The 244,624-nt window shown below is 36.7% G+C and overlaps 2 protein-coding genes and 1 long non-coding RNA gene across 17 annotated transcripts in view; 2 read left to right on the top strand and 1 right to left on the bottom strand.

Annotated features, from left to right (window-relative positions):
* Nucleotides 1–2,092: 2,092 nt before the first annotated feature.
* On the bottom strand, nt 2,093–124,429 carry SDCCAG8 (SHH signaling and ciliogenesis regulator SDCCAG8). 7 transcript variants are annotated; one of them, XR_015796692.1, is made up of 19 exons: nt 123,617–124,411; nt 118,734–118,892; nt 118,568–118,653; nt 111,469–111,582; nt 109,549–109,671; nt 107,385–107,516; nt 105,878–105,942; nt 103,752–103,940; nt 102,340–102,478; nt 97,652–97,804; nt 93,182–93,316; nt 90,996–91,112; nt 81,260–81,402; nt 57,133–57,260; nt 44,647–44,755; nt 38,613–38,744; nt 18,678–18,811; nt 4,485–4,611; nt 3,680–3,690 (listed from the first exon to the last, which is right to left on the bottom strand). XR_015796692.1 is itself a non-coding variant. In XM_088144069.1 (18 exons), the coding sequence occupies exons 1-18, from the start codon at nt 123,777–123,779 to the stop codon at nt 3,667–3,669; spliced, it is 2,238 nt and encodes a 745-aa protein (XP_088000195.1). In that variant the 5' UTR covers nt 123,780–124,410; the 3' UTR covers nt 2,093–3,666. The 7 variants fall into 7 exon arrangements, 6 of the variants coding, with proteins under 6 accessions (XP_088000195.1, XP_088000229.1, XP_088000215.1 ...); XM_088144069.1 differs by lacking the exon at nt 18,678–18,811 and having other exon boundaries at nt 2,093–3,690; nt 123,617–124,410; XM_088144103.1 differs by lacking the exons at nt 18,678–18,811; nt 123,617–124,411 and adding an exon at nt 123,247–123,604 and having other exon boundaries at nt 2,093–3,690.
* A 152-nt stretch (nt 124,430–124,581) lies between these two features.
* On the top strand, nt 124,582–217,255 carry CEP170 (centrosomal protein 170). 8 transcript variants are annotated; one of them, XM_088144045.1, is made up of 19 exons: nt 124,582–124,661; nt 148,107–148,251; nt 150,853–150,942; nt 152,592–152,673; nt 155,049–155,104; nt 155,491–155,653; nt 158,478–158,612; nt 168,400–168,870; nt 170,535–171,160; nt 181,098–181,247; nt 188,711–188,837; nt 189,157–190,989; nt 200,386–200,620; nt 204,023–204,200; nt 206,552–206,719; nt 207,680–207,768; nt 212,907–213,000; nt 213,639–213,690; nt 214,908–217,254. In XM_088144045.1, the coding sequence occupies exons 2-19, from the start codon at nt 148,147–148,149 to the stop codon at nt 215,195–215,197; spliced, it is 4,944 nt and encodes a 1,647-aa protein (XP_088000171.1). In that variant the 5' UTR covers nt 124,582–124,661; nt 148,107–148,146; the 3' UTR covers nt 215,198–217,254. The 8 variants fall into 8 exon arrangements, with proteins under 8 accessions (XP_088000171.1, XP_088000186.1, XP_088000185.1 ...); XM_088144060.1 differs by having other exon boundaries at nt 124,604–124,823; nt 200,494–200,620; nt 214,908–217,255; XM_088144059.1 differs by having other exon boundaries at nt 124,604–124,823; nt 204,023–204,119; nt 214,908–217,255.
* Nucleotides 217,256–231,268: 14,013 nt separating this feature from the next.
* The window catches only part of LOC148217127 (uncharacterized), a 20,612-nt gene continuing 7,256 nt past the window's right edge, over nt 231,269–244,624 (top strand). Inside the window, exon 1 of one of the 2 annotated variants that reach the window (XR_015797998.1) lies at nt 231,269–231,556. This is a non-coding gene — a long non-coding RNA (uncharacterized LOC148217127). The remainder of the gene's footprint in view (nt 231,557–244,624) is intronic. The other variant, XR_015797997.1, reaches the window with a different exon arrangement.

Raw genomic sequence — 244,624 nt, 5'->3', positions numbered from 1 at the left:
TGGGTGCCCCAAGAATGGCACATATAACACCTTATGGGAACTGCATTGGGTCCCAGTTTGCTTCTGGGTCCAATTCAAGGTGTTGCTTATTACCTTTAAAGTCCTACATGGCATGCATCCAGATTACCTGAGGGACTGTCTCACCCTCATCACATCAACCCACCCCACCCAGTCAAGCAGAGAGGGCATGTTATGGACGGGACAGTGTGAGAATGTTGGCTGGCAGAACCCAGGAGGAGAGCCTTCTCTGCCATTGCCCTGCCCTTTGGAATATTCTCCCCGCAGAAGTGCAGTGGGCTCCTACCCTCCCAGCTTTCCAGAAAGGATTAAAGATTAAAGCTTGCATGGGGCAACAAGAATCTTACCCAATCCTGGGGGTGGCTGGCCTCCTGATGACGTTCCCTGAGCTACTTGCCGGTTAACATCTATTATTGGATTATATTTATTTGCTATTTATTCAGGACCATTTTACATTGTACTTTTAATTGATTTTAACATCTCTGTAAACCGCCCAGAGTCATTTTTTAATGAGATGGGTGGTGATAAATTAGATAGCTAGATAGAGTGGGGCAAAAAAGTATTTAGTCAGCCACCAATTGTGCAAGTTCTCCCACTTAAAAAGATGAGAGAGGCCTGTAATTTTCATCATAGGTATACCTCAACTATGAGAGACAAAATGGGGGAAAAAATCCAGAAAATCACATTGTCTGATTTTTAAAGAATTCATTTGCAAATCATGGTGGAAAATAAGTATTTGGTCAATATCAAAAGTTCATCTCAATACTTTGTTATATATCCTTTGTTGGCAATGACAGAGGTCAAACGTTTTCTGTAAGTCTTCACAAGGTTTTCACACACTTGCTGGTATTTTGGCCCATTCCTCCATGCAGATCTCCTCTAGAGCAGTGATGTTTTGGGGCTGTCGCTGGGCAACACGGACTTTCAACTCCCTCCAAAGGTTTTCCATGGGGTTGAGATCTGGAGACTGGCTAGGCCACTCCAGGACCTTGAAATGCTTCTTACGAAGCCACTTCTTCATTGCCCGGGCAGTGTGTTTGGGATCATTGTCATGCTGAAAGACCCAGCCACGTTTCATCTTCAATGCCCTTGCTGATGGAAGGAGGTGTTCACTCAAAATCTCACGATACATGGCCCCATTCATTCTTTCCTTTACACGGATCAGTCGTCCTGGTCCCTTTGCAGAAAAACAGCCCCAAAGCATGATGTTTCCACCCCCATGCTTCACAGTAGGTATGGTGTTCTTTGGATGCAACTCAGCATTCTCTCTCCTCCAAACACAACGAGTTTAGACCAAAACGTTCTACTTTGGTTTCATCTGACCATATGACATTCTCCCAATCCTCTTCTGGATCATCCAAATGCTCTCTAGCAAACTTCAGACGGGCCCGGACATGTACTGGCTTAAGCAGGGGGACACGTCTGGCACTGCAGGATTTGAGTCCCTGGCGGCGTAGTGTGTTACTGATGGTAGCCTTTGTTACTTTGGTCCCAGCTCTCTGCAGGTCATTCACTAGGTCCCCCCCTGTGGTTCTGGGATTTTTGCTCACCGTTCTTGTGATCATTTTGACCCCATGGGGTGAGATCTTGCATGGAGCCCCAGATCGAGGGAGATTATCAGTGGTCTTGTATGTCTTCCATTTTCTAATTATTGCTCCCACAGTTGATGTCTTCACACCAAGCTGCTTGCCTATTGCAGATTCAGTCTTCCCAGCCTGGTGCAGGTCTACCATTTTGTTTCTGGTGTCCTTCAACAGCTCTTTGGTCTTGGCCATAGTGGAGTTTGGAGTGTGACTGTTTGAGGTTGTGGACAGGGGTCTTTTATACTGATAACAAGGTCAAACAGGTGCCATTACTACAGGTAACGAGTGGAGGACAGAGGAGCCTCTTGAAGAAGTAGTTACAGGTCTGTGAGAGCCAGACATCTTGCTTGTTTGTAGGTGACCAAATACTTATTTTCCACCATGATTTGCAAATACATTCTTTAAAAATCAGACAATGTGATTTTCTGGATTTTCCCCCCCATTTTGTCTCTCATAGTTGAGGTATACCTATGATGAAAATTACAGGCCTCTCTCATCTTTTTAAGTGGGAGAACCTGCACAATTGGTGGCTGACTAAATACTTTTTTGCCCCACTGTAGCTAGATAGATAAATGCAGCAGTAGAGCCCCAGAGAAGCACAGCTCTTTCAGACCCTACTAGCTGCTGAAGAATACTTACAGCAAATATACTTGCTTTGTAATGCTAGGACAAGTTCATACTTTAAGACCATATTTATAAAGGTAAGTCATAGTTAGAGCCATAGGCAGGGATTGAAGAATCAGCCACTTCCACCGCCATACCCTTTTTGTTCTTTGAATTCAGCCCAACATTAATGTTATATGATGTTTGGCTAGACTGACATTTATTAAACATAAAGGTCTGCTACCATCATATCAAGCTCTAAGGAGAATATGATATATGTAGGAAAAGCAACTTCAAATAGAAGACAGTTTTGTCTGGGGATTATATATTATATTATTATATCCTACTATATGAGGATAAAAAAAAATCAATGATCATCAAACTACTTATAAAACCATTCAGAATGACATATTTATCTGACCTGCTGCCATTGTTTCAAACTAATATCTAAAATGGCTTATTGAAGTCCTCAAGCACTAAGTAGTGCAAACAACTCTACAGTCCAATCAGCATCTTAGAGAAAAGAGCACAACCTCATGTGCTTTAAAAGTTTTCTATCTCTGAACCACAATGAAACTGAGAATTGGAAATAATGTTGGGGTTGTTTTTTATTGTTAAATACTTATATTACATTTTTGCATTTAGATTCAGAAAGAACATCTGTCATACAGATTAAATAATGGATTTAAAAGTGCTATCCAACCATATGATTAATAAAATAATTATGGTAATTTTGAATCTCGTAGCATTCTGATAAAATAGACACAAGAGATTCTAAATTAACTTGTCATCTGGGGAAATGTGTTATGTGTTATTAGTGCCTTCAGACTAATAACATTCCCATCATACATAACCTACCATTCCAAGCCTCAAGGTACCATCTAATAGAAAATAGCAATACCAATACCACTGATAAATATTGTAGAATGTAAAACAATACTGAGCTCCAGAGCTGTAGGAAGGGAAGTTTTCCATCTTCTTGCAAAGGCTATAACAACAGCAGATTTCAGCCTTACTGGGGGAATCGTTCTGTACTCATGGGGGAGTAATACTACATCTTAATTCAGAGGTGTTGTGTGCACAGCCTCTCCCATTAGAGGGAAATATCTGGTTTAAAAAATGTGGTTAAAAATGAAGAACGCAGGGGGAAATAATACTGCATTTAAAACCGGTTTTGGTCCAGTATAGCTTCTAGAAAACTGCACAACCGCCAGTCATCTAAAAATATAAGCAATTCCTCAGAAATTCAACCAGAACTGTCTTCTGGAGAGAAGATGAACAAGTTATTGAGTATCTAAAGATATTAGACCTAAACGTTTGACAATCCAAATCGGATGGGATGACATCTCCAACATGGGAAGACACATTGGGAAATGTTTAATTACTTAAGCACATCAGGTCTTTGAGCTGAAAGAAGGAATTGGCATTTTACTTCACTGAGGTCTTTCCAAAGTGTTTTCAACTATGGCTGTGGGGCACAGGATAACTGAAAGATAAAAACAAAAGACAGACCTTCACCACTTGTAGGGGTCCGCATCCTTATTCTGCTTTTCTCTGTGCTTAAGTTCTTTTTTAAAAAATGGTTGACAATGAACTAATATCCTGTAAACAGGTTTCAAAGTGTTTTGCTTGTATTGGTTGCATTATTGACAGGTCAGAAATATATTTCACAGTAATACGTTGTGAAAAACAAGGCTTCCATGATTTCTTAACATAGCTCGTGTTTAACAGCAAATAACAGAGGTCTTGTATCAGGACACATCTACAGTTGTCTTTTTTTCCTTCAAAAGAGGTGATAGATTTATGCCAGAATATAATTTGCTGAATTTTTGTCAAGGAATGGGTAGTTGCATCAAATCAGGAAGTTTAAAGCACTTTTGGGAAAAGGTTCTCTTCATCTTTATAAACTACTGCTGTGAATGGTAATGTATATTCCTCAACCTGTGTTTTACCACTTTAGCACAGCCAATAAAAGCAGAATGATATATTGATGACTCTGCCTAATCAATTGCTGCAAACGAAACAGATGCTGAATGCTAACAGAAATACTCAAAATGGGACCAAGAAACAAGAGAGAGGAAATCAGCAGCTCTGCAGTAGTACCACAAGGACAAAAAAGAAAAGAAAAAGTGTGGAGGGGGGGCTTTAAAAATCCTGGTTCAATGAGAAATGAGAACGCCCATCTACCATGGAATATCAATAAACTGAAAAGAAAAAAGGAGGGAAAATTGGTCTGCATGAACTAAAGTCGTGAATCTCCCTCCTGGTTTTCAGTGGTACCTGAGTCCGCAGAAAATCCACCTCTTCTGTAAGCATCTGCCGCTCCTTGTACAGCTCATTCTGTTTGTTGAGTAACTCCACAAGCTGCTGGGCAGAAGTCTGGCAATGCTTGTCAAGCTGGTGTAATCTGGATCAAATATATACAAAAGATTGCTTTGTTGCAAGAACAGAATTGCAGATTATAGATTCTATAGGTAGTAACCACGTAACGGGTGAATAAATGCGCAGGAGCTATTCTTTAGATGTCTTTCCCCCCCTCCCTCCGTTATGGAAACACTGCCAGACTACACTTACTATCTTGCTGAATTGAAGAAATGTTATCCAGTACCACACAATGCACTATGTATCACATTCCTACTCAGAGCTAGGAAATATTACAGTTTTACAATTAGCATTGTAAATTGTACATATATAGGTCCGGACTTAGATCTATGGAGATTCTGGTGTGTTTAATTAAGAGGTTCTCACTTCCAAACTCAACAGGTGTGTGTGTGTGTGTGTGTGTGTGTGTGTCTATCTATCTATCTATCTATCTATCTATCTATCTATCTATCTATCTATCTATCTAAGTCCAAGATAAACATAAATATGAACCATTCAGTCAACACCTGTCTCCTGCTTATAGAATGGCTGTGGTAGACCCCATTTCAAACCACCAATCAAGAAAAGTGAAACTAGATACAAATGCATTGTTGCAAAGCAATGTTATTAAAACAGTGTTTTTTGCAAACAAGTCCCAATATCAGTCATAGGACAACCTGAACTCTCTACATAGCTTGTCAGAAATGAAATTCCTATTGTTTCACAGTTTAAATCAATACCTACAGAACAGATATATGAGACAGTTAAGGGAGATACAAAACCAAAACCTGGAGCCATTCAACTTACTCCTTTAGTCTCTGATATACACATATATTTGATGAGATGTTATCATTAATAAATGCAAACTGCATGAAAAAAAGTCTTGGAATATATCTTACTGGGCTGATCCAAGGGCATTTTCATGTTTGTGTATTAAGAAGAAAACTCTTTGATTTCATATTTTTGAAGGGCAGAGTTCATTCATTTACATGGTTTCCCAGCAAACTGTTTGGACATCCATCTGTCAGTGATGTTTTCAATTGGATTCTTGCCTGAGCTATGGGTTAAATTTCATGGGTTATGTGCTCTATAATTCTAATCCCTAGGGAGGTAAGGAAAACTCTTTTTTCGAACCAGGAGTGCAGAGGCCAGCCACATCAACAATGCACTGGAATTTTTTTCCAATGTCTGTTCTAATTCTTATTCTAGTTTTTATAGTTGTGGGGCTTTGGTGTTTGTTTTTTAATTTATTTAGTCTGAATTTCTCTCATTTAACAAGTTTTGCATGTCTATAAACTCTTTTACATTGCTGTTCAAACATACCTGCATCCTTTGGAACCCTCTTCTCATCTGTATTCCACAATCACTTTTGTAAATGGATCCTAATCTATTCAACTACTTCACTCAATCTTGAATCACGAATGTGTTTTGACTGATTTATCCTTTCCATTCATCTTCTGTAGCAAATGTTTGACCTGGTTTTTTTGTCTGATTGATGGTTTGTTTATTTTGATTTTGGTGCTGCCTGACTCCAGAACGACTCTGGGCAGCTTGTTTGCTTTTTGGCCATAACAGCCATTTACTGCCACAAGTAGCCAGTTCAAACATGCCACTTTTGGAAGCAGAAGCCCTCTCGGCCACTTAGTGACAGGCGACTTGCTTCCTCCCACTACCTCCTGGCCCCTACAAGGGCCTTCTGAGTACTGGGGGCATTCTGGGGCCTGTCTGTCAGTTCTCACCTTCTATCGGGGACCCGTTTGGTCCCAGGTCAGATGAGCAGAGCAGTCAGTCCAGCAAGCAGCATAAAAGTGCTGCTGCTCTGGATCTGCTATTTCTCTGTGCTTCTGCTTATACTCTGAAGCTGACAGTACAAGTAGCTGCTTCCAGAGCCAAAGTGCGGAGCTGGAGAGGCAGATGGCAGTCACAGCAGCCTCGCTTTCTTTGACCAACTGCAGCAGTACAGCTGTCCTTTGACTGTCTTCTGCCCGAGACGTGCTTTCTGCCCTCCATCCCCACTTGTGAAGGCAACAATAAGAACTGTGGTAGCCAATAAAAATTACTTGCCTTCCAGTTGACACCTGTGAAATTAAGAAACATTTGGACATTCCTGAGCTTGGAGATTTGGACAGAAACCTGACCCCCAGGGATGTCTGCAGAGTACAGTGAAAAAGTCAAGATGGTGGCCACAAAGGTGTGATCAAAATCTGCCCTATTTTTTAATCTTGTACGATCACAGCTGCCATCTTGACTTTTTTACCATACCCTGTGGACTCCCTTGCTATCCACTCATTATACATGCCTCTAGACATCGCTCCTGCTCATTTCTTCAGCTCTGAAGTTTGGCCCAGTGGCCATTAGAACAGACTGATTCCCTCTTAGCCCCAAAATGGGAGGAGGGCAGTTTATACAACCTCCCTGATGACTACTCAAAAAAATTAGAATAATAGAGAAGTAACAAGTTCTGATCTGGGATTCCACTGTTCACACAAAGGGGGTAAGAAGAAAGCGAAAAGGCTGGTAGGTTCATGTCCTGACTCAGATGGAAGGGAGAGGAATGAAACACTGGGACTGTCTGTCTGCCTGGAGAGGTACAGACAGCCTGCGCAGAAAACAACACAGTTCACTAGCTTGCCTGGCTGTTGTTTCAGCAGTTAAGAAAGCAGCAGCAGACAACAAATAATATAAACAAGTGGCCTTATGTTCAAACAGCTGTGACATCAATGTAATTAATCCAATGACAAATTCCAGGTTGGTACCCACAGAAAAACAGGCAGGATTAAATGAAGGATACTTTCATGAAACATTTGACCATCATGTCCAAAAAAATGTGAAATACCTGCAGCCCGAGGATGTATTGCCAAAATAACTGCAAGGACACAACCAAACACTTCAGCATTAGCAGAAACAGTATACAGTGTGTACGGCAACTAGGGAAACTGGTGAATCATGGAAGTGCTCTGCCTCCATGGGTTTGAGAAGAATTGGACAGGACTTCTCAATAGATGGTTTCCTCTATGTCAAGAGAATACTGTCTATTACTGCAGAGAGGCCAGTTGCAACCCAATCCTCCAAGCTATAAATCTGAGTTCTAGATGGTACAGATATCCTTGCGGAGGATCAGTAAGTCTGAATGTTTTAAGAGGTGAGCATAATCCCATTGGAGAGGGGCAAATCTTGGATGTAAAACCATCAGGTCTCATTAGCAGAGTTCATCTATCACTCTGAATTTGGTTAAGAATGGGAAGATGTAGAGAATTGGTCTGCCCAACAGAATAGACATGCATCTCCCAGGGGCTAAGTCCCACCCTGCCCCTATTGCACAATCAAATACTGATTATTGCTCCTGGACAAAAAGATCATGGTTGGGGTTGCTTCAGTGTTGACAAATGGAGCACATCACCAAGCTACATAATTCCCCCTATGGAATGACACACTTGCATGATTGAATTTGTCCACTAAGACATGCCTTCCATGGCCATGTGAAATGCCACAAGGCAAAATATGCAGGAGGTACCCCAGTTCCACAGTGGAATGTAAGTGCAGCAATGATATTGATTTTGCTGTCCACTGTTGGATTGTCTGATACACTTTCAATGGTGCAATTGTGGAATTAACTTGCAAAAGTGTGTAGTATTACAAATGCTGCCAGAAACTCTAACCCAGTTATATGAATAATGACCTTGGTTGCCATTCAAAGATGCTGAATGTGAAGGGAAGGCAATGTGTCATCACATCTGCTTCATCAAATATCCCTAGTAATTATTTCAGATGGAGAAAGAGGGGTGTGTGTGTGTGTGTACATGAACAACATATTTCATAAAAGTGCATGTACATTAAGACAAGTTAAAAATAGGAGGATTGTTGAGAACAAAAATGGTCTGTAGAAGTTTGTCCAAATATTCTGCAATCCAAGTGGTCAATTTGTAATTTATCTATGTATATAATCAGTGAGGGTTTCAACACATGACCCAAGTACCCCAAGAATTCCTTCTTCTTCAGTCCTCATTGTGAAGATGATGATGAGGTTCAGAAATGGGATAAATGACCTTCCAAGGAGTTCTGACAGCTCTAGGAGTTCTGGTTGTAAGACTAGAGCTTAGCCAAGAGAGGGTTATTGGTATCACTAGGAGCTGATGGCAATTTATGCACATGAAACCCCCTAAACTGTTCTACCCATCCTGATCTAAGATATTAGCACTCTGCAGAAGCTCAGAGACCCACAATATCCACTCCTTTAGATACAGTTGGTAAAGAGGAGATGCTAAACCCTATATTTTAGCTATGAAAATGCAGACAGAAATTATAAGGTTTTTATTTTATGGCCAATAGAATGTTCAGAAAATAAATGGCAGAATATTAAAAACTAAACCTAATCTTATACAATATAGAATGATGAACATATGCTAGAACTATATAATATGACAGCCCTAAAGTTAACTGTATGGTTTAAAATTATGTCGTTGCTATGTGCGAAAGATTACATCCATAAGTTATGAATTTCTTTACAGAATGGGCTTGGTATATCTTCTTTGCGAGTCAGTTCCATCATGCAGAATGTATTTATTATCTGCAACAAAAAAAGGGCAGATACTTATTTTTAAATTCTGATGTCTTCAATTCCCTCCTTGGACTCTCCTGATACCTAGCCAATATTTTGACTGCTAGGCAAATACCTGTTTATTTTCTTAGGCTTTCAAAGTTTTGCCTTTTATCTAGAATATTCTACTCTTAATGCTACTCATAGGTGCAACTTCATGTTTGTTGATACGAGATTTCATACTGATTGTATTGGGCTCTTATTTTGATGTAAAACACTGTAGTAACTGTGAGACTGAAATCTGAACAAACAAAAACTAAATAATATCTTGTTCCTAGTAATCATTCATCTACCATAGAGTATCACACTGTGCAGAGTCACAGGGAAGAGACAGTAGATTTTGGAGAAGTTGCTTCTTAAGTTGTTGCAGATACAGACTATAAACTGCAGAAATCAATTGTATCCTCTTGAAACAGGCTTGGTAAAATCACTGCAGAGATTTTCCTAAGATAATATTTGGTGATTGGAAGAAAAGAAATAGATTCTATTCTATTCTATTCTATTCTATTCTATTCTATTCTATTCTATTCTATTCTATTCTATTCTATTCTATTCTATTCTATTCTATTCTATTCTATTCTATTCCTTCTTTCATCACACCAGATGGCAGCACCTAGCCAACTTTGGCTGATCTCTGAAAAAACTAAGTAGGGTCAATATCTATTTAATCAGCCATTCATTCATTCACTCAGCTTATCTGCCAAACCATTTCTGAAGAGTCCAAACAGCTTACGTAGAGCAACATAAAATTAAAGCATAAAAAGTCAGTAACATATTATACTGATGATACCTCACCCATGCTTGCAAATATCCTCTCTCAACAGTTTCTTGTAGATATTAAACAGCAGGGGAAGACGACTGAGAACCGTGGCACCCCATCACAGAGTTCCACAGGACTTGACCGCTCCCCTCCCGCTATCACTGATTGGAACTGACTGTGCATGAAGGAGAAGAATGGCTCCCAACCCTCATGGATGGCTCAGAAGGATAACATGATTGATAATATCAAAAGCCACCAGGAGATCAAGCAGGGCCAGAAAATGGCTGGTGTGGGTCTTCTGGGCTGTGTGGCCGTGTTCTGGAAGTTTTGTTTCCTAACGTTTCTCCAGCACCTGTGACCGGCATCTTCAGAGTGCAGGAGCACAGACAGGAGCAGTTCTCTCTGTGCCCAGGGTGATGTGACCCTTTTGTGGGTATTTATAGAGATCTGGGGGGGGGGAAGGGGGAGATTGGGTGTGTGTGTGGGGGGGGTTGGGTTACTGAGTGGCTGCTTGTTTTGGTGTCAGCATCTGTGTGTATCTTCCTGGGGATTAGGCAGGGTTTTTTCTTCTATTGAATTGTTAACGAGGGGCTGCTGGGGGTGATTAGCAAGTTCATTGTGTGAACTGTTCACATGTCCTGGTGGTTGAGCTGAGTTTGTTGACCTTTTGCAGGCTGTATTTTTCAGGATTGGTAGCCAGGTTTTGTTGATTTTTAAACTCTCCTCTTTTTATTGAAACTGTGCTGGTGTTTGTGAATCTCAATGGCTTCCCGGTATAGCCTGGTATAGTGGCTGTTGGTGTTGTCCAGTACCCTGGTGTTGTCCACCCTGGGCACAGAGAGAACTGCTCCTGTCTGTGCTCCTGCACTCTGAAGATGCCGGTCACAGGTGCTGGCGAAACGTTAGGAAACAAAACTTCCAGAACACGGCCACACAGCCCGGAAGACCCACACCAGCCATCGTATGCCGGCCGTGAAAGCCTTCGACAATACACAGGGCCAGAAAAGTTGCACTTCCCTTATCCAGTCCCACCAGAAGCCATTAAGAGTAACCAAATTCAATCCCAACCCCAGGACTAAATCCTGACTATAAAGGACCCAGTCATCTTAAAAAGGGAAGGTTCAAAATTGGTTAATAGTTTTGTAGAACAGCTGAGTTGAACAATGACTTCTTGAGGAGGGCCACACCAATGCCTCTTTCAAAGCACTCACTTAAGGATGTATTTACCACTGCTTGCACCCAGCCTCGCATTACCTCCCTGGCAGCTTTTACTAGCCAGATCTAGAGGTTCAAACCTACTGCAGCTAACCACACAAGATGGTGCCATCTCATCTGGATTTGTTTAGCTGGCAAAAATGTGAGCAATTTTATCCTACTGATGCTGCACAAATTCATTGCGATGACCCAGCAGATAATCTTCTGGCTCGGTTTTCTCTAATAGGAACTGAGTCATTCTAAATAATACTGCTGGATGTATCTACATCTGTCTATCCACAAGTGTAGAAAGAGTGTAGAAACAAGCATTGTTTTGAGTTCTCAGAGCTGATCAGATAAAATGCAGCATGCTTGTTCTTTCCTGTGAATCTTTCTATTTTTTTTAGCACAATGAGGACGGAAAGACTTCAGTTTAATCAAATAAATGGAATTTGTAATGCATACAAACAGACTTACTGTTCTTCCCCGCATCTGTCTTCAAAATAAGTTACAGTGTAGTAAATTACTTTATGACCTACCAGTTCTATAATTCAGAGATTATGCTGGTAATAGCATTGCTTCTGCTAAAACAAGTGTGCCTATCCTAAAATGCATTTGCTACTAAATTACCCGAAGAGTTAATCAAGGGCATCAGTTAAAACTTAAGTGGAAAACTTTGTGCTTAGCAATACTTGGGTCTGGTTTTCTGGTTGTTTTTATTTTCTCTTCTCCCTTTGGGTATCTGTGCATGGTAGACAGAACTGAATTCTCTTCTCCCACTAAATATCTGCACATAGGCAGCCAGATCCCATGCTGTGCCATCCTGTTTGCATAGTAATTCCCATGGCAGTGGTCATGAATCCACCTGGAACTTTCACTCCTTCAGCAGACCGAGACCGTCTAGTTCCATCTTTGCTTGCTGGCTATATTTTTATTTTCTGTCTCTCCTTTTCTCCAATTTAAACTCAACTCCTACTTGTCAGCTTTCAATCCCCACCCCCCACCCCCAAGAGACTTTCTTTGTAAAACTCCTTATCTGTTCTTCTCTCAGCTATTTCCCACTCTCAGTTATTCAGCCACAAGTAGAGTTTGTATGTCTGGGTGGTCATACATCAAGATGGCAGACAACATTTATCATCTCCATCCTTTCACAAGTATGCTTTACTATTCAGAGCATACCCTTGAACCTGAACTCATACCTGTGTTTGGTCACATTCACTTTTTGTTTTATGCCAGCATCACTCTTGGTATCTCTTAAGCTATTTCATCTTCTGGAGCCCCTTGGTATGCCAAGGACCTCCCCTGGATTGAAAGCCAAGCAAATCTTGTACAGGAACAACAGTGTCAAGCATTGCATTTGATTCCATATTAGAGGTCAGGCAGCCACATTAGGGAAACTCTCCAAGTGCTCTTTCAAAACCAATAGGATCTATTAGGTACCTGGGGCAGACCAACTGAAAAGTTCCTCCTTGTAGATGTCTGTGGTGCTAGTAAATTCCATAGTAACCAGAAAGTGATGTGACCATGACAAGGGACCAATGGAAATGTTCACCATTCTCTAGCCCTATCTCAGCACTTGGATGGAAGACACTAAAAGCTCAGGGCTGTAGGTTACACTGGGAAACATCCCAGAAGAAGGCAATCTGTATTACTGCCAAATTACTAAGGGCCTATTTTGAGTAGGAAGAATATATACTTTAACATTACTTATTTAGTCCTGCAACTTTTAGCATAATGATAAGTTTCCTGGGACTGCAAGTTTCACAAAAGTGACATTATCTACTAAGGACTTCACTGTTTATTAAATATCAATTTCCAAATGTATTTCCAGATTATACAACGATGAGGGTGCATACAAGCCAGCAGAACAGGTGCCAGTTATGTATCATTTATTAATTTTAGTTTGCACTCTGTAAATTAATATATAATGCATTTACTATAATTATGTCATAAAATGTAAAAATACACACATATCTAAATCTACTCGTTAAGTCATACAGAGAAAACAGTGGTTGGACTTCATGTGTTCTATCTGCTAATAGAATGGAATTTGCTAGCAACCTAACTTCTTCTACCTCTCTGTCTATTACATCTGCTCCAGTGGCCTTGAGAACATCTTCCCAACACCCAAGCAGATTCAAGGGAGAAGAAGAGTGATGGAATGTTGCCCAGGAGAAGTAAATTTCAAATGTAAAGTTTTTATAAGTGCAGCCTGAAAACCATAATTCAGTTCCAGGGAAGTAAGAAATGAACCTTTGGGAGTAGCAGCTGTATAGCAAAAATCCAACTCACCTAAGTGCTTCTGCTATTCCCAATCTTAAAAAGATAGCTGGAAGAGTGCATGAAACCAAAGGTAGCCCTCTAGTTTTACCTGCACACCTGGGGCAGGATGGTACCTAGGATGTAAGCCAGGATCTACAAAATGTTAGTATTATGAATTCTTTTTATTACACAATCATTTCTATTTTTTGTGGAGTTCCATAAATACCTGCACTGTAACACAAATCAATACATGACATACCACAAAATTAATCCCCAGAGGTCACAGTATATGATAAAGCAACCCACCCCCAGCAGATACCAATCTATTACATTAAGATCTTTCCACCATCCTACCATTTGGATCATGATGTAATGGATTTCTACTATACTCTGCAGAGTTGAATGTGCACAGCAGAGAGATTGAATTACAACAACTGGCAGCAGCTAAACCACCAAATCCAATCCAATCCAATCGCTATGCTGCACTTACTGGCACACATCTTAATTAGGTTTTAATATAAGTAATCTGATAACTACTCCTGGCTGGCCAGACCTGAACTGTCAGCGCCGAGAGTTTGTTATTTAGCTGCTCTTACTGTATATGGTGGGAGCCTCCTTACTGACCCTTGTCGGAGAACCCCATCTGCTGGTTACCACGGTAACTGAAAGAGGCCAGAGAGCTGAATCAAGACACTCCGATAAAAGACTGCAGGCAAAGGAATTTTGAAAAACAAAAACCACTCGCTCAAGAAAACGAACCTACACACCATTATTCTGCCTTTCAGGGTGGGTGCAATAAAGAAGCATTACGTTACAGGCTACAGACCTCATAAAGTTTAAGCAATAAATGGCTGAGAAATGTAATAGTATATGTTTGTTTTTTCCAGAGAGTTGAAGATGTTTTGAAAATAAGAACGCAGAGCTGTTATTGAGCAGTAGCGTCATGTTCAACTATGGTCGCCAGGTAGTTTTGGTTTTCGTATTATCTGAAAACCATGACATCCCTAAAAAGTGAAGATTTTGTGCTTTAAAAAAAAATCCCACTTTTGACACTATTTTTATCCACCTATAAGCGCAAAACTGGGGATAGTGAAACAGATTCTTTTAGAGGGCCTACTGAAGTTCAATAAGGGGAGATGTTTTCAAGAGCACCGTGTTAATTTTTATATGATTGTGATGCCACTAGTGCAAATCCTTGAGGATTCTTTTAAAATGATGGTTTTTATCCCTGGGCCCCAAGTAATTTGTATCTTGAATATTCAAGCTATGCACTAAAGAATAGTCCAGCTGTAACTTACAAAGGGCTTTAAATATTTGTATTTAAGTATTTACATCATTTATTTCTTACAGCAACCCTAACTTTCCTAGATCCACATTTTTAGAAGTGAGGCATCAGGCCACTGTTTTTGGTGGATTGGTTGCTGTTATTGTTTTGGTGTGTGTTTTTTTTTTAATTCTAACAGTCCCAAGTAAAAATTAGCTCCTGACCTGAATGTTTGCAATATTTATATGCTTTGCTTTTTAAGATTGGGACTTGATGCAGATTCTATGGCTTCAACACTAACCAACACCTTCCAATCCCTTTTATTTTACTATCTAGCCTGATTTAAGTTTTGAAAAACTCAGAACACTACCCATTATTTGGGGACTTTGTCCTGTGACCAACAATGCTACCTTTGCTTATAAAGTGTAAAATTAATATAAGTTCAGTGGAATCTTAGATTTATCTTGCTTATGTAAGGTAGAAGAGGCTGTCAGATTAGTCCACACATGAATTTACAGATCTTGCTGTTATCCGTGTTTGAGAGAACTAGGAGTTCATGCACATTTCTTCACTTGATAGAGGTAGATTATATTCCCTCACACACAATTATATCCAGTTCATATGTTCAGTTGTCAGAGATCAAGTAAGGCATGCAGATGTCTGAAACAACTATCTTTGCACACTAAGCAACCCAATGCGATATTTAAATGGAAATAAATCAATATAATCCTATTTCTAAAATGGAATAAAGGCTGCATCCATTCTGGGATAAGCCACTGAACATGGTGGGAGCTACTTCTAAGGAAGCATATTCTGTACTGTACAAGTATTTCAGATTTCATTAGTTTGTGGCTGAAGCTCAGTATTATGAATATTTAGTTTGCCAACTTTTCTAAGTATCATAGATACGAAAATGGAAAGTTAGCTGGTATAAATTTTTCTACTCTCTTGATTGCTTTCAGAATAATTTGCACTTATTAGAAGCCATAGAATATCAAATGATGTTTGCTACAACAAAACAAGCAATACCCAGTTCTAAACTGAAAAGTATATGTATTCACTTATTGGGTTTCTTGAGTCTCATCACAGGTACAACTATTGTACTGCTCTTTTCCTGTGCTAATCTCAACTCTTTGCACAGAGGTTTTGCACCAAACTAAAATTTAACTCTCATCACTCAAGTTCCTAGGTTTTCCTTACCTCAAGAAATAAAGCCAGCAGCCAGGCTATGCCATGAAGAATTGGGAATGGACAAACAAGAGCTAGCTCAGTTCTCAATTATTCCCACTGAATTCAATAGAACAAGTAAACAGGAAGCAACCTCAACAGATGCTCAGTTAAGAGAGGCAAAATCTTGCTCTAGACAACGATGCCAAAGAGATATTAACTGATTCAATTCCCATTTCAGTGTCTTGGAGAATAAACAGAACAGACTTTGTAGGAGAAAAGATATGGAGGGCTGAGGGAAGAAAGATGTGAAAAGTAATCTGGAAATAATAAAAAGGAGCCATTACTGAAGTGTTATAATTGTATTTAATGTTTGTTTCTTTTTTCCTATTCCATCCCAGAACTGGCATAATCAATCAGAGGGAAATGCCCCAGGAAAAATGTTAGATGCTCTCAGCATCTAACATAACAATCCAATGTATTTTTAATAGCAAGCAGAACATACTGGTCCACCCTTCCATTTCTACTTCTATACTTTGTTATTTTATAGTTACTATTTAATTGTTGGCTTCGTATGGGTTCCTCAAGGAAACAGAAAAATGTAAACTGAACTTTCAGAGGTGTTCAGTATTATTTTGTATTTCCTCTTTGGAAATGTCAGAGAAGAAAGGAAACAATGATTTTATTAACATGCTAGTTTTATTTTAATTACCTGCATATTCATACTAGAAAAAAATTAAATAAGTGCTTCATTGCTCACTTTCCTCATTATTTATTACTCCCACAACTTGGGTTCTAAAAGTTCTCAGTTCCTAACTTCAAACCAACTTTTTCTTAACAACTTCATGATAACCTCACCTCCCTCCTTAACGCTGTTTTTTAAATTTAATTTTAATAAGAAGCTATGAAATAATCCTGAGCCATCAAGACTTGGCTGCCCACTCTGAACTTTCTTGTTCAGACCACAATGCCTTTAAAAAGAACCTCCCGGCATGAGCTTCTTAAGAAGTGATATCCAGCAGACAGCGCATGTGGGGTTTAAGCAGGCTGCGCAGGCTGAAAAGAGAATGACTTTCTTGGGTTTTGATGGCATGTGCAGAGCGTATGGGAGGCCCTTAAACTCATCAGGCATTTTAAGGAATTTAGAAAACAATGTAGATCAATGTATCAGTTTTCATTAAGTTTGTTAAAAAAAGAAACATTAGCAACTCTGCATTTGTAATGGAATGTTTCCCTTTTTCAAAGTGATAGAATTCCTTTGAATCACTCCTGGAGCTTCAAGATGCCAAATAAAGATCAGAAATGAAGATCAGAAAGACCGCTGTGATGGGTAAAACACCCCATTACTTCATTATTTGGGCAAAGTGACCTCTGATACATACGCATCATAATAAGCCTAATTTTTGAACAATTAATTTTAGAAGAGCTGAGATGGAAAAAATCAGATTCCTGTAAGTGATATACAGTACTTGTGAGGAGAAACAGATTTTTAGAAATGAATGCAAAAGTGCTGCGTGAATCTTCCTTCTATTTCTGACAAATTATTGTGTTCTTCACAGTAAGCTAAAGGAATTTAGCCATTATCCAAACTGCAGAAGGTTGAAGCAGAAGTCTGCTTTCTGTTTCTTTTCTTAAATGAACACTAAGTCCTTTGTATTAATTGGAATATTATTAATGAAAATAATATAAAACACTAGTTCTTATTCTTTACTTCAGTCTGCAACATTTTGTCTCTCATGCACATACATAGACTCAGATTCTCTGAAAACGTGAGAATCCTTGAGGTAACTAGTAAATGAGAAAGTAAAAATTATAAAAACAATCATAATATTTATAATAAATCTAAACAATACAGCATTTCTTAATAAAAATCCCAAAATGTCTATTCTACCATTCATGCAGCCAATTAGCATTTACTGGGGGAAACCAAGAAGAGACCACAAATGCTATTACTTGTAATAATAATGCAGCATAACACAGTTTAACATTCCAATCAATAGCGAGTCATAGTTTAAAAGAACTAAAACTGCCAGCTTTGAAGAAGTGCTCAGTAAGATGTTCTCCAAGAGAATCATGGAACATCCTGGCTGTTCCCTGCTACATGGTTCTGCTTTTTCCTGTTATTTCTTTCATACGTAGCATTCACCATAACCTAACAGTTCTATTCTTCCTCTGCTGGGCTTAGTAGCACTAACATGGAGAAATTCTTGTTTCTGTAAAAAGTCAGATGCATGTGTGCAAAAGTGGTGTGTGTGTGTGTGTGTGTGTGTGTGTAGATTGGGAGTACTGTTTGCATAATGTTTGCATTTCATTCCAAAATTTTTGTTAACTTTTTGGTAAGATATGTGATTTCAAAACAGTCTCAATAACACGACCCCACACAGTTAAGCTGTACTGCTTAGCATCATCTTCTGGAACTGCCTTCTTTAAACTAGAGGAACATCATGATTTGAAGACTCGTTTCTTCAAGGCTAGTCTTTTTCAACACGGTGTACCCAGAGGAACATCCCTTCACACTCTTAGACCCGGCAGGTACAAAAAGCAAAAAAGGGAACAGTCAGGTATATATAATTCAGACCATGAATTACACAGGCAAATGTTACAAATGAGCTCGTCCAATATGCAAGAGACCCAACAATCTCAGCCAGTAAACTAACAATTGTATTTTAGATTAGCTGCTCCAGTACTATATTCATCAAAAGCTGCTCCAGTACTATATTCAGTGGAGTGTTCTTGAAGTTACCTGAGCATGGATAAGCAGGACCAAGATATCTTTTCTCTGGGAAAGGTGGCAAACAGCCTTAGCTGGTAAAAGGCACTACATGCTACTTTCACTTTTATTCATGAGAGAATCAAATAATCCCATACCTTGGCTCACAGCTTGCATGAATGACAGGTACAATTCCAGATTACTTTAGATGCTCTAATTAGGGATCATTGAGACAGATTGTCGCAATAATGCAGCTTACATTTTGAAAATAAAGAAGTCTGGTGAAAGAGACCTGAAAAAAATGAAGTAATTAATATGAAGGGATAGTTGATATATAAAAGTTGTTCTTTAAATTCTATTGCACGTATTATAGCCTGTAAAAATATATTTAGAATCTAAGAGAGGCTTTATCCATTAAAAAATAAAACTTTAATAGCCCAATCCTACTATTATTTACTTGGGCATAAGCTTCATTATGTACCCATTTTTCAGGAAAGTACATACACAATTGTATTCTTTAAGCTCTCTCAGATGTTACTGATCGCAAAATATTGCATACTTTCTGAACAACGCATTTGCATAACTGCGTATCTTGCCCAGACAATACAAGCAAACAGGCTGAACCTAATGGAAAAACAGCTGTTCAATCATGCAGGCAGCTGCACACCATTCCTAAGTGATACACGCATTTTGTACTGAAAAGTAATGTCTGAAAAGACCATCCATTAAAATCTCAGGATAAAGGGATATTTAGCACTAGTAATTATAGTGTTGCAACTGTTTCACAGAGGCTTTTGTTTCATGGCCTTCTTATCAGCAGGTTCCACAAAATCTTTTAGAACCTTCTTTTAAAAACAGCAATCTTAGTATTACAATTAAAACTCTAATTGCTATATTACATTTGAGCAATTTACAGGCCCTGGACCTTTAGCTCCTATGTTTTAATCATCCTTTCAAACAGCTGAACAGAGAAATTGAGTGTTTTCATAAACTCAACCTCCATTCTCTTAGTGAGCACAGAGATAATTACAAGTATTTCATTCACAACGGCTCTAAATCTACTTAAAAATAAGGTACCACATTTGGTTACCTATTTTTCATTAGAGATTGATGGCTTTCTAATTCCAAAATAATAGATTAGTTCTCCATTAATTGTTAAATATTGATAGTAATAGGAATATTTAGGCTTAAACATCTTTCACATAAAATTCTATCATTTCCCAGTCAAAGGAAATAAAGATGTTTCCTATAAAGACACCAGAAATTCAGATAAAATGGTCCTGATTTTGTATCCCTCCCATTAAATAAGCAAGACACTGATGATAATAATTTTAAAAAACCTATCAAATTGAGAGTCCTCTCTTGCGAATAAAAGAAGTCTAAACAACCGGAAAGGCTCAGCAGCTCTTTGTACCAGAAAAAAAAAAGTAGAGTCAAATCATGCCATTTTTCAATATATTAATAAATAAATGGGGGAATGGGAGGGGGAAGAAAAAGATGGAGCAGTAGGTGCCTGGGGGCCAATTGCCTCTCCAGCAGCGGTAAGGCTGTTACTAGGCTTGCAGTACCATTTGTTCCATTACACAATCTCCTGAAGCCTTTTACAGAGAGCTAAAACAACTGCCTGTACCAACACGACACATGGCTTTCCATCCCAACTCTTTGCTAATCCAGACGCTCCAACCATCTTTCTTTAAGATGCCATATGGTTGGCAGAAGCCTGTAGATCTAGCAGCACATCTGCTTGTACGTTACTTTTTTCCTTTCAAGACTCCCCCTCCTCCAAAAAAGGGGGAAAAAAAGTAATTTTAATATTGTTAGTTATAAGAGATGCATATATCTAGATACAGATATACAGCTCTATGGACACACTCACCAGGTTGTTACAACAGCTTCATTCTCCAAGGAACAATTAGAAACAGAGCAATAAATAAAGGAATGAAAATCTTTTTCATTCTTCTTGCCATTTCAAACACCAAAGCATCAGAAATGTTATTCACAAACAGCTAATTCACTGAATAGGGCAGCATTTCATCTGTCAAGCATAAATCAATCAGGAATCAAGTGGGAAGCCAGAATAAAAGAAGTCTTGCTTTGTTAACTGGCAGAGTGAAGATCTGTATGCAAGTAAATCTGCATGAATACATTGCAATAGTTTTTTCAGGGGAAGTGGAGTGTTGGAGATGCTTGATAAGCAAGACTACTGACAGTGTTAAAATCCTGATGGGGCGGACAAATATACATAAAGCCAGTAAGAAAAAAGCTTGGAAAAATAAATTTCACACAGTATTTTTTGGTTGTTTAGAATTCTGAAGTTTTAGATGACCAATTTTTATACAAAAGAAAATGAGAAGAGTTGAAATTATAAACAAGGTAGACTATACAAATATATTTCCTGATCACGGAAAACATCACGGTGATTTAAGAATAGATTAGGACATTTAACTTTCCAAATAAAATATGTAATTAAAAGTGATTCAGGCAGAAATAGTCCCAAATACTGAGAACCCATACTGTTAGATAAAGCTAGAATAGTATTTGTATATTCCTTTTTATTTAAATATTTGAACCACGCAAAAGTATATCCACGTACAGAAGGGAGAAGGATGGTCAATATGGACATGTTTAGGTAAGGCTGACAGAAATCAAAAGCTTCTGGGTGATATGCCAGCTCTATCACGGTATATCTACATGAGTCACAAACAAGTGCACATTCCTGTACATAGTAGTGTGGAGCACACTGGTAATGGTGCACCTATTCAAACCACTTCTATAGAATCAAGCTATACATCTAAAGAAAAAGTAGTCAGGAAACAATGAAAAATATAAAGTATAAACAAAAATATGTTTCTTTCTCCCCAAATTCCAGCCATTGTAAATATTATGTTTAACAGATTTCCATGTTTAGCATGACTGCCATATGCAGGTGCAGAAGCAAAGTATCAAAAATCCACTTGGAATGCTTAGCAAAATAATTGCATACATGTATTACAGAAAATAATTCTTTCTTCAAAAGTCATGCTGGAAGACCCCCTCCCCTTTTTGACAGAATGGCATTTGCTCCCTTAGATCAACAGCTAACTCTTCAAATGAATATTGATTGATAGAGAATAGTGCCAGCTGCAATTTTCAGTGTAACACTTCCTTTTTTCAGCATTCAGAACTTTTTGAAATGTTCATCATTAAGTGTGAAATTGTCCATGCTTGTTCTCTGTCTGAAAATGAGTATTTCTGGCAAGGCAGAGAAAATTCCCAATAGCTGTTTCAATGAGGAGGAGAAAAAATATTTGTACATTTATTTTTAATGAAATTTACATATTAAAGATTCAAAAAGAAAGAGTACTCAAACATGATGATGAGAAGGAAGGAAGGAAGGAAGGAAGGAAGGAAGGAAGGCAGGCAGGCAGGCAGGCAGGCAGGCAGGCAGGCAGGCAGGCAGGCAGGCAGGCAGGCAGGCAGGCAGGCCGCCCCAGATTTATGACCAGCTGGAAGACAGAAGACAGGACACGCAAGCAGGCTCCCAGCACTACGGCAGAGGGTAAACCTCCAACATTAATGCAGGTACGCTAACAATCTTCTCAGAGGCACTCTGAAAGGGACGATTCACTTTATTGATCCTGAAGTTTTGCTTCAGTATTGGCACCTGTCCCTGAAATAACAACATACCTTGTTACTGCTGCATCTATTCAAACAGCCCGGCATGCATGAATGCAAGGGCTGGGGTTGAAGCGGGGGAAAAGAGAGAGAGGAGGTAAGTATTTCATGTGTCCTACTTTATACCTTCATTTTTAGATGTACTGAAAACACTATTTTGTGCTAATTAATTAGTTCAACGTGCGATATGTATGAGCTGGCAAAATACATTTTAAGAAAATCTGAATACTCCTTTAGCTCTCGTGCAGATCTTTCTTTTGACAAACTAGTCAAACACCTGGGAAGATCTAGTTTTAAGGCGCTCCTTCTAGGAACACATAAAATCCATTTTTACTTAGTACCTGTCTATTCATTTTTCATGTCTTGCAAGTTTTCACTAGCCATATGTTTAAGAGCATCACCATTAATCATTTTTGATACCCTAATTTTCATGGCTCACAATTTCTTTTACAGCAAGATCCCAGAAACTCATACCTAGAATTTTCCCTTCTTTTAATGCAAACAGAGCAGAAAGAAAATGTACCTGTTGAGGTTTTAAACATTTAAAGTTATTTATATATCATGGAAACACAGCTTCTAAAATCAGAAACAGATAGCAAGTAACTAATCTATTTCTATAGGACTATAGAAGGGAAATACTCTCACCCCAAATACATACAATTAAAAACATTCTGAAAATGTTTATACCATTTTTCATATTTGCTGATTAACATTGTTTCAGATGAAGAGAGATGACATGTTGCTAATTCTGTTTTAAAAGTTCACTTCTAATTTAAGTCAAATAAATATCAAAATAACATTTAAAGATGAATACTTAACAAGAGTGACAATTTTAATTAAAGCATAACAAGAAGAAAAGTTATCCTGTCATATAGTTGCCTAATGCCTTTTTATTTCAGCAGCAAAATCTGTTAAAACCATCACACACATATTCACATTCGTCTAAAAGAGATTTTTAGTTTATTAGGCTGTGAAAGTCTTTTAACTTTTATGCGACCATCAACTCATGTTGAAACGAAGAATTTTAAAAACAAATTTTACAATTTAAATCCTGCAACAACTAAGGAAGAGATTATAGGTTCAATACTTGTTCTTGCAACTTTGCATGTAAAGCCTCAACATGACCTACCTACATTCTGTTTAAAATAATCCTACAATCAGCATTTGGCCAGTTGAGGAATTGTAGGAAGGAGAGTGTGTGCTGTTCTGACAGCAGAGAGACATACCTGTTGATTGGGACAGTTCTGCTGCTTCCTAACATCTCAGGAGGTATCCACAATATGCCCTCTCGGCCAGAAAATACTAGATGGCTGATTCTATGCAGAGCAAACTGTTGCAAATGTAACTCAAGACAAAGTGCTTTATAAGTAATGATCAGCAGCATGATTTGGGCTTGGAATAAACTGGCAACCAATGCAGCTTCTACAGTACAGACTTTATCTGCTGCAATGGCTCTTGCCCACCAGCACGCAAGCAACTGTATTTTGTACCAGCTGTAAGCTTCCAAGTCATCTTTAAGGGCAGCTTCATGTAAAGTGAGTTAAGTAGTCCAAGGGTAAGACAATAAGTCACTGCGGCTCCAGAAAAGGCCATAACTGGCATACCAAGCAAGTCTAGGGAAAGGTTCTTTTGGTCATGGCCTCCACCTACTTAAAAAAATAGAAATAGGTGTCTCTTCTTTTTGAATTTCACCTCATTTTTGAGGGGACATTTCAGGCAAATTCAGATGGGGGAAAGAGATATCATACTAATAGACATTTACAAGAACAGAAAGAGTGTCTTACCTTTCTTTTCTCTAAATAAATACATAAATAAACATACAAACAAACTCTGTTGGCTGTGCTGTGGCAACTGTAAGCCAGTCTAACTTCCCATAGAAGAGAATATGTGTAGCTCAGGGTTGAACTGTGGAGTCCTTGGGGCTCTCTGAGCTTGGTTGTTTGCTTGCAGACATTTCATTACCTGACTAGGTAACATCATCAGTGCTAATGAGTGTGGTGATGTTACCTAGTCAGGTAATGAAATGTCTGCAAGCAAACAACCAAGCTCAGAGAGCCCCAAGGACTCCCCAGTCTAACTTCCACCATTCCTTCTTTCTATCCTGGGAAGGATATTAATTAGTTAGTTGATTTATAACCTGTACTTCCATTGTAGTGAACAGTACCCAAATGACATTAATACAGATACCCTAACAATCTTCTCAGAGGCACTCTGAAAAGAATGACTCACTCTATTGATCCTGAAGTTAAAAAACATAATCCCACTATCAGTCCATCTTTTAAAATTGGTTTCATTCCAAAATACAATCCCTAAAATGGTATCAGAAATCTCTCCTTCCCTTTGATTTGTCACACTGGAATTCAGTGATAAATTAGGTCTACCCTGAATATAAACAAACCACTTTTATTTTATAGTGATGGTTGATAATCAGATGTAATCTTATGCAAAAAAAATCACAGTTATTATTATTCTGGCCTAATTGTCCAATCCAGTGTAGCCATGGACTCCAAACTGGCAAGGTTAAATAAAACTAAACATCAGAGCATTTTTTCTAAGAGTACAAAACTTGTAAATATTTTGATTATAATTATAAGATCAAAATGTCCTCCTAGTTCACTATCCTATTTCTTGTAATGATTGGCAGGATGTCTCTAGAAAACCAACAAATTTGAACTTTATTACAAGTCATAGACCCACCAAACATATCAGAATAAAAACAATAAGATAAAATACAGTAAAATAAGATAAGAAAAAGAACAGGAGGGCAAAAGTAAGCTATGGTAAAACTAAGTATGAGCAATACAGCACTAATGGAAAAACACAAACAAGACAAAGGCAAAAACCCAGTTCTGCAACTGCATTGTTGTAACACCTAACATGGTTTGAGTGCTGTGTTTATATCTATCCTTTCCTGCCTATGATCATGTACCTTCTTTCATTCCTGATTTAGTGGTAAGCTAAGATTTGTCTATAAATCAATATAACCTAATTCAAGTTGTAGTTTATAGTTCTGGCTTTTAGAAAAGATATGATTCATGTATATTTCACAGTTCACATAAGGAAGAAAATGGGTAAGACCAAAACTTAACCCAATAATGGATCAAGCTATTATTTGACTATACATCTAGTGAAGCATAGATCAGACTGCATGTGATCTACGCCAGTATCATTAATCTCCCTCAAAGTTTTACTTAATTATGTAATTTACAAACAACAGCAAGAAAACCTACATTTGTTTTTGCATCAGACAATTTACCCAAGATTTATGCATTTTTGCACACGGCTTACCCAAAATGTTTCAGGACAGATTCTAGCAGATTCCATGAATTACAGCCATTAGTGCTGAGATAGATCCTATTTTGGCAGATCAATTGATTATGTTTGAAAAGGATTTATCACAGATTTATTTATTTATTTATAATGTCAATTTCTAGGGCTGCCCACTCATCATCACTTCTAAGCACTTTACAAGGATTAAAAGCAAGATAGACAGAGACACAGACAGACAGACCAAAAAAAAAAACAGGGAAGGGGAGGGGGAAAAAAGCCCTCTTGGCCATTTATACAGGATATAGATATTCCACAATGGAAAAACATACCATCCTAGCCCAGGACATAGGGAAAGAGACAAGTTTTCAGGGTTCTTGTGAGGATGGCAAGATCAGGGTTGTCCAGACCTCAGGGTAAAAGCTGTTCCAAAAGGCAGCCACCATGACAGAGAACCAACATGCCTACTTATGTACATATTGACCATATTGTTTCTGAACATATTGGCTCAGTTTAGAAAGCATAGCTAATAATGGCTGATTTACATATTGTTCATAGCTATCTTTGAGCCTTTTAAAGGCATATAAGCCATATGCTATCACCATATCTTGCAGAAGTGCATTCTGTATATGAAAGAGTAAATGTATTTTTTACTAATAAATGATCTACATTTTTAGTGTTACAAATATATATTTGAAGTTAGAAATGTTCTGTCCCAAGTTAAAATATACATACACTATTAATTTGTTTGTTTATTTATTTATGGGTGGCTCGAAGGAATGGTTTCTTATTTAGCTACATGTAATTTATTAATGCAATCATCCCAGCTTTTCCAGGTATCACAAATAACTGCTACTGTGAATATTCATTTTGCATATCTTAAATTGTACCCAGAATTGTTGCAGAAAGTAATTTTTGCATTTCAGTGCCAATTGGTCCTATTTTTAAAAATTCTATTAACCTGAATATGCTTTACACATACAATCCTACCAAACAGTCAACTTTTCATAACTTTGATGAAACTGATTCTAGACCACTAAAGTTTACACCATGATAAAACAGTTAATTTAGAATGCAACAAGACTTTGGTATTTTAAGATCAACAACATTTCTGCAATTGTTTGCAATCTGCAACAATGTAGTATGGATTTTGTTTTGTTTAGCACTCCCAACAACAGAGTAGCTACATTTCATTCTCAACTGATACAAGAGTATCTAGTGTGTTTCATGGTTGAGTAAGAACTTATTCTTATTCTTATGGGTTGCCCAAGTAAAGCTCAATATATATTTAGATGTGTAGTATTTGTCATTATTAAGCAAGCATTCCAGCTGATTAAAAGTGCACAGAACAGAAAACTGTATTAGGCTACAATCCATTAAGTTAGAACGTACTTCTTTGTATATTTGTATAAAACCGCATAGTAAATAAGGGAAAGCTACCAATGTCAGAACTGATATCCTATAATTTGTTGTACATACCAATTCATCTGTTGGTAGTCACTCTGAATAAAGTACTTTGGAAAAAGAGGATAGAGACTTCATAACTTCTGTTATGGACATATTTTTCCAAATACTTTTAAAATGTTAAACAAACCTAATAGATCACTGCAAGTTTAGAGACGTTAGTAGACAGAATTTGTAGCTGTTAATAGCCATAATATTAGAGCCACAGGACAAAATTGGAAAATACTACAGGAATCTCTATATTTCAAAAACAAGTACATATGAAACTCTACTTCCAGAATTGTAAATCTTTATCATAATGATTACTGAAAGACTTTTTAAATTGAAAAAAATAAATAAATGTAGATTATAGTCAATGTATACTGTATCTTCTTCCTTTGAGGTATCATATATCTACTTATATTCATGAGAAAATAAAATATTGTAACCATTGCAATCAATGACAATGGCTGTATAAATACTAGTTGTAATATTTTTCATTTCCTGAATGAAATGGAATCAATGGAAATATGGATCATATTGTCTTGATTTGGATTGATGTGATTACCCAATCACTTACAGGATTGAGGGAAAGTAATAAATACATAATAAAATATGTACCATACATAATAAAATACTGTACATTTTTAAATGTTGGGTATAAGACACCCAAAATTAATAACTGATTGAGGTACTTTTTGTATGCAATGCATATTTAAAATTCACTGCTATTAAGAGGTCATCCATTGCACATATACAAGCTATATATTTCTTCTTTAATCTTCCTTTGAATTCATTTCAGTGAATTATCCTTGTAGTTTTTATTTTGACAGCTCTCTTTACAGCAGTAAAACAAAATGTGTGCATTGCAAATGGCAAGGATTCAAATTTCAGCTATGTTTATCCAAAATAGCACTGAACTGCTTCTGTACTTATGCTATACTGCCTACAGCCTTACGGAAGGGGAGACAGATGGGATGAATTTAGCAGGGAAACAGCTGGGGCTTGAAGTAGAGACAAGCAAAAGTTTTGCTATCAGGCTTCATTATGTATCAAGGTACCAGTAAAATGTGTATCCGTAAGGCAGCCAAAAAAGTGTGTCATTTGACTAGTGATAATTACCTTTTCTCAACAGCTGACAATGTTCTAAGTAGCATTAAATAGGTATAATAATTAAGCAATAAGACAAGGCAGGCAGTGCTTTGCTTGGGATTATAGCTGGCCTCGGGTATGTTGCTAGGCATAAGGCTGAAGGGTGAGTGTTTTTAGCCACCTGAGAAATGTAATAATCCCTAAGAAATACACTACCTGGAATGTCTCCCTGCTTTTAAATAGAAGTCCAGATATATTAGATACTTCAGAATTCTGGATTTTGTTGACATGAAAATAAAATGTTGAAAGCCCACTGTCTTTTAATTCTATCTTTAAAAGACCAGTGCCTCGTTTCTGGTTACTCAGTTAAAAGACTCAACATGAGTGAATGTTCAATATGTATCCATTACACTGGAACATCATAATCCTATTAATCCATAGCTAGCTATATTGTTTGGATTACTAATGAAATAGTTAAAGCTTTTTGTGCCAAGGCCTTACATTCTCTGGTTTTTGAGTTCTGCAATATTTCTATTCTGTTGGCCATATTTCATCTCATATCCAACCTTCAATTTTTATCTGCATATTGATGCCCAAGCTAGGAAAACAACCACAAAACAGCTAATACTAGTATTACACTACTTCAGAAAAACAGTAAGAACTGTTCAACTAAAGTCAAGGCCCTAGAAAATTTAGTCTATGCCAGGCTGGTAAGAGCAGTCTGTTTGAATCATGAGTAGCAAAACAGAAGGAGTTTACTCAATTCAGCATACAACAACTAGGTTAGAGAAACAGACAAAAATGTATGAGCTGCCCTTAGTGGCCTAAAATTGATTTTTCTGACAGTCAAAAGAGACATGATTATGATTTTAAAAGGCTCCAAGAGCTATTGTACATGTATCAGATCACTACACAGAAGTCTCTGAAAACAATGGAGGGGAATACATGTTGCAGTAGACAAGAAAAGGAAAGAAAATTATAGACAAACTGTTTGCTTGTAGAATTAAAAAGTTACTAAGAACAGTTCTCCTATATTCTTACAACCTAGTGCTTCATGTAACCAGAACTTCCATAGACGCATTCAGTATAATTCTCAACCCAAATTACTTCCACAACAACATTTCATGTAATACTTAATTGTACTTTTTAAAAGTTCTTTGTAAAGAAAAGATTTCAAAGTACCTTTGGTCACAGAGCAACTAAAACAAAACCAGAAACAATCAGGGTGCCATTTAAAGAACTCTGCCAAATAGGTTGGTAATTAGATTTTACTGTTATTTGGAGTTCATGTAAGGCCTATGGAAGGTTCCCAATTTTTGTTAAATACCCAAAGTGGATATTTGCTGTGTGAGATTTGCCACTTACTAGTATTTACAAAACATCATACTGTGCATCTTGAAATATCAGAGGGATACCACACAGAACTGAACTTAAACACACAGATGTATCCACAATACAGAAATGAAGACAATGAGAAAACAGTAATTAGGCACGAATTTAAATACCTTCTTGAAAACCAACCTCTATTTAAAGACAAGTGACTCCATTGGAAACATGCTATTAGAATCAGCAAAGAGGGTCCCATTCAGAATTATGACATAGCATATACCTAAAAATAAAAGCAGAGTATTTCTGCAACACTTTTAATCAGGGTCAAATTCTTAAGTAGCTTGTGAATTAGATGCCTATTATGGGATATAGCATGCTGTTTTTGTTTAGCATTACTTACACTGGTTTCTTTCCATAAATCTGCTAAGATTGTATTGGCTCAATTCTTGGATCTTAGATTGGCAGACTAATGCTTTCCTTAAGTTATGAAAAGTACAGGTCATATAAATACATTCGGATCCTTAATTCTTCATTCAACTCAACCTGTCAAAATACTTCAAAATGAAATTAACGTGTGGTTTGACCAAAATTTAATGTAGACAACCTACATACTTATAACTTAATGATACAAGTGTTCTGTTACTATATCCACATGTAATTTATTAGTTCTAAAAGTTATTTAGAAAATGAAATAATAACACTAATGACATTTGCCTTTTCTGCCTATAGTAGAAGTTTTTTGGTAGATCTTACAGAATACTTTAATAGATGAGCTGCTTTCCCCCTTCCTTCTGCCTATATGTGTCCACAGATTCCACAACTCAAGTTATCAATATAAGAAGAGGGTGGGAAGTTGAGAAATGGGAGATATACACAGGTTTTCCTTCTTATAATGTCTATGCTGCCTGTTATATGTAGGTAGGTAAGTCAGGGGGAAAAAAACTTGATTAGACTTTTGATCTTTTGCAATCCTATATGCGAGATCTGTATCCCATGGTAGAATGGATCATAAAAGCATGGCCATGTCTAAAGAACCAGTCAATACAAGTTTATTACTTCTAATTCATTTTTCAAGTTGAGTTAACCACATATTTTGTACAATTGTACAAAGAATAGTTAATTGCAATAACTGACTGCAAATAATATTACTCAACAGAATCAGATGGCTTCCTTTAAGAGCTACAGCTCATGGGTGAGGAGGAGATGAGAATGAGCAAAGAAGGGAGATATCAGTAAATTCACTTGGATGAAATGCACACTATAAAAATATGACATCAAATATGACATGTACTACTGTGAAATAGATTCCAGAAATGCTATGCTTGCCTTCAGTGTCTGAAAAGGCCACCACTCCAGGTATTTGGCTGCCAATACAGCCCAGCAGCATGGCACATATTTGACACATCAAGTCTTTATAATCTAACATCTATGAAATTAGACAAGATTTCTTTTTATTTATAGTAACAGGCAAGTGCAGAGCTCTGCCATCTTGTTACACAGATGGCTGTACTTTTTTTTTAATTGTTAACTTACAGCCACTGATGCCTGAGGAATAGACACACATCTGCCCCAAACTGCCAATCCTCTAAGCTTTTCCTTTGAACTATGGTACTCAAAAGAGATCAAGTAGGTGTTAGAAGCCAATTTTAAAAGCAAAATATTAGTCATGCTTGTAGATGTACAGCAGATGAAGCTACATAGTCTGTAAAAACCTCTTTTGGAGTTGCACACACCAGGTCAACTAATCAAGGAATAGCCACTGAAAGTAAGATATTATTTAAAAGGATGTTTTAATTGTTACTGTATCATGGAAATGGCTGGTGTTAATTACATGTGAGACTGCTTCATGTAGAAATAAAAATAAATGAATTGTTTTTAAAATGCTATCTCTTGTCTTTGTTAGCAGCTCTCTTTTCCCTAAGGTACTGATACATTCATTCTGCTACACATGAGTACAAGCAAATTTATATTATTTTGATCCAAGAAAGAGAAAAGATATAACATTTTGACTAATTGCAATGTACTTGCATAATCACAGCAATCTGACCATGAAAATGTAAGCATTTCAAAATTGGTGGCTCTAGCATGAAGAAGTAATTTGAAGTATTTTTAACCAGGAACAAAGACTTAGTGTTCTAGGGCATATAGCATCTCATTGCATTAAGCAATCCTGCCAATATCACTAATCTATATGCTTTTTTTTAAAAAAAAATCAAAACTGGATTTATGGGACTTCCAGCCATCAGATAAAATTCCCAACTATAACTACAGTATCTTTTTCTGTGCATCTTAAGTATCTCCCTAAATTGATATCCTGGTTCTATGTCATTACACATAATTACAAGAGACAACTTTTCCAGATAATCAGCTTTAAAATATTTGTTAAAACAGTAATTTACATGAACCATTGTTTTACATAAAAATTGAACATGTTAATTGTAGTTAGACCTCACATGTGAAAAATTAACATGTGACAGAAAAAATATTCTAAAAATTAAAATAGACTAAGATACAGTTGCTGTCCTGAAAGAGGAACTAGAAAATATGCTCATAGAATTCCTTTTTCTAAAATGTTTGCCACCTGGTTTCCTAGTATCTTCCTGGTGTCTTCTACCTGCAATAAGAAGGTAAAACTGGTGGAAGACACCAGCCTAGCTTCTTAGAACATCAATCCTGGGTTGTTAGCAATATCTGGCTAGAAGGGTGAAATAAAGCCCTATCACAGCTGAGAGATCACAACAAAAGATACATGGTTACACTTTGGGGTTGAGATAAGGAAGAAATGTTAGAGCTTTTGTGTGAGAGAGGCTTCTAGTGGGTGAGAATTAGGAGGGGCAATGACTACAAAACTGAAAATTCAGGTAAGTGGCAAAAACTGGGCTAGGCTCTACATATTGCAGTGTTTGCTCATTTAACATTTAATGTTTGACTGTGTTATTGGATTTGACTGGTAACAACATTTAAGGAATGAAAGCTTTCCACGGCTGTTCTGTTGTCTTACTTAGGCTCAATTATGTTTCAAGAGTAGGGAGAGATGAGTGCTGCCATTTTGGTGATTATGTGCAAATTATACATGGTGGTAAAAATGACACAGGTCAGTGAATTATTATTTTCTGCTTTATTGTTCTATCAACACAATCCTGATTACCCTGGTAGAAATTGTCTGGATCACAAAGTGCTGTTGCTTAATACCAGCTCAGTAAGTGGACAGAGCTCATTCAACAAATGCTTAACCAAACAAGCTGATGTGCAGGTAGCATGTGTGACTGAAACTGGTTGAGTGAAGATGAAAGATTCAAACAGATTCAACTGTATTCATTGGGTTTTTTGAGTGACAGTCTACAGCAGCCGGCAAGGTTCTTTGGGTCCATGTAGTAAAGCCCCCGATAGAGGTGGCCTTGAAAGTAGTGCTGATTTTTCCTTCAACTCTTTGGAGGAAACCAAGTGACATTTCTCATCAGAAACAGTTTAGTACTTTATGCCTTTCATTGTGATTAATCACGGTCCATAAATATGACAAGCCACTTTTTTTTTTTTTTACTGGCCAGAATGTAAGTGACCTAAAATTAGTTTAAAATATCTATTGTCATAACTATTATGATTTAGGCTTGGGAGCTACAACATCTACAATCTGCCTGTTTTCAGAGGGTGGTGAAACTAGGTGATTTCTCAAGGCTTTGGAAGATTTTCCAACTGCTTGATGGATTTGGGGGATGACACGACAAGTTCACAGAATTGTCAAGTGCTCTTCTACTAAACTCAGATACTTTGGTTTTATGAAGAATTTAAGATATTGAGTCGCTTAATGTATTTCCAGCTTGTAGAGCAATAAACTACACAAAAGTTCCCCATTTGGCCCACCAAGCTTTTTTCTCAATTCCTGCAGTTTCTGACAATGCCCACCTTTTTTCTTGCTTCCAGCTATCACACTCAGTGCTGGAAAAGAAGCTTATCTCCAATTTGCAGTAGAATAATTTTTTCTTCCTACTTACAGAAAAGTCCTATTCTGCATGTGCAGAAAAATGAGGTTGGATCTCCTCTCTATAACTGATGACATCCTGAAACACTGCGAGGTACTGAATGTACACAAACAAATCAAGACTCGGTCCAGATAAGACAGAAGTTTGGTTGGCCAGCAGATATGACAAACTGAGACTATAGCTACACCCTTTTCAGCATCAGGCATATAGCTACACTCTCTGAAGCAGATTTGAAGCCTGGAGGTACTTTTAGATCCAGCACTGTATACCAGTTGTGCATGTTTCTGCAGGAGGCATAGAAGGCCATAATGATGGATGCCTTAATTATCTCGTGTTTAAACTAATGTAGCTATTTTTTCCAGGGGCCTGCCCTTGAAGAATGTTTGGAAACACTCAAATCAAAAATAAAGTGGTCACATTGCCTTCTTTATCACAGTATGCTATTCCCATACCAACTACTCAAGTTTTCAGTCTCTTTTGATTAGAGCTAAGATGCAGGTCCCAGAAAGCTCTAAATAATTTAGGGCCAGTATATCTGAAAACTATAACTTTTCATATCCTGTCCATTATTTAAAAATTGATTCCAGAGATTCAAGAGATGGCACACTGGTGAGAAAATGGAACAAAATTTTTTTCTGTGGCAGAATTCCATTTGTAAGCTTCCATATCTAGGGTGGTTAAGGTTGGCTCCACTTTTATTTAGTGTTTGGTAAGCACATATTCTTTTGGTGGTCTTTCACAGCCATGTATTATGACTGAGAAGACCATGTCCATGACAATACATACTTCAGCTGGCATTGCAATATCTTTATACCTCAACCTTTTATGTAAAATATAAAATAATTATATTTTTTAAATATTAAAAAAATAAAAGAAATGGACTACTAAAGAAAAGCCATATTCCAGCTCTTTTCTGCAGCATATTATCTTAATCATGAGGCAATAGCAGCTTGAGAATACTAGTTCCATATATATATTTAAAAATGCAAATACATTTCTAAAAATAAATTATAAATTATAAGAAACTATTTTTACCACTACCAGTGAATTTGTACCATATTGCTCAGCTGATTTTTTTCTAAGTAGTTCTGGGCTTCCATAGAACAGCTTGGTGGAAAGACATTACTCACATCCATCATAGTTGATGAAGATTAGTCAATGGAGATACCCAGAGCTTCAGCTGATTTCATTTTGTTGGCAGACTTTCATTTATTAAGGCCTGATATGAATAGGATAAGCACTCCATTAGGCTGTACCTGCTGCTATGAAAAAAAAAGGCTGAGGATCTCATCTGTCCTGCACAAAGTCCATAGTCATTTTTATATATATATATAAAATTTTTAGTGAGAGTTTTAACAACAATAATAATAACTAACACAAACTAAAGGAGAACGAGAAAGGAGAAAGAGAAAGGGAGAGATTAAAAAAGCTAAAAGTGCAAAAAAGAAAAAGAGGAAGGTAAAGAAAAAAAGAAAGAAAAATAGAAAAAAGATATAAATTTTTTTAAAAAAGATATAAAGAAGTGGCTTCCAATCTTCTTCACAGCAGTTATAAGTACAATTATATTTTAACCTCTCTCTCTAAGATTACATCATGACTCTCTTTTTTCTATAGTCTATCCTGTGTAATCATGGAGCCATAAATCACAGGTTCATTTTTTATTTTTTGTACAAAAAGAAAAAAAGTGTTTTTTAAGAGGGTAACCCATTGCCTGCAGATTTAGACTACCAAAAGGGTTGCTGGGGGGGGGGGGGGTTTAAAAAAAAAGCTCCTGCTTTTATCCTGGAAAAATCCGACAGGCAAATGAGGGTTGGGAAGAGGGGTGAGGAGGTGCAGGGAGGAGTAGGTCCGGCAAAATCAGACCCCAGTTTGGCTCAGTTCCACTGGATCCTTTCCTTGCAATTCCCGGGCAATTCTGATCTGCAGGTGCAACCAAGATGGCTTTTTGATGCACCACAGCTTAAGGGCTGCTTTTTACTTTTTTTTTTTTTTCACAACACGAAGCCAGCCCCAACCCGACTCAGGAGCATGGTACAAAGGGGCTTTTTTCATGTGCCATAGCAATGGGGCTTTTTATTTTTTTTCACAGTGCAAAGCCAGCCCCAGCCTGGCCCAGCAGCCAGGCCAGGTATACCTCATCAGCCGTGGAAGCAAGAAGATGGTTAAGGTCAGCTGGGGTGGCAGAGCACAAAGCAGCAGGGGTCTCAAAGTGCAGGGTGGTGAAGGCAACTGCGGCTGGGACTGGGCTGGGGTGGCTGCAGCTTCCCAGAGTGTGTAAGCAACCCCAGAGCCATGCAATTCTGGGGTTGCTTGCCACTCTGCAACACAGGGTGCAGGGCAGCCAAAAGGGCAGAGATGGGGGAGATAGGTGGGTAGGAGGAGTTGGAGGCGGTTCCTTACCTTATTGAGGCTCAGTGCTGACTTGAACCAAGCTCAGAATGGCTTGGATTGGGGTGGGTACTCGCCTAACAACTCACAATTCTCAGTTAACAACAGCAACTGGGATTGCCAGGATTGCTGTCACTAAGTGATGCAGTCACATGTTTCGCTTTATGACCATATTGTTTAGTGATGGAAATTCCAGTCCCTATTGTGGTCATAAGTCAAGCACTACCTGCACTTACATCAGAAACATGAAACATGCCATGGACCAAAGATAATTGTAGCCAAACATTTGTATAGACCAAGCCCTAAGTAAAATGTTAGTCAAAGAGACTTAGATTGCTACTCCTACACCAAGAGTGTACAACTTCTGTTGGCTTCATAGATGTACCAGGCTTTGCATGGCATGTTGAAAGGCTACCTCAAACAATGGACAAGCCAAGTTCAGGAATTTTAAGAGATAAAGAGGATGATATACCCACCTACAAATCTTAACGCACTCATTTTAATTCTGATAGTTTCCCAAATTCTCCAAAAATACAACCTCCCCAAAGGTTTGGCCCCATGTTCAGGGGGAGGGGCTCTGAGAGCCACAAAAAGAATGCTAGCAGGTCATATCCTGGACTGCACCTTTGTACCTCTGTCCTGTAACTTGAATATGCCACTTGTGTCATCAAGGAGGATCTGAAGAATATTGTTTGGTACTAAAGTAATTTCTATTATACACAAATCTTAGAAAATGTTATTTGTACAGAGAGAATATACAAATAGATCTCTGAAATGTCTGTGGAATCCATGAAGACTCCTTGGATTATTGCCACCAAATTTCCTCCTGTTAGGAAAACTTCTATATTAGGCATTAACTTTTCAAGCTAAAAATGATCCAGATGTTCCCATTCTTCCTTAGAACATACCACAGAACCTTCCTTGAATCTGCTTCATATGTTTTTAAAGATTGTTATGAAATTCATTTAGTTTGAGACTCTAAAATTAAAAGTTAACCTCTAAGTTACCTGATATAAATCTTGTCCTAATTACAGCTTTTATATTTACTTTAGATCATTTCCTAACTTTCCTTCAGTTTCTTCTTTTAAATTATAGTCACCTTCCAAGTGGACAAATCTGTTTATATTTTGTTTCATACCCTCAGTATCACTTAGGATTAAAGAATTGCTTCGTATTTCTTCTCCATATAAATTACTTGGAATATAATAATATTTTTAAAAAGCAATTACATTTCATTTTTAAATGCTGTGACTGATTTCTGTATGTTGGGTGTACGCAGGTATTTTTAGTAATATATTATTTTACAATTCTATCCATTTAAAACACTTATTTTGTATTGTCCAATTCTTTGAACTCTGTAAGTTCTTTGACATATAGAATGAATTAACTTAAAATACTTTCTATATTAAGTTTATACCACTGTTTTCAATGCTCCAGTCAGATTCTTATAATGCCAGCATATCATGATTGGGCCAAGTACAAATGGGCACAGGAAGACAAAGCCTATTAAACTGATTAAGCACATCAAATATTCAGATATTTATGGGAGTTGCTGTTTATCCTGGTAAGAAAAAAAGGATTACGTACATATCCCTGCCGAATTTTCTATCTTTCCCTTCAGATTATCTTCTGGGTTAAACTGGGCTGCAACTGAGATTCTTCTGTACTGGGAGATCAAAAGAGACCACTACAATACCATGCAATATTAAAGTCTCTAATTCAAAGCCAAGTATCTACAGAGCCAGGAGCTATAGAATAAAAATAAAAGCCACTTGCTAAAGATAGATAGAACATAGAGTCTGATACTATTTCCCAACCATTGTGAGGATATAAATGCAGGGTAGAAAACAAATCTGAAGAGGAAAAAAGGTCAAATCTCCCTTTCCTTTATTAAAGCTAAAACAAAACAACACCATCCAAAAGCTTTATGCCACATTTGAAAATGGAGGGGTAGGGCATTTTGGTGAGCTGATATCAACTGCCTCTATTTGGGGTCTGGGGGGAGGGAGTAGAGTAGATGCATGTTGTCACAAGCAGTAATGTCTAAAATACTAGTAGGTAAGAGATTTATAAGGAGATTTCCAAACCTTAGACTAAATCACTAATCTAGTAAACACAAATATGTTGCCATTTTGCAACTTAATAGGTTCTGATATGAATATTACCAAGAGGACTGGAAATTAGGCCAAAGGATTATAAATGACAAGATATATAAACAGCAAGAAAGACATTTAGAAATTCAGTGAGAGGAAAAAACTGAAGAAGTGGCATTTCTTAAGCAGATGTAGGGGTGACTGCAGATGGCATGTTAGAGAAGGTCAGCTGCCTCAGAGGCAATAAACAAGGAATTTGATTTGTGACTGAACACAAAGAAGAATAACCCAAAAAGGGAGAGTATAGCCTGCATGCTAAAAAACATATTTTAAAACTATTCGAAGTTTTCAGCAATTATTCTTCTGTGTTACTAATACCATATCATATATATTACCAGCTAACTCTCACGGCAGGTGAAGTTGAAGAGACATACCTAGACCTACCTGCCTAGTTGAAAGGAGGTTGTGTATCATAGCCACAGAGTGAGATGGAGGCTGGCCTCAACTGGATGCGGAGTTTTTTGATAGATATATGTTTTACACACACACACACACACACACACACACAGAGCTATACTTTAAAAAAAAAGTTCTACTGAAATATAGTTGCTGACAAAGACATGGGAATGATTGCTTACTGGAGACTAGCATATTTGAATATAATTTGGGCAACAGTACAGAAACAGCCAGAAGTACATGTATTTGAAGAATTTCTTACCAATTAAATTTTTTTAAAAATATTTAAACAATTTCCTAAAATATTGATCATGTTTTTGAAATTAAAGGTATAGGAACATCAGGTTTGTTATAGTAAACCACACAGGGATAAATTAATAAATCTCCCTACCTTAGCTTCATTTTCTCATGCATCCTTCCATGCTGGATACACTGATCCTCCAATTCATCATGCCTTTTCTGCATCTTCTCAAGTCTGTCATGGATATATTTATTTTCCTGACTAAGCTGGCTGATTTCAGACCTAGAGAATTAATAACACTGATGATGGATGTTGCCAGATTTTATCATGCAGTGTATCATCACCTTAACAAATCTATACTGCACATCTGCATCTTTCTTCAGAACAAGGAATATCAAAAAGTATTGTTGCAGTTCTGTTACATAGCGGGGGGCTTAATTCTATGTATTGTCGAAGGCTTTCACGGCCGGAATACGATGGCTGGTATGGGTCTTCCGGGCTGTGTGGCCATGTTCTGGAAGTTTTGTTTCCTAACGTTTCGCCAGCATCCATGACCGGCATCTTCAGAGACAGCCTGCAAAAGGTCAATGAACTCAGTTCAACCACCAGGACGTGTGAGTAGCTCACACAATGAACTTACTAATCACCCCCAGCAGCCACTCTTTAACAACTCAATAGAAGAAAAAACCTTGCCTAATCCCCAGGAAGATACACACGTATTCTGACACCAAAACAAGCAGCCACTCGTTAACCCAAACCCCACACCCCTCCACACACACCCTAAACCCCCCACCACACAGCCCCAATCCCCCCCCCCCAGATCTCTATAAATACCCACAAAAGGGTCACCTCATCCTGGGCACAGAGAGAACTGCTCCTGTCTGTGCTCCTACTCTCTGAAGATGCCGGTCACAGATGCTGGCGAAACATTAGGAAACAAAACTTCCAGAACACGGCCACACAGCCCGGAAGACCCACACCAGCCATCGGCTTTAATTTTATTGGAATTTGCAACTTAAAGCCTTCTAGACCAGTACTGGCTTAGGCAATAGGTGTCACAGTCTAATGTAGAGGACACTAGGATGTAGAAGGCTGAATTACAGAATATTTGGGGCAAGTCCACTACAATAAGAGTAGTAATAACTAACTGCCTTACTTTGCAGGAATTTGATATAATTTTTCTTTTCTATCCCACAAAACTGCAACCCTAAGCATACTTCATGGGAAAGAAGTTCCATCAAACTCTGTGAACCCCAGATTAAAAATATGATATGACACAAGATTTTGAAGACTGGAGTCACAAAAAGCATATTTTAAATCATAAAAGAGTTACCATGGCTAATAATTCACCCATCACCCATTGGGGGGAGATGGGCAGCATACAAATTTAATAATAAACAAACAAACAAATAAATAAATAATAATTAAGTCCATAATTTTGTTATTTCACTTGCAGATTTTCTTTATAGTATAGGCACTGCAATGTTACTGAAGTATCACCAATGCAAAATGTAGCATCATTAAGCCTTTGATCCATCAAGAAGCTAGAGTATGTTGTCAATCACTCCATGCACAGCTTGTTCCTTTAATTTTGATAGACAATACAGAAATTTCAACCTAGATATTTTGTTCACTGTAACTGTTTTTCTATTTATCAGAAACTCACCATTTTAGTGCAGTATAATTAAATGTCAGGTAGCTTCTATTCCTTTTGATTGAGATTAGGACAAGAACAGGATATCATAGTTGTGGATTATGTTTTCACACAAGTTCAGTTTTACGTTCTGATTCTCTAGCTTTGCAAGGCACTCCTGGTGTTTAAGTGTAATGACTGCAGTCATCCAATACAGCTTCAATTGAACATGCAGAAAAACAGTTCAACCGGGTGCATGTTCTTTACTTCAATTAAACTCACACAGTTGGATGCCTACTGTTGCCAAAATGGTAATATAATTTATCCATTATAGTGAAACAGTAAAACTACACTAAAAGTCATTTAACAATATTTATAACACCATAAAAAACAGTGTTAAAATATATGGACTGCAATATGCACCGAAATTATAAAATTTGTTTCTCATCATCGGTGATTAAAAACAGGATCATTTCTCTAGCTTCAATACACTCAACCCTGGTGACAGATTAGAATTCAAATCTTAATGATCAATTTACAATTAACAAGATAGAAGTGAAACAAATTAAACCAACCATTATATATAATGAGACCCAATGGACTTCCATTGTTGCACTTAATTACAAAGCGCAAATCACAAATACACAATAGATAGTGTCAAGCATCAATCCACAAGCCTCAGGCACTGCAATAATCCAAAAAAGGGCAAAAGAATTATATAGAAAACATTAAAGAATTGTATTTTTACATTTCCACATGTTACACAGAGCTAGATGTGCAGCTGGAGGGGAGTAAGTTCAGTACGTCCAAGATCCGCCCATGTTTGTGGGAAAATTTTTGTTCAAGCTGATTTTTGTTATTATAAATTCCTCTTACCAATTTATATCTGACCAGCAATATTATACATTACTTACTTAAGGTAACAGCTAAATCCAATAAAGCAAGTTTTCAATCTACTTGCATAATGTAACTGTATCTTTATGCACCCTGGATATAATCAGTCCCAAGATTAAATTTATATCTATCTATCTATCTATCTATCTATCTATCTATCTATCTATCTATCTATCTATCTATCTCAGTATGTTACACTTCTTGGCAATCTTACCAAAAAAACTGGAATCCTTAATGCATACTGATTTGTAAATCTTAAGCAGTAATATACTAAAACCTGAAAGAATATTTGGTTCAAATAGCAGAAAAATTCTCTTTTTTAATCTGCTAATAAACAAAACTACTGTGCCAACAAATAAGCATATTTAATATGCAAAGTAATCCTTTTGCTTTTTGATATTAAAAAAAAATAACAGACATTTAAGCAGCTTTGCTTGGGCCTCCTTGGATGTGTGAAATAGTTCAGAGTGGTCTGTTAATGTCAATATTGTTCTATAGAGCCAAAATAGGTATAATACTAGCCAAAGGAGGCCAAAACCTAGAAATGAAGGAAGTAATCTACATAACTGCAATTTAATTTGTACAATTAATCTAGAGAATGAAGTTCACACAAGCTTTGCACTGTAAAGTAAAATATTTTCTGATACCTGTAAGAATGCTTCTGATATGTCTTAAGAGACATTATCTGAGGAGAGATGGCTTTTGATTATATTCTGAATGATGTTATTTATAAATGTTAATGTCACAGGCAGATAACTGTCTCAACTTGCAGGGATTTCTTAGTATTTCAGAATATGTATTCAGACTTCCAGGGAAGAAATGGCGAACTGAAGACAATCATGGCGGAATGAAGAGCTGGCAAGTAGACCAGCTCTTCGTAATTCCTCTCAGGACAAGGAGAGGACTTGAGATTGCCCACAAGTGCTCCAGATGTCTGCAAGACAGTGGTCTCCGGTGGGTTTAGAGCTCTGGGAGACGAGGGAATAACCATCTTTCTGAAACCATGGTCAGTGCCTTCAAACAGGACACTGGATTCACATATTTCCTTTCCTAACCACTTTCAGAAATTGCTTGTTAATTGCTTTTCAGCTATTAGAAACCTTTGGATCAACAAGTTTTACCGCACTGGGTGAGTTTCCTTTAATCCTTAATGAAAGAAATTTTAAATACAAGTTTAAGGACTTTAAAAAATTATTTTAGAATTAACAGCAAAAGGGTGATTAGAACTTTGATTTTGGAAAGTTACAAACAGACTTAAGGGTCCAGACGGATTTCAAATAAGATTTTGGAATTAATTCTAGGAATCCTTCCTGTGGGAAAATGCTTTTGTTTTGAATTCTCTTTTAAGAAAACATGATACGATGAGACTTTGAAGGTTGGATACTAGAGGGAACCAGAAGGTTACAATTACAAGAGAAGAACACTGATATTTGACTTATTAATACATAAAAGAGCAAAATATTTTAACACTGGACATATTGAAGGATATTTTTGAACAATGGACATAGAAGCTAATTTTAAGAGTGTCTGCCTCTATAGATAGACTGTGTTTAAAAGACATTATGGAAGAGGAACAAGTTTTACCAGACAAGACTGAGACTGATCTGAAACTGGATTTAAAAATGACAGGCTACAAGAATGATAGGAAAAAGATGCTACACTGGACATACAAATGAAACTGGCTAACTTCTTAATAATTAAAAGGGATATACAAATAACGAATGAAAAGAGTGACCTGGATAACTTTATTGGATTTACAAAAAAGACTTGTTAAATCTTGGAAGAATTTTTTGAGAAGGGACAAGGAAAAAATGAAAAGAAATCAAGTTCTAGGACATTATTTGAAGGGCCTAAAGATCAAGATTGTTAAAAGTAAAAAGAAGAAATAACAGTTGGTTTATTTGATCTAAGTTAAAATAGATATGTTGTTATCTCTGGTAACCCTAAATGGACTTTTGCTGATCAGGACTGAACGATGAAGCTTTAAGGATTTGTTTATAGATAAGAGATGGGATATGGGAAGAAGAGATCATTTGTTGTATTTTAAGAGAAGGTGATAAGTTACTAAAATTGTTTATACTTGTGATGAAGGGGGAAGTCATTTCTTTATATATTTCTTTTCTTTTTCTTTACTGTATTCTTATTTTTTCTTTCTTTTCTATTTTTCTATTTTTTCTTTTCTGCACTTTCTATTTTTTATTTTTAGTTTTTTATTTTTATTTTTTATCTTTTTAATTGTAATTTTAATAAAATTGTTATAAAAATGTATTCATGACATCGATAATAAGAAACATACATTATTTATTACAATTATCTTCCTAATGCTATAACCATTTCATACACAATAATTATTAATTTTGCTAAAAAATTATTTATCGCACAACATAAACTTTAATAAAGACTCAGTTTCAGAACGGATTAACCATGAATACAGACATCAGATTAATTAATCACTCTAAATTTAATTCTTAGTTGCAGAATGGACTTGATACTCCAATCTCCATCAACAAAGTTTCCAATCATTATTTCAAGAACAGTGCCATGGAGATTATTCTGTAATTTCAAGGAGATAAAGGCACAAGTAAGAGTTGCCAACTATAAGCAATGACATGGAATTGATGGTAGGTATTTCTAGCTTCTGCTACAGCCAGGTTCCTTCCATATATAGACTACAACTCCCATCTCTCTCAACAAGGATGGGCATCAGTACCCAATGTGAACTGGACACAGTGGAGGAGAGGAAAATGGAAAGAGATGTCATGGAAGATGGCATGGTTACATAGAAGAGCACTACATACTACAATATTTAACTAAAGATCCCACTTGTCTATTCAGATTAACATGGTTAGGTACAGTAAAAGGGATGCCAACTGTAGCAATAACATTTCAATGTCCGATTGTATAAGTAATTATCCCTTGAATGTTTGAGGCTTAATCTGAAGCAGGCACTTGCTTTTTGCAAGGGTGATATATAGAGTACGCATTCATAAATAAATAGGCAATGTGCAAAAAGGGTAATAAATTCCTTATTTATTGTATTTATTTATCCCTTACAAAGAATATGCACCTCAAAAATAACTTTATTTAAGACCTGATTTATATTTGCCTTGAGAAAAGCACATTGTGTATAAACAATCTAGGGAGTCTGTAAGACTACAATTTGCAATCCACGAGTACATTAACAGTATTCCGTTAATTTAGTTAATAAAAGAATGGGAATTAAAAAAACCTAACAATGCACACACACCATGATATGCATACTGATTTATTTTGGCTTCTTTCTCATTCTTTTCAACCAGGAATCACTGATTCTTTTTGTAGTATGGGCCAGAAGGAAGCCTACACACACACACACACACACACATATATAGAGATGATATGCTCATTATATACTGATACTAATCATATATAGATTTTCACTAGTATGAGCATATAATATTGGCTGTAATCATCTGTTTTTTTCCACATATTAAATATGTTCATTGAGAATCAGAGAAGGAAGGAAAGAGATTAGAGATCAGAAACATCTAAGGTGGTACAGTGATTAACATGCTGTCTTACAGTGGGAAGCAGCTTTCTACTGAGCACTTATGAATAATAAGGAAACCTTAATACTTCCTAAAAGCTTCACATGCAAAGGTTACAAACTTTCTTTACCTATTTCTTTCAGTGACATGTTCAAGCTTCTTTGCCAATTGACAACATTCTTCTTTTAATTTTGATAGAAGAGCATTCTGGGAACTCAGCAATGATTCCAGTTCATTTACTAGAAACAACAGTTATACATATACAAATATAGGTAAGTTCTCTGAATAGATATTACACAAGACATTTTAGAAGCACTTTAAAATTTTACTCTGACTACAGAGTGCAAATTACTTTTTGAAGAAATTGCCTATAGCAAAGGGAAAATCTCTTCAAAGTATTAGGACAAACACATAGTCACGTCTCTTTCTATGAATTGTAAGGTTTTCCTTTTTTATTCAGATACTAATTCAGTTTTACAGAAACTTCCTAACAGAGAATAGAACCCCCTGATGGTCATCACTACAGGTAGTCCTCAACTTACAACCACAACAGGGACTGGAAAACTTGTTAAACAATGAGGTTGTTAAGTGAGGGATCATGTGAGTGCACCCAATTTTACGACCTTTTTTGCAGTGGTTGTTAAGCGAATCACTGTGGTTGTTAAGTGAATTGCATGGTTCCCCATTGATTTTGTTTGTCAGAAGCCAACTGGGAAGGTTGCAAATGGCAATCATGTGACCGCAGGATGCTATCATAAATGTACAACAGTTGCCAAGTGCCTGAATCACAATCACATGACTGCGGGAGTGCTGCGACAGTTGTAAGTGCAAGGACTGGTCATAAGTCCTTTTTTTCAGCACCATTCAGTAACTTTGAATGGTTGTTAAACGAATGGTCATAAATCGAGGACTACCAGTAATGACAAGAGCTGTCAGTTTCTCTGTACAAGAAAATGCACACATTTCCTTATAGAATACTCTTTGCTGTCTAACTTTTGTCCTCTCATCTCCATTTTTAAACTAAAAGTTTCTTCAAACTTAGTATTTAACAAATCACCCTGAAATTGTTGGCTCAGTCCCAAACAATAAGATATTGGAAGCTAAAATGAATTACAAAAATGCTTTAGATACTGATGCCAAAACTGCTATTTAAAAGGAAGGGAAAATACAAGGAAAGCACTGGCTCAGTACATGTTGCTTTTTTCCCAAAATATATTAGAAGTCCAAAACTGTATTATGAAAAACTAACAGTTAACAGTTTCATAATCGACCACTTGTGAATGGGTTGGCATTACATTTTGGCTAATCAAAAATGAAAACATTTATTCATGGAAAGTACTTTCACATAGAAACCACCATAGATGATCATGCCTAAGTTCTTTGTAACTGTGCTAAATATAATGGTCTTTACATATAATACTCTAAAAATTATCTGGTAATGCCATAGCAGATAAATATTTACATGTTTTGGCCATGGCTTATTATGCTTTATTCAGTTACAATAGGATATTGTTTCTTTGATCCTTCTGGATACCACACATATTTCCCTGCTAAATGCTTATACAGTAATATGGTCCTTTGCCAATATATCCTGCCTTGTTCTTAGCTGTTTTAGTCTGGGTGTCAAGAGTCAGGCCTTAGGAAAATATCATTTTCATTTCTGCTATGCCATATAATCAAAATAATTTTTGCATGAAGGAGGCTGGAGTTATTTCATGAGTTAATCTGCAAACTGAATATATCCCAGAAAATACAGAATCAACTAATAAGACAAATGCACAAGAGAAAGTGCCCTTAAAGGCTTAGAGCTAAAACAGCAGCTGGACTGCTGCTGGATCAGAGGTAGTCGATACCAGGATACTCCTCAGCCTAAATTGTCTGCCAGTTAAAGGAACAAAAGATCCAATAAGGCAGCCCTTCTATAGTAGAGGAAGCATGCTCTTCTGCAGCTGTCATAGCTTTGGAGGGCTGTTTGAATAGACCTATGACTAGTGCCAAGTTGCTGCTGATAAGTCTGAACTGAAGGTCATATTCCATTTGGATTGTTTCTTTTGCTGGCCAGAAGTTAAGGCTGGCCTCTTCTCTTATTTTGTGATACTAGAGATAATGGTGTTTTTCTCTCTCAGTTTTCATGGGCCTGAAAGAGGATGATGTGGAATTAGAATAGTGTGGACACTGGGACATGCTTTTCCCTCTGTTCTCCATGTCATGATTCTGTAACAGGGAAGTTAGACTAGGTTATGGAAATCTGAAAGATAGGTATGGAAGAATCCTTGGGAGGTAGCCACAGTAAGGACCAAGAAGTAGTGGACGCAGGTGGACTGGCCATTACAGAAGCAGGGTGAATGAATGTTGTTCTTGCCTTCAAAAGTATCTATCCAGCAAGATCCTGCAGATTTTCATGGCATTCCTCCTCCCACTACCCAATTAAACTTTGTATTTATGAATGGTGAGTGAATATGAAACATGATTCTAAAGAGTTGATTCTGAAGCAAAAAAACCTGATCTGAACAAAGGTTGTGAGATAACAGCCTGTGTTGTATAGTGGTTAAGATGTTGGGCTAGGAACAGGGAAACCCAGGTTCTAGTCTACTCTCAGCCACAGAAGTTTCCTAGGTGATTTTGGGCCAGTCACTTTCACGCTGTATAACCTAATCCTCAGGATGATTGTTCCGGAGAAAACAAGAGCAGGGAGCACTATGCACACTGTTTTGAACACCTGAATATAAGGCAGAATATCAATCTCATTCAAAAATAAATATATATGTTTCCTGTCTGTCCACTCAGATGCATTATATAGCATCATCCAAAATGTGAAGTGCACAGTAGGGAATCAGAGTTCCATTACAACTACCAGATATTGTCCAAGAGTCATCCAACTGTGTGGGTATCTGTTCTTCAGATGTGGATCACTGTGTAACCATCGCCTTCTTTAACAAGCTGGAGTAGTATTCAGTAAAGTGCCTCTGGAGTCCCACAGATTAGGGCTTGTTTTGGGCTTTTTTTTTTCTTTTTTTTGGTACCTTCAAGTCAATGTTGACTGCTGGTGACTTCCTGGATTAGTTCCTACAGTTTTCCTGGCAGCATTTTTGGAAATGGTTTGCTATTGCCTTTTTCCTAGGGCTGAGAGAAAGTGACTAGCCCAAAGTCACCTAGCTAGCTTTGTGTCTAAGGCAGGACTAGGACTCATGCTCCCAGTTTCTGGCCTGATACTTTAACCACTGCACCAAACTGGCTCTTTCTCATATAAGTAGTTCAGAAAGGTATGATCTTGATGGCGAATGAAGGATTATTATCCCAAATTATTTCAGCAGGGCATTATTTTGATTATGTTGTGTTCAGGGCAGTAAGACAACTATTTAGTCAGGAGAATATAGTTTCTTATTTATGAACATTAATTCTGAATGAGATTTATGCTTTTAGAAAGTCCTAACTTCTGAAGAAATGGGGGAGGCTACTGCCTCTGAACATTTTCTCTGTGCTGATAAGCCAAGGCAGACCTACTTGTTTTCCAGAAAGTTCAGAGGAATGAAAATAGGGATGCCAACCACAGCAATGGTGGAGGAGACTCAGAATAAATCAACAGAAGCTAGAGCACATTTTAAGGAGTATACTGCAGCTTCAATGGCAAAGAGGAAATTGTAATTTGCCACTGCCACTATATCTACACTGAATTTTCTAGTGCAGCTATTCCAAATTATTGTATGAAAGATCTATCACATCAAGAACAGAAGATGATATGACAAAATTTTCTATGTACAAATCTCTCACATTCATCCTAACTAAGATTAGCAGATTCTAATGATGTACTTTTTAATGCCTACTTGTTCATGGATACCCTTCAGTTAAAGTACCCTGAGGATATGACAAGATTCCTCATAGTAAGAAGCCAACCCTTGGCAGAGGTGCTTGAGAGAGTGATAGATGGATTCTGGAATTGTAATTCAACCTGTTTTAAATGGAGCAGCACTTCCCTAAAGAATCAGGTTTGCAGTCTGTGAGTGCATCTGGATTCACCAAGAAACAGATGCCCAAGAAAATGTAAATAGGAGTATCTTTGCCCAGCTTAAGCTAGTGTGCCAGCTGCACCCGTTCTTGACAAGGTCAGTGCATCCATGATGATATATACCAAGACAGGACTATTGATTGGCTAGCTATCCTGCAATATATACATTATTTACCAATAAGCAATGTCCAAACTGTATGGTACATAAATGATGAAAAGAAAAAAGAAAATCTATTTAGGGAAGATATGTCAAGAGAAAGCATGTTGAATAAGCATGTTGAATACAGTGGGAATAGATACTTAATGTGTAGTAAAATAAGAAGACTTAGATAGGATCATGAATGTATGAGTGCTTAATGAATTCGGACTGAGTACAAAAGTAAATGATTGGTATGAAGAAATACACTGAGGTGGCTTGGTCATTTAGAGAGAATAAATTAGGACTGAATTGCAAATGGGTTGAGAGGAAGGGAAAGAAAGTCATATTTTGCTAGAGTTGATGAAGTCCTGAAAAAGAGAAAAGTGAAAAGTTTAAAAAATAAAAGGCATTATATGAGGTAGTGTATGGGCATGGTGGAAGCAATGGCAGTTTGTAATATTAGAAAGGATAGGGGTGGTATAAACTAATTTTACCTATGTTTCCTTTTTTCTTATCACATGCCTTTAATTTCTTTGACTTACTTAACATTGCTACCCCAAAAATGAATAGCATGGTGGTATACACACATACACACACATTGATTTCATCTGCCCACAATAGTTTTTTTGAAATATAAAAATATATAGCAAAATTATGAAGTATGAACAGCATGTAGAAAGAACATCAGATACCTGAATCTGTCACTTGACCTTCCTCTCACAGTTAATATCTGTCAATTGAATGCACTGAAACAGTGCAGCAAGTTGTGGGATATTAATATATTAACAAGTAGAAAATACCATAAATAGAGCTAATGTATACCATCCATACAGGGTTTACCCACATTTCTAGTGAATATCCCAGTGTCCCCTAATTTTTCAGATGGTTTCAAACGATGCAAATAATCCTGCATTTTTCCATCTAACTGATAGAAACTTTCAACTAATTCAAGAGTTGAGATCCCTAGGAAGGATAGGGAATGCTGCAAAATTGTGATTTGGAATCTATCTGGAAAAGTAACATTTTAATTAATAGCAAAATAACAGATAAAACTCCATCCATGCAATTTAACATAATTACTATTGAGATTCGTTCTTTTTCTATGCCTTTACTTTTTCATTCTTGTAGCTGTATTGAAAAAAAAATCACTGGACATGAAGTACCATTCTCAAATGTAAGCAGATTAAGGGAGATCTTACAGATCTGAGTGAAAAGACTAAATGACAACTGGTTCTGCATATCTGTGCCAAGTCACAGCTGCTTATACACAGAAGTGTTGTATAGAATGTAGAAAGATGCCACAAATAGTCCCTTTCCCCCTAATACACTTATGTAGAATGAAATCATAAAGCAAATACTTATGTTCATTTATAGAAAAAATTGGCCTGCTAGGATTTGTGCCACTACTGCAGAATTCAAACAGAATACAATTTCAAATTAAGATGGCTGTCAATTCAATCCTACCCTAACTACTAAAGAAGAAAGACCAGCAAAAGATGGTAAATGGGGAAGCTAACTTTTGTTTTTTGCTTTGTCAAAATGCCCAAGTTGCATTTTGCAAGATGGGCAGCCACACAAATCATTTAAATAAATATCTAAAATCAGCAGGGACATGATAATCACATATAAAACTCTGAACTCTGGTGTAATTCAGTTAACTCATTGCGTTGCACCACTGAATCTGTAACAGGCTAGCTTGACCAAGAGCAAGCAGGTTATAAATGTGATTAATAATCAGAAAAACCATGTTTGCCAGACCAGGATACTTCCTTAAGCTGTATAAAAGAATGTGTATGCATTTATTTCAAAATTAATCCCATTCTTTAAAAAAAAAATGATTTACAAGAAGTAGATTAAATAGATAAGAAAATAGTAGAATAAAGATAGCAGCATAAAACAAACAAGCATGAAAAGTATGTTTCCTTAAAAAAGGGAGAGGAATAATCCCAATGTACCAGTGAGCAATAATAAACAAATAAAACTAAAGCAGCGCTCATCCCACCTCAAAGATTTCAAACCAGACACGTCTAAACTGGTGTCTAAATACATACATTTTCTAAATATAAAGGAGAATTGGAGAAGTTGGAAATGGAGGTCTCAAGTGGAACTTCACAACAGCTACTACAGATGCAACAGGAATTGAAAAAAGATGATACTGAACTAGGTGCTACAGATTCAGATTTTTCTAAATTTTTGAACTGATTATGGATTACAAATGTTTAACATGGAATATAAATGGAGTAAATGCTCCACAAAAGAGTTTTTTTTTAATTATTTGAAAAAATTAAAGCAAGACATTATTTGCCTACAAGAGACTCATATCAGAAAAAGAGATATAAAATATCTGACCTATAAATCCTTGGAAGAAGAATTTATTTCGGCAGATACCAAAAAGAGAATTGGAGTTGTTTTGTATATACGAAATCCAGAACTTGTATTAACTGATGAATATAGCAGTTTTATTGGGGCAGAAGTTAATTTACACGGGGTTAAAACTATGGTGTTGAGAATTTATGCCCCCAAATAGATAAAGTGACTTCCTATAAACAATCTATGGAGAAATTAACAGATTTTTTGTATGAAAGTTGGTATTTGTTGGGGGATTTGAATGGTGTGGTTGCCCCCCAATTGGATAGGACTTCTGAGAAAATATTAAAATTACTCAAACTACCAAGTCTTCTTTGATTTGATGGACAATTTAGGATTGGCTGATATATGGAGACAGAAGAATGGTAATTCAAGGGAGTATACCTATTTTTCAGAAATACATAAATCCTTTTCAAGAATAGATTTGAAGATTTGGACTTCGAGAGACCTGGCTACTAAAATTTCTAAAGTAGAGATTTTATCAAAGACCTTCTCAGATCATAACCCTGTGAGTCTGGTTTATAAAAGAAAATCTAGCTCTTTCAGATGAAATGAAGCATTACTACAGAAAGAAGTTGTTGAGGACTGCAAAAAGAAATTAAAATATTTTTTTGAAAATAATTTAAATAAAGGTACTGATTTGAGAATGGTCTGGGATGCAAGTAAAGCTTTTATTAGAGGCTACCTGATACAACATAATTCTGAAATTAAGAGGAAGAGGCAATAAAAAATTAAAAAAAAATATTTTGGATGAAATAAAAAGAAAAGAATTAAAGAATTCTCCAGGGAATACAAGTATCTCCCAATAAATTAAGATTTTACAGCAACAGTTATCTATGTTAACAATAAGAGAAATGGAAATAAAATTGAAGTATGCAAAGTAAAGAAATTTTGGATTTGTGAATAAACCAGGGAAATGGCTAGCTTATAAATTGTGAAGACAAAGAGAAAATAAAATGGAATTGAAATTACAAGAGGGAGATACTCTACTAGTGGACAATGTGTCTATACAAAATTTTTTTTATCAATATTAATCTAATGTGTATAAAGGACATGATATCCTCTTGGAGAAAGTAGATGAATATCTTAGAAAACAAAATTTACCGAAAACTACAGACAAAGACAAATTATGAACGGACTTATAACGATAAAGGAAACCCGAGAAGCAATTAAAAAGGGTAAATCAGGATAGATGCCTGGATCAGATGGACTATTGTTTGTATTATGTTTTGAGGATGAACTTTTACATCCTCTATTCTCCAGGGAGGAAGGATACCAGAGACTTGGAAAGAAGCCAATATAACATAGATACCTAAAGAGGGACAAGATTTGACTTCAGTAAGAAATTACAGACCAATATCATTACTGAATAATTACCATAAGTTGTTTACAATGATTTTAGCTGAAAGATTGAAAATAATTTTGCAAGAATTTATTCATGAGGATCTGTGTGGGTTTTTACCTAAAAGACAGTTGAAAGATGTTAGAACTGTGTTGGATATTTCGGAATATTTGGAAAACATAAGAAAAATCAAGCTGCATTAAACTTTTTAGATGCAGATAAGATGCAACTTTTAGATTTGACAATCTGAACTGGATTTTTTTGTTTAAGGTTTTGGAAGATATGAATTTTGGAGAGAATTTTATAAAATGCGTGAAATCAATTTATACTCCACAGACAGCACAAATAATCATTAATGGAGAATCAACTAAATAATGTGTGATACAAAAAGGAACAAGATAAGGTTGCCCATTGTCTCCTCCTTTATTTTAGTTCTTGAATTTTTAAATAAAGATATAAGGCAAGATGAGAGAATCACAGGTGTAAAGATTAAAAAAGAGCCATACAAATTAAGATCTTAGATTAAAAGAGAGCCATACAAGTTAAGAGCTTTCATGGATGACTTGGTTTTGATTTTGGCAGACCCTTTAAAGGGAATTGAACTTTTAATGAGTAAATTAAAAGAATGTTGGCCATTAGCAGGCTTTAAGATTAATAAACAGAAGACAAAGATGTTAACAAACCATATGAAGTTACAAGACCAAACAGAACTGATGAATAAAACGGGTTTCAAGATTGAGAAAATATTTGGGTATAGTTATGACAAATATGAACTGTATGTTATTTCAAAGTATGTTAAGACATGGAATGAAGTTAAAAAGATAACGTCAGAATGAGACAAAGTACAATTGTCACTGTTGGGGAGAATTTCTCTGATTAAGATGAATGTTTTACCTAGAATGTTATTTTTGTTTCAGACAATACCTGTTTTGACAACTGATGTACCATTGAAACAATGGCAGAAGGATATATCTAAATTTGTATGGCAAGGGAAAAAAACCAAGTTAAATATAAGGTATTACAAAATGCGAAGGAAAGAGGAGGATTGGGCTGACCAGATTTGAAACTATATTTTGCTGCTTGCTGTTTAGTTTGGATGAAAGAGTGGGTACTGTTAAGAAATAGAAGGTTATTGAATTTAGAAGGTGATGATCTGAGATTTGGGTGGCATGGATATCTATGGTATGATAAAGCTAAGGTGAATGTAGACTTTAAAAATCATTATGTTAGACAGGCTATTCTTAGAGTATGGAATAAGTATAAACTCAGGTTTTTACCAAAAACACCTTTATGGCTTTCAGCACAAGAAGCATTTTATAGACAAGAAATGATAAGTAAACATAAATGGTTATCCTACCAAGGTATACTAGAATTTTCTCAAGGGGATTGTAAAATGAAATCAAGAGGAGATTTGATAACAGAAGGATATTCTTGTCAATGGTTTTTTTATGTACAGTTAACAGAAACGTTTAAAGTGGATAAAAGATTTAATAGTACAAAGTAAGACTGAGTTTGAAATAGAATTATGTATTAATGATGAACACGTTATGGCTAAAATGTATAAACTTTTGCTGAAATATGAGACAGAAGGACAAGTGAAAGAATGTATGATAACATGGGCTAAAAAAATTGGCCATAATATACAAATGGACCAATGGAAAAATATGTGGTTGGAAGGATTGAAATTTACATTATGTTCTAGCCTTAAGAGAATTTTTTAAAAATGATGTATCATTGGTATCTGTCACCAAAGAAATTGTCTAGAATGTATAAAGGTACTACGAATCTTTGCTGGAAATGTGAACTACACGAAGGGACATTTTATCATGTTTGGTGGGCATGTAAAAAAGCCAAAAAAATTTGGATAGAAATACATGCATTAATTCAGAAGATTTTAAAGGTTAAAGTACAACTGAAAGTAGAGGTTTTTCTTTTGGGACTAATGGACAAACAATTAGAAAAAAGTCATGGAACTTTGTTTTTATATATGACAACTGCACTGAGATTATTATATGCTCAAAAATGGAAAGGTTTGACACTACCTGCATTGGAGGATTGGCTGGTGAAGATGGTGGAACTTGCAGAGATAGCTAAATGAACTTCTTTGATCAAAGAAAAAACAATATCTGCATTTATGGTTGACTGGAAACCTCTTATAGACTTTTTGCATGAAACAGAAAAAAATGCATTTATGATGTGTGGTTTTGATGATTAAAAAATATGAATAATAGAAAAATGAGTTTTTTTGTAATTATAATTATAATTTTGCAATTGTACTTATATTTGCTGAAAAGGAAATTGGATGTTTCTTCCTTCTATTTTTTCTTTACTGTTTTATTCTGCAGTTTTACTTTTTCTCTCTTATTTCTTTTCTTCTTTATTGTTTCTACTCTATATTAGTTTGTGTTAGTTTTTACGTGCTTTGTAAAACTTTTAATAAAAAAAATTACTTAAAAAATACGTTCTGTCTTGGGGGCAGATGAGTCAACCAAAAGACATTAATGACCTTAATACCAAAAATGAAATTGCCCTGCTTCTCATATCAGAATTTTGCGAGATAATCTGAAGTAGAGTTCAGGTGCCAAGCACAGGTAGGAAGAAAAGAACAGTAGCAATCTACCATCACAGAAACAGGTCATCAGCTATGCACTGGTATATGCCACAAACTAGACATTGTAGGAGTGTTAGTCTATGGTGGCCAAAAATCAGAAGGAGTCTGGTACCACCTTTTCAGACTAACACATTTTACTAAAAGGCATAAGCTTTTGTGTTCAGCTCCAGATTTCTCCTAATTTGGGGCCACAAACTAGGAAATGCTTCCAACTGAAAACATAACTAATAAGTGCATAGACCCAGAGACCATCACTGGTCATTCTGATCTGTTTTCAGACTGGAGGCTCAGATCAGCATACTTCATTCAACATACAAAATCACTGTACTTCTATTACTACAGAACCATGAGAAATCAAAAACAGAATTAATGCATTGAGGGGGAGATAGTGAAAGATACACTATTAAAACAAAAGGCATCCCTGGCATTCTTTCAAAGACAAAAGTGTCTTTGAAAAAGCAAAGGCTTGTAGAAAAGAAATAAAGCCTTACAAATTTACCTAACTCCAATAAGAAACAATAAACTTCCAACAAGCATTTTAGCATCCTCAATTCTACACATCATGGGCATGTTCAAATTACTGCAATTTTACATGTTGTAATTAATTTCCTTGAAGTCCTAAAAGCAATTCATTTACCTGTTATGGGCTTGCTTCACTGCAAAAGCATACAGATTATATTCAAGTACAGAAGCAAGGCCCAGACCATATAACGTCTAACATTAACTGTGGCCTTTCGAATTCAGTATATTCATTGATAATACTTCTAACTTGTTGGAAAAGTGATATAGGCTTTTTCGGAAAAAGAAATCTCTATGTGGGTTAACCTCATTTCACAGGAACCTCTATGCATATAGATATTCACTTGTGAAGGTAGTACATTACATTATAAACACAATGGGAAACCCATAAAATCTGACTTGAATCCACATTTTGTTGCATTCCTAACTTACATATCTAGGTCACAGATAGCTCCCCAGCATTACAGTCAATTTTGGGGAAATTTATAAAATATTTAGAAAAAGTAAAATTATGTTTGATTTTTGTTTTCCTTTCCCTTTCACAAATGTCAATTTGTAACTATTTAGTTAGACTGCATACAGAGATTTAGGAAGGATGGGGATATATGATTCATGGCTTACTACCATGATAGACATTTTCATAATTGTACATTTAAATTCATTACAATTTTGGTTTCAGAGGCTAGGTTCTGAAAACGCACACCTTGGGGGTATTTTCTGCAATTTTCTTTATGGAAATTTGCTGTGATTCTTAAATACATGTTCATTCTGACGTGAATCTAAAAAAGCAATATTAAAAGACTACACAGATATTGATTGTCAGAAATTCTATGAATCTGTTTCACACTATAAAGGTAAAGAATTATAGGTCAGCTGAGCTAAAATATTGAAAGACATCAGGTTTCAGTCATATTACCAACTGTTGCCAAAATCCCATGCTTATCAATTTAAACTCCTTACTTCAAATTCTTGTAGCTACAAAAGATTAAAGTTGTATCTAAATCTGAGTAGGACAGAATACACAAATTCCAAAAATGTGTGTAGCTACGAAGATTAAATAAAGGAACATATTAATTTGGAGCCAGTGAATTACATCCAGCTGCGACAGTGAATTAAGTACCGATTAATGGCTAAAGCTTTTCTCCAGTTTGGATTCTGAAGCAAACTCATTAAGCTTTTAGAGTAGCTATAATGTGTGTACTGTGGGAACTGTTCAGTGCTATTCAGGAGACTTTAACTGTAAGCTCAGAGCATTTCCTGCAGAGCTTCTGATGCTATTTTCTTTATATAACATGTGTGCCTGAAAATCCAGCCAAAAATAAACCCTTTGTTTTTCTACTTTGTTGTGGTCCCTCTCAGCTTTACGTTTCTTGAACACAGGTAAATAAACTCATAATCCAGATGGTGCAACAGATGTGAGAGCAGCACTCTGAAATCAACAGACAGTGGGCAATACTTTCCATTTTCTCTTTTAAACGCTAACTAATATGTAATTCGGAATCTCCGGTGTAGTTAGCATCTGCTCCCTTCGGCCAGCCAAAGGTTACAGGTGTTCCTGATGTCATTTCACAGTAAGGCGTGGGCTGGGCTTGTGAGTGAGTGCCCAGGCTCTAATCTTTCCCGACCACCTACCAGTTTTATCATGCTGGGCCTCCATTTGCCGCATCTTCTGTGTCAGCTCCTGCTCTCTCTGTTGAGCCTGAAGGACTCGGGTCTTTGCCTCATTGCTAAAGCTATGCTGAATGTTCTCTTTTTCTAATCTAGGGGAAAAAAAGATGAGAGGCTGGTAAGTTCAGAAGTATATAGTTTTTAAAAAAGAAAATATATAATTCAGAAGATACATAGGGCAGGAACAATACAAAATGCAGATCTCTGGGATCAGGATACTAAGTAATTATGTTCATTTCTTTATAAGTAGTTTTCTACCCAAAATTGTGAATAATACAACTACAAATTAAAATAATCAAAATCATTTTTAAAACAGCATTAGAAAAAAGCCAACAGTACACAATACTTTGATCATACTACATAATTAAAAGCAAAACAAATGATTGGCTATATTATTAATAGCTTGTTCTAGAGCAGGGATGGTGAACCTATGACATGCGTGTCGAAGATGACACGCCACAACATTTTGGGTGACATGCCAGTGTTCACCAACACCCAACAACAATTCTCCCTGTTTGAGTTACCAAAGAAATTGAATTTGTTTTACTTGTATTGCATTTTTGTAATACTTTGACATTACTTTATATAACACATAGCACCACACATGATTGGACTGTATTTATATGAATATGTAAAGAATTGTTTCTCTTTTGTTTGTGTGTGTGTGGGGGGGGTGACACGCTTGCAGAATCAAGTTAGGCGTTTTCCGAATTTTTGACACGCCAAGCCGAAAAGGTTCGCCATCGCTGTTTTAGAGAAACAAGACAACAATAAACCAAACATAGTTAAGGAAGGTACCTATTATCCTGAAAACATTCTGCTCAGATCCCATACTACTGTATGTAGCTACAGTACTTCTATGTTCTTTCCTGGCACCATTTATAATAAAAATCATACGCCTTTTTTATGTCTTGACATTCTCAGAAATGTATGAAAGTATTCATTCTAGATGTATGCATTACAGCAACACATTTAACAACTTCTGGATAAATTCTAAATTAAGTTGAACAAATGCATTATCACTACTTATGAGGCAGAATTTAATGTAATCAAAAGTCTGTGTTAATTTATGACATTTCAAGTGCTTTTCATTTGTTGGACCCAGTTCTTCTAAAATCTGCAGTCTCAAGCAGTCCAGCTCTATGGTTAATATCTGGGTGACTGCAGATGTATTATTTGATAGATATTTAAATACATTGTTGTATTGTCACAGACAGACCACTACTTGCTGGCATTTACACTCACTGACAGGACCCGTTAAGGCATGACCCCTGTTACATCTGACCATTTGAAACAAGTCATGCTTCAGATTTGTCTTCTTCCATTCCTTGAGGGATTTTCCTATCACTAGAACAGATAATTATGTCAAAATTCTTCCAGTTTTGATAACTGGAATACCTGGCACAATCCCTCTTGAAAGCTTTCCCCAACTGAACAAAACCAAGAGACATCCCTGATTTTCAAGGGTGCTAGAGGTAAAGAAATGAACAGAACAACCAATTGTGCAACCTTTAATTTTGAAAAAAGAAACTAGTTCAGTCAAACTTGGAAAGTCCATTTGAAAACTTCCTATGAGGAAGTTAATTTTATACACCACCACTGCACAGTGTGGAGTCAATCATCAAAGACTGTTCAGATGACCAAAAGCCTGTTATCTTCTGACCCATGATAAGGAAAAGAAAAACCATTCAAATAATTGGTTATTACTAACACTGCAAACAGAATGCATCATTATCTTTGCCAAGTGTAAAGTCTTAGTTCTAACAAGCATAACTGCGGTCTCAGCTTGTCATGTTATACTGGCTGCTTTTCCATTCCTACAGCTAAAAGATGTGGACAGGTTTCTTGCATCAACAAACTTCATAATGCTTGATCCTTGGTTTTCCTGGCTTACAAAGCAGCTTAAGGTTAAGGATTGCACTGAATGACTGTTTATGAAAAGTTTGTTCTCAAGTCCATTAGGAAACATTTCTCCTAAAACTACCAGTTTGGATAATCTTAATCTAAACTCCTATATTCCCTTTTTGAATAACATGTTTGGAAATCAGAGGTTTCCAACTTCAGTCCCGATTTCAGCATTCGAGCACCATTCCTGCTCAAAGAGCAGGTGGCAGCCGTGGCAAGGAGGGCCTTTACACAACTTTGGGTTGTGCATCAGTTACGCCCTTTCCTGGATCAGGATGCCCTTCGAACAGTCACTCATGCCCTTGTTATCTCCCATATAGACTATTGCAATGTGCTCTACATGGGGCTACCCTTGAAGAGTATCTGGAAGCTACAGTTGGTCCAGAATGCAGCTGTGCAGGCTATTTTGGGAGCCCCAAGAAGGCCCATGTAATGCTGTTGCTCCGTGAACTGCACTGGGTACCAGTTTGCTTCCAGGTCCAATTCAAGGTATTGGTTATCACCTTTAAAGCCCTACATGGCATGGGACCAGGTTACCTAAGGGACCGCCTCTTCCCCATGACTTCAACCCATCCCACCCGTTCACACAGAGAGGGCATGCTTCGGACCCCCTTGGTAAAAGAGCTCTGATTAGCGGGGTCCAGAAGGTGGGCCTTCTCGGCTGTAGCCCCCACTCTTTGGAATACTCTGCCCCCGGAGGTGAGATTGGCCCCTCACTCCTGGCCTTCCAGTGGGCTTTGAAGACCAGGTTCTGCCACTTGACCTGGGATGGGGAGGGAATACATCAAGTGTGGGGATGGCTAGCTCCATAGAGGCCTGCTGTCTTCAGCCCCAGAACCATCATTTTCTTGGATTTTCTTCTCCTTTTTTGGTAATGTTTTGTATAATTTTTGTTTTATGTATTTATATATATTTATTGTTTTAATGCTGTGTGTGAGCCACCCAGAGTCCCCCATTGGGGGGAGATGGGCAGAGAGAAAATAGATAGATAGATAGATAGATAGATAGATAGATAGATAGATAGATAGATAGATAAGACTATCTATGATCTATGCCAAGAATTGGAGATGAAAGTTTGTCCCTATTAGTTTTATTGGCCTTTTCAGAAGCTTCTGAACCCATCAACTATTAAATTTTATTGACTCATATGGTTGATCTTACCAGTGTGATGTAGTGGTTAGGTATTGGACTAGGACTTAGGAAATACAAGCCCACCCTCAGCCATGAAAGCTCATTCACAGGGTTATAGTTATGGAAAAAATTGGAGGAGGGAGAACTACGTAAGCCACTTTGAGCTCCAAAGTAAAGGTGGGATATAAAACTAAAAAATACATACATACACTCATTTCTAATTGCTATGTTTAAACAAAACCAAAAGACTGATTGTAACCTATATAATACATACAATTTAGGATTATAATTACAACACAAGCCATAAAGTCAGTTTTAGCTAAAGGTTATATATATACCTTAATATATATATTTAGAATATATATATTCCTGGATCAGGATTGGGAGGCCCTTCAGACAATCACTCATGCCCTAGTCACCTCAGGGCTTGATTATTGCAATGTACTCTACCTGGGGCTGCCCTTGAAAACTGCTTAGAAGTTTCAACTGGTCCAAAGTGCAGCAGCACTGGCAGTGATGGTCATTCCTCAGCATGCTCATGTGACACCTCTGCTTTGCAAGCTGCACTGGGTGCCAGTCTGCTTCTGGGTGCAATTCAAGGTGCTGCTTTTAAAGCTGTATATGGCATAGGGCCAGGTTACTTGAGGGACCACCTATCTCCCATGATTTCTGCCTGGCCAATATATGCCAGCAGAGTTGGCGTGCTGCAGGTCCCTTCAAATAAACAATGTCACCTATCAGGACCCACAAAGTGTGATTTCCTTCTCGTAGCACCTGTCCTTTGGAATGAGACCCTCCTCCCACTGGTTGGCGTTCCATAAAGCCTTGAACACCTAACTGTTCTCCCAGGTCTTGAGGTGAGATAGATGGTGACCCTTAGGTGTGTTTGTTATCTTTGTTCTCTGTTTGTATATTGTGCTTGGTTGCTATTGGCTTTTACATTACTATTTATGAACCACTCAGAGTCAGTTGGAGTTGAATGGTGTCCAAGCTGAACTAAATAAATAATAAATAGGGTTCCCAAATACACTCATATATATGTACATGCATAGTTCCATGTTGAAATACTGAAGAATTATATCAGTACAGTACTCGGGAAGATCTTGCTATAAACATAAAACAAGCCTTTTGACATCCAAATAGCAACTGCCATAACTAGTTATTCATAACCATGACATTAAACTTACCTTCTCAGTTCAAATATACTTGAATTGCCTTATACTATGGGCAGCATTCCATGTTGGCATTGCTTGATGCAAACTGCTTTACACACGTTCGATATCAGACAAGTCATGGCTGCCATTTTTATCAACCCCCTCCCCCCATTTTCAGGCATCCCTAAGTCATATTCCATTCTATTCAGTAAGGTTCCCGAACTCTCAGGGGATGCCCAAATTTACATGGACCTTATATAAACTTACATTTTATGCTACGGCAGAGCCTTGACTGGTTCAACCTATGTTAAAAACAACAAGAAAATGGTAACATGGATATCATCAACTGTAGGGCTTGCTGTATATCCAATGGGGCTCTGTGGGCTGCTGTTTGAGAAATATGCCTGAATGAAACCCTGCAGAAAGTACATGTTCTGGCATTATCCTGAAGAAAGGAAAACGTTGACTTTAAGAAATGCTCAAAAATCAAACTGTTCCATAGTTCTTGCCATTACAGAAAGAGAGAGATATAACATTTAGGTGTTATATCTATATCAGTGTGTGTGTGTGTGTGTGTGTGTGTGTGTGTGCACACGCATGTGTGGAGAGAGAGAGAGAATGTATAATTGTGTGTGTGTATTAATAATAAAGATAGTATAATAATAAAGGTAGTAAAGGCAAACAAGCTATCTGGAAATAGCTTGCCCACAGATAATTAACTTTCTTGTAACAGCATATGTTTTAATATCAAACAGCTGGAAGGGAGCAAGTTAGGTTCTTAGTTCAGTGCAGGAACTAAGTTTTAAATGCCTCTGCCTTGGTTGCAATTCTTCTGGTACTGCTTATTTGAACTCATTCAAGGTCAGCAGGTATTCCTTGAGTATGTTTTCTATCAAATTTATGGTGGAATCTTGCTCCTTGAGACGGCTCTTCACAATCACCAGTGAAATACATATCCTGTTCTTACAGAAACCTAAATCATAACTGGAGTTGAATAATTCTACTTTTTCTTGCTATCTGTCACTTTTTTACCATCTTTGCTGAGCAGCTGGTATACTGCTTCTTGTCTTCCTTTGATTTGACAGGAAAAAGCCCTTTTTGCTTTTCTTTGCATCCTTTGCTAACTTCTCTTTATTCTGTATTTTTGCTTTCCTGACCCTCTCTTTTTAAATCAGGCTACCTGTATAACCTCTCCCTCACTGCACCTCCTATATGTGTTATTTTCTTATTAATTTCAAATTATCACTAAACCAAAATCTATTCCCTCAGTTTATACAAATTAGCCCGCATAATCTCAGTACGTGCCTGCAGCTTGTGGAAAATCTATTGCCAGAATTCTCTCTATATGGAAAAGATGAAAAACAGGTATAAATAGTAAAAAAAAAAAAAAAAAAGTATATAAGACATTACAAAAGTAATATCAAACATAGTTTTCTAGTATGCCAGTAAAATACTAATTACTATTAAGCATCATTATCCACAGAGATAGTTCACACTGTTCCCATCCACTTTGGGAAATGTTCTGGGATCATTATTTTATCATTCTGTGGAGATGCTTAAAAGAATTAGTGAAAAGTGAAAGACGAAGGATATAGGAATGCTGGGTTAAACATTTGTATTATCAGTACCAAAAATGAGTAATACAGATATCACTTCCAGAGAGGGAGGGAGGGAGGGAGGGAGGGAGACACTAATAAATTGAATACATGTAATCAAAATATGATAAAAGATTTCATTTTACTTTCTCTTTTTAGGAAAAGTTGCAAAGTATCTTTAAGCATGTTCTGTATCACACACATTCTGCAAAGAAGTACCTGCATTTTAAAACTCTGTTCCAAGATAGTGTGGGATGAGTTTGGCAAATGTGCATGAAAAACTTCATGAGGTAATTTCTTTCAGTAAAATTGGAGATTGTAGTTGGCCAGAACAGTATGTATCTTGAGGAAAAATTTCCTACTTGGTAATTGCTGACTTAATTTTATTGAACAAACCTGCTAGGCTTTTTATCAGATCTTGTTGTACTTTATACCAGACTAGTGAAAGCTGATTTAAATAATTTAAAAAATGCAATATAGATTGCTAATTCATTAAAACAATCCTTTTTGAGACTATGCACTATTTTTTGCACTCTGGTTCCAATACATATGCATATTGTGACAGTGATGAACTAAATACTACATATATGTATTTTTGTGTATCTTTCCATCTTTAATTTAAGCGGTAAAAAGGAAAGTTATATTTTAAGAGAAAAAGCAACAATTTATAAATTACTCATTCTTAAAGCCATATACAGTTAGAAGAGGCAACACAAGGCTAAATTGGCCAAATACTGTTGCCTGACCCAGTATAAGTCAGCTTCCTTCAAATGCACTCATTTCCATGGCAGTAACCAGGTATGAAAGCAGCTAGGATCACACCATGGACTTTGTGCCATTATTCCCAAATTTAGATTTAATGTAAAATAATGTGTGATATGAAGAGTGAACCACTTTTAATTGGGTTTCAGAACTGGGTATGGGACTGAAACAATATTGGTCGTGCTTTTGGATGACCTCTGGCAGGAACAGGAGGGGGTTACTGAATCCATCCTTGCTCTTCCTGACCTCTCAGCGGCTTTCAATACCATCGACCATGGTATTCTTCTGGATTGGCTTTGGGGGTTGGGTAGCACTGTATTGTGCTTCTCCTCCTTTGAGGCCAGTTCCAGTTGGCATTGATCAGGAATGAGGGGTCCCACCCTCAGCCCCTGCTTTATGGGGTTCCACAGGGTTTAGTACTTTCTCTGCTCCTGTTTAATAACTACATGAAGCTGCTGGGTGAGATCATCCATCACAGTGGAGTGAGGTATCATCAGTACGCTGATGATACCCAGCTTTACATCTCCATCCCTGGCGGACTAACCAATGCTGTTGATGTCCTGTTGTGGTATATGGAGGCTGTTAGGGTTTGGATGGGAAACAAGAAGTTTCAGCTCAATCCTGACAAGACTGAGTGGCTCTGGGTTTTGGGCCTTCTGGTTCCAGGGATTTGCCATCTCTCATTCTGGATGGGGTAGCATTCCCCAAACAAACCTTGCATGAATCTGGGGTCCTCCTGGACTTATGACTCCTGCTCAAAGAGCAGGTGGCAAATGTGGCCGGGAATGTAATGGGATGTGGGAAGGAACTTGGGAGCGGAGGAAGAGCGCAGACTAGACATGGTCAGACAAATGGCATCCAAGTCTGTAGAAGGAATGAGGGCATAGCAAACATCTCAGAAAGGATCCTTCCTAGGTTTTTGGACTGTAAAGGCAAGGGGGGAGAAATATACTTTCAGACTTGCAAGATTCTGTTAATGTAATCTTACAATAAAGTTACAGCTAGTACTTCTGGGTGTGCTTCTTGTCTGGATTACCTCACAAGGCTGACAAGGAGAGCCTTCACACAGCTTTGTGTTATGTGCCAGCTGTGCCCTTTCCTGGACTGGGAGGCTCTGCTCTCAATCATCATGCCCTGGTTTCCTCCTGAATGGATTACTGCAATGTGCTCTACATGCAGCTGCCCTTGAAAAGCATTCAGAAGCTGCAGCTGGTGCAAAATGCAGTGGTGCAGACAGTTATATGCACTTAAGCAGTACACATTACACCTCTGCTCCATGAGCTGCATTGGCTACCAATGTGCTTCTGGGTGCAATTCAAAGTGCTGGTAATGACCTATAAAGCCCTAGATGGCATACAACCAGGATATTTGAGGGACTGCCTCTCCCCAGTTTCATCTACCCATCCCATCAGATCTGGCAGGAGAGGCATGTTATGGGTCCCGTTTACTAAGGAATGTCATCTAATGGGACACAGAAAGAAAGCCTTTTTTGCCATGGTGCCCACTCTTCAGAACATTATTTCCCCGGAACTTAGACTGACCCCTATCCTTCTGGCGGTTAGAAAGGGTCTGAAGGCATAGCTTTGCCATAGTGCTTGGGGATCCAACACTAGTGGTGAGCCTTGGCAATGGCTATACTAAACAGGAAGTATTGCTTGTATTCACCTGTTGACTGTGATTATGTTTATGTTAAATTGAGTTTTTAATAGTGATGTTAATATAGTTGCATGTTTGTTGTTTTTAATTTATATTTTTATTGTTCTTGTTCTCAATTGTCGTGAGCCACCCAAAATCACATATGGGTGGCTACACTAATTAACTAAACAAACAAACAAACAAAATATTCAGCCTGAAGATGTGGACAAAGTATTTAGAGGTTCAAGACCAACCATTTGTCCTTTTGATATATTATATTGTTTCCAGGGACTAGCCTCGACATTTGAGTGATGGAAACTGAATTCTTCTTTGAAGGAGGAACACATTTTCAACTTCACCAAAGCAAGCACTTGCAAAGCTATTTAAAAATCCCTATTTGGACTTTATATCCATTAGATGCTATTAGGTTATTGCTTGAGATCTCTCATGATACTGTTCTGCACTGCCCCCCCCCAATTTGCCAGTTAACATTTATATGTAAACCAAATACAGAAGTAATCCAGCATTTGCAGATTAGGTACCATCCATTTGCTTGATGCTACCTAATTTTCTCAGTTATATATGGTACAGGGAAGACTGGGGATTATAAACTGAGGTTCAGAGTACAAGATGGATTGAACAGGGGGTAATAAAATGAGATTTACCCAAAATAAGATAGAAGTACTCTGGTACTCTTTCATTTAATCAGGAACCTGCATGAGCAGAATAGAGTTCATGGAATACTACTTCTGATAATGCAAGTACCTACATAAATAAAGGGCATTTTGTGCAGAATATTTCTCAGGTTAAAAAAAAAAAATTGATGCACTATTTGTATATAGGAAAACAAACAGCAGATCTGATTAAGCATGGGTAAGAGCTTAAGGGTTACATTGCAGCGATGAGAGCAGCAAAACATAATTATTTCTCTGCTCTTATTGCTTCTGCAGATAGCCAGCTGATGGCTCTGTTCAAGGTGACCCAGTCCCTCCTCAGGATGGGCTTGAGGAACAACTGCAGGGTCACCGTGAAGGCTATTCTTAAAGGCATCTATCAAATAAAGTCACTCAGATCTGCTCTGAATTGAACTCTGGCTATGCAGGTCCTTTGGAGCTGACTGAGGTATGATCCAGACTGGGTATGTGGGAAGAATTCAAGCCTATTGATTCCAAGAAAGTAGACAGGGTCCTCAAGGCTCTACTATGGCCACCTGTGTATTAGGTCCAGGAGATGACATGTGGTTGGATCCACATGGTGATGAATGCATCCTTGAGGGAAGGGTTGGTTTGGCTGGTTCTTAAAGAAGTGGTCTACCTCCTCCTCAAGGAATCATCACTGGACCCAGTGATTCTGGACAATTTTCACCCTGTCTCCAAAGCTGTTGAGAATATGGTCAGCTTGCAGCTCCAGAGGGTCTTGGAGGAAATGGATAATCTGGACCCTTTTAGTCAGGTTTCAGGCTTGAATACAGCACTAATACAGCACTGACTGCACCTGTAGATGACTTGTGGTGGGACTGAGATGGGGTTAGTGCTTCCTGGCCCTCCTTAATCTCTCAATGGCTTTCAGTACCATTGATCATGATTTTATTTATTTAGCATATGGCATCTCATACATGGACTTACATTAAATACTAACATTTAGCCTAAGTTAAAAGCACTTTAAAATATGAATATTAAAAAGATCTAAATTCAAATACCAATGTCTAGGCCATCTAACCATTGAAGTGCAGTGTCATTTTATATATATATATATATATATATATATATATATATATATATATAATAATAATCAGATACAATACAATATATATACATAATAAAATCAGATATTGGGCCATTATATGCCCTCAGCTTACAGCCAATCACAATGCGATCTATAGTTTGACCTGTGGCCCCACAGTCACACTGAGGTGACAATGCCATACCCCATTTATGCAGTGAATCCTGGCAGATGCCATGTAAGGTGTGAATCCTGTTCAAGGTCATCCATTGCTGGTGAGATAGATCAAAACCTGGCACCTTTTGCATAGGGTCATCTATATGTCTTCCTGTCTATAACCTATCCTGATCATGATATCCTCCTGAACAACTTTTGGGATTGGGAGTGAAGGGGATGTTGAGGTGGTTCTTCTTTTGAAGGCAATTCCAGTCAGTGTTGGTAGGTGGAGGTCTAGCCTTAAAACTCTGGTTTGTAGTGTTCCTCAGGGCTCTACTTTTCTCTCCACTCCTATTTAACATCTACATGAACCTGCTGGATGAGATCAACCATTGGCAAGGGTTAAATATCATGAATATGCTAATTATATGCAGCTTTACTTCTCTACCACAAGGTGACCAGGTGACACTGTCAAGATTCTTTCCCAGTACCTTTCTCACAACCCAAACAAGACCATGAGTCTGGTTTTAAGGATCCATATCTGGAAACTTTCCATATTTAGCTCTCAATGGGATAGCACTTCCCCAGACAGGTGCGCAATTTGGGGCCGTCTTGGACTTGTGGCTAATGCTTGAAGAGCAGGTGGCAGCCATAAGTGGTTTAGGATTTTGAGTATGTTGTGGTTTTGGCTTCTGTTTGTACAGCTTTATATTGTCATGTTGTGGTTCTTTTATGTTTACTGTTTATCTTGCTTTGGCTTTAATCCTATGTTAGCTGCCCAGAGTCGCATTTTGTGAGTTAGGTGGACATTCAAACTGTTTAAATAAATATATAAATTTAAAATCATGCAACGTCTCATTTCTCAGTAAGTACCACCTCATATAACATGAGAGGTCATCTGACTGTCCTTTGTAATATTAACATAGGGTCAAAACTGTTGGAAAGGAATGATGCTGCTGTACAAAAAGAAGTCAGTTATGTTGGATGAAAAATAAGGGCAGGAACTGGAAGTGGAGCAGGCTATGGATGAGGACCAGACTAAGCCATTACATCCTATTTATAAATACCTGTATTAGGTGGCCTACTCTGCTTGTTATCAAAATGTTTGATAACTTACTCACTAAATATAAACTTTAGAATTAAACTTCTATCAGGAAGACCAAGAGACTCTATCTGAAGCTCTGAGGTATTCTGCTTGTTTTTATTATATGAAATAATTTCTGAATGTGGATATTATTTTTGTTTGCTTCCATATCTTAAATGCATTATTAAATAATTCACCAACTCATAAGCTGTGAGTTTGAAATAGTAGGAATGTGGATGTTTCTAATTAACTTGGAATAAGAAAACTACAAACATATTTTACCAAAAAGTACATTAAATTTCAATTCATTCTCCCTAATTCAGAGAACCAGGGACTCCACTAAATTTTTTACCTGTCTTGTCATGGTTCAACCCTTGCTTAGTTGCCTGTTGGTTCCTTGTATCCTTAAGGCAACAGGATTAAACCATATATGAAAATACAGTATGTGGAAATGTAAAAGGGTCACTAGATCAAGTAGCTATTTGAGCATGTATGCATGTCTTTGATGGAAAGGGGAATAAAAGAAGGAAAAACTATGTAAGAAGCCTTCTAATAAAAACCATTGTGCTTACATGAAGCTAGATCATGCCCTCAGTTCATTAGCAAAAACCAAAAGTTTTCAGTATCCAGTCCAAAATTAGGTGTTTATAGAATGTTTAACATCTATATTACTAAGCTACAGAAATATGAATAGATATCAAAGATTAAAATACTGTACCCAGGTATTTCAAAGGAGAAAACTATATGACAGGTCATTGTTTTTATATTTGATAAAAAAGAAAAGTAGATTAAATTTAGGATAAGGTTATAAGTAAGCAAAAATTAAGAGACATGCAATTATGATGGTTTTTAATAATGACATATCATGCTTTAAAAAAAAAAATTCTATAGCCACAGAAAAATATTTATTTTGCATAAAGATTTGACAGAATTACATGTCTAAATTTGGGATTATGAATATATATTTAAAATATGTTATTAAGCCTAGTTTTATGGCATTTCTATTAATTTAGGAATATAAATTATAAGAAAAACAGAGAAAAACACTTCCTACCGAAGAAAGCCTAGATAAATCAGATACAACTTTTATAAGGCCCAACCCCAAAATTTGTCTAGATATTGAAAGGTTGAGCCTCATTTCCATTACACAGAAAGAGTCCCAGCAAAAATAGTTGCAGTTAAAGATGTATTGCTTCCAATTATGCTCTAGCTGTAGCAAAAATGTCCAAACTGTAACATTTTGGTTTCGGTCTTATGTTATATTAAACAAAGTGTATGTACACCCTCAACTTGATGGCACATAATCAATTTTTTAAAAAAACTATAAGATGTTACAATAATCTGTTTCTTAATTTTCTTTGAAAAATAAACAGATTAACATTTGGGATTAAGATATTGATGCAAAAATGTGTCCCACAACAAGACTCTAAGGAACAGAAACAGGGTCTATGTGTCTAAGATTTTTATGGTTCAGCAGAAACTGGTTTTGAAACTTCCTTAATTTCCAAAAAATAATGTGCCCCATAGGAGAATTCTGGACCCGGATCTGTGTCTTAAATATAAATTAATAAACCAGATACTCCCCAAATGTTCATCCTACTGACAAGCTGAACAGTTGTTTAATTTTATGTTATTTTTATTTTATTTTAATAGATACTTAAAAGCAAAAGCAAAGAAAAAATAATGGAGCAAAAAAGAAATAAAAAAGAGATTTATGACTAATATAGAATTGAATAAAAATTTTCAAAGTAATATTACATTAATACTACACATGTAAATATGCAATCTTCTTTCAATTTAGCAGTTTAAAACCATTGTTCGAATCACATCTACAATCAGCAAAGGCAATCAATATAGTAAGAATCATCAACCAGAATAAGTGTTTTCTATTTAACCTGAGAAAAACTGTGATTATTATAACAAATCAGGCAAAATCTATTATTTTAAAGCCTCATATGTTCTCAACTATTCTCGAATGACATAAAACTCATAGTATCACAGCCTGCCACACCTCATTTCATTGCCCTGAATAACAGTTAAAAGATTCTGTATGTTTTACAACATGCTTTTCAGGGGAATGGATTTCTTTCACATTTTATCAGAATGTGACATTTCTTTGCAAGGAAAGCAAAACTAGAGACTATTCTGCAGCTAATATCGAACCTTTTCTTATTATCATCTTGATTTGGCTTGCCTGAACCACAACATTTTTCTAATCATAACTTTTGTGTGTTAACATTACCAAAAATTGACAGACAAAGCACTATTCTTGTCAATTTAAAAAGTGTTTGAAACACTTTGTTATTTAGAGCAATGGATGAATGGATTTTAATAGCAACTTTCCAACTACACTCACAATTACTGTCATTACGCTAAGTGCTTGATGTCCCACTGTGCAGTTTTGCTTACTGCTTTTTTACCTTCTTCCATGCACACTTTTAGCCACTGATTGTACAGCCTTTCAGTGTTTTCTGCCTTTTCCTTTAAATAAACTGGCTCTGGCTCCCTCCATCTGGTTCCCCTTCCGTCAGCAACCCTGCACCTGTTCACACCTCCTCTCCTGTTGGATTCCACTGAACATTTCCTCCTCTGCCAGGGCTATTCTGGCACTCACAACCTTTCTGTCATTCAATCCATCTGTCAGAAGTGAACTTTGTTTACTGCAAGCTTCTGCTTTCTTCTTCAAGATGCAAAGCCCCTCAAGGTCATTGTCAAAAGAACTGTCGGCAGAGATTTAATCCTTAGTAAGAGACAAAGCTGGACAGTTATGCATTTATAAAAATTATTTTTTTCAATATGTAGAAGACAATAGCCGAGGAGTAAAATAATATTTCTGAGGATCACTGAAAAATCCTCGAAGATAAAATTCATCTTCTTTCTGTAAAATCTTGTACCATGAACATTATTTATTTAGCAAATTTAGACAGACAAAAGGGAAGTGTGACAAACTGATGTAGAAGGGAAAATACAATCTTGGCGAAGACTGAAAATGTATATTGGGCTAAGGCAAAATAAGGAGAGAATTATGAACCAAATTTAAAAAAAGAACAAAGCAATCTTCATAACCAAATGCTGATTTTAATGCTGCCTTTAATCTGCAACATAGCTATATTTAAACTGTCATCCATCTATGACTAAGTATCACTTTTGAAAATGTAAAATAAAAATCAATTCACCACTGAGAATTTTTATAAATGTTACACAGTTTGTGTGATTATCCATATTGCTATTCAAGTTAATAGAAAGAGCAGAGCAGCTACTTTGAGACATTTCATATTGTCAGCAGGATCTATTATGCAGGCTTAGTCAAGCATGCATCTGCTTTTCAAAAATTTGTTCCAACAGCCGCATACTATTGAATTATTAACTAATTTCTTTTTTAAAAAATTCAAATAAACATTTTCAAAATGTTTTCTTGAACAATATCCAAATTTCAAGGTAGTTTTCTTCACCTAATAGAAATGTGTGTTAGAAAGAAAACAGAATAATTATTTTACCTGGTAACATTTAAAATAGTTATGGAACACAAAATATAGCTTCAGAATTTTTTAAACTAGTAACTTGTCATTTTCCTTCTAAATCTTAAATCAGTGCCTTAGATAGTACTTACTCAAATAATAAACATTAAACACCTAATTAAATTCCAGCTTTAATATACTGGAAATGAGAAACAAGATCTTGCCTTTATAATGATGTGTTCCTTAGATTTTCGTTAGCCAAATATTTGATCAAGGGGATTAAGATATTCATGATCTTCTCAAAAGATCTACTATATACTGCTTGTCATATTACTAGTATCTATAGGTGCTTTTAGTTCTTAAAAAATATGCTATGCTGAGAACATGGAGCAGATATAATCAGAACAAGAAGTCATATACCAGCTGCACTTTTGCAAAACGTACACAGATTGCAGGAATGAGAAGGCAATAGTGGGACAGTTGATGTGGCAATCAGGCTGCCATGGAAAAATGCAACAATTGAACAGGGAAGAAGTCAGCTCCCTGTCATAATTGAAAAGACAAGAGACAGAAGAGAACTAGCAGATGGGAAAGAAAGAAATAACCATTCCGTTTGTGTTTTTTCTGCTTGTAATTGTTACTTGCCAGGACAAGATTGAAATCATAGTAAAATAATAATGCTTTTCGTATATCATATTCCCATAAGATTTATTTTAATGTTTAAAAAGCACTGATAGCTTTAAAATATTTTAACATGTTAGTATTTTAGCATACAAGTGAATAGGAATTTACTTACAAGCTCCAAAAAAACAGGCTCTTCCAGTCCAGTAATTTATCCTTTGTCAGGAAAAAAACTTCCAAAGATGACTTTGCTTAAAAAAAAAAAAAACTATTTTTTTCTTTTTATCACTCCACTGGCATCTCGTTTTTGTGCAGAATAATGCTTGGCATATTAAATATGTATTGTCTAATTACATGTATATTTCCACTCTATTTTATAAAGGAAAATATACGTTGGATATCACAAAATATCAGCTCAAAGCATCCAAATATAAAATGTTATTTTTTTGTTCTGTCAACAAACTAAGACCTAACAGACATTCTGTTTTATTATTTTTTAATTAAGTAACATGAATAAGCTCATCCAAATTCAAAACCCTAAAAGGAGGTAACCCAAATATTTATTGTAACAGATACAGAACAGACAACCCTCAACAATTTGAGTATGTTCAGGAATGTTAGTCTTCTTTAATGGGCCAATGTCACTATAAACATTGCAAGTGCAATGCTCTATATATAATCAGATGCATCTATTAATTGTTCTTTCAGGGAAAAAAAGCTGAGCTTAATTATTAAACTATATCATTTTCCATCATCTTCAAGGTAAAAAAAACCCTTAAAATACAGCAATATGTTCATAATTTGCTTAGCTGTTATACTTACATATTTCATTTTCACTTAATACTTCATTAATGGCTTTGGAAATACTGCATTGTCAAACAATATATTTTTAAAAGCACAATAACTCTCTAATACATTAGATGATAAGAAATCAGCCAACTGACAGATTTTAAAATACACTGTATTAATGATTACTGCAAGCACTGCCAGAAAACAAGAGACCTGATTTATTCCAAATCATTTGATAGCTGTCATCATAAAGGAGTGGATATGGGCTAAATAATGGCAGGTAAAATACTTCTCCTTCCATAATAATGGAAAGTGTTTCATTTATATAAGTAGAATTAAATGAACACTTCAGCTACTTCAGAAAGAATCAGTAACCAAGGGAATAGGCTAGCTTTCCCACAATTCTTGAGCAAATGTTTATTACAAATCCTGTTGATAAAATTACCTCACATAAGACCTTCTTTACAGTTGTGGAAGTATTAGTGATTTCTGTGGTTGCAGGACAAAGAAATGTACACCGGATAGCTCAGGGAAAGGAAAAAAATGCTTGCAAGAATCAATTAAGGAGAACAAATAACAACTTCACAGTCTACTGCAGTCATTCACTAATATGCTGCTATATCAAATAAGAGTAATTTTTCTTGATGGTCCTAAATTAGATGTAACACAGAAATGGATGCATAAATAGCATATGGCTCTGTTATACCTCCTATTTCAAGTCCCCACAATATTTCTCCCCCTCCCAACCAAAATTGAGTCTAGTCATAAACCTCTGCAAACAGAAAAAAATACAAGTTGAAAAATGGAAGGAGCTTCAATCTTCTTTGTTAAACAGAGACCCATCATCCACAATTATATATTTCTTTCCAAAGAATTTTATCATTCATCCTGCTTATCTAACCATGATAACCATTCTGTGTAACAGGTCCATATTTAAATTAATTTTCTTCTCATTCAGTTTTCTTTTCAACCTCATCTCTTATCCACATTATCAGTAAGATTGCAACCTATATCCAGGGTACAATGGGGAATAAGCTTCTTTAAACTCAGTAGAACTTATTTCTCAGTAACTGTATAGAATTGTCATGTATCACTGTCTGCTTTGCACTAATGACAGTGACTAGGCTATTTAAATATAAGCTGGACATAAGTGGCAGTGCTGAAAAGTAGCAAAATTAATGCCTCCTTTTAAAGGGCATTAAAAATATATTAAGAACTGCATTTATTCTAACGTAAGTCACAATCCTAGTATCTTTTGAATGTTTAAGTGACACCAAGAAAGCATTTTGTTTGCTTTCATTGATCATGAATAATGCTTCCAGAAGGGTAATGCAGTATGAATTTTCTTTCATAGCAGGGATTCTCAAGAATTCACAAAGTCAGTTCTTCAGCAGATTTGTCCTTTTATACATTTCTTGTGCTGCAAATTTCTCAGATAAACTGCCCAGTTATCGAAAGTTTGTGTGTGTTTTTGCAGTAAAAAGGCATTGCAAGGTCTTTATCAGACCAATGGGCACACCACTGTAAACATCATGGAACTCTGCAGCTATCCTGCAGTTTCCCTCTCTGTGGTCAGTCTTCCCAGCTGCCCTATCTGTTACTGTCTGATTAGTTCTGCTAAGGAGCCCCTCCCCTGCCAGCTTTCAGTGCCATCTGTTCTACACAAGATGGCTGCTGCCCAGCAACCTAACACTGCCCTCCTACCTGGCACCCGGCTACCATCCTTACCCCAAAGTGCTAACACAGGTTCTCACTGCTGGCAGAGTCAGGATTTCATTACTACTACTTTGACAAGTGCAGGGTTGTTTGTAATTTCTCTTTTATCCTGATTTTGATTGTACAACCACCTCCCACTGATTCAGTTTGCTTCAGTTTTGTTGCTCACAGATTTTACTCTCCACATTAATCTCCCTCTGGCATGTTACTGCATCTGTTCCCTTTTTTATTATTAATTTTCAAATTCCCACCATTTTTGACAAAAAGGAGGTAATCTACACTCTGCTTCTGCCCATTTCATTTTCTTTAATTTGGAAGATAAGTATGAAAGCGTGCCAAAGAAGTTAATTCTCCGTTAACAGTTTATTTTCTGGCATCTCAATGCCTTTGTATATGAAAAACAGATAGGAATAAATGTTGACTAAAACACAAACGATCCTAAATTTAATGAAAAATAAACATATAAAAACAGAAGCTAAAGAATTGATTATGCATGTTATCTTATTTCAGATTTTTATATTTCCTTTTAATTATAAAATTTCAGGTAATATTTTGGAAATTAAACATTAAGTGTACTTTAAAATGTTCACCCGTTACATACAAATTTTAATTCATATGAGCAGTTACTAATTATAGTTTGGTGTGAGTACTCATTTTATATTTTGTAAATTAAAGCATTCTAGATCTTTGTATTTTTGCATATATAAACACACACCCATTTATACACATACACATACAAAGGGAACATTTAATAATACTAACATACTTTTTAAAAGAAAAAAAACCTTAATCTTTATGTTTATGTATAGTAGGTATATCTTTAGAATGGTACAAAGTAGTTATTAAGCACTGGTTATTCTTAACACAGTAGAAGAGGCATATCTTTTAAAATCCATAGGTTACAATACTTTAATACTTGTCACATATGTTGCATAAAAAGACAGATCCTTTTATTCTAGTAAATACTGTTACTGTCATACTGAAACATTAAAAAGTTTAAACAATTAAACTATGTTCCAAAAAGCTATTAGAGTGATAGACTTAATTTATGTATCTTATTTATTATACATGAACTTCAGTGAATGCTAATGAAGCTGTTGAAAATATGCTATGGGATACAAGAGGTGCTAATAAACACTAGGTATTTCAACCTAAAAAGGTTCTGGTGTTACTGATAATCATTATATCTCTTTTCAACAATATCTTCAAAAGATATGGTTTCCAAAAATATTTTTCCACATATCAGTTATTGATTACTCTACATATCTATCATTTCTCCTAATGAAAAGTACCAATACCAATAAATATTAGTAACGATATCTAGAATCATTTCACTCTGCAGATCAAAAAAGGGAGGGATAGCATTTTCTAGCCCCTTAATAACATGACTTGGGGGTGGGGAAGGGGGGCTTAGAGGACTCAGCAACATTCCAGGCTGCCACCCAACTGCTTTCCCCATAAGGATGCATTGGAACCTTTTTTTACAGTCCCCAGCTGAATACTGCCCATTTCAAACCCACTCTTTCTTTTGCCAGCTTCTCCACCCACATCAAATGTGGGCCTATTCTATTCAGTTTTCAGAGAGTTATCCTGCTTATTGACAGACAGATGGACAGATGGATGAGGAGACAAGAATTCTGAGCTCTTTACATAATTTCTTCCCAACTTTCCACTGAGCTTGGAAAGAAGAACAAAGTAGGTAAAGGATGTAGAATACATCTTCTGGAATAGTAGCATCCTCAGCAGGCTAAGGGTTTTGCAAAATCATGACAGGTGCCTTGTGACATCCTAATGCAAGCTCCACCCCTTATATGTGCTTGCATGCAATTTCACAGTACCATTATCTAATACATAATCTATTCTCACAATCTGTATGAATAATATTCAAAGAACAGCTTAGAGGAGTCAAGACTGGAGTACTAAGCTAAGTACTTTGCAGGATATCAATACTGACTAAAGGACACTTGGGTCTCATTGTGAAAACTAAGAACCAGAATTAACTGATTCGTAGAGCTATGAAAAAAGTGGCATCAGTTCAGCAAATCATTCGTAATTTTCTCCCACTTCATTAGATACTAATTACCAACTAAACTATATATTAAACTATATTTAATCCAATTATAATTGGATTAAAGAGTGCAAAATACAAACAATAATTTTTTTAAAAAAAAATTAAAGGCATGGTTCTTGATCCAAAGAGTTTTCCATCTGTAGGGGGAGATTTGGTTATTTCTCTTCCCTTCTGCAGCAACTCAAACCTTCAAAATCTGCTTGGCAAAGTTGAGGTTTTTTAGTACACCATGAAGGCAGGTAACTACAGAGAAAAGGAGGACTACAAAAAATTAGCCACCTCCATACTGCACTGATAGAAGTTTCTATTGGTTCAAAGTACATTCTGTCAGCCAACTACTGGCATTTAAATACAACCCCATGTTACTTTGCATGCTAAAGTTCAGTTTTGAAGTCCTAAATAACTATCTGTGAAACTTGCTGTGTCAGCATTAACACCTGTGTCACACAAAAAGAAACTGATAATTTTGTAATTTTATAATTGCAAAAACATGTACGGATGTAGAGAAGTGATCTATATATGGTACTTTCTGCCACAGGTGACTCATCCTAGGAAGAATAAATGGGCTGCTTTACATATTACAAGCATCCATGTGATCAGCACAAGTAAGCCTTGTCGGCTTTGAAGCATGATTAAGACATGACATAATTCATACTTACATGTCTGTGTACAATAATACATATAAAATAAAACAGTAACTGAAGTATAAAAAGACCTTTCAAAAGTTAGAGAAGAGACAAGACTGACTCATAATGGAAATGCAGAGACCCTTTCAATTACCTGTAAAACAGCTTTAGGCATGTAACTGACACAAGTTAAAGAAGAAAATGGTGTTTGGTGTCCATAGTTTAAATAGTGTTTTAATATTGTTATCATTCATTCAAATTTTTGAAGTACATCAAAATTACATATATTACTACAGCTAGAACTTAACTCAAACACAGGACAGGATTAAGCCAAAAACAAACTATTTTGTATTCATTAAAAAGCAATAAAAAGGGGGAAAAAAGAAAAATGCAACTAGAGGAACAAAGGAAACAATAGGAAAATAGTATATTATGTTATTTATAGGACATTATTCATTCTTATTTTTGAATACTTCATTAAGCCACCAGCCAAAATAATATTGATCAGTCTTCCCAAGAGCCAGTTCATAAATAGAAAGTGAACTCATCAGTCTTTCTAACACTGAAGAGTAATATTTTTACTGCTTCCATGCTTGATAACACCATCACTCTTCATATCCCAAGTTTGGGTCATATAATTCAGAAGTACATTCACATATATTAACTGTACTGAACTTTCTAACATCCTACTCACAAACTTATGGATACTAAACCAAAATGAGATAATAACGAGACAACAAAGGGCCCTTATCCATTCTATACCTCCAACGTGTTTTTAAATAGTCTATGGGTGTCCACTAAATGTGAAAAATGTGAAAAACAATATTTTGTCTCATTTTAAGTTGAATTTTTATAGTTAGATAGACTATGCACAAAATGTAGGATATAATTGTACATGTAAATAAGTAAATAGTTTAAGTTAAACTTACAGAGAAGCAAGAATTTTAAGCTGTAATAGTTATTTACAACTTTATATGCAATTTTTGAGTTTAGAAAACAATGTAGCAGCACAAAATGTAAAATCCTTGCTTGAAATAGAATACCTGTATTTTTTATTTTTTAAAAGCAACTTTCTACTATCTTGGTAAATAAGAGCTTTGAGAATGAGGGGACATATATTCTAATTATGTACATACTTTACTATTTACCTAGGAAGAATGCATCTTCCATAAACTAATATGCCATGCATCTTTTTTTGGTGGCAGGATCTGCATTTTTATATTGAAAAAAATCCAATGAAACATGTTATCACCAGGTGAGCAAAGCAAAAACAAACACATTGTTTGAGGGGCTGGAATATTTAGGGGTGTAAGTATATGGATCTACAAACCTTATTTTGCTGCCCCCCCCCCCCCAATGCCATTTTGCCATCAAATCTTGTTGACACAATCTGGAATGTTCTGAAGGCCAGTAGTTTTTCACTCCATAGTAGAACAGGTAAAGAAATCTACATAATTGTCCACAATTTAAAAAACAATCCCATTTGTACTTTTTTATTACCTAGCCTGAGCAAGTTAATTATTTTAAATTATCACACTGAACTGTGGGAGGAATCCAACATTGTACAAATGAAATATTTTTTTGCAATGGAACTTTCTCCTCTTTTTCTTCTTGCAAAACTGAGAGGAGAGCAGTTCCCCTTTATTCTGCAGACCCCCAAACCTCCAGTATAATTTGTGAAATTATAAGGGGAAGAAGAAGGGGAACTGCCCGCCTCCCTCTTCAGCTGTCAATAGCAGTTCTGTCAGCAGAAAGATTTCACCTGATTTTAGTCAATGTTTCTAAATTATCCTAGAATAAACTGATAGCGTGAACTACCCATAATGATGGAAAGCTACAACTTTTAAAAGATTCATTCTGTGTCATTCTATGTTATGCATAAGAAAGCACCATCTAATTCCTCAATGCAATCATATTATAAATTGAGGCAAATCAGTTACTGGAAACTATAGATAGGCAGCTAACCAAATTATAAGTAAAGAATGGCTCATCAGTCAGTTTCTCCTCACAGCAATGAGGAAAAAATAAAAATGTAATTCAGTAAATGTTGTGACACTGTTACAGAAGTATTAATGAGAGAAAATGAGATACAACATAAAAAGAGTATAGTGGAAGTGAATAATAACAGAAATAGAGTAAATGAGGGAAGTTACAGTTTATACCAAAATGCAGAAAGTCTATCTGAAATTTGAATTCCCCTCTCATTCCATATTACTACAAAATTACAAATCAGCAAACCCAGGAAATAGAGTAACAGGAGTGAAAAATTAGATAAATATCCATATTTCAAACAAAAAGGGGAACTAAATAGCAATGACTATACCACTTAAACAATTAGCATAGAAAAATAAAGACTGCTGTTAAACCACTCCAACTATCACATTTCTAAATGTAATATCCAATGCCATCAAATATCTAAAATAAAATTCTGCAGAATAAACAACACCATGTTAATGCAACTTTTAAAAATATTGTTTAATCATTACACTGGGCAATTTTAAATCACATATTATTGGGAGACTTAATTTAATTAGGCTCTTAGTATCAATATTAAGAGTGTGGAAGTTTTTCAGGAAATCTATCTACACTTTGGATTTTCTCCAAGACACCACACAGCTTCATAACTTGTATGATTAGCCTTAGGAAGGAAACTGGTAAACCATTTGGTAAACTATCACAACAAATCATTATAAAAGAAGTCCTGCAAAATCCAAACTTTTGCTATCTTACAACTTACCCAAAACTTTTTTCAAGTTCATTAACCTCTAGCATATTTGTTCTCCAAATACAGACTGTGAGAAGAGTGTTTTTTCCCCCATCTGCTCCTGGCCCATAATCTATATTTACACCATTTTTTTTAAAAAAAGAGCATGGTGTGATAATTTAAGAGCCATACTACAATTACCCAAATGAATCACCTATATTCATGTGCACATGTATATACTCACACACTAGGTATGTACACCCCACCTAATAAAACCATAAACTGAATGCTTTCTTTCATACTTTTAAATATGCTATCATATCATATGTAAGTTTTATGTACCTGACAACACTCAAATAAAAATTAGTTTATGCTTAACATTAAAATTCAACTGTTTTAAAAAATAATAAAATAATTGTGTTCAGCAGACCAGTCACGAAGAACAGAAGTCCAATTATTTTTTTTAAAAATATGTATTTTACATACTTTTTTGAATATTGAATTGCTTGTTTACCACATATATATTTTTTATAACCAGTTATGACTGATTTATGCATCATAAATCTTTTTTAAAAACTATGCACATACCTAACAATAATAAATAATTAGGAAAGTTGGGGCTATTTCCCACTTGTATCTATCAACATGGAATTGACAAACATTGAGCTATTCCCTAAAATAGCTATTATAAATAACCTTGTAAAATAATTGGGTGTGTGTAACTTTTACTGACTACAAATTATTCTAAGGTAACAGTAAAAACCCTACTTATTTGAAAGAATAGGGCAGAAAGAAATAGATAGTACATTTATTGTTATCACTCTTCACTTTTTGATTATTATATATTCATTTTTAATATGCCTCAAAGCTACGCACTTAATTTGTAACAACTGTGGATCAGCAGATGACAAAATGTAGCAGTGTGAAATTGAAACTTGTGTTAAGAACAGGATAAAGGGTACCTGAGAAAATGCAGTTGTTGCTCAGCTTTGCCCAGCAATTCTGTTAGTTTCAGACATTCATCTTTAGCTTTTGCAGTATCCTGCTGTGCTTGTTCTAAGCGCTGTTTGTTTTCATTAAGCAATACTTGTAATTTCTCAATTTGCTTTAAATACAAAGAGGAGTGCAGGAAATTCGGTTACAATAATTGAACATAATAAAGGAAGTTAGAAAAATCACAAATACCAGCACAAGTTTACATGACCGGATATTTATATTCTGGATAAAACAAAATTTGAGAAACAATCTTTATTATATTATGTTTATGTCATACTCTTCCTCAATTCTACAATCATAATATTAGTTATATTTCTCTAAACCATATTTAACAAATAAATGCAGAATGCTCCACTAGTCATTCAGATTGTAACACTGCAGCTACACCTAACTTTTACTTTTTACGGCAGAATATAATGAAGTAATATAAGATACTGTTTTATCTTTAGTTTGTTGCCACAAGAAGTTAACTATTTCATTTTTTCTCTAGTTCTTCCCTGACACTCTAAGCTTGAAATATATTTTTAAAGAAATCTAATAGGCAGTTTTAAAAATGAATAGACAAAATTTGACAACTGTCACCTAGTGCCAAGACAATCTTGAAACTTCACAGTATAGGCGTAAATATAACCTCCTATAATTTTCTCAGAGGAAATAACTAAAGTGAACAGATGGGTTTTATACTATCCCTCAAGTTAAATCAACTCAGGTTATGTCAGTCCAACAATAAGTAAATTACAATATAAAGGGACTATGTTGAAAATGGTATTTCTACCTGCCAGATGTTTGAGTCCAGAATTTAAGGTAATATTCTATCTGTTAAACTTCACTGCATTCAAAAGTCAAACAGCTTCTTTAGAATTCTTATATTCCAAAGTAAAAAAATGTAAGACACCCCCCCCCACATTACTTTTACCTAGGTATAATGAAGAACTGTGGACTATATATTGAACACTACGCCTGACCATTGACTTCTTAGCTTCAACCATATTTGGTATTTTTTAAAAAAAAAGTTATTTTGCAATTATTAGCTCTTTATATAATTCACAGACATTTAAATACCTATTGTAAAACAAATGTTACTTGTTTCTTATATCACTTCTCAGCCTTTTGACAAAGATCATGTGTAAAAACAAGTGTTAGTAAATAGCACAAGAAAGCATTTTAGGACCTTAGCAAGCAGGACCAATGTGGACTTCATATCCCTGGATTTATTGTCACTGAAGCTATGCATAAGAATAGAATGAAAGCCAAGCTCTTTTATGTATTTAAGTGGAAAAAGTAATAGTTCAAATGCATTATTAACTAGACAATATTATCATTATGCATTGTCATCATGTTGATTATCTGTAATTATGTCTCTTTTAAATCAACAAAGCGTGATAAATTGAATAACAGTGTAGAAACATTAACATGTTGACCCAGACAGTATTATAAAAGGAGGGATGAGTCCCAGCATTAAAAAAAAGGTAACTTATTGGTGAACTATATAAAGTTCAAGGCATCCTGATTTTAAAATAAAATTCTTTTTCAATACCAGCTACATTACTTTCATCCAGAGACAGCCAAGGTCATTTTAATATCCAAATATTGTAAATCAAATATTTCGGCGGGGGGGCACTCCCATTTAAAACACTGACCTACTATAAACAGAATATCTATCTATCTATCTATCTATCTATCTATCTATCTATCTATCTATCTATCTATCTATCTGAAATAATAATAGCACAATATTGTCTGCTATAGTTATTATTAATCAGCATTTAGTAATTAGAAGTGTAGGCCAAAAAGTGGAAGAGAGAATTAAGGAAATTAATTGGTCATAGCTGGTCTAGTCTTTGTTCAAGTTAGAGGAGTTCTTTAAATATTTTTATTCTGCTTTGCTTTCAAGTTATTTTAAAATCTGCTACCGATTAATGCTACCCTTAAATTTAATTTTAACCTCCAGAAACAGATGGGGTTTACACCAGAATGTAAATCACTTAAGCCAAGGTTTCAAAAATGTATAAATGATTTATTTAAATAATTAGAAGTTATAAATGAGTTTATTCAAAATTTAAAATCATAAACCTATAGCCTTTATCAGTGCAGGGTTTTTTGTTTTTTGTTTTTGTTTTGGTCTTTCTCTCTTACACACAAATGCACATATAGAAAATTTAGTCATAAGTTCTAACAAAAGATATCCTGTGTTCTGCTCACCTCAAGACTACATAAGTGCTTGGGAACATAACAGTATCTTCCTGACCTTTTGAAATATGGATTACTGATAACTGATTTTAAAAAACCGAACTATTTAATCTTATAAAAGTAAAATATATTATTCTCAATGCACAATACCATATTTACTTACCATATAATAATTATTACACAGCTTTCAAAACTCTGATCTTCTTGACTAATAATATTAAGTAAGAAACCATTGGCTGTTGAGTCCAGGCATTGATCAGTGTCTCACTCTGGGAAGGATCTGGGCCGACTATTTTGAATGAGGCAGTCTAAGACTGTTTTTGAAGGTTTTCTGGATCAGAGGATTATGACAACTATAGTATATTTCCCTTTCTTATACAAGGAACTCAAGCCAGTGATTGTAACATAGTTGCAAATACTACGGCATATTATCTAAATTAATTTGAAACTAAATTTCAAGTCTAATTTTGGCAGACAGCTTCCTTAGTTGTCTTGATGGATAATCTGAGCCGGAATTTGCTAATTCAACCAGAACTTTCATTAGCTTTTTTTAGCTCTCCTTCTGGATAGACTGTCCAAGTTTGAAATCCGTGGTAGCATATTATAATAGTTTCATACTTAATAGATGACTTATTTCAAAAAGTAGTGCTAGGAGACTGTTACTTTGCTCCATATAATTTCTGTAACATGGTCTTTACAGGATTTTCCTTCATCCCTCATGTTCTACTACAGGTAGTCCTTGTTTAGCAATTGCCTCATTTAGCAACTGTTCACAGTTATGATTTGATGAAAAAGTAACTTTACAACCAATCCTCGTATTTATGACCTCTGCAGGTCTGTAAAGCAAAGGAAAGCTGAAGTAAGATCATAAGCACAATTGCGGTTTCACTTAGTGACCGATTCACTTAACAACTGAGTCGTCAGTCCCAATTGTAGTCGCTAAGAGAGGACTACCTTTACATATAAAAATAGCAAAGTGAATTAGGTATCATTAGTATGCAATTAAAATGAATTAGTAAGGACTGGATCAAAGTCAAACCACTGAAACTGAATTTAGTTAAGAAGAGTTATTTATGGATTCTTCATTCGTCAAAGTTTCTCATGAGCTATCTGCTCTGCATATGGATGTACTGATGTACTAATTTACATTTTTAGAATGCTCCATGATTTTTGTTAATGGAGAATTTTCTGACAGTTTCAGGTGTTACACAAAGACTCTCAATTAGCAAAGCCAACTAGCCTCAGTCATCTTGACTCTTTTAATCTCCAGATTAGATTACTATAATAAGTAGAATTTGCAGAAAAGTTGAAAACTAAAATTAGTAAAAGGTACAGTTCTAAAAGTGCTAAATGTATATTGCTCAGGCTAAAATAGTTTCTGGTCTATTTCTAGGTCTATTTCAAAATATTGGTGCTTTGTCTTAAAATCCTTAATGACTTGTGGCCAGAGAATACCCTTAATCAGAAGTCCTTGTTCACATGCTAAAGTGATCTATACACATTAAAACTGACTGAATTCGGCAATAACTCTCTTCAGTTCTCTAAATTAATTCAAGTCTCTCTGGAGAAAACTTTTCCAACTATCTGAAAACTCCTGAATCCTTTTTTTTGTATTATACGAAAAACCTATGATTCCATAATAAAAGGCTTGGAAACATTCACTTCTAAAACATCTTGATAAACTATCCAAGTAGTTCTTACAGTGTATATCAAAGAAAATTGTAAAAACAAATCCACCTTAGGCTTGAAGTGTACTGTATGCGTCAGATACATAGGGCTAAATCTGGTAATGCAACAGCCAGTGATTTCTAGAGAGACTAGAGAGAACCACCATTTAAACATACTGCAGCTGCCTCCCAAGGACATCAAGAGAACAGCCAAGTATCTGCTAACTTGGAAAGGCTGGAAGAAAAAGCTGAGAATTTAAACTCAGACTTATAGAAAACCAGACCAGAGTACAGATCTACATAAAAGCTACAGAAGGCAAATCATCTGTTGTATATAAGGCATCATTCACGTCTGCAATAAAAACTGTAATAGTCAAGTCTGTCTGCCAAATTAAGCCAATTGCAGAATATGGGATTAAGTGGCTAGAGTCCTGAGATTCATGGTTGTGTCCTGTTGTGAAGCCTGACAATATATACATATACATATGTATATACATATGTACATACATATACATACATACATATATATATACATGTACATATATGTCTGTCACTAAGGTTTCACAACAGGAAGCCTGACTACACACACACATACACACACACAAAATCAAGTCTGTACTTCATCTAATCATACCTGTTTCATGGATGTAGGCCAAAAAAATTCTAGTGGGCAAAAACCTTCACTAATTTGCTTAAATATTTTAGAGAACTAAGTATTGTTGAGGCACACATTTAGGAGTTTTGTAGGGCAAAAATACCATATAAAGGTTGCAGAGGAACCTGGAAGAAAGTATGTAACATTTGACGCATTTTAGTCTAGAAAGGAAGCAAATGAGAAGGGACGTGACTGAGGTGTACAAAAATATGCCTGGTGTGGATAAAGTGAACAAGGAGAAGCTATTTTTCCCTTCTCAAAATACTAGAACATTGTCTAATAAAATTGAATTCTGAAAGAATCAGGACAGACAAAAGGAAATACTTTTTTTTACACAATACGGAATTCAACTTTGGAACTTGCTACCATGAGATATGGTGCTGCTTGGCTGGCTTCAAAAAAGGGTTGGACCAATTCATGGAAGTTATGGGGCTCAATGGCTATTAGTCTTGAAGGAGACTAATGGGCTTCCTTGTGTGGTTGGTAGGTCACTGTGAGAACAGACTGCTGGACTAGATGGACCAGACATCCAATCCAGCAGAGCGCTGCTTATGTTCTTACGTAAAATAAGTAAAACTGCCAAACAGCTTTGGAATCAGACCAGGGACTAGTACAGCTACTCACTAAGAGATCCTATGAGCTCATCACAGAGTTATGGTTACAACTGATTTATTTAAACTGTAGACACCCAGAAAAGCTAACAGGCTCTCATGCTAATGCCTTTGGAAATTTCCTCAGAGTTTCTCAAGTTCTGACACAAAACCAAAGGCAGTTCTTAAATACAGTGGTACCTCTACTTATGAACTTAATCTGTTCCGTGACTCTGATCGCAAGTCGAGTTGGTCGCAAGTCAAGGTAAATTTTCCCATAAGGTTCAATGTAATTACCGTTAATCCGTTCCGGCGTCCACGGACCACGCGTCAGGGGCGGAAAAACAGCTGCGGACCATGCAGCAGGGTGGAAAAATGGCCGCGGACCACGTCAGGGGCGGAAAAATGCCCGCGGACCACGTGGAATGGGCGGAAAATGGCCACAGACCACGTGGCACGGGCGGAAAATGGCTGCGGACCATGCGGCAGGGCGGAAAAACGGCCGCAGACCACATGGAACGGGCGGAAAATGGCCGCGGACCATGCGGCAGGGCGGAAAAACGGCCGCGGACCACATGGAACGGGCGGAAAAATGGCTGCAGACCACATGGAACGGGCGGAAAATGGCCGCAGACCACGTGGCACGGGCGGAAAATGGCCGCGGACCACACGGCAGGGCGGAAAAACGGCCGCGGACCACGTGGAATGGGCAGAAAACGGCCGCGAACCACGTGGAACGGGCGGAAAAATGGCCGCGGACCACGTGGAACGGGCGGAAAAATGGCCGCGGACCATGGGGAACGGGCGGAAAATGGCCGCAGATCCGGTTCGTAAGTCGAGGCGAGTTCGTAAGTAGAGGTAAATTTTTGGGGCCAGAGCCGGTTGTATCTCGAAAAATTCGTAAGTAGGGGCGTTCGTAAGTAGAGGTACCACTGTATAATGTACCACTCTTTATGTTCTGATCTTCCTTCTCTAATGAGGAACACTTAAGTTAGTTGAGAACTTCCTTGACTGTCCAAATATTCCCAATACTCTTTTTATTTCTAAAGGAGAGAAAAAATTCTAGGAGCTTTTCGTTACTTTCTTACTTACATAATCATAAACTTCAAACCATGTTTTTCAGAGAAGAGACAATCTAGCAAGCTGTACAGAAAGTGAAGTTTTCAGGAACTCTTTGCTTTCCGCAGAGCTTACTGTTCTTTGCTAAGCAGGAATAGGTTTGTTATTTAACTCTGAAGGAAGACACAGAATTATTTTCCTACCTACAATGCTTTGGTTTTGCATGCCACTCAGAGTCCACTGCAGTTTGGGCAGCTACAACAAATGTGAATAAATGAATAAAAAATAACTAAATGTTTCCTTACCTTTCTACCAATGGTTACTAGCATCTAAGCCCTGAAAAAGCTAGGGCTATTTACATCTCTAAGTATGACTTCCTCTAGGAACTGTGAGGAGCATGACAGAGGCTGAGAAGAATCCTTTAATTTACAATAGAAAAGTATGGGTTCCTTATGAGTTCATGCTGATTGTAAACCCCAAAGGAAAAAAAATGAAGGTTGGGCTTGCCTACATGATCCAGGAAGTACCATCTTCAAAGTGGAGGTGAGATGAGATGAGGCAGGGCGGGGCAGGGCACTTTCTTTTGTCACACTTTATTGGACAAAACCCAAGCCAAGTACCAGAGCTTGGTTATTTCAGCAAGACCTATTTTGGAACTGCTTATAATTCAAGATTCAGAGATATAAAACTTATTCAGGCAAAAATATCTACAACCAAGACATTCTTTAAAATTATACTAATTGATGATTTAGAACCAATTATACTTTTTAAAAAATAAAAAAACAAAATATAAAGAATGGATAGTCACATGTAAAAAACAGAAATAATTAAAAAGAGGGAAGGTCGAGGCTACAGGGGTCTGAACTGTTTTACAAGGAGTCATTGAGTACTTTGTACAAAGCAGGCTGGCCCTACTGCAAGGCAGACAATTCAAGCTGAAAATACAAAGAGGTAAGGAGGTGGAACAAGGTATTAGAAAACACATTGCTACGTTGCCATACAATCAGCTCTATGTAACTAAAATAGCAAACTCCTCTCACATGTAATGAGGGATACTGTTCCATCTCTGTTTTGAAGTAAAAAAAAAAATGCAATTGTAGTTCAGTTGGGCTTCTCTAAATGGAACAGTTAGGGGTGTCTTGTCCTTTGCTGTCCTAGGCAGCAAAATGTTTTGACCATTCTTGTAAGGATCTTCAAATATTTAGGCTTTCTACAGCCAACTGAGTAGTGTTACATTTATCTTAATTGAATTATGGAACAAAAATTAAGCATAAGAGATTTCAGATGGTTCCCAGGTCAATGCACAGAGGGTAGCAGAGGCCCTTCCCCATCTTCATAGAGCATTTCCAAAGTTCAAAACTATAGATGTGTTTGGTTCCATTTTATTAGACTCTTTATCCATCCTTCTCAAACAGAAAAGGAGTCAAAGGTACTTGTATAGGGACCATAAGTAAAGGTAAGAATATGTTTTGGCAAAACTGGGGCATTTTATGCATCATTTGGATGGAAATACTAGCAGTCCTGTCTTTCTTTTGTTGTAAGTATGACTTTCCAGGAACTTCCTTGACATTACTTTTTCCTAGATCTCCAATTACTAATACAATGCATTCCAAATGGAGCTCACTTCTGAGAGGCTCTGAAAATTCAAATTGATACAGAACATGACAGCAAAGTTGTTTATAGAAGCTAGATAAATATAGGCATTATATACATTTTACCTAATTATGGATTTTTTCACCAATTATTTTTTTCATCAACCATTAGGAGAAATGGATATGCATCCAAAAAGATGTATGAATTTTCCTGCCCATTTCAAGCAAAGAAGTTGGCAAACCATTGAAGAAATATACCAGAACAAACCTTTACTTCAAAAAGTATAACAAAATTTTGGGGAGCTGAGACAAATCCATCCATTTTTACTTGCCACAGAGAATTTTTTATATCACACTTACACAATCTTTTACCAGATGCTCTGTTATAGGACAATGGAAACGATCCTTTTACACATCAATAGAGCTCTATTTTTCCTCTCCTTACCCTGCCTATGCATTTAGGAAAATCATTAGGATATTCAGTAAGTATGAAGTGCATTAATCAGCATTCCCACCTAGTCTTTACTTTCATTCTTGCTTGTTTTGAATATCCAGAGAATTTCAGACAGTAATATCAGTGCATGACATGCACAGCCTTCTCAGTCTAAACATTCAATCGTGGTGCCTATTTATACCTGTGCTTGCAACACTCTGTCTACGATGTGAACAGATCATGTCCAATATATTTATTATCACTACCACTTGCTGATAATACTAAGGTTAGAAAAGAAATCCTGCTAATTGTTGATTTATCATTGAGTTTTTTTATCTATATCCAAAAATTAATCAATATATTTACAGGCCATTCAAACTTGTTGCCTATATTTCTCAAAATATTCATTTTACCTTAATAGAGAACTGTTTTATTTGTGTCTCCCTAGGCCTTGTGGAGGTTGTGACAAACTTCTGAAGAACTATATTAGTTTAAAATGACTGTACACAAAGAAGATTGCGCCTTAGTTCTGCTTGATAGCCAACACATTGTTTTAACCCATTGTCTCTGCCAACCCATTTTAATCCCACCACAAGGCTTTTCCTGAGGACTGGGAAATCTTCTAGAACACTATGCCATGTAGAAAGCTGCAGGAGCAGGGAAGTGCATGAATACTGGATGCCCTCAATTATGTGATTGGAAAGTGCTTTCTATTACTTGGACACAACTGAACAGTAAGGACCTAAAAAGACTGTTGGGGGGGAAAGAAAAAGTCCTGTTTTGTAGTTTAATTTTATTTTATAGATGCTACAAAAGGTATAAAACAGTATCTGCTGTTTTAATTGGTAATAATTGCCATGATTATTTTAGAAATGAAGTAATTCAAGTAATTACATTTTTCATGATCTCTTTATTAAATCACACTTACTTTTTGAGTGAATAAATATCTCTGAGTCTGCCATTAAGTATAGAAGTAATGTATAATACAGGCTTTCACAGGTTTCACCATAAATGTATACAGTTCAACTGTTTTGTATTTAACTGGTTTATCCCAATATTAATAAACCTAATTTGTATGACACAGAGGACAAGCAAGTCTTGAAAATATCCAATATTAATCAGCAATTAATTCTCTAGTTTGGACTTTTTATTAGTTTTTATTAATGTTTTAAATACAAAAATACAAAAATAAAATTTACTTAGTGCTTTTAGAACGTAAGCTTCTCAGGAATCACTTGGATTTACTGTGTTAATTTTTGAAATACAAAATAATATAAGAACAAACGTATATAAGTGAATATCACAGAACACACATACACATAGACAATGTCTGTTCATGCATGCATGAAAGAGTATGTTAAGATTGGAAGAAAAAAAATGTCCTTATAAAATATTTTACTAGTACTAAAATAAGTATAATAAATGGATTTCTTCTCATAAGAACCCCCAAAATACTTATCACGAAGGAAAAAAACTCATTTTTCTAAAAATTGCTTGATATAGTATTCTCTCTTACCTGATCTTTAACTTCAAGTTCCCTTATTGTTTTTGTCCTATACTCCCTGTGCTCCTTTTCTGCTTCATCCTTCTTCATTTTGGTCTGATTCAATTGATAACGTATTTCTCCACACACCTGTTAGATCAAATAGATAACATCCTGCAGTTTCAGGACTCCACAAAGTAGTATTGGTTTAGAGAAGAACGTTTGATGCCCTCTAGTGGTTATTTTATATATTTATTATTTTATCATTTCCACTGAATTCTGTAAGTTTTTATATGGTACTTCTATTTTTAAAAATGATGCTTTAGAGCTTACTTTACATAGCAGCCCTAGAGTTCCTTATCCCATTATTTTTTTCATGGCCACACAGCTACTAATTCCATTCTTTGTTGCTCTTTAAGCCAAAATATATCCATCATCAATCAATTCCAGAAAATCAGAAATTATACAATGAGCATAGACAGCATTAGCTGGTCAGAGTTGTGTTGCTATGCCTTTTAGGAGTAACAGAGAAAGAGGGGGGAACATATTCCTATTTGTGAGGCAACAGGATGACATCCCATCATGTTGAAGGAATTTTATTGTAGTGTAGCTGGAAAGACAGTGACTGCTATTTGTCGCAATATAATTGCAGTTCCTCCCCCCCCCCCACTCATCCTCAGCACAAGAAAATATTTTCTTCAAAGCTTTTTATAGGAAAACAAAAAGCGATGGAATGGGGCACTTTAAGAAGACAAGGAGAATTCACAAATTTTGCATGCATCATTAAGATGCAGATATTAGAATTCTCATTATTTTTTCTACATTTGCTTCAAGATGGAAACTTCCATACTTACACTTCATAAACCCTGGAGTTAGCAACTTCTTTTTCTCCAGGGGCCTCCCTTTTTAAAAAAAAGGTATCTAACGTTTGCAGGGCTGCATGGAAATAACACAGTGACATTATCACTGATTGATGGGGCTGAAATGTTACACCCCTGACTCATTAGGTGGTTTTAGGAGATTTTCACAAAATTGGTTTGCCGTTAACTTAATCTGTTTAATTCAACAAAAAGGGCAAAAAGTATATCACCCAAAATCACAATTTTGCTTCCAAATTTAAAACAATGTAAGGGGTTCTGGTGACCAGAGAAATGAACTGTGGGATCACATGTACGGTCTATGCAAATTGGCCACTCTCATTTTAAATAATTATTTTTATTTTGAGGGAAGTGCAAATCTTTTATCTAGACAATGAATTACAATAAATAATTCACACTGAAAAAAAAAATTCCCAGCCATCAGACTTCAAAGTATTTGAAATAATGCTGAGCTTAGATTTATTCTCTGCTGGAATCATGTTCTTCTCCCTATTTCAATCATGAACACTCTTTAAATTCTATGACATAGACTAACTCAATGTCTCCATTTATAGCAATGTTTCTCCATTATATGAAAAAATACTGAATAACAGGAGTTAATTTAAATATTAATAGAAAAGCCAATAAGTAACAAACATTTTTCCTCACAAAATTAGCCCCTTTCATTATCAGGAAGTGGGAGAATGTGGGAAAACTATTAGGATAGCAAATTTAAGAACTAAATTTTATCTCTAGAAGAGCTATAAAATAAAATAGGAGACGAAGTAGACATGCATCTTAACACAAAATGAAAATAATCCTACCTTTTCAGCCTCCAAGTAAAAGAAATTAAATAAATATGTTGAAATATAATTTACACACCTGTTAATATTAAGGTAAGCAAATAGAGGAATATAGAACACTAGAAAATATTCATTGCAGCATAGGGCAGCCAGGATTATGCTTTGCTGTCAGTCCAGGTTGTAATATGTACCAGAACCAATGTTCAGATGAAGGGTCCATCAGGACAGACTATGGCATGGACTATAAGCTGATACAGACATTATTTCAGCAACCAGCTGATTGAAATTGAAGACTTTTGAAGCTGGATTCTTATTCAGCTACAGACCATGCAGAACTTTCTAATACTACTTTAGTGACAATAAGTTCAGGTTTTTAGTTCTTATTTGACCCTTTGCAAAGCTATTGATTGAACTTACTGCAGATCCTCTGCTGCTTATGCTCCTTTGTGCTGGCAGAGCTCAACCACCCTCACTGGATCAGTTGGTTAAAGTCAATTTATGCAGTTAAAATGGGAGTTAGTGAAAACTGCCTCTTCTGTATTTTCAAAAACTATTCTACCTTATTGATCTCCATTTCACGAGAAGCATGCTGGTTCTGAGCTTCTTCCAGCTGATTGGTTAGAGAGGTCTTTTCCCTTGTAATTCTGTCAATCTGAGTCTCCAGACCAGCAACATTCTGAGATAAAGACATTACCTGAAATAAAATTTTCAAGCAAAAGATTATGCAGATATTTCCACTGGTAGACAAAAATTGACTTTGCTCCTAAAAGTAGGTAAAAAATAGATTTCCTGCTTTGCAACTTTTTTATTCCTTCCATGTAGGCCTAAATTGGCATGTAGTAGGCCTAAATTGGTGATAATTGAGTCCTTTATTTAGCTATTATTATCATTTTGTTGCTTGATATGATTAGGTCAATTGCTTTGCCTGAGAAAGTCTCTGATAAATTCACATGCTTAAAAAATGAAATGGAAAATTATTATTTTATTGGGATTGCCAGGATTTTACCTGTTGTATAAATGACAAAATGAATGCCCAGGAGGATATATCAAAACTTTTAGTGGCCCAACATAAGAATATTTAATGTAGAGATTATTATCTGTAGTATAATGTAGGTAAATAAATGTAATAATAATAATAATCCAAAAAATGTTTTAAAAACCTAAAAGCAAATAATGGAACAACATTTAAAATCATTAGTTTTTCAAAATGGCAAATACTTTGCACAGATCACTAAAAACTCTATTACTTAAAGGAAAGTTTTGGATTAAAAAAACTATTAACTATAAATCAAAACCAAAAAAGTTTATAATCACAATATGCTTACAAGCACAAGGTATGTCATTTCCAGATCGGTTAGTACATAAGATTTTACCTGCAAAAAGTTATGACTGAAAAAACATTGCTTCCCTAGCATGGGTTAACAGTTGATTATTTTTTTTTATTTTGCCATCTAATTATCTGTAATTTTTAGAGCCAATTAACATTTAACAGAGACCAGTGCTTGAATTCAACTTATGCATGGGTGATGGGATTGCATGCTTCTTGCCCATCTGACTAGAAGGTTAAGAGCTAGTAGAAGCAAATCTTTTACAATGGCAGTCAGAGATGGTAAAAGATAATTTGGGGGCTATATGTAGTACTGGTGCATCAGGGTCCAGTTGCCTGAATTAGTATATTACCATATTACTAATATTAATCAATGAAAATACTTACTAAGGTTTAACCCTCTTAATTTTACTATGAACCTGTTATAGTAGAGCTCATTTGTGTTGGCTCCTTGTTCACACATACTTTGTGAACATATGTTTGCCTGATAATAGCCAGAGAACCTTGGCTCAAAAGTTCCATGTTGTTTAAGACATGATATTCTAGCTGGGAAAAGTTTGTGGATTATCAAAACAAAAGGTTTGACTATTACTGTCTGTGTACCTCTGTACATGACAAAGGAAAGAGAACTTTCTTTCTCTGCAGATAATTAAATATGTAGGGCAAAATTGTGCTAACAGCCATTGTTCTGCAAGCATACACACACTGGAAATGTTCAGTATGATCAATCTAGGACTTTGCTGGTGGAAAAAAAAGAATGATAAAATACTGTCACTCTCTTAACAAAAGTTAACTTTTATCATCAGAGGAGTTTGTAATAATCCTTTTTGTATTGTCAAAGGCTTTCACGGCCGGCATACGATGGCTGGTGTGGGTGTTCCAGGCTGTGTGGCCGTGTTCTTGAAGTTTTGTTTCCTAATGTTTCGCCCGTACCTGTGACCGGCATCTTCAGAGTGCAGGAGCACAGACAGGAGCAGTTCTCTCTGTGCCCAGGGTGATGTGACCCTTCTGTGGGTATTTATAGAGATCTGGGGGGAAGGGGGATTGGGGGTGTGGGGGGGGTTGAGTTACTGAGTGGCTGCTTGTTTAGGTGTCAGCATCTGTGTGTATCTTCCTGGGGATTAGGCAGGGTTTTTTCTTCTATTGAATTGTTAACGAGGGGCTGCTGGGGGTGATTAGCAAGTTCATTGTGTGATCTGTTCACATGTCCTAGTGGCTGAGCTGAGTTCGTTGACCTTTTGCAGGCTGTATTTTTCAGGATTATCCTGAACTCAGCTCAACCACCAGGACGTGTGAGCAGCTCACACAATGAACATACTAATCACCCCAGCAGCCACTTGTTAACACTCAACAGAAGAAAAAACCCTGCCTAATCCCCAGGAAGATACACACAGATGCTGACACCAAAACAAGCAGCCACTCGTTAACCTTCCCCACACACACCCCCACACACCCCCAACCCCCCACACACACACCCAATCCCCCCCCCCTCAGATCTCTATAAATACCCACAGAAGGGTCACATCACCCTGGGCACAGAGAGAACTGCTCCTGTCTGTGCTCCTGCACTCTGAAGATGCCGGTCACAGGTACTGGCGAAACGTTAGGAAACAAAACTTCAAGAACACGGCCACACAGCCCGGAACACCCACACCAGCCAATCCATTTTGTCTTTGGAAGGATATTTTTGTTACACAAATACATCCAAGTTTCTTTCACTGAGTGGCAAATGTTGATTTTTTTCTTTGTCCTAAGCCATCCAGTAAGCAGTCCAGAATTGTTTGGGGCCCAAAGCCCTTATAATTACATTGAGACTAGGGTATCTTTCTTTTCTTAGCCAGTTTCTAGTTTATTTGCTCCCTTTCTCAAATCTCAGCACTTTGATTTAGTTTAAGAAACTGACTCAATTTATCTGATTACATATAATTTGTTTATACTGTATTTTGGTTGTTTTTATTTTTATAAAGTGGACATTTTATGTATTTATGTTATGGGTAAACTGCTGTGATATGGACCATGGAGAAAAATTTCCATGATTCTACCTAACACCATTTCCAGTTTATCCTGGCACTTATTCCTCACTTGCCACATCTATCTCTAACTCACTTGATTGTCTTGCTGCCCAGAGAAATAATTCAGTCCATTTCATATTAATAATCTTTTCCATCAGTAAACCAACCACTGAGCCTAATGACACACTTTGTTATTATAATTTTGCATCCAATCTTTTTCTCTCTCTGAATTTCTGTAAAAAAACAAACACATTACCCCTATGTGCTTTTGACACTGAGACTTTACTCTAGGTCAGATAAGGAAATGACCTGACAGTTACACTTCAGATTTCTGGTTAAAATAGTGACTTAAAATCAAGATTTGACCAACTGTTTGATCTTCATGCCCTTCATACTGGCTAAGCCTTCATTCAATGGCTCTATCATCACTGCCAAACTCATCTTCTAAACTCCTGTATTGGCTGGTTCAAAATGAAGTGATTTGAACAATATTGATAGGCTCAAAGCATTTTGCTTCACATAAATTTTGGTTCTAAAACTAAAATTCTAAAAAGTAGCCTGTATGCAACAACAACTTTCAGTTGTCATCAAGTAACCTTCAATTGTCATCAAGTCGTCATATTACCACTCTTAAGTATGAGATAATCCTTAAACATTTCTTCTATTTTCTATGGAATAAAAATATTTCTGTTTTTCCACTGTGCTATTTTCACTATACCTAAACTTTTCTTGCTCTTATGCGGCCATTAATGTTTCTCCAGTACTGCTTTCCTCCCTATATTCAGTAGATGCTATTTCCTTTCTATTGTTACAGGTTTTTTTAAGCCAGAGGCAGACTTTAGAAATTAAAAAAAAAACAACAACTCTGCACTTGAGGGATACAGGATGTGACAGTGATGCCGTGATGTTATCAGAGAGACTGAGGCTGGGATTTTCAGGATTTTTCCAGCATTTTCCAGTATTTTGTTCCTATTGTTAAGTTTCATATATACAATAAGACTTTGCCACTGAATTTTAGTACCAGAAATCTGAGAGGGCTCTGAGGTCACATTTTTTATTTATTTATTTTCTTGCCTATTTATTTATCAAATTTACAGGCTGCCCAATTCCAGAATGACTCATGGGCTGCCCACCATGGATTAGCAAATGAGCAGGGTGACCAAGCCAATTTTTCTTTCATAAAGCGAGTGACAAAACCTACTATTTTAAATGAATTTAAAAGCACCTTACATCTATTTTATTCTTTCCCATTGTTTGTAAGTATACATGCCTCTTTTGCTATATGTTCCCAATCTTTTTTTTTTGTTTTAAATCCAAATCTGAAAAAAAAAAACCCTCCAAATTAATGAAGAAATATTTATTCCTCAAATAACAAAACAATAGCAAAAGCTAACTCTGTACATGCCATGCTTCATTTAAAAGTTCCTTAAACTATTTCCTGGACTCACATTTGTATAGATGAGGTTTGGTACATACAAGAATATTTTGGGGCTGAGTGAAAGCTATTTAAAAAATATAATCAAAGAGCTCAAGTGTTTAGAGATTTTTTCTATTTTTTCTTTTCTAGAGTTGCATACATATACATTGTTTCTAACAAAAACTCATAAATGCACTATCTGTTAAAAAAAAGAAAAAAGTAAAGAAAACCAAATTGCTTATGCTCCAAAGTGCTTAAAAGAAAGAAAAGTACCAGTGATGACAGGTTTTCTTTTTCTTTCTTCATTTCTTCACGAACTGCTTCTCGCTCTCCAGCTCTCTTATCTAGCTGAAGTGTTAACTCTTTTTCAAGGCGATCTCTCTGCCTCTCCATTTCACTTTTAAGCTGTTCACACTGGACTAAAGCCTGTGGAGATTATGAAGACCACTGTAATATTTTATACACCCAAATTTCAGGGAAAATGAAATTAAAAAATAGACCAATTTTAAGTATATTCTTACTAGTATATAAAGATGCATGCAGCATATAAATCTATAGGTATAGATATTTAAAATTTTCCACAAAACAATTTGTCACTCATATGTGGATGTTGAAAGAATAGATTACTACCACTTCCAAAGAACATTAAATCAATGATAATGCTGGATGTGCCTGTGCTATATACCTATTAACATTTTACTGTAAATATTCTGATTTCAAATTCTGAAGTATATGTCATGTGATGAAAAATAGATAAAGATGCGTATTTTTAGATACAGAATGTACTTATTTTATCTGATCTTTTCATCAAGCATAGGCTTTGTTCCAATCTGACACCAAATTTACTAAATTACTAAATTTAAACGTTATTTTCTTATGTGACATTAGCATTCTCAAAGAAGTTTTAGTACATAGGCATTATTTCCTGGGTCTTGTTTTGAAACACAATCAGCCTTAAAAGAGAGCAAATCTATTCTTGTTGTTGACAGTAAAGTCTCTACAAAATGCTGCTTTTATTCATTATTAGCTTGCCATTAAGAGACCTTACAGCCATTATTTTTTATATTTTGATATTTCGAGGCTTAATCTGTAGAATTTTTTTTTTTTATGTTACTAATGTATTTTCTAGATTTTTATCCCAATTTTCCTCCAGGAGCAAAAGGTGACATTCAAGGCACTCTTTCTTCATTTTTCCCTTACAACAACAACCCTGTGAGATAAGTTAAAGTGACAGAGAAAGAGTGTGCTGAATTGACCCCATTTCCATGGCTGAGAGTGAATCTGAATCTCAGTCTCCTTAATCCCAGTCCAACAGTTTAGCGAGTATACCACACCAGTTTTCAGGTTTTGTAGGTTCAGTGCAAGTCTTTAAACCTACACAGCCATTCACTAGTTTTTCAATAATCACAAAGGTCTATTTTATTTTCTTTATTGATGATATTAAAACATTAATTTGCTAGGTAAGCTGGTAAGTAAAAAAATCACCTTAAAATATATCTTTCTATATATTTTTGTTTGTTTTTAACCCTCTGTCCTCTACAGATACTAATTGAAGATAAGTTATTCTAGGCCCAGTGATTCTAGTTTACACAGATATGTAGACTCAATACTGAAAAAGGATACATATATAGGCACACTGCTTACATAGGTGCAGTGCTTACCCAAACAACTCTCTCTGCATGTGGCATCTTCAGCAATGAACATTTAAGTCTAGGTGTTCACACAAACTATTTTGGAATAGTAGTTGACACATTGTTTTCATTTTTGCTACATTCTTGTTAAAATGAGGGGAATAATAAATGTATTATTTTATATAATATTTTAAAATACTACAAAACAAACATTTGGTTTGCTACTAACAGACTACTTTGGCTACCTTCCTGAAATTACTGAAGTTAATCAATGATATATCAATACTCCTGAAGCTGAAGCTAGCTGCATTCTTTCAGAGTATATTTGAATTCCATTTGTACAATACAGTCTGGTCCTTTGCAAAAATCAGGTTTGATTCCAACACAAATTCCTTTCAACTACATGCAATACACTAATTACACAGCAGATGGCACTAGTTATCAAGATAATAAATCAGCCTAATGCAAGAGACATCTAAAATAAGCCTTTTTAACATGAGTGTTACATTAGAAAAGCTCTTTGATATTGTTCACATAGCACCCCAGTTGCAGTTCATAAGCTATGAAAAATTAAAAGCATAACTCCCACTAAGTTCTTGAGATAGAGGAGAGAGAAAATTCACTTATTCCAGACTGATGGCTCACTGGCAATCAAAAACAATGCAGCTATTCCAACTCTTCCTCTTTTTGAGAGTTTCTGTATTTAAAGAACAAAGACAAACAAAGCAGGGGAACATGGAAATCCCAAATGGAAAAGAACATATTCTCTGTAAAATTCTGTATTTGAAACAGAGCAAATTTGTTTCTAGATTTCTTCTGAGTATGGACTATTAAATTTATCTCAAATAGCAGTGAAACTGAAATCCAAATGAAAAATGTACTTGAAATTACTGATTTTTCTCCTATTATAAAAAACCATGAATGGGAGAGGGAGGGGGAAAAAAAAGGAATTTCAGCATATCAGAGACCTTGCTCATGCCATTCAAGTTAGTGGCCACTACATAGGTTAATTGTGAATAAATACCTGCATTTGTCTTAATTGCCTTCCAATCAGTTTTATTGTGGTCCCTGTTTCTAGTGCTTTGAGAGATGGAAGAAAAGCTTCTCCTTGTCCATTTTCTCCATGCCTGGCATGATTTCATACAGCTCAATCACATCTCCCCCATTCACATTTTTTCCAAGCTAAATATTTCCTTGATCAAGTTTGGTTGTCCTTTTTTGTACTTTTTCTACTTCTACTATTTACTTTTTGAGGTGTAGCAACCAGAACCATACATTGTACTTTAGATATACTGGAGATAAACCATAGATTTTTATAAGGGCATTACAATGTTTGTTTTTATTTAATTTATAATGTCACCCAACTCCACAGTGACTTTTAGATAAAAAGCTATATTCTATTCTATTCTATTCTATTCTATTCTATTCTATTCTATTCTATTCTATTCTATTCTATTCTATTCTATTCTATTCTATTCCATTCCATTCCATTCCATTCCATTCCATTCCATTCCTATTTTATCTTTGGATTAAAAAGAACATCTATTCTAAAGTGATGGAATATACAGGACCCACCATTCAATCTAACCCAAGGCCAGGGGAAAAGCCAAGATTCATAAATATGGCCAGAGGGAACAGTGTTCCAGACGGCAGGCCTCATGACAAAGAGGCATGCTGCCTAGGTCCTGCCACCTGGCACTGCTTAATGGTGGGTACTTGGAGCATGCCAAGTCTGTTGAATCATACAAGACAGACAGAAACTACAGCATACAGACAGTCCCTTAGATAGCTAGGCAGTTTGTTGGCAATTTTATTTTTATTCCTTTTCTTAATGACTCCTAGCACAGAATTTGTCTTTTCATAGTTGTGATACAATGAGTTGATACTATCATCATGTCTCCAAGAACTTATTTCTGGTTAGTTACAGACAATCGAATTCTATCAGTATATATGTAAAGTTAGATTTTTTTAACCTAGTGTACATCACTCTACATTTACCTAAATGGAACGGCATTGCCATTTGGATGACTATTCACCCAGCTGAAAGAGGTATTTCTGGAATTCTTCATAATTACTTTTGGTAACTATTCCAACCTGAATAGTTTATTTTCATCTGCAAACCTGACCAGCATACTGCTTACCCTTAGTCAGGATTATTTTTAAACAAAATTTAAAAAGCATTAGTCTCCAAAAGATTCTTGAAGGATTTCACTTCTTACTTTCCTCCACTGAAAAAAAAATTGTTCATTTATTCCTACTCTTTGCTTTCTGTTTTTAGCCATCCAGAACCCATAAAAGCTCTTCTTGTGCCATGACTGCTAAATCTACTCAAATGTCTTTGATGAGAAATTTGGTCAAGAGGTTTAGAAAATCTAAGTCATCTCTATTCAAGTGCCGGCCGAAACACTAAGAAACCTCTAGGGGGTTCATCACAATTCATGCTGCTTTAACTTCAGCAAAACTTGTTCCTCTAAATGTTTAGGGTTTTTTCCTTTGATTACAGTTTCCATTAATTTGCCTACAATGCATACAGAATTGGCCAGCCTATAATTTGTCAGCTTATGTCTCCCCCCAAGTATCCCCATAAAATACTGCTGAAATTAACAAAATGGCCAAATTTCAGTCATGCAATTTTGGAGGGGGGAAAAAATAGTCCAAACAAGGTAGATTCCAAAGTTTTTGGAAAATGACTGCTTATAGCCTATGCATTTTGGAAGAATTCCTTTATCAAAGCTTTTTTGTATATGCTGAAAATAATGAATTAATTTAGCCAGTGTAAGGAGAAAAACCTCAGTGCTTTTGACAAACAGAAACTTCATCTGAAATGCATTAGGTGGCATTTCAGTAAACATTTTGAGGTACTACTGAGTATCTCCTGCATTTTTGTTTGCCCTCCCCCTTTTAGTCTGCAGTAGCACTTCACCTGGAATAGGTTTTAAGGGTATTTTGTGAAAATCACTGCCCTGTCCTTTAGAACAGAGCTATCCTAGCAGTCAACATGTGAGGAATGAGAGGTGCACTTGAGAAACATTTATTTGAAGGTGAGTAGAATGACAGAAAGGAGTTACAACTAATAGCATATGCCTAGGCAGCAAAGAAATCTTTCTTCAGTGCATGGACCACTTAGTACTATTCACCAAACATCATTAAAGGTATTAATAGATTAGGTCTGAGTCCATTAAATCTAGCATTCAAAGCCTAAAGTAGCCAGCTAGATGCCTCTCCAAAGCACACAAACAAGGCATTACTTTCAGCCTTCTTTGCCTTTTGTAAGTGGTAGATACAACTTCAGATACCTAAACTATTTTGGGAGCGGTTGCACAATTTTACCTTAGTTCTTTCCAAATTAGCTTCTTCAGTCATGTGTACTGCTTGTTTTACTTGTTCATAAGCACTGCATTCCCTCTGTTGCATTTCATTTAAGTTTATTCTTATTGTAGAAAGTGCTGTCATTAACTCGTCTCTCTCTCTTAAAAAAGAGAGAAGAAAGAAAATATCAATATATTAGATAGGTAAGAGGTACTTCAGCAAGATAAAGAGCAACTTCAATGTTCAGTAACATTTAAAAGTTACTTATATAGAAAGAGATTGTATTAGATTTATGCCAGCTACGTAATTTTTTTAAAAAAGTTACATATGGTACGCCACATCTTTACATGTTGAGCTATAAATTAGGAATGCTTCTATAAGAAATAGTTTAGGTTCTAGATCATGAAGGGGTAAGCTGGGGCATAACCACAGTCACCTTCCCAAGAACCCCCCACCCCCGCAGTTGCTGCTGACAGAAATATGGTCAAATTATAACAGCATAATTTTCAGCTGCTTTTGGGACAGGATGGGAGGGCAATTTAAGGGTGGAGAAAGGAAAGAGTTGTCTCCTAGAGGCTTCCTACTCCCATTCCCGCCTTGAAACAAAAACCAAACAGAAAAAAATTGGTCAGAAAAAAAAATAGCTCCACTATTCTCAGTGATTTCATAGCATGACCAGCCTCCTGAGAGTCTGCAGAATTTCTTAAGATGTAACCCTCAGACCCTCAAATATTGCCTAGAATAAGGAGGAATAAGTAATACATATATGGCAGATAAATTATTTGTACAGCTATAGTTATAGGCAATTACCTATAACTCTGACTTCAATTGTTAAATATGATGGTTAGAAAATAGAGAACATGAAATTGAGGCAGATCCTCATTCAGTTGGTAAAATCTTATTGTTTATTTCTGAATCACCTTTTTTTCTGCAACCAATGACTCCCACTTTTTTTTATCATATCTACATATAAAGATAGCATCTTAAAAGTATTGATTGGATAAATCTAATAAAAAAAGAGAATATAACAAATGGAATTATTTATATTTACATGACGGCTCCTATCAATCTGTTGGGAGTGTAAATGAACATTGAGCCTTTTTAAGTTCTTACCAACCAGAAGTGCTATATGAAAAGTTCTTGTTGTGTTAAAGGAAAAAGGGAACCATATGTGAAATGGAGTTTAGGGATTCATTAAGAACCATTCAACAAGCAAATAAACCACTCTGTTATGAGTCTATGGCGGGCGGCTGCTGGGGAGGAAGATACTCTAAGAGGAAAGGAGCTCTCATAAAGCTTCCATTCATTGTAATGGGGCTTGTAGAATACTTCATAGCCAATTGCGCTAAAATTACTGATTTTCATGAAATTATTTGTTACAACTGTTATACTCTGTGGGGGGTTTTTAAATTCAGAACTATCCATCTGCTTACTTTGTTAGTCTTTCAATAGTTTGCATATGGACATTTGAATGAGTCTGGGAAAGAACTGCTTCATGCTGTGCACAATTTAAGCAAAGCCCACCAGGCCTACTAGAACTATTTGCTGCATTGATCAAATGCTGATGTTTTAATCTTCCGCTCAAATCTTCACAGTTTTTTTGTGATTCTGACAATGCCTTTCTGCAACAGTAACAACATAAAAGCATTATAAACAGCATACATAGTTGAAGTGCAATAATGACTGGAAAGCAACAGGAACAACTATTTTCTTATTGTTTTTAAATTCTCTAAAAGACCATAGCTTTGTGCCACATTAAAGACCAACCAATTTATTATCACATAAACCTTTCATGGATCACAATCCATATTATCAGATGCATAAAATACTGTCCTGAGTAAATATTACCATATATCATTGAAGGCTGGGGAGAGGGAAGAAGAAATGAGTGGAAAAATGAATAGTGACAAATAAAAGAGCATCAATTGCTAAATATGATACTGGTATTTTTGAATTAAGATGCTGGTTAAAATGTATCTACAGCATGATAAGAAAGCTTGGTCTCTATTTTAGGAACTAGAAATCTTGTATTTTTTTAATGAAACAAATTGATTTGAATGATAGCATCTTAAACAGTTTGCATGTTTATTTGACTTTGACACTGCCCACTCCAGATCTTGGACAGAACCAACTGAAACAGGTCTAGATAATCCACTTCCTCCAGGACTCTCATCAACTGCACACCAAACCACATTTTCAACAACCTTCTCTAAAAAGGGAACGTTAGAGACAGGATGATAGTTAACTGTATATTGGGTCCAAGGAGGTACACGCCCTCCCAAAGAGGCGAACACCTCTTCAAGACAGGAGGTACACCCCCTCCCAAAGAGGCGAACACCACAGCATGGATCTAAGGTCACCTTCCTGGTCACTTTCATGACCCAGAAAAGGCCCTGGGTCCAATAAACAGGTAGCTGAACTGATAGCACAGAGAACCCTGTCCACTTCCTAAGGAGTTACTGGTTGAAACTCATCCCTGATCACACTACAAGACTGGACACCAAGCACCTCAGCTAGACCTATTCAGTCAGGGTCCAAGTCAGAGCAGATCCAGGCAACTTTATCTGCCAGATAGCCAGAATATTCCTCACAGCAGCCCCAGGACTGCATCATCTAAAATAGAGCTGCTGGAAGGCTATTGGCAGATGCAATAAGGGCAGAGCTATATTGAAATTTCACTGTCCTTATTGCCACAAGATAATCTCTAATGTGGGCTTTCACCTGTGTTTGATCTATGTCTAAGTGGTATATACCTACTACAATCATGATCTATTCTCTATCTCACTTTTTCTTTCACTATTTCTATAGTCCATGCATCTGATAAAATGAACTAAGATCTTTTAAAGCATGAATAATTATAAACTGATAAATCTTCAGAGTGACATAGGATATTTCAAAGTTTTTGCTGCAAATGACTAATAACACCACACCTCTGAACTGTTAAGTTCATTATAACTGATTGGTAGCTTAATGCTTTAATGAACTTACAAACAGAAAGAAGCAAAACAATTTCACCATTCATTCATTCATTGCTCATTCTGAAAATGTTGGGAGGGAGTCCCTATGCTGTTCAAAGAAAAACCTGTTCTTTCTAATAAGTTAATTAATAAAATTACTGTGCAATTATATAAATAACCATGCTGCAAGGCAGATAGACACACATTCTTCACCTTACAAATAACAAATATTTTAAAAAATATTGTTTTAGGCATCAGAGAGATGTAGAGCAAGTGAAACAAACTTCATTCAGTTCTGAAAGATTTATCTGTATAAAATAACAGTATGGTTGCAATGTTAGGGATTTTTTTCCTTCTGGGCATCGAGTGATGCTTTGCAGTTACTTAGTCTTATCAGAGAAGGGACAAACATACATCCAATTATGTATAGAAACAAACTCTTTATAAAACTGTGAAGCACGTGTCTCAAACTTTTAAGAGTACAGAAAAAATTAATGGTGATTTATTTCTACTGACTTATGAACAGATATCATGAGGCAAAATGAGACAATTCTATAAAGGGGTAAAGCACCAACCTAAAAGAAATAAAGATACTTTTTTACCGTAGAGACTGGATCTGAGCTTCAAACACTTCAGTCTTTTCTTCATGAAGATATTTTAGTTTTTCCTTTAAAACAAAATTAGTATGTATCATTTGTTCAGCTATAGATAAGACATGGTCAGGATTGCTAGGGCATCAGCAAAATTTCAGCAATTTATTTATTTATTTATTTATCATTAAAGTTATAGGCTGCCTGACTCCATCATGATTTTGGGTGCCAAACCTGCACTAGCTGAAAATGGAAATTAATTTAAATTACACAGCAACAACCATGCCTTCCTAAGAATAAAATGATGTAGTTATATATTAACTCAGTCTAACTGAGCATTATTAACTATTAGATATCGTCTATTAAATCTGCTATTCAAGTATTATTAAGTAGAAATGCTAGGAACTGAGACAAAGATCTTACACACAGAACTCTAAACTACAGAGCCACAGAGTTAAACTTTAAATGCCAAATCTAATTGTTTAGGGATTTATGTGATCATTTGTTGTAAAATTCTAATATTTAAATCACAAGCTTTCCCTTAGCCTTTTTAGATAGACAATTAAACTTTAATATTAAAAGACAGAACATGTAATTAAAGACATACTTCAATGTAGTATTATTTATAAATGGTTATTTTGAAGGGCTTTTAAATAGTCCAGACCTTCTCCTTCCTGCAGCATTGAAAATTATGATCCTGAAGCAGGAATATAGCACGTTGGCTGAATCACGTGTAATATTCTGATGCATTCCCTCTTGTGATCTTGTTTTTATTTACGTTTAATTGTTTTAAGTGGTTTTTGAAGAATGTTTTTAATTGTTGGTTTTATTGTATACCTGCCAGAGTCACTTTTGTGAGATGGGCGGCCGTATAAATCTTATATATATAAATAAAAAACTTGGATTCAATATTTTTATTTATTCTCTAGGTTTGCAACCTACTCCTTGAACATTTGTTATTAAACTTAGAAATATAAAATAAATATAAAATAAAAGTGCAGCAAAACTACAAAATTAAAATGTAAAGCATGACAAAATAAAACATACGCTCTGCTGAATGGTTTTTAAAAAAAGATGGAAAAATGAAGAGACCTTCCACCTATTCTTGGAAGGGCCTCTTTGTTTAGTCATCACTTACCTTAGAAAATAGCAATATCCTGGAGAAAAGTCTCTAATAATGAGCCCAGTATGAATGAGTGAACAGGTATAAAAGAAATTGAGCTTACAGATAGTTAGGTTCCAGGCTGTATAAGGCTTTAAAGCTGAACAACAAAGATCAGAAAAAATGGTAACCTGCTAAATTATTTTAGGTGAAATAAGAGTCTTATATCTGATCTTCATTAGCATCTCTATTTTGAACTGCACTTTCTGGTCATGTAGTACATGTCATTAATCCAATCTAAATTAATTACAGTTTATTAAATGTTCACACTTTCAACATAAAAGTAGAGCTTTTTACCAGAATGATAAATCATTAATGCTAAAATAATAATTTAATTGACATTTTAAAAATACTGACCAGTTCCAATTGCCACTTTTCCAACTCCAGTGTAGGTGCCTTGGCTTGCTCATTGATATGACAAGATGATTTAGCAGCTCCACAAACATGAGAATAATCACCACTTATACCACCAGCATTTGAGAGAGGTACCTGAAACATATATTTATTTATAACAAGCTCAATAACTGATGATAATCATATAACCTTATGTGTTATATTATTAACTACTATAGTAAATTATTGAATAAATTATTTCCACAGGTTGCTTCCTTCCATTACAACATCATCTCTGCGCCATATTCCAGATCGTTCCTTATGACTTCCAGGAGAGTTTTAGTTTTAATAAAGAGATCAGGTCAGAAAAACAATGTTGCACAAATGAAATTCTGCTGGTAAAATGAATGGAAGCAACCACTGTTATACACTAAGGCCATTAAAATATATAATTGAACAAAACTCTGCATTTATTGAGTTACGATGACTAAACTTATTTCTATTTTTCATGTTTCCTACTCTGCAAGATGAGACATACATTTAGGGATAAGCTAAATCTATCTATGTCCTTCGTATTTAGAAAGCTTAGGGGCAGAATGCTTTGCCAGAAGCAATGCCTGGAACACCATTAGAGAAAGACAAAGAGTGAATCTGACTGAGTAAGAGACCATATTTAGGCCTATGTTGTGGTGATAAGGGCGGCCAAACTTGGTTATTTCTCCATTCTTATTGTATCTGGTGACAGCCACCCAGCACTCCTATTTAGAGTGATCTGCTCCCTGGGGGGTCCCTGGGGGCAGGCTGGACCACAGTAACATATGCAGGGCCATGGTGAGGAATATTCATGCAATCTTGCAGACAAACTCAGATTCACTTGGAGTTGAACTCTGACAGGGCAAAGCATGCAACAAAGTCTCTCATGATATCCTCATTAATAAAACAATAAAATGTGAGATAGATGATACAACTGTTAGATGGTTTTATAATTGGCTGAAGGATTGCATCGAGAGAGTACACATACTGTAAACAGTTGCACATCAGCTTGGACAGTAGCATTGAGTGGGGTGCCAGAAGGCCTATCGTGGGCCCTGTGTTGAGCAACATTTTCATTAATGACTTGGATAAAGAGGTGGAAGAGATGATTATTAAATTTTCAGATGACACAAAACTAGGAGGTGTGACTAATACTTTAGAAGAAAAAATTCAAGAAATTCTAGACAGGCTTAAAGAATGGGCCAAAACGAACAGGATGAAATTTAACAAGGAGAAATTTAAAGTTCTGCAACTGGGAAGAAAAAGTAAAAAGCACAAGTATAGCATGGGGAGACCAGGCTTGGCAGTAGTAGATGTGAAAAGGATACGAATGTTCTAACAGATCACAAGTTCAACATTAGTTTACAGTGTGATACAACTGCTATTTTGGGAAGTATTAACAGGAAATAATGGTCCCAACTCTGTTCTGCATTGGCCAGGCCCCATTTGGAATAAAGTGTGGAGTTCAGGACACTTTAGTCTAAAAGGGATATCAACAAAATGGAACAAGTTCAGAGAGTGGTGAGGGGACTGGAAACCAAATCCTATTAAGAATAAAAAAAGGAATTGGGTATATTTAGTCTGCAGAAGAGAAGACTAAAGGGAGATACTATAATAGTGTTCTGATATCTAAAAGATTATATAGAGAGGAAGAATCAACTTGCTTTCTGTTATCCCAGAGGGCACATCCAGAACCAAAGGGTTGAAATGACAGGGAAGTAACTTCAGGTTAAATATTAGGAAGAACTTCCTGATTATAAAGGCTGCCAGCCAGTGGAACAGGTTGCTTCATGAAATGATCTGCTTCTCCTTCACTGGAAGCTTTCAAACAGAGACTGGATAGCCTCCATCCAAAATGCTTTTAACAGACCCTGCTCATAGCAGGGGTTTGGACTAGATGATCTCTGAGGTTCCTTCTAATTCTTATGATTTCATGATTCTATGCACAGAGGAAATACTAAATGAACTCTACCTTTATGAACACTATGTACAATACACATCTATTTCTCTGTTTGTATATCTGGTAACATAAGCTGCATGTATGTGACCTATTTTGATGTATTATTAAATCTCCTAAAGATTGATTTCTTATTAAACAAAATTTTAAGATTAAATTTCTATTTCAGTTTGACATTTTAAATTCCACAGAACTTACTGAGGCATCAAGGACAGTTTGCCCTCTTAAAGTCTTCTCTGTTACCATTTTCAGATCATTTTGTAGCTTCTCATTTTCAAGTACAACAACATGTATACGTGCTTTCAATTCAGACATTTCTTCCTAGAAAGTTGAGTATGTATATTATGAATGTGATTATTTTAAAAATGGCATCAATGCTCTTCCCAAACCGTAACGACAGTAGTGTGATGAACACTCAATTTTGTATAAAATCTGATATTAATGTAATAGATAGCACAGCTTAATTTAAGGACATATCAAACAACAAAAAGGGATTCCTGACCAATTCTAACATGGATTAAATAATATGCTCCTGAAGTAGTCCAAAGTCCTTTTCCGTTAATAAAAAGATCATTTTTCACCAAAATACTACTAATAAAACATGAGTTTAAAAAATAATTTTTCCCTATTCTTTAAACCTGCATAAAATCAAAGTGTTTTTATTGTCTGAAGTCTGACATTGCTTAGCCAACTGTGTAGGGTTTTTCTATATTTAGAGTTCTAAACTATAATAAACCAGGAGGGGAAAGTTTTATTATATACAAAGTGCAAAGTAACTCACATATGTAGAACATATTTCAATTAATTACAGGTACAGGTAGTCCTCAGTTAATGACCATTTGTTCAGCAACTGTTGAAAGTTACAACAGCACTGAACGAGGAGAATTAGCGCCACTTCTTGAAGTTTCAGCTGTCACAGCATCCCCGCAGTCATGTGATCACGATTTGGGTGCTTGGCAACCAGCTTGAAATTATGGTGGTCACAGTGTCTCACAGTCACATGATTGCCATTTGCTACCTTCACTGCGGGCTTCCAACAAGCAAAGTCAATAGGGAAGCTGGAAGGAGGTCGCAAATGGCAATCACGTGACATTGCACCTAATGGTTGCATGGGATTCATGTAACGACTGGAACTGCAACTGCCAGAAATGCCGTTGTGAGTCAGCGCAGTCACATGACATCGCACTTTACAACCGCATAGCTTAGCAACAGAGTTCCCGGTCCCAATTACCGTCATTAATCAATAACTACCTGTATTAAATAGGAATTCAGTGAGAAATGTACAGTGGAACATCGGGTTACGAACACTACTGTTAACGAACTTTTCGGGTTACGACCAGCTCCGGCCGCAAAATTTTGCTTCGGTTTGTGAACTCCGCCTCGGGGTACGAACAGGATACGTGGCCATTTTCCCTCCCATGACACGGTCCACGGCCATTTTCCGCCCCTGACACGTGGTCCGCGGCCATTTTCCACCCCTAACACATGGTCCGCAGCCATTTTCCGCCCCTGACACGTGGTCGTAGGGAGGGGGACTCTCCCTCCAAGCAATAGCCGCCTCCCTGTCCTCCACGCCAGAACGGATTAACGGTAATTACATTGAACCTTATGGGGAAATTTGCTTCAGGTTGCGACCAATTCGGGTTGCGGCCAGAGTCACAGAACGAATTAAGTTCGTAAACCGAGGTTCCACTGTATATGAAAACTATGCACATGTGAGCGAAAAAGGTATGCACAGAAAAAGATATGCTACTAGATACATAGCTATGTTAGGGAAGTATAATTGGAAATGACTGGGGAACAGAAATTAACTCCCAGCTGCCATTACATTCTAAACCCAGCCAAATGGCAACTAAACTATTTGTTACCTATTGTTCAAATCCTCATGTTTTTAATATGGTATTAGAAACAGTTACGTCCTACTTCAGATACATCTGAACCTGCTGGCTGAGATATACTTTTCACCAATAAAGATAAAATGAAATGCTTTCTTTTCGGGTACTAAACAAATTGTTTCTGTTTCAAATATACATAATTGTGGACTTAAAACTTCAAATATTAGCTGAATAAAGCCCTCCTTGACAGAACAGATCATAATTAGAGTATTATGTAGCATACCTTGCAAAACTTGACTTCAGCCTCTAAATGATTAATATATTGTGACTGATCATTAATGATGGGAACAAGATCAGAAAGGGCAGGCAAAGTGTGATCAGTAGCGTTGGATATTCTCTAGATGAAATTTTAAAAAAAAAAGTCACTATTTTAAGTTTTAGATAAGATTCTCTCCAAAATATTTCTTATTAGAATTAGTATTTAAAGTAAAATAATTTACATTAAGAGCTGTAACAAATGAGTTCCATTCAGTAATGGAAGGGTAAGTGCTCAGGAGGATAGGAGGGCACTTCAAAGTAGATTGAGGTCTTCCTGAGTGGGTGGATGCAGGAAAAGAATGAAACAAAGCATGAGGAAGCAAATCCTGAATTTCTGCTATAAATGTCTGTTACCAGAAGATTCATATTTTCAACTCAAAAACAGCTCCTAAAGCAGATAGAATGTCAACATTGCTTGGTCTTTTCATGTCTTTTTTCATCTTAATTAAGCACTCACCGTTCTGACATCAATGCTTATGTATTTCCTGTACATGCATATGTACTTCTTTTAGGATTAACCATGATAGGTAAAAGTTTATTTATTTTAGCTTATTACCTCTTATCTATCGTGTTTAATCCTAACAGAAGTACATATACGTGCACAGAAAGTACACAAGCATTTCTATGTTAAGAAAGCTGGAAGAAGTACTTATCAAAGATTTCTTGGACTACTTGTTGCTGATGGATTGAATTATACGAGTAGATAACAACCTGGGCTTTCCGCTAAATACCTTAGGACCAACAATTTAGAGACCATCTTGTCTCTATCTCTGAGAGTACATCCACCCAAACTCCTAATCTCCTTATAATTTTTCTTAACTGGAATATTAGACTGCCATCAGCAAGGAACAGGGTATTTTTATGGTGGCCCTCATGTTTTCAGATGACCTCCCTAAGATGCACATTTATTTCTTTATTAAATTTATGCCCCAATACAATCTAGTGACTCTCGGACAATTACATAATTATAATATAGCAACACTTTAAAATAACCGTGGTATAGCTGAAATGAAACAATTAAAATAAACCCCTTCCAACTAAAAGAAGAGCAAATTTAAACATTAAAAGAGTAACACTAAACTAAAACAATAAAAGAGTAAGAGATGCATAAACTTAGGAAAATATATCTGAAATAAGTCTATTCTTAACATTTTCTAAACATCAACAAAGAGGGGGCTAACTTGATCTCTACCAGGAGTCTATTCCCAAGAACCACCGCTACCACACAGAAGCAGTGACTTCTAGTTTCGCTTCTCAGAAGTGTGGCTCTCAGTAGTTTTTCAGACTAATGGGTCAGGCAATTCTAGTTGGTGCAGGCAGTCCTGTAGGTTGTATTGTCGAAGGCTTTCCCGGCTGGCATACGATGGCTGGTGTGGGTCTTCCGGGCTGTGTGGCTGTGTTCTTGAAGTTTTGTTTCCTAACGTTTCACCAGCACCTGTGACTGGCATCTTCAGAGTGCAGGAGCACAGACAGGAGCAGTTCTCTCTGTGCCCAAGGTACAGCCTGGGTACACCCTGGGCACAGAGAGAACTGCTCCTGTTGGTGCTCCTGCACTCTGAAGATGCTGGTCACAGGTGCTGGCGAGACGTTAGGAAACAAAACTTCAAGAACACAGCCACACAGCCCGGAAGACCCACACCAGCCAGTCCTGTAGGTTGTTGTTGTTTAGTCGTTAAGTCGTGTCCGACTCTTCGTGACCCCATGAACCATATTGCGCCAGGCCTTCCTGTCCTTCACTGCTTCCCTGAGTTTGCTCAGTTTCATGCTCATTGCTTCAGTGATGCTATCTAACCATCTCATCCTCTGCCGTCCTCTTCTCCTTTTGCCTTCAATCTTTCCCAGCATCAGGGTCTTTTCCAAAGAGTCCTCTCTTCACATTAGGTGACCAAAGTATCTGAGCTTGAGCTTCATTATCAATCCTTCCAATGAGCAATCAGGGTTGATTTCCTTTAAGATTGACTGGTTTGACCTCCTAGCAGTCCAGGGGATTCTTAAGAGTCTTCTCCAGCACCACAGTTCAAAGGCATCAATTCTTCGGCACCCCGCCTTCTTTATGGTCCAGCTCTCACAGCCATACATTACTACTGGAAAAACCATAGCTTTGACTATGCGGATCTTTGTCGGCAAGGTGACGTCTCTGCTTTTTAATATGCTATCTAGGTTTGCCATAGCTTTCCTCCCAAGGAGCAAGCGTCTTTTAATTTCATGGCTGCAGTCTCCGTCTGCGGTGATCTTGGAGCCCAAATAAATGAAGTCTCTTACTGCTTCCATTTCTACCCCTTCTATTTGCCAGGAATTGATGGGTCCAGATGCCATGATCTTAGTTTTTTTAATGTTGAGTTTCAAGCCAGCTTTCATACTCTCCTCTTTCACTATCAAGAGGCTCTTTAGTTCTTCTTCACTTTCTGCCATTAGGGTGGTATCATCTGCATATCTGAGGTTGTTGATGTTTCTCCCTGCAATCTTAATTCCAGCTTGTGATTCTTCCAGCCTGGCATTTCTCATGATGTACTCTGCATATAGGTTAAATAAGCAGGGTGACAGTATACAGCCTTGTCATACACCTTTCCCTATTTTGAACCAATCGGTTGTTCCATGACCGGTTCTAACTGTTGCTTCTTGGCCCGCATTTCTCAGGAGACAGGTAAGGTGGTCTGGTACTCCCATCTCTTTAAGAATTTGCCACAGTTTGTTGTGATCCACACAATCAAAGGCTTTTGCATAGTCAATGAAGCAGAAGTAGATATTTTTCTGGAACTCTCGTGCTTTCTCCATGATCCAGCGAATGTTGGCGATTTGATCTCTAGTTCCTCTGCCTCTTCGAAACCCAGCTTGTACATCCGGTAGTTCTCAGTACACATACTGCTGAAGCCTAGCTTGTAGGATTTTGAGCATAACCTTGCTAGCATGTGAAATGAGTGCAATTGTGCGATAGTTTGAGAATTCTTTGGCATTGCCCTTCTTTGGAATTGGAACATAAACTGACCTTTTCCAATCCCGTGGCCACTGTTGCATTTTCCAAACTTGCTGGCATATTGAGTGCAGCACTTTAACACCATCGTCTTTTAGTATTTTAAATAACTCAGCTGGAATACTGTCATCTCCACTAGCTTTGTTGTTAGCAATGCTTCCTAAGGCCCATTTGACTTCACTCTCTAGGATGACTGGCTCAAGGTCAGTGATCACACCAGCGTGGACATCAGGGACATTAAGATCTTTCTTGTATAGTTCTTCTGTGTATTCTTGCCACCTCTTCTTAATCTCTTCTGCTTCTGTTAGGTCCCTGCCTTTTTTGTCCTTTATCATGCCCATCTTTGCACTAAACGTTCCTTTCATATCTTCAATTTTCTAGTCTTCCCCATTCTATTGTTTTCCTCAATTTCTTTGCATTGTTCATTTAAGAAGGCCTTCTTATCTCTCCTTGCTATTCTCTGGAAATCTGCATTCAGTTGCTTATATCTTTCCCTTTCACCCTTGCTTTTCGCATTCCTTCTTTCCACAGCTATTTGTAAAGCCTCATCAGACAGCCATTTTGCTTTCTTGCATTTCTTTTTCTTTGGGATGGTTTTAGTTGCTGCCTCCTGTACAATGTTACGGATCTCCGTCCATAGTTCTTCAGGCACTCTGTCTACCAAATCTAATCCTCTAAATCTATTCATCACCTTCACTGTGTACTCACAAAGAATATGATCTAAGTCATACCTGAGTGGTCTAGTGGTTTTCCCTACATTCTTCAATTTAAGCCTAAATTTTGCAGTAAGAAGCTCATGATCTGAGCCACAGTCAGCTCCTGGTCTTGTTTTTGCTGTCTGTATAGAACTTCTCCATCTTTGGCTGCAAAGTATATAATCAATCTGGTTTCGGTATTGACCATCTGCTGATGTCCATGTGTAGAGTCGTCTCTTGTGTTGTTGGAAAAGAGTGTTTGCTATGACTAGCTTGTTCTCTTGACAGAACTCTATTAGCCTTTGCCCTGCTTCATTTTGTACTCCAAGGCCAAACTTGCCTGTTATTCCGATTACTCCTTGACTTCCTACTTTAGCATTCCAATCCCCTATGACGAAAAGGACATCTTTTTTTGGTGCTAGTTCTAGAAGGTGTTGTAGGTCTTCATAGAACCGGTCAACTTCAGCTTCTTCAGCATCAGTGGTTGGGGCATAGACTTGGATGACTGTGATATTGAATGGTTTGCCTTGGATATGCACTGAGATCATTCTGTCGTTTTTGAGGTTGTACCCCATTACTGCCTTTCCCATTCTCTTATTGACTATGAGTACAACTCCATTTCTTCTAAGCGTTTCTTGCCCACAGTAGTAGATATAATGGTCACCCAAATTAAATTCACCCATTCCCATCCATTTCAGTTCACTGATTCCCAAGATGTCGATGTTCAATCTTGTTATCTCATGTTTGACCACATCCAGCTTGCCTTGGTTCATAGATCTTACATTCCAGGTACCTATACAATATTGTTCTTTACAGCATCGGACCTTCTTTTCGCTTCCAGATACATCCACAGCTGAACGTCCTTTCGGCTTTGGCCCAGCTGCTTCACTCTTTCTGGAGCTACTTGGAATTGCCCTCCGCTCTTCCCCAGTAGCATATTGGACACCTTCCGACCTGAGGGGCTCATCTTCCGGCGTCATATCTTTTAGCCTTTTAACATTGTCCATGGGGTTTTCTTGGCAAGGATACTGGAGTGGGTTGCCATTTCCTTCTCCAGTGGACCACATTTTGTCAGAACTCTCTGTCATGACCTGTCCGTCTTGGGTGGCCCTACACGGTATAGCTCATGGCTTCACTGAGTTACGCAAGCCCCTTCGCCACGACAAGGCAGTGATCCATGAAGGGGAGTCCTGTAGGTACCCAGGTGCTAAGCCATAAAGGGCTTTATAGGTCAATACCACATCTTAAATTATGTCCCGAAACCAATCAGCAACCAGTGCCAAGCCTGCAGAATTGGTGTAATATGCTCCCAGACATAGGCTGCTGAATTCTGCATGAGTGGTAGTTTCTAAGTAGTCTTTTAAGAGCTGCTCCATGCAAAGTGTGCTGCAGTAGTCTAACCAAGTGGTAATGAAAGCATGACTTGTTATAACTAGATCCTCCTGCACCAGGTAAGGCTGCAATTGGTACACCAGCTGAAGCTGGGCAAAGCTCCTCTAGCCATGGCTTCTATCTGCTCTTCAAGCAGGAGCTGTGAGTCCAGAAGGACCCTAAAATCACAAACCTACTACTTCACAGGTACTGCTTACCCATCAAGAGATAACACTGGTATCAACAGAGAAACCGAATGTACAAACAGCAATTCCATCTTACTTAGGTTCAACTTCAGCCTGCTGTCTTCCATACAAACTTTTATAGCCTCCAAGTGCCAGAATAGGGTATTGATTGCATATCCCCTGCAGCCCAAGGTGATGATATAAAGTTGGGTATTATCTTACTGATGATACCACACCTTAAGCTAACCTCTCCTTAGCAGTTTCATATAATGTTAAAAGGGCAGGAGAGAGAGGACTGATCTGCACAGCAACCCACATATCAGGGGCCACCAGACTGATCTCTCATCTTCCATCACTACAGACTAAAATTGCCCACTGAGGAAGAAGCAGAGCTATTGCACAATGGGGTCTCCAATGGTCTAGTAAATTACCATGGTTGAAAGGCCAGGTTTATGTCCTTTCTTAGTTTTAAGCAAAAGGCCCATCAGTTTTTTTAAAAAACACATCCTTTGCATTTCAGATGTATAAGCTATATAAAATATATATAAAACTGAGAAAGGAATAATATGGACCCAGAATATTAAGCATTTTTAAAAACCAATGAAATGGGGCAAATTTCAATGTTTGCAATGAGCAGTAAAATATAACTGGGATAGCATAAATTGTTCCCCCCACCCCAAATGTTTTAATGACATGTTTCAAGTTTAATGAAATCTAAATCTTGTTTTATGACTTATGTCACATGACTTTTTATATATATTTAAGTTGCCCTGAGTCTTGGAACTGGGCAGACTATAAATTTTAGTGAGTGAATGAATATCTAAGTAACACTAGTTATAAAATATATGGTACTTACTATGTTAAGATATTTTGAACCACTCAGTGTTGTGGGATAAAATTGATTTATGATGATGAACAATTTGTTATATCCCTTTGAACTCACTTCCTCTCCAGAATCTTCAGTAGCCTTTAGGCTCCTTAAAATTTTATATTAATATTCCACTTCTTCAAGAGATCTTTTAATGCTTTTTCCTTCTGTCTAATAACTTCTGACTGGGGACCATTTCTTAATGAGCTTTCATTAAAGCATATAAATTGATAGTGCTCAATAAATAACATCTCAACATGGCATTACCCTTCATCAGCTTAAAAAAAGTTGAAGCAAATGTTGTAGTATTTACCCTCGCACTTCCATACATTTAGCAGAGAAAGACAATGAACACTAATAGACAATATGTACTACAAGCAAATAAGGCAAATAAACATTTTATGTGTTTTTATGTCCAGCTGTGGATTTGCAGGTTTCCAGAACAAAAGTGCACTATTCTATCTTTCAGAAGAAAAATGATTTGATATGTGAGTGGTCAGAAGTGATCAATGGACTCAATGATTAATTTTTCCTTCAAGTAGAAGTTTAATAAACTTTTATAAAGCAGATGATTCAAACAAAAAATGTACATATGCAAAATTATTATATGGTACATACAAAGGCACTCGTAAGAAATTCAGAACCATGTCTCCACTGTTAAAACCAACTAAAAGGATCATAATGTGCTTGCACATGCTCCACAACCAAATAAATTCATAACCTTTGTCTTCCATCTCATCCTAATGCTTTGCCTTGTCCATATCATACACAATTAGCAAGATGTATAGTACTGAACTAACAATAGGTAGCTTAAAATACAAAAGCTTATATACACACTAGCCTATTAATGGCTTGTTAAATAACTATATAACTCATCAAATGAGACAACATAAATACTACTTAGATATTGTTCTGTTAACAGACATGTAATTATTTGTTCATATAACAAGAGAAAAAAAGCAGATAATACTTACTGTGGGTGGCATTCCCCTCTTCTTTGAAGGTGATGTTTCACTCCCTTTTTCTTCTTGTTGTCGTAATAATGCTTTAAGCTGATTAACTATAACACAATAGTAAAACATATTTTAAATAAGATAATAATTCTAGTTTGAAAAAAAAAACAAATGGAAAATTTCAAACCTGCATGGCTGTACTGTAGCTCCTGCCAAGCTTTATCTTCACTGACTTCATGGCCTGTGTCAGGAAATAACTGATCCAATGTAGCTGCCCTTTCATCTGCTGCCAGATCTTTTTCACGCAAGACATATTTCAATTGATCCAGGCTTTTACTAGCACGATCTGAGAACAATAATTTTAAAAATTCACTATGATTAAAGGTTTCTCAGTAAGCAAATATAGTTGAGATTTATTAACAGGATTTATCTACCTATGGAACTAAATAAGGAGAAATTAAAAGAAATAGCTTGGTTTGTTTAATTAAGGTTTACTGGATATATTTCAATTGAACACATTAAAAGATAAACTAGAATTTACAAACCACAAGCACTGTATTTGCATAAGTGAAGCCATCACTAAAGATAATACATTATGGCTTAGCATCATGTTTGAATCCAGCCATAATCATTGCCAGATTACTAATTTCTAAATAGTATAAGGCACATTGAACTCTTAATCAATAGAGAAAGGCAAACTTGAAACTTGAGAAAGAATAATTGGGAGACCCACTCTTTCCTGCTAGCAAACCTGATTCTTCTGTAATTTCCAAATTCTTCAGTGCAGCAGATACACACCTAGCAGAATCTTCAGAGACAGAGGCTAATTCATATTATTATTGAATACTGGGCTAGATATTTTGGAAAGTTGAATGAATGGAAAAGTGGAATAAAATTATTTCAAATAAATGTGCCCCAAAGGATAATGCAGTTCACTATGGTGAACTGAACAAAACACTAGTTCAATCCCGACTGACCAAAATGTATTTAAAGTTCTCTTCATTTGTTACAGGGAAAATACAGCTACAAACTATTATATACTTTTTATAATAAGTATTCCCCTGGATGCTCCAAAGCACATTTTTCCCTGTGAAGCACTGCATGGACCTATTTGGCACATAACATTGACAAGAGTAACTGAAATGCTGATAGCTCATAGCAGCAAAGAAAGAACAGAACAGAGGCACTGAAAGATATATGTATAGAGAGTATAATGAACAAGTCATTAATGAACTATTTTTGTACCATTTTTCCACATTTTTATGCCTTCATGTTGTGTAAATAAGTGTTTACCAAATGATAGATTTTACAGCAGACTCTCTCTTTTTCAATTATATGTTGTTTAATATTTGAACTAGTAAAGACTTATTTTGAGTAACGCTCTTTATGGTATGTATATGTCTGCTGTATAGACATAGCTGGCTTTGTTTTGTTTTTTTTAATTTCAGGGTTATTTTTAGCTCTATTATTTTAATTAGATTATAAGATCAATGGTAAAAATTAATATCCATTTGACTTCACTGGACAACTTGCACACACATACTTGGAAAATATGATGTCCTTGAAGGCACTGACGCAAGGGGACATAGCCCCTTGATTCTTGGAGCAACAGCTGCAGGTTACTTCAGTTATTTCACAAAGGATAAGTAGAGCTCTAGCATCAATACAATTAATTTCTAAGAATTCCCTCTTTAACATAAATACATATAAATATATTTTTAAAAGTATAAGAACAGAGGAATGTAAGGATCACATTCACCTAGCTTACATGTTACTTTAGAGTCTTAAAAAAAGAAAAATAGGACATGAATAAATACTGATATCCAGTAGAATATATAAAGCTCAGTGTTGAACTGTTGGGTTCCTGGTGCTCTGAGTATTGTTGTTTTCTTGCAGATCTTTCATTAAACAATCAGGGAGGAAACAATACCATAATCAAGGAACTATCAAGAAGGAAGCCACACACCCCATCAAGACTGGCAGGGCAAGCTACTATATGTAAACAGCTAGCAAACCCCATTCTCCCTGGTACTGATGATGTTATCTCACTTGGTAATGAAATGTCTGCAAGAAAACAAACAAACAAACTTAGAGAGCACCATGAATCCAACAAATATTGATATATTTCCTCTTTCGGTACTGTTGAATCTTAACCATTCTTATCTGGATTTTCAAAGCATGCAGAATCTCATCAATTATTTTAAAATATATTAAATTATATTTAAAAGCAAATCTTACTAAATATACCACAGCTTATTATCAGATAAGAATGAGATCTCAGCCTTACTCACTCTTATACTCAAACACTTGGTGAAAGAATCAGGATCAATTATCTTTTTATTTCTAGAAATGGATATTTCCAAGTGTTGGTATTTTTAAGTGATTTTTTTAAATTTATTGTTCTGTCTGCATGTTTTTTACTTCAGCAGCCAATACATTTTAAAGTTACCAGCCAAATGTATCAGAGGACACAGGAACAATGGCAGTGATAATGCTGAAGTATTGTGACTAGTTTTACAGAAACTGCATCAATATCATACAATTTACCAACAACCAGCAGTCCTTCCTCCCACTGATTTTATTTATTTAATTTGTATGCTGCCAGCTCACAATGACTCTGGACAGCTGGTAGTTTACTGTGATTTGCTGGTACACTACCCTACCCAACCCAAATTGGTATCATTTAATCGGTTTACTCAAATCATCTGCCTGCTTCTCTTCTGTCTATTCCATTTTTCTATCCCCTTCAATTTTGAAGGCCATCTGCATTGCTATAGGGACAACTATGTATTGGAACAGTAAGTCAGTAATGGCATTAGAAGAACCCCTAATAAGATATTATTTGGGTAAACTGAACACATAATGCTTACACGTTTGGAAAGGGATTCAGCTCTGAGAAAAATCTTACGAAAAATGTTACATGGTCATAGGTATAGGAATATATCTCACTCACTCAATAGCAAGATATATTTTATTTGTAACTTTAAGTCAAGCTACAACTCTGAATACCTACATATTAGGGCAGTGCACATACATATTAAGCTTCCACAGAAATCTGAAAAGAGGGGCTGTTTCATTAATGATAGGGAGGTGCTATTCATTAAAGCAAGTTTATTCAATATTTAACCAGGACATAAATTTATTATGGACAAGCTCTCTATGTTCAGAAATAATAGTAGCCATTGTATCAACTTGTATAAGCAAGAAGCACTATATGCCAGATGCCATTTGAATTTCTGGTAACAACGCTAGATTAGTACTCACAACCACAAGTCTGAACCTTTAGATTCTATAGTCAAGTAGCATTTTGCTTAAAATTTTATCAAAAAAAAAATTAAGTTATATATGAAGAAATGCCAAAAGAACAGGAATTCTCCATCATATAAAAGGTGACTGCTATACTGAAGTGATGATCACTAAGCAAAAATGCACATACTTTGGACATGTGATGAGAATAGATAATGGACTAGAAAAAATAATTATGCTTGGCATAGTTGAGCGTAAACAAGGGATAAGATGGATGAATCAAGAGATTATTGGAATGTCTTTGGGAGGGTTACATATTGTTAAAGACATACAGGATCAAGATGGTAAGCATGTAGCTATATAGTTATCAGGAGTTGAACCTCAGCCCCTAGTCACAGCACCTCCTTTTCTGGTTTGAGCTTTAATGCAGGGGTTTCCAACCCCTGGGCCACGAACTGGTACCAGTCCATGGTCTGTTAGGAACCAGGCCACATAGCAGGAGGTGAGCGGTGGGTGAGGGAGCAAAGCTTTATCTGTATTTATAGCCACTCCCCATCGCTTGCATTATCGCCTGAGCTCCACCTCCTGTCAGATCAGCAGCGGCATTAGAGTCTCATAGGAGTGCGAACCCTACTCTGAACTGCGCATGCGAGGGATCTAGGTTGCACACTCCTTATGAAATCTAATGCCTGATGATCTTTGGTGGAGCTGAGGCGGTGATGCTAGCGCTGGGGAACGGCTGCAAATACAGATCATCATTAGCAGAGAGGTTTGACTGCACAGAGCATAATAAATCAATTGCTTGCAGACTCATATCAAAACCCTATTATGTAATGCACTTGAATCATCCCGAAACCATCCCCCCACCAGTCCATGGAAAAATTGTCTTCCATGAAACCGGTCCCTGGTGCCAAAAAGGTTGGGGACCGCTGCTTTAATGCACTTGCCCTCATCTATTCCATTACTGCACTCAGTATTTCCACTGATTTAACATAGGTCTGATGAAAAGAAGAAATAAAGTTTGGTCATTTGGCTACTAAAAGGACTACACTTTAGCTCTCTAGAAAAAATAATTCAGCTTTTTTATACAGATGCCAAAGCTTGAAGCTAGCTATTGTTTCCTAGAATTACCCAAGTTGGACCAAAACTATTAAATGGATCCACCAAAACACTCCACCTCCAAATCAGTGACTAAGTTTACACATCATGTTAAACCATAACATGGCTTGCTTGGTTACTGGCTAGTGGTTGCAAGCAACTGAGTATAGTTTAGTATGATATGCAATTCCTATTATTTTCACTTATTCAGTCAACCATGGCATAATTCAATGTGTGAAACCAATCAGTCATCCTATCTAAGGCGACTAGTATAAAAAGATATCAAGTCATCCAGGACAGCCAGCAGGCCATGTTTTTCTTGCCCTTCTCTTGAACAGATCATTTATCAGGCTGACCTGCGCAGTTTTGAAATTAGGCTAAGAGAGATCCAAAAATTCCAGTTCATTTGAGAACGTCTGTCATTGAGCACATCCATTTGCCACAGCTTCACACTTCACCCAGGCGGGCAAATCAAGGAATAGGAACTAATACAGGGAAGACCCTATTTAACCTGAGACAGAAACACAGGCTGTGAAGACAATCCTCTGACGTTTGAAGCCGTCGTCCCTTAAAATACCCTACTTTCCAATGAGCCTACGACCTCTCCCCACGACCTATCTGCAGAAGCGGCTCCATAAAGAGGCCAGTACAAAGCTATCGAGGTTGAGGGACCCCAAAAGTCAAACGGCCGTCGAAACTGCCCGCCCGTCGTCTCTTCGTCCTCACCGCGTAAGCCTCGGTGATACCGCTCCAGAGACTGCGCCAAGTCCGACTCTCCCGCGGCTTCCCCCACGGGATTCAGCGAAGCCGGAGACTCGCCCCAACTGGGCCTCGGGCTGCACGCCGCAACTCTTTCGGCTATCCCGACCGCCTCTGGGACTCCCTCCATTGGGAAGAGTGGAAAGTAACCCGTTAAGCTTTCTCCGCGGGCTGTCGGTCTTTGTAGTTCAACGCCGTCCCTTCTAATGCTGAACGAAATAGCTACGGCAAGTAAGGAGCAACTACAATCCCCAGGGACGGCATTGGGAAGTTCCGATGTATCTCGCGAAGCGGCTTGTTGCTAGACAACCAACAAACGGCGTTTTCCTGAGTCCCGCTTTGAAGACCGCTATGTCTGCCGCTAAGCGAATGACGTCTGCTGCGAGGCACGCGCTGCCTCGTACGTAAGAGACAGAAGGCTTCCTCTCTCGCCCGAAATGCAACACGCCGTGACGCTGCTCTATGTCAATGAACCCTTCGCCGCGCTGCTTTCTGGGAATTGTTGTTTTGTGCAACAACAATGTAAACGTGGTGGGTTCGTTGGCTCTGTGAAGCTACCAGCACTATTATAAACAAAACACGGTTTTATTCTTTTTGGGGGTGAAGACAAGATGGCAATTTTGTTCGCTTTAGGTGGGCGCGTTCTTACTTTTCATTCCCATCCCAGACAAAGATGAGAAGGACAAAGCATTTTCATAGGAGGAACCATATTTGTCCTTTTCACGTTCCGTACGGGAACCGCCAAACAGATTATATCTTTAAACCTTTCGAAACCGTACTAGTTCGTTCCACCAAAAGAAAAAACAAACATAAATAGCAACACGAAACCCCACCGTCTAGAAAACGACGCCTGCGCGGCAAGAATCAGCTTCTTCATGTATGCGCCTGCGCATTGGCCTCGTTCTGAAGCAAATCCATTCTTTCCTTTCCTCCCCCTCCGCTTGTATGTCGCTCCCTGGGACGGCGCCTGCGCAGTAGCTTCCCTGTGTTCCGCGCCGTTAGCCGCTTTATGGTAGGAATAACGTTAAAGCGGTTGCTACAGGCGGAACAACGTAGGTTGGCGGAGGGTCAGCGATCGCCCTTGACTTCCCCCCCGTCCCGCGCGCCCTTGCTGTGGAAGAAGATGGTGGATCAGTGAGCCGGCACTTCAGGCTTCTTGAGGGGGTGTGAGTGAGTGAGTGATGCTGCGGGATCCTTTGCCTGGGGCGGGGGAAGGGTGTCTTTGCCCGGGAGCGAGCAACACTTTCGGGGCTTCGTCTGTTTCTTCGCGGCCTCTTCCTTTGCTTGCTTCGGGAGCGATTGCAGCCCTGGGGCGGGTCCGCATGTAATTGATGCTCCAATTAATACGGAGCAACCCTAATCATCTTTTCCTGGCGTACTTTTATTAATAATAGTAGTATTACTGTTACAGCCGCTGTGATTATCATTTTCCTGGCGCTTCTGCCTCTGCTCCGTTCCCCCTTGGTGGCTCGCCCGGGCTTCTGCTATTCCTGGCCGCGGAGCGCTGTCCCTTTGGGAGTCAATAGAGGCTGCTGCTGCATGAATATGAGGGGGGATGGTCCAGATTGGATACAGATGGAGCTACTCAACCATCCGCTTCCTCTTTTGCCTCTCCTCCCCCCTTCGACGCGGCCAGCCTTCCCCCGGGCGCTCTCCCGAGTGAGGTGGAGGCTTTCCCCCCCGAGTTTAGACCCCTGGCTTCAGCCCCCGCCAAGCTCCAGCAGCCCCTCTGGAAAGACGCGGCTAGATGGGCGGAGGAGGGGGCAGCTGCTTTGCTTTGGGCGTTTTGTTCTGGGTTGTCGTCTTTTTTTTTTCGTTTGCAACTGTACGATTTTTTCTTTGTTCATTTGCTTCCAATTAGTTTTGGGGGCTGTCGGATTTGCCTTTTTAACGCATAAATGGAAGGGCGTGTGCATGATTTGTTGGGGAAAAAAGATTCTGCTTTCACCCTTTAATAGGCGGGATGTAAGCAGCCCTATCTAAAATGATGCATAGCTTTACACCTTCTTAAAGAGATCCCTGCGGAGGGACTATAGTGAATCCTTTTTCCCCCCTCTCTACTCTTCGATAACATCTGTGTGTACATTGTCCTTATAATCTTCAGTGTGTAAAGGTTCCAGAAGGAAATGCGATGCCTTCTTTAAAATGATTACAAAAATATCATTTGTCAAAGGCATCTTTGCAAATCCTTTATTGTGAGCGCACTTGTAATGCATATAGCTGTAGCAGGTTTCTGGAAAATGAAGTATACATGTTATTAAAGTCAATAAAAAAAATCTTAGTAGGTTTGAAATACCCGATATATTGTGAAAGCGATAGCTGGCCTCCCTAGGAAACAAATGATAGCTCTACAGATGAGTCTTCTTTTGTGATCTCATCCACTAATTGTTTGGAACCGGATGCTAGAAATGGGGGAAGGGAAGAGGAGGGTTTCTGTTCAAAACTGCTCTTATAGAGATACTCTTGTATATTTGCATTCCAGCTGATCTGGTATCTGGCATCGGACAAAATATAATGCATCCTAATTAGAAATTGCTTAAAAATGAGCTGTGCTTGTTCAGGAGATGGTACTAGTGGATAAGAAAGCTGAAGACTTGTGCTACTTGTTAGCATCTGAAATCATTTTAAATAGGTGCTGTCAACACCACTATGTAGCTCCACTACATTATGCTATTTCCCATTTTAAAAAGTAACAAGACAATGTGTCTTCCTATATTGACTCCTTTTAATCTATTTTCAGCAGCAAGGAACCAACAACACACAGTCTTAAAAAATAAGTGATATCTGATAAGTTTTCAGTGATCACATCCTTGAGCTCTTGTGTGAAAACACCATAGTATACTTTCAGTTAAGTTCACTGGCTGGATTCACATGTCACACATACACATAGGTGATTTGCAAACTCTGATGACTGGGTTTCAGAACATCCTGCTAAGCCACATGTAAATTACAATATGGTTTAGTATTGTATATGAGAAGTTAGCCAGTGTTTCATTTTTCCTTTTCCTTGGTTTATGGATTTTATACTGTAATCCTTCCTGTAAGTATTTGGATGAGATACTCATAATTATTTAAAACAAATGATAGGTAATAATTTTCCTAATGAAGAGTAACTACGTTCAAATTAATATTTTTTTAATCCAGTCTATTTGAATAAATGGTTAATAAAAGTTAGTGCTGAATAACATTTGACTGCTCAGAGGTTTAAGATGCTACAATGTGTGCAAGTTCAAAATTGGCAAACATCAAAAACCAATGTTTAAAAGTTAAGCGTTTTTTTTTTTAATGGTGCATCTAAAGTTTATCATTCAGTGCACACATTTACTTCTTAACCTGCTTTTGCCCACTTTTGGAAGTGCATTGCCAGTTTCCCAGATCTATACTATATGCTTAAAGGATTTTGTGATATTGGTAATACAGTATCTAGCAGTTAACATTTTCACAATAGTGATTTGTAGATTCAGTTATCCACCGCTGTGGATAACTGTCCCCTGAAGTCCATATGCGTTGGTGATTTATTATAACAGTGATAGCTAGATGATGCTATACATAACTAGTATGGAATTTTTCACAGAGTTGTTTAGCAGTTGTAAAAAATCACAGAAGTATAAGGCAACCTATTTGTTGCTAATTAGGTGTACAGATCTTAAAGGGGTCATGACAAGTAAGAGAACCTTGGTGAGACGGGCTAGAAGAATCCTGAAGATAAAGCAGCTGTGAGACTCTGATTTTATATACAAGATGAATTGATTAAATCAGTTTCTTTTAATTTTCCCATTTTAAAATTACTCTTGGGGAAGAATGTATACTTTATAATTCCTAAAAAGGGTAGGTGAAAATTAATATAGTCGTTCTGTAAAATAGATACTTTATTTGTAACCTTCTGCCAGTGAAGTCCAATTGCCTCTTGTACTGAAAAATTATAAGGATGTGACAAATACTTCAAATTTGAACTGAAATCAAAATGTTTGAGGAAGCTTGTTTCCCACTTGGAATGGTTCTATTTCAAAATATTTTGCACATGACTAACAGTCATGTTAGCCTAGACACAAGAATCAGTGTCTTTTGCTCTTACTGTGCTTTCAGTAATGATAAGCTAAATCATATATTTTGAAAATGATAATCACTGTAGATAAGTATAATGTATTTGTATACTTATCTAGCATGGAAGCAAGTTCTCTTGAATGAATTATTTTCGAGTAAACTTGCATAGGATGGAGCTGAAACTAGTGTCCAAAATTTTCCAGAAAAAATGAATGCAAGTTAAATAGTTAAAATGTTTCCTCATTGGATCATAAAAAAGTGCTATTTGATTTTGAAGTTATAACTATGAGAGCAGTAAAAATATTGCTGACATTCTGTAGTTATCATACATAGATAACCATTATGCTGTTCCCTTTAAAGATAAGCATTGTTAAGGAAAAGAATAAGAAATAGTAAACCAGAGGAAAAAAGAGACGGAAACATGACATTTAGTTTCCCCATCCATTTTTGCATTTTTAGTAAATATTTTTCCTAGATACAGATTTTATCTACTTGCTCTGATTTTTTACCCAATAATGTATAACTTGCCATTGATCCTTCATTCTCACAGTAAAACACAATTACCTTAGTCTTCGATACATTAAAATTTTAAGATCCATACTCCTTGTTGCATCTAAACTAATATTTGCTCCAGATTACTGGGTTGTCACCCAATAACACAGCATAATCTCCATGTAAAATACATATACATTCATATCCCAACCACCACACTTTTAATACCACTACAAACATTCCATGTACATTAATACCTAAAAAGCCAGGAGGACAACATGTATACTCTGCTCAGTGGTGAATTGTTTGCTGAGCATTCCATTTATTTTCACACATGCTTTACTTCTGTCATATACTGCTTTTTTGCATTCAGCAGCCAACCTTCTACTCATGCAAAATATTATATAATTCAAGCCTATTCATTGGACAATGAGTGTACAATAAACTTTTCCCCCCCCAAATCCATCTATTTCTCATTACTCGGTTACTCAGGAGCAAAAATCTGGTCTGTATATACCTGCCAGGCATAAAGTTACATTGACTTCCCAAACATGTGATATAAATAAAATATATAAATGTTTATTCAGATATGGATAGAAGGGGGTCATTAAACCTCACCCATTGGGGAAAGGTAAATGCTCTCAAAATTAATATTATTCCCAGATTAATTTATATTCTAAGAGGAATTCCTGTTCAAATATCCAGAGATTATTTTCAGAAAATAAATTCTTTGTTTAGAAAAAATGTATGGGGTTCTTTAGTTCTGAGAATATCTTTACAGAAAATGCAACTACCAATTAACGAAGGATTTGGTTTTCCGAATCTGGAGCTATATCATCAAACTTACATATTGTCAAGTATTAAATACTGGAAGCCAACAATTGGTGTTATTTTTCCGATTTGGGCAACATTGGAATATATGTATATAGCACCTTTGGTTGGATGGCAGTATTAGGATCTAAATATAACAGAACTCTAGTATCTCTGGAAACAATTATGTCAGTTAGAAAGCTGTGGAATGTAATATTCTAACTTTTTCCCATGCTAAATTAACTTTATGGGAAAACCCAACATTAAAAATTGGGAAAAAGATGGTGATATGGAAAAATTGGATGGAAGCGGGGTTATTGACTTTGCGCCAATTGATAGATGAAGATGAATTTTTAACATATGCAAAGAGATAAATATCATCTACCAGATGTAACCCAATGGCAATATTTAAAGCTACATTTGTTAATAACATTGTTTGGACCAGCAGCATTTTCAACTTTTGAGACACCTGAGACACTAGAACAACTTGTTAAATCCTTTAAAACTAAAAAAAACTACTATTAGGTTTTATAGATATTTGTTATCAATAAATCACTTTGACATGCAGATGTTAAGAGATGAGTGGAATAAAGCATTAGAGGTTTATATATTGCCTAGACAATGGGAGAGTGTCTTAACTTCTATGGCAAGAGTGTCAATGGACCTTAAACTACAACTTACTGGACAAAAAATATTTAGAATTTATTGGACTCCATTATGTTTGTATAGAAAAGGACTAAGACAGCATTTTGTTAGTGATGTAATAAGGACAATGCTTCTTTAAAAATATGTTTTTGCAATGTCCTATACTTACTAAGTTTTGGGAGAAAGTAGTGGACCATATAAATGTGACTGTACAACAAAACCTAAAATTTTCAAAGAATAATATTCTGTTGAATTGCATACCCAGTACATGGAATTTGACAACTGGACAATGTGACTGGATTCTCCATGCCCTTATTAAAAACTGATCTTGCAACACTGGAAAGATAAATGTATGTCCCCGTTCACTCAATGGATCGAAGACCTGATTGCCCTTGCTACTTATGAGCACATTGCCTATAGACATAGACTTTGTATGGACAAGCTTAATGAAAGATGGGGCTCATTTATACAGTGCATGGTAGGTTAGGAAAAAGCATGATAGTTATATAATTGTATTAAACATAAATGTATACTCACATAATATTTGCATTAGATAACTATATATAGAATTGTAACTTTACCGTTAGAATGACATATTATACTTTATATTTTTTATTTTTTCTGTGGTATCTTTTCCACTTACTTTTTAAGTGCTTGTTATGCAAATTTTTGATAATGTATGTATCTTTGTATTTTGTTCCTTTTTGTTTTTTTCTTTTTCTGTTATTAAAATAAAAAAATAATTAAAAAATGTTGCATTGACTTCCCAAATTTTGCTCAGTGTCAGCTGTTGTCCTTTTTCAATCAGAATTCTGTCAAATGCTTTCTCAAGCTCATTCAACAAACTAATTGATAGCTTTCAGTTTACTTTTGCTACCTTCCCTTTTTATGATCAAATAATATTCGCATTTTTCCAACTGTCAGGCATAGATGCAGTCTTCACAGTTTACATTTCTTCAACTAAATTAACTATAGTTATATCAACTATACCTGTAACCCTTTTGTTTTTCAACATTCTCACATTTATTACTTCCTTTTCATTATTTTTTTTCTTGAACAGTAACATCTAGCATTTGTTTCAGTCCCACTTTTTAATATGTCTTTATCATTACAACACATCTCTAAAAGCCTCTTTCCAGAGTGCTCGCACTTCAGTCTCACTCTGAATCCTTTCATGACTTTAATTTTTAATTCCCTTCAGTCTGCTAGAAACTCCTGATTTATCTCTTTTCAGCAGCTCCTAACATTTTTATTTTTGTCAAAATCATTTTACATTTTCTGACTCTTTTAATCTTAACTTTCCCTTGCTCTTTTTGACTATATTACCTATAGTCTATAGGAAAAACTATATTTTTCCATTGTACATATTGTAAAATAGCTTTCACCTTTTTTCTCATCCATAGGCTCTTTCACTTCATTATGCAACTAAGCATTCTTTTTTAATGCTTTCCATTAGCATAATTTCACAAGGTAAAGTGGTTCGTTGAACTGTAGTTTAATACATAATTTGTTCTAGGTTTAGCATGGCATCCAACTGAACTGATGGTTAGGTTAAAGCAGCCATCAGTCCTCTAGGGAAGAAATGTGTATAGGAATGGCTGCAAAGCAGGCAACTCCACATTTGTAAGATTGCAGAAATAGGGACATGATTATTTCAGTGTGCCTCAAATAGCACAACACCTAATTTTTTTGCTGCTAGCTGTTGCCCAAGCAAAAAATAAACTCTAGAGATCCAAAGCCATTTCTAAGCTGCAAATGGGGGGTATTTGGCTAAGACTGTAATCAGAGTGTTTTGGTCCTTAATTGGCTTTATTGACCATGATTTCAGCAATAGGAAGAAAATAACCCTAGCTCCTATTAATAAAATAGTCATAAATTAGCATGCTCCAAAGAAAAGTAGAGGAAAAAAGTAACCAAAGCAAATGGAATCTGTGAAGAATAGCATAAAACTTCAAAATGAATATACTGGTTTCAGCTGTTTTGTCCAGTTTTTTTTTTTTTTTTTCCAGGGCAGGGTTTTCCTGCAGGACCACATTTTGAAAAATCTGGCAGCCTGAGGAAAGCCAAAATAGTTGATAAATACAAAGTGTCTTGCTACAGTGTTTCTGTGGCACCACTTTTGTTTTCATTTCTGGAAGTGTACAAAAGCATGTAGTGTTTTAGCTTTAAACATTTATTATTTCATATTTTTGTGTATCACAGTCCATTTCAGTACATGAAGTAGAATTCTAAAAAGGAATATATTATACATACAGTTGTTTCAGGGAGGTGGGAGGAAAGAAAATCATGTTATCCTTTTCCAGTCCTGATGATGGCACCATCCTTGATCCAACCAGTGCTGACTTTCTGGTATTATTGTTCAGAAATCCTAGAAGTGAGTTGTTGGAAATTTTGCTTGGATACCAACCAAAGAGGATGGGATTTGGCAAAACATGTACTGAATTACTGCCTTTACTGTGGTTAGCAATAAGCTATACTTACTTGAGTGAAGTGGTTTGGGCATCATTGTAAGCAATATTAGGCTTTTTGGTTTTTGGATAGCATGCTCATGTTAGCCCGGTTCATGAAATTGTGGTTTTCTACAATTTATTTAATTATTGGTGAGCCTGGTTGGTATCTCTCAGCAAGATCAGTGGTAGTTCCCTCCTTCAGACTTGGAGCAGGAGAAGAAACTGGATCTGCCCACAGTTGCAAGCCGTAGACTTCGGTTGAGCTCTAGCCCAGAAAATTGTTTTGATGTTTAGCTCCTGAAATGTTAACTGTTAACTGATGAAATTGATATATATTAAGGTGGAAAAAACGTTACATCTTGTCCTGTCTTTGATAGGTAGGGAACACGGTCCCCTTCCCCATTTTTATTCTTGCAATCTAAATTAAGAGATAATTAAGAGATTTTTGCAATCTAAATTAAGAGATAAATTTGTGTTCTTGTGATCGTGTCCAAAGGCACCAATGTGCCCGTGAAGCTCTCCTGTAGCAGTTTCTGGATTCCATACCCTACTGTCACGTCATCATGGCAACCAGTGTTTTTGGAAGTTAGTGTGAAGTATTATTTTTACAAATTGTATTGCAGTTTTTAAAAGAGAAAAAAACAAATTAATTCACAGACACAAATTAAAATAAATAGCAGTTGTGAATTAATGAGCACCCAAATGCCCATGCGGTAGTATTCACAGCATGTCCTCTAAATGTTTAAAGTGCCCTCTGACCAAAACAAGACTCTGGAAAGTACAGCATAATACAGTGTTGCAAAGAGAATAAGCCTTTATAACTAGCCCCATAGTAACAAAATAATTCATTTTATAATTGTGACATATCATTGCTTATTGTGAATTGGCAATGAGGACCACAAAAAGGAAGCATAATGACTCCATTCTTTGGCATGTGATGTTCAATTAATGGGGGCAGTTTAGACTTCTAGTTTCTTGGAAGGGTTTAGGCAGACAGTGCTAAATTTATAACTGAATTTAACTAAAATTCTGTGGCTTAGTTCACACACCTTGCCTAACCATAAATAATAGTTTGCAAATTACAGTTACTGTTTTCATATAGCACTCTTGAGCCAAAATTAAAGCAACTATATTATGGCTTAGAATAAAGTTTGAATACAGCCTCTGTATATATTTGCATACATCTATACTGGCTTACAGTTGTTGCTGGTAGTCCAGTTCTAAGAAACTGCTTACTTCACAAGTGATGCATTTGTATATTTGTTTTTAAAAAGTGTTATAAATGTATCTTATCTCTAGTTTGCTTTAGAGAAATCAACTAGCAGTTGGAGAAACTGAACTGAGTTTTTTTTTTAAATGCATATAAATCGTATCATACAGTCTTTATTAATTTAAGCAATAATGCATAAAAATCTAAATACTTTACCACTCAAGTCAATAAGATCAAGATTTCATCTTTGGTTCTCTATATCCACTCATATGCTACTGCATGGTTCCTCAACCTTGGCAACTTTAAGACGGGTGGACTTCAACTCCCAGAATTCCCTAGCCAGCCCTTGCTGGCTGGGGAATTCTGGGAGTTGAAGTCCACCCGTCTTAAAGTTGCCAAGGCTGAGGAACCCTGTGCTACCGTGACTGAAGATAATCAGATTATTGTGTTCAGGTGGTACCATGCAGTGAACCTGAATAGAAGAGCTTCCTTTACTTGCTAACATTAAATGGCTAATCACAGAGTAGATCACAAGGATAAACTAGATAAATCCAGGGAGGAGAGAACTAAATCCTGTTACAAAGGATTCATAGGTCATCAGTCAAAAGTAAATATGCAGTGATGGCTGGTGTGGGTCTTCCGGGCTGTGTGGCCGTGGTCTTGAAGTTTTGTTTCCTAACGTTTCGCTAGCACCTGTGACTGGCATCTTCAGAGTGCAGGAGCACAGACAGGAGCAGTTCTCTCTGTGCCCAGGGTGATGTGACCCTTTTTTGTGGGTATTTATAGAGATCTGAGTGGGGGGGAAGGAAGGGGGGGAGATTGGGGGTGTGTGGGTGGGGTTGGGTTACTGAGTGGCTGCTTGTGCCCTAACCCGGCCGTGAAAGCCTTCGACAGTACATTAAATATGCAGTCTTAAAGCAAAATGGCTTCTCCAGCTTTAAGAACAAAACTGAACATTGTAGTAGTTTTACCTATATGCTTCCCCACCAAAGCTGGTTTCAAAAGGAGAACTCTCTGGGTTTTTTTCTAGAACAGTACATTATTTCTTAGTTGAGAGAACAACATGAGGCCTATAGAGAATCTAGAATGGTGATAGAAATTGCAAAATCCTAATTCAGATTTGATGCTGCTATATCCAGAATGAGTGTCTGGCATAGAGTTTACTACTTTCATTTATCAGATCTGATGTAACCCTGTTTTTATATATTGAGTCAACAATAGACAAACCCCAATCACTGGGCACATGTAGAGAACCATTAATATGGGTGAAAAAGGTCCACCAGTCTCTTATTTTGCAGCAATTTGAGCTGCAACTTATTTCCTGGAGTTACTCCTATTTTCAGTAGCTTGATTAACCTAACAATTTCTGAAGACATCAGCTGAGAGGCAGTGGGGGTTCAGTGTGCTATGGTATCCTGCCATTCATCTGATAATCCTAAAAACTGTACTCTAGTACTTTACTCAAGATTCAACAGGGGTTAAATCTTGTTAATTCTGGACTATCCCCATGTACAGGGAGGAACAAGCAAGACAAATCACTATAACTCTACCAGCACCCATTTCTTCTGTAACAAGGTAAAATTATATTCAGTCACATATTTAATGAGGTCTTGCCCTTCCCCACCCCCAACCTAACTGGTCATATTCCATGATAATAACTTCAGGGATGGTTAATTGGGGCCTACCTTGGGTCTCTTCATACTAGGTTTCTCTGAACAGCCTGAAAATTGCTTGATATAACTTAGACAACCAGATTCCTTTGTAAGTTAAAGTTGTATGCTTATAGATATCAAAGGGGGTGAGTGGCCATTGGACATTTTGACGAAGTCTCTATTCTCACATCCTATTTGCTCAGTGACATCTTAGAGTCCCAGGGCTCCCCTTCCAGCCCAAGTTGTAATTCAGACTTAATTTGATGCTTGGTTTTTCTTTTCCCTCCATGTGCCTTTTGACATTCATGATGTGTCTTGTGCCTCCAATGGGGGCTACCATAAGAATTTTTTTAGCAGTCTTTATAACCACGAAACATATTATATTATTGAAGAAATCATTATTCTCCCATTCCACTCTTGGTCACTAAAGATGAGGCCAACAAGAAAGGGAGTCACTCTTCTAGTTAGAGGGCAGGTCTTAGATTTTTGCCATTCAGTGGAGGAATCTCTTCATCTTCAGGCTTAGCTCTGCCTTCTAGAAAAGAAGGGCTTTCCACTCAGCACCATCTACAGGGTGAGAAAAAGAAAAAAGCGAGTTAACTGTTAGAATGGGGTAAATTGACAGGCACCACCTCACTATGCCAGGAATTATACTTTTCTCGTGAAGAAGAGCAGCACTATTAAGAAAATGAATGCCTTTTTAAAAGGAGAAGATAATCCAGAAGTATTGGTTGGTCAGTCAGGGGATTAGCCTAATAGGAGATATTTGTCAGTGTTGACACCATGACATCTGGAAAGTGCTATAAAATAATTACTGTATGGAGAATTTGGTTCCTATTTTGTTGGACTTATATCAGGAATCTTTTAAAAAGGGATCCTACCAACTTCCTACTACACAGCTTATATAATGGTCATTTTGAAAGTTGGTAAGGGCCCTGGGAACTCTAGAAGATATCACCCAAGTTCTTTCATGCTAAGATTTTTATCAATTAATGCAGTAAGATTACATAGTTCATTCAGTTTGGTTTTATGAAAGGGTATATAAAATCTGATAACATTAGATTATTAGTAGATTCATTATCTTTGTATGCTGATAAAAATGAAATGTGTTTTGGCATCACTAGAAGCAGAAAAAGCCTTTGATATGGTGCACAACTGGTTTCTAGTACAAGTGATGAAGAAAATTGAATTTCATGTAGAATTTATTTCTGGGATGATATTTTTTTCTGTTTTAGTTCCTCTGCTTAGGTAATTGCAATCTCTTTCATAATCAGAAGGCAATGTGGTACGGGTCAAAGATGTCCTTTATCTTTAATATTTAATTTGGTGTTGGCGCTATTGGTATGCTTGGTAAGATAATTTAGTGATTCTTAGGAGCAGAATTTCAACATAAGTTGTATGCAAATGATATTTGGGGACTTTGTAACAATTATAAAAGATATTTATCTAAATTTGTACCAATTATACAACGTTATGGCAAATATTTGGAGTACATACATTTAGAATAAATCTGACATTGTGCCAATTAGCAATAAAAGTTCCTGTGCATGCAGGTAAAAATTTAGAATATGTTTATTTTTCTGATTCTGTAATATGCCTGGGAATAATTCTTCCTACGAAAACGTCATGTTTAGTAGAAATAAATATTTCAAATTGTGTTATCGAGATGAAAGTGGATATTAAGACATAGATGAATCTCTTAGTATGCAGGGAAGAATAAATGTAGCAAAAATGAATATTACCTCTAGGTCGATACATATATTGAGAGAAACACCCATGTTGACACTTAGATATTTTAAAGTGATTGATAAATTAATGATCAATATTTTATGGAAGGAGCTAGGATATCTTTCACAAAGCTGTGGCTTTCATATAATAATGATGATTTTAATTTTCCTGATTTTAATGTATACCATTGGACATATTTGTCAATAATTTATTGTAAGGAAGATTATATTGAATACATACTATTGTGAACTAAACTTGAGAGTCACTGCTTGGTACTACTGAAGTCCTTGGTAAGTTCTTGTTTCTAACTATAGTAGGAACTTCATGATATCTCCCATACCTAAAGTTCTTAGACTTACTTGGAAAGAAATTAAAATTTGAATTTGATCTTCATGAAACATTTATACTTTAAAACAATCCTGGTCCAAAAATGGCAGGAAAACCTGTTTTTTTAAAGAAAATATGGGTTGAAAAGAGAATAATTACTCAAAATCAGTTAAAAAGAGCGAGTTTGGTCTAATGGTTAAGGCTCCAGGCTAGAAAGCAAGAGACTGTGAGTTCCAATCCTGCCTTAGACATGAAAACTGGCTGGGTGAGTCAGTTTGGGCCAGTCACACTCTCTCAGCCCAGCTCACCTCACCGGGTTGTTGTTGTGTGGAAAATAGGAGGAGGAAGGAGTATTAGGTATGTTCACCGCCTTGAGTTATTTATAAAAATAATAAAGGCAGGATTTTAAAAAATCTAATGTAAAAAAAAAAGTATCTTTAAAATTTCGAAAAGTTGAAAGTAGAATATAATTTACCAAAAACAGCTGGATGGCTTTATATAGAGCAAAAATGTTTACTATATTCCTTGTTTGGCCCTTATGCTTTGAGTGCATGGGAAAAGGCTTTTATAGAGATTAAATCCCCAATTCAGTATTACTCAATATTATTCATAAACCCCAAATAGAAATTTGAAGTATTGTACATTGCAAAATCAATGGTCTGAAGTTCTAAGAAATATTAAATACGTTTCATGTGATTTAAAAGCCTAGTTAGTTCTTCAAAAAATATTTTTCAGGTATATTGGATTTCTCAGTGGATGTTCAGAAAAGGTTGGCTCTCATCATTTTTATGCTGGAGATGTAATAAATGTGAAGGAACATTAGTGCTCGTGCTTTGGACATACCCATTCAGAATTCCTTATCTAATCAATGATATTATATTAATATCTAATCAGTGATACTATCAATGTGGAGAACCAGGTTCTTGGAAGAAGACTAGGATTTAAATATATTAATGTATTATTAAATTATTTTCTAAAATTTGGAATTTATCTATTTATGAGAAGCTTTGGATAGATCATGTCTGGACTATCATGAAAAGGGTGATTATGTATTCCTGAAAGGATACGTACATACTGGCTAAGTGAAATTTGTCATCTCTGAGCCTTTAAATGAACTTTGTATTGATGGAGAGGCATTATAAAGTCATATGGTCTGGGTTTAATTTGTTGTTTAAAAATAGAATTGTAATTAATTGTATAAATATAATAATACTATTTTGATATAGAAAAGTTATAAAAATGTGAAATGTTAATTATATTATGTTTTTTTCTTATTTTTAGTGTTTTTCTTATTAGCTTGTATTGTTTAGAGTTTTGTAGTATATGGTTTTTTTAAGATTGAGTAAAATTAAATGTATAACTTTTATTTTTTGTATTGTTTAAAAAACTTAATAAAATAATAATAATTATTATTTTAAAAAGTGAGAATGGCTCATGTTGAGGCCAGCTTGAGCCAGGAACTGCAAGCTAAGTCAATGGAAACAAGCCTTGCCCCATGGCTCAGATCAGTAGGAAGCAAAAGAGTGGCACCACTGCATCCAGAAGCCTTTTAGTGCAGTGAGCAATGGCTCCTCTTTCCCTCACTTTTCTGAAGATGGGTTGGGAACAGCAACTGGTACCATATGTAAATCAGGCATGTCCCCCCTCCCCCCATCAGTACTCACACAGCCACTACTGTGGCAGAGAGATGTAGGCTGAGTTAATGACTTTCCAGAGACATTCCTCCCCCCTCAACAAAAGACATTGGCGCCAAGCAAGGATGGCCCTCCAGTGCCTCTAGCTGGCACAAAACAATATTCGTACAATCTTCCGTCCAAGCACTAACTGGGCAGATAATCTGTTTAAAACTTGAACAGCAGGAGTGGGATAAGATTGAAGCAGTAGAGAATTCCAACAGTAGGGATCTTCTGGCAGCCTCCATGCCACCACCACAAGAAGAAAACACCATCTCCCCACCAAAAATGCATGTCAATTTCCTAGGTCCAATCCCTAATGTAGCTAATGGAGAACTAAGGAGCACTCATCAGGATATTTTGCCAGAAGAAGGAAGCAAGACCAAATATAGAGACTTGCAGTAAGTCCAAGTATCATTTGCCCACCTCTTTCATCAACTGAATCCATCATGAGTTGGATCATCTCTTTGATCATCCTCTTCATGATATTGATTGAAATACAAAATAGCTATTTGCCGATTTGCACTGTTTGGAGTTCTTGGGTATAAGAGTGTTGGTTTGGTTGACACTCTAACTCACAGCAGTGTTCATTCTTCTTATGATGGGTTGCTAAAACAGCTAATCGGTTTCTCTTCAGAGAGAACAGCTGAATCCTCAGAATGCGTATTATGTTTACTTGAACTCTGTCTTACTAAGAGTTGATCTGTCATTAGGGAGTGCAAATTGTTATCTGCTTCACTGTCTTGTTTGGTTGCTCCTTGGTTCTTGCTAGTCTTACATTTAACAGCTGGCCCTGTATCCCCCCAACAGTACTGAGCTGACTTCTTCATCTCTAAATTCTCTGATTGGCTAAATTCTTAAGGCAGCCAGGAAGGATTCATTTTTGGTAACACTTGCAGAATGATATCTGCTTGAATGAAACATGTATTTTATTCCTTTCTATCTCACACAGCAGCTATATTACTATAATTTAATAAACTGCAGTTGGCAATAGAATAATGAATGGGGGAACATCTTAACACCATTATTTGTGCATCATCTCTTGCATAGCTTGATAAACATGTAAGTGAACTGCGTTATTTGGATTCTCTGAATTATCTCAGTCCTTTTCACTTTGAACTCTAAAATGACTCAGCTGTTATAAAAAAGCTCTGACACTTTTTAGTCAAGGTGGGTGTTTAATCTGTGCTATGACAAAGTGTATCTGCAGAGAAGCATTAAGAAACTTTTCATTGCCTTTACCTTGTGTTTAGTCAGTCAGTTGCTCAGAAATGTCTCTCACTGTCTGAGCCATCAGAAGATACTATCCAATCAAGAGATTCCCTCATCGTATTTAATCTCTGATGCACTAATTCTTTCTCTACAGATCCTCTAATTTTCATAATTGGTGCATTGTCCCCAAAAGATATCATCTTCTAATCTTACAAGCTGGTAGAAGAATGTATCACTACTTGGCTAGTATTGAGAGTGTCACAGCTTCACGTCCATTTAATGTAAAACAACAGCAACGATGCTCTCATTCACTTGATGACTCACTTATGCCAGGGCATTGAGGTTTAGTTGCATGGCTACCATAGTTGTGTTCAGATGACTTGGACTCATCCTATGTCTCTTTTTCTTCTTTCCCGTGATGCATGATAGGCTGCATATGTATAGTCAGACCGACAATGCATGTAGTAGAATATGAAATATAATCTATCATTTGTTATTATCCAAATAAGACAGTTTTCATTCCTATTTCTAAGAATCTTTATGAGCATGTGAGAGCCTGAAGGTACAGTGGTATCTCGGTTTACGAACTTAATTCATTCCGTGACTCTGGTCGCACCCCGAATTGGTTGCAACCCGAAGCAAATTTCCCCATAAGGTTCAATGTAATTACCGTTAATCCGTTCTGGCGTGGAGGACAGGGAGGCGGCTATTGCTTGGAGGGAGAGTCCCCCTCCCTATGACCACGTGTCAGGGGCGGAAAATGGCCGCGGAGCACGTGTCAGGCGGAAAAATGGTCGCGGACCATGTGTCGGGCGGAAAAATGGCCGCAGACCATGTGTCAGGGGCGGAAAAATGGCCGCGGACCGTGTCACAGGAGGGAAAATGGCCGCGTATCCTGTTCGTACCCCGAGGTGGAGTTCGCAAACAAAGGTAAATTTTTGCGGCCGGAGCTGGTCGTAACCCAAAAAGTTCGTTAACGGAGGCGTTGGTAACCCGAGGTACCACTGTATTCTTATAAATGAAGATGGTGCTGGAAGCTGAAGCCTGTTTCCCCAGGATTTTTTTCTTTTTGTTTTATGTATATAAAGAGAGCACTAAATTGTGTCTCTGAAACCCAGAGCAACTATGACTTACTCTCACACACTATTTTCAGGCTAGAGGAGAGGTTGTAGGAACCAGCCCAAAGGAGAGCATTGCAATTGTCCATGAACTTTTATAAAGCACATCAAAAGATTAGGGCCAAGACTATGGGGACAGGACCAGGATTCATAAAATTTGGTTAGCTTACAGAGCAGGCTAAACTTTGTGGTCATGGCAGGAGTTTGCACATCATGCCAAGCTGTTCAGTGGTTTGTTTGGTTTTGATTTATTATATTGTGTTTGCCAAGCCATTCTAATTGGTAAACTATTACTGTATGACTTAAGGTAGTATGTGAACTCAGTCTGTGATGAAGGAAACAACAGTATGGAACAAGGGAAGAGATATTGCACATGAAATAGATGGATCTGAAATCCCTTTGTATGATTGCATTGCAATGAATATCTGATATGAAGCAAGAACCTTCTTCCCTAATTATTCTATAAAAGAACTGGAAATAAAAAGGTTACCTACATGAATGCCTACAAAGTATGTCACTAGGCTTGAGAAGCGGAATTATATCCCCACTTCAGTAATGTCTAAGAGATTATGAAGAGTGGTACGTGATTGTTGTTGCATCCTGGTCTGCTTGCCAAGGCCAGCCGCATCTCGGCTGAAAGACCAGAACAAAATAGATATGACTTCTGGAATCCTATTCTTCTAGGCCAACAGGCTCTTTAGGAGCAGCAGTTTGACATGCAGTCACAATGATCAACATTATCTTGATCAGTGACACAGAAATTGCTGACTAAAAATCCAGAAACAATAGCATGTGATGGTATGTTTTATAGTTTACCAATTCAAATTAAGATTTTTGTTCATATGAGTATTTAACTCAAATATTGGCAGAGTATCTGTAGATCATTCTAAACCAGGTGAACCCATAATTTTTAGCTGGAATCAGAAATGCAGAGTTCTTATTCTAAATTATGCATTTTGTACTGGTAGTTTTGCATCTGTTTGTGATACTTGTCTATAGAATATATTTCTCTATAAACCAGCACTAAACAATGTAATACAGGTACTCCCGGGTTAAGAACACACCATTTATGGATGACCCATAATTAAGAACTGAACCTGTTGTAGCAAAATTTGAGTTAAATACACATGATTTGAGTTAAATACACAATGGTTCAAGTTAATTACACAATACTACTTATACACTATTATGTAATAATACTGTTCTGGCTTACATACAAATTCAACTTAAAAACAGACTTTGGGAACGGAATTCATTCTTAAATTGGGGACTACTTGTATTTAAAACTATAACAATTGTTTCCTCCCTTCAAAAGGAGTCTGTATGGATTAGGGTAGCTACTAAATATTGTTAAATACATTCATACATTTATAATTGCAAAAATATTACTGGTTTCTGGCCAGTAACTCCCAGACTGACATTCAAGTAAAAGAATTACAAGTCCATATAAGCAAATACCACATGAAAATGATCAGTTAATCAGTTAAAAGCGGAGACTAAGATAGACATTACTGGAGCAATCAAAACTGTCATTGAAATTACAGTACAAACCATAGAAAACTAAAATAGGGCTATCAGATCCCAGCTTTACAAATCCAGATGGTCAGTAGATGGGAGCAAAGAGACATAGGTAACTAACACTTTGTACCCATCAAAAAGTCATCCAGATTTTTGCAGCCCAGATCTGGTAGCCCTAATTAAAATATATAGGGGTGGCCATACAAATTGAATTAATAAATAAATAATCAATAATTTATAATGCTTAGAAAAATATCATTTCGTTACTGTTATAGAATTGCAAGTGGCTGAGTTTTTATAGTGAAGGACCCTTTCTTTACAAAAGTTGTCTACTACCCCAAATTACTAATTCTTCCTTGAGCCTTATAGAGCAGGGATTGGCAGATGTTGGTCCTTCAGGACCCACATTAGTTTTACTATAAACCTGAGTTCTATCACTGGCAGTTAAGTATAAATCTAGGCTCAAGCAAATGAACATAGTCTAAGAATTTAGGACATTATCTGTAAAACTTCACCTATAGAAGAAAGAAAGCAACCACATATGGAATTTCAAATGAGATGTATAAATCAGTCTCTTTAGAGCAATTGCAGTCTGGTTACAATTTATGGTTTCAGAGCATACATCAAGGTCCTTGCAGAGAGGATCATCTGAAATGGAGCCTCCTTGGCCTCTTATGAGGTCTTGTTAGGAAGCTCTAGTACAACCCAAGAAAGTTATCTTCTTGGTGCCTCCTGATTGCTGGTCTGCTGAATGAGTCTATTGGCATAGTATAAGTCTGTCAGTTTGTTTATTTCTTTTTAATTTAAAGGCTACAGCTCTCCACTTTCATATATATTCAGCCAAAAGCAGCACTATGAAAAAGAAAGATAATTTTGAATGCATATTCAGAAATAAAAGGCAGGTTATATGCTTATTCAGGCCTTATGGTAGAGCTCAGAAGTCCTAGATTTGTAAGGTGTCAATGCTGTGCTCTCACAGAATATTGAATTTCATCGCACTTTTTTTCAGAGTATGTAAGTGTTAAGTGTTTAATATTTAAATTGAGTTGAAATTGTATTTTTCTTCTAATACTGGTTCTCAGAGAATAAGAGCCAATTTTCTTTTTGCTAAATTTTAAAGGTGCAATTTAGCCAAACGTTACTGATGACAAAAGTTGGCTGTAGGTGCTATTAAACTCACGGTACGTACTTCCAAGTAAATACAGATTGGACTTCATACATGCTTTTCTAGTTCAGACAGCTTTTGCATCATAGGAGGAATTTAAAATGCGTATCTATGTTACAAATCTGTCATAATTCTGCCAGTTGTTTCCCCCAGCAATAGCAGTAAAGTTGCTAGTTCCAGCCTTTTATCTGGGGGGATGCAACTTAAAGCAGCTGTGATCTAGGTACAATAAATATACAGCTCATTTTCAGTTATTTTCCCTTCCTGTGCTCCCTGTCAGTTATTATGTGTTCAATACTCTGATTTATTAATTTTGACCCAGTTATTTGTGAAGATTTTTTTTAAGTAATCTTAACACATTCTTTCTCAATATATTTGAGTTTATACTTTTCAAGGGATCTTTTTACTGCTATAAGATTTATATTTCTTCCTTCTCATGGGTAAGAGTTTGTTTTTGTCCAGCAGCAAAGAGAAATTCAATGTATGCCTCCCTGAAAAGGGGAAATCTGCCAGTTCATTGGCAAGTCCTTGGCAGAATTTCCAGACATTTGACTCAGCATGGCTTGACTAGGCTCCAAGCTCATATTTCATTTAAAGCTCTCAGACAGACAACCCTGCCTTGCTAGATAAGAATTTTCTATCAACTGAAGGTGCAATTGCATTCTTATAATCACTATAGTTCAATTCCAGTGCTTCCTTCTTCCACTCTTTCCATAATTTAATAGACTTCTTGCCCTGCACTTGGCCTTGAAGCCAAATGACTGTTGGTTGTTGACACAGCTGACATCTGTACCTTGAGAAACTTACATTTTCAACTCCTACACTATCCTCCTCTTCATTCTCTACCCCATCCCTTCTATGTGTCCGCAACGATCAGAACCACCACCACCCCACTTCCTGACTTAGTGTAATAGAGATTTTCTCTCCATTACTCTAACTCCCTGTTTCAGGGTCAGAGCAACAGGAGTAATTGGTGCTTCCCCTCCCCCCTCAGTCTCTGTAGCTTATAGTCTTACTTTTTCTGTGCTATAAACCTCCAAAAACCTGACCAAACTTGGGGTGTGTGTGTGTTAAAATAAACAAAATAATAGCTGAGTGATGTTCTTTGGCTAAAGCTTACAGTTTCTCAACTGTCTATCTCTTTTAGGGGGATCTAAATAAAGTTGTAGGCACTCCTAATGATTTCCAGTGGTGGGTTGTGGAAGTTCAGTGTTATAAGCCGTAAGTGTAGAACTTAGAAGCCACCCATCTCACAGCTGCAACTGTGGGCAGCTTACAGAGCTAAAAACCAAAAAACCAATACAAAGACAACCACAACAAAACCCCACGAAAATCATTAAGAACATTAAAAACAATAAATGGCATCCTTCTGGCTCCCAGCTGCATAGATTCAGCTTCAGATATCTCTGGGGTGTGCATGGAGGTAGGAGGAGGAGGAAATGAAGGAGTTTAGTGGTAACTTGCCCTGTCACCCATACTTGCTCCCAGTTCCTCTAGTTTTCCATCAATGCCCAAGCAGGCTTGATTAGTGCAGTCATTGTGTACTCATCTTGTATTTCATCAGACAGTCCCTCCATGAACTGGTCAATTAAGTCTCTCTCATTTACTCTACATTCAGATGATTCCCTTCTGTCAACATGAAGGTGCAATTCCATTTTTATACACATTGTAGTTTAATTTAGGCACTTTCTCCCATCTATAGTTTAATGGAAATTTTGCCGTGTACTTCTTGGCCTTGAAGCTAGGCGATGCTTCTGACATTTCTATCCTGAGAAATTACAGCTCTCATCCCCCACAAAGTTTGATTTTTCCGTCATTTCTCCTCTCTTCCCTTCCTCCCCCACTTAATACTGTGTTTAGTATAAGAATCTATAGATATAGACACACACTTACACACAGTATAGTTTGCTTCATTTAGCAATTTCTTTATTTGTTCATTCATAAAATTTAATTAGATGTTAGCTTATTGAACAGATGGAAAAGCTGCTTCTGCACATGACAATATTCAGAAGAAGTTTCAGAAATAGTAAGACTGGAAAAAGATACAACTGCTTTAACAATTATAAAAGAGATGCTTTGAAGAATTTGTACAACCCAGTTATTAAAAGGAAGTCAGAACAAAAAATATGATGGGGAAATTATAAAGTCTTTTTGCTGATCACATTTCAAACATACTAAGAAATTATGGTTTCTTTAAAATTGGAAGTAGAAGGAAGAATTTTTTGAGCCTGATACTTTTCTGTGAGACAGAAAACCATGATCTAAAATAAATTAAAATTAAAAACTGGTTTTTCAATTGAATTATCAATGCATTTAAAGTGTTGTCAAAGTATTTACAGAATGTTGTCAGAGTTTGAAATATGCTTTAGAGAGCTGTGAAAATGTCAAGCAATAGACAGTTTAACAACCTATGATTAAACTTATTCTAAATAATTAAATTCAGCACATAGTTTGAATGAGACAGTAGAATTAGGCTTGAACAGATACCTCATATAATGACTGATCAAAAGGGAAAAAACACATTCAGATTTTTATCAGAAATTTGAATGGAATGCTAGCTGATTGGAGAAAAACACCATGATTTCAGCTTCCTTTTGTGGGAACATTTTGATAGACAACCCAGATGTCTTTCGCTTGCCTGAGGTAGCAAGTGAATTTCACAGTTAAGAAAGTAAGCAACAAATACTACTGGCACTACTAACTCTTCACTGCATTCAAGCTGACGTGTAAGTTTTAGTAAAATTGGATTTTTCAAAATTATCTGTCTTAAGTACAAGCCCTCAAATGCAAAGAACACTGCATTTTATAACTTAATGCTTTAATGAAATGGAAAACATGTTCTGTTCCATGCACAAAAGAAACATGGCTTGGGGGTTTGGCCAGGCCAGCCAAACTGAAACCCAGAAAGCTTGGTTGTTTTGGCTGAGACAAAGAGGGTCTTACAGAGTGGGTAGGGCAAAACTGGAGGTCCTTTCCTCCATCCATACATGGCTTGTATATCCACCACTCCACTGATCTTCCTGTTCCTGACTGGCTGTCCCTCCCTCATCTTTCAGTCCTTGCCTTTTCTTTACCTCTCCTTATCCCCATGGTTCCATTGCCTCCTGTTTCTGCCAATGTATTCCTTGTTGGCCTGTCATTTGGCCTGTCCAACCATATCCATGATCTTCCTGCACCTTCCTTTTCCTTACTTCCTGTTAACTATCCACTGCTGCTGCCTCCACTGCCATGCATATAAAATCCACCCACCCACTCCTTCCATCCTTTCTCATCTTCCTTTCTTTTACCTCTTCTTAGCATGCATTGCTACATATCACCATGCTGCTGCTTACAACACACACGTCCTGGGGCTGAGTCTGAACTGAAACAAAGTGGATCTGTGTTGCTGCTTGGGCAAAACACACATTTCAGTCCAGGCATAGGCTGCTCAGAACTCTCTATAAATACATGGTTAGGTATGCATGGAGGTTTATAGTGGGTAACGTATTGGTATAAATAGATTTGGCTGTACTTCCTTTTCCTTTTTCTTTTTATCCCCATTTAAAAAATTTTGGCTTACTACTTCTGACTCATTTTGGCACTTTGCATAATGTTATTTATCCTAATAGTGAATAGCATGATAGATTTTCATGCTATGAAAATATGTATTTGTATGCAAAGACATATATAGTTCTAATTTCTTTTAGATTTAAATCATGGTGGTTTACAGTACTCTGATAAGCCAGTTCAAACATATATGGTAAACAGCATTAAAATAATTTCAAATCAAGATGGTAAACAATGAAGGATGATGGTGATGATGATGCAATGATCTTGGTAATTTTGTGAACATAAATTCTGTTAATACTAGCAAATTTAGATAGTTTTAAAATAAATTATTATTTATTTAATACACATTCCATTTCTAAAGGAATCATCCATGAACCATGTCTCAGGAGCACAAGGCACACAAAAGACTAGCCCTACCTATAAGATACCTTTGTGTGAAAAAGCAGAGCAGGCCTCTCTCTTATGTTGTAGGCACCGAAAATGTACAATCAGTTGTGATCTGTTCTCAAATGGAATGCCTCTTGAAACATTCTTTTTATGAAAGTTCTTAGGATGGCATCATGTTTGCAATTTGGATGTAGGGCAAAATAACTGTTATTCATTATTCCATTCACTCAAGCAATTGTGTTTTAAGATTATTTTGTGCATTGGAAGCAGTGACTAAAACAGTAGATACCCAGTATGTGATATATAGGAAACATAATGATGCATTTGTGTATAAAAAATAATGTCTGTAGAATAAACTTTTCTGATAAAAATTTCTGGGACTGGAAAGCACAGAGATTCCCAATAGCTTAAAAACAATTTCCCATTAGGAACTAGAATATAAGGTTAACTGAATTTTTTTTTCCCCTTTCCCTGCAGGATGACGTAGCCTTGTGAGGATTTATAAGCTAAGCAGAAAATGAGTGTAACATCTTGGTTTTTGGTGAGCAGTGGAGGCACCCGTCATAGACTGCCACGAGAGATGATTTTTGTTGGACGAGATGATTGTGAGCTAATGTTGCAGGTAATTCTATCTGTTCTCCAGGCAGTAAATGTCGAAGGCTTGGATGTAATATACTAAATGCATACTGCTTTCTGAAGAGTATATTTTGAACTGTTAAGTAGTTTACTTTTCCCTTTTTAGCCTCTATATATTCTTCTACAACCCACACAGCAGAAGCTTTTCAATCCTTTTGTTCCCTCGTTTCATGTTTTTTCCCAAAATATCTGAAATAGAATTGAAAAAGTTAGAAAAAATATTAAATGCTAAAATACTTTTTCAGTATTAATAAATGAAGTGCTGTGCTCTAAAAAGTCACATTACACAGTGGCAGATTCCACAAGAATAACCAAGTTTGTTCTAGCACCAAATTGAGAAAGTTGTAGTGCTGTACGAAGTAGCTTTATCATGCTATAACTGGCTTTGGAAAACCTTGGAACTAGAACTCATGTTGACAATTAAGTATACAATGCTACTGTAAAAAATTAGCTGTAAAATTCTAGATATCAGTCTAGATTGGAAAGCTTAAAATTGGGCTAGGCAATTTGGTAACAAATTGGGAGCATAATATGATTTGCATGCATAGTCTGGTGATCATACAAAGGACTGTGCAGTCTAACCAGCTAAGTCTGATAAGAGGTAACAAGCAAGTTTGGTAACTCATGAACTCTCTGACCTTCCTAGTTAAGAAATTATTTCTCCCTATTATATTTTGATAAGATACCCAAGTTTTTTTTGTAGTCCAGTGTGTATATTTTTATCCCATTTGGGGCCATTGCCATTACTACAATACAGAAATAGATTAGTTTCCATAAAATTGGGATTGATGAGCCATGACCCAAGATCACAAGTCATAGCTGCAAGCAAATAAGTTACTGGTGAGATCCAAGACTTGAAACCCAGATTTATATGAAAGGTTATATTATAATGGAGGGAGATGGGGCAGAAAAGAGGAAAGGTCATCAAGAAAAGTGGACGGGCACTGATAAATGGATTAAATAGATAAAAGAGAAGGAAAGAGAGATTTGAAGAAATCTGGAAGTCTTAACAAATTTTGAAAAGGGGAATGTGTCCTGATTTGAACTGTGACAGCCAAGCATTGTGTCCAGCAATTTTTTTTTTCCAACTCCTGTCATGAGTAAAGTAGTTTTAAATTTATACAATTTGCTACTTTAGATTTGTGTAGTATGAACATTATTTTCTGTTTTTCTCTAAATTCTTGAGAGATACTCATTACTTCCACATATTCACTCTGCACTCATTCACCAAGTGCACTGATAAATACATCTCAGAAAGGTAGAGAGGGTAGACCTGGTTAGTACAGAGTAGTCTCTTCAGTTGGTTACCTAGAGTTAAACAGTTTAGTGGTAAATGATCTTTTCTCAGATATTGCAAATAAGGTCCATTTTTCAAATCAGTTAGTACCTATTAACCTCTGTGTATAAACAGTACCAATTTAGTAGAGAATGTTCAAAATAGAAATTATGAGTTTTTGAATGTACAGTCTCTGTGTGTGCATGTCCCTGACTGTGCAGTACAATTGTGCATGAGTAAGCAAAACTAATGAAAAAGGATCACAGGGGTAAACAGCCTGATGTTTTGGGATTCAACTCACATCAATCCAAGCCATGACCATTGCAAAAGAATAATATGTAAATTTCATTCAAAAAATCTAGAGGACTCCTGATTACTTATCCCTGATTTATTGTGACATCCAAATAAGGGATCCCAAACAATTGGGATTTGTCAGCCTACAACAATATAATGGCAGAACTCATAAAATTTTTCTTTACTTTTTGTTGGCTGTACTAGTCCACTCATTTCTTTCATAAAGAAATCTAAATTTTCCAAAACATTGTATATATATATATAACTGATGCTACTTCAACATGTTTCATTAATTAATATGAAGTCATTTTTTAAAAAGTTTGTTCCTCTTGCTGCATCTAGTGAATTAATTCTTACATTACTGTTTGGAATCAATCACCTGCAGTGCAAACATTGTGTATGTATTGTTCTCCACCAACAGAATTTTATGTTTACTGTTCCTAGCTTTTATTAATAGTTGATTACATAATACCTTTATTTATATTATTTTCCTATATCAACATAGTCTGGAGAACAGAAGAAGGGAGCTCATGTTAGCCTTTTCATGGTAATCTCTAGTGATCACTATTTAAGGAGTGCTATCCTCTGGCAATTTTCTTGAATAACTAATCTAAACTTCTAAGGAAAATATACAGTACATATAAAAGAGAGAGAGAGAGAGAGTGACATTGCAGCTAGCTGTAAGTATCATTCTCCCACCTAGATCTGGCCATTCATTTTTACTGGGCTTCCCGATAGTCACCCAATCTCTCCTTGCATTATGCAAAAATCTCAAGTGCTAAAGCAGACGAACATGTCAGTTTTAATTGAACAATTCCATTTGCACTTCTTTTTAACATAAATACCAGGCTTCTTTCACTTTAACAGCTCTTCATAATGATAATATCATGTATGTTGTAGTTATACAATAATACCCTTTAAACTAGCTAATGTTTCTGAAATGATTAAGATTTATTAACTTTTCACTACTTCAGATGTATAAATTGATATAAAAGTTGTGTCTTCTAAATATTTCAGTCACGTAGTGTGGATAAGCAACATGCTGTTATCAACTATGATGCCTCCACTGATGAACACTTGGTGAAAGATTTAGGCAGTCTAAATGGGGTAAGTTTATTCTGTTTTCATACAATCTAGATGGCTCAAAACAACTATTTTTAGCTGTATATTTGTTATGTGACAGCCAGTTTGGTGTAGTGGTGGAGACACCAGGCTAGAAACTGGGAGATTGTGAGTTCTAGTCCTACTTTAGGCATGAAGCCAGCTGGGTGACCTTGGGCCAATCAATCTCTCTCAGCCGTGGGAGGGAGACAATGGCAAACCACTTCCGAAAAACCTTGCCAAGAAAACTGCAGTTGCCGGGAGTCAACACTGTCCAGGCAGTTGCCACGTGTCAACACTGACTTGAAAGCACAATCAATCAATCAATGAAATTGTTATGTAGGTACAGTATATGTAAACATGGCTTTTTCCTTTTGCATTCTGAGAATTACCATAGTTGAGGTGATTTCCAGGTTTTGAGGCTATTTGAGGGGAATTTGAAGTGTGTTTTGAAGATGAAGTTTCATATATATGTTGGTTATATGTATACCATATAAATTGGTAGCCAGTACCAGCTGCTAACAGCTTAAACTTACAAATAATTTGAAAACTGAGGCTATAGTCAAATACTAGGAAAAATGTAGACCGTGTTAATATTTTTGGTACACATTAATACACACTAATCAAGTTAACACTTTGGGCCCCAGTATAAGACTACTTAGAATGAATTTCCACTCTCTTCTCCCAACCCCAGCTTCCATTGCAAAGCAGAACTGGGGTGAATAATGAAATGGAAAATAAGTGGAAGCCCTGCTGTGTGAGCAGATGTCTACTTGCATAATGTAAAATAGAGGCCATCACTAACAAATTACATGATTACTCTTTGCTTTGCACTGGAGCTTTCAGTGAAAGCTTCTTCTGCCACTCAGTAATAACAGTTTAAAATATATCCAGGGATAATATAGAATGCAGGTTTAGAAAAGAAAAGCATCCTATAGTTAACACACCACATGAGCCAGAGCGTAATAGATTGAAATTAAAGTGTTCATAACATTTTTGCTTTAATAACAAAGTTCTATGATTTAAACGTTTACAGTTTCTTACCAAGCTCATGCTGATAGAATATTCACTGTTACTACTTTAAATGTTGTAAATAAAGAAATATAAATAAATAAATAAATAAATAGAGTGAGGTATTTATTACTGAAAATAATTGGGTTTTCTTCAGATGTGCTGATTCTGAGATACACTGAGATGTATTGCAATCCTAACCGTAGTTATGAAGTGGTGCATGAACTTGGTGAAAGCAAGAATAGTTTGCAAGTATAGAGAGGTATAGTGAATGTTATTGGTACAATTTAGATTTAACTATATTTCCTTTTTGTATTCTTATCTCATGCTTTCATTTTTTGGGGGCTGTTTCTTAATCTTCTTCCACACTTTGCATAATATTGCTTACCCTAAAAAGAAATAGAGTGATGAGTATATATGAATTCATGTATGTATAGTTTCATATATTTTTCTTGATGTTTTATTCAACATTCTTATAAATAATTGGGTAATCATATGCTGAGATATGACTTTGTAACCAAAATTAAGAAAATGTCTATTAGATTTATATCCTGCCTTTCTCCAAGAACTCAGTGTAGGCTGTGTGCTTCTCTTTTTCCCAATTTTATCCCAGCAGCCACATTCTTACTTTCTTTTTTCTCCAGACATTTGTGAATGATGTGCGGATTCCAGAACAGACATACATCATCCTAAAGCTTGATGATAAATTGAGATTTGGATATGATATCCTTAACATAATAGAAAAACGTATTTTGATCATCTGTAGGATTTTATTTCATTTTAGTTTTGTAACTTGTTCTGAGTACATGTTGTTAAAATGATAATAGAGAAATACAAAACAGTAAGTTTATGGATTCTCAAATTGAATTTTATCATTGTAGAAGGGAATAGAATAAAAAGATATCAGAAATGTTACATTTTTTAAAACCTTACCTAGCTTTGCTTCTCAGAAGGTGAAAGTACTACACACTGAGAATGGGAGTTATCTAGGAATTTGTTTGAAAACTGGAAATGGAGAAGCTGGCTTCACTTGCTCAGTTTAATTGAAATCAAACTAGAAATTTTGAGGAAACTAATGAGTTCATGAAGTTTATTTGAGTCTAAGTTTGACATTTCTTGTTGCTGCTATCACATTGGATTAAACACCTATACTTCCATCAAGTTCTTTTATATATATTATATCAAAAGCATAGTAAGCACACATGTGGCTTATATTTCAGTTATGTTTTGGCATTATGTCTAAATTGACTAATCATAGCATATCATTCAATTTGCTTAAACCAAATGGGAAGCCATTGTTTTGAGCTAGATTGCAAATCAATTGTCATGATTTTCTGAATTAATGAACCATAGTTAAGCCATCATACTGCTATCAGCAAGGTTACTTGTATGTTTAAAAATATGAATTGTTTTTGATATGTCAAAATAAGACAAGTACTTAACATGACAGAATGCTTTTGTGTTGAATTGTTGCATTGTTGATCTACATTCATTCATTCTGTTTAATAACACATATTTTGTTAATGCTAAACAAATAGGCATCACACTTGAAGTGAAAAAAGAAACGTTAGCACAAATACATTAGAAGAATTGTAATATGGTATCACACTGTTTTACTAAATGATGTTGCTGCATTGTCTAAAATACAGACAGGCAAGTTTACTGTGGTCAGTGATGGCTTCATGTTTCCCTAGCAATTTTATCTTCTTTCATGGTGTGGCAGGTCAGAGAACTTAAGGAGGGCAGGGAAAGAACTTAAGAATTACCCTTTACATCCCTGTGGCAGAATGAGGTGTCCTAATGATCATGTGGTACCAAGGTTAGGGATTTCTGTCTGTTTGCCAAAACTGTGCAAAGATCTCACATAGATGTGGAGAAACTTTTTGCCTAATTAAGGCACCTGTGGGCAGATTGTCTGCCTTTTGAAAAAAATATATAAGGGGCAGACCTGATAAGCAAGAAGGGAAATTGATGGACAGTGTTGTATTTGTGCTGTGTGGCCCAGAGGTGCTATATGTATCAAGAAACAGTTGGAGATAGGATTCCTGGAGGAAGGAGGAATCTGTCACTGAGGACCCAGCAGGAACTAGCAGGATTGGAATGGGAGATCTGCAGAGTAGACTGGCTTTGATAAAGACTGGGGCTGTATTTGGAAAGGACAGACCAGGAGTCAACAAGGAAGGTTTGACCACTGCGCTGGAAATCCAAGAAACAGTTTTTGTTTCTCTTTCCCCCCTCCTCTCAGTGCTAAAAGCAAGCACAGAAGTGAAAGTAGTAAAACTAGCTATCTAACAGAGTGCGTATATCAAACTAGTGGTAAGGAACATCTGTGTGAATCAGAGAGGGAGGGAGAGAGGGAGACAGTTAAGAAACTATAGAAAATTGTATAGAAATGTGCATATATAGATATAAAGCTAAGGCCAGTGTATATAACGAGATCAACCTAACATTTTACTTGAAAAGTACTGTAACAATAAGCATAATTGTAATTTGGAGAAGAACAGTTTGTGTCTGGAAAATTCCTGTCCCTTTTCCTACCCTTGGACAATGCCATATCTTGTCCCATGTAAACTGTCCCCTCCCTGGAATGCCAAAGAGTATGAATCTTTCCCACCAAACTGATTAGCACATAATAGTGATTATCACTTATGTCCTCCCTCCTCACACCTTTTTAATATATGTTTTATAATGAAGGTTTTTCATATACGGAAGTGTTTTGCTTGTATATTTGTATTTTTCTCTTCTATCATAATTGTGCATATCCCTTTCAGATGTGATATTTTAATTGTTTAATATAAGCAGCTGGAAGAGGACTATAATATCCAATTGCAATATATGGAAAGCAGAGGTGGGGATTGTATGCATATGAAGTTAAAGGGGACGGGGCAGGGCAAAGGCTATGTGAATGAGAGAGGGTCTGAAGGAGATGCTGGACCGGGCATGCTGCCCCAAACCCAGTGTCCATGGCTATATGCGGTTCTCAAGGACAAGCCTGCCCATTTTCCTTATATACTGAAACTATAAACAATTAGTGTCTCAAAAACCTGTAGTGTTCAAAAATAATTTGAAGTTTCACTAGTTTCCTTATCATGTCCTACATACCAATCTTTTTACTGTAGTCAGAGGAGAGATGAGAGTGCCTGAAGAAGCACTTAAGGTAAAAAGCTAAATGTATATGCATTTTCTTTCTAGCATTGTAAAGATCAAATCCCATTAAGTGGCAGCCCCCATCTGTGAGAGCTACTACTGCTGCTGCTTTGAATTAGCAAAGTTTACTGCCTACTAAAGCTTTATTTGAATTGCTTAAATCATAACCATTTTACATATGGCTCCCAGATGGAAGTGCCAGTTTGTAACTTTTGATGAACATATGAAAGTTTGTACTTAAACATGTTTACTTAAAATGGATGATCTGATAAATGAATTTATATATTAGGTTAGAGTCAGATATTAATCCATTTTGTGACTGTGTATTAAACAACATGTTTTTGAAGGTCCTAATATTTTCTTGCTTTGTCTGGTTGGATTTTGTATAATCTTCAGCATGAGAAGTTTACCAGTCAGCTACAGTTATCTCAGAAATCCTCAGAGATAGATGGGGCAAAGCTAACTAGTGGCAAAACTGCTGAACAAAGAGTACAAGACAGCACTGCTGAAGTTCATCACAAAGCAATTGATACTCTCAAGTCAGAAGAAAAATCAGCAGGTGAGAGAAATAAGTACAGTCTATCCCAACCTTTAAAATATGCTGAATATTTATTTAATTCATTATCTCATAATTTATATAGCTGCCCATCACAAATATATGACTCTGGGCAACTCACAGCAATTAAAAAACAATATAAAAAAAGAAAAAAATACAGTACAAAAACAATATAAAACCATATAAAAACTATACAACGGAATCCACAGCCAAGATATAACACTCATCAACAACAATCAACACAGCCAGTACAAGGCTCTACCATGCTCCTGGGTCCCTACTCCCAATGGCAAAATCCCGTCTTCAAGGTCTTATGGAAAGGGAGCAGGTTCGGGGCCAGTTGTGGGGGGGATGAGCCACAACATATGTCAATATTATATAATTATGAAAACAATAATCAGGTTATACTATTAAACAGCATTCAAGAGTTACTACGTATATAAAATAATTTCTAACACTGTCAGCCAATTTGTTAAAGGCATTTCAGTTTCTTACATTTTTCTACCACTTTCAGGAATGTGTGATTTATAAAAATACAAGTAGTATATTTCTCAAGGTATGTTTGAGAAATTTTTATGACTTTTTCTTACACTTGAAGTACTGCCATTTAAAGAAAGATAAAAGCATCATAGGAACATAAATGAGACAGTGATTCAATGACAGTGTCATGCTGAGAGCCCTTAAAATGAGTGCATAAAGCATGACTATGCTATGCTAAATTTCCTGTTTAGCATTCTCTCAGTGGTAAATAATTACATAAGCCTCTTTTCTGTAGTTGACAAGAAGTGATTAGCTAAGAAATGTGAGAGGGAGAAAAGGAACCCCAGGGTATACCTGCATATCTAAGACAGTCTGTTTTATATCAGCCTGGCAAAAGGCCTGTGTAAATAAATATGGCCATCAGTTTTTGAGATGACATGCCTTATAGTATTTATGTGAAAATACTTGGAGTAGTTACTAGGATGTTTGATCTATGCGTCAATAAGTAGAAGGTATGGGACTCAAATTTCTTTCTCATTTCCCCAATTCTAAAGAATCTCTGGAAGGCCTACACAAATTTTGGGGAATACAGGTAGTTCTCAACTTATGACCATTTGTTTAGCAACTGTTCAAAGTTACGACGGCATTGAAAAATGACTTACAATTGGTAATTACTTACAAATGTGACTTACAATTGGTCCTTGCTCTTATGACTATTGCAGCATCCCCATGGTCATGTGATTATGATTCTGGCACTTGGCAACTGTTGTGCATTTACGACAATTGCAGCATCCTGCAGTCACATGATCACCATTTGTGACCTTCCCAGCCAGTTTCCGACAAGCAAAGTCAGTGGGGAGCCAGCAGGGAAGGTCGGAAGTCGCGATCACGTGATGTCTGGCTTAACGACCGCACCGCTTAACAACAAATTTTCCGGTCCCTATTGTGGTCGTAAGTCGAAGACTACCTGTAGTTTTGAGATGGATGAAGACAGCCTGAAACAATCCACATAAGACAAAGGCAAAGGTACTTTGCTCCTTCTTTGCTATGTCCAAGGTAGTATGCAACTGGATTGGGATGAGGTTGTATTCTCAAAATTTGCTTGTGAGAAGAAGATAAGCATACTCCTGGATTCAGTATGGTAGACAGAAGCATAGGTGACATTATAGCATAGAAGTGCCTTTTTAATCAGGTTAAATTCCTAATAAAACCCTCTTGAGGCCTAAACCCTGTCTAAAGAATATGAATCTTGTCATCATTGCATGTGCCAGGTTAAACCTACATTAGACTAATATAGTATTATCTTGTTATTCTGCCTTTGAAGCGGATTCAGAATAGGAAGGTACAAAATGTTTTTGAATTCACACCGTTGTGAGCATGAAGTAATATTTGGATAACACCTCCAAGATCCTCAAAGTTCAGAACAGGGTGTGTTGGATTCAAGATAGTTCAAACTTGAAATGTTTTTCCCACCATAGTTCAGAACATTCAATGTGTTCATTCTACCCCAATTCTTGGGGAGGTTATGTGATTGTAACATTTAATACCTATTCTGCATTGGTTGCTTTAATTGCCAGAGTGATTTGCCATCCTGTTTAACTTATACAGGGAAGCCTTAATTTAACAGATTGTTCAGGAGGAAGAAATGTCAGTTAAGTGTGATTGCCCATTAAATCCGAAAATTCCTCCTCCCCCTTTTTTACTTTCCCTTCCTGGGGATCATCTACAAGCATTTCTGAAGACAGCTGACTGGGGGAACAATAATTACTCTCTTCCAAAAGATTGCCAGAACTTTTTCTCACACTAAAGAACTGCAGCAAAGGTTCATTCCATATATGCAGATAAGAGAAACCACTTTTCTAAAATACCATAGTATGCTTCTCTGGTTGATAAGGTATAAATGGAAACAGAAAATTACAGTGTAACAAACCATTCAGTCCCCTGTATTTCATGAAAGAGGTATAAGTTGTTGCTTTCTGTATTATTACCTTCTATATATTTGTTTTTGTTTTTTAAAGGGGTTAACCTTTTGTCCTAGAGCAAATTTTTCATCCTGCAACAGCTCTGAAATCCACAAAGTTGTAAATATTAACAACATGAAAAAGAAGGTGGAAAGTGACTTAAAGTTCACTTAAAACTCAAGGCAAACTGTTTAAATTGCATTGCAAGCAACTACAGTATAAGCAAAGATGCAATTTGTATAGCAACACTTAGATTATGGAAAGTCTCAAAGGTACCTGAATGAAAGAACTAGAGAATTTAAAATATATTGGCACTTATTATAGAACTATTTTGCCATATTGTTACTTGGGTTGTTTTATAAAAAAAAATCTTTCTGTTTATTTAGATCTTTCTGGAATGCCTCGAGGCACACCACTGTATGGGCAGCCATCTTGGTGGGGTGATGATGAGACTGAAGAACAGAATGGCTATCGACAAGATGGTAAAACTGAAGAGAAAGTACAAGAAACAGGAGTTTTAGGTGAGATTATCCAGAAGGTAAATCCTCCCGTAGCTTTTCCCCAGCTCCATTTCACAAGTGATTAGGTTTGAACATATTGTATACTACTCTTCCTTCTAAGTTAATAATTTAACAGATCAGTGTCTACAGTTAGTTTAAACTGAAAATTCTTGTCTATTAGAACAATGCTGGTTCAGAGGAAAGAGAGAAGAAAAGGTCAGTATGTTGTAGATTATCAAGTTCTGTATTATTGTTATAATATGTGGGAATGACCTTGGAAGACAGGAGGAAGACCTGCAGCCCAGGCAACAGTCTGATAAGAGGCAACTCAGTCCGCAGGTGGGGAAAAAGTGTGGGAAGCGTTTCAGCAGGGACCCTCCCTACTTTTCCAGAGACTAAAAAGAGAGGAAGGGAGAAATACTTTCAGTCTTGCAAGATTCTGTTTAATGTAACCCTACAATAAATATAGTGCTGATGCTCCTGGTTGTGCTTCTTATCTGGACTACCTTGAAGGACTAACAATTATGCATAACTTGCATCCTTACTAGTTCTTGCAATGGAATTTGAGCCAACCAGAGACAAAGGCTAGGTAACAGGTTTAATCACACTACAACAGTCTTAACATGAATCTTGGTTCTTTATTCCTCCAAGGGAAAGCTCTCTTGACTTATATAGTGTTATCACATGTAGGGAAATTATGTGTTAAAGAATCTTTGTGATATAAATTAAGCACATACTTATTAAGTGAGAGAGAGGCCAAAGAAAAACAAAAGGGGGCTGAGGCAATGTTTTAGCTCCAATTTACAGTTTATTGATGGTTTAACATATAACAAGAGGGAAGTGGATCAAGCTCATTTCAGAAAAGTTCAATAGAAATGTTTAAGCATGAAAACAGGCTTCAAGGAGGGGCACTTAGAAGGCTTACAGAATAGATTAGAAAACAGTGTCAGGATTGCTATCAAAGAAGTTACTGAATCAGTAAAGGCTGGTGTTTTGATGTCTTAAGGCTTTTCTCTATCTCTGTGGTGAGTTGCTGTTCAAGAACAGCTTAATGCTATACAGAACAGCCCACTTGCAATCCGGTTAAAATGGTTGTGGCTATTTGCAGTGTGTCCATGAAACTGGTTCAGAGTGGACCTAGCTCCAGCAGACCATACATTTTGGATCAAGAATGGTTTGGCAAAATTAGCATTAACATTTTTTGGATCCACATCTCACGGATTTGCTTATAGCTAAGGGATGGGTTATGGGAAGAAGGGATACCTGTTTGTGACTTATGGGGGTGAAGAGCTACCAAACTGGTTTATACTTCTTGTGATGAAGATTGAAAGTTACTTCTTTATATATCTCTTTTCTTTTTCTGTATTTTACTCTTTTCTTTTTTTCTTTTTTCTTTACTTTTTCTTTCTTTGCCCTTTTTACTTTCATTTCTCTCTCTGAGTTTAGTTTGTATTGGTTTTCATTACTATAATTACAATCTTCAATAAAAATTATATGTATGTGTGTGTGTGTGTGTGTGTGTATAAATAAATAAATTTTGGTTCCACCTTTAATGGTTCCAAGAATAGAATTCAGAACTAAATTTCTATATAAGCAGTAAACGTGACAGAAAAACCTCTACTAAATGGACAGAAAACTGAAATATAAAATGGAGGGAATGTATACCTCTCCTGAATCTGCACAGATGATACATAACTTCATACTAACTTTCACAGTCAAGTCCAGGTGTGATCCTTAGGGAGAGAGGAAGGGGAACTCTGGAGAAATCATGTAGAGGGCAGAGCAGCAACTATGAGAAAGAGAGAGGACTATGTGGGGCAATGGGTTTTATTACCTTTTATTAGAACCTATTCCTCCTAGCCCAGCCCCTTTAGACCCAATTGAAATTCTGAGTGGATGCTGAAATTTTGTTGACCGTGTGCCTAAAACATTCCTTTACCGGAAAATTTATCCAAGATAACTTTACAGTACAGCCATCATAAATTTACTTAACAATCAAGTTCTCACTTCTCTGGGAATGACTAGAATTTATCTTGATTCTTTTTAACATATCCTCCCTGTTAGAATTGGTGAACTAGTCTATGTGTTCACTTTAAGGGCTACATTTTCCTTCAATCAGATTTTCAAAATACCCATTCATACGTGTATGTGAAGGATTGCTACAGTAGAAAAAAACTGTAAGAATATACTTGAGTTCATTGTATTTGCTATATGATTAATATTTCTAGTGCTTAATGTTTCTAGTGTTTAGTCACAAAGAAAGTTTGGTAAAAATATAACAAAGCAACTGTCTTTTAATTATTTTATGTATTATATCTATCTGGGATGTGTAATCTTTTCTAGAACAAGGATTGCACCTGGTATTCAGGTCACATTCCTGGACAAAAGTGGAAGTGACCAGCAAAAGTAAATTTGATGTAATTCCAATATAATTAATTATTAAAATAGTTTGTTATTCCCCATTTATTTAATAACTTACCCTTTTATTATATTAAAACTTTGGCAGCAAGGTTTAAAGCTTGGTAGGCTGAACCCAAGGTTTTTGAGAGGGGTATATATTGTGCATTCCTACTATAAATGCAATACATTATTTTTTATTTAACAATGTAGATATTGGATTGAGGAATTGTATGCATTTCAGAAATAAGTACATATACCAGAAGTTCTTGAATACAGTTTTCCAGAAATGTTATGCAATTCTATTATACTTAACAAAATGGATCCATTTTTGATAATCTGAAAACTCTGAGCTTCTTGAGCAATCTTTTCATAGAACTCCACATACCTGATTTAAATGTATTTTAAATAATTTTGATCAACCTATCTGTAGATTCATTAAAAATAAATTAAAAAGGTAGGAACCCTGAAGTTTTAGGCTTGTTGATGGTTGCCTAAATCTAGATGACCTTGACTATTTTGGAAGCTAAGCAGGGTTGACTTGGTTAGTAGGCAGAGAGGGGCTCACTTGGGGCTTACAGAGCTGTTCACTAGACTGGGTGAATGTACTGGAAAAGGCAATGGGAAAACACTTCTGTAAGGCTACCAAAATACTACAGGGAGCACATTACAAGTTAAGCTCAAGATAATCTACTTTTATGTTAAGTTAGGATCATTGCTCATACCAATTTATCTAATAATGCATTTATATTCAGAGTTTCAAAGAAAAAAAATAAGTATCTGAAAGTTCTGAAAAGTGATTGTCTTTCTAGTAATCTTGAACACTTACCTTCATGCATAGATTTCTATTATAACAGTATTTCAAAATATACATGCATGCAACAAAAGCTCTTAAATAGGTTTAGAAGTTATGGATGAGAAGAGGGAGTGATCTTATTAATTGACCAATAGTTACTAGAAAGGAGACTGAGAACAGGAATACACAGACTGTTCTTCAAATGGAGAATTTTTTCAAAAATTGAGATTGTATTTAAAATAATTTTTATTCTTTCCTACCCTATGGAATGCTGAAAAGAAATTATGTAAAGGGGCTCAGGAATTCTCCCAGTGCATCTCTATTGGAGAGGCAGTTGCACAGTGGCTCAGAATGTTCCTTCCCACTCCTCTCCTTGGTCATATGACCCTAAATGGAGCTGCTATTAGGTGGTTGAAAGGAACTCCAGAAGCCCTGCTCTGCCTGCTTTCCCTACCTTATTTCCCTTGTTTATAAATTATCCGCAAGCAATGAAGTGACCAAATTTACTCAATACAATAAATTTTTTAGGGCAATAAATCAAAATGGGACTGTGAAGAGCTCCTAACTAGTTGATGGGCATCAACATAGCAAATGAAATTCTGTGAAAGAAAGGATGAAACTGTGAAAACAGTGGATTCCATGCTGAAGTTAAATTGACTTATTTCAGTCTGTGGTGAGGCCAGTGGCAAATGCAGTGTGCATTGTGATCACCCCATATCAAAAATGTGTACTCTAGGTTTTCTGTACAAGTAATCCAGGGTTTATTTTGTCAAGTATTTCTCTAGTGAGTATCACATAAATAATATAGATAAGAAACATTAGCAAATATGCTCATGAAATATGTCTATTAGGATTGTGCACAAAGGATCCATTAATGGGAATGAGCAGGAATCTCACCAAATGCTTCTGCACAATTCCCTTAGATTTTAAAATCAGTATTATCTTTTTCACATGTATTTAAATGCTGCATTGAAATTTGCATGCAGTTTGCTACGTTAAAACAATTTGGGTTTTTTTGGATGTTAAAATCCCAGGTAGCATATCACTATATCTAATTGTGTTGGAGTTGGGCAGCACCAAAATTGAATCAAATAACCAAAAAATTGGCTTAGGTAATAAATCAGAAATTGTTTTGCTTATAATGATTATTTTTCGAAGCAACTTAAAATAAGCTTAACAGTGGTACCAAAATAACCCACGTTACCCTCCACTTTTCACTGCTTTTTAAAATGGCAATTCATTGACTAGAAGAGAAAGGATATATTACAGCATGGTTTAATGAGGAGATTGAAATGCTAGATTAGTTGCTGCTAAGCCAACTAGATGCAATTAACTTTAATAGCCTTAAGATAATAAGATTATTTTTAGTACTTTTTTCCACCTGCCATAATTGAAAGCTTTGATAGAAAAGTACTACTGAGAAGGCACAGTTGGCTCCATTCAAGTGTAAGAGACATTACTTTTGGTCGAATAATAACATTTGTTTTTTGTAGATATATAGATATTCATGAAGAGGTTGGCAACATAGGGTGTATACAATGAAGCTTTTTGCTCTGTTTATTTTCAGTTTTAAAGTATCTCCCTTTTTCCCTCCATTAAATTATTAAGGGTCTTACTTTTCAATATCTTCCTATTTAGTGCTCTTACAAAAAGTAAGAAGAACAAAACAGTAATACATTTATCTTCAGCCTATTAATAGGCTTAAGCTTTCATTTACCGTTGGCAGTTAAATAGGTACTTCATAATCAAGATTTCTGATGTGCTCTCCTCTGAGAGCTATGGTGGATTTCATCATTCAAGTTCATCATGGTTGACTCATGCCTTCCCTTCATTGCAAAAATAATACTGGTGTGATTATGGGCTTGAATAAGATGTTGTATAAATTATATTTTGCCTTTAGGTCTGGGAAATAATTCCAAGATAGCCTATAGGAAGAGAAGTATTCTGTTCCTGCCATAGCCTAGTTCACAATTTGTAAACTGGTTTTGTTTGACTATTGTTTAACATATTGGGCTTATAATTATTAAACGGAGTGTTCTTAAACAGAAATTTGCAGAGTAAAATAACTCCATTTTCAAAAATATACAGAAGCAAATGGATACTGCATGAAAACTGCAGAATATATGAGCCTCATTTTTTTCTTCTCCCTCTGCACTCTGTTTTTGTCATTTCTGCAGCTGTCCATCAAACTTCTACTTTACTCTTACAGATCCCCCAACTCTCATCATGAGGATTTAGGAAAGGATGGTAGATTTTTGAAAATCTGATCCTTGCAGTCAGAAACACTATCATTGGATTTTTTTTTTTTTAATCTGCGCTCAGTCGTTACCGACTCTGCAGTGACTGCTTGGACTAGTCCTTGCAGTTTTCAAGGCAATTGTTTCGGAAGTGGTTTGCCAGAGCCTCCTTCCTAGGGCAGAGCCCAGCTGGCGAGCGCAGGAGGCGGGGTTTCCGCTGCTTCGCGCCCTTTTCGGGCGAGCGCGGTTTCGCGCTTACCGGCAACTGCTCCTGACTCCTTTTGCAAGGCGCCGCCAGCATTTTTCCTCCCACCGGAGTGAGAGTACCCATTTATCTACTCACGTCAGTTTTCGAACTGTTGGGTTGACAGGAGCTGGGGAGGAAACAGGAGCTCACCCTGCTAACGCGAAGGCTGGACTCGAACCGCTGAAGCATCGACCATTTCTGGCCGGCAACTTTCAGCGTCATTAAGCCGCTGCGCCACCGTGTCCCCCTTATCATTGGATGTAACCCAATAAATAATTAAGGTCCAGCCTGTGAAATAAAATTAGAGCTAGACTAAAATCTGTAACACATCAATTATAAATGCAATCTGTCTTTTCTAAAGGTTCAATTCCTTTGATAGTAAACACTTTGAAAAGTGTGAGGGATCACAACATTTCATAATGATTAAAGGTATCCTGGATTTTACTGCACTTCTGCCATTTAATTGTCTGGGCACTTGCATAGCTATTTGATGTTTATATCAGTTTTTCATCTTGTCACTGGTTTTTGTAGTCTGAAAAGATACTGCAGATTCCAAGCTAGTAAATTTTTCCAGACAAAACAAGATTTTGGCTTCCTTAGTTTTAATGATTATAAGTATAATTCTGTGTGGTTTTATAACAGGCACAAAACAATTATCCTTGTGGTTTAGCTTTATATGTGAAGTTGCTATAATGTAACTTCAATATAAACATTTGAGAATACAGTAATGCTGCATCCCCAGCAAATATGTCTCATCATTGTGTGTATGTTTGTGTATTTGTGTGTGTGTGTGTGTGTGTGTGTGTGTGTGTATCAGTTCTCCTCCAAGTGCCAATCCTTCTGTAACAAAATTTGTTCCATCCACAAACATAAGAAGTATGCAGGTTCAAGAAAAGCCGATGTATAAAAATACTGCAAGGGAAAGGGGCAAAGATGAAGCCATGAGGACTGAACATACATGGTAGACCTGGAATGCTGACTGACGTTTGTGGAAGGAGGGGGAAAGAACAACGGCAAAGAATGCAACAGAAAAAATAGGCTAAAGTATCTTAGAAAAGGACAGGGCTAGTTAACTACAATACTACTTCGAGACTTACTGCAGGTTTCGCTTCTGGGGCTAACTTGAGTAGAAATAATAAACCAAAACTTTTCAGAGGGAATGGGCCAACTAAGCTTAACTATCTGTAGTTTTTCATTAACGTTTTTCAGTGCTTCTGGTTATTGAAATAACTCTGCATATGCAGCTAAGTCAGGATCAGTTCATAGACTTGACATTATGATTGACATGCTGAGGAATTTTGGCTGAAAAGCATTGTAAACCTTAGATTTTGGAACAGTTTTAATTAATAAAGCAAATCTTTCTAGCTTAATTGTCAGAATACTAAATTAAGTGGCCTGTTTAATGGTGAATAATTTATAACATGGTTACAAAGTAAGTAGGAAATTGGCCATCAAAGAAATTATTCTCTGCCACCATTACTTTCTATGGACAGCTGTTCTCCTCTATCTAGAAACAAACTGTTGCGCTGATGAATATCGTAGAACCTCTGTTTCACATTCCTGCTCCTTAAAATCCTTTTCTTCACATAAACAATGGCTTTCATCTGTCTCAGTCCAAAATCCATCCTGTCACAGTGTGCCTCGGGAAACACTGTGTTTCAGTTCAGTCTTTGGTCTTCCGTGGTCTTTGCTACCAGCCACCTCAGCTTCCTTACCCAGTTCGCTCTTAGCACCTGCTGTTCCTACCCTGTTATTAACCAATGCTGCTCCATGTTTGTCCTAAGTATTTCTAACTTCCCGATGTGCTGTGCTTTCTTCCATTCCAAACAAAAGCTTGCTGTTCTCACTTCCAGAATCCTGGTTTCTGATTTTGGATCCATATGTGCAGTTAATTATTCTCATGCAGATACAATTCATTTGATATGTGGACAGCTCTGCATTGCATGTTAACCAAGCAACTGACCCATTTTGGTCCCCACCAATACTGCATTATATAGCATCCTGGCAGAGAACTCCTTAACATTTTGCATGCAACAGTATTTACTAGAAAAGGTAAGGGGATTTAACAACCAGAAACCCAATAACAGCTTTCCCTTTAAAAAAAAGAGAGAGATTTTCTAAAAAGCATATTGGAGGAACAGTCTGAACAGTGTTACACTTTAAAATCTTTATATTCAGTGTTGTTCTGGAAGACTTACACAAGATTCACACAAGAAGATTTAACTCTACTCTCCATTTCCCCTCCTCCCTACATTTAGAAATCTCACCTCTATTCTAGAAGTTTCTCCAGTCATTTGGAACAGATTTGGTGAATACATGGGGAGAAGAATTGTTTAGAATGGTGAATACCATTTCCTTAATAACCAGACCTAGTTGAATATAATCCACTGACTTTGATCCAGAGATACTGAAGTGGATATTCTACGTGTGCTATAGAAAACAGGATTCTGTTTGAGAGGCTACATCATGAGAAACAGATTTGGTAGCAGCTACCTAAACAACAGCAACAAAAGGTTCTGCTTATCCAGGTGAACCTTTGGGTCTATAACAAAACGTTTTTTATAATAATAAACACATTGGATTGGATATAAAGACATTCTTGCCTATATATTATATATATATGTGTGTGTGTCTGTGTGTCTGTGTGTGTGTGTACACACACACATATATGCACATATACATATACATACATACACATATACACATACATATACACTATATTTATTGCTTAATTAAATGGATATTTTATAAATGCATATTCCTCCCCCCAAAGCAATACACAAATTTATTTTTTCTACCAATTAAATTACTGAAAAATTTATTTTATTAATTAATTTTAACAGGTTCCTTTCTCAGAAAATAATAAATTGCACATTCTAGAGCAATTGTCTTCTTTCTCAAATTGTAAGATATTGTGCATAAAGCTGTGTGTCTTAATTGGATGTAATGTAATCTTTCAGAATTAGATAAAAGTTTTACATTTTATCATTATTGTAAAACAGTGAAAGCCTCAGCTACTTCTTTTAGATTAGTGATCACAGAATACTATATACTATTTCTCATTCATTGCCACTATCAATAATTCTTCAACTATAAAAATAGATGGAAAGTCTGTTCCTGTTACCCTTCTAAAAAACCTTTATGTTTAAATTAAATGTGATTATTTCTGAAAAACCTCATGGATTCTGCTTGCTGCTTGCTTTGGTGACCGTTTTAAAATAAATTTTGCATAACACGGGGCCATTTTTCCCATCCATAGTGTAAACATATTGAAAGATTTCTTAAAATTTTATTAATATCTTAAATTTTTCTTTTTGTTTTTTATATGCATCTTAAAGTAAACTATGCTTCTTAATTCAGTAGTTTCTACCTACTATCCAGTGTTCTTTTCAGCACCAGTTGCTTGTGGTTCTATTCACATCCCTGACAGTTGGCTGTCAAGCTTATTATGCTAATTGCATAATCTTTCATAAAAGCTTTGATTTACCATTTATTCCGAATGTACATTGTCTCTCTTCTTCTACTATATTCTTTGCTCATCAGAAAGTAAGAAATTTACAACATTCTACATGTTTTTTGCTGCTATAGTAAATTTAATTTTAAATTGATCTTCATTTCCCTTCTGTAATTTAAAATTTGGATTTTCAAAAAATGTCTTGAATCTTTGCAATCTCCCTTATCTGCTTGGTTTTCCCAGGCATATTTTTAAAATAAAATATTACTAGGTATATTTAAAATCTGAATTAAAGCTAAGTCTACACTTAGATTTCAGTATTGGCCCATGGAGTTGAAAATATTTTCTAAAAAATCATCTCTTTGATATCATCAATGACTTCATTAAATCAAGGCAACATTTGACATCAATAAATCTAACAGATTCCAAATTTTTCCAACATTCCTCATGAGCTTTCTTTCAGTTGGGCATGCTAGTTTTTAATGCATGTCTTCAGTATGAAAACACCAGCAAAGTAGGAAAAAGTTGCACTTCTGAAACTGTTTTTCATTCTTTCTGCACAAACTTGTATTTCTTTTTCAAGAATTTTCACCTGGCTTTTATACTGATTCTGAAATTCCTTGAAGACTTGGGTTGCACAATATTGGAGAATTCAATTTCTTTATTTTTTTTAATAGGAGGCAGCACAGATGGCAAGCAAGCTGAGGAGCAATCTGCAGCTGCAACTGGAGAAGAACCTTATCCTTTTTGTAGGGAACCAAGTTATTTTGAAATCCCTACAAAGGAATTCCAGCAACATTCACAAATCCGTGAGGGTACTATTCATGAGATCCCAACAAAAGACACACACATAGCAGGGGCGGGGCATGCTTCATTTACTATTGAATTTGATAACAGCACCCCAGGAAAAGTAACCATCAAAGATCATGTCACAAAATTCACTCCAGATCAGCGTCCCAAGCCTAAGAAGCCTTCTCCTTCTGGTGCTCAGGATCTTTCTGGGCTTCAAACTGTGATGATGGCACCCGAAAGTAAAGTGGCAAACTGGTTAGCACAAAACAATCCCCCAACAATGATGTGGGAAGCATCAGAAGAAGATTCAAAAAGTATTAAGAGTGATGTTCCAGTCTACTTGAAAAGACTGAAAGGTAAAATAAATAATTTCAGCTTTATTTCTTTTGCCTTGAATACTTAATGTAAGTACACTTGCTAGAAATGTATACAGTTACTACACCTTGCTAGGGTTCTTACAGGTCAAAATGTTTTAGTCAAAGCATTTTGACTGACAACAAATTGTACCAAGACCAAAACACTGTGCATTGTGTTTATGTTAACTGAAGTATTATTATCCAAAATAAACATTTCCTTTAAAACTTGTATACATAAACTGATAGCTATATAATGTTCCAATAACACTTTTTAATAGAATACAACTGAAAATAGGATTTCTGATATTTTTGTATCCATAACTAAAAGAAATAAAATGTTTTCAGCTAAAGGTAGATTTACTGATTATAATGGGTTAAAAATATAAATAAAGCCTGTGGGCAGGTTCAGAACAACAGTTACTAGTTCCATGAGCACAGGAAATTTTAGACTTTTGTTTTTTAAAAATATGACCTTGTGATTTGGGTATTTTTGAGAGTACTTTTCAAAAGCTATTTGTGACCTGATGTTGATGGGCTGGCAGAGAATGTTGTAATTGCTGTGTGTGGAATGTATTGCATTAATTTACAGTATTGAACATTTTGTGTGCAACCCCTAGCCAGGCTTTGTCATTACTTCCAGTCTTGACTCCTAGATATTATACACATATGAGGCCAAGAAACAATTACTGGCTTGTAATGAAACACAACTTTCATAATAGTTGAAAGCATGGTATTCAGGGCTTGTCTTTCCTGGTCAAGAAAGGATATTAAAACTTATTCAGTATCTAGATCACAGTTGTTCCTATAGTGCTTTTTTGTGGTGTTGCAAGGAGGGAAATTAGTGCATTTCCACAGCCAATCAACTTTGTGGGGAAACCTTGAGAAATTACTCAATTTATATAGAGGAAATTCTTGTTGATAATCCTGACCCTTTCTTACTATAAAGTGTTCCATATTAAATGCTTGATTTATACTTATTCAGGTAGATATTTTATGTTAACTTAGAAACTTTTCCATGTGATTCTAAACTGCATTTTATAGTGAGATATATAAAAATTAGTATTACCTTATTTTGCTCTGTTCTAGATTGAATTATTTAATTGCAGAAAAAATCTTAAGCTTATCACTATTATTACAAATGAAGGAATGTATTTTGGAAACCCAAGTAATTACTCTGGGCCATAGGTTTAAGTTTTCTCCAGACAATAATGAACAGTTGATGTAAAGCCTATGCAATGGTTATTTCTTTTGCTTTCTATTTTTCATGAACATTTAGAAGCAAGTTTTCTTTCCTAGCTCATGAGTTATTCTAACAAGTGGTTAATACATTTTGATTGAAAAAGAAGTTATCTCTTGTGCTCTAATTTTGGTATAGCTGTAGTATAGCGTTCAGATTTCATCAGAGCATGATTGGTTAAGAACTGAATGTTTTTTGAATAAGGCAATTCAAACGCTTGGTGGTGAGCTGGCAAAAGACTCCATTATTGTATAGCAAGTCTGAATGAGTGTGTTGTTGCTATGGGAAGCCTGAAGACTTGTTAACTAACGAACAGTTGAGCTTCTAACAGAGAACCAAATACTGTATTTGTATTAACTTTGGAATGTTCTTTTCACATTACTGCTGAATATAGAGAGCTAGATTTTTCTTTTCTTTGTGTTTGCAGGAAATAAACATGACGATGGAACACAGAGTGATTCAGAAAATGCTGGGGCGCACAAGCTTTACAGTAAACGTGCTGCACTTGAAGACCAGTTAAAGCATCATTATACTGAACAGAAAAAATTGCATTCAAAGGTCCTGAATGTAGAGAAACATTCTGATCAACCTGCTTTAAATCAAACTGCTTTTATGATTGAATTCTTTGATGAGGGCCATCCCCGGAAGAGGAGATCATATTCTTTTTCTCAAAACATAGGAGGTTTGTGCTCTGAAACACCTTCTCCAGCATCCCTTACAAGAACTGAAAAAGCGAAACTTCCACCAGGCTGTTCATCTTTGTCACAGAACAGCTCCACCCAGCACAGGGCAGTGCACGCAAAACTTCTCAAGCAAAAATCAGAAGAGCCTTCTGCTGCACTACCTTTCTTACAAAGTACATTGTTAAGAAGTTCAGGAAGCCTTGGGCACAGACCAAGTCCAAACGAGGACATGGAGAAGAAGTTAAAAACTCAGCTTGTTTCAGTGAATCTGGAAAAGGATGATGATGACCAAAGTGATAAAGGTACTTACACTATTGAACTGGAAAATCCCAATGCAGAAGAGATAGAAGCACGCAAGATGATTGATAAGGTAAGCCATATAAATATTTGCTATTTTAAAAAACTATTATCTGTGGTGGACTTGATAGGATAATAACAATAATAATGATTATTGGACTAAATAAAGGTGTTGTGATATACTTCTTCAGAAAGATACTGTTCACATAACAAAACTGTTACTATGTGGAATGTTTTCTCAAAGCTGTTGCTAGTATATAGTTCCACTTTTGCTTAATCCTAATGTACTGCTTTAGTAGTACCATGTATCTGTCTTGTTTTTTTTAAATCTGTTTTCAAGAACTGATATGAATTTGTATCCTCAAAATAACCTTTTTTTGTTTCCTGCATAGCAAATGAAGTGAAATAAGGCAATATTGCCTGATTTGTCAGCTGCCTTGTCTTGAGTTTATAATTAAATATTGTTAAACAACTGTTACAGTTAGATGCCAGTATAAATCAAAAGCTTTCTCTCTTGCTTGCTTGTTCACTCCTTTTAAATTAAACAATGTTCAAAAATAAGTAAGTTGGGCTAGGAAAAATAAGTTAAAATTAAGAACACTATATAATTATCAATTTAGAATAATTATAATTTAAAAACAAGAGGCACTAACAACACAACAGCAATGATAACAAATTTGTTAACATGTTAACAAACACATTTGAACTTTTGTGCCAACTTTAAGAAGATGTTTTATTTATTTATTGGGGGGGTGTCTTCAAGACAGTGTTGATTCCTGGCAACTGCCACTGCAGTTTTTGTGGCAAGACTTTTTGGAAGTGGTTTGCCATTGCCTGCTTCCTAGGGCTGAGAGAGAGGGACTGACCCAAGATCACCCAACTGGCTTCATGCCTAAGGCAGGACTAGAACTCACGGTCTCTCAGTTTCTAACCTGGTGCGGTAACCAATACACCAATCTGGCTCTCTGACTTTAAGAGTACACACGTTGAAAGTACAATATTTGGGATGCCGTAAATAATTACTCTTGCTAGAGTTTCTTGAATATACAGCTTCAGGCTACCAATTTTGACAACATCTATTTCCTGAGGGACTATGTTATAGTTTTATAAAAATTAAGATATTTATCAAAAACATAGAAGCATAATCTATGAATATGCCTCTATTCATGCAACCTGCAAGCTTTTTGGCATTAGAGAATATATATATCTATTTAGGAATGGAATATGAAGGATTTCTGTTTGGCTTTTTCTGTTCACACTGAGGATACCGAATTCATATACTTGAAAACCTATAAAGCTTTTATTCAGCATAGCAATAGTTGTCAGAGTAATGGGAAGCCAGTGTCCATGCTGTGAATAGTTTGCTGTAAATAATAATAGATAATAAGCGATTGCCACACAAATTACATTGTTTGTCTTCTGTTGTGTTATGGCATATCAAATATCAGATTTTAACTCAAATGCATTTTATTTATTGTAAAAAGCTGGTTATTTCACTTTATTAAATATAGTCAGATTTTTAATGCAAATCCCATGGGTTGGAACCAGAATATGATCTGTACAAACAGAAGGCATCTTTTTCATTGAAAGAACTGAGAATCAGCCACGGTTCCTGCTGGTTGAAGGGAGATATAAGGGAACATTGCAATTCATCTTTCTCCCCGTTCCTGGAAGGGCAGGGAGTCCTGTGGGTGGATGGGTGGAAATCTGCTCCTCCTGAGTCAGACTCTTTAAATTATTTTAAATAATATATTTTCGGTATCCTGTAAATCAACATAGATCTTTGCTTTTTAATATTTGGATTGTAACTTGAAATTTCACTCTAGCTTCCTTATAATATAACTTCTTTTTCTTTAAATAGTAACAGTGGTTGCATAGTTTTTTGAAACTCATTAAGTTGGAAAACAAGGAAGAGCTATGGAGGATTTTGGTTGTTTTGATATTCATCCCATCTGGATTCTATTCTTGTTCAGAGCTTGAATTAATTTCTTAAAGAACTTGAACTTGAAATCATACTAACTGAAAAAAACAATTGTTTACTGTTCAAGAAATTGATCAATTTTCAATTATTACTACTACGGTTTTTTCATTTTGCAGGAAATGAGTCCACAAATTATATGAGATTAAAAATTTGTAGTTTTTAATATGGTGGTAGAAAATAAGTTATTCCTAACCAAGAAAACTGAAAAATATAAATATGATAACCAGCATAGTTCATGTTGTTTTTAAACTCCTATAATGCTTATGACATAATTTCCTTTCCCTGGTAGCTGTCCTTAGAAATAAAATCCCCATCTGAATGGACATTACAGCAATTCTACAGGTCCTATTGTCTTAGGCTACAACTTGCTTTACAGTTTTTTCCCCAAATCCCAGTATGTAATACTTTGAAGGAGCTGACATTTCATAATGACATATATAGAATGAGATTGGAAGGAATTGTACTACAATTCTAAAAGCTTGTCAAAGACCATAATAAAGATATTTGAAATTATTACAATTCTAAATATCATTTTAAGAATTACAGTAATTGAAATGTATATAGTTTCAGTAGGGTAAAGTGTGTATATTTCATATATAGGTAAAAATGAGGAAAAAAGTATCCTTCAACACTTTATTGTCTGAAACATAGGTCATTCTCATAACAGTGTGGGTCTCTGTTTTTTAATTATTAATCCTTAATAGTGCTGAGACCATATGGTGTTATATATTTTTTCAAGAAATGGGCTATGCTTATGTAAAAGACTGGTAAATTATTACATAGTTGCATGTCATAATATGTGCATTTATGTATAATCTGTAAAGTTTAAATGTAGTAAATTGTCTCAGTTCTGTTTGTGAATCATTCTTTATCTGGATGACCAAGGTTTGAAATCAGACTTGAAAAAAGAAGGATGTGGTCTCTCTTGAAACTGTGTTTTGCTCTTTGTCTCTTGCCAAGAAAGAGAGATACATGGAGGCACTGTATTACCTTTTTCCCTTCAGATTAGAAAACTAAAAGTGCAGTAGCAGTGAAATCCTGCAGTTCCGGGTTACTTTTCTCAGTTTTATCACTTCTTTGTGGAACATGGTATAGTCCTTTCTAATAGCCAGCCAGTTTGGCATGTTCTTAGGAGTACAGCATGCTCCCAATCTGCCTCTCCAGTGCTACTATGAAGAGAGAACCAAAGTCAGAATGGGAATTCCTTAATTTGGAAAGGAGAGGAGAGAGACAAATAGTGTGTGTGTGTGTGTTAGTTTACACCAGTGTTGTCCAAACTTGGCCACTTTAAGATGAGTGGACTTCAACTCCCAGAATTCCCCAGCCAGCCATGCTGGCTGGGGAATTCTGGGAGTTGAAGTCCACTCATCTTAAAGTGGCCAAGTTTGGACAACACTGGTTTACACCATACTTATTACAGAATTACATTTCAAAGGCTTAAAGTTACCTTGTATCAGTTGATAAGGACAGGTTCCATGTGTGCCTTGCAAAAATAAGAAAGAAATAGTGGCTGTTTTGTCACTGGTATATTGCTCAGTCATATGGTACATTAATAGAATAAAGATGAGTTTTAAAAAAACATTTCAGTAGGAAACTGATGGACTTACGGATTTCACTCAGTGAAAGTGCTTCAAGTTCTATAGTGTATGAGCACACTCTTGGAGGTATTGTCTGTTTTTAAAGGGTTTGCCAACCGGGATAGAGTAGTTTGGCAGCAAGGTACGTTGCCTGGATTTAACATCATTGGCAGGCGGGCAGGCATGCACCTACAGGCGTTAGCAAGGCACAGATGCTACATGGACCCTCAACGGAGCCATTGAAACGGCTCCATGAAAGAGCTGAGGGGATGTAGAAAGAAGGCAAGTGGGGTCCGGGCACAGAAAATTGGTAAGGGGAAGAAGAGTTGGATCACAGTGGAAGAAGAAAGCTAGCACACTTAAAAGAGCTGATCTCAACAGATGGGAAGAGAAGGGAGGACAAAGTAGAGCAGTGGGACAAATGGAGGAAGAAGCAGGGGATAGGTATTTTACTTTAAGGCTTGAAAAGGGATTAAACAATAGCATCACAAAGACAGGGGCTTAGTAAAAGATTTCCTGTATCCTAAGTCAGAGGAAAAGACAACTGACAAAGGGAGTTAGCACTAGAGTTGTAAAGGTCTGGAAAAAAAACTCTGAACATTCCTGTATGTGGTAAGTCTTCCCTGGATATCTAAGGACTCCAGGAAGAGCAAACTAGAACAAAATGAGAAGGTTTTAACTAAAAGCCGCACCAGTAGTGAAGTCAACCATCTATACTGCAATTCTCCTATGTTGCCTGGCCTGAAAGTTGCTTCATAATATAATTCACATTTGTAAGTGTTCCATTGGAATACCTTCCCATTTCAAACAAATCCCATGGGCATAGATTAAAATCATGTCAGGTTCCAAATCTTCTGAGATACTGGTTGTTGCTTGAATTAACCTTCATCCACCTGCCCCCCCTCTTAAAGTGTTAGCATTACAAATTTCTAAATTCTCATTCTGCATAACCAATAGGCTAACAGTCCCCACTGTTATGGTGACTGTTGTACTGGGTGGATCATTTAGATTATTTGCATTGGTTGCTTCATACATAGGCACCAGTCAAACATGATACCTGTTTGTATCATCAGAGTTGGAGTATGTACTTGAAAAGTACAGAGTATGTGACTGCAGTCCAGTTTCCCATGGGATGTTGATGATAAAATAATCTAGGCTGGCTCTGCGCATAGACTTAAACTGAGAGAGGTGAAGAATCTGCACATACTTAGTGATTCTAAGTACCTAGTACGGCTTGAATTATAAATACCACATTTTAATATCAGTAGATTCAGTGTGCACATGCCTATTTTATAAATTGGATTGCAGTGTATGTTTTTTCTACTGCTATGTTAGCCATATTCTATGGATGTATTGTATATTATTTTTTATTCATTTTTATGTAGCATTGTTATATGATCTAATTCCATTCCATTTTTTATAGATTTGTGTTAGCTGTTTTCTGTTGTTCTGACAAATTATATAATCAGATATCTGGTTATCCTTTTGCAGGATTCTCAACAAAGGTTAATGTATCTTTATTTTATTTTATTTTATTTTATTTTATTTTATTTTATTTTATTATTTTATTTTATTTATTACATTTGTATGCTGCCCAGCTCCCCCAACGGGTGACTCTGGATGGCTCACAATTAAAATCAAAAACCCATAAACAATTAAAAATACTCCCTAAATAATTAAAATTAATTAATCCATTAAAAATCAACTATAAAAATAAACCCTATATATAAATACTAAAAACATTCAAGATGACAGGGGGGCAAAATCAATTACCCCACAAGCCACCTCCACTGGTGTGAGCCCCCATCCAGCCCCCAGGCCTTCTGGCATAGCCAGGATTTCACACCTTTCCTGAAGGCCATGAGAGTGGGAGCACAGCGCACCTTGGGAGGTAGGTTGTTCCACAGAACGGGGGCCACTGCAGAAAAGGCCCTCTTCCTAGATCCCACCAGTCAAAATTCCTTGACTGATGGGGTCTGCAATATGCCCCTTCTGCCGGACTGAGTGGGGCGGGCTGATATAACAGGGGCAAGATGGCTCCTCAGATGACTTGGTCCTGTGCCATGAAGGGCTTCAAAGGTGATAACCAATACCTTGAATTGGACCCGGAAGCAAACCAGCAACCAGTGCAGCTCGCGTAACAACAGTGTTACATGTGACACCCTAGGGGTATTCAGAACTGTTCGTGCCACCCCATTCTTTACCAGCTGTAGCTTCCGCATACTCTTCAAGGGTAGCCCCATGTAGTCTGCATTGCAGTAATCCAACAATCACTTTTACAATCCCAAATTAAATGCCATGGTTCAAATTAATGCTGCAATATTATTTATATTTCTGACTAAAATAATATCCCCATTAGATTTATTCTTTTTTTAAAAAAATATTTCGGTCAGTCATATTTGCTACTATGCATTCCTGTTATACAGATATGACTCATTACCATGTATTTAATGACATAAAGAAAACACTCCTTTAGCTCCATATTCCCATTGTGCATTTGCTACTGAGCAGTAAGAAGATGCTAATTATGTGTGATATGCATGATAACATAATCATGGTTATGTACTTTATTATATCCTTCCTTTTCATGAAATTCATTCTCAACATAATCAACCAAAATAAAATCAGATCCAAATCAGAAATGACCAAAATACATATTTCTAATAGGGTCACACAAAAAGGAGCACATACAAACCACCTTTTTCAAAGGATTTGTACAACCCTAATTACTAATATGTTAAAGAGATGTCATGAGGATGGGACCTGGGCATTATGTGAGACTCATGACATAGCAGTGTTACTGAAATTCAACAATTTTGTTATTAGTGGCTAGGTAGAAGACTTGCCTGGGAACCAGATGCATGTTAATTTCACAAAAGGGGGATAGAATAGATACTGTATTCTTTCAGGATTGATGTCTGTATGTCTGAATGTATGTATTTTATCTAGTCATTATTTATGTATTAAACAAATTTGTATGGCTACTCATCCTAACCAGTGGTGAACAAAAAAATAACGTATGATAAACCAACAGAACTCTTAAAAAAAAAAAAAAACTAGTTGAGGCCCCTTAAAAATTTCTCTCACAATATAAACACACATGTGCCAGTGTGTTATCACCATTTGTTACCTTCCCTGCCAGCTTCCCAAAAGCAAAGCCAGTGGGGAAGCTGGCAGGGAAGGTCACAAGTGGCTCTGGTATGTCACTGCGGCCTTCCTAAACGCATGCCGTCCCACACCATCCACTCCCTGGCCTTCCTGCATTTGCACTGCAGCATCCCCCTCCCCCAACTCACGTATGGCCGCGCTGGGCTTCCCAAGCCCTTCCCTGCCCTTCCCCAACTCACACACGGCCTGCACAAGCCCTCCCAGGCCCTCCCCCAGTCTGCGCAACCCCCTGGGGCACCCCTACACTCCTTGCCTCGAACTCCTACTGCTTCTGTTACCTGGGAATAACCCATGCATCATGGGGTTACAATGGCACCTGGGACTGCCGTGATTATCGTCACTAAGCGATGCAGTCAGGTGACATTGCAGTTTATGACCACATTGCTTAGCAATGGCAATCCTGGTCCCAATTGCCATCATAACCCAAGAACTACCTGTAGTTAACTGGGGAAAGCAGAGGTCCCCAGTATTCATTTCAGCTGGAGTTGTCAACTCTAGATTGTAGCTATCTGGGATCTGATTTGACATTATACTTCATATTAACAACCAGTCCCTATTGAAGATATAGGGAGGAACCCTTGTTTTTATTGTGACTATCCTCAGGTAATTATCAGAACAAAAAAGAATAGCAAAGTAAAAAAGAACCCAAATATTAAAATTGGGAGAATAAAAATAACAGTTTAGTATACTCAGATAAACAGTAACTAGCCAAAATCCAATCCGAAAAAGGAAAGCTTACCATGCAGCTATACGCTATTAATGCAGATATGAGGCAGCTTCCCTCAGGAAGAAATAAACTAATGTGCTATTGTGTTAGTAAATTAAGTAGTTCTTTTAATCTAAACTGTACTATTGGTGTCCTGTTAATTTTAAAATTCAGTAACAATATAAAGTTTGCATGGGCAATGGAGTATACTTTATTAACATTATTATGCTCAGAAAGATAAACACAGTTAGACTTGGTTAGTACTTGGATGGGAGACCACACCAGAAAAGTCCAGGGTTGTAGGGTGTATTAGGAAGTAAAAATTAAACATTAAAAAAAAAACCCAGAATATTATGTCAGATCATTTCCATACTGTTGTCAAGAAAGACTCAAATGTGACTTGAGGGAGTCTTTTTTTAATAGAAAGCATTATTTTTCCTAGTTTTTCATCAGTAGGAGTTGCAACTATAAATTAAATTAGTGTCCATATTAATGGATGCAATACATTTTCTGATGCAGCATTTAATTGAAGGGGTGGAAAATGATAAAGGTCTGGTTCTTTTGAAGGTCTCAGGTAACCAAAATAGAGCTGAAAACAGCTATAGATAGTGATGTAACTTCATTTCTAGTTGGTAGATATATTTATAATATTTACTGCATCCTTATGAAATGCTGAGCACCTTCGTTCTAGAAACCGTATGCATAGTTTGGAGAAATTCATTGCTAATTTTTCTTCACAAAATCTCAATCTTCAGCGTCTCAAAATTGAAAACATCCGTTTCCCATGGGACGCAGAGATCTTTTCCATATGCTATGAGAACTGAAGTGGAAATATCCATATATGTAACTGTGCAATGGCACTTTATGGGCAAATATCAAGACTTTACTATATGTATACACGAGAAATCCACACTTTCACCATTGAGAGATAGATCCAAATTAGTACTTTAAGAATCCTCAGAAATGAGTACTTTTTAACGTTTTGAATTATGGCTCCTCGTGCTATATCAAATCATTTTTTATACTTTGATTCTGAATCAGTTGGGTGTTTGGAACTAATGCAATATGATGGATCCATAGCCCAGCATTTAAGAAGATATTATCAGTATCTTCTGTGGCAAAGCAAATATTTATAGATATGGTGTGGAATAGAGAAGATTTAATAGGCAGTTGAGGCAATTTACAGATATTAAATGTGAAGAATTTTCAAGCTGATCTCCACTGAAACAGACTTAGGTAAACAAGGATTTTCTATTTGAATTGTAATAATGCTTAAGACGTTTTAAGTTCTTCCTCAGGATGACAGTTAAAAGAGCACTGTGGCATTTATAAATGTATAATAGCGTACGCTTTCCTCAGATGCATGTCATCTCCTTTTATAAAGGATTTTATACAATGTAAAAGCCATAAATCATAGCTTTTAAATCTTAATGGCTGGCTCACATAACACACACACACACAAGAAATCAAACTGCATTATGGCTTGCTGTGTGATGTGAATCTGAGTACAGATTCAGTGTGTGATAGACAATAAAAGTATATGACTTTATTTAAAAGAAAACAGTGAAAAAGAAGGTGCTATTATAATAAGTATTTAAATAAGATATATTGTTTAGAACTTTTGTAGAGCTTCTTTCCTCTGATGGTGCATATTTAAGTTTGCATGAAACTTCAAGAACCTTGTGCTTTTTACCTCCGGGTATAAGAAGATTCTTTTCAGATCTAGTTCTTGCCAATGCGACATGAAATTTAGCTTTTGGAGCAATAGCACTAATTGCTGTTTTTACAGATCACCACTAATGTAATTGTTATTGCAACCTTTACGCTGTGGGCTACTTAGGCTTGCTACAGTTATGCCAAGCATGCATACACTTACCCAAGTAAGAAAAGAGAGAAACAGAAGTATATCTAATTTTCATGTAATTATGGAAACATATCTAATTTTCCTGTAATTATGGAAACATGGATCCATTTCTTTCACAACAGAATAGATTATTTAACCCGTACAATGATAATAAGTACACAATGTATACTGCACACAAATCAAAAGTTTCAGTACATGAGGTACAAAAGGATTACTTTAAAAACTTCAAGCATCATTCTTATTTTGTTTAGAATTACAGCATTCATATATTCAGGTGAGACTGATATTAGGAGTGTAATCCAGTGGTATGCTTCTGTCAGTAGAAGCAATTTCTCCATCTCTCTGCAGCAAGCCCTTCGCAAATCCTGAAAGTCTGTTTTGAAGGGTTTGCTAACCCCCTGCAGTAGATTTGGGAGGTATTCTGGAAGTTGCAAGGGAGACAAGAAAGTCTCCCTGTATTAAAGGAAGGCTCCCTTTGTCATTTTTGGATTTCATTCAAAGGAAATATCAACAATTATTTTGAATCTTCTCCAGAATTGGAATATAGCGATTCTACTTTCAATAGCAATTCATTTTGTAAGATGTATGTGTCACAATTAACTGTTAAACTGTTCTTTAAACAGCCTTATAAGTTAGTGGCAGTACCCATACATTCCCGTTGAATATTATAAGGGAGGCTTTTAGTTAATGTATAATGATTTGTTTTATTTTCAGGTTTTTGGAGTGGATGACAGCCAGGATTATAATAGGCCTGTTATCAACGAAAGCCAGAAAGATTTAGTAAAAGATTGGGCTATAAATTCTGCTACAATAGTGCTTGAAGAAAAAAGACTACTGAGTACAACTGGATTTCTTGACACAGAGGTAGAAATCAAATTTTTGATGGGTCTTCTTCTTTTTCCTCCCATTAAAGGAGAGGACCTTTTTGTAGTCAGAGTTAAGTAGCTAGTAAGAGCTATTAAATACTTTATTATTATATAATAGTAATACAGTACTTCTTTATTCTTTATTAGAGCTTGTATATAATCTCTTAGCACTTAAAAAGCTGTGGTCACTTACTTTTGTCCTGCTACTATTCTATCTGCATATACACCATAGCACTGGCAGGCAGGATCTTAGGAGACTGAAAAAACTGAAATACTAGCTTTGTCTTATAAATATCACTGCTCCTTTCATTGTTTGCTTGTAGTTATCTGGAAAACTTGCAAGTCAAAGAAAAGATGTGCAGAAACTGAGCACAGATGAAAAGAAGTTGCTGTTTCCAGATGGAAAAATGTGGCTCACTTTTGGAAAAAATTTCTGTGTTAGTACCAGACAATTTTTCTATAGCACTATATTAAAACTTGTTGATAATTTTTCACATCCAAAGTTCTACACACATGCAGAAGCTGAACCACAGATCAACAAATGTCAGTATGCATCTGTTTTAAAGGAATATGAAGGAAAAAAATATTTAATTAATTTAAGATGGCTCGTTACACTACCATCTACAATATACGCTGAAGTTCTTCCCCAACTAACTTTATAAATGAATAAAACTCAGTGTTCTTTTGCACTCTTGTTTGTACTTTGCTTATACTTCCTTTCTTACCTGAAGTTGAATCTCATCTTTATCTTCCAGAGTCTAATCTTAATGTTCTTAATCTTCATATTCAATATTTCTATGTGATAGGTTTTATGCTTAACTCTCAATAATATATCTGCTTTTATCCTTTTGTTAAAAAATATATTACATAGATAAAATTCAGTAATTCTAATTTAAAGTAGCCTGAGTTGACAATAAAACTTAATTGAAGGGAGAGGAAGCATGGAAAATGGCAGTTTTCATTAATTCGTTGTTATTCAGAGATGTTATGTATTCTATCCTAAAACTGCCCTAGAAGTTGGTTCTCATGTGGTGGGAAAATTCCTATCACCCTTTTCAAACTAGAAGTCTAGGATATTCTTAAAGCAGATTTGTCTATGTAATCCAGCCAATCATTGCTGTTTTCTCAATCTCCAGGGATAATGTTACCATTCTAATAAACATCCCTCACATTCATAATTTGGAATGGAAATTTTTGAAATGGAAGCAAATGTGGTGGCTTAGGTTTCTAAACTATCAAATCTAAATTCTAAAAGAAAAGCACATTTCCTATAGACCTCAAATTCTGTGGGTTTTATTTGGTCTGGTTTGAGATTTAGAGAATGATTAAGCATGGAGTGTGTCTGGGTTTACAAGTTTGTATGAAAAATCTATTAACTGATTAAATAGTTAAATAAAACACAGGCAGTTTTATGATAAATATCAAGTTGCCATTTTGGTAAGCTAGCAATTGGTTATGAATAGTATAATTTGCTTAGCCCTGTCATGAACACATCAGATGCCAGACTGCATTTATACACATTGGTATTGCTGTTCGAAAACAGTTTCCCTCCAATATGATTTGAGCTTTGCAAACAGTTTCTTATAATGATTTGTGTGTTTGCTTTCAGTTTAAGTCTTAAATTTTTCATTATCAGATTTCCAATGTTTCTCAGTTTATTATTTATCAGGTCACAATGTATTATCAATTTTTATTGAGTTTCCCACATTTCACAATTAATTTTTGTAATCCAGAAGGGCCAGAAGCCTCTGAATCTGTCCATATTTTCTCATTATTCTTCATCTGACCTCTACAGACAATGTGTTTTACTAAAATATTACTTAAACGTATCATTGTTACGAATACCACAGAACATATTTTGAGCTTTTTTAATGAGTACTGAAAGAATGTTACTATCCTTTAGAATCTGTAGTAAGTGACTCCATAACATATCCATAGCAACCCATATATAGATATTCTATATGTCCTTTAATATGAATGCTACTAACAAAAGTACAGCTGAGAGTCTTTTAGGCCCCCAAAACAACATCTGGAAGTGAATAAAGGGGTATCATGTGTGGAATTGTGATTTCTAAGCTTTTCAGGAGTTAAAACTCTTCATTTCTGAAGCTGTCAAAAGGTATAAGTAACAGAAATTATTGACTTCCAATATCTTTTCCCTGAATATTTTAAGAATGCAGCAAAAGCAGGATTAACTTTTTAAAGAAATCAGTTGGAATGTAAGTTTTTATTCTGTTTTTGTAATTTAATTTGATTTCCCCCCTTTATTTTTATCTTGCCTTGAGAACAATATAGTGAAAAAGAATATAAATTTAATTAAGTGGTTATGGGAACCAAGAGTAACTTTCCACTCAAAGCTCACTTAATAATTCTCTCACTGTTTGACATAGAACAAGTCTGCTCAATTTGGTGATATTACCCCAGAGGAAAATTATTAAAAAAAAAAAAATAGAACACAAAGCTGAAAGGCTTTATCGAAAGTAAGAAAATAGATTTTCAGGCCCTCATGGGTTTGTGCTGGTTGACCATATGAAGGCAATTCAGTATAAAGTAGAATCTTTGTTTCAAATCTCAACAGAAATTTATACATTTTAACAATCATATATTCATCATTTGTACATAATTCATTTTCAAATTCCATTTTATTGTATCCTATTCCTGGTACCTTTTTATCTACTGTATATCAGATCTTTCTCTTAATTGTGCATATAAAAGCCATTGAAAACCAACCCCCTCTGCAGGCAGTTGTTCTCTTGATTTTATTTTAAGCTCTCAATTTTCCTGTACTAACAAGTCTTTATATGTTAACCATTTTTCTTTGCCTGCTGTTTCTTTTCTGTAAAACACTTCTTGGCCTGAGGCCAACAAAAGTATATTGGGGCATGGCCTGGGTTTGTATATATTCCATATTTGTAATATTGGCATTCCTGAAATAATGATTTTTAAAATCTACATTTACTTTAACTTTATCATGCCATAAGTAACCATGCCACCCAGTCCTCAGACCATGTTCTTCTAATTCTAAGAGTCTCTTGTTTCTTAACAACAGCCATTCCTTCATCCAAACCAAACAGCAGGCAGCAAAATACAGTTTAAAATCAGATAATCCCAGTCCTCCTCTTTCCTTTACATCTTGGAGGAACTTATATTTAACCCTTGGTTTCTTCCCCTGCCATATAAATCTGGGTATTAATTTTTGCCACTGTTTAAATGGTGTATCAGTTCTCAAAACAGTTAATGTCTGGAATAAGAACAGCATTCTAGGTAACACATTCATTTTTACCACAAATATTCTTCCCAACAGTGATAATTGTAACTTTTCCCATCTTAATAAGTCTTTCTTAATTTCATTCCATACTTTAACATAATTATTTTGAAATAACATACAATTCATATTATAGTAATTTCCAAATATTTCACTTTTTTCTCAATCTGAAACCCAGTTTTTACAGATAATTCTTTTTGGTCTTCCATTTTCATATTCTTTGTCAACATCTTTGTTTCCTCATTATTAATTTTAAACCTAGCCAATGCACCAAATTCTCTTAATTTTTCCATTAATACGTCAATCCTTTCTAGGGGGCTCTCCAAAATTAAAATCAAGTCATCGGCGAATGCCCTTAATTTGTAGAGTTCTTTTTTAACTTTCACTCCAGCAATTCTCTCCTCTTGGCTTATGTCTCTATTCAAAACTTCAAGAGCCAGAATGAATAACACCAAAAGTGGGTTTCCCTGCTCATTCCTTTCTATATTTCACGGGGCTTGGTCAGTTCCCCATTCACAATTATTTGTGCCATTTGTGAAGTATATATCATTTTCACCCATGTAATAAAATTCTCTCCAAAGTCCATATCTTCCAAAATTTTAAACAGAAAAGTCCAGTTGAAATTGTCAAAAGCTTTCTCAGCATCAAAGAATATTAAGGCAGCTTGCTTTTCATTATGTTGCTCCAAGTACTCTAATATATTAAGAATATTTCTAATATTGTCTCTTAATTGTCTCAGGTAAAAAAACCACATTGGTCTTCATGGATAAAGTGTTGTAGAATGTATTTCAACCTTTCAGCTAAAACTGTTGTGAATATTTTGTAGTCATTATTCAGTAATGATATTGATCTATAATTTTTTGGCAAAGTTAAATCTTGTCCTTCTTTGGGAATCAGTGCTATATTTGCCCCTGTCCAGCTATCCAGTATCTTTCTATTATCTAAAATGGAGTTAATAATGTTTTGCAAAGATAGTAAAAGCTCATCCTCAAAATATTTATAATAAGCTGATAGTTCATCTGGGTCAGGGGCTTTGCCTTTATTCATCTTCTTTATAGCATCACAAACTTCACTTATTGTTTCAGTCATACCTCTACTTTCAAAAGCAGAACTTTTGTACCTAGTTAAACCCTGTAACAATTGGGGAAACAGAAGGAAAAAAAAATGTTCAGACTCTCTGAATTACTGGGACTTCAGTTTACATGCATATTTTTCCACATTGCTGTAGAAGTTAAAGAAATACAGGGATAATATGCATCCTTGTCTCACTTTCTTCCCTATTCGGAAGAACCTAGTTTCTCCAAACAGTTCATACAGTAGCTTTTTGTTCATTGTAAACACTTCTCAAAGGAATGATCAGGTGTTCCTGCATACCTACTAGCCTTAATATATTCCATGTTCTGGCATGATCTGTACAAGGAAGGGCCTTGCAGTTCTGAGTACAGCAAAAATAAACCTTTCTTAAATTCTGTTGTAGGGCTGTGCAGGTATCCAAATTCAAAAGGGAAAAGATGGTTCAGAGTACACCTGAGTATGCATATACCACCTGTTGACATCTCCTTAAAAATCCAGTGAGTGTTTTCCTGGGAGTGGACCATAGCAACCACATGGACCCAGGAAAAGGTACTACTTCTTTAAGGAGTTGCTAACAGGTGCTATGTGAATGCCCCCTCACCACCTTCCCAGCTTCATATATGGATCACCGCAGAGCTCTGTTCTCTTGCTGTCTCTGTTATCCAGCTTACATTAGCTACCTGATTTCACATCCCTGTGGCTTTTCTGAAATTTGCCTCTCTTCATGTATGGCTTTGCTTTTTCTTGGGTAAAATTTAGCTTGCATGAACATTTACTGCATTAGTTCAGCAGTTTGCACAATCTCTTGCATCTCTGTAGTATTGTCATAAACAGCATTCTTTTCCAATTCTGTACTACATCATTTTGTTCCATATTTTTTCACATCAAGCTGCTAGCACCTTTATTGCCTCTTATCCTGCAGTTTTAAGCAATTCAGTTGAATTTCTTCTGAATTGGTGCTTTCTGATTTACAGTAAGTTCTTCAGCATATTCTCTGTCCAAATGCTGCTGTCATTCTGCAACCCATTTATACAGATTTTCAGAATAGTCTTTACATCTTTTGGACTCATATGCCTCTAGTCAGTCTCTTCTATGATTAATTTTGAGTAGTCTTAGGTGTAAATTTTATTTTGAACATTTCTAAGTGTGACACTTTTTGACTCCAAGCTCCACCCTCTAGATCAGTGTTTCTCAACCTCAGCAACTTTAAGTCTGAATACCACCTTTGATGTAGAGTCAAGTTAGGGCGTCTAATAACTTGTATCTAATTAGACTAGATGAAATTCAATTTGTGACACTCAAGGATGTGGACAGACTGTTTGGAGCAGTACATTGTACTACTTGTTTTCTGGAATCTTGCACAACTTGGCTTGTAACTTCCCAGGAAGTTATTAGAGATCCTCTGTGGTTAAGGATAGTGGCTGAGATAGTGGTTGCTTTGGGACTGCAGGTAGTACACAGTTCAGGAACTAAATGTCTGATTTCCAGACTGAGGCAACAACCAGGAATTCTCTTCAGTTTGGGGTATTACACTGTTTCCTGGACATAAGGGTCGGGAGAGTAGTTGAATCCATATACATACATACACACACACACACACATATTACCCTGCCTTTATTATTTTTTATAAATAACTCAAGGCAGTGAACATACCTAATACTTCTTCTTCCTCCTGTTTTCCCCACAACAACAAGCCTGTGAGATGAGTTGGGCTGAGGGAGAGTGACTGGCCCAAAGTCACCCAGCCGGCTTTCATGCCTAACACAGGACTAGAACTCACAGTCTCCTGGTTTCCAACCTGCTGCCTTAACTGCTAGACTAAACTGGCTCTTTGTTCTTTGCACAGTCTCCTTGGTGGCCATTTTATGTATTTTGCTTTTGTAGTTCCTGTTTTTAGTTCATGTTCTGTGAGATGGGCAGCTATTTAAATCAATTGAAATAAATAATAAAATAAATATGTGCCTCCCTTTCTGAAAGATAATGACCTTAAAACTCTGGTAGGTGCAATTGAATGCTCCAGGCTTAACTATACTAACGTGCTGTGGTCTGAAAACTTAATTGATACAATACTCAGCAAGCCAGGTTGGAGTTGGGAAGAGTACAAAGAGATCATATTAGAGTTGCTCTTAAAGCATTTGCACTGTCTGGCTGTTTGTTCCTGGATAAAGTACAAAGCGCTGGTCATTACTTTTAAAACTTCATAGGGAAGTATAACAGATTTGTATTCTCTGCTAATGGTGCATACTGGAAGGCATAACAACATCTTATCACGTGATTATAAGTGTGATCATTTATATTGGTACCTTTGCCATAATTATTTTAGAGGTATTTCATAGAGAACCATTCATCTAGATTTCTTCTCAGGTAATTAAGTTGATTAACTGGAAAGTACTAAGTGACTGGTACTGTAAATACATTCAGTTGGCACCTTCCTAGTCTTCATAACCATTATTTGCGCCTTGTTTGTAATCCTGGCTTGAAAACTCATGGAAAATGGGAACTATTCTGTAAATGGAGGGTGAAAACAGAAGAGAGAAAGAATATTCAACCTTCTTTCAAATGTGGCAAATGTGGGTTGTTACACATATCATGCCTTCTGGGTTGTTGGTTCTTTCCTTTTTCCCCCAACAGTCTGTCATGTGAGCAGTAAAGATTTTCCAAAACCTGTTTTTGCTAAGAACAGCTGGTCTGAATCTATTGAAAGACTTTCACATCTTCAACCAAGGTGATAAAATAGCAACAGATAAGATGATCTTTCCAAAAAAGGGGGGGAAATGAATACATTGGTTTTAAAGCACCATATATTAAATTGATAGAGATCTACAGTTTTATTTATTTATGCATTTATTTATTCATTGCATTTGTACCCTACTGCATTCTCAGCAGACTCTTTATTTTAAGGTTATTTCATACTTCATGGAAAACATTATAAAGTTACTCTCACAGTATGAAGTTTTAAACAATCATAACTTGTTCTACATCTTAATTTTCTTCAAACTTTTCAGCTTCCTGCTTTAAAGTGAATAAGACCTGATCCTGTAAATACTTACCACAGGAAATTTTTGAATAGATTTCTGGATTTATTGGATGTGTAATTGGTCTTCTTTAAAATCCCATATTAGGAAAGCACCGGCACTTCTGGAAGCAAGCGCTGGGCATCACAGTGGGCTAGTCTGGCTGCTAATCATACAAAACATGAAGAAAATGAAGTACGGATGGAGTCATCTGCGCTTGTTCATCTAGAAAACGGTACCATAACTAACACTTGCAGCTCTTTTTATACTAAATCAATCCATTATCTTGTTTAGTCACATTTTGGTTTTAATTAGCACGTTTCATTCTTCTCAGGGATTCACTTTTCCACAACTCTTATGGAAATGTAATTAGATTTTTATACTCTTATCTCATAAATTGCATTAGTTACATTTAAAATTTTAAATCTGAAAGGTATGTGTCAAGAAAAGAGGCTTCCTCTAAATTCATTGTAATGTTGTCTAGTCTGTCACATATACTGAATTTTAGAACTCTTCCTTAACAGACTTTTTTTTTCTGTTTTATTTGATTTTAGAGACTGACATCAGTGAATCTGGCCTGTCAGTTAGAAGTGCTAGCTCAATTACCTCTTTGACCAGCCTAGATCGAAAGAGGCGGACACTCCCTCAGTTGCCAAAGGAGGAAAATGTCACTGAAGGACAAAAAACAAAAGTTACAGCCCATCACAGATCAGAGATAGGTGAAAAACAGGACACAGAACTTCAAGAGAAAGAAACCCCAACTCATTCTCAAAAAGAAATAGGATGCGCCACTGATAAAAGCCTGACTAAAGCAAGCAGAACAATAAATGGCCTTTCTCCAAAAACAGACAAGACAGTTTTTCACTCCAGTAGTTGCCTCTCTTCTGAAAAAGAAAAAAATGAAAATGGCAGAGAAACATCTGTGGTAAAACAAGCTTTGGCTAAAATTCAGCAGGAACAAAACGAGCTGACACATTGGATCCCGGCTAAATTATCTTCTGCAAGAACTCCCAGCCAGGTTGAAAAAGGGAGAGAGGAATCTTCTGTTTCCCATAAATTGGATATCAAAGAAAAGGCATCAGGGCGTGGTACAGGTAAAACAGAAATTAAAGTGACACAAAGTGAAGGGAAACGAAGGAAAGCCGAGGAAGCCAAATTGCAAACAACTAAAGGACTTAGTGGAGATAAGAAGGAAGCATCAAAGCCATTAGTAAGACAAGGCAGCTTTACTATAGATAAACCAAGTGCAAATATACCCATAGAATTAATTCCTCATATTAATAAACAAGGAACTACTCCATCATTTTCTTTAACATCCACCACTACAGCAAGTGAGAGAAGTGTTTCAGTGGAAACAGATCCTGCTCTAGATACAACACTTATTTTAAAAGATACAGAAGCTGTAATGGCTTTTCTTGAGGCAAAGCTGCGTGAAGAAAATAAAACAGAGGAAGGACCTGACACTCCCAGTTACAACAGAGATAATTCCATTTCACCTGAATCAGATGTGGATACTGCTAGTACAATTAGTCTAGTTACTGGAGACAGTGAAAGAAAAACTACTCAGAAACGTAAAAGCTTTACCACCCTCTATAAAGATCGGTGTTCAACTAATTCTCCTTCAAAGGATATTTTAAAGTCATCTTGTTCAAATGCCAGTGACAAAATGGAGAAGAAAACAAAATGCCGCTCCTCAGAAGCTAGTTCAAGGGGTGATGCACGCAAGATTGCACAGAGTAGTGGAAGAATAAGGCAGCCTTCAGTAGATTTAACAGATGATGATCAAACTTCTAGTGTACCTCATTCTGCTATTTCTGATATTTTATCTTCTGATCAGGAAACATGTTCTGGCAAATCACATGGAAGGACTCCTTTTACCTCAGCAGATGAACATTTGCATTCCAAAACTGAAGGTATTAAATCAGCTAAGTTGAAGTCTTCTTCACCATCAACTGGGCAAGTCAGTAAGTCAACCACTCTTCCAAGGCCTCGCCCTACAAGGACTTCTCTGTTACGGAGAGCACGGCTTGGTGAAGTGTCAGATAGTGAACTTGCAGATGCAGATAAAGCATCAGTTGCTTCAGAGGTATCTACTACAAGTTCTACATCTAAGCCCCCCTCGGGAAGGAGAAATATTTCAAGAATTGACTTGCTTGCCCAGCCACGGAGAAATAGACTTGGTTCTTTATCAGCACGAAGTGACTCTGAAGCAACAGTAACTAGAAGCTCTACATCTCGTACTCCAGAAGCCATAATTAGAAGTGGCATTAGACTAACACCACCAGCAGACAGTACGAAAGTTTCTCCTAGAATTAGAGCTAACAGCATTTCTCGCCTGTCAGATTCCAAATCCAAATCTCTGTCTTCAGCCCATAACTCTCCAACAGGTATGAGACACTTTCTACCTTATCTCTAATAATTTAGTTTTTTGGGGACTTTCCATTTTCTGTTGGTCATGTGATTACTAAAATTGATGCTTGTTCTCATGCAAAATACTAACAAATGAAGTTGAAGGAGGAAGAGAAGAATCTTCTGTTCCCCATAAATTAAAAAAAGGCATCAGGGCATGGTGGATATATATGTTTTAGCTTTTAAAGAATATGTAGTTCTGTGGAGTCCTTGGGGTTCTCTGAGCTTGGTTCTTTTCCTGCAAACATTTCATTACCTGGCTAGTTAACATCTTCAGTGCTGGAATGGGATGGAGTTTGCTCTCTGTTTATATACTCTTGCATGCCCTGCCAATGTTGGTGGGGGTTTTGTTTCGTCCCTCTAGTAGTTCCTTGATTAGGGTATTGTTTGCTGCTTGCTTGTGTGCCCTGTGGTAACCTCTGCTTATCTTGGTGATAATTGCTGGTGAGGAGCTGTTCTGGTCTTTTGTCTCTTTTGAATAGTGTGTAGATGCTGTTTATGTGTCTGTTAATTGCTGCCTTGTCTGAATACCAAGCTTCCAAGAATTCCCTTGCATTTTTGGATTTTGCTTGGTCTAAAATGCTGACAGTTTCCTAGTTAAAATTATGGTTATATCTGTCCGTGTGTTGTGAGATTAAGGAGTTTTCATCATGTCTTCTGACTGCTAGTTGGTGTTCGTGGATGCGCTCTGCCAGTCTTCTGCCTGTCTGTCCTACATAGTGTTTGTTGCAGTCCTTGCACTCTTTGTTGTAGATGACTCCTGTTTTTCCTTCTTGTGATACTGGGTCTTTTGGTTTACGTAAGCTTTTTGGAGGGCTTTCATTGGTTTGTGTGCCACGGAGATGCCATGTGGTTGTAATAGATGGTTGGTGGTTTCTGTAATGTTTCTGATGTATGCAAGTGTGATCCTTTTCATAGTTTGTGTTGTTTGTGTTGTAGTAGGTTGAGTGGTCAGGCACTTTTTGATAAAGTTGCATGGATATCCATTTTGTTGGAAGATGTTGTATAGGCGGTCTCTCCTTTTTTCTGCTGTTCTGGGTTGCTGCAGTGTGTTTGTGCTCACTTGAATAATGTTCTTACACAGCTCCTCTTGTGGGCAGTAGGGTTGTTGCTTTGGTAATGGACTACTTGATTAGTGTGGGTTGTCTTCCAATAAACTTGGGTTTGCTGTTGTTTCCTCTGCTGATGAGGATATCTAGGAAGGGTAGTGTGTTGTTGTTTTCTTCCTCTCTGGTGAATTTCATTCCTTTGAAGATGTTGTTGATGGTTTCATGTGTCTTCTCTAGTTGCTCCTTTTTTATTATAACAAAGGTGTCATCTACATATTGGATCCATACTTTAGGTTGTATTTGTGGGAGTGCTACAGTGGGGCAAAAAAGTATTTAGTCAGCCACCAATTGTGCAAGTTCTCCCACTTAAAAAGATGAGAGAGGCCTGTAATTTTCATCATAGGTATACCTCAACTATGAGAGACAAAATGAGAAAAAAAATCCAGAAAATCACATTGTCTGATTTTTAAAGAATTTATTTCCAAATCATGGTGGAAAATAAGTATTTGGTCACCTACAAACAAGCAAGATGTCTGGCTCTCACAGACCTGTAACTACTTCTTTAAGAGGCTCCTCTGTCCTCCACTCGTTACCTGTAGTAATGGCACCTGTTTGACCTTGTTATCAGTATAAAAGACACCCGTCCACAACCTCAAACAGTCACACTCCAAACTCCACTATGGCCAAGACCAAAGAGCTGTTGAAGGACACCAGAAACAAAATTGTAGACCTGCATCAGGCTGGGAAGACTGAATCTGCAATAGGCAAGCAGCTTGGTGTGAAGAAATCAACTGTGGGAGCAATAATTAGAAAATGGAAGACATACAAGACCACTGATAATCTCCCTCGATCTGGGGCTCCACACAAGATCTCACCCCGTGGGGTCAAAATGATCACAAGAACGGTGAGCAAAAATCCCAGAACCACAGGGGGGGACCTAGTGAATGACCTGCAGAGAGCTGGGACCAAAGTAACAAAGGCTACCATCAGTAACACACTACGCCGCCAGGGACTCAAATCCTGCAGTGCCAGACGTGTCCCCCTGCTTAAGCCAGTACATGTCCGGGCCCGTCTGAAGTTTGCTAGAGAGCATTTGGATGATCCAGAAGAGGATTGGGAGAATGTCATATGGTCAGATGAAACCAAAGTAGAACGTTTTGGTCTAAACTCAACTCATTGTGTTTGGAGGAGAGAGAATGCTGAGTTGCATCCAAAGAACACCATACCTACTGTGAAGCATGGGGGTGGAAACATCATGCTTTGGGGCTGTCTTTCTGCAAAGGGACCAGGACGACTGATCCATGTAAAGGAAAGAATGAATGGGGCCATGTATCGTGAGATTTGGAGTGAACACCTCCTTCCATCAGCAAGGGCATTGAAGATGAAACGTGGCTGGGTCTTTCAGCATGACAGTGATCCCAAACACACACGTCGCCCGGGCAACGAAGGAGTGGCTTCATAAGAAGCATTTCAAGGTCCTGGAGTGGCCTAGCCAGTCTCCAGATCTAAACCCCATGGAAAACCTTTGGAGGGAGTTGAAAGTCCGTATTGCCCAGTGACAGCCCCAAAACATCACTGCTCTAGAGGAGATCTGCATGGAGGAATGGGCCAAAATACCAGCAACAGTGTGTGAAAACCTTGTGAAGACTTACAGAAAACGTTTGACCTCTGTCATTGCCAACAAAGGATATATAACAAAGTATTGAGATGAACTTTTGATATTGACCAAATACTTATTTTCCACCATGATTTGCAAATAAATTCTTTAAAAATCAGACAATGTGATTTTCTGGATTTTTTCCCCCATTTTGTCTCTCATAGTTGAGGTATACTTATGATGAAAATTACAGGCCTCTCTCATCTTTTTAAGTGGGAGAACTTGCACAATTGGTGGCTGACTAAATACTTTTTTGCCCCACTGTATAGCTTCTAGGCATTGAATTACAATCTCCGCTATGAGTCCTGATAGTGGTGATCCCATGGCTGTGCCTCTGATTTGTTCGTATATTTGTCCATCAAACTGAAAATAGGTAGTGAGGCAGAGGTTGATGAGTTCCATGATTCTGGGTATTTCGATCTGGGTGTATTTGGTTAAGTCCGGTGTGTTGTGTAGTATTGCTGATATGGATTCTTTCACTAGTTCTGGGTTTATGGATGTAAAGAGTGCTGTGATATCAAATGAGACCATAATTTCATCTTCATCTATGTGTACGTCTTTGATTTTCTGGAGGCACTGTAGTGAGCAGTTGATAGAATGTTCACTCCTCTCTGTGAGATGTCCAAGCTTTTTTGTCAGTTCTTTCGCTGTGTTGCATGTTGGAGTCCCTGGTAAAGATACAATTGGTCGGAGCGGTATGTCAGGCTTGTGTATTTTTGGTTGTCCATAGAAACGTGGGAGGATGGGTCCACTGCTTTTCATCCGCCACTGTTCTTCCTTTGTGATCTGGCCTTTCTTAGTTAGGTTGTTGAGGGTTCTCTTGATTAGGTTGTCTAGTTTCTGTATTGGGTTGGTGTTAACTGGGATGTAAGTCTCTTGGTCCTCTAATAACATTTTGGCTTTTTGCAGGTACTGTGATTTGTCCATAATAACTGTGGTTCGGCCTTTGTCTGCTGGGAGGATGATGATGGTTTGGTCCTTCCTTAGACTATAGAGGGCTGCTCTGTCCTCTGCTTTGAGTTGGTGTTGATATCGTGTTCTTCTGATTTGTGGTATAATTGTCTGCCTTATGTTTTCTTGAGTCTCTGTGTTGAGTCCTGTCGTTTTTAATGCTGCTTCTAGGGCTACACAGAATTCTAGTTGATTAGCGTTGTCCATGTTGTAGTTGAGGCCTTTCTGGAGGATATTGTGTTCAGCAGTGGATAGTGGCCAGCTAGACATGTTGATTACCCATTCTGGTTCGGGTACCTCTTTGTTTCCAGGATTTAATTTGAGTAGTTTAGTTTGAAGTTTTGTTTTTCTTTTCTCTGCCTGTCTTCATGATGTGTTCTGGATGGTGGTAGTCACTATCTTGTTATGCTCTGGGGTCATGGTCAGTTCTAGTTGTTCCTTGAGGTTGTCTATTGTACGCTGGTACTTGTTAAGTCTGTGGTGTGCATCCATGATCATAAGTCTTACTATTTTGGGGCCGTTTTGTTGTGCTATTTTCCATCCTGCTGTGACAAAAGACCAGAACAACTCCTCACCAGCAATTATCACCAAGATAAGCAGAGGTTACCACAGGGCACACAAACAAGCAGCAAACAATACCTTAATCAAGGAACTACTAGAGGAACGAAACAAAACCCCCACCCCCACCAACACTGGCAGGGCATGCAAGAGTATATAAACAGAGAGCAAACCCCATCCCATTCCAGGACTGAAGATGTTACCTAGCTGGGTAATGAAACGTTTGCAGGAAAAGAACCAAGCTCAGAGGAGGACTCTAAATATGTGTAGCTCAGGGTTGAACCAAAGACTCCACAGTTCAACCCTGAGCTACACATATTTGCCTCTAATATGTAGTTCAGAAGCCAAGTATGCTTTTTCACTACAATACTTGAGGACTTGAAAAAAGATTAAAATATTCTGGACTATAGGTTTGCTTCCCAGTCCTAACGTTTACAATTCATTCATGCTGAACCTGAACTGTAGTGACCTGTCCTTACACTCCTACTCGCTATTAATTTTTGTGAGGCAGTGTTCCACATAATAGTATTGTATGTGGCCTGCCCAATCATGCAGTTTCATATAGCTACTGATAGTCATTGGAGTATACATCAAAGCCATGTAGACTTTCATATGACTGGTAGTTGAAATGGAAACAAGCATATACTATGTTACAATATTTATATGGAGTATACAGTGGAGAATACTGCTCTTGTGCCATATGTGATTATAAAATTGCTTTAATTATCAATATTCTTGCTAGAATTCGAAGAACTACTGCAGGCATAATATTTGCATTAAGGTTTTTAAGGCCCCCCTGCACCTATTCAGGATATATCAACTGCTACCTTTAAAAGGTTTATGGAACCTACAGGGCAGCATGTGACAATGTTTTAGCTGCGGTAACTTGAAGAGAAAACTGGTGTGAGTGCATAGGCATATTTAAAATCTGACTGCAGGATGGAAGTCTTATTACACACACTTTCTGAGTGTGATATGCTGTAGTTTAAACATCCATGCAGTTAATGTGCTCTGGTTTTTTGTAAATCAGTTTTCATTTCTTTAGGACTTTCATTTGACCTTGTTAGCGGAAGCATCAGAAAATTTACACCATTAAGATGTCTATCTGGAATAAGGCTGAGCATCCACAGTGCTTTGCCTGTGGCTTCCATCATCCCATTTGTAGCCCACCAACATCCTAAGATTGTGTCACTGAAATTCAGTGGCAAAATAGCCAACTGGGATCATTTTAAGGTGGCAGTGGGAGCAGTTTACCTCTGAAAAGCCTTCTGCTCCTCTCCACTCCCACAAAGGCCACATCAGCCTGTTTTTCAGGTTTTGGTGAGGAGAGGCTTCCCACTCCCTTTCCCACCCTTAAAATCCAAACCCATCAAAACTTCTCAGCTCCGTCCTTCCAGTAACATCATAGCATCACGGAATAGCTTCTTGCAGCTCTTTGGAACATTGCATCCCACTGTTTTGCTAAATATTTTACCACAGTAAATTGTGGGCACAGATTTTACAATTCAGAAGCAATGAACTCTCAAATGAGGTGAAAGCCAGAGATAACTTATTGAATAAGCCCAGGCAAATAACAAAATTTTTAAGCAGAATGTGTTAAATGTAATTGATTCAGAGCAAAAGATGAAATCTTAACCCCTTCCACTGTCAGAAACCTCTTCTTCTCCAGCTCAGAGAATGACAGCAGGCAAGTCCCTTCAATGCCAGTGGGTATGCAAGACTGTCCTAGAATCCAGTTTGCACTGAGATTCCATCTCTGAGAAAGTTCTCAAACTTTTAATGATATACCATTACAGTTATTCTAATTAGACATTTCTGTTGCTTACATTTATTTATCAGCAGTCAAAAATGTTTGCAGAGTCAGTGCCAGTTCACACGTTCAGACCCTTCCTCCTTTCTGCAGGTGGCTGGCTTTGAAGCATATCTGGCCTGTATTTGTGCTGGGAAATCAAATGTAATTAGAGAGCCAGCTAATGAGAAAATGGAGAACACGCAGTTACTTTAAACAAATCTAAGGCTTAAAAGAGGCTTTATCATGGGAAAAACTTGGTATACGCTACTACACTCCCTTGCTGGGACAAATATTTTCTGCAATAGCACCATATCCTCAAACATTGCACATCCCAGGGGTATAGCATTGTCAGGAATCATTTGAGGGCAGTTCCTTTAATTAACGTAGAAGATAATTTGTGGAAAGATCATTCTTATTTCTTACTTGGCACTTTAAATGTTGAAGTGAGTTTGCGGAAAAAGCTAATTCAGTTTAAATTTCTTTTAGAGCAACCATAGATACAGCGGTACCTCGGGTTACGAATGCCTCTGTTAACAAACTTTTCGGGTTACGACCAGCTCCGGCCACAAAAATTTACCTTGGTTTGTGAACTCCACCTCGGGGTACGAACAGGATACGTGGCCATTTTCCCTCCCGTGACACAGTCCACGGCCATTTTTCCGCCCCTGACACATGGTCCGCGGCCATTTTTCCGCCCCTGACACATGGTCCGTGGCCATTTTTCCGCCCCTGACACGTGGTCCGTGGCCATTTTCCACCCCGACACGTGGTCCGCGGCCATTTTCTGCCCCTGACACGTGGTCGTAGGGAGGGGGCTCTCCCTCCAAGCAATAGCCTCCTCCCTGTCCTCCACGCCAGAACGGATTAACGGTAATTACATTGAACCTTATGGGGAAATTTCCTTCAGGTTGCGACCAATTCGGGGTGCGACCAGAGTCACGGAACGAATTAAATTCGTAACCCGAGGTTCCACTGTATTATGAAATACAAGGAGAACAGTAAGGGCACCTAAGTTATATCTTAATTATACATAGGCAGTACCACTTTTTACTTTTGTTATTCTTCCAAATAATTTTTACTAAAAATTCATTTGTGTCTTCTCCTCACTGCAACGTAGGTTGATACTTAAATTTTCAAATTGAATTGAATGCCCAAAAATCATTTAGCGAGTTGAAATGAATGATCATTTTATTTCCACATCTTTTTAAAGTGGTGAAATTAAATTAATTATTACATTTTAAGGCAAATGCATTAAATCTGTATGTTGTCAATAACATGATCAACACATTTTTGTACACAGAGACATATCATCTTCTTCCAGACCCAGATCCTGCTGTTGAAACTTACAGTGGTAGAGTACTGGACATCATGTATTTTAAAAATTTCACTCCTAATTTTTTTTTCTCTGAATGCTCATGTTGTACAATGCTGGGTTGCAGGACTAATTTTAAATATATATTACAAAACTAATTGGAATTTTATCTCGAATAATGAACTTGGAGGTATTGAAGAATTTTGAGTTCAAAGATATACTTACCCCAAGATGTTGGGCTCAATTCAGACCTGTCCATGAATGATTTGTGTTTGCATTCTTGTAGAAATATTTTTCCTGCTTATTAAACTACCTTTAAAATGTAAAAAAATAGGAACCTTGAGAATTTGAAATTCAATCAGGCCTGTTAGAATTAACATATAAATTTGAAAGAAAATCTAGTAGTTATACCTGGCTTTCCATCCTTTAAAAAGGACAATATTAAACCTATATTCCAAATTCATTTAAGGATATTATCTGCCTTCATTTAAAAGTCACAGTTACATCTATTATTTAAATTTTCAGCCAAAAAAAAGACTTAGTTTCCAAAAGAGTCAGCTCTGCAGTTAACCAGCCTGAACAGAGCAGACATCCCACTGTTCAATAACACACAATTTCATTTTCTCTGGCTTTATGGATGTAATAAATGATTTGTTTGATTTGATGTGAACATTGCTGTTTGGTTAAAAACCAAACAAGATCAGGTGAAATTTAGGCACTTGATAATTATATGACCTTAAGAAAAATTGCAGGTAGAAGTCTAAATGAGAACTTTATCAAGGGGGAGACACAGATTCTTTCTTTCCTGGTAAAATTGCCATCTACATTTGGACCCCAAGTATTTGTGTGTGTGTGTGGGGCAGTTTCTCTTTTTCCAACAGAGTCCTGTTTCCAAGAGCAGTGTCAGCTATAGGACCCCAGTACAGAGGACAGCACAGCAAAGAGTAAAACCTCCTTCACTCTCCCAACCAAATTCCTCACCTGGCCTGGAACCCCCAACTGATAAAAGCCATTCTTGTCAGCAATGATATTTGAAATTCTCTTGGTGGGATTTTTTTTTTAAAATATTGTTATAGCTCCAATAATTGAAGCTTGTATTAGAATCAGCATCCCTTACATGTTTTAAAAAGGGGGAATCATTTTAGTAAATCTCAATGTCTGTCTGGGAAGTGAGCATTCTCTTTGTTGAATTTGCTACTGTTTTTTCTTAGGAAAATAGCAGCAGTCTATATTATTATTGTTGTTATTTCCCACCATTTTTATATATAACTCAAGGCAGTGGAGTTATAAACCTAATATTCCTGCCTCTGTGTTCCTCACAACAACAACTCTGTGAATGTCAGGTTTAGTCCAGGGAACTCTAGGAGACCATGCAGATTCAATCCAACAAGGTTTATTAGCTGCAGCCTCTACCACGAATCTTCCCAGACTGAAACCTCAGTTCCCAAAGTCAGCCAGTCAGAACAGAGTGAATTCCTCAGGGAGGTGCCAGCCTCATCCACTTATCTCTTCCCCGAGCTTTGGGAGATGAAAGAGCATTCTTTACTCCCTGATTCTGGCCCCCACAATTCCAGTCCATCACAGTGAAGTCCAAATGTGCCCTTATAATAGTCAATATCTCCTAGTATTTCCAAACTGGATTTCAAATGACACAAACTATAATTTTTCTCCTCTAAATACTTCATCCCATTTATAGTGCTTATGTTTCCATGTGTTGTCAAATGTGCCGTTACACATTTTTGGAAATTGGCATAATTTACAAAAAGCATACAGATTCACTGTGTTATTAGTTTGGATAGAAGATTAATAATATTCTGTCTTATTAACTCAACATTGTACACAGAGTATTCTTTTTCACATTTTGTCAATTAGTATTTATTATTTAACAAAACTCTATTTTTTTTTTTGGTTTCAAGCTGTAGTCAGTAAACACTTTCTGATGAGGCATTTGGGGTTTGGTATTAAGCAACTGTGCTGTCATGTTTCTAAAGTCATAATTGTATTTTCTGCAATAAATACAACAATAATTCTTTTTCAATAATTAAACTAATTTAGTAAATTCAAGATGGAGGCGCTTTCCTACTGATTATGCTTCCACCTCAGAAGATGAATTTGGATCAAACCGTAATTCTCCTAAACATGCCCGTCTACGTACTTCTCCAGCCCTGAAAACTACTCGAATGCAGAACATTGGAACACCAACACAAAGTAGCAATACCTTCAAGCATAGGATAAAGGAACAGGAGGACTACATTCGTGATTGGACTGCTCATCGAGAAGAAATAGCAAGGTTGGCTTTCCAAGAAATAACAACTCTGTGAAAAGCAGAAGACATTCATTACAACCTCTTCTTCACCTATAGTAATTTTGGTACCATCGGGAGGAGTAGCAATGTCAGGTGCAACCCACAATGATGCCAAAATGGCAACATGCAGTGATGTTATCATGCAAATGCTGTCTTTATTGACTTGTGTCCTGACATCTGATGCAAGTACATAAGTTTTTGCATGACATCATTGTGTACAAGTTGTTGTCCTCCCCATCCTCCTACAGGTCCTTATGAGAAGTAATGCAGAAAACTTTCAATTTAGTTAAACAGAAATGTATTGATTATGTAACTGGTTTGTTTGAAGTAAGTCAATGTCACAGCATGGATTGCTATGAGGGCTACACTTGGCCTTGAGTGATTTTCTGAAGATTTCCTCCACAAAAGAGGATTGGGACAAGATAAAAAGTAAATATTATTTCCTTTAAATGTAATTGAAATAACTTACGCTTATTTAGATAGTATGTTTACACCCCAAGTATTTAATATTTTGCCCTGTCACATTAAACATTACAATTTGATGGCAATTTTGGAGGTGTGGGAGGAGGTATTTCATGAAAGTTTTGCATGGCTCCCCCTGGCACCTGAGCTTGACCCACTCACTGTAGAAATTAAAGTGCTGTAGTCCCCCATGTCCTTCTCCCAGTCTGTCTAAGTGAACAGAGGAGCTCTGCACGTGCCCCTTACAGTGGCTATTTGCTTTTTGCAATTTTTTTCTTGGGCAGGGGAATAAAGCGAAACTGAAGTAATGATTGGTGTGGAATAGGAAGCTGACTGGATAGTGATTTTTGTGTTCCCCGAGTGATCCACTAGAGGAGGTTCTTGTCATCTGTTTCAGCATTCTCAGCATTTCAGCATTGATAGTGATCACGTTTTCACACTGGGAAAATGATGGAGGGTTTGGAATATAAAATGTGTGAATTTGAGAAAGTGCCCTATGTTCATTCTTACATAATGAAGTATTCACAATATTAGATTTTTTAACTCAAAATGATTAATGTCGTATGAATTGAAACCAAGATTTTTGAATAATCAGTATTCTAGTCACTTTCGTATAACTCCAGAGTTATCATTTATACTGTTATTATTTTTAACAAAGTTACTGTTTATATTCTGCCTTCCATGCAGAACCATGATCCTATGATAAATTAAGACAAGGGAAGGCAGACTACACAAGGCTCCCAAATTTCCTTTTTTTCCAGTCTTCAAAAGATCTCTGTATATAGTCTGCCAACATTCTTGTGGTTCATCCCTGCTGCAGTCCTTTTCCATTTCCCCTCACCCCAGGTTCTAGTCCTCTTTTTTTAAGTCTGCACCAGTTCTGATGTTGTATAGGTACATCACCAAAATGATGATGATGACTGTAAGATAGTAAGTGGGCTTCATGTGTCCCAAGAAAGCAACCCTTAGTTTCCAGTGCCCCTTTTGCAGCCTTTAGAGATTCCCTGCCCCCATTTGGTAAGACAAAGTTTGGGGGAGATTTTTTCCCCCTTTTTTATTGTTGTCCTCATTATAATTAAAGAATGGCTGAGGGTGATCATTTCATCCTTTAAAAAAACAAGCCTAAAACTTGGGGTTCTTTTTCAGTTTTGGGAGGAAATTAAGAAGTAAAATGGATGCCTTAAGAGGCCTCTTAACCTCCTCCTCCTACTACTTCAGAAATAGACCACCAACTCTGGTGGCACCATGGTGTTCCTTGCCCTGCCTTCTGCACCTCCTAGGCAGAGCATAAAGAAAGTCTGGAGTACTCAGACCAAAAAATGTTTCCCAACTGTGGATTAGACGATTGCCACACTGAATATGAATAGCATTGGGAAGTATTCAGAAATTTAACTGAGAATGGCTTCCTTAGTCTGAAGTAGAATGCAATACATTTGTACATCAACACAGATTGTTAGAGTTGGATTATGGCACATTGCATGAACCATTTCAGATTTTTTTCAGTGAAATTGCACAGCAAGCCACTGGAATATTTTCTATACTCAACAAACTTGTTATTCATTAAAATGTATATTAATTAGTTCTAGTTTAATATTTTAGTTTAAATCTTAAAATGCTGTTTTCATAAGCAAAAGGCACATCAGTTCAGAAAACAGACATTTTCTAGACTTCCTGAAATTCAGAGAAGGCTCTGGTGTGTTTACAGATTCTTGTAACAGGAACAAAGCAGCAAATATCCAATTTATTTTTACTCTGGCACTTGGCTATAGCCAGAAAAACATACTCACCGTGCATATTCTTTCATATATTCATCTTGGGTCTTTGTAAAGTACAGTGCCCTTTTTGCAGCCTTTAGAGAAATACAGAATAACTTATACAAAATGCATATAAATATAAAATTAGATCAATGGGGTGTCATTTTTTCCGAAGACCACAATTTATAACTCTTTAATAAACAAAAGACAGATTGATTGACCTTGTGACACAAGGGATTCTTAATAATATTGACAGATCTAAGGAGAGGGAAACAAAAGGGAAGGAGGATCTAGTAATAGAGAGGTAAAGTTAACAAATATATTGTCAATAGGATCTGGGCAGGAAAAGCATGGCCACAGAGCCTTCAGTTGTACTATGATGGTATATGTTTGTGCAAAAATATTTTCCTAGAGTTGTATCCAGTTAACTCCTCCTGCTAAAAGAATGGTTTTCATCAATGGAATGGTATGATAATGATTCCCTCTGCAGCCCCATTCCCTTTAAAATACTTCAAAAGGTTGGAGGACCCTCTGGATGAAATTTGAGGAACAAGGAAAAGGTAGAGCAGAGAATCTCATTGTGCAAGTACATTTTTTCCCATGAGATACTGGATTTCAATCTTTCTAGTGAAAGGATTGTACAATTCTTCTCTAATTAGAAACCTTGGTTAACAAGGTTAGAAAATATGAGGTGGTGGTTGAAATATATATGCATGTGTGCACACACACTTGCAGATGTAAAGCAGTATGTATGTATTTATTTATTTTATATTTCACATTTGTCATTGCTCATCTCCCTAGAAGTGACTCTGGGTGATATACAGTAAAAGAATAAATATTAATTAAAATACAATGAAACCATAGACCTACAAATAATAAATAATAAATATCTTCCAAGATTGATGGTGAAATTATTAGGCTCGGGGAGCATCCTCAAGGTGCCAGCCATCATGGATTCTGGCTCAGAAATGGTTGAGGTGGATTTATATGATGATGGTAGAAGAAAGGTAAAGTTTTCGTATTGCAGTGTTAAATTGCAACTAATTTTGTGGGATTATTAGAAAAAGAAGACTAAGAAAATGCTTCATGTTTCCAATTATCTCAACTGGAAGCTCTGATATTGATAAGTTGGCCTATTTTGTGCTGCTAATGCTACCTTAATCATCAACAGGATCAGTCAAGACTTGGCTCTCATTGCCCGGGAAATCAATGATGTAGCAGGAGAGATCGATTCAGTGACTTCATCAGGCACTGCTCCTAGTACCACAGTAAGCACTGCTGCCACCACCCCTGGCTCTGCCATAGACACTAGAGAAGAGGTAGGAGATCTTCATGGAGAAATGCATAAGGTTCTTCCTTTTCTTTATTTCTTTTGTTTTACTCTTTCGACATGATTTTAATTACCTCCACTCTTGTGTGCATGAATCTCAGCATTCTCTTTCTTTAATTTTAAGGTTAGATGAGCAATGATCGGAAATTAATTCCAGTAGTTAATGGGCAGATCTCTTAATATGGTCAGTGCAAAGAACTGTTGTGTTTTGAACACACTTTCATGTTGATTTTTTTAGTAACATCTTTGTATTTTTTTCATCCTAGGCACAGATACAAATCAGCAGTGCCTGTGTATTCCCTAGCGAAAAAGAATCCTTAAGCATGCGTTGATGCCAGATATTACAAAATGTTATGTGTGAAATGAATGAATTTATGCATGATTAGTAGTCTTAAATGACTCTACATTTCATTAATCTTTTCTTTTGAATAGTCTAGAATCAGCAAGTAAATTAAATCCCTCTCAATACATAATAATCAATAAATCTAAACTGACATACCTTCATAGCCATAAAAGTGTGGTAAAATGGTTAAAGTGTTGGAGCAGGATCAGGGAAACCTAGATTAAAGTGCATGCTTAGCCATGGAAACTCACTTAATGGCTTTGGGCCAGTCAATGTGTCTCAGGCCAACCTACCTGATAGGCTTGTAAAATGAAGGATGATCCCCATGTAAGCTCTGGGATGGGAAGCAATATCAATCTAACAAAATACAAATAAATAAAATTCAGGTTTTGGCTTTCTCTGATCTGCTATTTCTATATGCTGTCTTTCATTCTCATATCACTGTTGCAAACTTCAGTGAGTGTTTAAAATTACATAAATTTAATCTCTTTATAACTGGATTGTCTGAATTATTTGTTTCGTTTTCAGAGTTGGCAGTTTGTTTGGAATAAGTAGTTTTAAAAGCTGGGCAATAGTAAACACTATGTTTTCCTAGAGAGTTTCTCTTAAATAATATATGAATAATTCTTTAATATAGTTGATTCAATTTGTGTTTTAAAAGAAATATCAAAGAGAATCCACCAAAATCTGTTGCATAAACTAAGTTACCATAACTTAAGCTACATTAATGTATATTGAAAAATTAATTCTTGAATATGAGAGTTTGTTTTAAGAGATTTAGAAGATTTTCTAAAAAAATAACTGAAGCTATTGTTCACACATCTGTTTTGGCAATACTATTACAGATCCCAACAGTGACATCTGCAACCTGAGGAAATCATACTTCTCGTTTTTAAATTTTGCATACATCTTAATGGTGGTTGTGCAAATGCGCCCATCCAGCCCATCCAGGGCGAATTTGTCTCTTCTCCAAAGTTAATTATTCCATAACCGGAGGCGATATGCAGAACTCTGGATAGTCTAACTCCAAAATGGATCTTTTTTAGGATCAGGTTGTACCTGGAATGCTGCAGAAAATTTACTTCCAGAAAGAGAAGTACTGTTCCTAGAAAGGCTGGAAACATTGGAATTTTGCAGGCCTGGAACATGGAGATCCTCATCTTTCTGCTTAACTGGCTAGCAGTGTGTTATCACTTATACAGTCTGGTCTCTATATACAGTGACACAGATCTGATATCAGAAATGATAATATTCAAAAACCAGCAAGGGAGCATTTCAACTTTCCAAAAGATTGTGTCACAGGCTTTAAGGTGGCCATTCTTAAATAAGCAACTTCAGAGAGTGATTTCAACAAAAAAACTGTCTGGAGCATATGAGGGGTCAAGTGCATTAAACTCCAGAAAAATAATCTAGTAAAAACAATCTAGCATATGAATATTGCCAACCCTGAATATTTTTCTCCATCAACTGTGTTGTCTGTTTTTATTTATTTATTTATTTCAACAGCTTGTACATGACTTGGTTAACATCATATTCTACGTACATTTTTGCAACTAATAGGGTGTAACAAAGACACATAACATCATATATTCAGTGTGATTTTACTGTGTTTGTGTTGATTTCTTTCTCTTTTTCCCTAGACATGGTACTAAGCATCTGCTAATATAAATATGCATTTTTCTCTAAGATAGATAATGTGGATTTACATCTTTACTAAATAAATGTAAAGCCCCTTATGTTAGCAGTAAGCAATAGTCTAGAGTGTAGAATACATAAATAGTGTTATATATATCATTGTTCAATATTTAAATATGTATTTCTGTACCCTCAAAACTAAAATAATGTGCAATCTTTTGGTAAAATTTAATAAAATATTTTGTTTTTAGTACGCAAAAAAAGAATTCTAATTATTTTGGTGTTTGTCTGTACCAAGATTATAATAAATGGGCCTCAGAATGCATCTAATCAGTCAGCTTTATAAAATTAGGCTTTATTATCAATTATATATATTTGTATATATTTTTCAGTTAGTTGACCGTGTGTTTGATGAAAGTCTAAACTTCAGGAAGATTCCTCCAGTAGTAAATGCTAAAACACCAGATGGAAACATTCGGCCAAATGATCCCAAACCACAGACAACAGACTTATCTGAACCCCCCACAATTACGCGTCGTCGAACCTGGAGCAGAGATGAAGTAAGTATTCATCATATTTTATATAAAGAACTGGTAAAAAAATGCACAGAATTACTTGTTTTTAGCTTTCAGTACTAAACCACTTAGGATGAACTTCCATTTGTAGGCATTGTAGGCATTCACATTGGGTGTGAAAATTCCATTGTGCATCTTAATGTTGTTACTTGTTCCATAGACAGCTTTAAGTTGGTTAGGGGCAGGAGCTATGGGTTAGCAAGACAGAGGACAAAAAGCTGAAGAAGAATTCTAGTGTCCTCTGGTGGACAGAAAGGACAAAGGGGAGGAAGAAGAACAAAAGAAGATGATTCTTCAGAGATTGCTTAAATAGTGAAAAGCCACAGTTTTTCGTTATGTTTGAGCCAGATTTCTCTGGAATGTTCTGAAATCGCAGTGTTTATATAATTGGATCTAAATGTACAAATTCTTTATTATGTCTTAAAAACTCGGGTCATATATTTTTCCCTCAACCATACTATTAAAATGCACTGACATTACTTTTTAAAATTCTTCACTATATTGTATCCATTTTAGCACAATTGTATTACACTTTGTATTGTATTATCTTGCATCCAGGAAATTTAAAATGGCTTATCTGAGATTATTCTGTTGTCTTCTTAAAATAACCCTGTGTACTACGCTACCTGTCTGTAAAGAAATTGGAATCCCATGCATGATTATGTAAGACATAAAAAGGGAATATATTAACAGTTACTGCTGATAATACATCTTGAATTGCATGTGATTAAAAACTACATCCCCAGTACTGAAATAATTCCATTTTGTTTGGCATGTGTTTGCTTCTACAGTTTATAGTCCTACATTCCATTTAAATGAAATTATATGAGAAAAGTTACTTTGAACACATTGTGGAAGAGAGAATTCGGATATTTGGTTTTGCTTTTTTATAAGAATCAAACCTCTAGTACATCAATTTAAAATTTCCTTTTCAAAAATTTTCAGGTTATGGGAGATACCTTGCTGTTGTCCTCAGTCTTCCAGTTTTCTCGGAAGATTCGGCAATCCATAGATAAAACAGCTGGTAAAATAAGGTAACCTGTTTTCTTTATTCAAAATACTCTTGAAAAAACTGCTATTAAAATTTTGATGTTTACTAGGGCTGTGCCAAACCTCTGAAAGAGTTGTAGAATGCATTGCATTTTTTGGTATACTGTTAAAACACTCCTAGAATAACAACTGTGTAGTGACCAATACTTGAGTTTTAAGAACAATTTAACTCTAATTATTACATAATATTGAGAACTTTGATAAGTACACAGCTGTAATATATACAAACCTAGGAGTTAAAACAGAATATTTGGCATTCTTATTTTCTGGCTTAAAATTGAGTTAAAGAACACTATTGATTAAGAAGTAAGAGACTAGGAAGAAAAGAAAGAATTTAGCATATGTGCTTTACAGACATCTTCATTTTTAATTATATATGTTATTTTGCACTATGGTGTTATGGTGTTCCTTTTCTATAAACCATACAGAATTGAAGTTAAGGTAAATAGTAAGATAATTAGCAATATGAAGAATATGTCTATGGCCAGTTTTTAATCTCTGCTTTTGCTATCACGAGATGACTTTTCCCCTTTCTTATGACTTAGCCATTTTTACCCAATGTATAGTGTGCTTTTCTTCTCTCAAGTTTTTTTTAGCTACCTCCTCCCACATTTTTTAAATAACACTTCCTTTTCTACATGTCATAACTATTTCTTCCTTCTTTAAAGTATTCTATTTTAACTCAACTATTTATCTTTCCACCCAGTAACTTATCTGAACAAAAATAACATTTTCCAAAATGCATTATTTTAGTCAATTATACAACTCTAAAAGATAAAATAGGTATAAAATGTTCATATTATTGATGTGGGATTGAGACCAAGAAAACATGATTAGGTTTAAGATCATTCTGGATCTGAATAGATTAGTTTAGACAAGAATTAAGAACATATTTATGGTAGGACTACAGATAATATTCTATTTAAACATGCTAGTCTTACACAATTTCTGTATTCCATCCATGCATCAATAATACATGATATAGAAGAGTTAAATTATTGTTGTATTTTTAATGTTATTTAGAAGCTTTCATTCTGTAAATGTTTCTGCTGTATTTCCTGTTTTATAATAGAATATCTCTTCTAATATTTTTGAATGATAGCTGTTTTTATTCTAAATATGCAGTCATAAAAACTCTGAGAATAGCAACCCTTAGTGTATCAATAACAATTAATTCAAGAAACTGTAAATTGCTAATTATGAGCACAGGGCTTGATTGTCTGTTCCTAGGACTTGGGTTAGAGTAGGTGATAGCCTCTTGTATGGTCCATGTGTATAGTTTTTTAAATGATTGTTGTTTTGTCTGGACTTTTAATTATTTTTGTATTTTTATAATACGTTTATCATTGTATTTTGTAAGCTGTCCAGAGTCATAACAGATAGGGGCAGCTCATAAATTTCATAAATAAATAAACATGAAAATCATTCCTGAATGTGGAGGTATAAAAAGAATTAGCAATATTTTCCAGAGTCAATGGAATATCTGCTTTCCCCATATACTTACTTTCCCCATGTAACTACATGAGTAAATTAGGCTGCAAGGAATATTAATGGTTATAGAGAAATTCCAGTGTACTAGTAGTAGTAGTAGTAATAATAATAATAGTAATAATTTATTAAACTTGTATACCGCCCAACTCTCAATGACTCTGGATGACTCACAACAATCAAACAAACAATTAGAGTGTGAGATTGTCAGTCAAATGCATCATACAGAGGTAAGCCATTAGGTGTGACTAAATAAGTATTTGTATACTTTGATTTGTTCTTAACAGAATCATCAATGTAAAGCTGTTCACCTCTGAAATAACTTTTTTTTTCATTGATGTCTAGTCAACATGGGAAATGAAAACATGGGTTTCCATTTTAACTCTAATGACTACGTATAAAGTTGTGGCAGTACCTCATGTATTCAGTTATTCATCTTACTAGATACTGACCCAGTTTAGACATAATACTGTCTGATAAATGGAGATTTACTGACTTAGGAATAAATCATGTGCCTGAAGAGAACTTCTTTCAAGTTCAGCAAAGGCTTCTAAATATTTTCAATCATAAAAGTTCCCTCCAAACCGGATATCAAAACTTCTGTTTGGATAATCATGCCACAGACTTGCTTGTCACTATAGCAATATTTGATACCCGATGGCAACATAGGTGTAATAGGTTCTACTTACATGAAGTTTATATACTTTCAGTTGTAGCCATTTGAAAACATTTAATGTAGAATTTAATTTAATTTATTAAATTTAATGTAGAAGGGAGTATGTTTTCAGCAACTTAAATTTCATCTGAGGATATGTGTTAGTAAGTTGAAATATTTTGAGGTTTGGAAGAAGACGTTGGTTTATTGCATAAATATGCATGCATATCACATTAGTACATATGCCTGGATTTCTGAAAATAAACAGATATTCAGAGGCTTCTGTAAGTCAGTGGTATTCTTTTGTAATAGATCCAAGAGAAAGAAATTGTTCAGAATTAAAAATGGACAATTTTACTTTGCCTTTCAAATATATTATAAGGATAAAGATTGAAAATAAGGTACAGCATATTAAAGCCCTCTCCCTGGTAGCTTTCAGGGAGTCAATGAAAATGGAGCTTTTTCCAAAAGCCTTTCAGTAACATCATGTTTGCCTCTTATTCTTCTTCTTAGTTTTCGCTCCTATTTTTATTTTATTTTTGTGATAAAGGCAAAAGTTGGAAAAATGAAAAGATCAGCAAGAATTTAAAAAATATTGGAGTAGTTGCCAAAAAAGCTTTTCTGAGAAGAGTATTGCAAAATTAGGACACTAGCACTGTAAAATTCTCCCATGATATTCCAATAAACTGAGAAGGATAGAACACAAGAGCATACGTGAAATCTGAAAGAAAAAGAACAAACACAAAGAGTAAACCATTTTGGTAAGACTATGCTGATCTTCGAAGGAGCATTTCAATTTTACAGAGTTTCAGTTGAAACACTCTTTCTGAACAAACCCATGAAGTGGCCTGTGGCTTCTAATTGTTGGGGTGGAACAGCTATGTCCTTTTGCTTCAGTCGGTATCAGGCTGTGCATGCCTGTGCCCGATGACTGAAGTGCAGAGGCCTCTCAAGGCAGCTCAGCCCAACCTCAGCACTCCTTTCAGAGGGAGGAGTTCACCTCTGTGTAGTGAAAACACCTCAAGATAAATTGCAGCCAAACCGTATCTTTTAGATGGGGAGGTACTGAAGGCTAGAAAAACAGGTGCAGATGCTAGGCAAAATTTGCAGATAGATAGGCAAATGCCTCCCTGGCTATAGGTCCCTCCTGTATATTGAGCAGTAGCCATGGATACAGAAGGATCCCCAAGTTGCAAATCTGCTCATTCTGGGATAGTACTGCTTCCTCAAGAGATATCAGTGGAAGTAACTAAGACCCTTGCTATACAAGTGGCACTCTGTCTTGCTTGGGTTCAGCTTCAGCCTGTTTTATGACAGCTACATTCTGACAGGATCTAGGTACCAAGATTTTTATATTATCAGCTCAAGCCGAGATGGCAATGGGAATCTGAGTATCATCAGAATATTGATATTGATATCACATACTGTAATAATGGATGATCTCTCCCAGCAGCTTCATATAGAAGTTAAATAATAAGGGGGAAGGGAGAACCAAACTCTGTGTCACCCCATGTATGGGTGGCCACTGGATCAACCTCTCTTTTTCCTTTTAACCACCAGCTGAAACCACCCATTATGGAAGGAGTAGAATCCCTGAAGGACAGTGCCCCCAAAGCTCAATCCTCATAAGCACTCAAAAAGGAGACCATGGTTGATGATGACATTGAATGTTGCTGAGAGGCTCAGAAGGACCAGAAGGGGCACAATAAACCCCTCTATGTCCTGACAAATTAGCACAGCCAGTGCTGTTTCTGTCCCATGTGCAGCCTGAATTCTCATTCACTGGCACTGACCTATCAGCTGGAGTTTTATCCCACTACCACTCAACACTTTGGCTTGGCACGAAGTATGACTTCCAGACTGTTTGGTCTCATTGATTCATTATTTGTTTTGGTTCCCACAGTATTGTGACCAATGCTCAGTCTCAGTATTAGAGGTGTCCTTTTTATAGTATGGAGAATGAATCTGTTTAGATTAGGTCCACAGTCTGGAAAGATGAAGATCAGATGTCACTGGATTCACAGTTAACAGTTATGGCCTAAAGCACATTTACTCATTCTTGGCTAAAATGCTTGCTTCTTCCTTTCCTGAATCAGTAAGATTTGGCAGCAGCAGATGGGATGTGATATCGTATGCTGATATTACATCCCATCTTGGCTACTGCAGTCTGTTCTGTGTATAGTAGAATTACCATTGAACAATATCCAGAAGTTGCAGTTGGTACAAAATACAGCATCTAACTAAGATAAGGGATTATTACATAATGCCTGCATTGAAAGATCTGTACTCATTCCCAGTTGCTTATCAGGCACAATGTAAGATGTTGCCATTAATCTTTAAAGACCTAAAGAGCTCTGAACCTGCTTTCCCATTATGAACCTGCCTGTCAGCCTTCCCAAGTAGACCAGATAGGAAACACAACCAGATGAACTAATTCTACTTTATTGTAAGGCTACATTAACAGAATCTTGCAAGTCTGAAAGTACAAATCTCCCGCCGTCTCCTTTACAGCCTGGGATGCTAGGGTGGGTCCCTTCTGAGCCTCTTTCTCTGCCCATTATGCAGCTGTAGGCTGTGCCTTCTTTTATCTGACCATTCCCTAGACAGCATCTCTTTGCCCCATCTTTCAAGGTCTTTCTCACATAACCATTATACTGCCCAGGTGTTAAGATCTGCAGGAGATGCTCTTTTCAAGATGTCCCTGCTATCAGAGCCTTATTTTGCTGGCACTTGGACGACAGCTTTCTCCTGCTCCCAGACTATGGGTTGCATTCCCTAAGGAGCTGCAGCTTACTGTCTTGGCATTAAGAAAGTTGGTAAGGTAGATTACTTTTGTCAGGCTTTTAATAATTACTTTTATTAGTAATTTTAATTTATTAGTTTAGTTTTATTAGGCATTTTGAGCACTCAAATAATAAGGCAGGAAATAAATTGAATAAATAATAAAACATATCACTTTTTTGTGTTTCTTGGCTATAGAATATTATTCAAGGACAAAGACCGGAATTGGGAAGACATTGAAAAAAAACTGCGAGCTGAAAGTGATATCCCAATTGTGAAAACATCAAGCATGGTATGATTAAAATAACAGAGGCATATTTCAAAATGAAGAAACAGGAGTGGGACATTTTGTCATTAAAAATAAGTCCACATTAAAAAATATGGCTGTTCAGTTATTATAAAACTCAGTGCCAACTCAGTCTCAAATATTGATGTTATTGTGTACTAGAATTTTACATAACATTGAAGAGACCGAGACAGCACCCAAGCTTACAACTTTGAAGATCACCACTGCCTACCATTTTGTCACATCAAATGCCAAGTGGGCTTCACAAAACCAGTTGCTTTTGTGCCCAATTCAATTAGATCAACAGTAGTTAGAAAAGAGTAATTTCTAAACTAAAACCAAGGATACAAGAAAACTCTGGGCTGGGCTGGGCTGGGCTGGGCTGGGCTGGGCTGGGCTGGGCTGGGCTGGGCTGGGCTGGGCTGGGCTGGGCTGGGCTGGGCAATGTTATAAGGAGAAGAGTAGATGAGCATGGATAACGTGAGGAAGTTCCACTGTGTGAAAAGATGAAAATCTTAAATGTTTCTATTCAGTCTCAACTTAGGTGTTATCTACCAACTGTTATAATAACAGAATGAAATGTGGATTGCTACTTTGTATTCCATCCTTGAAACTTAGTAAAAGCTACATATTTGCTCCTGTAGGAAATCTCATCAATATTGCAAGAATTGAAGAGAGTGGAGAAACAACTGCAAGGTATTTAATATTTTATCCAACAATTTCTAGAATTGGGGTTTGCAGAATAATAAGCAGATAACACAGAGGTTAGAAAAGAGGATTTGGGTTTTAAGGCTGTTTACTAGCTTATGGGATGGAAATTAGTAGTGAATTAGCTTTCCTCTGTAAGATGCTGCCTAGAGTCATATTCTCCGTAGGATACTGTCTAGGATCAAAGCCCTGCCCCTTTTTAATGTGCGTAGCTTGCATTGCATATGCATAAAAAGGAGCAAGCCTTCTCTTGCCCATATGCACCTGTCATTTTAAACCCACTGAACTTCACAGTGGATACCAGTGATAATTCCTGAATATAGATTTTAGTGCTATAATGTTTAACAGTTTTGTATTGTTAAGCTTAACTCTTAGTTCTTCATTTCATAGTGTAGATTGTTATTCTGGGAATGATTGTACCACTCTCATTTTTATATTATCTTTGGTTACTGCTGTGACCAAAATAAAGATTTGATTTGAATAGGGGACTAAGACAGGGATATGAACCTTTTTGAGCCAGTAGGACCATCTAGAAAGTTGAGACTGGGTGATCTTATAAAATGGCTGCCTAGAGAGAAAGGATTTGCCAATTCACAGAATTATTGCCGAGGTAGACATGGGGAGGCAGAAAAAAAAAATTATTAGACAAACTGGTTAGAATGCACTCTGACTTCCCAGTATGCCCCCCTACCCTCTCTTTTATTTCTGGGCAGTGAAACTCTTCCAAACAAACCCTGGCCTCAGCCATCCATCATTTCTATTTTCTAAGAATGATCATTGAGTCTAAACAAGAGAGAAAACAATGTTCCAATTGTGTCTGCAGACCAATAAGAAGGATAAGCCTTTGTGTTTTTTGGAAGAACCTTGCCTGCTGACTGTAGTGATGTTCCAGCATTGATATTTTCATACAAGTAGCTACTGCACACTGTTCGATTTGGTATAAGCACATGAAAGGACCATGTAGCATGTACAGTATTCCTTGGTTATTACTTAGTAAATTTTGTCTCTTGTCTTGAACTATAGCAACTAATATCTTAGACTCTGCAAAATTATCTGGATATATTATACTGTTCCCAATGTTATTAACATTGTAAGAAGAGATGAGATGAAGAAGAAATTAAAGGACTGAGTAATATTAGAGTAATTTTAAATCAGTTAACAGGCAGTCAAACTGATTTCTTGCCTGCTTTTGTCTGTTTGTTCAGTGATCAATTCAATGATTGACCCTGATGGAACATTGGATGCTCTAAGCAATTTGGGATTTGCTAATACTGTCCAAGCAGCTCATCCTAAGCAGAAATCCAGTCCTGGTTCTCAAAGCGCCCATCCTCAAATACAGGCCAACTGTCTCCCTGAAGCAAAGGCTATACGCCCAGCCACCACCGCCTCTACTTCAAGTGAACTTGGCAATGTTGAATCTGAGCATGATTTCAGCATACATTTCAATAGGTTCAATCCAGATGGAGAAGAAGAAGATCCAACTTTGTGTGAATGACATGAATGTTATCGGTACCTTTAGTATTGAATGTGCAAAATTCATTAAGAGTCTTAGCATCCTTCAAACAGTAAAAAAAGGTTGGTAAAATTGTGGTTGCTTTGTTATTACCAACTACTTTAATTGTGATATTTGGGATGTCACAAACCATTTGACTCATTGAGATAAACATTGGTACCAATGAAGATGCACAGTTTGTGATCATTTTACAAACTTCACAAACATTTGCTTTGAATATTTTCCTCCATAGTTTATTTAGTTTAAGCAGACTTCAACCAGGCAATAGTCCTTCATTTTAAAGTTCTAAGTCTCCTATGACAAGGTGATCTTAATTAAGTCTCTTTACTTAAATTTGTATAAAATGATCACTTAAGTTTGATTCTGAATAAAGGGAGCTAATTAGGACATTACATTTTAATGACATGGTCACACCACAATATAAGGAAAAACAGGCTTCAGAATAATTAATTGTTGCATCCTGAAGATTGCCTAAAGGTTTACAGGGCTCAAATATTATGTTTGCACTAAGAATTTGCTGAGAGTGAAGAATGAACATATCAGTATCAGTAGGAACTAATTACGCTGTACTTTGGAAAATGATCAAAATTGTCTTTTTTTTTTTTTTTAAGCCACTTTGACAGTGGTGTAAGTCAACTTTCCAGGACGATCCTTTTGGCGAGGATCCTATTCAATATGTCTTTTTGATGTTAATGAAATTAAATGTTACATAATTTCTGTTCAGATGCTTGGAACTACAAAACCAATTTAAATATATTGCTGTGTGTGTCTACTGCTTGAAATTCTTTCTTAATGCTATATTACCAAGGTCAGACACAAAATTCATTTTAAGTACTCCTTGAGATGATCATGAGTTGTGAGATTTTCTTCCAAAGTTTGGAGATAGGGTAGTGATAATCTAATCATTAGGTTGACTCCAGGCATACAAATTATTCATGTTTTCCTGTAGAATCTCTAGTAAATCTATCTAATATGTTTATAAGAATTTCTGGAAGAAACTGCTAACATAGGCCTTTTGCTTATTCTGCTTAACAGCAAATCTATTAAAATATCACATATAAGCCTATTTATCTTTAAAACTGTCCCAGTTTTAACATTTGGAAATAATAATAATAATAATAAAAGTAAACTATCTTGTATTTCCAGAACACTGTAATTTCAAGAACTTCTGTTAAATGCAACTAATAACTGGAAATTTCCTGTGTTTTTGCATCAGTCTATATACTAAAATTAGAAATACAACTTTGAAGCTTTTATGAACTAGTCTTTAATATTTCAGCAATAATCATATGTGTCAGTTGTTTAAAAATACTTCTTTCCTGTACATTTTTAAACTGTACAGGATTTTGGAAGTCATTGCAAAGCTTGACCAAGTAAATATACAAAAAACTTTTTTTGTAGTGATATAAAGAACCCAATAATCCTGTTGTATATTGGATTTACTTTTTTGTTTGTTTGTTTTAAAATTTAAAATCTGCCTCTTCTCAAACTCTGTATCCCACTCAGAGGTCAGGAAACAATTGTTTACAGATACTATTGCGGTTTAAACTGTATGATGAAAATACATATATTGAGAGTAGTGATGTTTTGGCCATCATCATTCCTTCCTATCTTTTCAATGCTTGGGAGAATCACAAACATACAAGTATGAGAAACTAGGAAATAGTTATGGAAAAATTAAACATTTTGACTCTTAACACAATTCTTTTTGTGTATTCTTTTCCAGACATTTACACATTTTGTGTTCTGTAATATTTGCATTTACAATTTTCTTATTTGTATGGATGCATACTCCTTATTTATTTTTGTTACATTTATTATGTATGTTGTTACAAGCATTTACAGCTCCATTTTTAAATAAAGTGTTTCTGGAACTTTATACAATAATCTGATAGAAATGCGTGATTATCTGTGTGAACTGTTCATGTGATTTGGATCAAGTCCAGTAATTATGAAGAGATCTTTTTTAAATGTATTACGTGCTTGAAATTATTTTGCTGAATTGTGGACAATCTTAGTGTAAAGGATAACAAATAACGTTTATTGTATAATAGGTCTTCACAAAGAGAATTATAGAAGCTAAAATCAGTGTATGTGCAGTCATTCCAGCCTGCATGCAAACACATGCAGGATTTCCTGTTGGAATTTGGGCGGGTGGGATTCCGAGAATGGTTCCAAAAGTATAGAGAACTGAGATGTATTGTACTTTGGAAAGAGGTACCTCTGACAACAGGTGCAAAAAGGCATGAAGATTTTAACAGCTGGACAAATTCGTAATGAGAGAAGCACTTCCTCTAAGATGTTTTGTATCTAAAGGTCAGTGTCAACACCATAACTGCCCAGTAGGTAACTGAAGACTAGTGCAGATTTTTCAGTATCTTGCACTGATTAGCACCTTAGCTGCCACATTTAGTACCAGTTACTTCCAGATATTTTTTGGTGGAAGCCCATGTAGAGTGCATTGCACTAGTCCAGACAGGACATGGATATCTGTGGATAATCTAACCAGTTCAGCAACAATCATAGCTGGCTCACTGGTTAGAATTCTGTGAAGGTGCTCCTTGCCATAGTTGTTACCTGGAAAACTAGTGATAGCTGAGAATCAAGGAGCACTCCCAGATTGCAAACCTGGTCTTTTAAGGAGCTGCTTCTCCATCCAAAACAGAATGAACCTCATTCCGCAAGTCCAGTTTTCTATTTACCAATGACTGTTTGTCTTACACTGATTTAATTTCAGCTTTTTCTCCCATATCCAGCCCATGAACAAATTTAGGCTTCAAGGATATTGACTCCTTGGAAATGGATTGAATGGAGTAATATCACTGGGTGTCATTAACATGCTCTGAATGATCTGCCCAGTGGTTGTATGTGTACATTGATCATCATAAGGAACAAGATAGAGCAAGATAGGACATCAAAAGTCAACTAAGCTTGACTGATTTATGGTTCTCACAATCTGCTTACTACATTACTGACCCAGTTAAGTGTTTTCTGTACACAGGCCACTGATATGAACTTAAAATCCTAAATCTAAATTGGTGAGTTTGAGCCCAACATAGACTCATTTCATTTAGTGCCATAGATTATATATTCTGAGTTAATATTTGGGAAGAGTATTATTAAACAAACTTATATCATAATCTGGAAATTGCAGAAAAAAACCTTGAAAATTTTCTCTAATCCCTAATAATTTAACCATTAGCTTAATTCCCCCATGTTTTGGAGTTTGGTTTCATTTAGCTTTCATAATGTCTAGAGCAGTTTTGGGGAATTTAACTGATTTTTAAAATCAAGCCACAGCTAATGTGCGGTCAATGTTATTAGATCCCAGGAATTGCAATTCAAAAGTGGCTGAAGGGCCACACCAAAGATTCTCGAATTTGCTATAATTGTTGAGCATCAGTTGAATTCTAATTTCCAAAGAATGAATCATTTGGACATTAAATATAATAATGTCATGGAAGTTTATATTTTGGCTTGGAAAATGAATATTTATAACCCCTAATGATGTCCATTTAATACCAAAATGAAAATGATGGGCTCAGATTTTTGTATCATTTCTTGTTCTGGAGGAAAAAATGCTTTCAGGCACAGTTGCTGGGTGTTGCAACAGTAGTACAGCAAGGTATGTTGTTGCCACTGCCACCACCAGCCCACTTCCTGCATGGGTTTTATGCACTAATAGTTTTGTGGTAGCAGAAAGTATTTCTGCAAGACAGGGCACCTGCTTTTCACTAATCATCCATCCATCCTTTGCAACCTCCTAAAATGCTGAAGGTTCTTTGCAGTAGCACAAGACGTTCATTTATTCAATTTATATACTGTTGTAGTCTGCAGTGACTCCTAAGGCAATAAGAACAATCTTAAAATCAATTCCAAAATATCAGTATACAGTGCAATGGCATCCACTCAACTACCAAAGCTCCTCCAGAACAGTTTTGTTTTAACTAATTTTTGGAAAGCCACTAGGGTGGTCGCTAACTTGGCTTTGAGCAGGAAGTTACTTCATATCATGAGAGCCAGAACAGGGAAGCACTCTCTGCAGGTCACAGCCCCCTTTGCTTCTCAATAGTAGAAGAATCACCAGTATGTTCTGTTGGGAAGCACACCCTGGACAGATTAATTCTACGCAGGGAATTTAGTATTCCTGAAGGTGCCTTGGAGTGAAGGGCTTTATAGGTCAAAACTAGCACTTTGAATTGCACTTCAAAACCTATGCTGACCAAAATAGGGCCTGTAGCACACTTGTAGTATGGATGTGACAATACATGGGCCATTGCATTTTGGACCAATTACAGTTTCTAAGTGATCTTCCATGTGTATAGAAGGCATTGCAGATAGAGCCACAACTGACATACCAGCCAAAACTGGGCAAAGCCCCTGCCCCCACTATAGCCTCCATCTGTCTATCAAGCAATAGACATCGATCTAGGAGAACCCCCAAGTCATGGAATTACTTCTTCAAAGAATTGCCACTCAATCCAGAGTTATCATCAGAGCTATCAGCCCTTCTGAACAAGCAGCGACAATGTGTTGTTAGGGTTCAGCCTGACTTGTCCCATTCAGACTCTAGAAGCTTCCAGACACAAGGTAAAAACTTAAGCATCTCTAGCTCAGTCCAGGGTGGAGATGTTAAATTCTGTATCATCAGCATACTGATAATACTACATCCCAAACCAACTGATAAGCTTTCCCAGAGATTTCAGATAGATCTTGAAAAATACTGGAGAAATGATTGAACCCTTGGGCACCTTATAAATGAGCATTCATGGAGCTGAACGCTTCCCCCCGTTAAGATCACAACAAAATTCATCCGTTAATGCTGTCCCTTGCCCAAGCCTGAATGAGTCTGAAAAGGGTCCAGATAATCTATTTTCTATGCTACAAAATAGAATTAAAAGAATCTTGATACAATCAGGTATATGATTATCAAAGGGTTTTTCCCCCTCTCTGGTTCTCTTTTTGCATTATTTGATCAATGAACAAGAGGAGATAAAAGGTGCACAAAACACAGTCACAGGGCTGTGCACAAAATTCAGAATTAACAAAATAATGGGGATTCCATTTTTCAATCAAAGATTGGTAATTGGGTGGCTCTTGACCAGTTGTTAGGTTTTAGATTGAGCCATGAGAAGATAAAAGAAGGTAATCTCATGTAAGCCATGGAAAATATATATTAATAAATAAAAGAACTTAAGATATTTTTAACCTGTTTTTTAAAGGATAAAGTTCCAAGTTATGAGGTAGCTTTAGATTTCTTTTATCTATGCCTAAAATTTTGTTCCTCGTGTGCTGAATAATACTTACAGACACTAGATGGCACATTAGTTTACTTTTTCACAAATTTATGCCAAATAGAGATGGATTTATGTAGACTTGCTCCTTTTCCTGAAAGAACATCCTTCTCAAGGCAGTTTACAAAATTACAAAAATAAAATAAGCAATTTTAAAAAAGCAAATTGTGTTGTGTCAACCATAAAGTAATGGCAACTATTACAGTTCTTTAATTACCTTCTGTCATTAATTCAAACAACACAGTAATTGTGGAGAAAAATGGAAAACAAAGTATTATGTATTTATAAATAATGATCATAATAATAACAATAATAATACCTTTAACACCATCAAACGAAAACATTTGCCTATCCCAGGTCCTTGGGAAGGACTCGATAGGAGGATAAAAATGCCAAATCCAGTCTAAACAGCTGGCTGACTGTGCAACCAATAATAATAATAGTAGTAGCTATCTTCTGTTCCTAAAATATAAATCAAATGGATTCAGTTTGGTATAGCTGTTATAGGCACCAGGCTAGAAAGCAGAAGACTGAATTCTATTTCCACCTTAGGCACAAAGGCAGCTGGGTGACTCTGGGCCAGCCAGTCTCTCTCAGCCCTAGGAAGAGGGCAAGGACAAGCCACTTTCATATATGTTGCCAAGAAACTGCAGACATCTCCAGGGATCAAGAGTGACTTGAAGGCACAAATTTATTTCTTCAACAACCCTGTTTAAAAGGAAACAGACATGTTTAATAAGGGAAGGAATACCACAAATAAAAATCCACACCAGAAAGTTTCTCGTGATAGCCATCTTAGTGGATCTTAGTGGATCTTGGTAGTGTGGACATGAGCAGGGCTGACTCTCACACCACATTGTAAGGCCTTCAACTTACCCCTGACTTCATATAGGGGTAGGCTATTCTTCACATAATCTGGTCCTCAAACCTATTCCCAAATTTTAAAGAAAATGATTGTTACTCTGGTTTGATTCCAGAATTATAGTGACTACCAGTGTAAAAGAACAAAAAGATGTTATTTTATGTTCTTCAAGCAACCAGGCAGCCTTATGGTGCACTACAGGTGAAACTCGAAAAATTAGAATATCGTGCAAATGTTCATTTATGTCAGTAAGGCAACTCAAAAGGTGAAACCAATATATGAGATAGACGCATTAGCAAAGCGAGATATGTCAAGCCTTACTTTGGTATAATTGTGATGATTATGGCATACAGCTTATGAAAACCCCAAATTCACAATCTCAGAAAATTAGAATAGTGTGAAAAGGTTCAATATTCTAGGCTCAAAGTGTCCCACTCTAATCAGCTAATGAATCCATAACACCTGCAAAGGGTTCCTGAACCTTTAAATGGTCGCTCAGGCTGGTTCAGTAGGAATCACAAGCATGGGAAAGACTGCCGACCTGACAGTTGTGCAGAAAACCAGCATTGACACCCTCCATAAGGAGGGAAAGCCCCAAAAGGTAATTGCAAAAGAAGCTGGATGTTCCCAAAGTGCTGTATCAAAGCACATCAATAGAAGGTTATGTGGAAGGGAAAAGTGTGGAAGAAAAAGGTGCACAAGCAGTAGGGATGACCGCAGCCTGGAGAGGATTGTCAGGAAAAGGCCATTCAAAAGTGTTGGGGACTTTCACAAGGAGTGGACTGAGGCTGGAGTTAGTGCATCAAGAGCCACCACACACAGACAGATCCTGGACATGGGCTTCAAATGTTGTATTCCTCTTGTCAAGCCGCTCCTGAACAACAAACAACGTCAGAAGCGTCTTACCTGGGCTACAGAAAAAAAGAACTGGTCTGTTGCCCAGTGGTCCAAAGTCCTCTTTTCTAATGAGAGCAACTTTTGCATCTCATTTGGGAACCAAGGACCCAGAGTCTGGAGGAAGAATGGAGAGGCACACAATGCACGATGCTTGAAGTCCAGTGTGAAGTTTCCACAGTCTGTGTTGATTTGGGGAGCCATGTCATCTGCTGGTGTTGGCCCACTGTGCTTCATTAAGTCCAGGGTCAATGCAGCCATCTACCAGGAGATTTTGGAGCACTTCATGCTTCCTTCCGCAGACGAGCTTTATGGGGATGCTGACTTCATTTTCCAGCAGGACTTGGCGCCTGCCCACACTGCCAAAAGTACCAAAACCTGGTTCAATGACCATGGGATTACTGTGCTTGATTGGCCAGCAAACTTGCCTGACCTGAACCCAATAGAGAATCTATGGGGCATTGCCAAGAGAAAGATGAGGGACATGAGACCGAACAATGCAGCAGAGCTGAAGGCCACTATTGAAGCATCCTGGTCTTCCATAACACCTCAGCAGTGCCACAGGCTGATAGCATCCATGCCATTCCCCATTGTGGCAGTCATTGCTGCAAAAGGGGCCCAAACCAAGTACTGAGTACATATGCATGCTTATACTTTGCAGAGGTATGATATTGTTCTATTTCCAATCCTTGTGTTATTGATGTCATGTAATATTCTAATTTTCTGAGATTGTGAATTTGGGGTTTTCATAAGCTGTACCCCATAATCATCACAATTATACCAAAGTAAGGCTTGACATATCTTGCTTTGCATGTAATGCGTCTATCTCATATATTGGTTTCACCTTTTGAGTTGCCTTACTGACATAAATGAACATTTGCATGATATTCTAATTTTTCGAGTTTCACCTGTATATAAAACTTCCATCTTCAAGGCAAGCTCTACATAGAACGCTTTATGGTTTTCCTACCTAGAGGCAATTACAGTGTGCAACATTGGGAAACGGATGGACAATATAGCAGCTTTGCCTGATTCACCCAATAAAAATCTTGTGGGAATCCCTGTGAGTTATGTTTTGGCTGAAACCTGGAACGATAAATATTTTGCTTCTGCCAAACCACTGCTGACTTGGATTGGTTTGGCAGAACTTCCAGAATGCAACGTGTTTGTTTGGGGTTTTGAAACAAAAGACCTTTTCCATTTTGTGCACACTTGAATTAAGCAGCCATAATAGGAGATATTTGCTTTTTAGTGAACTGTCTGGGATAAGGAAAAGGGCTGAGTTCATGAGCTTCAAGGGGTACAACACAGCCTTTTTCGTTCTGCTCTTTTTCTCAGTAATGGATCTGCTTCTTTGATGGGTGGCCTCCACTCGTTTTCCTCTTTGTGTATTTGTACGTCAACAACCTTTACAAGGCTTTCAGTAATCTTTCTAAAGGAAGTTAAATGATCAGTGGATGCTCCTGAAGGCTTGGAAAAGTGAGGAATGTTCAAACTTCTATGAATCCTGCAAAGGCTTCGCCATTCTTGTTTCTTGCTTTTTGCTTATCACCTATTATAGCATGTACTGATTCTTTTGCTATATTGATGAAGCCATTGGACTCCAGCTGTTTATTGTTGTCCAGACCCACATTAAAATGACGTTAAAAGGATATGCATATCTATATACACAATGGAGAGATTAAATCAATATGAATTTGTAAAATGTAGTAAAATATGAACCAAAACTAATACAACTCAGGGTAGATTTTTTTTTTTCCTGGCCTTTGCCCTGATCAGAAAAGAATTCCATGAAAGACCCAAATAGTGTACTTTGCCAAGAAGTAACATAACTGTCCTGCCAAATGTAATATTACATAGTTAGAGGTAGAATTGTTAGAGCCTACTTTGACTCAATCGTCAAAAGCTAAAAACTGTGTTCTGCATTCTACTGAAGGAAGGTCTTTAGAAACAAGACGAATAAGAACATTGGTAAACAAAAAATAAGTCAAATCTAACTTAATATTAAGCGTGCCAGGGTGATGTCAGTACAACGAAAAAGTCATTCACTGGTAGCCTGAAGGATAGTAGAAACTAATATAGCCAAAGCACCTTTTGGTATCCTCCATCCTTTGACTGAGAGAGTGACTATTTGTATGCAATGTTCTTAGCCTTATAAACAGGCATTTTGAGCCATCCTCAGTGGAATTTCACTCCTGCTGGGCAAGAGGCCAAGAGAGTAACTTCTTTGATTTCTAATCCCTGTTGAAGGATGCAGCTCTGTGTTGTTACAGAGAAAATCTCAATGCTCTCCTTTCTAATAGAAATCTGATTGGAAGCGGCCCTTTCATATATAAAGGGACAAGTCTGGATCCAGCCTCCTGAGTCTACAATAAATTCATATAGACCATGGTCTATAGTCATATGTGCTGAATAATTATGTAATATAAGCTCCTGAAACTCTACTTATTTGTTACAATTATTTATTGAGCCTCTTTTAAACAAAATCACAATTTCTCAATTTCCATCTGGTGTTATTTTTCATAGCAGCTGTTTCACTAAGAGAGCTGCTCAGGCAAACCTAAAAGGCAGGTGTCTGCACCTAACATCAATGTTTTCTTGGGCTGTTTCCTATGAAGCAGCAATTAATTATAGATAATTACTGGTTTTGAATGCACTGCCCTAAATTTATGAAATATTTATGCACCCAAAATGTATCCTGCTGTCAATGGCAATTCAATTTTTCTTGCATTTTGCTGATCAAATAATTTGAAAATATGAACCTCTTCATTAGGAACAATTGCTGTAATTTTTCTTGATGCTTCTTAATACAGCCCATATACAGAGATTATCAGGGGGAAATTTATAAGTGGGGTAGGCAGGCAAGCTGGTTGGAATGAGAGAAAGCAACTTCTGTGTGGAGTGGAGACCTGAACCTAAATGTCCTGATTACCATTCCAATATTCTAGCAACTACACCACAGTGGCTGCCATATGCTTTATAAAGGAATACCTTCATGCAGTGTTACTCAACCTCAGCAACTTTAAAATGTGTGGACCTCAACTCCCAGAATTCCCCAGCCAGCCTGCTGGGTAGAGAATTCTGGGAGTTGAAGTCCACACAACTTAAAGTTGCTGAGGTTGAGAAGCCCTGCCTTCATGTAATAAATAATCTTTTCAGAAAATTCAAGGCAGAGGTTCTCAGTTAGAAAAAGAGAACTTGGTGACAAAATTTCTAAGGAATGGCTGTTGAAAAAAAAAAATCCAAATCTAAGATGTGAAAAAATCTGGCCAACTCAAAAGAGAAGCGGTCTCATTCTTTGTTTAGTTCTATGAACTATTGTCCTTCCTAAAGCAAAGAGAAAAGATAGCACTGTACTTATCCTCTAATGCAAGCTAGTCAATATCTAAGAGCTTAATATTGAATGTCATTAATACTTAGCTACATGAAAATCTATATTTGTATATAACAATGGGAATGGACACTTGGCAATGCACGGCTCTATTTTCATTCTTAAAACAGTGATACCAAAAGAGGTTTTTGCATGCCTTAAGCCAGGGTATCTAACTAAAATTTGTTGGGTCTGATTTGCACCTAATGTTTGTCATTGTTTAATGGCCCCGGTTTTGTTCTGTGGGTTTTGTTAGCAGAGTATTTTAGTCTAGGCTCCTGTTGATTTAATGTTTCTTGCTGTTTTTACGTTTTTTAGTTTTGTTCGCTGCCCAGAGTGGCGGCCAATAGATTTAAACAAGCAAACAAATAAAATAAAAAACAAATAACGTCAAGCCATATTAGGTGGGATCATTCATGACACTAAGATGAAAGCAAGTGAAACAATCCTTCAGCAGCAACATGACTGCAAATATTAGAAGACAGCATAGTCTTCGGCCTCTTCAAGTTTTTGAGACCTGTATCTATAACAAAAATACTATAAAAATCACAGCACATAAGAAGAAGCTGAAGTACAAAATGACCTCCCCACATGTCTGAGGCATATGTTTAATATGGTTAAGTAAAAAAGAAAACAATTTGAAACTTGAGGCCCTTTGGAGCCTGAGGTGCGGACCCTGTTCTTGTTTGGTATCCATTATGTCGGCACAGCGAATGCTTTGATAAAACTCTCTGAGGAGCGACTGCCAGCTTGGAAATGTATCATGTTATACAGGGTTATTTCAAATGAGCCCAACTGGACACTCACTTAAGTGGACTAGGATCCATAAACGTTTAAACAATAATGTGCTAGTCTTTAAGAGGCTACAAGATTGTAGGTTGCTTTTTCATATTAAAAATTCTTGCCTGTTCAGAGGTGTTCTGTTTTCTTTTTTTGTAGCAATAAAGGCGGTCTCTAGCACTAATACCAAAATGATTTAAAGGGGGAACTTTTTGTCCATAAAGGAATATTCAGAATAACTCATTCTTCAGAATCCCTCCGTTTTACACATAGTTCACACTTGCTAAAGTATCAATACAGGTCCCTAGGAAACATCTGATCAGCATTTAGAATGGGTGAAAAAGACAGGGAGGGGATCAAAGAAGTCAGGATGGTAGCCACAGCCACAATGGTAGCCACAATGGTAGCCACAGCCAGGATGGTAGCCACAATTGAAGCCCTCTCTCTTTTTTTAGGTGCATTGTGGTGCATGTAAAAAAGGAGTGGGGTTGTGGCGGCCATCTTGGGTTCCTTGATCCCCCTGAGGACACCCCTGAAGAAAACCCATCATTATTAAGGCACACAATTGTTTCTGCCCATATCCAGAATTGCAGTCTCCTGGTCAGCTGCTTAAAATAAATTTGGATTCCCTGGAATTTTAGCCAGTATAATTAAGGATATACTGTAACCAAGTAAGATATATGAAGAAGAAAAAAAAGGCCAGGACAAACTGGATAAAACATGAATTGTCATGCAAACCTAAATAAAATCCCTGATTGTTAATGTTGGTCATACAGCCAACTACCTTTCTACCAGCCTATGGACTTAAAATTTGTGTATCAATTTCCCATCTTTAGTTAACATTCTATCAAGGAATCATACACAATACTTCTATATACTATATAGGGTATAAAATAGCTAGTAAATAAAACTGTCTTTTTCCACTCCCATTTAATCAGAGGGTCAAAAAGTATCTACCTGCACGTGCATCAAAAGTGTTCTTTCTTTTTCACCTCACTTGTCATCTCCATTATAAGAAACCTGAAGCGTGTCTAAAGGGCAAAATGGTGAAATGTTCATTTCCATTACCTGTCCTACATTTCAGAGAAAAGTCAGATGTTTCAAGGTTGTTACCCTCTCATCTCATAAGCAATAAATTCTTTAAAAGGCATACTTTGTAACACACTTGGATTAATAAATATAGAGTGTCATAGTTCAGCCTCTCTCACATTCCTTATGCTACATTTCCTTTGAACTGGTATTATCCAACACAGAGGTTAGATGCAGTTTATATGTGCCTGATTTTTTACCACATTCAGTCACATTCCATCCATACCTTTCTTCCCTGTTTTGTGTTCTTTTACTTATTCTACTTCATGTCCATATGAAAGCATTTAATTACAAAATTTTAATGTTTTAATTTGCAAATCCAACCACGGCCTCACGTTCACAGCACAATAGATTTTTTTGAAAAGATCCTATTCACAGGTAGATAAACAAATTTCTAGTCCTGGAGATAATTATGGGCCTTTTTTATTTATGTACATTTTCATTTATTTTCGATAGTTTTATTTGTATGCCACTTTTCTCCCAAGATAATATTTTTGATGCATGTGATAGATTATCCATATTAGCCTAATATCATACGTAGTGATCAGATTTATCAACTGTAGCCTTAATATTCAGGCATTGAGTCTTTCAGATAGTGTAAGATTCATGTTCCAGTTCTCCCTTCTAATTCATTAAACCATAATTTGCTTTCTCTTCATAATGTCTCAACTGAGACATTATCAGCTACATTTCTTTCCATATGCATATGGGTTAAGAATAGTTTCTTAACCTATAGATGAAGGTTTGGGCATCCATCTGGAAGGGTTAGGAGACCTTTTGACTTGGGTCATCTCTTGGAGTCTAGATTTAAATAGTAGAAAGTTATTAGGTGAATGCAGTTCTTTTAAAATAGTTAACTATGTGGAACTTCTGATAAGGAATAGGTTTAGGTAATGATATAAATACATCACTTGTACATTTAATGCAAGCCCAAAATTCAGCTGCCTGTGTGAGTAATCCCTTTTGATCCATGGGATCCACCTGTGCCATTACTTCACTATCAGAAGAAATAGGCTAATGGTGGACAGGAAGTCTATTAAAGGAACTGACAAAATGCTTCATGAAATTTTCTGATTGTGATTATAAATAAAATATAATATATAATAGTATTTATGTAAGGGTGTAATACTGTTTCTGTTCATAAGTAATTTTGATAGTCTAGATCATGATACTGAAGAACTGCTTTAGTAACAAACTTTTTGTAGAAACACAACATTTTTAGTTATCTCTGGATAAAGAATTACATTAATCACTGGAAAACTAGAAAGATCATCACATTTCAAGAAGTGAAGCTGCTTCCACAAAGAAGTATTCACTGAATTTCCTTTCTTTCTTTCACTGATATAGCATTCTTGCCATGAAGCTTAAGAAGAAATTATAAAAACTGATCACAGTTCAATTTTGCTATAAGCAAATTAGGACCTCAGTACTTCAGTTTTACTTTTACAATGGGAATATAGGCAATTAATGCACTCTATACAAAATCCAATAAACAGAAAAGAAGAGAAAAGTCCTCCATTTCTATGCCTTTTCATGTTTTTAGAAGAATATATTTTGCACTGCATTTTGTATACGGTACCCATGAACAAATAAGGACCATATTAGATAGATTAAGAAGATTAATATTTATTTAGCATATGGCCATGTATTACTATATATAAGATGTACACTCTATAATACACCTATATGCAATTTCCTAGGTAGTCCACTAAATAAGACTTACTTCTGAGTGGGCATATTTGACAATTAAAAGAAGCAGTTCTATTTTAAATTTAGTTACATCCATTCTCAGTATTGTTTCATGATCCGCTAAACAAGGCTTAACGACAAGGATCATACCCAAGGGACTGGACATGGTAATCTACTATTTTACTACATCAGGATATATCTACAAAACAAATACGTAGTGATACAATTTCTCTAAAATGTAATAAAAATGAGAGATGATCCAAAATTCAAAAAAAAGCATTCATTGTTCTATTTTTCAGGTAAGAACTGGAGGTTCTGAATTAGAATGTCAGCTATGGGATAATTGGTTTCACCTGCTATATTTTAAGGCCAAAATTCAGTTCAATGCCATTTTAATGCAGCTTATGCAGCCCACCAAATTCAATGAGCTTAACTTAAGGATGAAATTTCATTGAATTCCTGTGGGGCTTGCTTCCAAAAAGCTTTCCATGGAGTGGCTGAATGTCATCTTGTAGGGGAGATGGGCGGGAGAGAAATCCAATAAATAAATAAATCTTATTTTGGGATGTCCAGAATTATCTTTCCTGGCAAATAGAAGGGGTAGAAATGGAAGCAGTAAGAGACTTCATTTATTTGGGCTCCAAGATCACCGCAGATGGAGACTGCAGCCATGAAATTAAAAGACGCTTGCTCCTTGGGAGGAAAGCTATGGCAAACCTAGATAGCATATTAAAAAGCAGAGACGTCACCTTGCCGACAAAGATCCGCATAGTCAAAGCTATGGTTTTTCCAGTAGTAATGTATGGCTGTGAGAGCTGGACCATAAAGAAGGCGGGGTGCCGAAGAATTGATGCCTTTGAACTGTGGTGCTGGAGAAGACTCTTAAGAATCCCCTGGACTGCTAGGAGGTCAAACCAGTCAATCTTAAAGGAAATCAACCCTGATTGCTCATTGGAAGGATTGATAATGAAGCTCAAGCTCAGATACTTTGGTCACCTAATGCGAAGAGAGGAGTCTTTGGAAAAGACCCTGATGCTGGGAAAGATTGAAGGCAAAAGGAGAAGAGGACGGCAGAGGATGAGATGGTTAGATAGCATCACTGAAGCAATGAGCATGAAACTGAGCAAACTCAGGGAGGCAGTGAAGGACAGGAAGGCCTGACGCAATATGGTTCATGGGGTCACGAAGAGTCGGACACGACTTAACGACTGAACAAAAACAACAAAAGAATTATCTTTCCTTTGCGTTGTATGATGTTCATGGGGGGACAAAAAGCCTGATTGGAAGAATGCCAAAGCAATAAAAAACAAAGAAAAGAAAAGAAGGGGAGAAGAGGGGAATCAGAGAACATGATTTTCAGGACAATCCTGAGTTATATTTCTAATCTTACAAATTAGCATTGGCTCTTGTTTGTGCTACAATGTTCAAGAGGCTGCAAATGTGGATCCTTTTTGCAGAAAATGCATATAAATAGAAAATATTTGCTTTGTCCATTTTGAGAAGGGAAGAGAATTAGGGGCTGCTGAAAGCAGAGGCTCATTTATTACTTAGACACTTATGTCCATATGCCCTATATTTATACGGTTAAAACTGATCAGAATGAATAGCTTCATGCTGTATATTGTTTCGGTGTTTCCACAATTTCTCAGCATCTGTTCTATAATTTCTCTCCATTTACATGTCCCTGGAGACTCTTTTGCACTTTACCAAATTACAGCTGATGAGCTGAATTTACTGTTCAGAGGTCCTGGAATTCTCATACTGGGAGTTTGGCTTGTTGCCTCTCTGATGCAGTGCTAAGCAGTTGCTGACGTGTTAGAAGCACCAGTCTTTAAATCTGCCCTTTTCTCCTTTTGTTGTTACTATTCTCATGGAAATGAACATTTCTCTGGTTATTTTGCGGTCTACATGGTAGGAAAACAAGCTAGAAGAACTAGCAAAGTAGGCTGGTTTTCAGGGATGTCTGCAGGGAGGACAAAAAAGTAAAGATAGCAGCTGCAATTGAAGACCCACCCCTTTTAATGAGATTTTTGGTAGGAATCCCATCCTACTCACATACCATACATGCCTCTCGATGTAGCTCTTCTTAATCTCCTCAGTTCTGAAGCCTGGCCCAGTGGCCATCGGACAGCACCAAAACAGGAAGAAGACAGTTTGAAGAACCTCACAGATGACACTCAAAAAATGAGAGTAAAAGATAAGCAACTAGTTCTTACTCATGGATTCCATTGTTCACACAAACAGGATAAGTAGCAAGCAACGTAGATGGGGCATGTGCTTATTAGGTGATGAAAGAGAATATTGCTCTCACAAATACCATGTCACTCAAGGCATGCAGATCCAGCCAGTTTTGTTCACTGAAGGTAAGTGATTGTGATCAAGTAGTTGCTTGACATAGTTCTGGCAGTAGGATGTGCTGAAAAAAGCCTGCGGAGGTCACCATGACACTGGTAAAAAAAACCCTTCCCCAAGGAGGTAACATGGTAACACACATAAAAAAGAAGTGGGACTTATATATTGTGGGACTTATATATTTATACTGCATTCAGGCTTGTGACAGCTGAGTAATGTCATATCAGGCCAAAGCCTGATATTTGAAATGTACAGACAAACTGCATGATTCACCGGTCAATTCTTCTGTGCAAGCAAGCAGAATGGAAATGTATAGGAATTGCAAAGAGTACAAATTTAATTTTGCACAAGAAACTTTTCATTAACTAGGATGCATTTTATAGATATCTGAATCAGTCAGCCAAACCTTCCCAAAAGTTTATTAATGATTTGGAGACAGAATATATCAAGAAATAAATGATAATGTTTATCTGTGAGTTCCCATATAAGGATATTCCAGGATGAAGATAGGAGGAAGGGAGGCTTAGTTTTATGACTGATAATTTTATTCACAATGAATTATTTTATGAGGGTTTGTGGGAGGGATGTGGAGCAATATATCACAGGATTGTTTCAGTGTTAGTCCTGGGTGAACCTTATGCAGATAGAAACATTCACTTGAACTATTTATAATCAACATTCAGAAATGAGAGTAGGCTTTTATATAAAAAGTTTATTCCAAAATAAATATTTAAACAACTATTTTTGCTTTGTCTTGTTGGACTTGAATAAGGGTAGTGAACATTCACATTACCACATTTATATCCTTCAACTGGAAGAAATGCAAGGTATAATGTAGAAATGTAAAGGAGGAAAAATATAGAGAACACATACAAGATGGGAAATTCATGGTTCAGAAGCATTACATCCAAGGTGGACTTGGATGTGGTCGTTGCAACAAGCTAAACATGACCAGCAATGTGAGACAGCTGCTAGAAGGGCCAACACAATCCTGTGCTGCATTAGAAAAAGCTCAGTATCAGAAATGTATGAAGTCCTCCCTTATTTCTCTCTGTTCTACACTGGTGAGATCACAGCCAGAGTACAACTGCAGATACCTCATTTCCAGAAGGATATTGACAAATTAGAACATGTTCAGAGGAGGGCAACAAAGATGATACATGGAGATGAAAACAAGCCCTATGAAGACAGCCTGAAGGAACTTGGGATGGTCAGTCTAGAAAAAAGAAGATAGAGGGGAGACATGCTAATAGAGGTCAGGAAGATTAAAGAGGGCCATAGGGAAGGTGGTGAGGAACTAGTATTTTCCACTGCTACAGAAACAAGGATTAGAAATAATAGATGCACGTTGCAGCTATTTAGATTTCACTTAAACATAAGGAAACACTTCCTGATGATAATATCTGTACGATAGTGGAACTTCTACCTATGGTGGTTATGGGTTCACCATCTCTGGGTTTTTTTAAGAGGCTGGACAGCCTCTTTTAAATATGGTTGGTTTTTCTGTACATTGCAGAGGGTTGGACTGAATGATTTTTTGGTCCTGTAGTGGTATGTGGGAAAGACCTTGGAAAACTGGGCCAAGAGATGCTGCCAAGGGAACAGTCAGATAAGAGAGGGCATAGCCTGCAGCTGGATAGTGGGCAGAGTAAGAGGCTCTGAGACCCAGCCTAGTTTCTCGGGCTATAAAGGAGACGGGGGGAGAATTGTACTTTCAGACTTGCAAGATTCTGTTAATGTAGCTTTGCAATAAAGTAGAATTAGCTCATCTGGTTGTGTTTCCGGTCTGGTCTACCTAGTAAGGTTGACAGGACCCTTCCAACATGACAATTCTATGATTTTATGTATTACTGTATAAAAATGATCTTACTTGCCACATCCATGGATCTGAAATATTGGGGTGTTTGTGTGTGTGTTAGAGAAAGAGAGAGAGAGAGATCAGTGATTCTTATCAGACAGTTCATTTACTACTGGAATTTAGTGCTAAATTTGGGTCTGTAAAAAATCTTTAAAATACTTCTCATGTACTTTGGAAAGGAAGCTGATGTGCTGGGTAGATGAGAGCGAAGATTTAATTATCTGTCAAAACTGGAAAAAGCCAGTGCTCCCAGTCAGTTTCTAGAATTCTTGCAGATGAGAGTCAATTGGGGGAAGACCCTGCACTGATTTTAGTTTCTATCCATTATTCTTTAAGTCAATTGAAGATAGTGCTGACCCAGAGTAATATAACATCTCATTCCCTTCCACACAGATGAGGATAGCAATAATCCTAAGGATGTTAAATCAGTTCACCATAAAAGTTATACAGGTAGTCTTCAATTAACTACCATTTGTTCAGCGAATGTTTGACGTTATAATGGTGCTGAATGCGGAGACTTATGGCCAGTCCTCAAAGCTGTGGCCATCACAGCCTCTGCAAAGTCACATGATAATGATTCAGATGTTTGGCAACCAGCTTGCAATTATGATGTCACATCATCCCATGGTCATGGGATCCCATTTGCAACCTTTCCTGCCAGCTTCCAACAAGCAAAGTCAATGGCGAAACCAGCAGGAGGTAGCAAATGGCAATTGTGATGTTGGACCTAATGACTGCATGAGATTCACCTAACAACACAACTGAAACTGCAGGAACTGCAGGTGTGTTCACATGGCATTATGCTTTACGACCGCATTGCTTAGTGACAGAGTTCCTGTCCTAGTTACCATTGTTAACCAAGTACTACCTGTAGTGACTTTCCATTCCAATGCAATTATTTGGCTAGAAGAATGGATGGTTGAATTACATGGTTGCTCTGACTTCTGCAGTTAGAAGCACCAATCCTGGATTCACAGTCTCGGCCAAACTCCCCTTCTTCCAAAGAGGTGGACCGCTGCTGGAATGGTGGGCTGCAAAGTCTTTTTAAAAAGGGAGTCGCCAGGGAGGGGTGAGTGTCAAAAAAGTCAAGATGGTGGCCATGCCCATATGATTGTAGCCCAGCCTCTTTTCTATGTGATAACCCCTGCAACACATATAAAAAAGGGGCAGGCTTTGATCACAATATGGCATGCTCACTATCTTGACTTTTTTGACACTTCCATGGATGCTTTTGGGAGCCAATGAAGATTTTAACTCAACATAGAAAAGGATGCCTGGCATTTGTTATATTTTATTGAGCAAAATAAATCATAAAAACATAGACTTAGTGAAAAAATGAAAAAAAATACAAACCAAGATGCATGTAATAATTGACTACAAAAGTATTAAAATGCAAAATAAATATGAATACAAAAAATGAAGTATTAATTTTAGGAACAAAATAATGCTATTAGGATATTAAGAAAGTTTCAGTTGACACAAAAACAATTACCATAAAAAGTAACCTTGTATATTCATCCACTGGTCCTTTAAGATTATTTAAAACTTTCTTTCCATTTCAAATATATCAGAAATGGTATAAAAAGATCTGAGATGTCTGCAGAGGGGGAAAATGGTGAGAGCAGATTCATGCTATTGCAGTGTAACTTCCACTCTTCTTGTAGTACATCATGATATTTCACATACATGTACAAAAGTGGTGGAGCTTGTAGCATTACCCTACTTTCAGTTCTGCAGGTGCCTTTGCTAAAGTTCAAGGGGAAAAGTTGAGGTGACAGGGAAAGGAAGGAAGGAAGGAAGGAAGGAAGGAAGGAAGGAAGGAAGGAAGGAAGGAAGGAAGGAAGGAAGGAAGAAAGAAAGAAAGAAAGAAAGAAAGAAAGAAAGAAAGAAAGAAAGAAAGAAAGAAAGAAAGAAAGAAATGAACTACCTGGCCCAAGCAGAAAAAACAAGAAAATTGCTCCAGGATCTGATCTAGTATATAGAATACAGGAAATCCAGATAAGAAGTTTAGTGGCTGGGAGATTTGAAACTGAAATACTGAATTTTTCAGTCTTGGAAGACAACATTTGAAAGAAGAAGAAGAAAAAAATTTGTTTATGAACTAAGATCTAGACCAAAGTAGTAGCTCAGAAAAAATGGCCAAGGACAGCTTTAAAACTGAAGAGATATATTCAAGGTTAGAATTTTCTTCTCTTGAAATGAAAAATTGTGATCCAAAAGTCTTTAAGTAAAGAAAAGTGCTAGCAAAACTGAAATTTTGCAAAAATATAAATTAAGCAAAGATAATAAATGAGTTTCAGGGTATTCCAATCTCTATTTGATCCACTGGTGCACCTGCAAATCTTCTGACTGATTCTCTTCTTCTTCATTACTGCCAGCCAAAAGATGATTTAGTGTTGACTAATAACAAGACAGAACACTCTGATGATTGGTTCCACTGACGCTGGATACTGATAGGTTACATGTTTTATCAGATGTACTGTCATCACTTCTAAGACCCAACTTGAAATATTTGTGCCTTCTGTCTGTATTCAATGTCCTTGAGAAAGAAAACACTTTGAAATAGATTAATGTCATAGAATTCTAACGAAGTTGACAAATAAATCTTTTAAAAAGTTTTAGCCTTGAATTTCAATAAGGTACGGGAAAAACATAATATCTGGACTCTTTGTTGTCAATGTGAGTATAATCCTGGAATATTGTTGTTTTGGATATTAATTAAACAAGGTAAAGAAGAAGGGTAAACTACATAAGAAGGAAATAGTATCAAAGGACAACATTAAATGGAAAGAGTTCCTTCTTTTTGGAAGAAGGAAAATATTTGATGTAAACCCTCAAAGTCAGTGTCCCCATTCATTTACTTTATCAGACTTAAGTCCTGGTGGGTGGGGTGGAATTCTTCTCCGTTTGTAGCAAAAGCTACTTGCACACCTTATAATGGTGTGCAAAACAGATGTAAACAGAAAATAGGTTGGATATCTACAATGCTGTGACACTCAGCCACTATTTCAGCATTATTATATTACATTAAGAAACACAGATTTTGAAGAAAGCTAAGCAAAGCAAATTAAATGCAATTGGGAAATGTTGCCATGTTGCCGGAACAATGGCACAAATCTTAGCCATTCTGGCCAAAATTACTTATTACTGATTTAATAAAAGGTACTAGGGAATTTGTGATCAGTGAGCTCTAAACACAAAAACCAGAAGTTTAAACTGGCCTCTGGCTCATACTGGGAGTTAGTGAAGGTCCCTGAGCTGTACTGAGACACGAGAGTTACAAGAAAGATCCAGAACCTTATAAGATACTTTTATATGTATCATGAGCTGTTCAATATAGTTGCCTTTTATTTTATTTTATTTTATTTTATTTTATTTTATTTTATTTTATTTTATTTTATTTTATTTTATTTTATTTTATTTTATTATTTATTAAATTTGTATGCCACCCATCTCTCCCAATGGGTGACTCTGGGCGGCTCACAATTAAAACCAAAATCCCATGAACAATTAACAGTAATACCACATAAATAATTAAAATTAATTAATCAATTAAAAGTCAGACTGTAAAACAAACCCTCTACATAAACACTAAAAACATTCAAGATGACCGGGGGGGGGGGCAAAATCAATTACCCCACAAGCCACTTCCACTGATGCAAGCCCCCATCTGGCCCCCAGGCCTTCTGGCATAGCCAGGATTTCAGGCTTTTCCTGAACGCCATGAGAGTGGGCGCACACTGTACTTCGAGAGGTAGGTTGTTCCACAGAGCAGGCGCCACCGCAGAAAAGGCCCTCTTCCTAGATCCCACCAGTCGAAATTCCTTGACTGGTGGGGTCTGCAACATGCCCCTTCTGCCGGACTGAGTGGGGTGGGCTGATATAACAGGGGCGAGACAGCTCCTCAGATAACCTGGTCTTGTGCCATGAAGGGCTTTAAAGGTAATAACCAACACCTTGAATTGGACCCAGAAGCAAACCGGCAACCAATGCAGTTTACGTAACAGCACCAGCTATAGCTTCCAGATATTCTTCAATGGTAGCCCCATGTAGAGTGCATTGCAGTAATCCAACCGGGAGGTGACCAGGGCATGAGTGACCATGTGGAGGGCCTCCTGATTGAGGAAGGGGTGTAACATTTATGTGCCATCTATTTTAGCTGGCCTTGGTAACATTTCTCTTTTGCTAATTAACAGATAATAAAGTCCTTAGAGGCGCATATTGTACCACCAAACCATCTGCATGTTAAAACTTATGCTAATTCGGAGGGTGAAAGTTCATGTAGGGAAAGGCTTTTAAAGGGAGAATGAATATACAAGCTAAGCAAAAGTGGATCTAAAATAGATCTAAAACATATCCTTTCTGAGTTAGTATTGCTTCTGACAGCTGGCCACAGGGATTACATCTTGCTCAGAGATGAGCTTTTGGGATGAGCAGCACTGATCAATAGAAGGGAACTCAAGTTTTCTCCAGTCTGTCCCTGGGGATTAGATCAAAGGCTGATTTAAAATAAAAACTGCTGCATACAGAATTCTGCTAGTGTGGAGGTGTGATTACCTGCCAGGTGCTAGAAGACTCAGCACTGACTGAAAGTTGTTCTGCCAACCTGCTTACTCCTCTGCCAAGTTTTTTTATTATTATTATTACCATCGATCTGGTCAATTCGTTTCCGGTCCAGATGTCTTGCATATCACTTCCTGATTATACCAGCAACCTGATTGGTCAGTAATTGGCTGGGTCAAGCGTCCTCTCCCTTTAAGATATAGGGGTAAAGGCTAGGATCCAACCCTTCAGTACATAAATCATTCTAATAAATGGAAAGAGAGCTGCAAGACTGTCAGAATTACTTTTAATCAATTTTGTGATTGCACTAGCTCTGCCAGGAATCTTCCCATCTATGCTACCAATTTAGCTATCTTAGAAGTGGTAAGGGCAAGGAGTTGAAATTAGACCCAAATAACATTAAGTGTTCAGAATCTGCTGCACATAGAAAATGGAAGCATGCACCCCAGATAACTGCCGAGCTATAACAATCTCAATTCGGCCTGGGTGCAACATGCAAGAAGGTGATACATATTTTCTATTTTTAAGAACAGCTTCTAGATATGTGAGAAGTCTGTTTAGGGGCTGGACTATGTCAGAGCCACCACAGACTACTTCTGGATCAAAAAATTAATTTTTGGGAAACTGCCAAACCACCCCCAGTGTGGCATGGTCTGAAGAGTCATTTCTATAATGGTAGGTTTTGCCCATACCTAATAAATTATCTTAATGGTGCATACTGCATCACTTTTTTTTTTTGCCAAGAAAAACCTATTCTAGTACCTGGGCTTGCATGCAAAAGCTGTTCTTGGGGAGGACCAACAGCAGCAACAGCTGTACTCATAAAAAACTGGTTTTGAATCCAGGTTCAAAATGATCTTATAAACCAGAGTTTCTCAAACTTAGCAACTTTAAGATGTGTGGACTTCAACTCCCAGCTGGGGAGTCCACACATCTTAAAGTTGCTAAGATTGAGAAACCCTGTTATAAATTATGATACAGAGGAAATTTGGCCAGTCTCTGTGTTTCTAACTTTATGAACTGCTGTTTGATTTCACTTTATTCATTCTCCTTTCTCTTTTATCCTGTGCATCAGATTTTTTATATCATCAGCCTGTGGGAAAGAAATGCCTTTAGTTTTATTGATTTGGACAGTAAACTGCTATGAGAATTTTTTTTAATGAACAGCAGGAAAAATGCTTTAAATAAATAAATGGTGTTTCACATAAACTATTCCAGTATTTCCTAGCTCTTTCTTCTTTCTTATAATTGCAATGTTACCCATGAATATTTGATCAGCCAGATACATAGTTAAATTATTTTTTCTTGACATGAATCTTATAGTCAAGAAATCATTTACAGAACTGGCCTGGCATGAGCCTAAAACCTATTCAGTTCATTGTTCTACAATGAGATCCTTGACATGGACACATTTGTCATATCCCATCCAGGCAATAAGCTTGCTGTGGTGTACATCCGTGAGGGTTATCCTACTTAAATCTTGTAACAATCCCATTAGGTTAGTTAAGAGAAAGGTTGGCTTGAAGCCCAGAGTTGACTGCATGGTTGAATAGGGTTTTAACATCTCCCCTCAAGCCACTCTTTCCAACATTAGCGCATGTCTGCTTTTGCACCTGGTCATCTGAATTTTGTTTGGCTTCTTCTCCTATGGAGAGAACACTGATGACAGCTACCTATCCACACAATCACACAAAAGAGACCATATGAACTATGGAGTTCCACAGAACATGAGCAACATGACCCACCTATAAGAATTGGACTGCAAGGCCAAAGTGTTTATTCCTGGCAAAAAATGCTCACAGCTAAGTGACATAGTCACAGTGGGTGGAATGATGGGATACAACAAGATGAGCAAAGGGTACAGAATTCTGTAGCCCCAGTCATGCACAGTAACTATAAACAACACTGTATATTTCTATAACACATGAAACTTATAACCGTGGAACAAGTGAGTTCTGAAGAACACACCCCAGAAAATATATCTACCAATGTGAACCAGGAGAGCAGCACAGACCAGAAAGGCAAAGAGAAGGCAGAAGATATCCCTAATCAATCAAGCAAGGAGGTAATAGAAGACATGCCCAACCAACCACCTGATGCCAATCAAGCAGATCAAGAAGGGGAGCCTGAAAGTCAAATTGGGCAATGAAAGGCATACTGACTACAATATCATCTTACATGATGAGAATCCACAAAGTACTGTATATGAACCTATCCCCTGGAAGGACATTAAAGAGCTATCCACAGATAAGGCCGCTGGATGGAAGAAGAAATAAAATAATGCTAAAAATGTGGAACCCAGACACTCACCTGGCTTTTATAAAGATGGAAGGCAATTAGGTGTAGTCATCATCAAGATTATGATGAGACATCATTATAATGACACTACTACTATTTCATCAAGTAAGGAACTGAAAATGAAACATCTGGATGTAAAGAGACTTCCTGTATGGCAACATCAGTGAGGAACTGTAGATGTAGCAACCATCAGGGATGACAGATCCAGAAGGGCCAGAACTGATTTGCAAATTCCAAAACAGCATTTATGGACTAGAGCAAGCAGCCAGGGCTTGGAATAAAGAAAGTTTGGCTAAGTTTTCCCAGAAGAAAAACATGAAGCAGATTCATGCCTCTACACCAAGACTAAAGACAGAAAAACATGATATATTATGCACTTGTATTTTATAAGCCCAAGGATGGTAGTGGACAAATCATCTGGAAAGTTACTGAGGATTTGAAGATTAAAAACCTAGGACAAATCACTCACTGCCTTGGAATTCAAAGTCAGGAAAACAAAGAAGTTTGGAGCAAGATGTGTGAAATGCAAAATGACTTTGGAATGGAAGAAGTCGAGGAAACGATGACACATGTGGAAGTGAACAGCCAAAAAAGCAGACACCACAGAGAGCCAGAATACACTGTGAAGTACATAAAAAACAGGTGGGGCTCCAATCGCATCATCATAGTTGCCATCTTGACTTTTTTTCCCCATAACCCAAGAACATCCCTGGCTAATACTCTCATTGGTGAAAAAAGCTGCAGTGATGGCAACTTTCTTAAGTATACTGTTGTGCCCAAGGGGATTGAATGCAGTTTAACTACTTCTCACTAAACATACAACATCTGGGCTGATCTAAGTTCTGTAACTTTAGCTGCTTCGGAATAAACTTGGATGATTAAGTAGGCAGAATGCTTGGAGCAACCATCTGGGGAAAATTTGCTACCTACTTGCAAAAAGCAGATTTTGTCAAAAACAGCAGATGGCTGTTGAGCTGAATTCTGCTTGATATGTCACAAGTTATGTGAGCTTAGAATACACACACAAACTTTGTCTAGCTTGCTCAGTGTTATCTAATTTGCCAGTAGGCTGATGGCTTCCAAATCTTTCATAGCTCCTCCTCAGTTAGGGGTTGAACTGGTTTGTTTTTGCTAGGGGCAACCAGGTCAATGGATTATTAATTACATTAGCTATAGAGCCAGCTGTTTCCTTATCTTTTTTCACCTTCAGTGGAAACTTTCTGAACTCTGGGTAGTCAAATGCACAAATAACTCTTTAATATTCACTCTCAAATATCTCTCAAACTCTTGGAGATACATAAATGGCCTATTCCTCAGACTCTTTTCTAAAAATCCTGATAGGGTTCCTCAGAACTATGGGCAAAAGCCAGTGTGTCCAGCTCTTCTGCTACCAGAGGAATGTGCCTGAGATCACACCATTTTCCTACATCACATAGATTAAAAGAAGCCATTAATACAAATCATGGATAGGAATCCAAATAGCCTCCAAAACATAAGCAGCCCCTGCAATTTTTTGGTGGCTTCTAAAACTCCCTAAAAACTCATCTATCAAATTATCAGTAATCAGTGACGAACAAGTTTATATTATCATCTGTAAGCATATATGTAGAGAGCCAGTTTGTTGTAATAGTTAAGGTATTGAGGCTAGAAACCAGGAGGCAGTGAGTTCCAGTCCTGCTTTTGGCACAAAGCCAGCTGGGTGACCTTGAACCAGTCACTTCTCTCAGACCTAGGAAGAGGCAGGGCAAGCCATTTCCAAAAAATGGCTGCCAAGAAAACTACAGAGGACAGTCACCAAGAGTCAAAATTGACTCAAAGATACAACTTTTAAGTGTATATGCAACCTACTATCATTAATTTATAGTTTCTATATTTTAACTAAGAAATATGTAAACATTTTAATATTTCACTATTACATGCATTTGCAATTTATTTGTATATTCTTATTGTGGTGCCCAACATCGTACTTGGTTTGGGAAAAGTTGCACATAACCTTTTTTTTGTTTTTGCATATGGCATGTCAGAAACTAGAGGAAACATGAGAAGGACTTGGGTGTACCAGTGGATCAAAACTCAACATGTCCCAACAATGTATGGTAGTTGCAAAAAAGGCCAATGGCACCTTGAGGAATATGAAGAGGAGCATAGTGTGCAGACCAAGGGAAGTAATTATCCTGTTCTATCTGCCCAGGTCAGGCCTTACCTGGAGTATTGGGTTCAGTTCTGCACATCCCAGTTTAAAAAGACACTAATAAACTGGAGCAAGTCCAGAGATGGCTACCAAAATGGTGAAAGGACTGGAAACCAAGAGGTATGTTTAGCTTGTAGAAGAGAAAGTTGAGAAGGGATGTGACAGCTATCTTCAAATATCTGAAGGGCTGTCTCACTTTGTAGAGGGTTCAGACTTATTCTCACTTGCTCCAGAGGGTAAGACTAGAACCAATGGGATGAAACTTCAAGGATATAGATACAGATGAGACATGAGGAAGAACTTCTTGACAGTAAGAGCTGTCAATCAGTGGAATAGGTTACCACATGGAGTGGTTTCTTCCCATTCACTGGAGGTTTTCAAACAGAAGCTGGATAATAATCTATTGGGGATGGTGTAGTGAATCCTGCAGTGTGTAGAGGGTTGGGCTTGATAACTTCTTAGGTCACTTCCAGCTCTACGCTTCTGTGATTCTAGGACTGGTTAATGTGGACCATCATCAACTAGATGTTGGCAGTGTGGAAGGCTGGCCTGAGATGCAATAAATGCAACAAAGAGCCAGTTTGGTCTAGTGGTTAAGGCACCTGGCTAGAATCCAGGAGACTGAGAGTTCTAGTCCTGCCTTAGGCATGAAAGCCGGATGGGTGACTTTGGGCCAGTCACACTCTCTCAGCCCAACTCACCTCACAGAGTGGTTGTTGTGGGGAAAATAGGAGGAGGAAGGAGCATTAGGTATGTTCGCTGCCTTGAGTTATTTATAAAAATAAGAAAGGCGGGATTAAAACAATCTAAAAAAAAATATCTGTGAGCAATTGGCCTTATTGCAGAATTAAGACTCACTCTAGGATAGAGAGACTTATGAAGATCGCATCTACCACTAAAGACTAGCAATTGAATAGTTTGTGTGTGCCTTCATTTTATACATTTTGACTAGTTTGGCAGAAGCGACTGCTACCAGATCTGGGTTGCAAAACTCCAGACAACAGTTAGATGGGGGCAAAGAGAGTTTTCTGTATCTCTTTGCTGACATCTAGTAGTGAATCAGATTTTTGCACTCCAGATATAATAAGCTTAACAGAAGCTATTACAAATATTGAGCAAGGTTTTAGTTGAGATGTTGATCTGAATATTAGGTAGCAATCTGAGAAGATATATGGTCCTTCTTCCTGTTTTTATCTTACTAGAGCAGTGTTTCTCAACCTTGGCAACTTGAAGGGGTGTGGACTTCAACTGCCAGTATTCCCCAGTCAGCATGGCTGGCTGGGGAATTCTGGCAGTTGAAGTCCACACCTCTTCAAGTTGCCAAGGTTGAGAAACACTGTACTAGAGGAAGTAAACAAAATCATTTCTTGCTTTGCTGTTGTTCCAAGGCAGAAATGAAGATTTTTATATGTGAATAGTCCCAAAGAATGGACTCCAAACATTAACTCTTGTCTCAAAAAGAAGGCTTGGAAACCCACATAAGTATCTGCATGGCCATGTCGAAGTGAAACAGGACAGCCAGTCAAGTAGCCTTTCTCCCAGCCTCTTTCAGAAACAATTGATTTGACATGTTTCCAAAAACACTAAGCACCTTTGGCACCAGAGCCTCCTAACAAAACAAGGCAGCTCATTGAAGAATCATGAGGTGATTTAAAGTTTGATGAAGTGCTTTTCTTTAGCGCTAGATATATTTATGATCTGTAACAATGGAAGATAAAAATGCAAGTCAAATTCCAGGTCTCAGATTGAATGGAAAAATCTTAGTAGCTTGCTTATTCAGTTTATCTCTCTCCTTCCAAAGAGCAATTATGTATTTTCTTCAAAACGCTCCCATATTTCTTTCAAGTTGCCCAGAACAAACTACTTTACAACTGAACATAGTGGCCACAGTCCAATTCCAAAGCAATCTCCCTGAAAGTCACATTTGAAGAACAGTTTTGCTGTACTGCTTCCTTGGCCAACATTTATCATTAGGCAGAAGTGACAGCTACTCAGCTGTTCCTTTGGAGCCCTTGACTGTTCCCAGTCTTAAAGAAGAGAGCCACGAGTGCTCCAGAGCAGCTTTTCCTACATTTGCCAACTGCTCTCAAGCATCGTGAAGGATCTAATCCTTCTGCCCTCTATAGAAGGGAGGAAGGTTCCATTGTGTCCTTCATCTTGGGCAGCAAG

Source organism: Python bivittatus, unplaced genomic scaffold, assembly GCF_059951505.1.
Source record: "Python bivittatus isolate LINGU-HERP-01145 unplaced genomic scaffold, Pbiv_v1 ctg000020_np1212, whole genome shotgun sequence".
NCBI classification, from domain to species: Eukaryota; Metazoa; Chordata; class Lepidosauria; order Squamata; family Pythonidae; genus Python; species Python bivittatus.
Note: the sequence above shows the minus strand (reverse complement) of the source record. Positions and strands in the feature narration are given on the sequence as shown.

What these genes read in the sequence shown, in the direction of transcription:
- SDCCAG8 (XM_088144069.1), bottom strand. Translation starts at nt 123,779, where the DNA reads ATGGAGGGAGTCCCAGAGGCGGTCGGGATAGCCGAAAGAGTTGCGGCG. An exon ending in GTATCACCGAGGCTTACGCG is followed by an intron (nt 118,893 to 123,616) that starts GTGAGGACGAAG and finishes TATTGTTCTCAG; the next exon opens with ATCGTGCTAGTAAAAGCCTG. An exon ending in AAACTGTCCTTGATGCCTCA is followed by an intron (nt 107,517 to 109,548) that starts GTAAGTTCTGTG and finishes TATATGTTTCAG; the next exon opens with GTACCTCTCTCAAATGCTGG.
- CEP170 (XM_088144045.1), top strand. Translation starts at nt 148,147, where the DNA reads ATGAGTGTAACATCTTGGTTTTTGGTGAGCAGTGGAGGCACCCGTCAT. An exon ending in GCTTGTTCATCTAGAAAACG is followed by an intron (nt 188,838 to 189,156) that starts GTACCATAACTA and finishes ATTTGATTTTAG; the next exon opens with AGACTGACATCAGTGAATCT. An exon ending in GAACCTGGAGCAGAGATGAA is followed by an intron (nt 206,720 to 207,679) that starts GTAAGTATTCAT and finishes AAAAATTTTCAG; the next exon opens with GTTATGGGAGATACCTTGCT.